At 24.5% G+C, this 288,358-nt stretch overlaps 19 protein-coding genes across 29 annotated transcripts in view; 10 read left to right on the top strand and 9 right to left on the bottom strand.

The window, feature by feature from the left end:
• Nucleotides 1-5,179, top strand: part of LOC122509668 — a 9,236-nt gene extending 4,057 nt beyond the window's left edge. The window contains exons 2-5 of one of the 3 annotated variants that reach the window (XM_043623880.1): nt 1-72; nt 793-2,007; nt 2,086-2,146; nt 2,555-5,178. The exon at nt 1-72 is cut by the window's left edge and continues 2,841 nt beyond it. In XM_043623880.1, the coding sequence (XP_043479815.1) occupies nt 793-2,007; nt 2,086-2,146; nt 2,555-2,853 (1,575 nt within the window). In that variant the 5' untranslated portion in view covers nt 1-72 and the 3' untranslated portion in view covers nt 2,854-5,178. Of the gene's footprint in view, nt 73-792; nt 2,008-2,085; nt 2,147-2,554 lie in introns of those variants that run through there. The other 2 variants (XM_043623881.1, XM_043623878.1) reach the window with 2 other exon arrangements.
• The window catches only part of LOC122509670 (putative sodium-dependent multivitamin transporter), an 82,644-nt gene extending 50,292 nt beyond the window's left edge, over nt 1-32,352 (top strand). For 2 of the 4 annotated variants that reach the window (XM_043623885.1, XM_043623884.1), the window contains exons 3-10: nt 22,895-23,023; nt 28,811-29,032; nt 29,164-29,504; nt 29,962-30,081; nt 30,164-30,381; nt 30,477-30,694; nt 30,816-31,054; nt 31,472-32,352. In XM_043623885.1, coding sequence (XP_043479820.1) covers nt 22,904-23,023; nt 28,811-29,032; nt 29,164-29,504; nt 29,962-30,081; nt 30,164-30,381; nt 30,477-30,694; nt 30,816-31,054; nt 31,472-31,754 — 1,761 coding nt within the window. In that variant the 5' untranslated portion in view covers nt 22,895-22,903 and the 3' untranslated portion in view covers nt 31,755-32,352. Of the gene's footprint in view, nt 1-18,265; nt 18,349-20,351; nt 20,496-22,894; nt 23,024-28,810; nt 29,033-29,163; nt 29,505-29,961; nt 30,082-30,163; nt 30,382-30,476; nt 30,695-30,815; nt 31,055-31,471 lie in introns of those variants that run through there. The other 2 variants (XM_043623886.1, XM_043623883.1) reach the window with 2 other exon arrangements.
• Nucleotides 6,141-8,329, top strand: LOC122509669. Its single transcript, XM_043623882.1, has 2 exons — nt 6,141-6,422; nt 6,562-8,329. The coding sequence occupies exons 1-2, from the start codon at nt 6,231-6,233 to the stop codon at nt 8,185-8,187; spliced, it is 1,818 nt and encodes a 605-aa protein (XP_043479817.1). The 5' UTR covers nt 6,141-6,230; the 3' UTR covers nt 8,188-8,329.
• LOC122509671 lies at nt 8,320-9,964 on the bottom strand. Its single transcript, XM_043623887.1, has 2 exons — nt 9,655-9,964; nt 8,320-9,547 (listed from the first exon to the last, which is right to left on the bottom strand). Exons 1-2 carry the CDS (start codon nt 9,792-9,794, stop codon nt 8,356-8,358), a joined length of 1,332 nt encoding a protein of 443 aa, XP_043479822.1. The 5' UTR covers nt 9,795-9,964; the 3' UTR covers nt 8,320-8,355.
• LOC122509680 (speckle-type POZ protein-like) lies at nt 10,166-18,787 on the bottom strand. Of its 3 annotated transcripts, XM_043623902.1 has the most exons (3): nt 18,463-18,787; nt 15,587-15,643; nt 10,166-11,588 (listed from the first exon to the last, which is right to left on the bottom strand). In XM_043623902.1, the coding sequence occupies exons 2-3, from the start codon at nt 15,633-15,635 to the stop codon at nt 10,546-10,548; spliced, it is 1,092 nt and encodes a 363-aa protein (XP_043479837.1). In that variant the 5' UTR covers nt 15,636-15,643; nt 18,463-18,787; the 3' UTR covers nt 10,166-10,545. The 3 variants fall into 3 exon arrangements, with proteins under 3 accessions (XP_043479837.1, XP_043479838.1, XP_043479836.1); XM_043623903.1 differs by lacking the exons at nt 15,587-15,643; nt 18,463-18,787 and adding an exon at nt 12,976-13,160 and having other exon boundaries at nt 10,167-11,634; XM_043623901.1 differs by lacking the exon at nt 10,166-11,588 and having other exon boundaries at nt 14,448-15,643; nt 18,463-18,783.
• A 6,129-nt stretch (nt 32,353-38,481) lies between the features above and the next one.
• LOC122509614 (general odorant-binding protein 56d-like) lies at nt 38,482-41,590 on the bottom strand. The gene is made up of 5 exons (XM_043623810.1): nt 41,431-41,590; nt 40,721-40,799; nt 39,952-40,043; nt 38,963-39,068; nt 38,482-38,691 (listed from the first exon to the last, which is right to left on the bottom strand). The coding sequence occupies exons 1-5, from the start codon at nt 41,476-41,478 to the stop codon at nt 38,615-38,617; spliced, it is 402 nt and encodes a 133-aa protein (XP_043479745.1). The 5' UTR covers nt 41,479-41,590; the 3' UTR covers nt 38,482-38,614.
• A 5,273-nt stretch (nt 41,591-46,863) lies between these two features.
• Nucleotides 46,864-58,286, bottom strand: LOC122509657. The gene is made up of 9 exons (XM_043623863.1): nt 58,143-58,286; nt 54,851-54,970; nt 54,541-54,658; nt 53,954-54,215; nt 53,712-53,834; nt 53,536-53,626; nt 47,867-48,006; nt 47,573-47,705; nt 46,864-47,315 (listed from the first exon to the last, which is right to left on the bottom strand). Exons 1-9 carry the CDS (start codon nt 58,284-58,286, stop codon nt 47,262-47,264), a joined length of 1,185 nt encoding a protein of 394 aa, XP_043479798.1. The 3' UTR covers nt 46,864-47,261.
• Nucleotides 58,287-60,523: 2,237 nt separating this feature from the next.
• Nucleotides 60,524-65,651, bottom strand: LOC122509646 (ankyrin-3-like). The gene is made up of 2 exons (XM_043623847.1): nt 65,352-65,651; nt 60,524-63,661 (listed from the first exon to the last, which is right to left on the bottom strand). The coding sequence occupies exon 2, from the start codon at nt 63,619-63,621 to the stop codon at nt 60,706-60,708; it is 2,916 nt and encodes a 971-aa protein (XP_043479782.1). The 5' UTR covers nt 63,622-63,661; nt 65,352-65,651; the 3' UTR covers nt 60,524-60,705.
• Nucleotides 65,652-75,452: 9,801 nt separating this feature from the next.
• Nucleotides 75,453-80,489, top strand: LOC122509645 (putative ankyrin repeat protein RF_0381). The gene is made up of 3 exons (XM_043623846.1): nt 75,453-75,657; nt 78,108-78,438; nt 79,003-80,489. The coding sequence occupies exons 2-3, from the start codon at nt 78,110-78,112 to the stop codon at nt 80,462-80,464; spliced, it is 1,791 nt and encodes a 596-aa protein (XP_043479781.1). The 5' UTR covers nt 75,453-75,657; nt 78,108-78,109; the 3' UTR covers nt 80,465-80,489.
• A 1,410-nt stretch (nt 80,490-81,899) lies between these two features.
• On the top strand, nt 81,900-84,996 carry LOC122509666 (serine protease HTRA2, mitochondrial-like). Of its 2 annotated transcripts, none has more exons than XM_043623875.1 (2): nt 81,900-82,137; nt 83,534-84,996. In XM_043623875.1, exon 2 carries the CDS (start codon nt 83,614-83,616, stop codon nt 84,886-84,888), a length of 1,275 nt encoding a protein of 424 aa, XP_043479810.1. In that variant the 5' UTR covers nt 81,900-82,137; nt 83,534-83,613; the 3' UTR covers nt 84,889-84,996. The 2 variants fall into 2 exon arrangements, with proteins under 2 accessions (XP_043479810.1, XP_043479811.1); XM_043623876.1 differs by lacking the exon at nt 81,900-82,137 and adding an exon at nt 82,217-82,237.
• Nucleotides 84,997-85,124: 128 nt separating this feature from the next.
• Nucleotides 85,125-87,695, bottom strand: LOC122509667 (alaserpin-like). Its single transcript, XM_043623877.1, has 8 exons — nt 87,580-87,695; nt 87,298-87,434; nt 87,037-87,222; nt 86,752-86,962; nt 86,329-86,555; nt 86,079-86,264; nt 85,858-85,993; nt 85,125-85,713 (listed from the first exon to the last, which is right to left on the bottom strand). Exons 1-8 carry the CDS (start codon nt 87,587-87,589, stop codon nt 85,574-85,576), a joined length of 1,233 nt encoding a protein of 410 aa, XP_043479812.1. The 5' UTR covers nt 87,590-87,695; the 3' UTR covers nt 85,125-85,573.
• A 1,723-nt stretch (nt 87,696-89,418) lies between these two features.
• Nucleotides 89,419-91,076, top strand: LOC122509625 (serine protease HTRA2, mitochondrial-like). The gene has a single exon (XM_043623820.1). It carries the CDS (start codon nt 89,419-89,421, stop codon nt 90,682-90,684), a length of 1,266 nt encoding a protein of 421 aa, XP_043479755.1. The 3' UTR covers nt 90,685-91,076.
• Nucleotides 91,077-91,637: 561 nt separating this feature from the next.
• LOC122509662 (insulin-degrading enzyme-like) lies at nt 91,638-100,445 on the top strand. 2 transcript variants are annotated; one of them, XM_043623870.1, is made up of 14 exons: nt 91,638-91,807; nt 92,358-92,549; nt 94,020-94,520; nt 94,601-94,803; nt 96,116-96,364; nt 96,492-96,884; nt 97,511-97,620; nt 97,741-97,885; nt 97,979-98,089; nt 98,342-98,459; nt 98,532-98,744; nt 98,924-99,207; nt 99,961-100,170; nt 100,315-100,445. In XM_043623870.1, exons 2-14 carry the CDS (start codon nt 92,369-92,371, stop codon nt 100,321-100,323), a joined length of 2,727 nt encoding a protein of 908 aa, XP_043479805.1. In that variant the 5' UTR covers nt 91,638-91,807; nt 92,358-92,368; the 3' UTR covers nt 100,324-100,445. The 2 variants fall into 2 exon arrangements, with proteins under 2 accessions (XP_043479805.1, XP_043479804.1); XM_043623869.1 differs by lacking the exon at nt 100,315-100,445 and having other exon boundaries at nt 99,961-100,289.
• Nucleotides 100,446-100,783: 338 nt separating this feature from the next.
• On the bottom strand, nt 100,784-101,799 carry LOC122509665 (receptor-interacting serine/threonine-protein kinase 4-like). The gene has a single exon (XM_043623874.1). The coding sequence runs from the start codon at nt 101,386-101,388 to the stop codon at nt 100,795-100,797; it is 594 nt and encodes a 197-aa protein (XP_043479809.1). The 5' UTR covers nt 101,389-101,799; the 3' UTR covers nt 100,784-100,794.
• A 214-nt stretch (nt 101,800-102,013) lies between these two features.
• On the bottom strand, nt 102,014-108,569 carry LOC122509663 (putative ankyrin repeat protein RF_0381). Of its 2 annotated transcripts, none has more exons than XM_043623873.1 (2): nt 107,840-108,361; nt 102,014-105,297 (listed from the first exon to the last, which is right to left on the bottom strand). In XM_043623873.1, exon 2 carries the CDS (start codon nt 105,262-105,264, stop codon nt 102,475-102,477), a length of 2,790 nt encoding a protein of 929 aa, XP_043479808.1. In that variant the 5' UTR covers nt 105,265-105,297; nt 107,840-108,361; the 3' UTR covers nt 102,014-102,474. The 2 variants fall into 2 exon arrangements, with proteins under 2 accessions (XP_043479808.1, XP_043479806.1); XM_043623871.1 differs by lacking the exon at nt 107,840-108,361 and adding an exon at nt 108,456-108,569 and having other exon boundaries at nt 102,015-105,297.
• A 925-nt stretch (nt 108,570-109,494) lies between these two features.
• LOC122509661 (insulin-degrading enzyme-like) lies at nt 109,495-117,593 on the top strand. The gene is made up of 13 exons (XM_043623868.1): nt 109,495-109,930; nt 110,602-111,096; nt 111,167-111,369; nt 113,494-113,745; nt 114,002-114,394; nt 114,676-114,785; nt 115,343-115,475; nt 115,564-115,674; nt 115,952-116,072; nt 116,168-116,398; nt 116,464-116,750; nt 116,829-117,038; nt 117,230-117,593. The coding sequence occupies exons 1-13, from the start codon at nt 109,747-109,749 to the stop codon at nt 117,410-117,412; spliced, it is 2,913 nt and encodes a 970-aa protein (XP_043479803.1). The 5' UTR covers nt 109,495-109,746; the 3' UTR covers nt 117,413-117,593.
• A 4,881-nt stretch (nt 117,594-122,474) lies between these two features.
• On the top strand, nt 122,475-127,117 carry LOC122509660 (insulin-degrading enzyme-like). Its single transcript, XM_043623867.1, has 13 exons — nt 122,475-122,599; nt 122,694-123,194; nt 123,278-123,480; nt 123,857-124,105; nt 124,188-124,583; nt 124,665-124,774; nt 124,863-125,007; nt 125,081-125,191; nt 125,257-125,377; nt 125,575-125,793; nt 125,884-126,176; nt 126,283-126,492; nt 126,861-127,117. Exons 1-13 carry the CDS (start codon nt 122,584-122,586, stop codon nt 127,053-127,055), a joined length of 2,769 nt encoding a protein of 922 aa, XP_043479802.1. The 5' UTR covers nt 122,475-122,583; the 3' UTR covers nt 127,056-127,117.
• Nucleotides 127,118-136,684: 9,567 nt separating this feature from the next.
• LOC122509659 (ubiquitin-like protein 3) lies at nt 136,685-288,006 on the bottom strand. The gene is made up of 4 exons (XM_043623866.1): nt 287,351-288,006; nt 144,748-144,856; nt 143,896-144,060; nt 136,685-137,166 (listed from the first exon to the last, which is right to left on the bottom strand). The coding sequence occupies exons 1-4, from the start codon at nt 287,378-287,380 to the stop codon at nt 137,102-137,104; spliced, it is 369 nt and encodes a 122-aa protein (XP_043479801.1). The 5' UTR covers nt 287,381-288,006; the 3' UTR covers nt 136,685-137,101.
• LOC122509658 lies at nt 170,607-175,839 on the top strand. Its single transcript, XM_043623865.1, has 2 exons — nt 170,607-170,828; nt 170,957-175,839. The coding sequence occupies exon 2, from the start codon at nt 171,700-171,702 to the stop codon at nt 175,357-175,359; it is 3,660 nt and encodes a 1,219-aa protein (XP_043479800.1). The 5' UTR covers nt 170,607-170,828; nt 170,957-171,699; the 3' UTR covers nt 175,360-175,839.
• Nucleotides 288,007-288,358: the final 352 nt, after the last annotated feature.

Raw genomic sequence — 288,358 nt, 5'->3', positions numbered from 1 at the left:
TTCTCTCCTCGTCATTGTATTATTTACCGAAATATTCACCTTTCGATCCCGACTTATGAAGGACAATAATATGTAAGTATAATTCTTTTCAAATTTAATTACCAATTTCCTTTATTCCTATCTACATTTGTCTTTGCCTTACAAAACTGCAATTTATCAACATAAATATTAATTTAGGTTTCATTAGGTTCATTTAAAAAAAAATTATTTTTCACAGAGTTAAAAAGAGATAACAAAAATTATACATAATAATTGAAATACAAAGAAAATAATTTTAAGCTTAAAATATAATTTTTTTCAACTAATTAAAAAAATGCCAGTTACTTGACAATTGTTTCACATACACTGAAACCTCCATCGAGGGAAATTCGATCGAGTGCCGTCTCTATTTTTTTTCGGTGACGCGGCAGGGAAGCGATGTAAGAGGGAAGCCGATGAGTGGCGCTTCTTTTTCTAATTTATTTATTTCTTCTTTGTAAAAAATTTCCGTACGGAGTTCCGTAAAGAATTTCTATACTTAATGTCTACAAATATTCCATATTGTATATTTTTTAGTAAAGTTTTCGATAACTTTAAAAAGAATATTACCAACTACAAATAATGTTGGTAACAGTTTAGCAGTTTTTTAAAAATTATCGAAAAGTCTACAAAAATATACAATGTTAACTAATTAAATGTTTGATTTACATTTTGTTCATTTAAACGTTTAAAACTTTAGTGACATTAAATGGTAAATTTCATTTTTATTGTAAGTTAATGTTTAATGATTACTAACTACTCTTTTCTTTACAGATGCCAGTCTTCAAAGTGTGGTCGGCCGATCGAAAAAAACGGGTTTGCGTAATTTGCCAACCAACATTGGAGAACTTTATTGCATGCGCAAATTTGAAATTGGGCTTTGATGGAGAAAGTCTTTGTCTTGAAACGGATGGAACACTGATTGACAGCGATGAAATTTTAGAACATTTTCAAAAAGAAGTTTTTATCTTATTAAAAGAGAATGAAAATTGGACAGAAGTTAATTCAGCAAGTGCTTCTTCTTCTATGAATGAAAATGGAATACCAGGACCAGTTCAGGAAACAGAAAGGTTGCCAGGCAATGATGAACCAAATCAGCAGTTTCTTCCACATGATCATGTACCAAGGGTTGATCCGAATCCACTATTACTCAGAAACATAAATATTTGGCATAATTACCAATATGATTGGACAAATTTAGATCGAAATTACATAGAAAAATTGGAACAAGGACAATCACAAAATGAAATTAAGAAAGAAGTTATACATAAAGTCATTCTTCAAATGCATAATATTAATAAATTTATTCCATGTGCAGTATTTCGTACTGTTGCAAAAGAAATTGTTGCAAAATATCCTGAGAGTTTCGAAGACAGAAAAAATAATATAAAATTTGGAAATGGTTTTACTAGTGTCTACAGCAGCCTTCTAAATCATCATAACTACTTAATAAGTATTTCAAAGAGAAGCAACACCACAAGACCGAGGAGAAATTCAAAAGCCTTAAAATTTCTTAGTCAAGCCAAATTAGGAGCCACTAATTGGGAGTTGAATGAGCACCCTGAAGGAGAAACTGAGGGAACGATTTCCGAAAGAAAAACAATGTTACATGAATCATATTCTACATTCAATAGGACAGAAATTTCTCCTGATGAACACGCAGAAAATTTAGAGAATATTACCAAAACATTTAAAGCTCAACGTGACTTTTTTAATGATTTTGAAAAATTGCCAGATATAGAATCATTAGCAAACAATTGGCCAATTTTGTCTATACACGAGTATCTTTTCCATCATTACGCGCTTCAAATGGGTCATTCAATTGAACAGCTTAAAAATGGATTTATTAATGACAAAGCTACAATTTTCGCATATGGAAAAGCTTTCAATTTAACGCAAGCAGAAACAGCAGATGATAGTTTTGAAATTATTAAAATAATTTTTTACTATTTCAAAGAAAGTGTACAAACTTTGATTTCAGTTTGTCCTGTAAGTATCAAATTTTTCTGTACATATTACTGATATATTTCAAATTAAATTCTAATTGTTTGACTTTTACTTATTTAGCCCGGAGAAGACTGGAAAAATGTTGCAACCGCATCGAGTGGACCCTTTATAGTCATTGTAGGTTAGTAAAAGTATCAAATATTCGACCTATATTCAATTTTATTCAGTTTAAACTAAAGATTGCTTTTATTTTCAATAGTAATACACCAATAATCAAATATTAATATTTTTTATTTCGTTCCCTTCGTATAAATTTTTTTTTTCGAAATATGGAAATTGTAAGATACTTGTCTACTATCAAATAAATATTTACTTGACTAATATGATTTTAAAGTAAATGAAATAAACTATATTTGAATAAAAAATTTCACTATTCGAAGCGAAAACTTGTTATCTATCTAGAAATCAAGGAAAAACGTTAATTTCGTTACGTAAACCCGATTCTAAGTTTTTCTTTTTTGAGCAGCGTATTAAAAAATTTTTTGTCCTGAATATTTAAAAAATATTTCTATTCTAAATTTTTTTACAGAAAATGACAATATTCTTATCTATCAATTGATGTACGATAATCTACATGTAGATTTTACTCTCGATTTTGAAGAAGCTGTAATGTGGCTCTATGCCACTTTCTTCGTTTGGAACAGAACGTACCCTTCCGGCGCCGCTTGCACTCTAGAATTTCTTCAACGGTATTGCTTGAACTTAAATCCGGAATCTGGAAGCAAATCTACGAATAGAGTTGCTGTCCTTTCAAAAGTCAACACTTTTTACAATAAGTTAAAAAATTCTGCATCGACCCTGAAGAATAAAGTATACATTTTCCAATAATTCTACTATGATATAAGTGTTGTCTACAATCATTCTACTGTGATAAAAGTGTTGTATGTTTATAAAAGTTTATAATTTTCATTGCATAATTTACTTTTTAAAAAAAAGATTGAATATTGTTTTAAAAAAATTTGTTAATCTAAATTTTAAATGATTGATGTATCATACTTCTCTTCTCTGCATGAAACTGTTCATTTACATTTTCAGAAAAAGTATTTACAAACAATATGTTCAACTACGTTTACTAATAAGTACTGTTAAATTATAATTTCCAGATAGTCTCAAATGAAATTATAAAAAATTATCTACTGATTGAAATTTAATTTCTAAAGCTGTTAAATTGTAAAAAGTCAGTAAATAATTAATTTAAAATTTAAGCTAATAACTATCTTTAAAATCTAAAAATATAATTTATTCGAAAAGCATTATATCCAAAAGAAATTGTCAACAGACGTTTAAATTGCTTTATTGTAGCGTTTTATTGTAGAGTCTGCGTTTTGAAAAAAGTCTGATATTTGTTTAAAAAAATTAAGGAATCTAAATTTTAAATGTCTGATGTATCATACTTCTCGTTTCTACATAAGTCTCTACATTACGAAGTTAAAGTTCACAACGTTGATTAACGAACAAAATTTATTTAATACATTGAAATATTATTTTTAATTGAAATTTAATTGTAAAATTATAATTATTATTGTAAATATTTTTGTGCAATTTACTTAGTGAACAATTTTTTTCGTTCATCAACGTTGTGGACTTTAACTTGATGATCATTAACATTTTCAGAAAAAGTGATACAATATGTTCAACTACGTTTATTAATAAGTACTGTTAAATTATAATTTACAGATAGTCTCAAATGAAATTTAAAAAAGTTATCTACTGATTGAAATTTAATTTCTAAAGCTGTTGAATTGTAAAAAGTAGGTAAATAATTAATTTAAATTTTAAGCAAATAACTATCTTTAAAATCTAAAAATAAAATTTATTCGAAAAGCATTATATCCAAAAGAAATTGTCAACAGACGTTTAAATTGCTTTATTGTAGCGTTTTATTGTAGAGTCTGCGTTTTGAAAAAAGTCTGATATTTGTTTAAAAAAATTAAGGAATCTAAATTTTAAATGTCTGATGTATCATACTTCTCGTTTCTACATAAGTCTCTACATTACGAAGTTAAAGTTCACAACGTTGATTAACGAACAAAATTTATTTAATACATTGAAATATTATTTTTAATTGAAATTTAATTGTAAAATTATAATTATTATTGTAAATATTTTTGTGCAATTTACTTAGTGAACAATTTTTTTCGTTCATCAACGTTGTGGACTTTAACTTGATGATCATTAACATTTTCAGAAAAAGTGATACAATATGTTCAACTACGTTTATTAATAAGTACTGTTAAATTATAATTTACAGATAGTCTCAAATGAAATTTAAAAAAGTTATCTACTGATTGAAATTTAATTTCTAAAGCTGTTGAATTGTAAAAAGTAGGTAAATAATTAATTTAAATTTTAAGCAAATAACTATCTTTAAAATCTAAAAATAAAATTTATTCGAAAAGCATTATTTCCAAAAGAAATTGTCAACAGACGTTTAAATTGCTTTATTGTAGCGTTTTATTGTAGAGTCTGCGTTTTGAAAAAAGTCTGATATTTGTTTAAAAAAATTAAGGAATCTAAATTTTAAATGTCTGATGTATCATACTTCTCGTTTCTACATAAGTCTCTACATTACGAAGTTAAAGTTCACAACGTTGATTAACGAACAAAATTTATTTAATACATTGAAATATTATTTTTAATTGAAATTTAATTGTAAAATTATAATTATTATTGTAAATATTTTTGTGCAATTTACTTAGTGAACAATTTTTTTCGTTCATCAACGTTGTGGACTTCAACTTGATGATCATTAACATTTTCAGAAAAAGTGATACAATATGTTCAACTACGTTTATTAATAAGTACTGTTAAATTATAATTTCCAGATTACGTTCATGTAAATTTTCAATTAATTAATTAATTAATAAAATAGAAAATAAAAGAAAACCTTGTTTATTGAATATTTAAAAAAATTATTTTTTTGAAACTTTAAATTTCCCGCTTGATATATGCCAAAAATGCTTAGCATTATGCGCATGCGCTATTATTCAATACATTTTTTACACACTTTCAGTAAATTTCAATGAATTTTTGACAATTACAGTTGCAAATTAATTTTCAACAACTCTGTGTGGAGAATTCATAAAGAATTGGAATTTTACATATTTGAAGCAAATTTCATACGACGGTCCGTTGTAATTTTATGTCAATCGTGGTACGATTGAAATTTCAATAAGGATTTCTTACAGTGTACCAATAACTATGGACCTAAGGAAAGAATTTGAAAAAAAATTAGTTTTTTTTCTTGATATTTTTTAATCCACACTTTTATAGGTACATTTTATTATTTTTATTTTATTGTAAATGTAAACAACAATTTTATATTAAAAATAATATCAGAATTTAAATTTTTTGAAAAAATATTTATTATCTAAATTTTAGTCACTTAGCCGAAAAGTTAAATTTACTCTTTTTGGTAAAAAATAAACGAACAAAATTCAATAAATAAATGAAAATTGTAAAACATTTTGTATCTTTTTTCAAATTCTAAATTTTAATAAAATTGAAAAATTTTTATTTTTTTTTAAATTTTTTATTGAAAAAATTTAAATAAATAATAAAAAATTTCATTAACGTTTTGTGCAAAAGTTTTACAAATAAAAAAATTAATTTAAATTACTTTTTTTTAGAAAATTTTACCTTCATCGTAAAATTGGTTTTTCTGTAAATATTACTTGCAGTGTGCCTGAAATAAAATTTATATTCTAGGGAGAGAAGCAAATTTTAATACATTTTATAGAAACAAATTCTTCAAATGATTATTTACGAAACATATTTTTTTTCTTATTTCATAAAAAAGTCACTGTTATATTGCCTCGATTTTAAGAGAAAATTTTCCATCTGATTCAAAATCATAATTTTGCTTAAAAATATTAAAATAAGAAAAACCAACAAAAATGATTTATTTTGTGTTTTAAAGCATCAGAATTTATTTTCATGATAAAAAAAATAAATAGGGAATTTGCATCACATAAAAAAACTTTTTATTTGAATAGTTTAGCTTAAATTGTAATGTAATTTTTTTTTGCACAATTTTTAAAAGTCATTTTTATCGTTAAAATAAATAAAAAGTAATTAAAATTTCAAACAATATCAAAGACGCTCCGGAAAGAGCCGAGTCTGTCCGAACTACATGTGACGTCACGGGCATAAACCGATTGTACATTTATCAAGGGTTTTCTTGAAAATTTATATTGTTTTTAAAAATGAGCGAAAGTAAAACATTTAAATCGTGTTTTATACCATTGTGTGGAAGCAGCAGTGTCAAAACACCGAATAAATTATTTTTCTGTGCTCCCAAAGATGAGAAAATGAGATTAAAGTGGTTTCAAATTGCTCGTCGAAATGATTCTCCGAAGGCTAAATACACTTATTATTGTTGCGAGGATCACTTTAGTGTAAGTATAGTGTCACTACGCATTTTTTTATTTTATATTTACCGTATTATTAATATAAAAATTTCATTATTATATTATTATAGTAATAACAAACAATATGAACAACTTAACCTAAAATTTGACTTTGTTTTTAATGTAGATAAAGGATGATATGGATAATTATATTAGATATTGTCTTATGGGAGCACCAAAAAAATTGAAAAAAGATGCGATTCCTCACAAATTTTCTTGTCAGCCTAATCGAATAAAAGTAAACGAAGAAGCACGACCAGCGTTCATAAAATTAAATAGAAAGAGGCAAATTCACGACATTTTAGCAGAAACTGAAAATGAAGAAAATATTCCAGAAAAACAGCACGATCAACCAGCAGCAAAAATAAGAAAAAACTATGATACTCCTGTTGAATTATTAACCGATTTAACAAATCAAGAACAGTTACATGAAATGTCTTCTCACGAACCTTTGACGAGTGAAATTGAAAAGAACCCTGACGTCCCACTGTCAATTAAACTATCCTCTACACAGATTGACTTAAATTTTTCAACAGAAAATGAATCATTGAATTCCGAAAAATTATCACCTGCTAAAATAAACTGCGAACAGAAGAATCAAAAAAGTGTTGGTGTACAAGTAAGGAAAAGTTTCATGACACCTAATGTTCGAAGTAAGCATACCATGTGCAAGCCTAATACTCGTGAAGTAAGTTGTGAAGTTAAAGTAGAAATGGTTAACAAAATGTGTTCACCGATCAAGTTCCATAAAACAGAATCTACAGTATCTACTTTAATTAATTCCGATTCAAGTACGCCCGTTTCTTCGTCAAACACTACTGGCGAATACAAATATTCGTCAATTTCCAGCGAGTATAAAAAATCTTCAACTTGCAGTGAGGAAAAAAATGAAAAACAAAAAGAAATGAAAAAATCAGTCCTTGATATTACCCTATATTTAATCAGTTTAGATCCAAAAAAATATATTGGTGTTGAAAATGATTGGTTATGGATTTTACCTATGTTGAGTTCTTCTACTAATTGCAGTATCAATAATATCAAACTGACTAATGACACTTATAGTCGATTGGCTGATCAGTTTGGTATCTCAACTTCGCAGGCAAGCAGAATTTTCAACAAAACTGTTGATAAATTAGCTCACTATTTAAAGACACTAGTATTTTTTCCTGATCAAAATAGTATAAGAAAAAACTTGCCTATTGCATTTCGAGCTAATTATAATAGTGTGTGTGCTATTATTGATGCTTTTGAAACCGAAATTGAAAAGCCTTCAAATCCAGTCCATCAGGCTTTAACGTGGTCAGATTACAAGAAATGCAATACAATTAAGTATTTGATTGTATGTTCTCCCGATGGATTTGTCACCTTCATATCTCGCGGGTACGGAGGAAGAATAAGTGACACTTTGTTAACTGAGGAGAGCAATTTAATAAATATGTTACCAGCTGGATGTGGAGTCTTAGCTGATCGAGGCTTTAAGCACATTCAATCGATTTTAAACAAAAAAAAATGTAAATTGCTTCGTCCGCCATCTGTAACAACAACTTCAAAATCCACAAAAGCAGAAGTTCTTAAAACCAAAAGCATAGCAAGCTTAAGAATCCACATCGAAAGAGTAATTCGAAGAGTTCGAGAATTCCGAATATTAGTACCTCATTCTTGCCTTGATCTGAATACAGTGGTCAAATTGGACAGTATTGTAACCGTTGTTGGAGGTTTAATTAATTTACAAAAGCCAATAATTAGAAAATAAATTTTTCGGCGAGTTAAGTACCTGTAAAAATAGTAAAATAATTTTAATAATTATTTTTTCATGTATAATTCTTTTTTTAATAAAATATATTTATAATGATATTAATTGTAGGAAACAATAAAACAATATATCTATAGTAAAATATTTATTTATTAATGATCTCAAAAATCAGTTGCCAAAAGAGTTCAATAAAGCAGGAAAAATATTTTGCTTCCAGAAGTCCACAGAATTTTTTATTATTTTATTTGTGAAATTTTCATCATATTTAACCCATACGAATTGGAAATTTTTATTATTCTCAAACTTCGGATCTGCGACACAGAAAAGTCCTTTTTTCTTCTCAGCAGCCAACATTTGTAAATTAATTTGAGCTTTACATTTTTGACTAAGCTGACCATTTTTTAAATAATTCTCTATTGTCTTCTCGGAGCTTGGACACTTAACCTCTACGACAAATTCTGAATTTATGCCGTCTGGTGAAGCTGCTACCATAGGTAAAGATGGAACTAAAAACATACCACATTTATTTATTGAAAGTTTTAATTGTTTTTCAACCTCAGTTATAACTTTTTCTTCCAATTTTTTCCCTCGTTCCATTTCAACACTGTTATAAACTTTCGCTGCTCCTATAATTCGATTGACTAAACTACCTTCTGGTGTTTTACATCTACTAGCCTCAAAAATATTAGACGCAGTTACCCTTCCAAATCTGAGTTCATGCCACAAAATATCATTTGCTTGATTTCTAGTCTGTTGTTCAGCTTGAGAACATAAATCTTGAGAAAAATATTGTTTGGAATGCTTCAGAAAATTATCTATTGAAGTTTCTTCCTCGGATTGAATGAAATTAAATATAAGTTGATGTATTGACAATATATGAACTTTTCTCTCTTCTAAATCAAATGAATGTCTTGACAGCTGGCTATCTAATTGTTTGGCAGCAGCTTGTTGAAGTACTTGGTTTAAGAACGTTGAATTATCACCGAAATCTTCAACTGAATCATTAGACTTTTTTTTTAATTCACTAGCCAAAATAAATTTTTGTGAATCTCCGACTTTCGATAAGGCTGATTTTCTCCAGTAGCATTCCACATCAGTTGGAGATGGCGATTCGTATTTTCTGTTTGCCCACATTAAAAAAGCAATCCCATGTTTACATCCACCCAATGATGCAGCACAATCAAGACATTCCACTTTATCTACTATTTCTTTCTCTTCATCTATTTTTAACGTTACAGTGTAATTTTTATTTCTTACTCTGTGTTCAGGACAAATTCTGCCTTTCAATGTACATATTTTCCCTTGACGTTTTACACAAACATAACCTATTGCCGAGTCGCCGTAATTTTCTCTTGAAGATCTACAATAATAAGGAAATAATAAAAAATATAAAATTGTGTAAATTTAGACAGTATTTAATTAATAAATTAATTGATTTTAATAATACAAACATTAAAATTTACTTACAATGTTGCTTTGACTCCACGAACCTCGGGAGCATTATACCGCTCATTATTTGTAATATACTCATAAACCATAAATACACTTAATTTCGGTAAATTCGTAGTATCGGCTTTCTCAAATCCGGGATCTAATTTATTTACCATTTTAACTTGAAATCGACGGATTTTTTAAACAATTATTGCATAATATAAAATGATCACATGTGTAAATACACAGCAGACAATATTTCATTTATGCCCGTGACGTCATCAGCCTGAGAGCCAATCAAAATCGTTTGCTCTCAGCTGAGAAAAATTTAAATAATGTTAAAGTTTAAATTCATTTTTTAATGTTATTTGTGCATGAAATTAAAAAAAAAAATTCTATCACAATTTTCTTATTCATTTTATAATTATACGAAGACTTTTATTGTATAAAAGACAAATAATTATTATTTATAATAATTATTTCACATAATTTTTTATTTTAACAATACTTTTGAAACAATTTAAAAAACGTGTGTCAAAAGTATATTCTTAAAATCAAGAAAATGTTATATTAATTTTGTATATTTAAACATTATACATCAAGAAGATAAAAAGTTTCTGTAAAATATGAAAAACGATTATTCTATTAAAATAACGTTTTTTAAAAACGTCTAAATTTATGTAGAAAGCAATGTTTACAAGCTTAATCTAGAATTACAAAATTTTTTATAGTAACCCATAAGCAAGAAGCAAGAAAATTCAAATGAACTGAAATTTTCGGAGAAAATTGACTTTTCTCAATTCTTTTCAATTTTGTTATATTTTTTATAGCGATAAATTTTCGCCATTACCATTTGAAAAAAAACATCATTTTTATAAATTCTTTTTAATTTAATTACAAAAATTTACCCTTCTTGCACCCAAAGGTTCAATCACGTAATTTATAACTCCAATTTTTGAAACATTCATCGTCCTCAGTTTCATTGAGATCTAACATTTTATTTATTTTCAAAATTTGTAACCATAAACACGGACGACTTTTTATAAGTTCCTGAAATTCTTTTGTCTCGTTAATCTCATCAATTTCCTGGTTTATAAATTTTAGACATTTATCCTTAAGCTTTTCAATTGAATACAAATCGGCAATTTCAAAACTCTTAATAACCGTTTCTAAAGATAGATTCACGTTTAAACTCCGAATGCACAAATTTTTAAGTTTCTCCAATTGATATTTTTCCGCAACGTATAATAATTCAAATGCTGATTCATCTAAATTTTCCACTCGATCCGTATAAATGAAAATCATCATTTTTTGAAAAATTGCTGGTTTTATGTCATCAATTTCGACAACGGATGTTAGTCCCTCAGACATTTTATTCATAAACATTGCAGCAAAGACAGAACTTCGAATTGCGAGAATATTTTTATGAGCTGTGAATTTTTCATCTTCAACATTAAAAGTAACATCTTTAAAGTCTTCATTGTCGAGTAGGTTTTCAATATTTTCCACTAGATCATTAGGTTTTTGTTCATAATCGTGAATTTCCTGTTTTTTTGTATTAAAATCAAGAACAGTGAGTTTACATGTAATTTCAATCATTTTTGCTATTGTTGATCTTTGAAATGCTGAATATAATTCTGAACCTGTTAATACCCATTTGCATTGTAAACTATATTTTACGTCAGTAGTGATACATGTTTGGACAATTGAAAAATTATTCTGTATTGAAATACTGACATTAATATGTTTTGCAATTGAATCTGTTGAAATTAATTTAATTTTAAAAGGAGTTTTATTGTTTTCTCTTAATTCCGTGGGTTGCAATTCAATGAACCATTGGCCTTGTTTTGATTTTTTTGATGGAAAGAGAGGCGATTTTATTTCTTTCATATTTTTACAGAGAAACTCGAAATTCTCAATTTTCCAATTAAGCTCGTAGTTGCGATATTTTAATTTTGATGTGTATGCATCTTTATGATGAACTTCATCGAAAAGTGAAATAAATGACATGTTTGCCTGAAAATAAGAAGAGAAATATTAAAGAGATTCTATTTGTGTGGTAAAAAAATAAAATAAATAAAGCAAAATAATAATTAACTTTATATATATATATATACTATAATTTTGTGGTAAAAATAAAATTTTTACAGATTTTGCCCATTTTCTGCAACAGTTTTTACTGTCTTTTAAGAATCGTTTGTGAGTTTTTACTATTTTGTAAAGTAAAAAAATCTGACGCGTCTCGAAAATGCAAAATTTTATACCTGGATTGAAATTGAAATTAAAAATAATATTTATGTTTAAGCCTTTATTACATTAAAAATATTAAACAAAAATTATTTTTCAGTTTAAAAAATTAAAAAAGAACCATTTATTGTTTATTAAACGTGAGAAGATAACAAACATAACCTATGAGATTTTGCTTCTCATAAGTCCCTTTCTTCGCGACGCGTCATAATTTTTACCAATTATATAATATAAATAAAAAAAAATCTTTATCTGGAACTGCTAAAACTTTCGCATTTTAGTTAAAACTTTCACTATTTAAGAAAAATTTATTGCTGTTCTAGATGGAGAATTTTTTTCGTGAATAAAATAAATATGAAGAAAAATAAATTGATTATAATGAAAAATTGAATAAATATAAAAAAGTAAATGTAAATAAAATAAATTAAAATAAAAACAATAAAAGTAATAAACTAAATCAAAAATTAATAAATAACAAATAAACAACAATAAGATGAATAGGTAGGTATAAAGATGTTAAATAAAATAAATAAGGAAATTAAACATAAATAAATGAAAATAAGCGATTATTAATTTTCTTTAAAAATAGTAAATCATTTCATCAGCGTAAAAAATTTATTAAATCCAAAACCTTTAGGTTATTTAAATGTAAATTCATTTCAATCTTTCGCACTTTAATTTTAACTGTAAAAAAATTTTCACTCTCACTTTGAATTTGACATTTGTTTCAAAGTTAAAATGAAAATGAAAGTGAAAGTAGAAAACAAATTACGGAATTAACAAAAAATTAAAAAAAAATTAAGTCGTTAAGTATAAAAGATAGAAAAATTTTTATATTTTGTTTAAACAATTTTTATTAATATATCTTCAATTTGTAATTATAATAATTAGTTTACGTGAAAGAATTCTTATTCACATTTTGAGGGTAAAGTATATTAGATAATTTAATCGCGATTTTAAGTTTATATTTTTTTTTTATTTATTTATTTTTTTTTTTATTTTCATACTTGCCATTAAGTTTTTTCAGTTTTATACAATTAACTTAAGTTTTTTTTACTATTTTAGATGCAGAAATTATAAAAATAACAAAACATTTAATGTAATCATTACCTGATGTAGGAAACTGGATTTTTCAAAAATTCCAAATTATTTTCACTGGTGTTTTCTAACAATATAGCAATTTTTCAAATACTTATTTTTAAACTGTTTTTACTTTACATGACACGTTAGAAAGCAAGGAAAAGTCTTTAAAAATTTTTCATTGAGGACTAAACTCAGGCAAAGTATTCGCACGTCTGTAAGCTATAGGCTTTCAGAATGATTCAACTTCACTTGAGTTTTATCAACTTCTACAGATATTAAGATAAACAACCCAGCTGTTATACACGTACCTATACCAATAACTGGACCTAAGGAAATAATTTGAAAAAAAATTACTTTTTTTTCATTGTATTTTTAATCATAATTATACTTTTGTAGGTACATTTTATTATTTTTATTTTAGTGTAAATGTAAACAACAATTTTATATTTTAAATAATATCAGAGTTAAAATTTTTTGAAAAATTATTTATTGTTATTATTTATTAAGAACAAAATACAATAAAATAAATAAAAATTATAAATTAACTTCTAAATTTTGCAATAAAATTTAGATTTAAATTTATGAAAATTATTGAATTTAATAAAAAATTTTAAGAATTTTATTAAAATTTGGATAAATAATTTATGAAAATAATTGAATTCTTGTGATGAAATATTGTTATTTAAGAAAATAATTGAATTCTTGCATAGAATTTTATAAAAATGCCTCAGAATAATTGAATTTTCGGGAATAATTTTGTTATTTATCTTTAATAATTGAATTTATTCGAACAATTATTGATGTAAATAATTGAATTCTCGGAAAGAATTTTATTAAAATCTAAAAGAATAATTGAATTATTTCAACAAAAATGTAATTAAAATTGTACTTAAAATAATTGATTTCTTTCGAACAATTTTATTAAAATATTTGAAAATAATTTAATTCCTGTGAAAAATTCCAATATTTTTGTAAATAATTGAATTTTTACAAAGAATTTAAAAAAAACATTTTTTTAATTAATATTAATTAATTAATTCTTCGAGGAATTGAAATTAAATTTTTAAGAATCATTACATTTTTTGAGCAATTCCTGTAAAATTGCATTAAAAATAATTGAAATCCTGCGATGATTTTTATTATTTTTGAAAGTAATTGAATTATTGTCAAAAAATTTTATTAAAATTTTTAAAAAGAATTGAATTTCTATGATAAATGTTGTTATTTTTGAAAATAATTGAATTTTTCAATTAATTAATTTAAAATAGTATTAAAAATAATTGAAATTCTTTGATGAGTTTTATTATTTATAAAAATAATTGAATTCTTAGAATTTTATCAAAATTTATTTAAAAAATTGAAATTCAATGAGAAATGTTATTATTTAGTGAAAGTAATTGAATTATTGTAAAGAATTGTGTAAAAATTTTGTTAAACAAATGATTTTTTCGAACTTTTTTCAAAGTTTTATTAATTAAACTTATCGTATTGACATAACTTTAAGAAACTATAATAAATAATAAATATAAACTATAATAAAGTATTTAACAAAAATAAACAATACAAAATCCAAGTTCAGGGACTTTTTTTTCACGCTAATGACGTAATTTATAACTCCAATTTTTGAAACATTCATCGTCCTCAGTTTCATTGAGATCTAACATTTTATCTATTTTCAAAATTTGTAACCAAATAAACGGACGACTTTGTATGAGTTCCTGAAATTCTTTTCTCTCGATAATCTCATCAATTTCCTGGCTTATAAATTTTAGACATTTATCCTTAAGCTTTTCAATTGAATACAAATCGGCAATTTCAAAACTCTTAATAACCGTTTCTAAAGATAGATTCACGTTTAAACTCCGAATGCACAAATTTTTAAGTTTCTCCAGTTGATATTTTTCCGCAACGTATAATAATTCAAATGCTGATTCATCTAAATTTTCCACTCGATCCGTATAAATGAAAATCATCATTTTTTGAAAAATTGCTGGTTTTATGTCATCAATTTCGACAACGGATGTTAGTCCCTCAGACATTTTATTCATAAACATTGCAGCAAAGACAGAACTTCGAATTGCGAGAATATTTTTATGAGCTGTGAATTTTTCATCTTCAACATTAAAAGTAACATCTTTAAAGTCTTCATTGTCGAGTAGGTTTTCAATATTTTCCACTAGATCATTAGGTTTTTGTTCATAATCGTGAATTTCCTGTTTTTTTGTATTAAAATCAAGAACAGTGAGTTGACATTTAATTTGAATAACTTTTGCTATTGCTGATCTTCCAAATGCTGAATATAATTCTGAACCTGTTAATATCCATTCGTGTCGTAAATCACAATTTAATTTACCAGCGATTAATTCTTGGACAATTGAAAAATTATTCTGTATTGAAATACTGACATTAATATGTTTTGCAATTGAATCTGTTGAAATTAATTTAATTTTAAAAGGAGTTTTATTGTTTTCTCTTAATTCCGTGGGTTGCAATTCAATGAACCATTGGCCTTGTTTTGATTTTTTTGATGGAAAGAGAGGCGATTTTATTTCTTTCATATTTTTACAGAGAAACTCGAAATTCTCAATTTTCCAATTAAGCTCGTAGTTGCGATATTTTAATTTTGATGTGTATGCATCTTTATGATGAACTTCATCGGCTTCATCGAATAGTGAAATAAATGACATGTTTGCCTCTGGAAATAAGAAGAAAAATATAAAACAAATACTATTTGTGGTGAAAAAATAATAAAAAAAAAATCCTATTGGATTGGAAACAATTTTTAATAATCAATTTTGATAGAATTTGATAGAATTTTCATTAAAATATTGTATAAAGAACTTTTGGTCATTTTTCGATATAGGAATATAGGATTTGAATCAAAAAATCTTATTGGATTTGGATAGGACTTTTGTTACTAAAGTCTCTATAGTGCAAAAATAATAAAAATTGACACCGAAATATATTAAAAATTAACATAAAGGAAATTAACATTAAAAATTATAGGTTATGTTAAAAAACGTTTTTTATTTGATTTAAGATTCGTTTTTAATTACTTAAAGTCAAAAATAATTTTTATTAATTACTTGGTATGTAAAATAGTTAATAAACATTGTTTCTGTCTTCAGATAATTGAAAATTAATCAGAAAACAAGAAAACATTTTTTTAAACATAACCTATAATTTTTTGTCTCATAATGTCCTTTTTTAGAAAGCGTCACAAATTAATAAATATGTAATGAAATAATTGATTAAAATAAGTAAAATAAAGTAAATAAATATTTATGATAATAAATAATAAAATAAATGTTAAATAAATAAAATAAATTAATAAAAAATAAATTAAAATAAAAACAGTAAAACTAAATAAATAAATAAAAATTAGATAATTGAATATAAAAATTATAAAATACATAAAGAAATATTAAATATAAATATAAATGATAATAAAATTAAATAAATAAAGAAATTAAGTATAAATAAATAAAAATAAAACGGATGAAATAAAATTAACAAAACTATCAAAATAGAAAGAAAGTAAAATAGTGTTTTTTATTTTGAAAATTATAAATTATCTTTCTGCCCCTGTACATTGATTTTTGCCTATGCGCTAATGTCAGTAGGTACACTATCATAAAGGAAGTGATGATGAATTTTTTTTTAAAATAGTAAATCATTTCAGCATAAAAAAGATTTTTTAAAAATAAAAAAATTTATTGAATCCAAAACCTTTATGGCATTAAAATGTAAATTCACTTCAAACTTTTATTATTATTATTATTATTATTATTTATTATTATTTTTTTTTTTTATTCAAACTTTTACGGTAAGAAATTTTCACTCTCACTTTGAATTTGACATTTGTTTCAAAATGAAAATGAAAATGAAAATGAAAATGAAAATGAAAATGAAAATGAAAATGAAAATGAAAATGAAAATGAAAATGAAAATGAAAATGAAATGAAAATGAAAATGAACAAATGAAAATGAAAATGAAAATGAAATGACAATGAAAATGAAAATGAAATGAAAATGGAAAATGAAAATGAAAATGAAAATGGAAAATGAAAATGAAAGTGAAAATGAAAATGAAAATGAAAATGAAAATGAAAATGACAATGAAAATGAAAATGAAAATGAAAATGAAAATGAAAATGGAAAATGACACTGAAAATGAAAATGAAAATGAAAATGAAAATGAAAATGAAAATGAAAATGAAAATGAAAATGAAAATGAAGAAATGAAAATGAAACTGAAATGAACAATGAAAATGAAAATGAAAATGAAAAATGAAAATGAAAATGAAAATGAAATGAACTGAAAATGAAAATGAAAATTGAATGAAAACTGAAAATGAAAATGAAAATGAAAATGAAAATGAAAATGAAAATGAAAATGAAAATGAAATGAAATGAAAATGAAAATGAAAATGAAAATGAAAATGAAAATGAAATGAAAATGAAAGTCGACAACTGAAATTACGAAAATTACGGAATGTGGGAATTGACAAAGGAGATTAAAAAGACTAGAAAAATTTTTAATATTTTTTAATAATTAAAAAAAATTTTTTTTTATACATTAAATTTGTAATTAAAATAATTAGTTTACGTGAAAGAATTTTAATTTGTATTTGAAGGGTAAAATAAATTTTATTTCATTTTTATACAGTTTTTGCTTTTTAATCATCGAGTATTTAAATTTAATAAAGATCGATGTTATTATAATATATGAGCCTTGCAATCAAAGTAAATAAGTTCGTGTTTATATTCGAAATGCCAAATTTCAATATATTTTTCTACAAGTGACCGTCAAAAAATTTACCATTACCATTTAATTATTATTATTATATTATAATATTAATTATTCTATTATTTGTATTTTCCCAGAATTTTTCATAGTTTTAAATTTATTTTTCAATTATTTTATTATTTTTTAACTAATATTTAGTTTATTGTTATTTTTTTTCGTTTTTATATTTTAATTTCAATTTTACTGCAAATGTTTCATTCATACTATTTTTAATCTTTTTAAATTAATTTAATTAATTTAAAAAAATTTTTTTTTTAAATTTTTACTATTTTACTATGTAATTTTAATTTTTTATTACTATTTTTAATTATTTCATAAAAAAACAATATTGTTTAAATTGAATTAATTAACGATATTTTACACCTTACGTACATTTTCTATCTTTTTTATTTAAGTTTGGAAGGATAAAAATGTCCTTAAACAAAAGAAAAATATTTTCTATTCATTATTTTTCTGATTTTATTTTTAAAAAGTTTCTGAAAATTTATAATTTATATTCAAAAGTGGAAGTCGTTTTAAAATTTTGAAGAAAACAAACTTTCGTTGTTTCGTATATTATATCATAAACTAAAGAAGAATAAATACTAGAAGTAAGTAAAATAAAAATAAAAATGTTATAGGCCTTGGTATAATTTATTTATATATAGATAATAATTACTATAAAACCAATAATACTAATAATACATAAAACATAAAATTATTACCTGCTGTTATTGTATACGATGATTTCTCTTTGAAATTTCAAATCTCATTCGCATATTCACTCTGTTTTTAGAAAAGTTAAATAATTTTGCAAAAATAATACAAATTCCAGAATATTATTAATTTTTAACACTCTAGAATTTAAAAAAATTATTTTTTTATCCTTCTCTTAATTTAATTTTCATTTGTGAAAATTTCTATTTCTAATGTAATAATTTTTCACTTGAATGATCCAAATTTGTATAGTTAGAATTTTTTGATTTTTGATTCTCATATACAGACAAAACTTTATAATAATCATGAAAATTCCATTTCAGAAGCGAAATGCTTCAATTGAAAACCGAAAATATCCGAAATAATTCGAATCCTATCGCAGCTCTCGTGCAGACAATTATAATAATTTTTTTTAGTTAATTAATTTTTAACGTACGAAATTTAAAAAAAAATTTAAATATAAATATTTGTAATTCAAATTGTTTTAAATTTTCATGAAAAAATTTAATTTTTTTCATTAAAAAAATGTTTTAAACCTTCTGTTGATTTAAAATTACATTTCAAAAAATTTTGATAAAAAAAAAAAAAAATTAAAAAAGAAAAATTTATTTCTAACTACAGAATTTAGTATAATTTTTGTATAATAAAAATATAAATAAATAATAATAATTGTATTTTATTTTTTTATATGAAAAATAATCTTTTGAAATTATTTTTTTAATTTTTATATAAAAAAATTTTTTAAAAATTAAAAAAAAAATTTTTTTTTTTTAAAAAATGAGAAGATCTTGGATTTGTGCAAGTTTTTAAAATTGTTTTATAGAAACTATAATTATAATTAAAAAATGCATTTTGTTTTAAATTTAAATTGAAAAAGGAATTATGAGAAAATATTTTTTTTTAGTTTTCAAATCAGTAACTTAGCTGTGTGCCATACGCTTCCGATTCGCACACACAGGATCAAGGGTTCGGTTCCCAACGTATACGAAAATTTTTTAAAACTCTATTTTTAAGTTTTTCTCACATATTTTATTTTATTTGTTTACTATAAAAGTTTTTATTTACTATAAATTCTTATTTACTATAAATAATTTATAAATACCTATTAATTATAATTATAATTTATAAATAGTTTTTATTTTCTATAAAATAATTTCAATAAATATTTAAAAAAATTCAGTTTTGTTATAAAAACCAAATGTAAATTTTCTCTAAAGTTAGAATTTTAAAATACAATATTATCAAATTATTAAAAGTATACCTGACTTATGTAACTTCTTTTTCCAATTGATTTTTAATAATCACCTATTAACTATGATAAAATTATCAGTTTGTTTTTTTCCAAATTTTTTTTTCACCTTTAAATTATTACCCGAGGAAAATTAATTTAATGATTCAGTAAATTAAAAATATGTGAAAATATTATTTATATATTAGTGTTAAGTGCTATTTTACAATATTCATACTTTTATTGTCTAAAACAGTTATTTTTTTATTTCTTCCTTTTCTTCAAAGTTATAAACATAATTGACTTGCTTTATGTATTTTTTAACCTTTATAAAGCATTTGAAAATGAATTATTGTGAAGAATAACTGAACTATAATTGCAAGGTTTGTTGATATGTATTAATGTATATTTACATGTTGGAAATCTACATTTATGCTTTATGAATTTAGTGCGCATGCGCCAAATATATAATGTAAAAATTTTTAACATTTATTTTTTACTTGTACATAAAGTATGTACAAATGTAAATAAAGTAGTATATTAAAAAATTATTATTTCGAGTAGAAAAAAAGTTAATGTGGGAAATTTTTAACAAAAATTGTTTTAAGTTCTTTCAGTATGAATGAAAAAAAAAACTTAAGCTTTTTTCGTGTACTTCACTGGCATTCGTTGATTGTTAGAAGCACGTGTTTCGTAGTTCTTGTAATACTCGTTATTATACCGACGACTTTACTTTAGTATTAGTGCAAATGTACTGGAGGAAGGTACTACACAGGCGACTATATTATTTTAAAAACAATTTTTTAATTCTAGGTAAACTTTTCATTTTTTATTCATTTTTGTATAAAAATATAAATTTTTTATATTTTTAATGATAATTATTCATTCTTTATAATAGTTATTAATTATTAATTATTTTTCGACTAAAATTATTCATTTTTTTCGTTTATATGCATTATTTTCAAAAAAATTTTCTGTCACTATAAATTATATTTATTACATTTATTTAATTATAAAATTATTTATAACATTTATTTTTTTATAAAATTATTTATAACATTTATTTGTTTATAAAATTATTTATAACATTATTTATAACATATAATTCTTAAACAAAATTACATTTCTGATTTTTTTTTTATTTTGCTAATTTAAAGTTCAATTTTATTTAACATTTTAATTTTACACTCTTTCTTTTTTTCTAAAACGAATTTTACAAAAATAATTCTTTAAATTTATTAATTTAAACTTTATAGTCTCGAAGGAAAAATAAATGTCAACATAATTTTTAAATACTTCTTATTAATTGTATTTTTTATAAATATTAATTATTTTTTATTATGGTTATAAATATATAATTATTTTATTACTATTATTTTTTTTTATAAATAAAGTTTATATTTAGTTAAAAAAGAAAGAAAAAATAGAGTAAATTTACTATCTGATGAGTGTATATTTAGTTACAAAGTGTCAAAAATCTTTAGTCACTGTTTATACTTGTTTAATTGCTTTATTTTGTATGGTTAAGAAAGAAATTATTAAATTCTGTGATCGTAATCTGATTTTTATCATTCTGGGGATTATTTTGCAGTATTCATGCTAATATAAAATTTAATTACAACATGATAAGACGCAAGTGTTGGAGAAATAGTTTTTTTTTAATTTTATTGTTATTTATATTTTTTAAAATTGTATTTTTTTTCTAAATTCGACGTTTTATTACAAAAATTATATAGTTATAATTAAAATTGAAGTTTTTAAAAAAATTGTAATTCTTATTAAAATTAGAATTTTTTTATAAAATATGTACTCTTTTTAAAAATTGCAATTCTTATTAAAATTAAAAGTTTTATAAAAATTTGTACGTTTTATTAAAATTATTGAATTTTTATAAAAAAAACTGTAATTAATATTAAAATTATATATTTTATAAAAATTATACTTTTCATGAAAAATTGTAATTCATATTTTAAAATTATAAATATTTTATAAAAATTTTGCTCTTTATAAAAATTGTAATTCTTATTAAAATGAGAATTTTTTTTAAAAAATTGTACTTTATCTTAAGACTGTAACTCATTTTAAAAATATATTTTTTATGAAAATTGTACTACTTTTCATTAAAATTATAGAATTTTCATAAAAAATTGTAATTTTTATTAAAATTATAAGTTTTATAAAAATTGTAGTTTTTATAAAAAATTTTAATTCATATTAAAATTATAAATTTTATAAAAATTGTAGGTAGGTACTTTTTATAATAAATTGTAATTTATATTAAAATTATAAAATTTATAAAAATTTTACTTTTCATAAAAATTGTAATTTTAATATGAATTACAATTAAAAAAAAATTACACTTTTTATAAAAAAATTATAATTCATTTTTAAAATTATAAATTTTATAAAAATTTCACATTTTATAAAAATTTATTCTTTTTATTAATATTGCATAATTTTTTTATTAAGATTTTTATTTTTAATATTTATTGATAAATTATTTATTTATTTAATACAGACGGAAAAGACAACCTATGCCCTTTCATATAAAGTACTATTGAACAATATAGTTTACATATAAATTAGTCGACCGCATTGTTGTTAGCATCAAAAATCAGATTGCGCAACCCTATTATAAACGAATTAACCGAAACACCAAAAAAGTTACAAATTTCTATATATGAAACCGGTCACAGCCTTACAACTAAGATGGATAATTTTTTTCATAAAATTTTTTTTTACTTCCTATTATTAATAAAAAAATATACAAATAAATACTTTAATTAATAATCGATTTTATTAGTTTTTATTCATTTTAATTTCCCCTTTAATCAATTGTTTTATTTTTAAATAAATGGAAATAAATTTTTATAATAAATTTTCGAATAGTAGAAATACGTTTTTTTTAATATAAATTATAAGCTATTATGAATAATTTTAATAAATAATTAAAATTTTTTGAATTTTCTCAGAATTTTTTAACGAAACAATTGTCAATTCATTAGTTTCATTTATTTATAATAATGAATAATAATTTATAAATTATTAATTTCATTCATTCAAATCATCAACCGGTGATTAATAGGTCCTGGGTTTCGATCCCCAGCAGAGTTAGTCCTTCATTTTTTCATAGTTTTAAATTTACTTTTCAATTAAAATTTTATTTTTTTATTAATTTAATAATTTTTAAATGTTCTGTTTTCTTTTTGTAGAATTAAGTTATGGCTCAGACTGCAACATTAGGATGGATCGACTTCTTCGTTATTTTTCTAATGCTCGGAGTGAGTTCATCAATCGGCATTTACTACAGACTCACTGGTGGACGACAAAAGACTACACAGGTGAGGGAAAATAAATTTTTAATATAAGACAAATTATAATAATTAATTAATTTATTATAATTATTATTATTATAATTTTTTTTATATTTTTAGTCAAAATCCTTAGCAGACGATATTTAATATTATTATTATAATTATTAATTATCAAATTATTATTATAATTTTTCACGTCGCAAGAATTTTAACACTAGACTCAAAATTAGGAATTTTATTTTACATTTTTACTTTCTCTTTTTTTCGTTACGCTTTTGTGTTCACAATAGACTTTTTTTTACGTTGAACTTAACATAAAAATACAAAGAAATCTATTAAATCTGTTGTATTTTTAGGTTATGTTCAACGTAAGAATATAAAGGGAGCCTATTGTGGACGCAGCCTTAAGTCAGCTTAAATGAGAGAGAAAAGGATAACGATACCTTTTTTCCTCATCATTAAAGGAAAATAAAAAGTGCCTATTGTGGACACAGCCTTAGGTCAGCTTAAATGAGAGAGAAAAGGAGAAAAGGATAGTAATATCTTTCTTCATCATAACAAAATGGAAATAAAAAGAGTCTATTGTGGACACAGCCTTAGGTCAGTTTAAATGAGAGAAAAAAAGATAACGATACCTTTTTTCATCAAAAGAGAGTCTATTGTCGACGCAGCCTTAAGTCAGTTTAAATGAGAGAGAAAAGGATAACGATACCTTTTTTCATCATAAAAAGATTCTATTGTGGACACAGCCTTAAGTCAGTTTAAATGAGAGAGAAAAGGATAACGATACCTTTTTTTAGAGATCCTCAAGGGAGAGTTGTGTTAATATGCCTTAAACGGTGATTGGTCAAGGGTTTCCGGAACCCGGATGTTTGAAAATTGGCGCGAATTGTCTTCGAATTTGAATTAAGTAACACATTACGAACATTACTAACATTAAATTTTTTTAGATAAAAAAATAAAAGAAAGCATATTACTATTTTGTAATGAAAAAATAAGTATAATTTAAAAAATATTTAGTGAATTAGGTTAAGGGCATCCGTCTCACTCCTAAATAATTTGAGATATTTATAGTTGCGATTTATCATGATGATAAAGAATATTGTCGAAATAAATTGCAATTTATTTTTGAAAGAATTATTGAAAAACGAAATTAGAAAAGTTGGCTTTTTGTCATTTTTGGCCTTTTTGGCGAAAGTGAGAGACAATATAGCGACGAGCACACAGACAAATGGATCTATGTGTCAGTGGTCAAGGAGGTGGCGCCAATTCTCGGAAGTGGTCGCGACTTGAACTAAGGAAATGTTTTAATCTCAAATTACTCCACTTTCAATCGCAAAATTATTGCAAAAACGGAGAGGGACGCTCCTAGGAGAGTTAAATTCCTCTATTACCCTTCCAAATATGAATCTGAAAAATTTTATCCTCTCAAAATAAGACGTCTATACCAAACCGATTATAACCCCTTTTTTTCCGTATATTTAAACAATTTTTTTCAATAATTATTTACTTATTAAAACTTTTCTAAATTCCGAAAGCACCGCGGGTCCCAGAGCATTTCTCTATATTTACCAAAAAATCCCGACTCAAAATATTCTTTTCTTTTTAAATGAGACGTCTATCACGAAACCATTATTTTTTCCCGGAAGACAGAAAGAAGAACAAAGATTCATTAGAAAATTGTTTATTATATAAATAAATGTAATAGATAGTACAAAAAATAATTTATGCAATATAAACATGATATTGATTTTTATTGCAACATTACATACATTATCGGAATGCTGCATGCATGGCCATGCTTTTGCTGTCATATTTCATTTCATTTTTTTCTTTTTTTTTCGCTTGATTGCAAATTCGAAGGCAAAATACAACAAATCTACGTAAGATTTTGTCACGCAAACTGTGACATGGCAAAATGTGTCCACTGTCAACTGCTTCATAACGACATGAAAAAAATTCTAAAACGTTTATATTTCTCATGTCTTTTAGAATTGGATCCCAATTGCGATAAATTAGATCGATTTCTAAAAAGAAATTAAATGTTCTTTCGTTCACGTAGAACAGGAGATTTTCTTTATATTCTTTGAACGCAACAAATTTAGCGAATTCTAGTTCTGCAAATTCTGCAGATTTTCTTGACCCTACAGATGCAATACATGAATCGCAAGTTTTTGAATTTTTTTGGATGCTATTTATTAAGTACCCTGCAACTCGATATAAAGCATTTTTTTCTATATTGTTTAACTGACGAGCTGGAGTTGATGGAGAAATCTGATTTAAATTAATACTGCGCGAAGCATTTGACTCCACATTTGGAAATAAATTCTCCGAATTTGTTGAGTTAACCTGTTGCAAAGATGTAGTGTTTGTTTTTACTTTTAATGATGTATTGTTCTTATTTTCTTCAAGAAAATCGCTTAAGAAATATGAATCATCGTAATCGTAGTTGCTCGACTTAATTGATTTGGTGTACTGAGCAATGGAAATTAATCTTAAATCATATTTTAATTGCAAAACATTTGGTGTAACATGTTTTGATCTGACAACACTGAATAAATTTTCAACAGCATCTTGAGTGAATCTTCCGGTTAAAACGAATTTAAAACCTACAATGTCAATTAGGTACTGGCTTAATTCGATAGCAGATTTCGTTGACAACATAAACCCTTTTTGAATTGGTTTGAATATTCCCCGATCGCCAATGCAGATTCTATTCATGAGAGTAATCATTTCATTCAGAAAAGAAATTGTTTCATTGTAGGTGGTAATATTAAATTTGCTGATCGCACTTTGTAAATTTCGCGAAGTCATGATTCGAAACCATTTGGCAATGAGACCGACAAACCAAGCCGTAGTTTGATATTCTTCCTTTTTGTTTTCATCTGACAAATAATAGAGAGCTGCACTAACTTCACTACTTAAAATGTGTTGGGCCCTTTTCACCTTCATCTTTTGGAAAGAATTGTTACTTGAAAGAAAGATGTCTTCTTTTTTTAAATTTGGTGTTAAAGTAAAAATGAGGTCTTCTTGGGCTTCCAGCAATTCAAGTAAGTGGTCTGCGACTATAACATTTGTCGGTAGATTGTACATTGTTTGTATATCCTCCGGTATATAGATTACACCGTTGTTTATTATACTTTGCACAATATTCTTCACTAAATGCGGTACATCCGCAAAGAAGAACAACTTTCTATTATTGTCATCATGAGGATGAGGATGCGGAATAGAATTTTTTATTTCAGTTTTCCTACCGGCTGTAATGCCAAATGAATTTAAACAGGCAACATTCACAGGGCCCATGTCACACGTCACACTATTTACTCTTAAACCGATATTTTCAGCTTTAGAGATTATCTGCAAAATGATAGGTTTCATTAATTTACCGTCGAATCCGCCACCGGTATATTCATAACCAATTATTTGCTTCCATCGTGCTTTGGAACCAATTAAAACAAATACTAATGCGTGTTTGACAATACCTTGTGAAGAAGGCGGAAGAGTTATATCTCCAATAAATTTTTTTGTTTGGGGATCAAACATTCTTCCTCCCATTATGCTGACTTCATCGAGGGCAAGTGAACATTGTCTATCACTGTCATTTGTAAAATTCGTCACTTTATATTCCAAATACTTGAACATTTCTTCGGAGATGCCAGGTTCAAATTTTATATGTTCAACTCTTTTGCTCAAAGTCCTACGTGATGGTAAAGGTAATCCTTGCTTTAAGAGTTCGTCATACCCAGTGTTGCCACAAGTAAACCTTAAACGTAGTGCTTTCTTAATTGTTGAGTTAGACCAATGTTGTCGCTTCATCTTCCCGTCTTCATTTTTGTATTTGAGCAGATAATTTATTTGATCTTCGGTAAATAATTCCATTAATATATTTTTATATGCAGTATGTCCATTTCTTTCCATTTCTTGTTTTTCATTAATTACATTTTGCAATCGCTCTTTTAAATCTTTGATTTTCTTCTCTTGTTTGAGAAATAATTGTTCTATCTCTTCTTTAGTTTTTTCTCTGAAAACTGTATTTTCCTTTTCTGTCAATGAGAAAAATGAATTTGCGGTTACATCATTTTCACTAGTCTGATTTTTGCAATTATCATTTACACTTTCCTCCTGTAATATAAAAAATTTGTATTTAGTAAATTCTAAGGAAACTTATTTTATTTAATAATGATCATGTACTGTAATTAGTAATTACTATAATATTCTGAATATTTAAATTAATATTTCGATTAAAAATTTTTCTTCCGTAAAAATAATGTTTTACAACATTTATTGATTATAATTTATCCATCAATATTTTTATTTATATATTATTTCAATTTGTTTACCTGACTAGATTCATTCATCAATTTAGTTGAACTTGCAGAGAAAGCAGAACCATTGTGATTTTCAATTTCTAATTCAGTTTCTCTTTCAGTGTTATCTAAGGTTACATTTTGCTCTTGTGACAACTTCGAAGCTGTCTGTTTAGCAACAAGCTCATTAACGTTGTTTACTACTACATCTATTTTTTGCTGAAAAGAATAATAAAAGATTAATTGAAAACTTTTATGTTTTATTTTTCGAAAACAAAAACAAAACTCAGTCGTCAAATTATTTCATTGGTTTATTATTGAATCTTTAGAAATCTATTAATTACCATGAATTTTAATTAGTTTTATTTCTTGTTTAAAACAATTCTTTATAGTTTAAGGTTATGTCAATGAGTTTTATATCATTCTTATTATTATTTTAGCCTGCGAAAAAAATTTTTGTAGATTATTATTTAATAAATTTAATACCTTTTTTAGTGGTTTGACAAACGTACGTCCAGCTAACCTCTTTCTTATTGTTGGAAGAGGAAATATTGTTGGTATTGCCTGTGCCTTTAATCTTTTTTTGCCATCAATAGTCTCGAACATGTCATGTAAAAAATGTAACTAGAAAAAAAATTTAATTTAAAAGTAACTAAAAATTAGAATGTCTCAGGATCATTCATAAATTTCTGTAAAACTGTAATGTAATGTGATTAACTGTGATTAATAATGCAATTTTAATCCTTGTTAGTTTCTGTATATTTACACGTAAAGCATAAAAAAATAAATCATGACATTTACAATGTCACAATAAATATATTGAATTACCATTACATTACATTTTTTAAAGTTAATTGTTAAATTACCTGGCAAATAACTGATGTTGGTGACGGTTCCCAATCTTTTCTATTTATACTTTTTATCCATTTCTCTCTCAGATTTTGATTTTTTGGAAATAATTTTAGGGTGTTGCCATTTCCTGACTTCGTATGACAATACAAAATGCAGCAAGAATTTACCATTTCGCAATTTATTTATTGAAATATTCAACGTATACACAGGACTTTAACAACCACATATACCAAAACATAACCTAATTCATGTCACTGTCCAAACAGACCATATTTACACTTTTGAATTCACCGCACTTACTATGTCACTTCCGGGTTCCGGAAACCCTCGAAGTTGTGGAAGGGGAATATTGACACAACTCTCCCTTGAGGATCTCTACCTTTTTTCATCGTAAAAAGAGCCTATTGTGGACACAGCCTTAATGACGTGAATCGTAACGCTTACGTGAGAGAGAAAATGATAATGACACCTTTTTTCCTTTTCTATCTCACGCTTGCTGCTTGCCTATTAGGAATAATAATAATAAATAATAATAATAATAATAATAATAATAATAATAATAATAATAATAATAATAATAATAATAATAATAATAATAAATAATAATAATAAATAATAACTAATAATACTTGACTACTAATTAATATTTTTACAGGAATACTACACAGCAAATAGATCAATGGGTGTATTCCCCATCGGAATGGCACTCATGGTCTCTTTCATGTCAGCCATAACACTTTTAGGCGTATCCTCGGAAAATTACATCTTTGGAACACAATTCGTGGTTATCAACATTTCATACATTATTGGAACTCCAATTGTATGTTATTTTTACATGCCAGTGTTTTTCAAGCTCCAAGCAACTAGTGCCTATGAGGTAATTTTATTTCACTTATTTAACCATCGTACAGTCGTGTGCAACGATGTCTTCTTTATTCGTAAGGCCAGTGCACAATAAAGTCCTTCGTAGACAATTTAAACAATTGGGATCAATTTTTTTTGTTACAGTACTTGGAGAAGAGATTTGGAATGAGCGCAAGATTGACGGCGAGTTTTATTTATTGGATTCAATTGCTTTTATATTCGGGCGTTGTCTTGTATGCACCGGCTTTGGCTCTAGAGGCCACAACAGGATTGTCGAAAAATTTGAGTATCGTTCTCATTGGCGTGGTGTGTACATTCTATTCGACTGTTGGTGGCATTAAGGCTGTGTTAATTACTGACCTTTTTCAAGGGTTCCTCATGTTTTTTGCCGTTCTTGTTGTCATTGGTACGGCCGCATATTCGGTTGGGGGAATTTCGGAAATTTGGAACATTGCACAAGAAGGAGGACGCATTCAGTTCGACAGGTAATTTCTTTACTTTGCATTTTTATTAAATTATTACAGTGTAAAAAAGACCAGTGAGTTTAACAAAAAAAAGGATTCTCGTGATTGTAAAGCTGATGTTTGAAACGATTTTAATTGAATTAGATAGATTTTCCGAAATTCGTTAGTAGTAAGGGGCGCGAATATCGTAGTTACGCTCCTGGCGAGTGCGCGCGTCGCCCCTCCAACGGGCCACAGACAGGCCCCCCACTCCTGTGTGGTATATAAGCCGGCGCGCGGCACGGAGACCCTCAGTCGACGCGGTATCACCGTGAGAGTAACTTCTCCTAGCTGAAGGAGGTTTATCCAAAAATCGATTTTCTACAGATTCTTATAAAATTTTAAAGACATTAATTTTATTTTACATTTGTGGTCCAAATTTTATTGTTATATGGAATTATTAATTAATTATATGAAACTAATTAATGTTAAATTTTAGCATTTCCTTGGATCCGACTGTTCGACACACATATTGGTCACTAATTATCGGAGGTCTCTTCACCTTCCTATCACTTTACGGAGTTAATCAAGTCCAAGTGCAGAGATTAATGACAGTTCGGTTTGTTACTAAATTGCTATCTAAACCCCCATTTTTGATTCATTAAGACCATTTCCCTAATTGCTGAAAATTTAATTTGCAGAAAAATAAAATCGGCACGATTGGCACTGTGGTTGAGTTTGCCGATTCTTATGTGTCTTTCGGTGTTGACATGTTTCTCTGGACTGGCAATGTACACAAAATATCGAAGGTGCGATCCTGTGAAGGAGGGCAGAATTAATCTTCCTGACATGCTGCTGCCACTTTATGTCATGGACACTCTGTCACATTTACCCGGAGTTCCAGGATTCTTCATAGCTGGTATTTTAATTTACTAGAAAACTTAGCAATTGATGATGTTTGCTGGTATTGACCGGCAAACATCATCAATTGCTAAGTTTTTCTTTGAATTTCAGGAATTTTCAGCGCCGGATTAAGTACAATTTCCGCGGCGCTTAATTCATTGTCGGCGGTTAGTTTGGAGGATTATATCAAACCGCTTTATAGAAAATTCACGAAGAATGAGCTTCCAGATTCGAGGTCTTTGGTGATTGGGAAATTACTAGCTGTCATCTTTGGTATTTTGAGTATTGCCCTAGCGTTTTTGGCACAATATTTAGGAGGCGTTCTACAAGTAAGAGACTTGCCTTTTTTATCCACTTTCTGCTCTAGTATTTTTACTCTTCTTCTTCTTCTGTAATTTTACTCTAGTAATTTTAACTTTGTTTGTTTGCCATTCGAAAATTAAATTTCAGGCTAGTTTGACAATTTTTGGTGTCGTTGGAGGTCCGTTGTTGGCAATTTTCACCTTGGGAATGATTTCCCAAATGGCAACGCAACGAGGCGCTGTTATTGGTACCCTAATTAGTTTAATATTTTCCTTTTGGATGGCGTTCGGTCAACCGAGACCGAGAGCACTGACTTTGCCGGTTTATACTGATGGCTGTGATGCGCAGAATCTACTTACTCCTACTAACACTACTTTATTAAATAGGTAACAATTTTTGTTAAATTCTGGATGAAGTGGTAAATAATCTTTCCGGACGGTAGCCTAGTGGGAAAAGAATTACAATTCTTTCCTTATTGGGGTACCGCCTGGAAAGATTATTAGGGCCAGCATACATGCAATTGAGTGTATTAAGGTACCGTCCCATGACGGCGTAAAAGCGTCGGCGTAAAGCAGAAATCGTGCGATAGAAAGAGATGAACAGATATCACGTTCTCACTCACTCACATGGTTTACGCTTTACGCCGACGCTTTCACGCCATCATGGGACGGTACCTTTAATCTACAATCAATTGCATGTATGCTGGCCCTTTTGACGTCGTCTTTTGAAGATGACTGGACGACGTCAAAAGGGACAGCATACATGCAATTGATTGTAAATTTATCTATTTATCCCTTTTTCAGAGCGGACAATTCTTCCTTCTTCTATTTGTACCGAATTTCGTACATGTGGTACTGTCCAATTGGATTTGTTATTGCTATTGTGATAGGATTTTTTATTAGTTTTGTAGAAAATATGGTGAGTGGAAGAAAGGAGGAATACAAGGATCCGAATCTATTTTTCCCTATGGTAGCTAAACGTCTGCGACGAAAACAAAGAAAACTTTATCCAAATATAATGACGCAGAAGGATAATATACAAATTGATAGCTCTAGCCACTCTGACAGATCTAGTACGATACTTTAATTCCTTTCGGTCACAAAATAAATATTTGTACCCAGAGTCCTTACTAGGGTGTGGGGCGTGATTTTTGTTAATAAAATTTTTAATTCTTTTTTATAAGCGGCGCAAATAATTTACTTGGCCCGGGACGCTCAATGAGCTGGATTAATTGAAACAAAGTGAAATTTTAATAGTTTTTAAAGTTAAGGTCATGTTATTCAGTGTGATGTTCTTCCATAGTAAAGTATATAGGGCACGTGACCACTAAATAACATAGCCTTAAATTAAATTTTTAATGTTTTTTATCAGAGTTAAGAGGTATTTCACTGGGTGTTCGAGAAGAAAGTTCATTGGAGGGCGGAACGACTTTAGTTCGGCATCTGCGCAGTTTTCTAATTTGAACACTCTGCGCATTTAGATTATGCGCACTCGTTACTTTTCCATCACTGTCTCAATTTTCTTTTCTCTTTTTTAATAATAAGAACAATAATAACAAGTCTTACTGTGAAATTCTGTGATGTTACGAAGAACGTAGTGAAAATGTAATTATTAAGTAGAATGATAATTCGGTTCCCAGCTGGGTACTAGAGACAATATTGGAATCTGATATACTACGATACGCTATCTAGTGAGAGCCTTGTTGTGGTAGCCATCTTTCGTTTCGTTTCTTTCTAATATACGTTCAAGAAAAAGATAAAATCCAAGATGGTTGCCACAAAAAGGCTAAGGGGTGTGTCAGTTTCACGTGATTTCAGATCCCAATAAATTCCAGAGCGCAGGAGTGGGGTTAGAAGGGTAGGTAGAGGGGTAAAGTATTTTTTCAGAATAGTAATCTTTATAAATGTTAACATAATATTTTATATAAAATTTAGAATAAGAATAACAATTTAAAGAGAACAGAAAAATTTTTCTAAAGGAAAAGTATTTATATTATTAAAAATGCTATTTTTTACTAAATTTTCTGATTCATGTCTTCCAATTTTGTCCTTCACTGCCAATTGGTCAAATGGAGATTAGATTCCGAATTGGGTTACAACCAAAGGGACGCCATACATGCATTTGAGTGTATGATTTATTTCTCCGCTCACATGTGGATGCACCTTAAGAATCCCATTCATTTTTTGTCTAATTTTTTTATCTTTACATATTCTTCTTTTTTTGCACAAATATATTGTATTTTCTGAACAATTTATTATATAGTCAAATGCATGTATGCTGTCCTTTCGGTTTGACGGTAAGACAACTGCGCATCTATCAAGATGTTGTTAGTTCGTGACATAAAGGTTCATTCATACGTCACGAACTTACATTTTGATAGATGTGTCATTTGAAAGAGCCGTCAAAACCGGAAGGACCGCATGTGTGCATTTGATTGTACATGCACATATATTTTTTATCAAAATGGCATTTATATAGAAATAATTAAATAAAACAAGGAAAAAATGGTTAAATATCAAAAAATGCATTTTTTTTACCAAAGTGTATTTATATTTGGATAAGAAATAAAATATAAAACTTAAAAAAAATAACTATATGGAGAAAATTATATCTTTAGTGTGAATACAAAGGTCACTAAGTATACTGCTCTGGAAGCAAAGAAAAAAATGTGTTAAATTTTAAATATTATAGGATGTGGACAAGAATATATAAATAGTAAATAATTGCATGTGGACTTAACTAATAAAAAAGTGGAACATTAAGACCTAAGCACAACTGTTTCGCGAACGCAAAAAATGAGTTTGAAAAGGACAGAGATATACACGGAAAAACCTTTAAGCAGTCTGCTCACCCGAAACTTATGCGTCAGCGCCACCACTAAACTTGTTCATCTGCACTCCCAAACTGGGTGACCAACGTAACCAGTTGTAATTTTCTAAACTTTTTGGGAAGTTTGTCTATCGAAAACGGTAATGCTACGCACCCAGTGGCGGGCGATCAGACTTTCCATGCAGTGAGAAGCGAAATTTTGGGACAGTGGGAAGACAGACTTCTCAAAGGTTTTTCCGTGTATCTGTGTCCTTTTTTATCTCATGCGTCTCGTTCGCGAACGACTTTCGCGAATCTATTGTGCATTGGCCTTTAGTGTCAGAGAGTTGTGACAATGAGAGTGAGAGAGAAGAATTGCAACTTCTCTCTCACTCTCATTGTCCTGCGCCTGCGCTCCATTTCTCCTTGAGATATGACGTATCTTGTAAATATATAGTTCGTGACTCTAGTAGTGTCTAGTAGCGCCAAAGATTATTATCTTTCTTACCGTTCAAATTGTGAAATGTTTGTGAGTGTTTAACTGTTTACATATCAATATTATCGCAAAGAAAAACTATTTTCAATCCAAATAATGTGTGTGTAAAAAATAAACAATGTTTTCTATAATTTAGTGTAAGGAATGTACAAAATATGCAATAGTGATGCCCGGTTCCACTAACTCGTAGTTAAAGGTTCGATTAACTGCCGGTCCGCTAAAGTTAAAGGCCCTGTTAAGTTGGCTTTAACCGCCTGTGCGTTCCACCAACATGTTATAAGCCATGGTTAACTAAACGTATACTATGTTCGTAATAACATTACTTTCTCTATTATGATTGGTCAATTCTAACGAAAAGTGTGCGTTTTCTAGATAGAATTTTGACTGTTTCCCTTATCCCTTTTTAAAAAATTGAAACAGTTCAAAATAAAATTTGTTACTGGACCAAACTTCTGCGTCTATTATTTTTAAAAATTACTATAAAATTCTTTATAAATTCTATAAATTTTAATAGAATTTATAAAATTATTTTACAAACTTTCAATTACTTCTTTATCAAATTTCAATCATCTTCAATTCAATTAATAATAACAAAATTGAAATATTTTAAAAACTTAAATTTTTAGAATTTTAAGTAAAATTTTCCTAGACTTTTATTAAATAAATTACTAAATTTAAATTATTTTAAAATTTACTAATTAATAAAAATTGTAATTGTAACTCTTTGTACAAGTCAATTCAATTATTTATAAATTATTAAATGAAAATTCTTTGAAACTTTGGTTTTTTTTTAAATTTTTAATGAAGTTTTTTAACAAATTGTAATATTTTCAAGACAGTTTCACAAAATTTCAATTAATTAAATAATTTTTTAATAAAATTGTTTTAAAAATTCAATTATCTTTAAACAATTTAATTAAAATTTACAATTTTTTCAGAATTTTGTATAAAATTATTTAATACTTGAATAAGTTTTAAAATAAGTATTGAATCATCAAATTGGGGAACTATCAATTTTGCTGTATACAGAAAAAGTGCACATGAAAAAACTGCACACATGAAAATTAAAAAAATAAAATCATTAAATTAAATAACTGACAAATTTAAACTGACCACGAGAAAACTGCACACTATTAGAAATTACAAATTTTAATGAAGAATTAAAATTATTTTCAACTGTATACATGGGTATTCGGACAAGAAGTCCAAAACAAAAAGTCCAAGCTAAAAAATCCAAAAAAATAAAAAAGTTTCACTTTGAACTTATTTTTTGGTTTTCTGTCCTGATCAAAAAGTCCAAAGAAATCAAAAATCCAATAAAAAATTTGAGATATAAAAATTTAAATGGTTGTCTTGAATGAAATTGTCCTTTTTTGAGTTGCGCATTTTGATGACTGTGAACCGAAAGTAGATAATTTAATGATTTTATTTTTTAAATGCAGTTTACTCGTATGCATTTTAACTTATGCAGTTTTCCTATATACATTTGAATTGTGGGAATGTAATACTGCCTCAACAAATTGTACTATTTTTATGAAAATTTCATAAAATCTCAATTCATTTCTTATTATTTTTTAATAAAATTATTTTAAAAATTCAAATCTTTTAACAATTGAATTAAAATTTACAATTTAATCAGAATTTTAAATAATTATAATAATAATTATTTCTTTGAAATAAAATTTATTTGACTTTTCCCTTAATTTCTCTGACTTATGGTTCATAAAATTTATTTTTCTGGCAACAAGAATTACACTATCTGTCACTTTTCAAAACACTTTTTAGGTTAGAGTACGTTAACCGACTGTTAACACACGTTAACCGACCTCTTGTGGCTGGTTAGAGTTAACATCGGTTAAATCGAGATAACGTTCTGTTAAAAGTTGGTGAAACGCAAGTAGAAATTTGACGGTCCGTTAATGTTTTAATCGAGGTTGGTGGAACCGGGCATGAGTATGACAATATTTAGATCCGGCAATTTTAACTGTTATATGTATCAGGTACTTAATTGTTCTGACAGTTAAGATATTTAAGAACGTTAAGCATGTGATAGAAAAGGACAAAATAACTTTTGTCTTTTTTTTTATTTCACACACTTGTGTTCTGTTTTATTCTGCTCGGGGGTTATCCATAAACTACGTAAAGACCTAGTAGGCACAACTCCTTCGTGAACAAGAAACATAAGTTAGAAAAGGACAGATGTATATTTTCGTCCTTTTCCATCTCTTGCATCTCGTTCCCGAACCTATATTGTGCATCATTGGCCTTATCTCGATTTTTTTGCGAATTTTTGTTGTTAAATATGAATTTCAATTAAAATTTTAGATAATTGAATTTTGAAAAGATTTCAAATTATAATTTTTTAATGTTTGAATTTTTTATACATTCAACTAAAAATTGCGTAGATTTAATTTTTTTTAAAAGTTTAATTTAATTTTTTTCTAAAATTATTTAAATTGAATTTTTTGCAAACGTGGATTGTGAGATAGAAGAGAATAGAGATATATTTGGATTCTTTTCTATCTAATGCAGTTGTGTTTTGACTTTTATTAAATAAAGTTTGATTGCATATAAATAGGATTTTATTTATACTTTGTTAAAATATATATCTAGTTGTTGAAAAAATGACTTTAATTCACTCTTTACCCTTTAATTATTAAAATAAAACCTTAGATAAATATACTAGATGCGGCGAGGCGTTAGTTTAGGCACATGAATCCAGGGTGGCGTTAGTGTAGATTATGTGCCCGCACATGTGCCCTTCGTGTGCCTCTTATAATCGGACCAATCGGACTATTTCGTCAATCTTCGGTTGCTTCCAGTGCTCGCCGCCGTATTCTCTCTCACTTTCGCCAAAAATGTCGAAAATCCAACTTTTGTAATTTCGTTTTTCAATATTTATTTCAAAAATTACTTGCAAGTTTTGAAAATATTCTTTATCAGAAAAGATTATATTATTAATTTTATTTTTTATTATTAATAATATTATTATTACATATAATAATTATTATTATTATTATTATTTATAATTAAAAAATTTCAGATAATTAATTTAATTATTACACTGAAAAAATTTTATTTGATTCAAATAACCAATTAATTGGCTGTTATCAATTAAATATTTAATTGAACCAAATAAATAATTTATGAGAGTCAATTAAATGGTATTTGCTTCAAATACTGAAGTTATTGATTAAAATATACAATTTAATTGATTCCAATAAATATTATTTGATCCAAGTAAATATTTAATTGATAATAATAGTCAATTAATTGGTTATTTGAATCAAATAAATTTTTTTTTGCAGTGTAAATTAAATAGCCTCTGGTCCAAGGTAATGAATAATTTTTATGAAGTGACAATGGACAGTTATTATTGAATAAAATCAACATTTTTTATAATAGTGACTGCCGAAGAAAATTCAATTCCTTTGACTTACGATATACGACTTTTTTCAAAAAATTGAATTTTTCCACTACGATCTTATTTAAAAAATTTAATTTTTAACTTTTTATTCTAAAATAAAATTTTCACTTATTGTAATAAAACATTTCAATTTTCAATTGACTGAAGATATCTATAATTAAGACACATTCTATTAAACAATTTTTCAATTAAAATTCATAATTAAACAAATTTTATAATAAAAATATTTTATTATTTTGATTTAAAAAAAATTTTTAAATTAATAATTAAAAAATTTTGTTTTTATTGAAAAGAAATAATTAATAAATTTTTTTTATAAAATGACTCAAAAAATGCGATTTCCAAGCGGTAACCTTGGAAACGGCGAAAAGATGCCGCATCTAGCCGCATCTAGTATATTTATCTAAGATAAAACGATTTTTTTAGGGGTCATTCATAAGCTACGTGATACATAACTTCCTTATTAATGTTGCTTCATAAAGGTATTTATTCAATTCATTTTATTATTTGCCCTATAATTCCATGTCATTAATTTTTAACTTCAAATTTACTTCTTTATTTTGCAATTTTTAGTGCTAAGAATTCATATAAACTGAAAATTGATAATTATTTAATTTAAAAGAAAAATTTTTGTCGTGTCGCTCTCACGAAGAAAGAGACCTAAGAAGTAAAATTTTATAGGTTATGTTTGTTATGATTTGAGTGAAAATACATAAAGTAGGTTAACTCTCAATTCATTCTAAATATCCTCAAGTCTATTACATTTAAAAGAAAAATTATTTTTATTTTATACTAAATTTAAAAAAAATACTTTAGAAATTTAATAAACATAACCTATAAAATTTTGCTTCTCAGGTTCCTTTCTTCGCGACGGCGTCAAAAAATTTTTGTTTCTTAAATTTATATAATATTAAATATCAATTTTCAGATTATTACAAATTCTTAGCACTAGAAATTGCAAAATATATGAACTAGATTTGAAGTTAATTTTTTCTACTTTCTTCATCAACGAACAAGTATAAAATTAAAGGTAAAATGTAACAATAGGAAAAAGGAATAAACTTTCGAAATACACAAATAGATCAACTGAAATAATTTCCTTTATTTTTTTTTCAACATTTACATAAATTTTTTTTGCAAATAAAAATGAATTATTTCGATTCTATGATAACAGAGATTTTTCGCATGCAAAGAAAAGGAAAATTATTTTTTCAATTAAAGAATGGAGAAAGTTTTTGTTTGCATGTAGCACTTCATTACTTTATATCCAGTTTCGCATTCGTCTGCTCCTTCTGAAATTAAACACAAATAGAAATATTTTAGTTTTAGTTCCTTCTTTTCTGGAAATTTTATTACTTCGTTAAGAGAAAAATTTTATTTTATTTTATTTTATTTTATTTTTTTTTTTATTTTTATTTTATTTTATTTTTTTTATTTGTTTTAACAAAATAAAATTTTCTTATAACAAAATAAAAAAATATTAAAAAAAAAAAATAAAAATTTTATTATTTTTCTATTTTATTTTTATGAGAATAATTTATTAATCATATAAATTTTACTTACTCAATACTTTGCATTTGTTAATGACTTCATTGGCTTTGTCCTTTGGAATTGAATCTGGGATTTTAGCACGAGCAACTTCCTCATTAATTGTACCATCGGGATTCATCTAATTCAACGTCATTATATTATTAATTTAAACACTTTTACTAGTTTGTATTAATAGAAAGTAACACGCGATTCCGCATGTCAGTCATTTCAGTTTAATTAAGAAAAAAATTACGTCAAAATATTTGAGATTAAAATAAATTATTTAACAACATCCAATAAAATTCTCTCTCTATGTTATATTATTATGGAGGAAGTTAAAAATTTTAAGAAAACTAAATTTTCTTAAATTTATAATTTGAAAGAGTCTGATAAAAATTAAAATAAACGAACAATATTTTTGAAATAAAAAAAATGGTAATTTCTATAATTTCTGAAAAAAAAATTGAAATAAGTGAATTATATTTGAAATGAAAAAAAAATTACCTACATAATTTATATAAATTTTATAAACTTTATTAATTTTATTAATTTTATAAATTTTATGAATTTTATACATATTCTATAAATTTTATATAAATTCTATAAATTCTATAAATTCCATAAATTATATAAATTTTATAAAGTTTACAAAGTTTATAAATTTTATAAAGTTTACAAAGTTTATAAATTATATAAATTTTATAAAGTTTATAAATTTTATATAAATTATATAAATTTTATAAAGTTTATAAATTTTATATAAATTATATAAATTTTATAAAGTTTATAAATTTTATAATTTGTATAAGCTATATAAATTTTATAAAGTTTATAAATTTTACATAAATTATATAAAGTTAATAATAAAGTTATCGAAATTATCGATCGCCTATTTTATATAAATAATAAGATGTTGACTAAAACTATTAGGTTTTTAAATAATAAAAATTATATATATATATATTTTTTTTTTGACAAAAAATTGTTAAGAAAATTTTGAAGTAAAATAAAATAATTCTTACGATTCCAATTTTCTTCAACAAACAAGCTGAGAAGCAGGCCAATTTTTTATCATTGTCGTCAATTTTTCCATCTCTGGCATTTTGCACCACGGCTATACAACAGATAATAAAAAACTTGCTGAGGTCATAAAAATTAGTGTGTCATGTTTTTTCAATCACTTTACATCTATAAATGTAAGTTATTCAAAAATATAACCAAGAAAGTCGTTAAATTTTAAATCAAACTATTTTTTTTTATTTTAATAATAATGGAAAATATTAAAAAAAAGATAAATAATCACGGAAATTTATTATCATTATTTATCGAACAATTTATATGGGCTTAAAAAATTATGTCTTAAAAATAAATATATTATTTTTAAAAAAAAATTTTTTTTAATTATAAATTTTTGAATTTTTTTTCTTTTTTAAAATGTTAATTAAAAATTTGTTTTAATTTAATGAATTTAAAATAATATTTATTTTGATTAAAAGTTTATTTTTAACTATATAAATTTAAAAACAATTTTTATTAGAATATTTCGAATGCGACAAAGACTTGAACATAAAAAATTTGATAATAAAAAATTTTTTAAAAATTTAAAAAAAATAAAAAATTTGATAATAGTAATTTTTTCTCTTTTTGTATTTTTACTCAAAAATAATAAACATAACCTACAATTTTTTGTTATTTCAAAGAGCGCAAATTTAATTTCTTGGAAGTGCATAAAATTTATATATTTTTTTTTATTTTTATTTATATTTATAAAATTATATTTCAATTTCTTACCAGCATCAACTCCAGATTCTTTAATACATTCTGTTTTGTAGGCAGCGAGCTTCGTCTTTTGTTCTTCGGTGATGCCGGCCTGAAGAAAGGAAGATTTTTTTTATTATTTCAAATTTAAGAGAATTATTTATTATTAATATAAGAATTATTTATTTATAATTTTTTTATTCGATAAATTTAATCTGACTTTAGGTAAAAAAAAAAATAAATAATTATATATTTTAAATAAAACATTTCATATAATTAAAAAGTTTTACGACTTTGATAATAATTTTCTTTACTATATTCTTTTTAGAAACTATAACATTTTACGAGAAACTTTTTTTTTCATTTATTTACTAAAATGCTTTCAAGAAAATAAGAAAAAAGAAATTTATTATTTAAAATTTTTTATCAAAATGTTTAAAAAGAACAATAAAAAAATATAACTACAGAGAATGCAAAACAAAAATTATTTCTTTGAAAAATAAGAAACGAGTTGAAAAAAATTATTTTAAAATTATTTTATTTAATTTAATATTTAATTTTAATATTTTATGAAATGAAACATTTTAATTTTGAATTTAAAATCTAAAAAAATTTTGTTGGTAATTTAAAAAATTTTTTAAATGTTTAGAAAATAAAAATTAAATTTTTAATATAAATTTACCCCCGGGGAAATAAAATTAAAAAAAATTATTTTTACAAAATAGTTAAAAGTAGATTCATACCAAAGCACCGACGATGCAAAGAGTAAGAATTGCAAAAGTTGCCTTCATCTTAATAAAGTTTTTTTTTTTTTTTTTTTTTTTTTGTAGAAGAAGAGGAGGAAGTCTGCGAATTAAGAGCTGAAAGAATACTGGACGTTGAACGTTTGTTACGGTCACGTTTATATACCTACGATTCGCGATAATAGTTTTATTGCATAGACTTATGGTCAAATCAGCTCTTTAATATTTTTCTGGTCGTTGACCATGAACAGTTGCTCAAGAAAATACAGGATAATAAATATATTTCTTATCGACTTTGAGACAAGGATTATTACAAAGATACATTATATGAAAATTAAATTTTAATGTGTATTATATTTAAATATCCACATTATGTATGTATATAATATAATTTGTCACAAAGAGCGAATCAATTTTTGCTATTAAATTACTTTCGAGGTTTCAGAACTTACGTTTGTAAATTTTCTAATAATGGAAAAAATAAATTTAATTTGTCAGCAAATTTTATTATAATTTTAGGAGAAAATTTTTTTTTTTTTGAAAAAATAAAAAAGTTAAGAAATAATTAATTATTTAAATAATAGATATATTTATTTAGTTGTTTAAATAATAAATATTTAAAATTATTAAAAATTAATGTCGATTTTTATGTATTAAAATGTTAGTATTTTTTTTTTTTTTTTTTTTTTTTTTACTTTACATATTTAAATTTCGTCTAAAAATGAAAAATTATTTTGTTTCTAAACAAACTTAGAAAATAGTGTAATAAAGTAAATTAAATATACATATACATATATACATTGTATATATATAAATCGTCTTTCGCGCAGGTATATACCGAAAGCCAGAATCCTGTTTTATAAATATGTACAAGGTTATTCGGAGATTTATTACATTTACGTCAATTTTTAAAATCTTTTTTTTTTAATAAAAAAAAATTTTTTTTTAATTTGACTTTTGTTTTGATGACTTGGATGAACAAATTATGAATAATAAAATTATGTAAGTACAGTGTAGAATAGCATATGAAAAAATAAAAATAAAATAAAAAAGTCGTGAAGAAACATATTAATTTCAATTTAAATTAATTTTAAAATTAAAATAATAATGAAATTTAATTTAAATTAATTTAAATTTTTCATGAAATTTAATTAACATTAATTTCAAGTTTGCATACAATTTAATTAACATTAATTTAATTTGAATTTAATTGAAAGTTTTTATTAAATATGAATTGAATCTTAATTTTAAATAATAATAATAATAATAATAATAATAATAATAATAATAATAATAATAATAATAAAATTATTAAAATTTTTTTTATTAATTAAAATATCACATTATTTTAAATTAATTTTTTAAAATAACAATCGTAATACAAAAATCGTTACTTCAATGAACGATTATTATATTTAAAAAAATTCGTAAAAATCTATTCAATTAAATAAATTTCCTTTTTTTTATCAATGGACAGTTAACTGTTTAATGACATTTTAACGATTCCTGCATTCATGCGTATTTAGAAAAAAAACTGTTTAGAAAAAACTATTCCAAAAAATGTATTTAGAAAAAAATTTCTCTCTAGTATATATATAAAAAATTTTTCGTAGTAAATAAGTCATTTAGAGTAGATAAAAAATTATTATTATTCTAATTATTATTATTGTTTTTATTATTATTATTATTATTATTATTATTATTATTATTATTATTATTATTATTATTATTATTATTATTGTTTTTATTATTATTATTTTTATTATTATCAATATTTTTATTCTATAATTGTTAAAATTTTCTGCGTATATCGAAAATTCAATTTTTTTAATAGACCTTTGTTTTTAAAAGTTTGAAGAAAAATGAAAGAAAAGTATACAATTTTATTAAAACTTGGTATCAAACGAATCACAAGGCACATTATTTTCCGTCTAATTAATTTTTAACTCTTCTTTACAATACACATCATAGTGTTTTTATTGTATAGTAGAAGATATTGTTTTAACAAAATTTAGTTTTAACAATTAACAAGTCAGTTGTTGTATTTCAGTTGTCGACTCTACATACCAAGTAAGTTTAATAATAAAAATTTTTTAATTCATTTTATATTTTTATAGGTATATATATATATATATTTTTTATTTCATTATATTTTTAAATTTTATATATTTTATTTTTATTTTTTAATATTTTGTTATATTTTCAAATTTTATATATTTTATTTATATTTTTTTATATTTTTAAATTTTATATTATATATATTTTATTTAAAAAAAAATTTTTTTTTTAATTTTATTTATATATTTTTTATTAATTTTACATATTTTATTCGCTAATTTATATTTTTTCTCTCAATTTCTTTCTGTAAAAATAAAGCATTATTATTATCTTGTATGTTTGACATATTTCAGATTTCAGAGAATTTTTTGACTATAAAAAAGTGCAATATTTATTTATAATATTTATTATTAACATTAATATTTATTTATTAATAACAAAAACGTCTCTCGAAAACATTTTATTTCAAAATTTTTAATAATTTCAATGTTTACTTTTTGATAAAACAATGTTTCAATTACTTTCATTATTTATTTAATTGCGTATAAATATTTTTATTTATTATATAAATTTATTAAATAACTAGTTAAGTATAAAAATATGAAATAAAAATGACCAGCGGAGAGCGGACATAGACAACGAAATAATTTTTTTGAACAATAAAAAATGCGTATAATCGTTGAGTAATTATCAAAGATAAAAAATTAGTTAATTATATTAATTTTCAAACACTCTAGATTCAATATCTAATTGTAAGTAATTATTGAAATACGAATATTGACGAGAACTTCTTGAGATTCAATATGGAGATGCCAATCTCCACCTGCGAACGCCAAGGTCACCGCCAGATGGCAGTTTAGTTCTTTCTTGGAATTTCCGCGTGCCGCACCTGGTGGTGACCTTGGCGTTCTCAAGTGGAGAAACAGCCACCATTTTAACCCATCAAGAACTTATTTTATAATTAAAAATACTCATTCCACAGAATAAATAAAAATAAATGAATTTTCTTTAAAAAAAAAACTTTTTTTTATTTTCAATAAATTAAAAAAAATGATTTTTTTTCAATAATTTTTCTCCAAAAAATAAATTAATCTTTTAGTTTGTTGCAGAGAAAGAGAAGATCTATCCCCCCCCCCCTCTTTCTATTGGAAGAACTTAAAATTATGGAAAATGATGTGATTCGCAGTGCCTTACGACAGACATTTATGAAAATTTTTTCCAATCTCAATCAATATTTACAGACAAATCCTCTACCGGAAGATGAAGTGAAACTGTCCATAGATTTATTGAGCGAAAAATTCCATCGATTAGAAGAATTAAATAAAATAATTTTAGAAAGTATGGTCAATTCAAAAGTGGAGGAATGCGACATTGTCGAAGAAATGCACATTATCGATGATTATAAAATTAAATATTTACGTTCCAAATTGGAGGTGCGTAAGAAGCTGTCTAAAAGTGTGATACATGAAAAATCCTCAATCACAGGCAGTCAATATTTGATTGATGACCCATTTGAAGAAGCGATGAAGAGAAACAGCAATTTCTGGTTACCAAAAATTGAGATCAAAAAATTTAACGGAAATATCAAAGATTGGCTACAATTTTGGAGTCAGTTTAGAAAAATTCACGAGGATTTGAATATAACGAAGGAGGATAAATTTCAGTATTTGATTCATGCAATGGAGAAGGATTCAAAGGCTTGTGAATTAGTTTGTAGTTATCCGTGTACAAGTGAAAATTACGACAAGGCAATTACGGCACTAATAACACGTTTTGGAAGAGATGAATTATTGATTGAGGTGTACGTTCGATCGATTCTTCAACTTGTTTTGAGAAATTCGACGAAAGGTGGTCGAAAAATGACACTTTCGAAACTCTACGATAAACTGCAGATAAATATTAATGCTCTCGAGTCACTGGGTGCTGTCACGGATAAATGTGCGATAATTATTTGCACTTTGGTCGAATCCTCGTTGTCTAGGGAAATGCTTCGTAATTGGAGAAAGCATCACAATATGTCATCACATGACAATATGAATGCTCCTGAAAATCGATTGTGGAAATTGATGGAATTTTTGAGGACCGAGGTGGATCATGAGGAGAGGGTTTATTTTCTGGGACAAAAGCCATCAAATGATTCGGGAGATGAGGACATGATAAGAAAGAGTTTTTCCAAGAAGAAAAAGAAGAAGGCTAATGACAAAAATTCGGGTGGTTTTGGTTCGTTTCTTGGTTATTCGGCGAGGAAACTTTTCAGGGTTCTAATGAGAAAAATTGGCTAATTGTAAGTTAAAGAAAAAAAATAGTGGATAGAGAATTATTTAAACTTTTTTCAATTTTCGATATTATTTATTTTTTGAAGAACTTGACCTCGAGGAAGAGAAAACATGAAGTTTTCTTCTCCGAAGACGTCCCAGATAACAATCGTGCGTCGCATTTAAACGCATGTTTCTTGCACTAACTGCGACTTACCAGATGAGTCGGTTCATATACGCATCTTACTATCGTCTGTGACGCTGGTAATAATGCGAGTGTTGTGAACTGCATTTCGTAAGCGCCTGTGATACAAAATGATAAGCATGTTCCGTTCACAAGTGCGACTTGCTAGAAGAGTCAATCCATACGCATTTTACCATCCACAGTGCGAATGCTGTGAATGCGTGTGCAGTGAACTGCACTTAATACGCACGCAATTAATGATGCGCAACCACCCGTATCGGCAATCACACATTTTATAATGGCGACAGCATTGTTTGTGGTGTGTTATCAAAATAAGTTTTTATTGTGATTTCATTTTTTATTGTTTTTTATTGCGATATTATTGTGAGGAATTATTGTGGATTTAATTTTTAGTACTGCAGCAAAATAAGAAAGTTAAATTTAATTTGTTTAAAGTACATATATATTTTTGTTGTATTAGATATAACCTCAAAAAAAGAATTTGGAAGTTTTTAACAATTTCAATTCCAAAATTGTACTGAAATATTAAATTAAAATCGTTTTTATAAATAACATTTTAATTTAAAAAAAATTACTAATGTCAATAATCTTTTCTTTTTATTTAATTCAAATAAGGCTGAAGTATAAATATAATTTATTCGCATTATACCGTCACGCATGTGCCCATCACAATATGCGACAGTTATGGATCGCATATGATGACGCATCTGAGTGGTCCAGTGAACGCGCATAGTGCGGATAAATCGGCACGCGTGCAGATGATATTAGTAGCACACAACGCGCATTTTGTTATCTGGGGTTAGTTGTGTTTTGCACTTTACTACTAAAGGTAATCTATAAATTTTCTTTTTAGACATCTCTGCCTTATTCCTTATGCTATTTATCCTAATTGTCTAATTTCTATGTTTCAGTGACGATTTATCATTTCCAGAACAAAAGGATTTACAATTATGTAAATTTCTTTTTTAGGAACTTTTGGGAACTCTGCTTACAGATACCTTGCATACCGCACTCCATATGTTGCAAAAATAAAAAATTTAAAAAAAAATTAAAATTTTAAAATTTAAACATTAAAAATTAAATCACAATCTATTGTTTATAACTTAAAAATAAATTCAAGCAATTGAGTTTTACAGTTGGAAAGATCTACAAAAGAGGAAAAAAGTTATTATATAAATATTTAAAAAAAAATGTAGTCAAGGTTGGACCTTTCGTTTGGGACTAAAAATGACAATGCGAGGAATATGGATATAAATAAAAATGTTTTTTGGTAAATTTTTCCCGCATATATTATTAGAATGTATAAAATAAATTCAAGTTCTCAGCGAAGACAGTAATGTAAAGTAGGAAACCGAAGCGTGCAGAACCTATGGAAGAAAAATAATTACATTAGAAAATATAAGTGAAGCAAACTTGAATATAATATAATGAATAAAAAAAAATAAAAAAAATAAAAAAAAATAAAAAAAAATAAAAAAAATAATAAAAAATAAAATAAAAAATAAAATAAAAAAAAATAATAAAAAATAAAATAAAAAATAAAATAAATAAAATAAACAAATATAAAAATAATAAATAAAAAAATATAATGGTGAATATAATTGCTGGAAAGTATTATTCTTACTTTAGAAAAATTATTCATATTCAGTACAAACATTTTTCCAACTGTCAACGTTGATGGAAAATGTGTTCTCATTATTATCATAATAAGTAACTTTTTCGATTTTAAAGGTAATTTGTACCACATTCCACCAAATCTGAAATAAAGAATAAAATTACTCACTATTTTCGTTTATAGAAAATTTAATTTTTAAAAATGTGAAATGTTGAAGAAATAATAAATATCAAAATCTTCTGTATACGGTTTACACAATTTTTTTTTATAAATTAGCAAATAGTTTATAAAAAATTTATTTACACTCTATCCGATAGGTAGTAACTGCTACAGTCTAATAAACGTTGAGCAGGTAAATTATTGAAATACAAGTCAATAATTAAACCAAGAGCATAGGATCCAAACTTTGTAGCGTCATTAAAATTATCAATATGCACCACTGTCTGAAAATTATTTTTCAGAATATTTAATATTTCGAACATTAATAAAGAAATTTATTATTTAGTTATTAACCTTTATTAATTAACTAGCAAATGAATAAATGATACGCGGTATTTCATTCATTATTACTTTGTATAAATTAAAAAACTTTATATTTTCAAGAACAAGCATCAATTTTTGAAATTCATTATAGATTCAAAATTTAAAGAATTCACTTATTCATAATATCACATCATATCACTTACATAAAATTAAATATTTTTGTTTATTATTATTTAAAAATTTTAATAACATTTTTCGCAACAATTTAATTCTCATAAATAATAATATTTTTTAGAGCAATTCAATTATTATTTTCAATATAATTTTTAAAAAAATTTCTCCAATGAATACAAATTATTTATAAAAATATTAATTAAATTAAATTATTTTCAACAATTCTGATAAAATTCTTCGAAACAATTCAGTATTTTTGTAAATAATAAAATTTCTTCTGAGAAATTCAATTATTTTGAAATAAATTATAATAAAATTTCTCGAAATTCAATTTTTTTGTTTGTAAATAACAAAATTCTTCTTATAAAGTTTTAATTATTTATAAAAGATTTTATCAAATTTCAATTATTTTTGAAAAGTTTCACCACATTTTAATTATTTTAAGTGAATCTCAACAAATTTCAATTATTTTTAAAAGATTTTATCAAAATTCAATTATTTTAAAAAGAGTTTCTGGTTTCAATTTCAATTATTTTTAAAAAATTTCACAAAATTTCAATTATTTTGAAAATATTTTATCAAAATTAATTTGTTTTGAAAAGTGTTTATAAAATTTCAATTATTTTAAGAAATTTCACTAAATTACAAATATTTTAAAAAGAGGTTATCAATATAAATTTCAATTATTTTTAAAAGATTTTAGAAAATTTCAATTATTTTTATATGATTTCACCAAATTTCAATTATTTTAAAAATATTTTATCAAAATTCAATTATTTTGAAAAGTGTTTATAAAATTTCAATATTATTTTGAAAAGAGGTTATCAATAAATTTAAATTATTTTTAAAAGATTTTACGAAATTTCAATTATTTTGAAAAGAGGTTAACAATAAATTTAAATTATTTTTAAAAGATTTTACCAAATTTCAATTATTTTTAAAAAATGGCACCAAAGAGTTGTAAAGAGTTTATCAAATTTCAATTATTTTTAAAAGATTTTATCAAAATTTAATTATTTTAAAAAGATTTTAGGGTTTTAATTCGAAATTTCAATTATTTTTATAAAATTTTACTAAATTTATATTATTTTCTAAAGAGTTTATCAAATTTCAATTATTTTTAAAAGATTGTATCAAATTCAATTATTTTTAAAAATTTTTACCAAATTTCAATTATTTTAAGAAAATTTCAAGAAATTTCAATTTTTTAAAAAATATTTTATCAAAATTCAATTATTTTGAAAAGAGTTTCGGGTTTCAATTTCAAATTTCAATTATTTTTAAAAAAAATTTTACCAAATTTCTTTTATTTTGAAATAAGAGTTTAATCAAGAATTCAATTATTTTTGTAAATAATAAAGTTCTTCTGATAAATTCATTTATTTTTAATAAAATTTCTCTAACAGGTTCTTTTGTAAACAATTTAATTGTTCTCAAAACATTTTTTATAAAATTCTTCGTAAATTTCAATTATTTCAAAAATTAAAAAATTACTTTAAAAAATTACATTCTTTTTACGAAATTTAATGAAATTCTTCAAATAAAAAAAATGTAATTCTTCACAAAAACTGTAATAAAATTGTTTAAAAAAAATTAATTTAATAAAAATTAATATAATAATTAACTATAATAATCTTCGTATCCGGATTTCACGATCTCTGTCCACACCTGAAGTTGGACTTTTGTGGATTCTTTTGTTCTATTTCTAGGTTTGACATTTCTTTTGTATACATTTTGCACAATATATTTTCGAGGTTATTGGAAATCAAAATTTATCACAAGAATTCAAATACTTTGAAAAGTAATAAAATACTTTGCAGAAATTAAATTATTTGCAAATTTTTTAAAAAAATTTCTACAATTAAATTATCTTTATAAATAGATAACGAAATTCTTCTAAAGTATTCAATTATTTCCAAAAATTTTAATAAAATTATTTAAAAAGTATTAAATTATTTTCAAAAGTGGTTATAAAATTCTTTGATGTCATCAATTTCAGTAAAACTTTAATTAAATTTCTTAAAAGAAATTAATTTTTTTCAAAATAAAATTCTTCGTAAAAATTAAATTTTAAGAAACATTCAATTATTGAACAATTTATTTATTTTTGTAATTAATAATATGTAATTGAATTCTCGTAAAATTTTCTAATAAAAATTTATTTAAAAATAAATTCTTGAAAATAATTTTAGAAAATAATATTGGAATTTAAATGATAAAAATAATTTAGAAAAAATTAGAGTAACAATATTCTTATATAAAATAATAATTTTATCCCTAGGTTATCTTTAATTCTTAAAAAAATAATAAATTGATCACTCCGAGTCAAAGACTTCCTAATATTTAAAATAATATTCATATAAGTTTTTAAATTTCAAAATTTTTTTTAAAATCTTAATTCCTACAGAAAAATAATAATAAGTAAATATTTCTTTAAAAATGAAGTTTTTTGTATTTTTGAATAACAGGGTTCCTACAGAATCTGGAAATCATGGAAATCATGGAAATGGTATGGAATTTTTAAAAGGCTTCTGGAAATCATGGAAAAGGCCTAGAATATTTAAAAGTTTCTTTTTTGCTGTTTTCCATTTTTTCTCTTGAATAGAAATTCAAATAATAATAAAGCTAAATCCCATAAAAGAGGAGAAAAAATGTTGAATTTTAACAAATTCGGATTTTTGAATTATTGATAATTTTCTATTTTTTACCAAAGGGTGGAGACTATTAAATAAGTAAAGTATTTTCCAAGAGCACAATAATAATGAAGCTAAATGCCAAAAAAAAGAGAAAGAATGTTGAATTTTAAGAAATTCGGTTTTTTGAATTTTTGATAATTTTCGATAATTTTAGATTTTTTACCAAAGAGTCGAGACTATTAAATAAGTAAAGTATTTTCCAAAAGCACAAAAACAATGAAGCTAAATCTCATAAAAGAGAGGAAAAACTGTTGAATTTAAAAAAATCGGTTTTTCGAATTTTTGATAAATTTTGATAATTTTAGAATTTTTACCAAAGGGTGGAGACTATTAAATAAGTAAAGTGTTTTTAAAGAGCCCAAAAATATTGAAATTAGATTTAAAATTCCACTGGAATTTCGTAAAAAATTGACCGGGATATCATGGAAAAGGTATGGCGGAACAGTGTTTGGAAGTAACGCGTTACTTTTAACGTCGTTACCGTTTTCGTTACTTATTTTGGGTAACGGTAACGATAACGCGTTATTATTTTAGAAAAGTAACGGTAACGGTAACGAGTTACTTTTTTTTGTAATTTGTAACGAAAAGTCGTTACTTTTATCGTTATTTTTTAAAGGGTATAGCGGAATAAGAATGGAAAATCTGCCTTTGCTCCAAAAAAGTTTAAATTATTACTAAAAGTTGGTACTAATGAGATGAAAATTTCCACCAAATATTTTTTGAAAAAATGCATTTTTACAGGAGTTATGGAGGGGGAAAGCAAAATCAAAAAATTGATTTTTCTCGAAAACGGCTCAACCGATTTTAATTTCAAAAATATGTTTTTTTGTAGAATCAAAAGACGAATTATAAAAAAAATACAAACACTGGTATGGAATTTTAATTTCGGATTTCTGTAGGAATCCTGTAATAATTTTTCAATTAAGAAAATTCGTAAATAAAAGTAATATAGGAATTTTTTGTGTGTACCTATCTAATAATTTTTAGAGTGTATCAGAATATTCTTTATGATCAGGAAAAAAGTCAAAATTCTATCTAGAAATCAGAGAAAGACAAAATTAAATATTTGTGGTAACCCAGTTTTAGCAAGTATTGAAAAATTCAAAATTATTTAAAAATGAAAAATCTTTTATTTTTATTCTCAAAAATTTTAAAATATTATTCGAAATTTGGTTATACAATGCAACTAAAATAATATACCTATTAAGATGGTATTCTGGTCTGTTTTTTCGAGTAGGATAAAAAAGAAAGTTTAACACTTTTAGTATTGACTTTTGTTGCAAATTGTTTATTAATGTTTAAAGAATACAGAAAAAAATTAGGAAAAAAAATAATAAATTTTTTAAAGTTATAAACTGGTGAAGTGGGGACTGAAAAAAAGAAAGTGCGAACTGGTTGACACTGTGGAGACTTTTGTAATTCCCTAAAAAAAACCCAAAAAATTCTTGATTATTACAGGCTTCGCTATGATCGGTACATTGAAAAAGAGAAAATTTTTTTTTAGCAAAATGGCGACGATTTAGAAAAAAGTTGTGTTTTTTGAGATTTTTTAAAAATTAAATAAAATATATTTTTCAAAATCCAAAGTTCCGATCATAAAGGGATATACAAAGAACATTTCTGCAAAATTTGAAGTAAATCGGTTGAGTAGATTTTGAGTTATCGTGTCAACCAGAATTTTTTTCAGTTACAAACTTCAACAGTTTATAACTTTTAAAATTTTATATTATTTTTTTCTGTATTCTTTAAATATTTATAAACAATTTAGAAAAAAATTAATATTAAAAATATTAAACTTTTTTTTTATCCTAATTTTTCAAAAAATTATCATAAAAAATTATTAGGTATACAAGGCATCAGGCTAAAATTAAAACATTTAATTTCTGAATTCTGATTCATGTTCACATCAGAATTAAAGTCATGTTATTTAATGTGATATATTTTTCCATAATAAAATATATCGGATACGTGAATAACATATCTTTAATGGTTTAATACACATATCATAATAAGTTTTTCATTGTGAAATAAGAAATATGATATGCGCGCGTAGCGCGCAAAGTTTGCTAGTATATTAATTATATTAATAATATTAATAAAAAAATTAATGGAAAATCTTCATAAAATTCAATTACTTTTAAAATTTTCATTAAAAAATATTTTTAAAAAATTCATTATTTTCAAGAAAATTGAAATAAATTCTTCAGAACAATTAAATTAGTTTTAATGAATTTTAATTAAAATCTTTGCCAAGAATTAAATTATTTTCAATACACAATTTTAATTATATTTTCTCGAAAGAATTTAATATTATTGAAAAAAGAAAATGATAAAATTTTTGAAATTACTTCAATTAATTTCAAATTTTTTAATAAATAATACTTTACAAGAATTTAATGATTTTCAGTACCATTATTTTAAAATTAAAAACATTTAAATAGAAAAATTAAATTTTTTTTTCTTTTTTTTTTTTTTTATTAAAAAAATTATAATTAAAAAGTTAGAAACAAAAAAGCAAACAGCAACTAACTTCAAACTGCGAACATATTACCGGAATACAACGATTATTAATTATAGATAATAAATTTAATTAATTTTCATGAAAACTGAAAAATATACCTGAATTAATGTGGCACTTATGAGGATGACTGTAACTCCCATTATAATAAAAAAGCAAGTGGAGAAACAAGATTCAACAATTTTAGTAAATCTGAGATTTAAATGAATTAACAAAGTACATGATAATTTAAAAAAAAAATTGATATTAAACAGAATTTTTTAATATTAAAACGTACTCAATTGCCTGTTGATGACATTCGATACAAAAAGTTACGTCTCTATAAATTTTTTCCTCCAATTCTGCATTTGATTTAAAATTATTTACATTTATGTTTTGCATTATACGCTGCAGTCTATGTCTGCGAATTTGAAAATATTAGTTTTTTAAAAATTAAGTGGAGGTAAACTGAGGCTAGTCGTAAAAAAAATCTAGAAAATAGAATTTAAAACCCAAATTAGGAAGTAATCACTTTTTTACCCAACATTTGAAAATAAACCACAAGCGTGTTCTATTAGAATGGAAAAAGTTGATCTACATCCTGTAACAACGGCAACTTGAACTGCACTCGATATTATTATATGCAGTACAACATAGTAAAAATATTTTTCCCAACTGAAAAAATATTTAACGTGCGATGTCAGTCTTTTTGGTCGTGTTTCATTTAATGGTATAAAGACGTCCAAAATTTGTGGAGTAACGGTTGTTAAAATATAGAAGCAAGAGGCAATTACCATAGAACCTGAAAATAAATAATTGGGTCATAATTTTTGATGAAATTCTCCTGAAAAAAAGAATAATTAGTATTTTTCATCAAAGTTTGGCAAAGTATTTCATTTTTTTATTTTAAGCTTTTGATTATTATAAAATATTTTTCTATGTTAAAGTCGCTTCAAAAAAAATATTTTTGTTTTCTACCAATTTTTTTTTTTTTTTTTTTTTTTTTTTTTTTTTTAAATCGAATTCTATTAATGATTTTTACAAAAATAAAAGTAACTTTCTGATCAGGGAGTTCACCTCTACTATTCAACTTTTAAATTCTTCTGTTTCCAAATTCCAAATTTTACCAGTATAAAGTATAGTTAGGATCCTTCCATCCTCGGCATGATTCTCAAGTACAACAACATCTCCTTTAGATTTAGAAATTTGCCAATCGCTTTTAATGTGGCTTAAAAGCTTTCTCAGCTGTTGGGGGACAAATTTATTACAGACCTTAAATATTTTACTTCAAATATTAAAAAATACTTAAATACACTTAAAATATTTTACTTATATACACTTAAAATATTTAAAATTTAAAATTTATAGCAGACATGGGATGTTTTTTTTAAAAAGAAGTTTATGATATTCCTTTTTTTCAAAAAACCACAAACTTACTTGCTTTTCCTTATAAATGTACGTTATCGACAATAGCAAACATCCTAAACTCGTAAAAAATGGAATAAAACATTCAACCATTAAATCTAGTTCGCCCCATATTTCATACAAACCGCCACTCTAAAGAAAAGTCGATAATTTGATAAAAAATTTCCATTTGTAGATTTAATTAATACTGTTAACCTTTAGACTACCGGAAAGCCATTAAGTATATATCGTAGCTTTAAATATTGCAACTGCAGGTCGTCTCGACTCTCGGATCGACTTTAAGACATACAATAAAGTCACTTTAGTCAACCAAAATGGTAGGGGGTCACTTTTTCTAAAAAATATTTTCTAATCCATTTTTTCTAAAAAAAAAAACTGTTTTCTAATGAAATTCTATTTCTAAAATAAAATTTTCTAAAAAATATGAACTTTATTACAAAAAAAAATTAGAAATTTTTTTTTATAAAAACTGTACCCCAACCGATTAAAATACAAAAAAAAAGTCGAAAAAGTCGTTTATTTGATTCACAACAAAAATTTTATTTTGTATTTTCCTGATTATCCCCTTTCACTGATTTCTAAATTCAATTATTCAAAACTTGAATAATTTTGTTAAATAAATATTTATAAATACTTCTTATTTGCTTTTCCACAAGCAATAAAATTTTAAAAAATTCAGTTTAAAATCTAATGAAATTTAATAATTTCTAAAAATTAGAACTGTAACCCTTACAAAATTTAATTATTTTCTACAAATTTCAACTAAACTGTATATCGTAAATCAATTATTTTTCATAATTATCAGAAAGTTCTTCGAGAATTCAATTATTTAAATAGAAAAATTCAATTTTTGCAATAATTGTAACTGTAACCATTCTATATTTTTAAAATAATTAAAATTTGGTATGTAATATTTTCAAAATATAATAATAAAGAAATCCTTAAAATTAATTTTTTTTTTAAATTATAAAATAAATTTTTAAAAGATAATAGTTTTTCAATTATATTACAATTGAAAAATTTCCTAATAATTTGAAATTTAGTAAAACTTTTTTTAAATAATTGAAATTTAATAAAGCCCTTTGTAAAATAATTGAAATTTGATAAACTCTTTACTAAATAATAGAAATTTGGTAAAATTGTTTAAAAATAATTGAAATTTGAAATTGAAACCCGAAACTCTTTTCAAAATAATTGAATTTTGATAAAATCTTTTTAAAATAATTGAAATTTAAGGAAATTTTCTTAAAATAATTGAAATTTATTTAAATGTGATAAAAATAATTAAATTTTTGTAAAATTTTTTAAAAATAATTGAAATTTGGTGAAATTTTCTTAAAATAATTGAATTTTGATAAAATTTTCTTAAAATAATTGAAATTTGGTAAAATTGTTTAAAAATAATTGAAATTTGATAAAATTTTTTTAAAATAATTGAAATTTGGTAAACATTTCTTTAAATAATAGAAATTTGGTAAAATTGTTTAAAAATAATTGAAATTTGAAATTGAAACCCGAAACTCTTTTAAAAATAATTGAATTTTGATAAAATATTTTTAAAATAATTGACATTTATTAAAATTTTCAGAAAATAATTAAAATTTGGTAAAATATGAAAATGATTCAAAATTTAGTAAAATCTTTTAAAAAAAATTGAATTTAATTGATAACCTCTTTTCAAAATAATTGAAATTTGGTAAAATTTATTAAAAAAATTAAATTTTATAAACACTTTTCAAAATAATTGAATTTTGATAAAATATTTTTAAAATAATTGAAATTTGGTAAAATTTTTTAAAAATAATTGAAATTTGGTAGATTTTTTTTAAAAAATTGAAATTTGAAATTGAAATTCAAAATAATTGAATTTTGATAAAATCTTTTTAAAATAATTAAAATTTGGTGAAATCTTCTTCAAATAATTGAAATTTGGTAAAATATAAAAATAATTCAAAATTTTGTAAAATCTTTTAAAAATAATTGAAATTAATTGATAACCTCTTTTCAAAATAATTGAAATTTGGTGAAATTTTTTAAAAAAATTAAATTTTATAAACACTTTTCAAAATAATTGAATTTTGATAAAATATTTTTAAAATAATTCAAATTTTGGTAAAATTTTTTTAAAATAATTGAAATTTGGTAAAATTTTTTTTAAATAATTAAAATTTGATATTGAAACCCGAATCTCTTTTCAAAATAATTGAATTTTGATAAAATCTTTTTAAAATAATTGAAATTTGGTAAAATTTCTTAAAATAATTGAAATTCTATATAAACACTTTTCAAAACAATTGAATTTTCATAAAATATTTTTAAAATAATTAAAATTTGGTAAAATTTTTTAAATTAATTGAAATTTGGTAAAATCTTTTAAAAATAATTGAAATTTTATAAACTCTTTTCAAAATAATTTAATTTTGATAAAATCAATTATAAATAATTGAAATTTTATAAACACTTTTCAAAATAATTTAATTTTTGAAGTATTTTAATTATAAATATGAACATGTTTACTCAAAAATTTAAATAAATCTAAACAAATAAATTAAAAGAATTTTAAATTTTCTTTGTTCGGATATACTTAATTGTATCTTAAAATATAATAAAACAATTCAAAGAATTTGTTTTTGAAAAATATTTTAATGCAATTTTTTGAAAAGAATTGAATTTCTTGAAAGAATTTTTGTAAAAGTTAAAATTAAAAATTAATTTTATTTATTTTAATTTTAAAATTAAAATTTTTTTATAATTATTTCTTGAAGAATTTTAATTTAAAATTTCAATTATTCAAAATTTTGTTATTTTTAAATTTGTAAAATTTAATTAGAAAAAGTATTCAAAAATAATTATTTTGACAGATTTGACAATCTTTATTTTTCCACACTATAAAAGTCGAAATTACACTTTATACTAAAAATGCGCTCTTTTGTTGCATTATTTAGAAGAAATGGCGAAAAAGTAAAAAATTATTGAAAACAAATCGATAAAAATCGTATTTTTTTAAATTAGTCGAAAAAAGTCATAAAATATCCGAGACTTGCAACTATGTTTTCTTAATTCTTTATGGAAAAAGTACAAAAAGTTTTGTGGTATTTTTATAATATTAATTTTATTCGCATATTTTGCCGGCAGTCTAAAGGTTAAAAACGCGACTAAATTTTCAAAATTAATGTTTAGATGAAATTTTTCGTTCTTCTAACAGTCGGCGAAGCCTATAAAGTCATAAGAAGATGAAATTTTTGAATATATTACGGTAAGTGGTAGAATTAATTAATGTATATATGTGTAATTATTTAATTACTGTGGGAATGAGATAAAGAATCAAAACAGTGTTGACAAGAATTCGCGTGAATAATTTTCTTTCATAACTAAGAAAAGGCCATAGTCCAGTGCAGGTCAGGAGGAACTTATTGATTCGAAAATAATAACTGTCAAAGACGCTCATCCTTCTTTCAGGACAGTTGCAATTCAACTGACAACCTATAACACTACTACTTTTGTCTTTCCGTTTAATGCCATTAAATATTAACTATATTTTTGCTTTATACGATAAATTACACCCTAAGATTTCTATTGAAATAAGAACGACGCAATTATATAGAAGGATTGAAATTCAAGAATATATTTCACTCGCTGACGGTGATAGAAACGATTTTCTAAGAATTAAGCAAATTGATTTTCCCGTGAAACAATATCACTCATCTGTTATATGATTCTTATATAATTCTTATATTAAAATACTGTTGTCTGTTAACGGAATATACTGAAAAGTCTGTATTCCGAATAAAAATTTTAATATATAAAATAAATTTTCATCCAGTTCATACCTATCTAAGCGTCGCAAAAATTTAATAAAAATCCAGATAGTTTCTGTTTACTCTTTTATTTTATAATTTTATGTTTATAATAACTTTTATCACTTTAAGATATGAAAATGCATTTTTATTAAAACGACTGATTAAATAACATATAGCAAAAGGGAGCTTTCAGTATTCAAACATAAATATAATATTCAAATAGTAAATAATATTTTAATTTTTAATTAATTAATAATTACAAAATAATATAAAAAAATTAAAAATTAAAATAAATTCTTCAATAATTTTTTTTCATTTATATATTATTTAATAAACTCTCTTTTATATATAAATATATAATATTAATTATTAATAACTTTTAAAAATAATCAAACTGAATTATAATTCTAACCTACAAAAACATAAAATAAAATGCATTTATTTTAAAAATTATTCACATTTCAAAGAAATTTTATAATTCAATTGTACAAAGATACTTGAATTTTTTAATAATATTTTTTAAATAAACTTTATTAAAAAATAAACAAATTAATTGAAATTTTCTTAAAATTAATCCTACAATTTGTTAATTAAATATTAATTTTTAAAATTATTCAAGTTTCAAATGATTTTATTTAAAATTCTGAAAAAATTGCAAATTTTAACTGAATTTTTAAAGAAACTTGAATTTTTAAAATAATTTTATTAAAAAATTATCAAATTTATTAAAATTTTGTGGAGTTTAAAAAAAAATAATGAAATTTGTCGATTAAATACTTGTTTTAAACAGATTACTTAAGTACTTACTTTAAAAGTAACTTTTAACTTTTTTTTTCTTTTTTTTTAAATTTTTACTTTTTTTACTTTACTTTTTTACTTATTTTTTACTTTACTTTTTTTACTTTTTTACTTTACTTACTTTTAAACGTTTAAACTTTTTTTTTAAGTTTTAAATATTATTTTAAATTCTGATAAAGTTGTAAATATTATTTTAAATTCTGATAAAGTTGTAAATTTTAATTCAATTGTTGAAAGAAACTAGAATTTTTAAAATAATTTTATTAAAAAATGAGAATCTAATAACCAAATTAATTGAAATTTTATGAAATTTCCTTAAAAATAATACAATTTGTTAAAAAATTTAATTTGAGATTTAAAATAAAAACCAAAGTCTCGAAAGAATTTTTATTTAATAATTTATAAATAATTGAATTGACCTTTTACAAATAGAGTCACAATTACAATATTTGTATTAATAAGTAAATTTTAAAATGATTTAAATTTTTTATTTTTAATAAATAAAAATTTTTATTAAAATTCTAAAAAGTTAAGTTTTTTTTTTAATATTTTAATTCACTTCTTGTTAATTGAATTAAAGATGATTGAAATTTTATAAACAATAAATATAAACTGTCAGTTTGTAAAATAATTTTAATTTCCTAAATTCTATTAAAATTTATTGAATTTTTAAAGAATTTTATTGTAATTTTTTTTAAATAATCGAATGAAGTTTGATACAGAAACTAATTTTATTTTTAACTGTTTCAAACCCTGGTAGATGTTACCTAACGTCCTAACTTTGTTTTTTTTCAACTTTATCTTTGGTTGAAAATAAAATACTTTTTTGAATTGTATTTTCGATCGATTGAACTATTCTTATATTGAATTTTTTAAAAATGTTATAGATATTTTTTCAAGGTTTTTGATATATGGTAATGAGATAGTTGTTATATTTTCATTATTATTATGCTACACTCGAATTTTCCAGACTGCTGCCGATGCTGTAAAAAAAATTGGCTTAATCTTATTTACAAAATAAGAAAAAACTTTTCCACTACTTTCACTCAATGTTAAGGTTTTTTTTTAAATAACATACACGAGAGAATAATAAACAAATAGAAAATTTCTTTATTTCACAAAACAAAAGACATGTTTCACAATTTCAATTTAAAAAATAGTTTCTTTTTTTCAACTTTTAAACATTCTAAATAGGACTTCTGGAAAAAATTGGCACTAAATATAAAAATACTATTAAAGTTAAAATTAAGGGTCCTTTTAAAAAAAAAATTAAGAAAATGCTCCTAACAAACGTCGCAGATCAACAACCGAAAGATAATCGAAAATTTTCACAATATCAACAGTTGTAAACTGAATATTATAATTCCGTCTAATCATACTAAACATACAATTAATGCATTCGTCAACTAAATCTCTTCGTCTCTTACCCTTATCGACGCTCAATCTCAAAAAATCGGCATATGCCGGAAAATTCATGTAGGCCGATTCAAGAACTCGAAGTAAATTCTCATTTCTTATGTAAAGTGCAACTCTATCGACAGAATGCGTTAAAATATCGTAGAATGTAATACTGCAATCATTCACAATCTCCGATTCCTTCATAAAAAATATCTGTCTCTCGCATTCATGACACCAATCATAAAGTTTATATTCCTTGTAAAATTTCTCTTCACTCTCCGAATAAGAATCATTGGACAGTAGGATAAATCTCGCAACTAACATTTTCACTCGTCTTTTATAATTTTTCGACATGATAAATTCGTTTCTTAAAATTTGTTCAATTCTATATTTCGGGTATTTGTAGAATCTTCCAATGTGACCGATTATAAGTAGATAATTCTCGAAACAGTTGATATTCCACAAATAGATTTCTGATAATTCTAAATCGTATTCGTTGTACTCCAAAATAAGGTGAATAAACTCGAGGGGATAGTGATTAAAATCATAGGTCTGTGCTATTGACATTGATAGGCGTTTAATTTCTCCATTGCTCAAGTAATTTAATAAGCAGATAAATATTTTATTTCCAATATAAGGGATGGATTTATCATCGTTGGAAAGTTCGATTAGTTCGTTTTCACTGTTTTCGACTATTTCGTCTTGTGCTACTCTTATTTTTGTTGCCGAGTGTAATAGCTCGTCGTAAATGTCATCGTTTGTTCGATCATTGATTCCGGCGATTAGTAACAGTTCGGTAATTTTGAGAATGTTTTGATAAACCGTTGGTGTTAGGACCCAGATGCTTTCTGTCTCGTGACCCCGACAGATTGCAAAGGTTAGGGGTGAGTTGTAGTTTTTGTATTTTTTGAAATCACATCCGGCGTTGAGGAGGAATTCGACGACTTTTAATTGTCCGGCAGCTGTCGCGAAATGTAGGGGTGTTTGTTTGTTAATTGTTATTGAGTTTAGATCGGCGCCGAATTTCATGAGTAGCTGGACTAATCGGGGGTGGTCGAATGTCGCTGCAGTGTGAATAGGACTTTTGTCATTGAAACAACTTTCGAAGGAGTAACCCTCTTCTAGGAGTAATTTCAAAATTTCCTCCTCTTGACACTCGACTGCCATGTAAACGGCTAGACGACCATTAATCGAGTACTTATCGTCCTCGGTTTTTATCATTTCCTTCACTCTCTCGTAATTTCCCTCTCGTATTGCTGAATGAAAGGATGAGATCATAATTCCATCGATTTTCGTACTGCACTGTAATAAATATTTCCAAATTTCCAAACTACCGGTACAAAGTGATCGTTTCAGTAAATTCTCCGATTGGAGGTCGTGAAATTTTCGCCACGTGTTGATTTCTATTTTTGGATTTATTGTCCTGCCGTGTTGTATCAGATACTTGAGCATTTGAAAATCGTTGTTGTTTACGGCTAATGAGAGGGGGGTTTCTCCGGCGTAATCCTCGACATCAATGGCATTGAATTCATTCATCATTAGTAGTTGAACCATTTTCATGTTTCTGTTCCTAATCGCGTAATTAAGAGGTTGCATCATTAATTTAAGAACACGAGGATCTTTTCTATCTTCTTCAGTTATTGATGCTCCGTTTTCTATCAGAAATTCGACAATTTGCATTTGATTTTGCCTCGCGGCTAAATGAAGTGGCGTCAAATCCCTGCCGTTCTGCATCACGTTCACTTCTGCACCTTTTCTCAGAATATTTTCAACTAGCTTGAAGGATTTTATGTCGGCGGCAATGTGAAGTGGTGACTGTCCACCATTGTCTCGAATGCTAACGTTAGCACCATTTTTTATAAGAGTTTCGGCAATTTCAATATTTTTGTTTGTCAGCGCAATGTAAAGTGGAGTTTCGCCCTTTAAATTTAAAGCATCTATGTTCACCGTACTCTTCGTCATAAAAAAATCAAATACACTTTGATGATTTTCGAGTATGGCGAGATGAAGAGGAGTGTTGCCGGAATCATCTACATCATTGACTGGAAAGTGAAGATCGTACAATAATTTTACAATGCCAGCTTGTCCTCTAACTGCCGCTGTATGCATTAGTGATCGTTTTTGATTTTTTTCTTCCGGGGTAATGTCCTTAATTAAAGTGCGAACGAGGTCTAAGTCGCCAGAATGGACGGCCAAGTATAGTGGAGTATTCAGTGCAGGATTGGTGTAATCTTTTGCATTCACACAAATTTTAGAAACATCATTACCATTGCACTCTGCCATGACATCATCATCAGACATGTTTTCTTGGGGAACATCATTACTGTTGCTCTCCGACATAATTGTAGAATCATCATCATCAGACATGTAGTTTTCTTGGGGAACATCACTACTATTACTCTCCGACATAATTGAAGAATCATCATCGTCATCATCAATGTAGTTTACTTGAGGGACATCATTACTATTGCTCTCCGACATAATTGAAGAATCATCATCGTCATCATCAATGTAGTTTTCTTGGGGAACATCATTACTATTGCTCTCCGACATAATTGAAGAATTGTCATCATCATTATCAGACATGTAGTCTATTTGGAGAACATCATCACCACTCGACGTAACTGAAGAATCATCATCAACAATGTTGTTTTCTTGGGGAACATCATTACTATTGCTCTCTGACATAATTAAAAAATCATCATCATCATCAGGCATGTAATTAACTTGGAGAACATCATTATCAATGCACTCCGACATAATTGAAGAATCATCATAATCAGACATGTTGTCCTCTTGGAAATCAATTTTTAATAGATGTAAATATCTGTAACAGGGAACATCTGAATGTTACTCAAATTAATTTAGCTTGTTCTAATCACAAACGTCACTATTAATTTGATTTAAAATTTATTTAAAATTTTTGTAAAAAATAAAAAATTACTCAAATAATTCGCTTGAAACTTGTTATTCGGGTGTTTTCGGGGTTACAATTTTGATTTTTATAAAAATATGATTGCATATTTGTAATTAGCGACCACGAAAACAACCGATTAACAAGATTTAAGCAATTTAATAAACAAATGTCCGACATATTGGATCCGCCATTTTGAATTTTCAAAATTTTGAAAATCTGACTTTAGATTCGTAATCAGCGACCCAAAAAAACCCAGAGTAATAAGTTTCAAGAAAATCCAATCGCTGTGGTTTTTGTGGGGGCACAAAAGAGCTAAGAAAATATTTCTTAGCATTTATTTTAAATTATTGAAGATGTCGAAGAGTAACACTTAAATGTACTTATATTTTTCAGTGTTAGAAAACATTTTAAAAAATCCAAAATAATATTTAAAATAATGGAATTTTAAAAGAGTTGTATATTTAAATTTTTATGAGTAATAAACTTAAAAATATAGGGTAAGTGCGGGTATAGTCGGACAGTACTAGTAGTCGGACACTTTCGTGTTTTTTGGCAAATAAATAATAATGCATTGTGATAATTACTTTAAAAAATATACTGGACGAATGTGTGAAGTTTATATTTTATGATAACACTGTTATTTTACAAAATAATTAAACAAGAAATATTTTATTTAATATTTTAAAAATCATGGTGTCCGACTATAGATACAACCATTTTCGAGTAGCGCACAAAGTTTTGTTGATAATTAATCATAAATATTAAAACTTATAGGATTTAAATATTATATTAATAATAACTTCTAATATGCTTTAATTCCATTTTCCAGCAGATAGCAATTAAAAAATTATCTGTTTTACTTTATAAATCCAAAATATCTGACAGATGTCTGAAAATAAAAATAATTTTTAAATTTAATTTCTAACTGATTCAAATTTAAAGAATAGATATTTAGAAAATTTTATTTCAAATTTTTAATTCTAAAATGTTATTATATTTCTTAAAGTTATTTCTTAAGTTTTTTAATCGGAATCAGGGAAAAAATTTAAATTTTTTCTAAAAATCAGAAGAAAATGAGTGGAAGAGCAAAATTAAACTTTTGTGACATCATTGGAGTGTAAAAAAAATTTTCTTTAAACTTTTCCTAAATAGCATAACATTTCAGCTCAATATTGTGTCAATAATCACTTTAAAAAAAAATTTGTTTTATTAATTTAGAACCAATTTGAGGTTGATAGGTGGTAAATTTACAAAAGTTTATTTTATGGAAATATAAAGAGTAATCGTGCGGTTTAATACAGTTGATAACCTAGAAACCATGATCGTTTTATATTTTACCGTATAATATTTTTTTCGGATTTTTCGTAAATTAATAACCTACGATTCTAAACATTCATTTTTTAAATTTAATATACCTAAAAATGTCTCTATAATCTCTATAATTCGAAACTCTCTTTGTTTGAATTCGACAAGTTTGCAGTCAAGTTAATTTCAACTTTTAGAAAAATTTCGATTGCCGTGTGGGCATTAGTTTCAGAAAATATTCAGTTTTGAGAGAGACATGCAAGCAATATTAAAAAAAAGTATATTCTTTACTTACCAATAATCAAGTGTAGCAAGAAGGATAGGATGATTTTTTTTTTGAATAAAAAAGAAAAATCAAAAAAAATTTCAAACCACTCTACATGATATTTTCTTTTAATTTTATTATTTTCATATAATTACTTTCTTTTTAACTTTAATATATACATAGTTATGTCAATTCGTTTCATTAAATAATATCGACTGTTATTTCAAACACTAATTTCAACTCAGAAAAGTATATAAAAAAAACATTATTATTCACAACGTTCACAACAATCACTTTTTTAATTCAGAGCATTCAGAGAAATTTGGAGAAATTCATGGTAGAATATCTGTAATGAGAAATTGTTGTCCCCTTTTGCTATAAGATTATAACTTCGAAAATGTGCCACTTGTCCAGGTCGCTCCGCACATACTCCACATAGAGTTGGTATTTTTGCAGAAATTTTTTACTGTTGAAAATACGAAAATTACAATAAACAAATGCAAAATATAATTGAGACAAAATTAACATAACAATTATTAACTTATGATTCAAAAATTTTGTTAATTTCAAGTGTACATAACAAATTTGTATTTTTTTGAGGTTATGTGCTGACATTTACTCCATTTACTCGAATTATCAAATGACATAAAATGCATAAAATGCATTTACCCCAATCCTCATGTAATAAAACCTTTGAATTTTCGAAACGTCATATTTCAGAAATTTTCATTTATATAAAAATTTTATTTGTCATAATTTTTATATACTCGAATTTTTACATGATTCACCCCAGTCTGACTTCCATGCATTCTAATGCTAGAACATGTCAGCTTAGTGGTTTGCACTTCTATGTGCGAAAAAAACTCGCGAGATGGCGCTGTGCGCACCACGCTCTAAATATGCATTGCAACAATAGAATAAAATATTAAAATAACAAAGGAATTGTTGTAAAAGCTGTAAATAAAAAATTTGCTATTTGTAATATACTTATATAAGGATTTAAAATTTATTTAAAAACAGTGAGTAGCAAAATAAATAGTTTATATGTAGATAAAAGATAAAATACTTGAAATCACAATAAGTCATAGTTATACTTAATTTAATAATGGTTTTTAAAATTTTTGCCATAAATAATCCTACTATCGCTCAATCTATAATCGATTGAAAATAATTGAGGACGATTGAAGGAATTTTAATAGATAATTGTAATGAATTAAAAACAATAAAATTTTCGGCTAGAAAGCAACCTATTAATAAATAGGATGCAAATCGTAGATCACCAACTTTATAACTATTGGAAAAGTTTGTCAAAATATAACTAAATTTCCGTCAATTATTAGAGGAAATTAACAATTATAAATCATCAACGAAACTCATAACATTTGTTCAGCTTAATATTTTTTAATCAGACACAGATTCAAATTTTAAGTTAGGCTAATATGTGTAGTCGCAATAATTATTGATATAAGATTGTAGATTATTAGAACGCAGCGAACGGAAATAATGTGCGAAATAAAATTGATACAATTCATTATAGCTCAAGTCGACATTGTAATTTTGATGGAATTCAGTAATTCTTTGTATATCGGCAGCAACAAATGAATTAACGTCGTTGCTTTTACGCAAACCATATTTTCCTAAAACAAAAGTGTGATTCTTTAACATACTATTGTGATATTCTTTTAAATTTATTTTAAAACGCCACGGCTCTTCATGGAAGAAATGTATTTTATCACCAAACTCAAATGTAATATTAGCATTGACGAGATTTTCAGTTCTGTCGTCGCTGATAAATTTGTGTTTAAAAATGGTCAAACAATCTCTTTTAACTCGTACAGAAAAGTATAATTTATTTACAATATACTGATGAACGTGAGTACGAAATTGTTTAATTTTTATTGTCGAGTTGTTGTAATTAATAAATATTTGTAAAAATAGACAGTCACTGTAACCTAGAGCATCAAAAGTATAATGCAGTAAAGGTGTTTCTGTGATGTTACTTTCCTTAAAAATAATACTCGTTTCATTCGTTATGTTGTACAAACCATCCTCCTTCAGGACAAAAGTATTATTACTTTCTTTTCTTATGGAATGTAAACCGTCATTTTTCAAAATAAATGTATTATTATGTTCAACGTTATTATAATCCAGTAAATTTAATTTTAGACATTTTGGTTCAGCATGGTAAATGTATATTTTATCATCAGTCTCAAACTTATGACCAACATTTATGAGCTCTTCAGTTTTTTCATCACCCAAAAATTTGTAATCAAAAACAACAGAATCATTTCGTTCCAAGCGTATCGAAAAGTATAATTTATTTCCAAACTTCGGGTTATTCGTACTGGTAAACTGATATATTTCAACTGACATATTCTTGTAGTTAATAAATACTTTTAACAGTTGTCTAGTATAATCATTTACAGATTTTTGAACATCAAATTCGTATTGGAATTCTTTTGTTTCTGGATCGATTGGTCTCAAACCAATGTTTGTCACAAGAAAAGTATAATTATTCTCTACTTCTTGATTGTTCCACTCTAAATTTAATTTTAAACCATTTGCATCTTGGTGATAAATATTAATTTCATCGTTGATTTTAATGTCTTGTAAAAAAGGATAAAATTGCTTATAGTATATATAATCGGTGAAAGTGTATCTTGTAATAAGTGATCCATTTCGAATTACGTTTATCGAAAAGTACACATTATTATGTCTTGGATTAGTAGTGGCATCATTATAGAATTCCTTTATTCTAAGCGTCATGTCCTTGTAATTGATAAACATGTTTAGAAACAAGTTATTATTTTCATCCAAAGCATCAAAGGAATAGTGAACAAAACGCGAAACTATATCCTTCTCTTGAATATTTCTGACTTTAATGTTGATAAACGTGTCTTCTGTAATAGTATGATATGTTATGTCACTAATGTACAAATTTTCACTTTTCTTTTCTGCTACATAAACCGAGTAAACATCTGACAGTAGTTTTACAATCAAAGACTTCTCTACAATATTATGACAAATGTTATTTAAGTACAGACAGCAACTTGTGAGATTAATTGTCGATTCAATAGTAAATATAGCATAGAAGTAATAATATCCCACCAATTCTGTCATCAACATTAAAGGAGAAATTTCCCTCATATCACGTTCTTCACTCCTTGCTTTTAAGTCAGTTGGCCTAATATTAAAATCAACAGCAGGCATTACATTCTTTCCGGTGGCAAGTAGTAATTCTAAATCGTAACTCATTAAACTGTGTTCATTAAAATTGATCACTTTCTTCAAAAATGGTAATAAATTTATATCGTACAGATCAAAAAATATTTCCAAAATTGTAGGAACCATATTATTCGGGACATCAGAAGTTACAACCCGATTGTTAGGCATATGTCGAATTCGAAATTCCCTTAAATTCGTGTCAGTTCCATCATAACCAAACAGACTTATAAATAAACTTAACTTTTCTTCATACTTCCATTCAGGAAACAGTTTTCCGTTTTGATAACCAGAAATATCATTAAACTTAAACGGCAAGTCTGAATTACTTCGATTATTTTGCCTTCTGAACCTTTGTTGATATAGGATTGCAAACATATCATTCCACAAATTGTATGTTTCTCCAAAACTAATATCCGTTTCCTTCCTGTTGTAGTAGTGGGCAAACTGTTGCAATAAAGTCCAACTTGATCCTCTTTCAGGTTGTAGAAATGCTTCAATATTATCAGTAACTATCCAATGAAGATTAAATTTAGTATTCGAACATGTTACTAAATCAAGAACATTGTTTTCATCGCATCTTTCTGAGCGTATAAATAAAGATGTCCGATCGATGAATTTTAGGGAAGAAAGAATGTCATTCTTCTCATAAGTATGGATAGTTGTCAAATAGTCGTAGTACTCAACGACCTCAATTTGATTCAGTAAGCCAACGTACAGACTGTAAGATGATGATTTTAAATTTTCAATGTCTCGCACTGAGAGCAACATTTGTGTATAGTAATTTTCAACGAATCCATAAACTTGTACTTTTTGGTAAAATTCAGGTTCATCCTTTTCTGAAGAATGAAGTGTAACATCATTGGAATCAAAAATTGGTAATGGTAACCATTCTCTAGTTTTAATTCTTATCGTTACTGGAACATTGTTAGAAACTGACGTCATGGGCACACAATCATAGTATGCTGTAAAGGATTTACTGAAATTCGATTTCCCAGAAAGATCCAATATGTTAAATGTTCCATCAGCTGTATCAGCAAGACAATAGAAAAATAAGTTTTCTGTTGTCGAGGCTGCCTCCACTGACAAACTTATTTTCGATCCTTCTTTAATAATTATTCCAAAATGAGTTTTGTAATGATAGAATTGATTTTGAATGAGATTTTTCGTCCAGGGATCCGAAAATTCTCGAATCAATGGTTTTGCGATTCTTGTAGTAACCTAAAAGATATATTTCTTAGTTAGAATAATGTATATTATAAAATAATTTCCAAATATTATAATTTCATTTCTATTTTAAATAATTTCATAACACATTTTCGAAAATCGTTTTCTGCAAAGCAACCTGTTAATAAATAAGTTGCAAATCGTGGATCAAGTCTTTATAACTATTAGCAAAGTGTGGCGAAATATAAATAGATTTTACGGATTTCAGGACGTAGTTTAATAAATAATTTATAAATTATAAAGGAGAAATAATCAAAAAATTATTTTTATACCATTTGTAGAATTGCAACTTACGTATGAATTCCATTGAATCCTCTGCTTTGCTATTGAAGAAACGACAAGTATTGATAATAACTTTAATAGTAATAAGGTATTCATTATTCACTACTTTAAGGATGAAATAATAACTTCAAAACTTAAGTTAAAAATTTTCTATATAATGTCATATCTTATATAGCACAAATTGTGTTAGATTATGTTAGATTGTGTTACAATTACATTTGATCAACATTATGTGTATAATTTGACATTTGAGTAAATAATAAAATTCTGGTAATATTTAAAATTTTCTCTACTGAGAATATTTGAAAATTAATAAAACTAATTTGTAGAAACTACGTCAATCGATAGAGACAATCGATTGTAAATAAATTTGAAGTATTGATATTAGATATTTTAGAAATTTCTTTGAAATTACATTAGAAATTTAAATATTGAAATAGACAATTTGCAACATTTGTTTACTTTTTAAATTATTCAGCAGTGACGTAAGACAATTCAAACATATGATTAAATTTAAATTTGTTATCAGTAAAAAATAGTATATAAATTACAAGACAGTGAGAGAATATTTTTTGACTGCTTGGTTTAATTACCGATTTGAAAAATATCAATAAACAAGTTGTTCATTTTATGACCATTAAGCTTCCTCAATATATAAAAATTGCGGTTTTGCAAACTTTTGAAAAATTATGTACAAAAGGGTTCGTCCAGAAGATTGGTTAAAAATAAAATTATATAAATCATTTATAAGTTGTTGTATAAATATTTAGTGAAATTTACACTTTCATTTGCCAATTGCTTCTATTTTATGATAGAATAATCATTTCAAAATATTAATATTAAATTAATTATGAAAAAAATACCAAATTTGAATTTTTTGTGAAAAAGAAAAATATTTATTAATTTTATAAATTTTGATAAAATATATACTTTGTATACATCAATCGATTCGTTTTCTTGCCAGGAATGTAATTTTGAGAATAATTAATAAAAATATTAACAAATAAAAAAATTATTTCAGAAAATACAAAAAAAAAAATTTTCTGAATTTTAAAAAAATTGTATAAAAAAAAATTTTGTACATATTTTTGAAAATCCTTGTGTCAGATTTCAGGTATTAATGACTGCAATAAACCTGCAAAATTTCAGGACAATCCATCAAAATTTGTCTGAGATAATTTGTACACAATTTTTGTGACATACACACACACACACATACACACACACATACACACACACACACATACATCTGGACATTTGCTCATAATTGAATATACATATGTTCTAGATGAAAATGAGTCCATATAACCTTGTTTTGAAAAATTGAAAATCGTCACCAATGCAAAGCTTCCTCATGAGGAAGCAAAATGATAATATTAACAATTTTAAGTATTTTTTTATTTCTTAATGTTTCGAACACCAAACAAGTAGTTAACTGGAATATTGAGGTATGTTTGAAAAATAATTATTATAAGCATATGTCCAATGTGTACTCTTTATCTTGTCCTGTGTTAAACAAAACGTCAAATTTTTTCCGATACCGTAATGTATATAAGTTACAAAATATTAATCTGTACTTTTAATTATAGGCCACCACATGTTAGTGGAACATAAATATTTTTTTTTATATTTTTCAGGAAACCGAAAGAACAGTAAGGCCACTTATTCGAAAATATGACGATTCATTGGCAGTACACATGATCAATAAACAATTGTATCATTACAAGAGTCATTTTGGAATAATAATAAAAAAAGAAACAACTTTTTCTGTAACGACTAAGGCATTAAGAAATATCACAGATTTTATATTTTACTGTATTACTGAAAAGTATAATGTTCATGAAATAAAATTTAAAGATTATAGTAACATTACAAAAGTTTTGACAACAACTTCTGATTGTGTACCAATGATGTCTGTATCATACAACGTCGATGTGGAAATGAAAATAAAAACAAAAAATTGGATCGATTTACCTGTTTTGGATACTAGAAATGTAACGTATCGCATGTCAGCAGATACTGAAAGAGAGTTTTATAAAAAAGTAGAAATTTATGGTTTCGTTGATAATTACTACATACAAGTGTTGTTGACAGTAAAGGACATCATGGAAATGCAATCCAAAAATCGTAGTCTGTTTGTTGGTTTACAGAATCAAGTGGATGTGATTAAATACTACAATTATTTGACAAGCGCGAGTCGATATGTAAATAAAAATGATTCATACGCATATGCTTTAGTTGAAAAATACAGAATTTTTAGCCGTACTGAAGAAGATTTCTCCGGGGGACATTTATATCCATACGGTATAGCGTTCACCTCTGCAGCAAATGCATTTTTAAATCCTATTCGAGGATTTAAGTGGGGCTTATTACATGAAATTGCTCATTATTATGATATTAAATGGACTGTTAAAGGTATGGGATGTACTATAGAGACCTGGACCAATATTTATTCTGCTTTCTATCAACACAAATTTTTCTCTATGGATTATTGGGTTAACTACGAAAATCAAGACAACAACACGCTTCTATCGAATTATCGCAATGGAATTACTATCGACAATAAAAAATGGGATTATAGGGAAAAAGTACATTTCTACTTGACATTGTTCGCATATGATGGTACTGACAAATCTTTTAGAGAATTCAACATTCGATACTTTTCTAAAAATAATGCAGACAAATACGACATTGTACCAATTCTTTTAGAAGTGTTCTTCGATCTGTACAATATAAACATATTGCCATTTTTAAAGAAAGTTATCAACTTTAAAACTCTTCCTCCCCTACCGTCTAAATTAGAAATACAACTTTTGAACGGTCGTACCGTAATGCCTGCCATTGATTTTGGTCTGAAATCACCTGACATGAAACTCAGGAGCAGGGAAAAAGATTGGAGACAACATTTGCCTTTAATGTTAATGAAAAAAATGAAGAAGAAGTACGTTCAGGTGACGTTTATTATTAAATCTCCAATAAATCCAATTGGTGCTTGTCTGTATTTGAATAACATTTGTCACATAATTTCTGGAAATTGTATAAATTTCAAATTATTGTCAGATGTTTATTCAGTTTATATTCTAAGTAAAAAAGACCAAGGTATGTATGCTAGTGATATAGAATACCATACCATATCAAAAGATACAAATGTTTATGTCAACGTAAAGGATTTGCGGGAAACAGAATCATGTTTATCTCTAATACAAAATTCTTTTATTATTCAAGGTCACTTCTCGCGGATATTTATGAAAATATTTATAAATTATAAAGACATGAGTTTATTAATACATCAAACCGACAAATACATTCACAAGTATTTTGAAAATGAATTGTATTTTTCAATAAGTTTAGAAAGGAATAATTCTACTGTTTTTGAATACAACTTTTTGGGTTATCCAGATAGAAATGAATCTCTGCTACGTGAACATAATTTCCAGATTAATGATAAAATTCACATCTACCATGCCAAACCATTCCGTCTGAAGTTTGATTTGAAGGATTACAATAATTTCAAATATAATAATACTTTTCTGCTGACAAGAGCCGGTTTACATAATGTTGCTGACATGGAGCAAAATATGATTTCATTACAAATTGAAAACATTAATAATTATTATTTGAAACACAATCAGATTTTTGGGAAAATTCCATATTTTCAAGGAATGTTAATTAATTACATGAATGTTTTACGTTCTACAGGATTAGAAGAAAAGATACCAGAAAACTGGATTACAGCAGCAAACTAAGATATCTTTGTGGCGATTTTTTTCGAATTATTGCTGTGGAATTAATCAGTTGTGTTGAATGTTGACATTTGTTAGCAAAACTTTATAATAATACACGAAGAAAAAAGAATAATTGTACTTATCGTGAGGAGTGTAAAACTGGAATAAGTTGACTTTCTTCTGTTTAGAACTTAACCTATACTAAGGAATGTAATAGCATAATATTTTTATTAGTGAACATATAATTTAATTTCACTTTAATTGGGAATTGATTTTGGCGTCAAATTCCTTTGGAATAACGAATTTTTGTCTATTTAAAAAAATTGTTGAAATTGGATATATATTTTTTTAATAAAAACAGTGTAAGTTGTACGCGAACAACTTACTCTTAATTTAGGATATGATGACGTACTGTTCTTAAAGATATTTATAAATTACGTTAATTCGGCAATAATTATAAAACAAATTAAGGACAATGTTCATGGTAGTATTGATAATAAATTATATTTTTCTGTCAGAGTTGAGAGAAATTGTTCTACCATTCTCAAACATAAATTTATAAGCAACGAGTATACTAAAAAGCTTGTCAATGCTACTATTATATTTAAGTTATATATTTTATATTTATATTTATATTTTATAAAAGTTTTTTTTAAACATATTATTTATTACACAAAATAAATTGTTTTTCATGCAGCTCCAGCGTGTGTCGCGCGTTTCAAATATTGAACACTGAAACAAATATATCTTTTTTATTACAAATTTATTTATATTTCTTTTTCGTTTAAATTATTATTAAATATATCTAATATTACTTTTTAATTTTCAAAACTTTCATGTTACAGTTATTAACATACAGTGAAATGATCTATGTTGATTTCTAATGTTATCGAATTCATTATATGCATTATTTTCTATTATTCTAAAGTTATTTCTAATTTGTATATAACATAGGAAACATTGCTTAATATATATTTCACTGCATAGGTTTACATTATTGGCAAAAAGAATTAAAATTGGCTTACCTTGCTGTTTGAACAAAAATAATCACCACACTTTATTGTGAACTTGTGAACCTGGTTGCAATATATGCTGTGCGTCTATGCTGCGCGTTTGTTATGTGAAATGTGAATTTACAATAAGCGACATGTTTCTTTACACGCACGACAGGTTAAATAATCACCCGATTGTAAAATAACACAAACGATGTATTATTGCAATCTTACAATACATTTACATCAAAATGTAAATTTACTACGTCGGACGTGAAGCAAATTATTTCCAATGTCCCACTTGGTAAAATTACAAGATCTGAGTTAAATAGCATTATAGGACGTCATAAAGTTACACAAAGTTGTGTAGAATTGCACTTGTAGGTTATATCACTTGTAGCAACGTAAATTTATCATATCAGACGTTGTAGTTTTGCTGAGTAAAATTACACGACGTGTGTTATAAAGCAATGTCCTTTTTTACAGTGTATAATTTACAATTGAATCAAAAGAATTATGTTTTTACCTTATTCTCTATAAAATAGTCTATAAATGTCAATCTAATTTTGAGTAACCGAAGAGAGGTGTGGACACTCGTTAAAAAATTTGTAGAACGCACCTTTATACTTCCATATGTCAAATCGGTCAAATCTGTTTTTCAAGACCTTGAATTTCTGAAAAGGTTATGTTTTTATGTTTCGAATAAAGAGGACACAAAGTTTTAAATGCTGATGATGCGAATTTTATAGTTAATAATTTAAAGTTTATTTTAAAATATATGTGAGAACAGAATTTGGTAATTATCTGCATAAATTCTGAATATTTGGATCCTGTACCATACTTCTAGACAGTAGACACGGTGTTTCTATATACAATTACTCATTACAGGTTTGTATGAATATCAAATTATAGTTATTTGTTAATATTCTCTAGGAATACTTAATTTTTACGTTTCTAACATTTTGCTCTTTTTATTAATAACTTATAACCTTCACTTTTATTCGATGCTATTCTAAATCTTTTCTGCACTTATCTCAGTATTTTAATTTTGAAACTGAGTTATTGTAAGGTTATGTTTATATAATCCCGTTTACTACATATTTAGTAAAAAAAAATTGCAGTTCAATAACAACAATAATTTATTTAAACAATATACGGACTTACAATGATAGAAATAATTGCCCTTTCTAACAAGTTGTATACTATTTGTGAATAAATTTAAATCTGAGCGTTATGTAATGTTAGACACTAACTCTAAATTACAAAAAATACAAATATTAGGCTAGGTAAATTATGAAGTGTCTAGAATTAATGATCGTAATATTGTCACTAAAAAAGTGCAACGAAGAATAAATAAAAATCTAGATTAGCACAATAATTAATATTTAAAACTATCTACAAATAATGGTATTTTACAATAAATGTCAGAGCTAGGCATGTTTTTTCGAAATGTCCTCCATTTTTTATTTTTCTAAATTTTAGATAGGAATATTTATTTATTTGTTATTTAACAATTAAAAAAATTAATTTAGAATAATAGGTATTATTTGTTTAAATCTTAATTACATTTCAAATATTTAATAAAAATTATTTTCCCTTACACTCGCTCTGAAACTGCAACTTTCAAGGGTTATACAAACCGTGGCGAAAGTGATACTTTTCACACCTCTTTGAAAAATCTTGGCGATAGTAAATTGTTGGAGAATCTGTAGTATTTACTTATCTATTATTGTTATTTTTATTTTAAAAGATTAAAATAATCCATGTTGATATTATTTTTGACGGAATAAAATTTTACTAACTAACTAAACAAACTACAGTAACTAACTAAACAAAATAAACTAACTAAACTAACTAAACTAACTAAACTAACTAAACTAACTAAACTAACTAAACTAACTAAACTAACTAACTGAACTAATTAACGAACTAACTAACTAAATTAACTTAACTATCTAGCTAAAGAAACCAATGAATGAACTAACTAACTGAATTAAAAAATTTAAAAAAATAAAAATAAAAAAAATTAAATTAAATTAAATTAAAAAAAATTAAATTAAAAAAAATAAAAAAATAAAAAATTAATTAAATTAACTAACTAACAAAAATAGCTAAACTAACTAGCTATAGAAACTAACGAACTAACTAAACTAACAAGCTAAAGAAACTAACGAAGTAACTAACTTACTAAGTAACAAAATTAACTTAACTATCTAGCTAAAGAAACCAATGAACAAACTAAGTAAATTAACTTTAGTGAAGTAAACTAGTAAATAGTAAGTAACTAACTAACTTACTAACTAACAAAACTAACTAAACTAACTTTATAAAGAAACTAACGAACTAACTAAACTAAAAAGCTAAAGAAACTAACAAACTAACTAAATTAACTAACTAACTTACTAACTAACAAAACTAACCAAACTAACCAACTAAAAAACTAACTAACTAAAGCAAATAATCTGACTAAATAAATAACTAACTAAACTAATTAAACTAACTAACTAAAGAAAGTAACGAACTAAGTAACTAAATTAGCTAACTTACAAACTAACCAAATTAACTAAACTAACTAGATAAAAAAAACAAACGATCTAATACTAACTAACTAAACTAACTAAGTGACTGACTAACTAAACTAATGAAACTAACGAACTAAATAAATTAATTAACTTACTAATTTACTAACTAACTAAACTAACGAACTTAGTAACTAAATTAACTAAACTGAGTAAAGTAAGTGACTAACTAATAAATTAACTAACAAAACTAACTAATTGAACTAACTAACTAAACTAACTAATCTGACTAAATAATTAACTAACTAAACTAATTAAACTAACTAAACAAACTAAAGAACTAAGTAACTAAATTAACTAAACTATAACTAGCTGAAGAAACTAACGAACTAACTAACTATATTAACTAAACTAACTATCTAAAAAAAACTAACGAACTAACTAACCATATTAACTAAACCAACTAGCTAAAGAAACCAGGAACGAACAAACTAAATTAACTAACTAACTAAACTAATAAACTAATGAACTAAATAACTCAATTAACTTACTAATTTTCGAACTAACAATGTACTATTTCGTTTAAAAAAATTAAAAAAGAATCCACTGATCAAGATAAAAATACATAACCTATAAAATTTTACTTCTTAGACATCTCTTTCTGCGTAAAAAGGAAAGATGAATTAAAAATTTGATTCTTTTGTTTTTTTCTCAAGAAAAATAATCTGAAATTCAAATAAAAGTGAAAATTAATTATATTTTAATTCTTTTAAATAATTGAAAGTACCAAATATATTTAATTATAGTATTCTTTTACAGCAATGGAGGAGAATACTGAGAAACCCTTCGAAAGTTCCTTCACAATTGCGGCTAAAGAAGGAAATTTGAACGATGTGAAAAAATATTTTAAAAGTCTAACTGCAGTAAACAAAAAAGAACAGTGCTATTATGCACTGTACTTTGCTGCATTCAATGGCCATGAAAATATTATAAAATTTCTAATTTCTAAAAAAGTCGATGTTAATTTCACGATTAAGGATTATCTCACTCCACTTCACGCTGCAACAAGTTGTAAATATAGAGATAAAATTGTTCCTCTACTGATAAATGCCGGAGCCAACGTGAATCCTAAACTGAAAATTACTTCTGGGTTAGTAAATATTTTTCTTTTCTCCATTCCCTTTATTTTTGATGATCGGAGACGTTCAAAAAATACGTAACGCTATTTTTCGGAAATTTTGCCCCCCCCTCTCCCCCATGTAACGCAATGTTGTATACACATTAGCGCCATTTTTTCTGCTGACCGTAACAAATAGCTTGACCCCCCCCCTCCCCCCAAAAACGTTACGTATTTTTTGAACGGACCCGATAAGGAATTTTTTTCAAAAATTTTCATAAATGAACGAAATTTTCGTTTTATTTAATATACTTTTTAAAAACTATTGTATCAAGAAAAATAGTTAAAAATTAAATCAAGTTAAATTTGAAATTAAAAAAAATTGTAAAGTTTTATTAAAATAAATTTTGATATTTTAAAGAATTTTATTTTTTTATCTTTAAAAAAAATTATTATTAATTGAATTAATTGAATTTTGAAAGAATTACAGTTGCAATTTTTTTTTTTTAGAAACGTGATTTTGTTTTTAAAATTTTGTCTACTTTTTTAAAACTGTTAAAATTTTAATTTCTAATTATTCGAATTCGATTATTTTAGGGAAGAAACTCTGGAAGAGAAGTATTTTTGTTCACCGCTTCACATTGCGGTGAAAAGCGCTAGTGAAAAAATAGTTGGTGTATTATTGGAAAACAAAGCTAATGTTAATTTTAATTTAATTTCAAATGAAAAAATTATAAGTCAATTAAGAAATGACAAAGAAAAAAATGAGTTGGAAAATAAATTAAAATTTGGCCTCTATGAGTGGTACGATCTCCAAATTCAATCGGGGTTTTCACCATTACATTACGCAATTAGCGGCAGAAATGAAAATATTGCGAAAATTTTAATTCGAGCCGGTGCTGATTTAAATAGTCGCTGTAGTGGTGATTTAACACCTCTTTGTTTGTCCTGCGATATAAACAACGACATTTCACTTCTTAAAATTCTCCTTGAAGCTGGAAGTGACATCAATATTGAAATAAACAATGGGAAAAATATTTTAGCCTACATTTTAAAATTAAATAACAAGTATTCATTCGACGAGTACTACGACGACCACGAGAATAGCTGGTTAACAAAAAATCAACCATTTTGCTATTTATTGAAAATCGGCGCCAACCCAAATGCCTGGTCATCAAAAACTGGTGAAAATCCCATTCACTACGCGGCGAAAAATGGAATGGTGCACGCTTGCCACATTCTCATAAAATACGGAGCAAATCCGAATTCAATTGACAGAGAGGCGAAAACACCCCTCGAATATTCCACAAATCAGTTGGAAAATATTTTGAAAAATATTCGAGAAAATTTTTCGGATCCATTGCATTCTGAAAATTCAGATTCCAGTGATTTATCAGACGTTAGTGATGATGATTTAAGAGAATTAATCATTCGACAAAGGCGGCGAATCAACAATGAAAAATCGAGTGAAAATCGAAAAATTTATAATCTTTCGCATCGTAAGTACGAATATCACGTGTGGGAGTATAAAAGGGTGCATCTGCAAAAAGTACAATTTAATGTATTTAAAGACCCCGAACCCTTTAAATTAATCGCACAACTCCTACTTCGAGAATTGGTGAGACTGGAATCGAAGGGCATCAGAGTCGTGAAGCAAAATCAAAATCTAATTCAATCCGATTTCGTAAAACCTTATTACGAAGAATGCAGTGAAGAATTGAAGAAATTAAAGAATCATTTCATCGTTGAAGACCTCAGTTACTATCAATTTTTAATGGCAGAAAAATCTTCTATTAAAGAATACATGAAAAATAAGAAAATAAAATCCTGTTTGGAAAAAAAGTATTTAGATAAATACTTTCCTAATTATCATAGATTTTTAGTTATTAACTCTCAATTTGGAAATGAGAGTTCAAAGTTCGATGTTAATGAAAATAAGTGGAAGGAAATGGAAAAATTGGGAAAGTGTTCAGTTCAAATAAAAGGTGCTTTAATGAAACCATGGAACTATACTGATGGTTCATCGAGTGATTCTGACATGTTAAATTTCCAGTGGTGACGATTTAAAACTTTGTTTTTCTATATTCTTGATTGTCTATTTTATGTACCTTCCATCTCGGCTTTCATGAATACATTTTACGACCTTTTTTGCCACAAATTTTTGTACTTCAAAGATGACAATTTTTTTTACGATTTTTCTTCTGACATTACATTATCGTAGTAATGTAGTAATATTTTTAATAAATTTAATGTAGTAATAATTAATTACGTCAACGATGTTGTAATATTATGTTTATTATAATATTTTATTATAAAAATTGAATATAATATTGAATATTTGAAATTTGAAATAAAACACGTATATTATAATGCAAATGTGAAAATTTAAAAAAATGGACTTATCAACTTTTGCCTGCTTGATCCTCAATTGTAAGTTGTTATAATCAGGGTTTCCACGCTACCTCGAAACCTGGAAATGTCAAGGAATTTTATAAACAGGGTTGTCACAAATATTTAATTTTATTTTTCCCTGATTTCCAGAGAAAATTCTTACATTTTCCCTGACCCTAAAAAATATTCTGATTCACTCTAAAAATTATTAGAGACTCAAAAAAATGTTCTATTACATTTATTTACAAATTTCATTCTTGGAAAATATTTTACTTATTTAATAGTCTCGACTCTTTGGTAAAAAATCTAAAATTATCGAAAATTCGAAAAAATTCAAAAAACCGAATTTCTTAAAATTCAACATTTTTTCCTCTCTTTTATAGAATTAAGCTTTATTATTTTTGTGCTTTTGGAAAATACTTTACTTATTAAATTGTCTGGACTCTTTGGTAAAAAATATAAAATTATCATAAATTCGAAAAATTCAAAAATCCGAATTTCTTAAAATTCAACATTTTTTCCTCTCTTTTATGGGATTTGGCTTCATTATTATTGTGCTCTTGGAAAATACTTTATTTATTCAATATTCTCCACTCTTTGGTAGAAAATCTAAAATTATCAAAAATTCAAAAATATTCAAAAATCCGAATTTCTTAAAATTCAACCTTTTTTTCTCTCTTTTATGGGATTTGGCTTCGCATTATTTTTGTGCTTTTGGAAAATACTTTACTTATTAAATAGTCTCGACTCTTTGGTAAAAAATCTAAAATTATCAAAAATTCGAAAAAATTCAAAAAACCGAATTTTTACTAAATAGTAGATTTGCAAAATTGCCTTAATTATCAGAGAAAGTTCAAATTTGGGGTTTTTCAAAAATTTATATATATTATTAAAGAATCGAAATTGTATTAATTAAAACGATTAAAACTAAAGCTTAAAAAATCTCTGAAAAAGAAATGTGCAAAACGATTACAGCGCTCCGGATAGTTAGAAAATTGTCTGAACTAAACTTGTATATTGTTTGCGAGTCACAGGTCACACGTTTTTGTAATCCCGATGATATTCTCAAATCTGCTTTTTGCTCTGTGGCTGATATTTATTATGATTCTTATGATTGCGGCGAATTGCGGCCATGTGTGATTGTTTTTAAACACACAGTGAAACAGAGAGAAGAAAAAAATGGTTTGATATTATAGAGAAAATAAAAATATAAAATGTAATCAAATAATTCACTTGCATTGTAATAAGCAACTGAAAGTGCCTATAAGAAGAATTTAACAAGTATGAAATGACAATGCTACAGTACTGCAAATGTATATTATAGAATTCCATTTACTTGAGGTTAGAAAAATACCTTAAAAAATATAAATCGTAATTCTCTTATAAACGTCATTGAGGAAAATTCGAATAGACAGAGATCTAAATTCCAAATAATTCCGAAGTAAGTAAAGTGTTATAAATTCTTTCTAACCTATATATTTTTCACTGAATATTTTATTAAAAATTAAATTTAATAATTAATTTTCATTAAATAAATCAAAATATTAAGCAAATATTTATGAAAATCAAACTTGAATAATTAACAATATTGTATTTTTTGTTTAAACAGGTAAACGGAGATTTCAATATACGTTAAACAAAACTAACATAATTAATTTTTAATAATCATGAAATGAGAAATTATTTGCACTGCGTTATATTGCCTTGTGAAAAGTGGTCTTTTACAGAGAGGAAATAACAATTTTTTTTGGATTTCAAAGAGTTTAGCAGGGTGTCTAACGGTCAGGGAAAAATTAGGACATTTTTTTATTTAGAGAAAAGTCAGATTATGTCAGAGAATTTCATTCAAAGTCAGGGAAATTTCTATAAATTTCTATAAAAAATTGAAATTTTTTTGTTAATTATAATAAACAACGAGTCTGGCACGTCATTAGCAGGGGTTGGCAGTTCTGGCAGTAATATTTTTATGAATTTTAGACATGAAGGTTTAATATCAAGTAGGTCTGGCACTTAGAAATATGAAAATAAATTTTCTACATATTAAACTGTCTCATATGTGAAAACGCAGGGCACGTGTGCTGCCAGACTTACATTTTTGCAAAGAAGAGTGAAGAAGGAACCTATCCTTCAATTATGAGCCTTATAAAAATCCCTTGACCAAAACTGTCGCTAGCTCTCCGTCTATCATCTTTGCGCATTTTAAACACAAAGTGGCCGACCTTGACAGAAAGTAACATTACCGAATTGTTGTAACCATAAAGAAATACGTTTCGGGATTCGATTTTTCACTTTGTTTTTCTTTCAACAAGTTAATTATCAATATTTACAATTTATTATAATTTGTTAAGTTATTAGTTAATTATTGATAGTTATTATTTGTTACAATTTATTATTAACTTGTTATTACAATTCTATTATTTTATAGTTATTGTTTGTTACAATTTATTATTAACCTATTTATTACAATTCTATTATTTCATAGTCATTAACATTATTATTATTTATTATTAATTACGATGACGTAGCAATAAACAAAAATACATTTCCTTCCAGGAAGGAAGAGACAGAAGCACATTTTAAATTTGAAAAGCGATGCGATGGTTTTGTTTTTCCCGTAAGGAACACCACCTCTGTCTATTCGAATTTTCCATAATGACTGTAGAGAATGGGGTCACTTTTTCTTTATTAAAAAAAAACACTCAGAATATAATGCAATTTAATTAATTCTTTGTTTCAGAAACTGGTACTAATTGAAAAGGAAATACCATATTCATGATACGAAACCAAAGATTTATAATTCTTTAACAATTGTCTAGAATGTCATTTTTTAAGACAACACAATTTTTATCATTGAAAATAAGATCGAGGATTTTATCAAGATCAAACAATCAAATTCGATATTTTTCCCTTGATAAAATAAGAAAAACAACTAAATATCGAGGTTACTTACTGTGTACCTTATTTTTTAGTTCAGCTCTAGGTTATCAATTCCTCAAATCAGAATATAAATTCCCAACATTCCCAACAGTTGATGATTATTTGAAATTCTTCATACCAAGCGTTAGTGCATTAGATCTAAAAGACGATGACAATAGCAAAAATCGAAATAAGTACAATTTTATTGCTGACGTTGTTGAAATTTGTGCACCAGCCGTTGTATTGGTGCAAGTGAAGGAATCGGTGGCAAGTCCCTATCATAGAAAATCTTTGGTACTTAATAGTGGATCTGGTTTTATAGTCAAGGAAGATGGTTTAATTCTGACAAATTGTCACGTCGTCATGGGTGCTATTAGAAGAACTAATGTCACGGTTACTGTACGTCTAGTCGATGGTTCTACACACGATGCAATTGTTGAGAACATCAATATGGAGACAGATCTTGCGACAATAAGAATAAAGAAGAAAAATTTACCTATTATAAAATTAGGAAATTCGAAGGACATAAGACCGGGAGAGTTTGTCGTTGCTATTGGAGCGCCACTTACGTTGAGTAATTCCATTACAAGTGGTATTGTCAGCAGTCCTAATAGACGTGGCGAAGAACTGGGAATATCTCATAAACAAATGAATTACATTCAAACGGATGCTGCGATTACTTTTGGAAATTCCGGAGGACCTCTAGTGAATCTCGCGGGGGAAGTGATTGGAATAAATGCCATGAAGGTGAGTCCGGGAATTTCTTTCGCCATTCCAGTGGATTATGCGAAGGAATTTTTGGAGAAATCAGAGGCGAAGAGAAGGGGACGGATGACGAGTCAAGAATTTAAAAATTCGGAATTGGGAAGAAAGAGGTATTTGGGAATTACGATGATAACGCTAGGACCCGAAATGATTTCCGATATGCAGCATATTATTGGAAGTTCGTCTCAGTTCGTGAAGCATGGGGTTTTAATTTGGAGAATTGCACCAGGTTCGCCGGCTGATAAATTTGGTTTGAAGAATGGTGACATTATTACTGATGTTAATGGTAAGCCAGTTGTATCAGCTGCGGATATTTATCAAGCACTGGATCGAACAGATCTTTTGGTATTAGACGTAGTGCGGAGCGGTCAAGTTTTGCACTTTAAGATTGAGCCCGAAATTTTACAGTAGACACTAATTATCTAATTTTCTTCACATCCGAAAGTATTTTTTTGTCAACCGTGTCTTGAAATGTTATTCTCTGTATAATTTTAATTCAAATAAATGGTTTACATTAAAGACAATGAAAAACTCATTACCAATTGGTTCCAAAAACCATCATCTTCTAATAGAGTTATTAATTACTTTTCAGGCCATTCAATCCAACAGAAAAAGAATTAATGACAATTACTCACAATTGTCAAAGATTTTAAAAGATTATAATTTATTGTCAATTCCAATAGTTAATAAGTCTTTGACTTCAGTTGTTAAATTAGGTATAAGGATTCAACTAACAAATGGAACCAAAATGGTATCGTTTACAAATTTAACTGTAATAATTGTTCCGCCACTTACATCGGTGAATCAAAACGTAGTTTGGAAAAAAGAATCAAAGAACATAAAAACAAAAAAATTGAATTTGTAGTTTGAACATCAAACTATACTCAATCATTCTTTCAATTTTGATGAAGTAAAAATTGTAGATTTGGAATCAAATTATAAAAAGCGATTAATTTCTAAAATGTTATATATTAAGTTTAACGATAATACTTTGTTTTATTTATCACTCTTCCGATAATCGAATTAAAAAAGGATTAACAAGCTTATATTTTTATTAATATTCAGTTAAATTTTAAAGCACATGCATTACTTTCTTTTAGAAAGATTTGACACTTCCTTCAAAGAGGGTTATGCCAACTTTACCAGCCAAATTTTTCACAATTTTAAAGTAAAATGGATGATTCACATTGAATTTTGCAATATTGCTAGGGAGCATATGTGCAACTAATGAAGAACCTAAAACAAAAATTGATATATCATTTTCCATAGATTATAAATAAAATTAAGAATCAAAGAAAAAGGTTTCTTATAGAAATTTTAAAAGTCGATGAAAAATAGCTAAGCCAAATAGTTTTAGTGTAGATGCAAAAATAATCTTACCACTTGCTGCTGCAGCTTCAACGCCAAATTTGTTAACAGCAATGAAACATTTTTGTACCACATCGTTAACATGCATGGATTCATTAGAAATTCCATTTAAGTTTGAAGACGTTGTGAACATATCTCTCAAACCCATCTGAAAACAATATCATAAAAGTTACCATTCGGAAGAAACGGTATCGATTATTTTTCGATTTGTAAATCAATTAAAGTATACGAACCGATTGTAAAATATTTTTCATCTCAATTTTACTCTCGATTTTGAATTCGGGCATTACAATATTCACATATCTAATTGATCCTTTTTCTCTAATACTTGTAAGGTTTGTTTCTCCCAATTTCCGTTCCACTGTCGCGAGACCGTTCACTTGATTCGGAAGAATAATCATCATGAAATACTTCACGTCCTGCAATATCAATTTTTTAGGGTAAAATTTCTTCAAGAGAAAATTAAATTTTTTTTTAATGTACCTTAAAGGGAATTTCAACGAATGTAGCATCAAACTCTGGAAGAACTCCATAATTAAATTGTTCCTCAATGTTCATCATCGGCACTTGATAATTTCCATTAGTTGTATAAAAATCTCTATTACTTGTTGGCTCTCCTGTTAGTTCGTTCAACATTATCATTTCATTTAACCATTCGCCTTTGAAGTACAGTACATTAACGGCAGCAATACCAGAACCACTAAGTGTATCTAAAATAGTGATAGTTTAGAAAAATCCAAAAAACTAATTTTCAATTCACATGTAGCTTTTCTATTAGAAAAGAGCTAGGAATAACTATGGGAAATTTGATGTGTTCGACTGTACTAATAAATAAGTTCTAACAAAGACATTGTGTTTTACTTGTGTTAACCTACTGTTAAATTTAAAAATAACAAAAGTACTAACCAGGGGTAAATAATTCCTTTATCTTCTCATTTGTTTCCGTTGATATCCAGGAATTAATCGTATCTGCAGCTTTCACTGAATCTTTAAAGTCAAGATTCTCGACTTTCGATTGAAAATAGTTTACTAACACAGTGTTGAAATCTTCCTTAATAGAAAACTCATTACTGACGTATAACTTATTTAAAATTTTTGTCGTCACTCGTTCGGATGCCTAAAAATCAAGTATTTTTTAATTCCAATAGGTATTGAAGATTAAGTTTTTTGTTGGATCTGTAAAATACCTACCGTCAGATATTTAATAAGCCTTGAGTAAGATAATTTTACATTCATGTTAAATGTTGGAAGATGAAGAGCTTCTAGAATTTGATTTTTTGTATTTCCGTCCGCTCCGGACAGAAATATATTTAGAAGAACATTTACACTCAATGGTGATACAACAACGTTCTTTAATAAGTTTTCATTTTTCACCGCCTAAAATAATTAAAATTTGTTATAACGGTCTATGATTTCTATTTGAGATTTATCATTTATTAATATTATACATACATTGTATAAGTCAGAAGAAAATTCATCCATTCCGTCAACGTAAGTTCTCCAATTAGTGACATTTGGATCGTTATGTCCATTTTTTAAACCTTCTATTCCAGTAATCGCAAGGACGGTCAGAAAACAGAAAAATGTGCCTGTGAAGAAAGAACAAAAATGATACACATATTAAATAATACAGGATTTTTAATTTTGTTCTAAGATATAAAAAATTTATATCGTGCAGTCTGTTTATTATTATAATAGTATTATTAGTATTAATTCAAATATAAATTTTCTTACGTATTTCCATTTTAAAAATGATGACCCTTTATCCTAACTTACTAAACTGAAGTACTTGATCTTACGATTAAAAAAATTTATCTAATCCTAAACATATTACTCTAAGCAGTATTTATACTCGTAACCAGAGGCTTATAAATAAATCAACAAACTAATCTATATTCCTAACATTTAAGGCAGTATCATGAAGAAAACTATTTTTTTTAAATCAGTAAATCAATATAATTAAAATATTCATTTGCATGGGTGAAGAAAATTTATTCAGTGATCATGGAATTTTTCAAAGTAGAAATTAATGTTATTTATTTAGCGTATCAGTGTATTTCTTAAATGTAGAGAATTACGTATAACATAGCGTCATATTCAAAAATACAACTGTATAATTACGGAAGAAGATCCACGCGAAATATAATTAAAAATATTTTTCGAATAAAAATTCTAATTTCATAAAATATTAAATTTTTTGTATAAAACATATCATTAAATTCATAACAGTAATTAAAATTTTTTTCATCAATTCGTTTCTATTAGCTTCCATTATGTATAATGGCAAGAACATAAACAAAAAAATGCGCCTGTGGTTAAAATATATACATTTCCATAATTTATTCGCAGTAACGTCTTGTAGAAATTTTCGAAATAATAGAAATATTTCAGTATTATATTTTAATGTTATTTATTTTGCTTATCTTTGTATTTTTTTTAAAAAGCGAAAATTACGTATACCACAGAGTCATTTTTAAATTACAACTGTGTAATTACAGAAGAAGATTTACGAAATAAAATTTTAAATTTGATTATTTTTTAAATATTTTTTTTAAACTTCTATTTTTAAATGATTTTATCAAATTTCAATTATTTTCCAAAGATTTTACTAAAAAATTATTTTTTTTTATATTTATTAATTAATTTATTTATTATTTTACTAAAATTAAATTATTTTTTAAAAGATTTTACCAAGTTTCAATTTTTTGGACATTTTTTTTTTTTTTGAAAATATTCTATCTTAATTTTTTTCTTTTTTTTTTGTGTCTAAATGATATCTTCTCCCTTAATTTAAAAAGAAAAATGTGAACGGTTTTAATTATTATAAAAATTTGAATTTTTGTATTTAAATTAATAATTGAATTCTCGATGAACTTTCGAAAAATTATTAAAAATTAATATCACATAATTGATTTAGAGATGAAGTTTAGTTAAAAATTGTAGAAAATAATTGGATTTTTCGAAGCAGGGTTATAGTTGAAAATTAAATATTTAGAAATTATGAAATTTCAGAAGTTGAAATTTTTTAAATTTTATTTCCTGATGTGAAAAAAGAAATAAGAAGTACCTATTTAAATATTTATTTAGAAAAATTATTTAAGTTTCGATTAATTGAATTTTGAGAAATCAGTGAAGAATCAGGGAAATACGAAATTTTTGTTAACACTAAATTAAATAAACGACTTTTTCAACTTTCTTTTCTATATTCTTAATCGACTAAAGCGACTTTTTTTTGGTGGGTAAAGTCGATCCGAGGCTGAAATTTTTAAATTTAACATTTTTATACATAATTTTCAGTTTTGTGCCAAGAGCTGAAGTTAGGCTTCGAAGAAAGTTTATCTCGATTCTGTTTTTGTAAATTAACCCCATTTTCCAATTTAATGAATTTAACCAAATTTTGACGAAAATTGACAAGTATTTATCAAAGTTTGTATGGAAAAATGAGAAAAAAATTGTTCTAAGAACTAAAAAAAAAATGTTTCAATCATTTTATGGCAGAATAAAACCGTTTCGAAAATTGATTTTCACTTCAAGAAAATAACAATAACAAGGAAATGGAAATATAAACGAAGTATGTCATTCTTTCAAAGATCGCAATTTTTGTTTCGAAGAATCGGAAATAAATTTTTACCTTCTTCACTAAAAATTCGTTACAAATCGACGGTCCCCAACCGTCAAGACAGAAAACCATCAAAATACCCAAGTTTCATACTCTGTACTTTAATTTTCGGTTCAGCACTAATATACACTTATTTAAAATCAAAAAACTATGAAGTACCATTTTTGGAAGACGATCTAAAATTCCTGAGTTTCAATTCCAAATTCAATCTCTTTGACATTAGTCAAAATAGAAGTAAATTTAATTTCATCGCCGACGTCGTTGAATTATGTGCACCATCCGTTGTTTTAGTTCAAGTTAAGGACTCAATCAAAAATATCAAAAATCCCACAATATTTGCCAATGGTTCTGGATTTATTGTCAGACACGATGGTTTAATTCTGACGAATGCTCACGTCATTATGATTGCAATGAAGAAGCAAAATCTCACAATAACCGTACGACTAATGGATGGAATGACTTACAGTGCGAATGTCGAGGACGTTGATTTGGAATCAGATCTTGCGACATTGAGAATAAACAAAAAGAATCTACCGGTGATAAAATTGGGAAGTTCGAAAAATTTACGACCTGGGGAATTTGTCGTGGCAATTGGTTCGCCATTGTCGTTGAGTAATTCGATAACAAGCGGCGTGGTGAGTAGTCCGAATAGACGAAGTGAAGAATTGGGGATCTCGCACAATCAGATGAGTTACATTCAAACGGATGCGGCGATTACTTTTGGAAATTCGGGAGGACCTTTGGTGAATCTCGAGGGTGAAGTGATTGGAATTAACGCGATGAAAGTGACACCGGGAATTTCGTTTGCAATTCCAGTGGATTATGCGAAGGAGTTTTTGCAAAAATCGGAAGCGAAGAGGAAGGGACAAGTTGTTCCTGTTCGACAGTTTGGAAGTGATGGGGAAATTGGAAGGAGGAGATATTTGGGTATCACGATGTTCACGTTAATTCCGGAAGTGATTTTTGATATGCAACACATCATTGGAAATGGTTTACAATTAATTAAAAATGGTGTTTTAATTTGGGGGATAATTGAAGATTCGCCAGCTGAATTGGGTGGTTTGAAGATTGGCGACATTATCGTTCAGGCAAATGGTAGACCAGTGACGTCGGCGGGGAATATTTATCAAGCACTGGATGAAACGGGACCATTGATTTTGACAATTTTAAGAAGAGGTCAAATTTTAGAGTTTAATATTGAGCCAGAAAAATTAACATAAGAAGGAATTTTACTATCAACAAAATTCGTCACTCTTCATAATGGTGAAGCAGCAGGTAATTTTATTTTATTTCATTTTTTTTAATTTTTATTACATTCTCGTCACATGAGAAAGTATTAGTTTTTTTTTAATATTATGATGTTTTTGTTTTCTGCTTAAAAATATAATCCACTTATTTATTTCTCTTTTTTAAAATACATTAGCTTTCGCCCGACTTTTTTTTATTCTTTATTTTTTTAAATCAAGGTCATTTTATCTAACGTCCCCCTTGGGGCCGTTACGTTAGGCTAAAGTTTAAATCATATGTGACCTATTTTTTCACATATAGATCAAGTTATTTAATGTCATTCAAGCTAACGCCCCCCAGGGGCCGTTACATTACCTTAAATTTGATTTTTGGCTTTACGGATTTTTTACGTCAAAATTTATAGGTCAATATTGACCTTTTTTTTAAACTTCAATTTAATGCTTATATATTAAAATGCAGGTCAAATTTGACAAATTTCTTAAGTTAGAAACAGTAATTATTAAAGTTATAACGTAACCAAAAGTTTTAGGTCTATTGACCTATTTTCAAAGTAACGTTTATTTAATTTACCAGCGAAATATTATAAATTTTCTAAAAATAATTTTCCTCATATTTCTAAATTTTAAGTCATGTTGGTCATGTTACATTTATAATCTAAAAATAATTAAGTTAAAAATAGGTGATTTGTAAAAAAGTGAATACTTATTAAAATTAAATTACTTTTTGAATAATAAATAACATTAGATTGTAAATAACGATGATGATAAATTCAATTACTATTGAATTATTTTTTAATTTTAAATTCTCTACAATGTATAGGTATATTAAAAGTTTTACGAAAGAACACATTAACATAGTTTTTTTTTCATTTTTTTTTTTTTTTTTTTTGTTCTTTTAACGTAGTTACGAATCTTAGCGTCTTGATGTCTATCCTACAAAAATTATCCAGAGTGAAAAGTTTGGATTTAAAAAAATACTTTAAAACATATTAAGAGTGCTGTTAATTTTTTTTAATTTAGAATAAATCAATTTTTCTGTACAACATGTGCCAGTGATTTTTTTTGCTGTTTTATAAATAAATTTTGTTCTGTTGAGGTATAAATGATATAAAAAATTAGATGTGTTTTTTTTTAATTTGAAACGTTGGCTATATTTTATTAATTTATTGCCATTTTTTATTACCTTATTGCCTTTTTTATTACTTTATTGTCATTTTTTATGACTTTCTTGACATTTTTTATGACTTTATTGCCTTTTTTTATTAATTTATAGCCATTTTTGTCATTTTTATGACTTTTTTATGAATACATTTTTATGACTTTTTTGTCATTTTTTATAAATTTTTTGCCTTTTATTATTTATTTATTGCCATTTTTTATGACTTTATTGCTTATTTTTATTAATTTATTGCCATTTTTATGAATTTATTGACATTTTTTATGACTTTATTGCCATTTTTATGACTTTATTGACATTTTTTTATAACTTTAATGACATTTTTTGTTACTTTATTGCCTTTTTTTTACTATTTCATTGTCTTTTTTTTATTATTTTAACGCCTTTTTGACAAATTTTGTTAATGCATTTTTTTTAAATTCATTAGAAATTTTATACCGACAAAAATATTTGTTAATTTTTTTTCAAGTTTGAATAAAAATGGATGGATTTACATTAGACTTGGATAATGAATATGTGCTACGAAGATTTGATAAAATTACTAAATCACAGATTGATGAGAGAAATTACAGAGGACTCGTGTTAAAAAATCAAATGAAGGTGCTTCTAATAAGTGATCCAACAATAGAAAAGTGTGCAGCTTCTCTGAATATTCAAGTTGGTAGGTAAACTCAAATTCTTTCTTTAAAACAATTTTTTTCAAAATAATTTTTGAAAATTTTATTAAAATTTTTGAAAATAATTGAAATTTTGCCAAAAGTTTTATTAAAAATTTTTGAAAATAATTAAAATTTTGCCAAGAACTTTATTAAATTTTCTAAAAATAATTGAAAGTTTGACAAATTTTTTATTGAAATTTTTGAAAATAATTGAAATTTTGACAAAAATTTTATTAAAACGATTAAAACTCTTGAAAAGAATTGAAATTTTGACAAAAAATTTATTAAAATTTTTAAAAATAATTGAATTTTAAAAACGGATTTTATTATTTCTAAAGATAATTTGAATTTTGACGACAGTTTTAAAAATTTTGGTGAATATTATTGAAATTTTGCGAACAATATATTTTATTAGTTTTGAATATAATTGAAAATTTGACAAAAATTTTATTAGAATTTTTGAAAATTCTTGAATTTCTGTGAAATTTTTATTTTACGAAAATAATTGAAATTTTATCAAAAATTTTATTAAAATGTTTGAAAGTAATTAACATTTTATCAAAAATTGTATTAAAATGTTTGAAAATAATTGAATTTTTGTGAAATTTTTATTTTACGAAAATAATTGAATTTTTGTGAAATTTTTATTTTACGAAAATAATTGAATTTTTGTGAAATTTTTATTTTACGAAAATAATTGAAATTTTGACAAAAATTTTATTAAAATTTTTGAAAATAATTGACATTTTATCAAAAATTTTATTAAAATGTTTGAAAATAATTGAATTTCTGTGGAATTTTTATTTTACGAAAATAATTGAAATTTTGACAAAAATTTTATTAAAATTTTTGAAAATAATTGAAATTTTATCAAAAATTTTATTAAAATGTTTGAAAATAATTGAATTTCTGTGGAATTTTTATTTTACGAAAATAATTGAAATTTTGACAAAAATTTTATTAAAATTTTTGAAAATAATTGAAATTTTATCAAAAATTTTATTAAAATGTTTGAAAATAATTGAATTTCTGTGAAATTTTTATTTTACGAAAATAATTGAAATTTTGACAAAAATTTTATTAAAATTTTTGAAAATAATCGAATTTATGCAATGATTTGTAATTGCTTTAAAATTCATTTTGTTTTAGTGTTTTTAACTAAAATTCCCCTATAAATCCATTATTTTTAATAATGAATTAAATTTGTATATTAAAAAATTTAACCAATTTTGAGAAGAATTTTAGTTTTAAAAATTTGTTTAAAATCTAAGTTCTTTAAAATTTCTATTAAAATTGATTGAAAATTGAAATTTTAAAAAATTTGAAATTCACATTTTTCGAAGTTCATCTACTTATGAAAATTGTAAACGCAATTCTTTTAAAATTTGAATTAATTTTTTTTTCTTTTTTTTTTATTTTGATAAAAAAAAAATGTGATTTTTAATTTTGATCTAATATTTTATCCTTCAAAGGTTCAATGAATGATCCTAAAGATGTTCAAGGACTTGCTCATTTATGTGAACACACATTATTCCCAGGAAATAAATATTATCCGGAAGAAAGAAATTTTCATACTTACATCTTACAAAACAATGGTTCAACAAATGCCTCAACTGGTCTCGATTATACAAATTATTTTTTCGATTTAAATTTTGAAAATTTACCAGAAGCTCTAAATCGCTTTTTGCAATGTCTTTTAAATCCAAAATTCAACGATCACATCATAGAGGAAGAAATAAATGCCGTTCATTCTGAATTTGAGGAGAATTTACTGAATGACGATTGGCGTTTAGAACAACTTGATAAATTTTCAGCAAACCCACAGCATCCGTATTCCTACTTTAATATTGGCAACAGAGTGAGTTTGGAAATAATTCCCCGAATGAAGGACATCAATCTAAGTGAGGAGTTGGAGAATTTTTACAAAAAATGGTATTCTGCGAATATTATGTCATTGTGCGTTGTTGGCAGAGGTATTTAAATATATTTTAATTTTTCTTTTAGTTTTTTTTTAAATTTGAAAATAATTTTAATTTTGGGGGATTTTTTTTAGAAAACTTGGACGAACTTGAAAGAATGGTTGGGAAATTATTTGCTGGGGTTGAAAATAAAAATGTAAAAGTTCCCGAGTGGAGGGAAGATCCATTTTGTGAGGAACATTTTCAGTGTAAATGGTACGTTGTTCCGATAAATAAAAGAAGACAATTGAGTATTAGTTTTCCAATTCCGGATATGCAGGAATATTATCAATCCTCCGTAAGTTTGAATTCTTCTTGATTTTTAATGGTACACTCAAAAAGCACTCGATAATTAATTTTAAAAAAGTAAAAAAATAGCTTTAAAAAAAAATGTTAAATGTTAAATGTAGCTATCGAAAAATTAAACTTGACCAAAAAAAAACTCGTTTTAGACACTTCACAAAACTGACAAAAATTCCATTCCATAAAATAATTTTATTCTTGCGAAGAATTTTATAAAAATTTTTAAATAATTCATTTCTTTCGACTAATTTCATGCAAATTCCAATTTAATTAATTGAATACCTGAGAAATTCAATTCATTTTTATTATTCATGAAAAGAATTGAATTCTTACGAAGATTTTTTCAAAAAAATTTTTAAATAATTGAATTCTGTTTGGAAATTTTATGAAAATACAGTAGAAATTGAAAATCATTCAATTGCGAAAAGTTTTAAAAATAATTAAATTTTACAAAGAATTCTATTAAAATTTTTTAGAATATAATTGAATATATGTGTGGCAATTTTATTAAATTTTTTTGAAAATAATTGAATTCCTACAAAAAATTTTATTATTTATGAAAATAATTGAATTTTTGAGAAGAATTTTATTAAAAAAGTTTTAAAATAATTGAATTCTTATGGCGAATTTTAATATTTATGAAAATAATCGAAAATAATTGAATTCTTGAAATGAATTTTAGTAAATTTCTACAAAGAATTTAATTCAAATTGTTGAAGGATTTTATTGGAATTTCTTTAAAATAATTGAATTTACAAGAAAAAATTTATTACATTTAAAAATAATTGAATTCTTTCGACGAATATTAATGTATTATGAAAATAATAAAATTCTTGCAACAAATTTTTTTTTAATTTTTGAAAATAATTGAATTACCGCAAAGAATTTGATTAAAATGCTTCAAAATAATTGAAATTTCGTGAATTATTTTGTTATTTATCTGTAATAATTGAATTCTTGGGATGAATTTTATTAAAATCTAAAAAAATAATTGAATTATTTCAAAAAAAAAATTTAATTAAAATTGTATTTAAAATAATTGATTTCTTTCAAAAAATTTTATTAAATATTTGAAAATAATTGAATTCCTGTAAAAAATTCTAATATTTTTGTAAATAATTGAATTCTTTTAAAGAATTAAAAAAACACGGTTTTAAATAATTAATTTTTTCGAAGAATTGAAATTCAATTCTTAAGAATAATTACATTTTTTGAGCAATTCCTGTAAAATTATATTAATAATAATTGAAATCCTGATAATTGCACAAAATTAGGATTAAAATTAAAAATAATACTTTACTTTACAGCCGACGATTTATTTATCGCATTTATTCAGTCACGAAGGCAAGGGATCATTGCTTTCAGTATTAAGAGCAAAAGACTGGTCTGAAGATTTAAATTGTGGAAAATCACAACCTTGTAAAGGTTTTGCCTTCTTTAGTCTCGAAATATTACTCACTGAGAAAGGAATTCACTGCATCGACGAAATAATAACACTTATTTTTCAGTATATAAATATGATCAAGAATTCTGGACCTATGCAATGGATTTTTAGTGTAATTTATATATATATTTGCAAAAATATAAGAAAAATATTTTTCCAAAAAATTTTTTTTCAATTTTTTTCAAAGTATTTTATTTAAATTTTTGAGAAAAAAAAATAAATTTTCACTATATTTACAGGAGTATGTGACAATACAAAAGATAAATTTCAATTTTATGAAAAAATATTCATCAATTTCTCATGTTTGTGCAACGGCACATGACATGCAAGTGTATCCCATCGAGGAAGTGCTGAGCGCTCCATATTATTTAACAAAATGGGAACCACAACTTATTAATCAAGTGTTAAATAATTTAAGACCCGAGAATATTAGAGTGAAAATTATGGCACATAATTTTGAAAATATCACCACCGACGTTGAACCATGGTATAAAACGAAATTTGAAAAACAAAAAATACCAGAATTTGTTATTCAACAATGGACGTTTGCCGATGATAATTCTGATTTTAAATTACCCGATAGAAATGAATTCATTCCTGTGGAATTTGGTTTGAAGTTTCAAACTTCCGTTGTGAGTCGCTATTTTTGATAATTTTGTAAATAATTTTATTTCCTTCGTATTTTTAATTTTAAAAATTTAGAAAAAAATAAAAAAATTTTTTTAATTTTTTATTTTATTTATTTATTTTTTTATTTATATATGTTTATAATATTTATATTTATATATATTTATAATATTTATATTTATATATAATATATTTAAAATATTTATAGTTATATATAATATTTTTATAATATTTATAGTTATATATAATATTTCTATAATAGTTATATATTATATTTCAATAATTTTAATAACGTATAGTAATTATTCCTTTTTTTCCGGGAACGAAATTAAAATTCGAATATTGTCGCGTTAAGGGGGAAATTTCACCTTGTGACGCTCCTGAGTCTGCTACTCGCAGCCAATCAGCGCCAGGGCATCCTTCAGTCTCCGCGATCCCCACCACTCGGCATAGACGCGAGTATAAAATGCGACGCGCGTCTCGGAAGTCCCTCAGAAGTCGACGCGCTCTTACAGTCTTAACATCTCGTTTTTTTCTGAAGTTCCATTACCATATAAATTCATTCCTTTTCCATTTTACTAATATTCGTTATTTATTAAAATTGAATTTAAAATCTACTTACAAATTTCAGGTGGAGAAATTTCCGAAAATGATTTATAACACTTCAATGGTGAGAGTTTGGTACAAGCAAGACCAGGAATTTCTCCTGCCAAATGGAATCGTAATTTTTCATTTTGATAGGTAACAAACAGAAAATATTTTTTTTTTAAATTAGAAAAATTTAATTCACTTGGAGAAGAAATATAACAGAATTTACTAAATTTTAAATTTGATTGAATTACATTTAATTCTAAATTATAGCTTTCTGGTAAATCTCGATCCGGAGAATTTTAACAATTGCGTCATGTTTATTCGAATGGTGCAAAATACCATGTCTTCCTTAACTTATTCGGCAAAATTAGCTGGTTTGAAATGGGAAATTATTAATGATAAAAATGGTATAACGGTAAGTGAAAAAAAATTACGGAAAATTTTTTCCTTATTCAATTTATTAATTCTATTACTTTCAATTATTTAATTTCTTTTTCTGAATTTTTAGTTATACATTGAGGGTTACAATCAGAAGCAAATGCTTCTCTTAGAGAAAATTCTGGAGAAAATGATAAACTTCGAAGTGGATAAAGAAATTTTTGAAGCACTGAAGAAAACGGTTAGATTGAAATATTTTCGAATAATTGAAAAGTAAAATAATTAGGATATAAAAAATTTAAATAATTAACATATTATTAACATATAAATTATTAAGATCTAAATAATTTAGATACATATTATTAACATATAAATTATTAAGATCTAAATAATTTAGATACAAATTATTAACATAAATAATTAACATGTAAATCTACTGAAATGTAAAAAAAATAAGAGAAAATATTTAAATTGTATTTAATTTTGCACGCAGTTCATCTTGGAAGTAAAAAATATAGGCGACGAATTAAATTTGAACGCAATTTCTAATTTGGAAATTCTCTTAAAGGAAAACTTGTGGAATAAAAATGATCTGCTAGACGCCTCTGATTGTGAGTTGAATTTTTTTTTCCACTTCAATTTTGTTAATAAAATTATTTTTAACTCTGTTTTTTAACTTCTAGGCCTAACCTATAAAAGTTTACGAAATTTTGTTTCACAATTATTTAAAAGTTGTCACATTGAATCGCTAATCTATGGTAATTTCACGAAAAAAGAAGCTAAAAAGTTTGCTGAACTTGTTGAATTAAAATTAAAAAATGTCAATAAATTGCGAAGGGAGAAGATTGCACCTTTATTGCCGAAAATTTCCGAAGAAGCTGTAACTTTAGAACCAGGTAATATCTTAATTATTTTATAAACTTGCAACAAGCTTCGAACAATTTTATTATAAGATTGCAGCAGCAAGTTTATACGTTTAGTTTGGTAGAAATAATTTTATTTTATAAAATTACTTAATTATATATATTTTCTCTTTTTTAATTTTATTTTCTCTCGATGACAAATCTTGCAACAGGTTGTTCTTATTTCTACGAAATAAATGATGACAAGAATCTAATTTTTGGCACATTGATTTTCTATCCAAATGAGATGGAAATGAAAGTAAGAAATGTAATTGTTGAATTATTTGCGCAAATTATTGTCGAACCAATTGTCAGGATATTAAGGGGAGAAAAAGAATTGTTTAAGGCTAGTGAAACTAAAAGTGGAATAAATAATTCACGATTCAGTATTTATTTGCAAAGTGATAAATATCAATATTATGAGTTGAATTTGGAAAATTATATGGAAACAATGAAGGTATTCTAAGTCTATAGCTAACCGAGGCGCATGATTATAATTCCCCAAATGTCATTTGACCGTACTGTCATTTTAACGAATTGCATTTATCCGAACTGTTATTTTAACGAAATGTCACTTTTGCGAATTGACATTTTTACGAATTGCCACTTTTGCGAATAGTCATTTTACCGAATTGCATTTATCCGAACTGTTATTTTAACGAAATGTCACTTTTGCGAATTGACATTTTTACGAATTGTCACTTTTGCGAAAAGTCATTTTTTCGAATTGTCATTTTTGCGAAAATTGCTACGCAGTAAACTTGTATGCATATTATAGATTTACTATAGCAATTTTCGCAAAAATGCCAATTCGCAAAAGTGACATTTCGTAAAAATGTCAATTCGAAAAATGACAGTTCGCATAAATGACAATTCGTAAAAATGATATTTCGCAAAAGTGGCAATTCGTAAAAATGTCAATTCATAAAAATGACAGTTCGCATAAATGACAATTCGTAAAAATGACAGTTGGCATAAATGACAATTCGTAAAAATGACAGTTCGCATAAATGACAATTCGAAAAAATGACAATTCGCAAAAATTATTTTTCGCAAAAGTGACATTTCGTTAAAATAACAGTTCGAATAAATGCAATTCGTTAAAATGACAGTTCGGTAAAATGACATTTGGGGGATAATCAGGCGCCTCGATAGAAGAGGGGACACGTTAAGTACATCAGCTGACTCTTTTATTCTATCAAAATTACAGATGTACATTGAAAATATGACAAACGAGAAATTTAACAAACAAAAGGAATTAATAATTGAAAGAATGTTGAAAGAGCCGGAAACAATGTCAGAAATGTCTGCTATATTTTGGAGGGAGATTTCTTCAAAAACTTATGCTTTCGATAGAAGGACTATTGAAATTGAGTGTTTGAATGTAATTACAAAACAGGAGATTCTAGATTTTTGTAAGGTAAGAAAATTTTATTTTTTATTAAATTTATATACCAAAGTAGAGAAACGATTTTTATGGAAGAAAATTTATATTCTAAGTACCTACTATATGAAAATATAATTTTTTGTGTCTTATTAACAGTATTGTTTTCTTATTTTTCAGTGTTCTTAACTTATTGTACAATTTTAATGTCAGTAAGAGCGCTTCTTACTGGATACTTTTAACAGAGTTGTCACTTAAGAGAATGCTGCTAATAAACGTCGCATATCCACTATTGAAAGATATTGGAAAATTTGGTTGGTTCCTATAGTTGTGAACTGAATTCCATTATTTTTTTCAATCAGATTCAACATAGAGTTCACGCATTTGTCGATTAGTTCTCTTCTCCGTTTACCTTTTTCGATACTTAATTTTAAAAATTCAGCATAAGCTGGAAATCGCATGCAAGATGACTCCACGATCTTAAGCAAATTATCGTTTCTTGTGTAGTTCGCAACTTTATTTACAGATTGCATTAAAATATCGTAGAAAGTTACACGACAATCGTTGTCAATTTCTGTTTTTTTCATTAATTTTACCTCACGCTCGCATTCATCACGCCATTCGATGAGATTATGTTTCTTATAAAATTGCAGATCATCATCATTCGACTAATCTTGTATGATTAAATGTTGCTGCAACATGTAGGGGACATCTGTCTCTAAAACAAGTTTCAAAAGAATATCCCGCGTCTAGAAGGATTTTTAAAATTTCTTCATCTCCATTTTCGACTGCAATGTAAACGGCCAATCTGCTATCCATCGAATTTTTATCCAAGTCTTTTTGCTTCACGATCTTTTTCACAACTTCCACTTGACCCTCTCGCACTGCTAAATGAAGAGCTGAATCTGCTGATGCATCAACTAACGAACTACTTTTTAATAAATATCTCCAAATTTTCAAATTTCCTTCAGAAAGTGCCAATTGAAGTATCGTTTGAGACAGAAAACTACGATATTTTGATTTACCTTTATTATCACATTCATCTTCCAACCAGGCATTAGAATTTGCATTAATTTTCGAACCATGGTTAACTAAATACTTTACAATTTCATAATAATTGTTTCTCATTGCCAAATGCAAGGCAGTCTCAGTGAAATTATTTTGGACATCTATTGCGTTAAATCCATTGAGCATTAGTAATTTAACCATTTTGTAATTCCTCTTCCTAACTGCGTAATGAAGAGGCATCATCATAATTTCGTGTGTTCGTTTATCTTTCTTGTTTTCTTCACTTATTGTAGCACCATTTTTTAAAAGCAATTCGACAAGTTCAATGTTATTACATTTTGAGGAAATTAACGCTATTACAAAAAAAAGTTTAGACAGCAGTCTCCTCCTTTAAATTGTTATCAAAGTAAAATGTTTTTAATACTTGAAGTGCAGATGACTCAATTTTTATCTTAATACATTCTTACCTTCATCACCGTGAGAAGTAGGGGTATCTTTGCGAAAACGAGTGACTCACGCTTATTATATTTTTCTATTCCTAGGGTCTGTTTCACCATCTCGCTGCTTTTACTTATCAAAATTATTTCTTTATCACGTGATAAAGAAATAATTTTAGCGTACGCTAACCCATTAATGTCTATGGAGATACTAATAAACACTGACGCAAACCAACTATTGGAATCAGGACATTAGGTCGAAAACATGAAGAAACACGCATTTAAAATATTTTTATTTTGTTTAAACATTTTTTTTATTTATAATTTTAAAAACAACAAAAAATTCTTTTCTCACAATTTAATAAATGGAACAGTTATTGGTTTTAATAAATTAAGTGTCTGGAATAAAGAAACAAAAATTATTAACATTTTTGACCCTCTAAAACTATTCTTATTTCAAAAAACAACCATTAGGAGTATAAACAGCAGTATTGAAGAAAAATTTTTATTCCATTTTTAACATAATAAGAAAAAATATTCTTACATATATGATTAATAATGACAATGATCAACCCCTTAGAAACCACCCCTCACCTATAAAACCACACTTAAATTTTGTTTAAAGGGGTTTAAAAAATATTGAAAGATTTGAGGAGAATTTACTAAATGACGACTGGCGCTTAGTAGAAACATCTTTTTATTATTTTTCAGTGTGCTTAACTGATTGTATAATTTGAATTAATTGTACCTTTTTAATGTCTGCGGGAACAATTATTAGACAAGTGGGCACTTTTGACAATTATGGAACTTAAAATTTATTGGTTACAAAAGTTAAATTGTACTTTTTAAATTTAATTCCTCGTTTCTTACTGGATAAATTTAACAGAGTTGTCACTTAAGAGAGTGCTGATAATAAACGTCGCATATCTACTACTGAAAGATATTGGAAAATTTGGTTAATTTCAATAGTGGATAATTGAATTCTATTATTTTTTTTAATCAGATTCAACATAGAGTTCACGAATTTGTCAAGTAGATCTCTTCTTCGTTTACCTTTTTCGATACTTAATTTTAAAAATTCAACATAAGCTGGAAATTGCATGTAGGATGACTCCACGTTCTGAAGCAAATTATCGTTTCTTGTGTAGTTCGCAACTTTATTTACAGATTGCGTTAAAATATCGTAGAATGTTACACGACAATTGTTGGCAATTTCTGTTTCTTTCATTAATTTTACCTCACGCTCGCATTCATCACGCCATTCGATGAGATTATGTTTCTTATAAAATTCAAGATCATCCTTAAGGGAAGAATTACGAGAAATTATAAATAAACGCGCAGCTAACAACTTTGAAAGATCCGTGGAATCATTCTTCAATTTTTTATCAATGACTAGATTTCTTTGCACACAAATATCATTAAAGCAGTAAACGTTTTCAATGTGTCCGATTAGAAGTAAATTCATGTTATAGTTTTTAAATTCTGAATATAAAATAATATCATCCTCATAAAAATTACTTATATAATCATTGTATTCCAATAACATATGTATAAATTCTGGACGAAGTACTAAATAATTCAAAGTTTGTATCATTGATGTTAAAAAACTTCCCATTTGAAAATTACTCAGATAATTAAGAAAGCACATTAAAAATTCAGTTCCATATTCCCCAAATTTGGTAGTTTCTTCAAATTCGATTTTGTTCGAGATAAATTCTTCTGTTTGTAGTAAGTTTAAGGAAGACTCTTGTTCACTCTGTTCAGAAACTGTTATTTTATTTGCGGAATCTGATAATTTATTCCATAATTGGTAAGGATCTTTAGTTTTACTAATTTCTACAATTAATAACATTTCCGTGATGTTTGAGATATTTTTATACATGAAAGGAGAAAGGATCCATAACTTGTCATCATCAATACCTCTGCGTAGTGTATATTCCAAAGCCAGTTCACAATTAGTAGTATGAATACCAGCCTCGAGGAGAAATTTAACGACTGTTGATTGTCCTGCAGCTGCTGCGAAATGTAAACAAGTCACACTTTTTTCTGTCATTGAATTCAAATCAGCGCCGGCGTTTAGCAGCATTTCGACTAATCTTGTATGATTAAATGTTGCTGCAACATGAAGAGGACTTCTATCTTTAAAACAAGTTTTAGAAGAATATCCCGCATCTAGAAGAATTTTTAAAATATCTTCTCTTTCATTTTCGACTGCAATGTAAACGGCCAATCTGCTATCAATCGAATTTTTATCCAAGTCATTTTGTTTCACCATTTCTTTCACAACTTCCACTTGACCCTCTCGCACTGCTAAATGAAGAGCTGAATATGGTGATGCATCAATTAACGAACTATTTTTTAATAAATATCTCAAAATTTTCAAATTTCCAGAAGAAAGTGCGAATTCAAGTATTGTTTCATACTGAAAACTAAGATATTTATTATCACATTCATCTTTCACCCAGGCATTAGATTTTGCATCAATTTTCGAACCATGTTCCACCAAATATTTAAACATATCATAATCATTGTTTATTACTGATAAATGCAATACAGTTTTACCGGAATAATTTTGGACATCTATTGCGTTAAATCCATTCATAATTAGTAATTTAACTATTTTGTAATTACTCCAGTTAAGTGCGTAACGAAGAGGCGTTATCATTATTTCGTGTGTTCTTTTATCTTTCTTGTTTTCTTCACTTATTGTAGCTTCATTTTTTAAAAGTAATTCGACAAGTTCAATGTTATTATACTTCACAGTGAGATCCAGTGGCGTTTCTTCACATCTGTCTATTACATGGACATCAGCACCATTTTTTAAAAGAATCTCTGCTAATTGGATGCAATTTTTTATTATGGCAATATGAAGTGGTGACTTTTTATTGTTATCTTGCACATTGACATCAGCGCCATGTTGTAAAAGAATCCTTGTCAATTGAATGTATTTATTTTCAACCGTAATATGAAGGGATGATGTACCATCTTCTAATTGTAAATTGACATTTGCACCATTCTGTAAAAATTTCTCTACCAATTGTATGTGATTTCCACTTATGGCAAGATGAAACGGCGTCATATCTTGAATTTGTTGAATATTAACATCAGCGCCATTTTGTAAGAGAATCTCTGTTAATTCAATGTGTTTTTTAATAAGAGCCAAATGAAGTGGTGTACTTCCGCGTCTAGTTTGTTCATTAACATTTGCACCATTCTCCAAAAGAATTTTTACCAATTGAATATGATTTCCTTCTGTGGCAAGATGAAGTGGAGTCTCGCCATAAATATTTGTCGCGTTCAGATTACTTTTCTTTACTAGGATGTCGAATACACTTGGATGATTGTTACTTATCGCTAAATGTAGAGGTGTGTCACCTGAAGGATCTCCTTCATTGATGGGGAAATTGCGCTCGCAAAGTATAGTGACAATTTCAGAGTGTCCTTTTGCTGCTGCTGTATGCATTAGTGAACATTTTCTTTCTCTTTCTTTTGGAGAAATTTTGTCAAACAAATGGAGAAAGAGATTGAAGTCTCCATTAAAAACAGCATGATACAGGGGTGTGTCCATCGCAGGAAAATCATTCTCATAATTATAATCGTCATCAGACTCATAAGAAGAATGAGAATTATAATCGTCATCAGACTCATAAGGAGGATCCCAATCATAATAATCTTCAGAAGACATGTTGAATTCTTGAAAATAATCTTCTGCAAATATCTGTAAAAAAAAAGTCAAATTTACATGAACTTTTTAAAAATTGTATATTATTAAATGGTCAATCTACTGATTTTCGTCTGGAGGCTGTTGCGACTGTATTTTTAAATTTTTTTTAGGTCTAAAATATGTGACAATGGTCGGTTAGCTTCATGATTGATTTTCTCATGTTCTATAATAAATTTAAGATGACAAAGTAATAAAATCATTATTTCATTCCATAAGAATATTGTAACTAAAAATTCACATTTTCAAAGATTTTAATGTTAACCCTTTTCAATATTCAATTATTTCTAAAAATTTACGCCATAATGTTTATAATATTCAATTATAATTTAAAATTTTAAGTGAAATTCATTTTTTAATCAATTTTTGTTAGAAAATTTCCCAAGAATTCAATTATTTAAATACAGAAATAAATAATTTATTCAGAAATTGCATGTTTTTTAAAATTGAACTTTTATGAATAATTTTATCAAAATTTTTAATAACAATTGAATTCTTTCGGCGAATTTAAAAAAAAAATTGTAAGAATAAATGCAATTTTTTATCATTTTATTTAGAATTTTATAAAAATAATTGAAATTCTGCGAGAAAAATATTATTTATGAAAATAATTGAATTCTTGCAACGAATTTTATTAAAAATTTTTTTAAAGAATTTAATTCCTGTGAATAATTTTATTTGTAAAAATAATTGAATTACAGAGAAAAGTATTATTATTTATGAAAATAATTAATTTCTTGTGAAGAATTTTGTTCAAATTTTTTTACATAATTGAACTTTTCAAAATTTCTAAAAACTTTTTAAAAATAATTAAATTTCATCTAGAAATTTCAACAAAAAATTTAAAATAATTGAAATTTGACAAAGAATTAAAAAAAAATTTTTTTTAAATAAGTGAATTCCTGTGAAAATGTTTATTTTTGAAAAAAATTTTATTAAAATTTCTTAAATAATTGAATTGTTTTGAAGAATTTTTATTTTTTACTAAAATAATTGAATTATTTCGAAGAGTTTTACAAACATTCTTGACAATTATAATTGTATTTCTAGAAAAAATGTTGTATTTTACAAAATAATTGTATTCTATGACCGATTTTATTATAATTTTTCAAATTTATAAAGCATTTTGTCAAAATTTTTAAAAATAATTGAATTCTTAAGAAAAAAAAATTGATTTATTGTAGCGAAGAATTTTATTCAAATTAAATTGCAAATTAAATTGCAAATTAAATTGCAATTAAAATGAACTAAATCTTGCAAAGAATTTTGTCAACATTTTTTTAAGTACCTAATAGAATTATTAAAAGAATTTTATTCAAATTTTTCGAAATAATTTAATGTCTCAGACTATTTTTTTCAATTTTCTTTATATATTTGAATTCTTCCGAGAAACTTCATTAAAAAATTTAAAATAATTGAACTGATGTGAAGAAATTGGTAAGTAATTGAATTCCTGTTTAATTTTCATTAAAATTTTGTTTAAATAATGGAATTCTTTTGGAAAATTTTATTAAAATAGTAGATATCAAAAATAATTGAAATGAGGAAAATTTTTTTAAATAATTGAAATTTTGCCAAGGATTTTATTAAAGTTTTTTGAAAATAATTAAATTTTAGAGAAGAATTTTATTATTAATGAAGATAATTGAAAGTTTGACGAGAATTTAAAAAAATTTTGGAACATAATTGATTTTTTGCGAAGTTATTTAAAAAGAAATTATTGTGAAAAATAAAGAAATTGAAGTAAAATATTAAAATATTAAAGTAAAATTTTTTTCCGAAAACAGTATGTATATCACTCTACAAAATTCCGTTGTTAATTTACAACGTTGGACATTGTAAATTATTTGCTTCACGTCCAACGTAGTAAGCTTACAAGCTGCTAGTAGTAAAACACGACCTAAATGTAATTAAACAATCCGCGTGTTATTGCACAACCTCAAAGTAAAATTAAAATTTTTGCGTTATGAAACATGCCGTTTGTAAATATATCAAAAAATTGGGTTATAATACTATAAATAAGGTTATGTAAGCGGTTCGCGTATTTTTCTCAAAATTTGTAGGAATTAATTTCTATCACTGAAAAAACACAGGAAAATTTCAAACTGAATTAAATTAAACATATTTTTTATTTTACAAAAGTTTTTTTAAACATATTATTTATTACACAAATATAATATATATATGTATATATATATTTGTTTTTCATGCAGCTCCAGCGTGTGTCGCGTTTCAAATATTGAACACTGAAACAAATATATCTTTTTTATTACAAATTTATTTATATTTCTTTTTCGTTTAAATTATTATTAAATATATCTAATATTACTTTTTAATTTTCAAAACTTTCATGTTACAGTTATTAATATACAGTTAAATGGTATATGTTGATTTCTAATGTTATCGAATTCATTATGCATTATTTTCTATTATTCTAAAGTTATTTCTAATTTGTATATATAACATAGGAAACATTGCTTAATATATATTTCACTGCATAGGTTTACATTATTGGCAAAAAGAATTAAAATTGGCTTACCTTGCTGTATGAACAAAAATAATCACCACACTTTATTGTGAACTTGTGAATAGTTGCAATTTATGCTTTGTGTCTATGCTGCGCGTTTGTTATGTGAAATGTGAATTTACAATAAGCGACATGTTTCTTTACACGCACGACAGGTTAAATAATCACCCGATTGTAAAATAACACAAACGATCAAATGCAAACGATGTATTATTGCAATCTTACAATACATTTACATCAAAATGTAAATTTACTACGTCGGACGTGAAGCAAATTATTTCCAATGTCCCACTTGGTAAAATTACAAGATCTGAGTTAAATAACATTATAGGACGTCATAAAGTTACACAAAGTTGTGTAGAATTGCACTTGTAGGTTATATCACTACGTGTAGCAACGTAAATTTATCACATCAGACGTTGTAGTTTTGCTGAGTGAAATTACACGACGTGTGTTATAAAGCAATGTCCTTTTTTACAGTGTATATACAAACAACCTCATCATAACCTAAAATTAACCTATCATTTTGACTGTGTTATTGATAAAAAAATATTTAATTAATTAAAATATGGATATAGAAAATAAGTTGAATTCTTTGTGTTAATTTGTTCTGTTATATTTTTGGTACCTTTTTGCCACTTGTTTTCGGAGAATACTTTCACTTGTTACATACTTTTAAGATTTAAGCAAAACTGTGACAACGGTGACAACAAATTTGACAATATGCAGGATTGCAGGCCGGTTTTCATGCCTGCTGCAGGGTTGAGAAACTGCCTCAGTCAAACGTCCAAAAAATAAAGATAGTAAAGGTGCTTCTACAATTGCTTGCAAATGTATTTGTTTTGTCGAATTCAAAGGAAATTCAAATTCTGCATAAAAATTTACGATAATTACCTTTGAATTTAATATTTTGAAGTAAACAAAACGAAATCGCGTTCACAATAATCACATCAAATCATATTAATCATAAAGTGACCGTTACGTTCACGTTACTTTTTTATTCTGCGTTGGGCTTTACAAAATAAATTACTAACTAACTTAATACATTACTAACTTAGTTACTAATTAACTTAGTAACATAGTCAGTAACTAAGTTAGTAGGTTAGTTACTAAGTTGACTAGTTAATTAGTTAGTAACTAAGTTAGGTAAGTAAGTAAGTTAGTTACTAAGATAGTAAGTTATTTAGTAACTAAGTTAAGTAAGTTAATTACTAAGTTATTCAGTAAGTTATTTAGTAAGGTAGTTAGTATGTTAGTTAGTAAGGTAGTTCCAAAATGGATTATTTTAATCCTCTTTGGTGTTAATTTAATCTGCAACGCTTTTTAATACCTCACAATTTACTCTGTGATATGGTGTTCTTCCAAAAATTGATAATCACTATAGATATTAATCGTATTTAAATATTATATTTCATAAATATTTTCCTATTCAAATTTTTTTAATCTTTTGACCTAAATTTACATTATTTAACAAAACAATGAACCTTGTGTAAGAGAAAACCGTTAATATAGGTCAAACAAATTTTTTCCCCAATTTAAATACATTGTGTTGTAAGTGTCATTGAAACATTGTTTATCATTTTGTCATTAGTATCACGACACGCCTTAGGCTGATTTTAATTTCTATTTAATACTAAATTTATGATTTATGTTGATACTATAATAACTACTACTGTAAACTACTATATACTACTATAAAGTACTACTATGAACTACTACTATAAACACTGCTATAATAAAGTGAATATAATATAAGCGGCGTTAAGTATACCGTCATCTTGATTATAGAGCTATTCACCTAATCAGTTAAGTCGCTTGAACAATTTAATTTTTTTAAAAAAAATTTAATTTCTTTTTTTAAATTTTTTTCTTTTAAACGTGAATTTTTTTTGCCAACTGTATTTTTAAAAAATCCTACAATGGAAGTGTCTACACAGAGGAATTCATACGAGAAGTATATCGAAGAAAGAGATGAAGAAATAATGAAGTCACTAAATGACCAACGAGACTATAGGGGTCTTATATTAAAAAACAAAATGAACATTGTTTTAATTAGTGACCGAACAACTGATACAGCTGCTGCAAGTATGAATGTCCAAGTTGGTAAGTATTAATTTTTACTATGTAAAAAGAATTCCACCTTTGAAAATTTATTAATTATTCTTGAAATCAGAAAATATTTTATCTTCAAAAAGAGGGTTAAAATAATAATTTTAGATTTATTTATTTATTTTTTTTTTAATTTTATACTTATTCTCCTACATTTGAATGTAATTCAAGTTATCCTACATTCGATAGAATTTACTTCGATGACGAATTGAAGTTAATTTTATTGTCGATTTCAGATTTTCTCTTTGATATAAAAATTTTTCTTTATCTAACTACCATATCTTTTATATTATGATAACTAAATTGAAGTCATTATTATCTAACCTTATATCAAATATTTTTGATAATCAAACTGAAGTTATATTTCAAAAATAAAACTACTTCTGAGTCCGCAACTTTTTCACTAATAACATAAAAGTATCAAATTGCATTATTGCAAGAAATTGATACCAAAAATCTAATCAAAAATTGATCCAAATTTTTGGCATCGATATGATCCACTTTAATATCAATTTCATACTTTCAAGAAAACTGTGAATTTTGAATTTTTTTTTGAAGAACCGTTTACTAATTCTTTTTAAAAAGATTGGGATCATGGTACTACAATGATTTTTATAATTATAAATTTATTCCGATTTTATTAAAACCATTTTTTTTACAAAAAGGTTCTCTATGTGATCCTTCGGATGTACAAGGACTGGCGCATTTATGCGAAAAAATGCTGCTTTTAGGAAGCGAAAAATATCATAATAAAAACGATTTTCACGCCTACTTTTCAAAAAACGGTGGTAAACTTAATGCCGTAACTCATAAAGAAAATACAAATTATTATTTCGATATAAAACAGGAATATCTCGAGGGAGGCTTAGAACATTTTTCCCAAATGCTCCTCAGACCCCTATTCAATGAATCAGCTATCGATGAAGAAATTATGAAAATTAATTCAGAATTCGAAGAAAATAAATCTTGTCCCTTCTATCATGTGATGCAAATTGAAAAATTCGGTGTAAAACCAAATCATCCGTTTGGATTTTTGGAAAGCGGTAACATAAGTACTTTAATACCAGAAGAAAAAAATTTGAACCCACTTCAGGAAGTGATGAAATTTTACAAGAAATTTTATTCTTCCAATTTGATGACACTGAGTGTTCTTGGCAAAGGTATTTACATTTTTTTTTGTTTAGAATTACTTTCAAAAACAATTTTTGGTCAAAAAAAAAAAATTTTCAGAGAATTTGGATGATTTGGAGAAAATGGTGATGAAATATTTTGTCGATTTTGAAAATAAGGACATTAAATTATCAAAATTAGAATCACCATTCGAAAATGGTGAATTTAATACAAAATTGTACGTTGTTCCAAAGGAAAATTATCGGAATTTAAGTTTAACTTTCTTAATTCAGGATTTTGAGTCGTATTGGTTCAAATCAGAGGTGAGTATTATTTTTATACGAAGATTAAATTAAAAAAAACCGTTATTTTTATAATTATCCGAAGATTAAATTTCAATTATTTTAAAATATTTCCAACAATTTAATCATTTTTAATAACATTTTTCAAAAGGATTCAATTATTTAAAAAAAAAAATTCAAATCCGAAATTCAAATAATTTAAAAAAATTTTAATATACAATTCTTGTCAAAATTTCCATGATTTCAATTATTTTAAAATATTTTCCTGAATTCAATAATTTTTAATATCTACTATTTTAATAAAACTTTCCAGAAGAATTCAATTATTTAAAAAAAAAATTTAATAAAATTTTCCAAAAGAATTCAATTATTTAAAAAAAAATTTTTAATAAAATTCTACGCAAACATTTAATCATTTTCATAATATTAAAATTTTCACAGGAATTCAATTATTTACAAAATTTTATCAATTTCTTCGTAATAATTCAATTATTTTCATAGGAAATAATAAAATTTTTACAAAATTCAATTATTCTCGTAAATAATAAAATTCTTTTTAAGAAATTCAATTATTTTCATAAATAATAAAACTAATTGCGAAGTTTCAATTATTTTCATAAATAATAAAAGTAATTGCAAAATTTCAATTATTTTTAATACAATTTCAATCGAATTCCTCTGAAAATTCAATTATTTAAAAATTTTTTAATTAAAATTCGTCAAAGGAATTCAATCATTTAAAAATTTATTGATAACATTCTTTATGTGAATTCAATTTTTAAAAAACATTCAATAATTATTCAATAAATTATTTTAATTTTCTATTTAAATAATTGAATTCTCGTCGAATTTTCTATTAAAAATAGATTTAAAAATGAATTTCAGTGAAAATTTTAAAAATAATTGAATTTTAAAAAAGTTTCAAAATTATAATCTTTAAAAATTTGAATTTTTCAAGTTTTTAACTACAATAATTCTGTATGAAATTAATTTTTTTTAATAAATTTAATAGCGGATTATTTTTTGAATTATTTAAAGTTTTTCTTTTTTTTTTATTTTTAATTCAAGAATTTCCGAATAATTGAAATTTTGTAAAACTGAATTATAAACAGATGAATTTAAAAATATTCTCAAAGTACTTTTTCAAAAATTATTAAAAATAATGGATTTATAGAAATTTTTTTTTAAAAACACTAAAAAAAATTGAATTTTGGAGAAATTAGAAATTATTGCAGAAATTCAATTATTTGCTAAAAGTAATAAAATTCTTTGCAGAAATTCAATTATTTTCGTAAATAATAAAATTCATGGCAAGATTTGAAAGAATTCAATTATTTAGCGAAACCTTTTTTTTTAAATTTTTTGAAAGTATTCAATTATTTACAAAAATATTAGAATTTGTCACATGAATTCAATTATTTACAAAATTTTTCGAAAGAAATCAATTATTTTAAATATAATTTTAAATAAAATTTTTTTTTCTTTTTTTTGAAATAATTCAATTATTCTTTTAGATTTTAATGAAATTCTTCCCAAGAATGCAATTATTTACATAAAAAAAGAAAGAAAGAAAGAATTTTTTTTTTCGTAAGAATTCAATTCGTTCGAAAAATAATAAAATTTTTCCCGAAAATTCAATTATTTTGAGACATTTTAATAAAATTCTTTGTAGAATTCAATTATTTTTATAAACAACAATATTTATCAAAAAAATTCAATTATTTTTTAAAGTAATACATTTTTTCTTAAAAATTATTTTATTTAGAAAAATTTTAATAAAATTTTAAGAGGAATTTAATAATTTTTTTAAAGATTTTACTAACATTGAATAATTAAATGTTTAATTTTAATTATTAAAAAATTACGATTACCTATCCTTTAAAAACTTAATTGAAATTCTTCATAAAATTCAAGTACTTTAAAAATTTCTATTTAAAATTATTAATAAAACTTTATTATTTTAAAAAAAATTCAATTATTTTAGTCAATAATAAAATTCTTTATAAATACTTTCACTGATAATACTTTTCAATAATAAAATTCTTCACAGGAAATTCAATTATTTTTAAAAATTTTAATAAAATTCTTTATAAATACTTTCACTGATTCAAGCCCTGATATAGTAAATAATTTTTTTTTGTACAGCACACAAATTACACGACGTTTTTACTTCAAAATGAAAGTGAAGGATCATTACTTTCCATTTTGAAAAGAAATCGCTGGTGTCGCGACTTATGTTGCAAATTTCCAAAAAGTAATCGAGGTTTGGATTTATTTTACAATGTGAATTTTAGTCTTACCAATGAAGGTTACCATCACATTGATGATATTATTACATTATTTTTTCAATATATCCGCAAGCTAAAAAATCCAAATATTATGAATTGGGCGTTAAATGTAATTATCAACAGTTAACATTTTTATATCTAGTTCTCACTTGGAGAGATTTTTCAATAGAAATCATTATATATTATTATTATTATTATTATATTTTCATTTCCCAACAGAATTTTAAAAATCTGATCTATATATTTCTCTTGAGAAATATACTTTTATTTATAATCTTTCCAAAGTGTGGATCCTATTTTTTTTCTCATCTAAAGTTTTCTGAATGTAATTAAAAATTTTTATTTTAATACTTCAACTACCGTAGGAATATGAATCTGCCCAAGAATTAGAGTTTCGTTTTATAAAAAAGGAATGTCCAATTAATTACGTGAAAAGTGTGTCGAAAAATATGACATTTTATCCAATGAGGTGTGTACTTCGCGGTCCTTATATGATATTTACATGGGATCCAGACCTCATAGAATACGTTTTAGGACTTATAACACCGGAATCGATGAGAATTATTGTTGATGCAAAAGAAAATGAAAATATTCTCACACAAGTTGAATCAATTTATGAAATTGAATTTAAAAGTGAAAAAATATCAAACGAAGAGATTTTTAGGTGGAAAAATCCTAAGCATATTGACGCTGATTTGAAAGTGCCTCAAGGAAAGGAACAACCTGTGCAGTACGATACAGTACCCAGGGATTGTATGGTAATTTTTTTCTTATTTTTTTAAAATCTATTTTTCATTTTGTTTCCTTACGTAGACTGATTAATAAAATTAATTAAATAATTTATATAATTAATTAAATTAATTAAATAATTAATATAATTAATTAAATTAATTAAATAATTAATATAATTAATTAAATTAATTAAAAAATTAATATAATTAATTAAATTAATTAAATAATTAATATAATTAATTATATTAATTAATATAATTTATTAAATAATTAATAAAATTAATATTACTAATTTTTATCTTTTCAGGCCGAACAGAATCCTCGAATTATTCGTGAGACGCCATTAATGAGAGCTTGGTTTAAACAAAATAATGAATTTCCCGATCCAAGGGTGTTATCAAACTTCCGTTTCACTAGGTAGTAAAAATTCTCAGTTAAACTTTCAATCGCGAATAATGATGAATTAAATAGTTTTTTCAATTTTCCCCTTTATTTGGATTGGCGTTAATTTTAAACGTTTTAGAAAATAAAAATATCAAAGAGTATAATTTGTGACCTAAAAAATTATATTCGGAGATAAATTTGACACGGTAGGTATGGTAGTCGCGTACAGACAGGCAGAGAACGACAGCGCACGCTGGCCGCGCATCTCTCTCCCCACCGCTAGCTCCGTGAGTATATAACTCGCTCGCCTCTCACTTCTTCCTCAGTTCGTCTTCGGACCTGCTTCGAGACGCTTCTCGGGCTAACGGAAAATAAATGATATTATGCAATTGAAATATTAATCCGAACAATTATTATAATAATAATTATTTACATATTGTTTTATATAAATAATTATTATTGATACTAATTAACGTAATTAACTAATTTACGAAGTAAATACTAATTAAATAATCTTAACAAGAAATAATTCTAGGACCTGATTTATCCTAATGATATACTTGATCTGCAATTTTTTCTACTTTTTTCAGTTCATCCACGTATTTGAATCCGTTGAACTACAGCAATTGTGTTATATTTGTTAACTTAGTTAAGAAAGCCTTAAAAGAACAACTTTCTTCTGATTCACGATGGCATATTGAACCTGAAAAGTATGGTTTTCAAGTTAGTAATTCAAAGTATTTTTATATATATTTCTGTAATCAACTAATTCAATTGTTTTTTTTAAACTAATTGTAATTTATCATTTTAGCTTTTCATCGAAAGTGTTGGTGAAAATGTCATCTTCCTTGCATATCAGATAATAAAAGAAATTCTGAATTTAAAAATTGATGAATCACAATTTCAGATTTTGAAAGATAGTGTAAGTGTCATTTGATCGCATACAACACCGAAAGTTTCCTGAAAGTTAAAAATTCATTTGTCTGTAAAGATTGGAATCTTTAGTTGCAATGAAATCTTTAGAATGAAACTTTAATTCTTGACGGTTGTAGGGTAAACGCGACCTAGAAAAAATTTTAGATACGTTTTAGAAAATCCTGATTGATCCAAATCAATGTTTACTATCAGAAACCTTTCGGTATTGTGGGGGTAAAAATTATTTTGTTATAGAATTAAAATTTGCTTTCTTAAATTTTCAGTATATTAGCGATTTGAACCGTATGAGTCATGGGTGGATAAACGTACAAGCAAACGTTTGCCTCGAAGAATTATTGTCTGAAACATTTTGGAGTAATGACGATTTTCTGAAAGCAAGTAACAGTAAGTGAAATTTAATTTTAATTTTTTTTTGAAATTTAATTTTTTTTTAATATTATTTACTTCATTATTTTTTTAAATTTGGTTTTTCTTTTCAGAATTGACATTGGAAAATTTTCAAGATTTCGTATCGGAATTTTTTTCAAATATACACGTTGAATGTTTGTTATACGGTTATTTGACCGAAGTCCACGCTTCAAAAGTGGCTGAAGATTTAGATCAACAGTTGGCTGATAAATTAACAAAAATAAAGAAATTCAGCAAAGAAAATTTAACACCATTGTTACCATCTCTATTACCGACCAATAGGGTAATTTGTTTAAAACCAGGTAAGAGAATATTTAATCTCAATATATCAGAAAAGTTGAAACGAAAAAAAATTTTAATTTTACAGCCTGCCACTATCTTTATGAGGTAGAAACACAGGAGAAGGAAAGTTGTACGTTGATTTACTATCAAAGTGGATTACAAGAAAGAAAATCGAAAGTCATTTTCGATTTACTTGAACATATTATGTTTGGACCATTTAGTGAAGGAATAGCAAGAGAAGACGTGGGTTTTCTTTATAAATGTAATGCACAACGACAAAATGGTGTAGAAGGTTTCATGATTCTTGTACAAAGTGAAAAGCATCCTCAATGGGTTGAGGAAAGAATAGACGATTCGTTACATTCAGTGAAGGTTGATTATTAATTATTAATTATTTTAAAAATATTTTATTATTCTTTAAGTTCTTGCATCTTGGTTTTTAAATTTCAGGAGTATGTTAAAAACATGTGTGATGAAGAATTCGAAATTTTAAAGAAGGAAATTGGTTCGATGATGTATCAAAAGCCATTGACATTGGGACATTCGCTTTTAATCTTCTGGGAAGAAATTTTAAGAAAGACATATGATTTTGATGGAATGTCTTCAGAGGAGCTTTGCTTGGATACAATCACAAAAGAAAGTGTTCTACAATTTTATGAGGTAATCTTTGTTTATCTATTTACTTCGTTACTTACTTACTCACTTACTTACTTACTTACTTACTTACTTACTTATTTACTTACTTACTTACTTACTTTATTTAGAAATAGAAATATTTAACGGATTATTAATATTCATTGATTACTTTATTATTTATGGATACATAAATCCATTTGTTGATTCATTTTCAGGACATTTTTGACAACGATTCAAATCAGCTGAAGAAATTATCTATTCACATTATTCCGGATGGAGAAAAGTTTGATGGACATGAACATAGTGAAAAATACCACAAAGGAAGCAGTCAACTAACTATAATTAATAATATTGATAATTATAAGGGTAGTCATTATCTTTATCCACTTTTGCCTTAATTCGACGATGTTAGAAACAATATTGGTAATGGTTCAAAATGAATTAGAATATTTAAAGTTATTCTAAATATTGATTAGAGAGTTAGTCATGGCAACGATAAGCGAAAGTATAAATTCGGCAAATTGTTAAAAAATATAATGTATTTGAGTTAATAAATGTTAAGATGTTCAGTAATTATTATTCGGAAGTGTTTTACTCACCTCTTTAACTATTTTCGATGCCACATTATTGGGTCCCCAATTGTCTGATACAGGAGTTAAAAATTGGACCGAAAACAATTTGAGGAAAATCTACTGCATTCTTTCTTTCTGCTGAGTCTACGACCCTAACAATAACTCTAAAAGGGAAATTTCTAATACTTCAAATTTGTCACCATTTAAATTCTCTTTGATTCCACAAAGTTCTAATTTTGTTTCATTGTGCCTGAGGACATCTGGATCTACTACTCTCTGATTCTAATTGTAAAGGATTCAAATAAAAACTTTTAATATTTTTAATTCAATGTTGGAGATAATTTGGGATATGTTCAGTTTGTTTTGAGACATAACAAAGAAATAAACTTCAGTTAAACCAGGAATAATGATTAGTAGATAGATAAATTAGGTTTTAGAACTTATTTATGATTTATTAATAAACTTTGGTTAAATCTTTACAAATATTTCCTTATTCAAACAATATAATTTTTATGAGACTGATTTAGGTGTGTTTTGTGAAAGGTATTTTAACAATACTTCAGCGAAAGTAAAGTATACGTACTGATTCGCCATCCAATTGATTTACACCCAGAGCAGAGATTTCCCTCCTCACAAAATCCAAAATTAGTGAAAAAAATATCTTCTCTTAATGTACTTTAAGCACATTTCAATAAAAAACACAAATAAAGAAAGAGAGTATCCAATAACTGCTACGTAAAGTAAAATGAATAACAGTTTTTCCTTCTCAATTTCTCCGGCAAGTGGAACATTGTGCAGTAATGCAGAATTCATGTAAAAGTTTGTAAGCAACCCAGTGTCTAGAGCTCTTTGGATTATCTTAATAAATTCCTCAGCATAAGGAGAGAAAATCCTCATTTTAAAAACAGCAGCATAATATACAGCAACTTCCGGTAAAATTTTAAAATTCGATTTTCCTTTTTTGACTGAAAGATTATTTAGATACTCTATAGCATCATCATAAATAAGACATGACACATTTTCATACTCCATTAAGTAAGAAAAGCAATAAATGCTTGATTTTCCATCAGGTAGTACAATTGATCTTTCTGCTATTTGTCGAATATGAGACAAAGAATCTTTCAACAATATGTTTTTCATCGATAATTCCATCATTGGAGTTAATGACGATGTGGCAAGTTCTGCAAGAGATGATATTTCGGGTTCCTGACGTAAATTAATTTCCAAAATTGCAGAGAAGAAAAATCCTGTATAGACAATACAACCTGTTAGCAGTGATCCGAAAACTATTCTCTCTGATAAGTTTCTTGGTTCTAATGTTGTGCCCATTCCCATTATAATTTGACTGATTTTCAACGTTTCCCATGAGTTTCTCTTGAAGTCGAGTATTAAAGCAGTGAATCGTACAAGGCATATTGTACAAATAGTAGCTAGGATCATGTACATAAATTCCTGTGAGACAACAATAACTTTTCGGAATTTAACATTTTGTGGAACTAAAGCTCTAATTCCATTTAAACTTATAATACGCGATGTTTCAATTTCCTGACTACTTAGATTAAAAGTCTGCATAATGTTCAACCACATTTCTGCTTTCTTCTGTTGCATAGTTTTCAAAAATGATGTTGCATTTTCCTTTATCATATACATGTTAATTTGTGGATTAAAATTCATTACCTGACTCAAAATTTCGGTTAATTTTTTCGTTTTATTGTAATACCGTTCTCGGATATCATTGTTCATTATTCCATACAAGAATTTTAGATTATATCCCTTCAAATCATGCAATTTATTTGGAAACCATTTGCTTTTAGATGACACTACACGAGAAGTGTATTTCTTAGTGAAAGGATTTAGTTGATTTAGAAACAGTTGTTTGTCTGGAATTTTTTTGAACAGTTTTTCTGAATGTCCATTCGATGTTAAGTATGTGACATCCAGATAATCATTCTTCCAAAAGGATTGTAAGGATCCGTTTAAGGTTCGACCAGAATTCACGAAGTGTGGTAGTACAATTAAACATTTTGGCAATGGCGAACTTTTTGATAAAATTCGTAGGTGACCCAATAATAAATTCATTGTTTTGAGAACTGATTTCGTTTTATTATCTATTTGTTGCAAAGCAAATAATGTCGTTCTTCTGGGTTGTCCGAGTAATTGTAAGTAATTCTCAGTCAGATTTGAAGTGAATTTACTGTAACTGATGGTCAAGGTGGGAATAATTTTGTTTACAGTTTTCTCAAGCGTGGAAAATGTTTGATCTGTGCTGTTCATTTGATCATGGATAAACATTACTTGGTGGACTTTCGATTCTTTGGTCAGGTACTTAATCAATCCGTCATAGTAGTTGCTGGTTGATGATGTCCTTAGGATTTCTTTAAATATGAAGAAACTCGCAAGGTATATACAGTAACTTGTAAAATTCATTTTGCACCTCGAACTGATCCGGCTGACAGTTAGTAATTTTCTAGTATTCCAAACAATGATTTGCTATTTCTATGAAATATTTCGTTTTACGAAAGCTTTTAACATTAGTGTATCTTTCATGCTAACATCTGTTATTATATCGCAGCTTTCAGAGGCATTAAAAACTAAAAGCTTTGACCCATATTCAGACAAAGGTAGCAAGTAAATTTTATGTGTTCTTCAAAGCCATCTGAATGTTTTTCCTATTTTTAATTATATGGGCCTTTGTTGACCTAGTGTTCTACATTTAGAAATAAACAATAAACCTACAATTAGCTTGAGAGGATACTTATGTCTAGAAAAATCCGCTTATGTCATTATGTCAATGTAAGTACTCTTAAATAATATATGTAGTGTAATTGAACCATGTCTTACATAAGAAATCACGAGGCATCTTAAACAGATTTTAATTATTATTTAATACCAAAGTTATGCTTTATATTGATATCGATTATCCAGTCAATAATATAAAAGCCAGCAATATTGTCTTTTTGATTTTAGTGTTAAAAACTATTCAGTGAAAACTTGTGAAAAATTGCAGTACAGCAAGTAAGAGTTTATAGACAACTTTCTATTCTTAGAGGAACCGTGAACATGAATGTTTCAAGACCATTAAATTTTTACGAATATTACATCAGACAGAGATATGAAGACATAACAAAATCACCAAATGACAATCGAGACTATAGAGGTCTTTTATTAAGAAACAAAATGAAGATTCTTTTAATTAGTGACCCAACAACACATACCCTAGTAGAAATTTGTCGTGGCATGACTAGATTTATTCAAGTTACTGTACAGTTTTAGTCATGGAAGTTTAATCTAGCTTAACTGGCGAATTACTAGACAGCTACTGCATAACACTGTTAAAGAAAATATAAAGTTGAACTTGATTATTACTGCATAGAAGTCCTGTACAGTTATTTTCATGGCACTGTCGAGGCGTTCCGAGAAATGATGTTCCAAAGTTTGTCGTGGCGTTAGCGCTACCGCCAGTTTCAGTAACTAAACAGTTGTGTATTGACATTTTCGAAATATTTTCTATAAAATAAATCTTTTGGTTTTACAGTTTATAGTTTTTATAATTTTAATTTTGTTCTTTTATTTTACTGTTGACAACTAAATAACAAATTTTTTAAATTATTTAATATTAAAATTTTGATTTAATAATAAAAATTTCTTTTCAATCAAAATTTATTTTTAATGACAATTCCTTTAGAAAAAAAAAAATTTTTTTAAAATTCGCTTCAATTAATTGAGTTAATTAAAATAACTAATTTTTTAAATTCAGAAGACAATTTCTTTTCAAGATTATATACTCTTATTATATGTATAAATATTAATTTAACAAACCTGTTACATACAAAAAGTTAGAATTGGTCCAATAAAGTGAGGTTATGTTTTACATTGATGAATTGACGTTGACATATGAATAGCTCTCCGATCTGAATAACAGAACTGTCTATAATTAATGACAGTAGACAGTAACAATTTATTACTAATTCCTTACGGAAAAAATAGACATAATTCTAGTTACACCCGCGAATTATTTCTTTCAGTGTATACTCTGATGTATTTATGGAAAATGTCTACACAACACTGTTCAGTTGCTGGACTGACGGTAGCGCTAACGCCACGACAAACTTTGAAACATAATTTCACGGAACGCCTAGACAGTACCATGAGAATAACTGGACAGACAGAACTTCTATACAGTAATAATCAATAAGTTCAACTTTAGAGTGTTATGCAGTAGCTGTCCAGTAATTCGCCAGTTGAGCTAGAAAAGATGAAAAAGGGAACTGCTTTACCTGCCGGTAGAGTATGGTTCTTATTTTTCCGGAATCGTCCATCGACTAGAACGGCCGTGATGCGTAAAGCGTGCGTTTAGGTATTTCGTCCCAGTGTGACCCGAGTTCGCTCCCCGAAACCGCTAGATATTTTTCGTTTGAACTGAATTAATTCTTCATATTAGGGTTTACTTATAAGTTTGTAGTGTGATAAAATAATAATATTTATTTCAGTGTTGTGCTTAATTAAAGGAAAAAGTGAATGTTGTTTAATGTAAAAAAATGACATGTGTTCAAGAATCAGTAATTTTTATATTTTTTTTTAATTATGTAGTTATTTAAAAATAATTTTACAGATAATTTATTATAAATCATTTATTATACGGAACAATAGATACACCAACAGTAAAAATATAGTTTCGTAAAATTTTAATTTATTTAATTTGTTGACAAAAAAATTTAACGTTATATTTTCAAATTTGTACGTGTTTAATACGTAACGTCAATATAAAGAAAGTTTTGACATTTCCAAGTGAATTATTTTGTATAGTTTTTCTACAGGACTGATGATCAGAAACTGTAAAATTTGACTGGACAATAACTTGAAGAAATTAGCGTGACATCACTTTATAGTTTTTAGCCAGTTTAACTGTAAAGTGCCTCGAAATTTTCCAGTGGAACTGTCCAGTGCCCTTAAAGATACTATGACAAATTTCTACTAGGGATAAAGCTGCCGCGAGTATGAATGTCCAAGTTGGTAAGTATTTATTTTTTATTAAACTACTAAAAATATAAGTACCAGATAAATAGATTTTGAATTTCACAATTAATCTCTTTCTCTTACCAAAAAGGTTCTCTATGCGATCCTTCGAGTGTACAAGGACTGGCGCATCTATGCGAACACATGTTGTTCTTAGGAAGTGAAAAATATCCAAAAGAAACTGAATTTTATTCATACACTTCACAAAACGGTGGCAGAATTAATGCCGTAACTGATTCGGAAAATACAAATTACTATTTCGATATAAATAGTGAAAATCTCGAGGCAGCTTTAGATCGTTTTTCGCAAATATTTTTTAAACCCCTATTCAATGAATCAACGATTCAGGGAGAAATCATCAACATCAATTCAGAATACGAAAGAAATGTGTCGAATGATTATTATCGTATAATGCATATCGAGAAATTCTTTGCAAAACCAAATAATTCATTTGCATTTTTTTCCACCGGCAATATAAAAAGTTTAAAAACAATTCCCGAAGAAAAAAATTTGTACCTACGTATGGAACTTATTAAATTTCACGAAAAATGGTATTCTGCAAATCTAATGACACTCTGTGTATTTGGAAAAGGTAAAGAAAATTCAAAACAAATTTTTTTTTTGAAAAAGGGTCTTTTTGGTAAATAAGAGAAATTGATAATTTTTATATTTCAGAAAATTTAAATGAATTGGAAAGTATGGTTGTTGCATATTTTGCCCAGATTCAAAATAAAAATGTTAAATATACAAGTGCATTGGAATTACCATACGAGACTAGAAATTTCAATATAAAATTGCACATTGTTCCAATATCAAATTATCGAAATTTGAGTTTAAGTTTCATGATTCCAAATCTTCAGAATTTTGAACAATTATCGGTAAGTTTATTTATTTACAAAAAAAGGGTCATTTTTCTAAAAGGAGCTTGCAAAATTACCCTACTGACTTGGGTGAGGGAATGTTTATTTAAAAACCACCCAAGAAAGAATTTGACAATTGAGGTTAGGTACCAATTTTGGCTCGTTACATAGCCATTGAATCTGATGATCCAAATTGTTTTCCTCGACTTCTCCGTTCCATTTGAAACTGACGACCTAGAACAAAATTTTTCTATTAATTTTAATTTTTTTTTGACTGAATGTCCTGAATGTAAATCCTTCACTGGAAAGTCATAATTAGTCATTCTTTTCCGAGTTGCTACTGGAATATAATAATAAATAATTAAACATCCTAGCAAAATGTTATTATTTACAGCAAACGGATTACATTACCTACTTACTTCACAATGAAAGTGAGGGATCATTAATTTCAGCTTTAAAAGAAAAACGCTGGTGTACTTACTTATTCGCCGGATTATCAGATGGCAATAAAGGTATAAACTTTTACGGTCTGGAAATTAGACTCACCGAAGAAGGCTTCCATCACATCGATGATATTATTACATTAGTTTTCCAATACATCAATATGCTCAAAAGTCATAAAGACAAGGAATGGTTGCTCAATGTAATTAGTCATAACTTATCTTCTTCAAGTTGGTCATTCTTCGAATTTTATTAAAAACTCTTTCCTATTTTTCCTACTCCAGGAATATGCGGCAATTCAAAATTTACGATTTCGTTTTATGGAGAAAATCCCTCCGAGAAATTATGTGAAACGTCTATCTCAAAATATGGTACTTTATCCAATTGAAAATGCACTTAGCGGTCCTTATTTATTACAAAATTTTCAAGCAGAACTTGTTAGATACATTTTTGGATTTCTAAGACCAGAATTTATGAGAATTGTTATTGTTGCCAAAGAATATGAAACAATTGCCACAGAAGTTGAACCATGGTATCAGGGGAAATTTTTCAAAGACAACATATCAAGGGATGTTATTTTGAAATGGAGAAATGCTAACTATATTGATACGGATTTTAAAATTCCTAATGAAAATGAATTCATACCAACGGTATTTGATATGGTTCATAATCCCTCTCAAGTAAGAATAATATATCATCTCGAATTTCGTTTATATTTTCTTTTTCTAAAAATAAAAATTAGTAATAAAAAATTCTTACAGGATGACAGGTTTCCAAGAATTATTCACAATACGGCATTAATGAGAGTTTGGTTTAAACAAAATAGTGAATTTCACTTACCAAGAGGGGTCTCAAATTTTCACTTCAAGAGGTAAACTAAGTAAAAATCCCAGGGTTTTTGTCACTTCATCAATTAATAATTCTGTTTTGAATTTTAACCATAATTTTCAAATTTTCAGTCCATTTGCATACGTCAATCCCGCGTATTATAACAATTGCGTCATATTTACACATTTAGTTGAAGAATCCTTAAGGAAATACTCCTATTTTGCTCATTCAGCTGGTTCACGATGGATTGTCACTCCTGATAATTATGGTTTTAAAGTTAGTAGAGACTTTTAGCGAATAATTTGAATTTTATTTCGAGTTAAATAATAATCAAAATTTATTATTTTAGCTTTTCATCGAAAGCTACAGTGACAAACATATTTTCATTTTAAATAAGGTAATGCACGAAATCGCAAATTTGAAAATAGTTGAATCACAATTGCAGACTTTGAAAGATGAGGTTAGTGTTAAACGAATGCAATTTTATTAATTAAATTTTTGTCTAATATTCTTTTACACTTTAAGTACATTGAAGAATTGAAAAATCTGGATACTAAGGAGCCGTACCATCAAGCACCTGTTTACTTAAAAAATCTATTGTTTGAAACAATTTGGACTAGTACTGATCTTCTTAATGCAAGTGACAGTAAGTGAAACAACATTAGAAATTATATTTGGGATTTCATTTTGGAGTTCTGTTTTACCAGCCGTGGATAATTATCGACCGCGGATAACTAAAAATCTGTAATTTAATTCCCCACTACTGAGTGAGGCTAAAGAAGCGCTGATACATGATTCAACTGTTTTCGAAAATTCTAACAATTGACACTTTTTTATTTTCAGAAATAACAGTAGAATATTTACAAGACTTTCTAGGGCAATTATTTTCAAATATGCATGTCGAGGGTTTTATTTACGGTAATTTCACCGAATACGACGCAGTAGCAATGGTCCAACACATTGAATACAAATTATCAAACATAAGCACATACAACAGAGGAAATTTAACACCATTATTACCGTCTCAATTAACAACAAGTAGAGTAGTTCGTTTAGAGCCAGGTAAAAAAAGAAAAAATTTTTTTCGCAAAAATAATTAAAAAAAAATTATAAATAAGAAAAAATATTCACCCATCTCTTAAATTTAAACAGGTTATCACTATCTTTACGAGGTTGAAAATAAAATTAGCAAAAATTCTTGTACATTAAAGTACTATCAGTTTGGATTACAGGATACAAGGACAAAAACACTTCTCGAATTATTTTTACAAATTATTTCTGATCCATTGTTTACAATTTTAAGGCAGAAGGAAAAATTGAGTTATATTGTAGAAAAAAAAGTGAGAACTGACTATAGTGCATTGGGTTTTACGATTCTTGTTCAAAGTAGTAAACATCCTCAATACATTGAAGAAAGAATAGATAATTTCATCGACACAATGAAGGTTAATTAATAAATATTTTATAATATTTATATATAAATAATTTATAATTACTCTTCTATGGTGTCACGTGTTTATTTTATTAGAATTCTGTTTTTAAATATTACAGGAGTACATTATAAACATGACTGATGAAAAATTCGAAAAACTTAAAGATACCCTTGAGTCAAAGATGCATGAGAAACCAGTGTCAATGGTAACATTATTTGATAGCTTCTGGAAAAATATTTCAACAAAAACTTATGATTTTGTCCGAAACTCATTGGAACCACTTTTCTTGGCAAATATAACAAAAAATGATATAATAGAATTTTTTGAGGTGATAAAATATTTAATAAAATTAATAGTCCTGAATGTAAATTATAATGGTATATTAATAATTATTATTGCAATTGCAATTATGGTAATTATTAAAATTTAAAAATTATTAATTTATAATTAATTTATTAATTATTAATAATTAATTAAAAATAATAATAATTATTAATAATTATTAATAATTAATTATAAATAATTATTAATAATTATTAATAATTAATTATAAATAATAATAATAATAATTATAATAATTAATTATAAATAATAATAATTATTAATAATAATACAATATTATACATTAATATTACAATTCACCATAAGTATGTTCATAATCGAATTCAATTTAAATATTTGTTAATTCATTTTTAGTTGAATGTAGACAATAATTCAAAGTGCCAAAATACATTGTCTATTCATGTTATTTCGAATGATCAAAAAAATACTGAAGGAGAAAACAATCAAAATCAAAGTACACGGAACCGTAAAATAATTAAAATTGATAATATTGAAAAATTCAAGAGTCAATTGTATCTTTTTCCATTTTTGCCTTCATTTTTGGATTAATATAGACGACAATTCAAGATGGCGAAGAAAATTTCATAAAGAAAAAAAGTTTAATATTAAAAATAAACCACAGAAATTAAAACTTTTAATTTTAGAATTATATTATGTTTTTAATTGAATAAAAAAACTTTTTTAATATCCCTATGTTTCTTGTTTTAAACAGGGCTCGAACCAGTGAAAGTATTTAAAAATACGATCTTTAAGGACCAAAAAATGAAAAATTTTACAATATTCAATTTTACCAAAATTGCAATTATTCGTAAATTCTTCAATAAAATAAATATTGGAAAATAAAAACTTAAAATATTATAAAAAAAATTCAATTAAACTTTTTCAAAAAAATTAATTTCAAAATTCAATTATTTCTAAAAATCCACGCTATATTGCTTTTAATATTCTATTATCTAAAATTTTAACTGAAATCCATTTTTAAAAATAATAAAAATCGATTTTTATTAGAAAATTCTACTAGAATTCAATTATTTAAATAAATATTGCAAATAAATAATTTATTGAATTAATTGAATGTTTCTTAAAATTCAATTCCGATAAAGAATCGTTATCAAAAAAATTTTCAAATAATTGAATTCTATCAACGATTTTGAATAAAATTTTTTAAGAATAATTACATTTTTCGAGAAATTCGATTAAAATTAAAAAAAAATAATTGAAATTCTGCGATGAGTTTTATTATTTGTAAAAATAATTGAATCCCTAAGAAGAATTTTCTATTACTTTTGAACAGAATTAAATTTTAACGATGGAATATTATATTACTTTTGAAAATAATTGAATTTTTGCAATAATTTCGAACTTTTACAAAATTCAATTTTTTTCGTGTTTTTAACTAAACATCTTCTATAATTCATTATTTTTAATGATTTTTAAAAAAATTCCTTAAAGAATTTTCAAATTCATTTGTTTACAATTCAATTTTTACAAAATTTCAATTATTCGTCAATTCTTCAATGAAATATAATATTAGAAAATGAAAACTTTATATAATTTCAAAAAAAAAAAAAATCCGCAATTGAAGTTTTTCAAAAAGAAATTAATTCCACGGAATTGTTAGTTAAAACTATGAAAAATTCAAATTTTCCAAGATTTTAATCTAAAACCTTTTCAAAATTCAATTATTTCTAAAAATTTACGCTCTGCTTTTAAAATTCAATGATAATTTAAAATTTTAACTGAAATCCATTTTTAAATCAATGTTTATGAGAAAATTCTACTAGAATTCAATTATTTAAATACGAAAATAATAATTTATTGAATGTTTCTTAAAATTGAATTCTCATAAATATTTTTGAAAGATAAAAATCTATAAATTTTTAAATATAAATTCTTTTGACGAATTTTAATAAAACTTTTTAAAAATTTTTTCGAATTAATTCGATTAAAATTTTGTTAAAAATAATTGAAATTCAGCAATGAGTTTCATTACATTTTTTAATAATTGAATTCCTAAAAAGAATTTTATTATTTATGAAAATAATTGAATCCCCGTAAAAATTTTATTATTTATGTAAATCATTGAATGATTGCAAAGAAATTAATTTTAAAAATTTGTAAATAATGAAATTCCTGTAAAATTTTTATTACTTCTTGAAAATAATTAAACGTTTGTCTAGAATTTTATTAAAAATTTCTTTTTTAAATAATTGAATTCTTTTGGAAAAATTTATTGAAAATGGATATTGAAAATCATTGAATTGAGAAAAATTTTTGAAAATAATTGAATTTCTCCAATGAATTTTATTATTTATGGAAAAAAATTTAATTTCTAAAAAGAATTTTATTATTTACAAAAATAATAATTGAATGCCCGCAAAAATTTTATTATTTATGAAAATATTTCAATGATTGCAAAGAAATTTATAGTTGAAGAAAAAATTTATTGTAAATATCAAAATTCCTGGGAAATTTTTATTTACTTTTTTTTAAAAAATTAAAAGTTTTAAAATGAGTTTCATTACATTTTTTAATAATTGAATTCCAAAAAAGAATTTTATTATTTACGAAAATAATTGAATCCCCGTAAAAATTTTATTATTTATGTAAATCATTGAACGATTGCAAAGAAATTAATTTTAAAAATTTGTAAATAATGAAATTCCTGTAAAAATTTTATTATTTATGTAAATCATTGAACGATTGCAAAGAAATTAATTTAAAAAATTTGTAAATAATAAAAATCCTGTAAAATTTTTATTATACTTCTTGAAACTAATTAAACCTTTGTCTAGAATTTTATTAAAAATTTTTTTTTAAATAATTGAATTCTTTTAAAAAAATTTTATTGAAAATAGATATTGAAAATCATTGAATTGAGAAAATTTTTTGAAAATAATTTTTCGGAGCATTTTAATTATTTCTAAAAGTTCTAAAGATAATTGAAATTTTGATGAGAATTTAAAACAAAATTTTGTATATATATAATTGAATTTTTGCGAAGAATTTTATTTTACTTTTGAAAATAATTGAATTTCTCCAATGAATTTTATTATTTATGAAAATAATAATTTAATTTCTAAAAAGAATTTTATTATTTACGAAAATAATTGAATCACCGTAAAAAATTTTTATTTTATTTTTATTTTTATTTATGAAAATATTTCAATGATTGTGAAGAAATTTGTAAAAAATAATTTGTAAATATCGAAATTCCTGGGAAATTTTTATTTACTTTTTTTTTTTTAAAAAAATTAAAAGTTTGTGTATGAATGATTATTGTATGTAAAATATCTTACGAGGGGGAGGGGGGGGGGATTTTCTAAAAAATCTTTATGTTCATCCTTCATCGTTTTTAATTATTTTCAAAATGAATCTAATTTGGGCTGCGGACAATGCAGAATTACCCTACTTACTTGGGTGAGGGAATGTTTATTTAAAAACCACCCAAGTAAGAATTGACAATTGAGGTTATGTACCCATTTTGGCTCGTTACATTATAGCCGGCGTTGAACTGAACGATAGAATTTCAGCTTTTGTATCATCCAATGCAGCAAAAAATTCTCTGTGAGAAACAGAAGCTCTTCATCTTTATTGAATAAAATAATAATGCTTGCGGAAGGTAAATAAAAATAGACAATAAATTTCTTTCCTTTACGCTTTGTAACTTTATTTCTTACACTAAAAACTAAGCCATTAGTTGCAGTTAAGATCCTCGTTGATTTTACATCGAAGACAAAAATACGATCTAATATTTACAAATGAGGTGCGTAACGTAAGCTTAATTTATATAATAAATTTGCAAAAAAAAAAAAAATTGAGTATAGATCACTGAAAAATATTGCACGAGGAAGCGTACGAGCAAGAGAGAGAGAGAGAGAGAGAGAGAGAGAGAGAGGAATATAGTAGTCGGTATACGATCTACCAAAGAGAGAATTTTTTTTACACATAGATTTTTTTTTTATTTCTTATTCTTCAAAAACAGTGCGAGTCTTGAGACAAGAGAACGTACAAAATTTGTCCTGCAAAAAAATATGTTCTCCAGATTACTCAATTATGTGGACATATTTTTATAGAAAGGAAGAAGGGGAAGGGGGGGGGTATTCACTCGTTCGTTTCGTTTCCTCCTGCTTTTCCAAGTAATTTTCTCATATTTACCCAATAATTTTTTTTTTTTTTTTTTTGTTCTCGAAAATAACAAACGGTTCATTATCATCATTCTTTTGCCTGTTGTTGATCATTTTTTTTTCTCAATTAACGGCTTTCATTTCAATAAATCTAGAACATTTACTAGTCTGAAATATCAATACTGTTCTATTTACAGATGAATTATAGTGCCTAGGATCTAGTAGCGATAAAATAGATAACGACGCCTCCCTTGATCCTGAGGGTCTTAAAAAAATTATACATTTATATATATATATATAAAAAAAAAAAATAATTGATGAGCCGCGAGAGTGATTTTTCATTTTTATTTCGCTTCCCAGTGGAAAGAAATTTGTCAAAATATTTTATAATAATTCATTTACCTATACACAATTGCCTATAATAATAAAAAGGAATAATTTCACTCTGGACTTCCAATTAAAAATTTTTCTTCTTTTAGTCAAAAAAAAAAAAAAAAAAAATTTCTGTTTGAAAAATTTAAATGTAGAATTAAAAATGAATGCGTAAAAATTTTTCATTGGAAGTCAAAATCACGGAGATCCGTGTAACTTTTTTTTTTATAATACTCTAGTCATCGTCATGGACAAGTTTTTTTTTTTTATTTTTTTTTCTTGTTACCCTTACGCTTCGAACAGTTAATTAGCTTTAATTCCATGATATACATTTAGGATTATTTCGCTATACATATTGCGATATTACGATATTTCTATGGGCAACGTTTCCTTTTTGATGAAAAAAAAAAAAAAAATCGAGCATTTGTAACCTTTTTTTTGAAAATTGAATTTCAACAAACTTGTCTCGTATTTAAAGGACGGTCTACATTCTTTTTTTTTAAGTCGATCCCTCGACTCTCGATAATTTTAGTTTCATTTTCAAAAATTTTTTTAAAACGAAAATTACATGAAGAGAAGACAATGTTACGTATAATAATTTATACAAGCGAATTTTTGGTCACAAAGCGCTCAAAAATTTAAATACATACTTTCAATCGTGAAGTGATTTTTTTTTTTTTTTACTGAGAAATAATGGAAAATTTCTAATTTTTTTTAAAATGAATTTTTTTATTAAAGAAAAATCGCAAAACGATCGAAAGTGCAAAAAATTTGTCTACTATTTTTATAAAAGTTTTTATCTTTTTCTTTTATTCTTTTAATATGTAACTTTCGATTTATGCCTCTCTTAATAAATTTTCATGAATAAAACGTTTACAGATATAATTGGAAACGCAAGTACTTTTTACAAGTTTTGACTCCTGCGTCTTTCGACGATAAAAAGTCCTTTGATTTTAAAACTTAACTCGATTACTAAGAAATATTTTTGTTTGTTTTTTTTTTTATTTAAAATTACAAGCGTTTCTCTACGGTCGTTGGACTTTTTTTTCTCTTTATAACTCTGTTATAAATTTTTCGTCAATTTTCGAATCACTCTCCGAATAAAATTTTGTTCATATTTTTTTAAATTTGAAAAAATTTTTCTAAATAATAACAAATTTTTTTTTTCTATTTTTTTTTTGGTGGACAACGTAAAAACTCAGCTATTTACAGCTTTTTTTCTAAATTTATAAAAATTTCGATTTTATTCGAAGAGAGATTTTTGCATTTTTATTGATAAACTCGTTTTGACGAGTTTTCTCTCGTGTGAAAATCGAATAAGCCTCGATAAAATTGTTTTTTTTTTTTAATTATTCTTTTTAAATCCATTAACAAGAGCGCTTAACGACACTTTATGTTCTTTATTTTTATTGATTCTTTTCTTTTTTATTTATATATTTTTATTTACTATTATAAAACGTTTAATTTTCTCATTTTTTTTTTTGTTATTTTTTATTTTTAAATAGTCTTTAGGTGTAAGAATAAAAGACTAAAAAAATGTTTCAAGGACTGAAACGTACTTGTGATTTAATATCGAGACTAAAACTTTTTTTTCTTACAGTGAAATTTTTTTTTTTTTTTTTTTGAAAAATATTCCATTTTTTGGATCTGTAAACAAAACTCAATTTTTTTTAACGAAAGAAAAGAATTTTTAAGAAAGAAAATTAAATTCTTTCTGAATTGTAAAAAAATTTGATAAAAGAAAAATAATAAATTTTTTTCTGAATCGAAAAAAATTTTTGACAAAAGAAAACTTAAAATTGAAAATATAAAAAATTTCTTTTCGATGAAATAATTATTTTAAAACTAATATTGCGTATTTTTTAACGCAGAGTCGATATTTAAAATTTAATTCCGTATAAAAAATATCAAAATAAAAAAACGAATATAAATGTAAATAAAAAGAAAAAAAGTAAAGAATAAAAATTTGAGAATTAAAAAAAACACAGTAATTTGTTAATTTCGATCAAAATACGACTACACAAGTACGAGATATATATACACATTCTTAATCACTGGTAAGATTTTTTTTTTAAATACAATTATAGCGTAGGAGAGTATAGTATTTAAGCTACAACGCATTGTAACGATTTTTCATTTTTAATAATTTTTTTTTTTAAATTTTCATTTTTTTTGGACCTAATTTTAATGCCGAGGCGCTTCCAACTGTGCGAAATTTGAGAAAATCGAAAAAAAAAATTTTTTTCCGCATTAATCTACTTGTAGAAAATTACAACAATAAACATAATTAATAACCATTATTATTAATAATAATAATACTAAAAATAATTTTATTTTTAAAAAATTATCCAAAATCGACAAGTACTTTTTTAAAAATTAATTAAAAGAGGGAAAAAATAAACCTTTTTTTCCATAATCTATTTATAAAAACGTTGCTTTCATAGTCGTTTTTTATTCTTAATTTTTTATTTTAGAAAAAATCATTTAATAATTCAAAGAAAGAAAAATCATTTTTTTCGGAAATTTAAAAATTCATTCAAATGAATAAGAAAATTATTTTTTTTTCCAATGTTACAAACAATGATTCTTAATTTAAATTCGAAAATTATTTTAAATTATTCAAAGAAAGAGAAATGAAAAATTTAATTCTAGGAAAAATTCAATGAATAATCAAAAAAAAAATTAATTTCTTCAATTTAATATTCTAAAAGAAATATTTCGCACTTTTTGAGCGTTTTGATGAGATTTTTTCTTTTGATTCTTTCATTTAGGCCCGATAAAGGTTAAAAAAGAATTCTTGGGGGGCAGGGAATAAAAAAAATTCAAATTTATTGTTTAAGGGAGGAAAAACTGTAAATAGAGGGTAACGTGAAATATATCGGTCAAGTTTTTTTTTCTATCTACGATCAGACTCTTTAAGTTGTTTAGCTTCTCAACTTTATCAATATCATCATCATCATCATCATCATTATCATCAATTTTGACCGAGAAAAATTTTTAAACTCTCAAATTGGCGTCATTTCACAAATCGATATAATAAAAGTCTATTTTTCTTTTTTTCACTCGCTTATAAGAGCTTAACTGCACGTCAACGTATTTCATACCATTTTTCTTTTCTTTTTTTTCAAAATATATGTATACATAAATAATAAATATAAATTATTACTCTACCAGTGAAAATTGTGCGAAATATTTTCGTTTTTTCTTTTAACTCAGAAACAAAATTTTGCTTGTTCCGTTAATAAATAAATAAATAAATAAATAAAAAAGTAAATAAATAAAATTAGAATTATAATTCAAACTGAATAATTTTTAATTAATAATTAATAATCAATTTATATTAATAATTAATTAACTTTTTAATTAAAAGTGTTTATTTTCTTTTTCTTTTTTATTTTATTTATTTATCATTTATTCAATTATTTAATAATTTAATTATTCCTTTGTTTATTCTTCTATTTATTTATTTATTTATTTATTTAAAAAAAAGACGGTAAAAATTAAATTTTTTTTATTCAATTAAAAGAACAATTTTCGAAAACAATTTTGAAAAAAAATATCAAAAAGTAAAATTGAACAAAGAAATAAATAAAAATTAAATAAAAAATAAAATTTAATTTTTTATATTGTTTCTTTTAGAAATTAAAATTAGGTTTTTATTAATAAAATTTTTTATTATTGGCGTATTGTTGTCAAATTTTTATTAAATTTAACACCGTTTTATTTTTAAATTGGTCAAAAAAAAATATTGCAAGAATTATTTAAATAATATTTTTCAGAAAAATATACGAATAAGTTGCATTCTTTTTCTTTTCTTTTTTTGATAAAAATTGCGTACAAGAATATTAAAAAATATTCATTTTTCTATAATTTTTCATTTTGTCTTTTCGTTAATAAAAAAAATTTTTTTTTCTTTTTTTTGAAATTTAAAACACACTTTTTGTATCGAATTCAATTTTTAAGAAATCGTAAAATTTCAATTTTTCAATGAATTGAAATTTAAAAGGCAATTAAAATTTTTGTAAAATAGAATTAAACTTTTGTAAAACAGTAAATTTTCAATTTTTTACTGTAAAATTTTTTCTTCTTTTACTTTTTGTTTTTTTTTTTTTTTAAGTTTACTCTTTTCAATCGTTAAAAATTTTTTTTTGTGGTTTTTAATTGAAATTTTCATTCGGAATAATAATAATAACAATGTTTTGGTTGAATTTTACAAATAATTTAAAATAAACAGTAAATTTCACTTGAAATTAAAAATAAAATTACAACAATAATATTTGAAATTGAAATAAACTTAAAAATTGTTATGTTTAGTTTAAATTTTCAAAAACAAAATTGATTAAAAAATAGTTTTCGATTTTTCCAAATTTGAAAATTTTCAAATAAAATTTTATTATTAATAATAAAATTTTATTTTCACCTATTTGAATAATTTATTTAATTATTTATTTAAAAATGAACAGACAAATAAAATGCAATTAAAACAAAAATTCTTTAATTAAATTTAAAATAAACTTAAAAAATTTTATGTTTAGTCTAAATTTAAAAAAAAAATTGATTTAAAAAATAATTTTACAGTTTAATTTTCCTGAAGGGAAAAAAATTGATTTTCAAGAATTAATTTTTTTCTCAGTAGTTAAAATTTTCTTTCGCACAATTTTCGTTCGAGGATGAAATTTATATTTATATGTAAACATACATATAATATATATATAAATTTATATAATTTTAATAATAGTATGTATATAATATATATATATATATATATATTTATATTTATATTTATATACTCGCTACCTGCATATCACAACATAAACTTATATTTTCAGACTCTTAAAATTCGAACGCTCGCTCACACACTTTTACATATACACAACACTCGCACACAGGCACTCTCGCTTATTTTTCACCTACATAATTATTTAATAATAATTATTAATCATATAATAATCATAATAATAATAATAATAACGCTGCTGTCGCAATTGTTACAGTGATCGGTTTTGCGGAGCATTTTTTTTTTTTTTTTTCTTAAATTAGTGACAGAATTAATTAATTAATTTAATAATTATTTCAATTTAATTTTAATTTCATATTTTTATTTTAATAATTGTTTCAATTATTATATTTAATTATTTCAATTATCATATTGAAAAAACTATTTCAATTATTTTATTCAATAATCACTTTATTAATTTATTGTATTCAATTTTCAATTTAATAATCAAAATAAATAAAATTTAATTACCGAAAAAAAATGTTTGAATTTATTTTTCAGTCAATTTTTTTCAATTTCATGATTTTTAAGAAACACAATTTTTAGTGTCAATTACATTGTAATGACGAATTTAAAATATTTTTATCATAATTTCCCTCTATTTGACAGTAGAGGAATTTTTTTTTCAATCTTCGAATTCAAAATTCGAAAAAAATTTTCAAATATCAACTTGAAGGAAAATTTTTCAAATATTCACAAATTTAATGATAATTTTTTAAAGATTCTTTTTCTTCGGACGAGAAACTTTTCCGTTTTACATAATTCTGTCACTAATTTACAATCAGAGAGCGAATTGTCAATATTTTTTTTTATTCGATGCGCGAATCCTGCTGATGAGGATTTTTTTTGTGAGTATTTCCTGAACGTCGAGGAATCAATATTTAAACCAAGAATAACACACATTTTTTTTTATTATTTTTTTTATTTAATTTTCTTTTCACGATTTCAAAATGGTGTTGCGGCGAGTTTTCGTGTTATTCTTTTTTTTTTTCGTTTTTTGATTCTCAAAAATTTAGGGTCCCACTTTTTTGATCTTTGGACTGTGGGATCTCATTCGGTTGACAATTTTTTTTTTCGTTTAATTAAAACGTCCTTGTTCGCGGTGCTTAAAGCCACTTGCAATTTCTCTTTTCCAGCAGAAAATCATTTTTTTTTTTTTTTTTTTTTCGATAAATGTGATTGGCTCAGATCCTCTGTTGTGCAGGAGCCGGTTCGCAGAGAAACGCCTCGGACAAATGAAAGAGAGAGTGTGAAAAAGAGAGAGAGAGAGACAAGTGAAAAAAAGAAGAAAAAAAAATAAACAGGGCAGCCAAAAAGGTTTAAAGTATGCAACAGGAAGCTGAGCAGCAACTACTTCCTCCACCTTTACTTTTTTGTCTCTGATCTGTAAACAAAATTGGAGAATATTAGTTTTTTTGCTTCATTCGAAAATATTTTCTTGCATTTTTTAATTATTTTCAAAAAAAAAAAAATTTTTTTTTATCAAAAAGAAAAAAAATGGTTTAATAATAAAAGTGTTTACAAAAAATTGTATTTTATCGAAAACAATGTTTATTTTATGGAAAACAAAATGAATTTTGTTGAAAAACTGTATTTTATCGAAAAAAATATTTATTTTCACCAACAAACAATATTTTATCAAAAAAATATTTATTTTCACCAAGAAATAATATTTTATCAAAAAAAATATTTAACAAAAAAATTTACTTTCACCAACAAACAATATTTTATCAAAAAAAATATTTATTGTCACCAACAAACAATATTTTATCCAAAAAAAATTATCTTCTTAAAAAAAACTATTTTATTGAAAAAAAAAATTTATTTAAAAAAAAAATTTTTTTCATTAAACATTTTATTACAGAAACTAAACTATAGGTATTTTAACGAAAAAAATAATCAAAAAATATTTATGATTTATTTTTTAAGAAAAGATTGAATTTAAAAAAAATTACATATTCTATCGAGAAAAAAATAGTTATTTAAAAAAAAAACTATATTTTAGCGAAGAAAATATTTATTTTCACCCCAAAAAATTGTATTTTATAAAAAAAAATATTTAGTTTCTAAAAAAAAACAGTATTTTATTTTATAGAAAAAGAAATATTTATATTGAAAATAAAAAATTTTGTAGTTGGAAAAAAATATTTAATTTCAAAAAGAAAACTTTGTTTTATCGAAAAAAATAATTATTTTTAAAAAAAAACTGTATTTTATAGTAGAAAATATTTATTTCCACTCCAAAAAATATATTTAATCAAAAAAATAATTTATTTTTTTTAAACAAAAACAGTATTTTATCAAAAAAAAATATTTTTTTCAAAAGAAAATAAATATTTTCTTCTATAAAATAGTTTTTTTTGAAAATAACAATTTTTTTTGGACAAAATATAGTTTATTTTTTAAAATTAATAGTTTTTTCCAATGAAAAAAATTTTCTTCTTAAAAATAAATATATTTAATCAAAAAGTATGTATTTTCTATAAAAACAGTTTTTTATCGAAAAAAATTTTTATTTCCAAAAAGAAAATTTTTTTCATTGCCAAAAAACATTTTAATTAAAAAAAAACTGTATTTTAACAAAAAAAAAAAAATACTTATTTTCAAAAAACTATATTTTATCGAAGAAAATATTTATTCTCTCCCGAAAAACGATATTTTATTTAAAAAAATTATTATATTTATTTATTTATTTATAATATTTACTAAAAAAAACTTAATTTTATCGAAAAAAATATTTAATGGAAAAAAAATGACAATCCATTGAAAAAAATATTTTTTTGAAACTATTGCTTTCAAAAATATTTTACAACTCGTTTCTTGTCGCGTTAACATTTTTTTTTTTTAATTTAAGAATATAAAGACAGTGGAATTTTGTTTATTTGGATAAAAAATGTTTTTTTTTTTTTATATAAAAAGAAAATTTTTTGTTTTGGAAAATTCAGGATTCTGAAAAACTTCGCTAAAAATTCTTTATTCTTTCTCGTCTTGTTTTTTAGTTTTTTTTCCGTGGAATATTTTATTTTCAAATTCAGATAAATTATTTTTTAAAAAAAACCCTTTTTTTTTAATTTTAAAAAAATTTTTTTCTTTGAAATTGAAAAAAAACCTTGGAATTATTAAAAAGTTTCTATTAAATATTTTCTGTATGTTTATTAAAAGTTTAAAAAAATTTAACTAAAAACGAAATATTAGTGAAAAAAGCATAAAATTTTGAATTTTTGTATTTTTAAATCTAAAACTGTTAAAAACGATTTTTTTAGGTCAAGAAAAAAAGTAATTAATAAAAATTCTAAAAGTGAAAAATTTAAATTTTTTATTAAAAAAAAAAAATGTAAATAAATAGTAAAAAGAAAAAATTGCAGTCCGGAGAGGAAGATTTAAAATATTATCTACAAACTATAACGGATAGAATATTGCAAGTTTTCATCTAACCGTTATTCGAAAAATTTTACGATTCACCGTTATATTGTTGCTATAAAAAAGATTTTCAGTAAAATGCAATTTATTACGAATAAAATACAAATTTACACTATTTGCTGGGAAAAAAAGGATGGAAAAGGTAAAAAATGGAAACTCACTCACAGGAAGTTTGGATATTACATTTTTTTTTCTTTTTTTTTCGTTACGATTACTCTTCAATTTCGTCTGGAATTATATGCATATATTCGCCATTTGGTAAAATTCCTGCAAGTTGGAAGTAAAATTTATAAAAAAAAATTTTTGTTTTCCTTTTTAAAACTAAAAATTTTAACTAAAAACTAAAAAAAATATATTTAATTAATAAACAAATGAAAAATTTCAGTGAAAATTGTTCTTATTTCTAAAAAAAAATAATTTTCCCCGACAAAAAAATTTAATTTTCCAAACAATCTTTAACTTTGTAAATCAAGTCTTGACTTTTAAAGAAATTTTTAAATTAAAAAATTGAGCTCCCGCGGGCAATAACTCGATCTGCGCTTGAACTGAAAAATTCAAGCCAGTCAAGCCGTCAACAAATGAAAAAAAATAAAAGTCGGAATTTTTAATTTTAAAACATACTACCGTATAGAGCATAAAAATGCGCAACTTTTTTGTCTTTGAAATTTTTTTGTAGGACTTTTATTTTTAATAATAATGGAAAAAACTGAATTTTTTTTATTCTTCAATTTCAATGAATTTCAAAACATAAATCGACTTTTCTCAAACAAATCTGCATGAAATTAATTAAAAATTGATATACTTACGTATCAGGGTCTACTGAAGACGATAAAATGATTAAAACATTTTAAAAAATTAATTGTAAAATTATTTGTTAATGTAAATAAAGACCTGTCGGTAAATACGTTTTCTCAACTTTGAAGAGAAAAAGTATGCGGTGAACTTTCGAGTTGACAAAACTTCCAGTGAGACATTTGTTTATTAACATATCAAGAAGTTTTTTGGAAATTTTTATTTAAATCGAATGAAAAATAAACAAGATACATAATGTTTAAAAAAATATGCGTCGCGCGGCGTTTTGACATTTTGACGCGAAAGCTTTACGATAGGAGGAAATTATTGGAAACTATTGCTATTTTCTGTTGATTTATTTAAAAAATAATTTTATTATTAATATATCTGACTTTTTAAAATATATACATAACTTAAATTCTTTTGTTCTTAAAAATTTGTTAATACTGTTTGGTTTTTCAAACCAGATTAAAACATTAAATAATAAATAAAAGTGTTACACAGAGAAAACATACTCGATTCAAGTAAAAAAATAATTTTAATTGATTTTGTTTAATTTAAATTAGTTTGTAAGCTTAATCCTAATATATAGAAAATATCTACTGCTTTGATTCAAAAATAATATTTGTTTGAATAATTATGTTTAATTTTAATTCAAATATATTTTTTGTTTTGGTTTAAACAAAAAATACCTACGTTTAAAAATTTTATGTTTGATTTAAACTTAAAAGTTGATTATAAATAATTTAAAATCAACCATAAATTAAATATATTATTTTTATAAATGAACCAAAAAATATGTTTGAATTAAACTTACATTTATTTGACTGTAAAGCAAAAATATTTTAAGTTTGATTTAAAAGAAATTTGATTGAATTAAATAAATTGTTTTCTCAGTGTATTCTTAATCTGATTGTTTTACTTTTTTGGTCGTTTTCTTGAAGCACCTTGCACACACTTTACTTCTGACATTATTTAAATTTTTTTTATTAATTTACAATTAATTTTCAATTTTAAAACACATGGATTATTAAAAAAAACTTAACGACAGGAATAAAGTAAACTGTATTTTCTTCAAAAAAATACAAGGACCTGCTATGTTTAAATTAATGCACAGTATATAGTGCATCAAAACAATCTTAACCTTGGATTGAGTTAAAAGTTGGAAATAAGATTCAAAAAACGTAAAAAGCTGCCTATCATATATAAATGTATAGAATTGGTTTTATTTTAAATACAATACATGCATAAAATTATTTTTTAAATAAATCAACAGAAAATAGCAATAGTTTCCAATAATTTCCTCCTATCGTAAAGCTTTCGCGTCAAAATGTCAAAACGCCGCGCGACGCATATTTTTTTAAACATTATGTATCTTGTTTATTTTTCATTCGATTTAAATAAAAATTTCCAAAAAACTTCTTGACATGTTAATAAACAAATGTCTCACTGGAAGTTTTGTCAACTCGAAAGTTCACCGCATACTTTTTCTCTTCAAAGTTGAGAAAACGTATTTACCGACAGGTCTTTATTTACATTAACAAATAATTTTACAATTAATTTTTTAAAATGTTTTAATCATTTTATCGTCTTCAGTAGACCCTGATACGTAAGTATATCAATTTTTAATTAATTTCATGCAGATTTGTTTGAGAAAAGTCGATTTATGTTTTGAAATTCATTGAAATTGAAGAATAAAAAAAATTCAGTTTTTTCCATTATTATTAAAAATAAAAGTCCTACAAAAAAATTTCAAAGACAAAAAAGTTGCGCATTTTTATGCTCTATACGGTAGTATGTTTTAAAATTAAAAATTCCGACTTTTATTTTTTTTCATTTGTTGACGGCTTGACTGGCTTGAATTTTTCAGTTCAAGCGCAGATCGAGTTATTGCCCGCGGGAGCTCAATTGTAAAAAATTTATTATTAAAATTAAAATTTTTAATTAAAGAAATTGGAGTTAAAAAATAAAAAAAGTTTTCACCTTTTAAGAAATTTTTTTTTTAGAAAATTTATTATTATAAAATAGTAAAAAATATTAAATTTGTAATAAAGTTTTAGTAAAAAAAGTTTTATTTTTGTTAAAAATTTTAAGTCATGTAATATTTAAAAAAACAGTTATTAGCATTAGAATTATTAATTTATATGAATAAATAAATTAGTAGTTAATTATATTTGTATTATTAATGGAATAATAATAAAAAAATAAAAAAAGGCGAGTAAATTTATATTAATAAATAAATAATACTAAATTAATTTATGATGTTAATAAATAAATAATAGTAAATTAATTTTTATTACAAATAATAAATTAATTATTATATTATTAAAAAAAAAAAAAAAAAAAAATTAAAAAAGGGTTTAAAAAATTACACCCTTGATTATTATTAATAAGGAATTGAATAGTTAAATTAATTTACCGCGCAATAAATCGTTAAATAATCTTGATAGCAATTTTCAAAAATATTATTACTAATTAATTGAATAATAATTATAATACGAAAAGTAATAAAATTATTGAGTATTCAATAACAAATTTTATTAATTTTTTTACGCGTTTTTTTACTGTCCATATATGACAATTTTAATAATAATTCAATAAATTTAATTAACAATGAATTATATATTACACAATTAAAACACACATACATAAAAAGAGAAAATTAAGAAAAAAAAGAGATTGCATATTAAAAAAATTGAAATAATTTATTTTGATTTAATATCTCCACTTGCAATTTGCACTTTATGAATAATCTAAAAACAAAAAGTGATAAATTTATTTTTGACAGATAATTGACTTCGTGACCTTTTCAATTGAACTTTAAGATTAAAAAGTCTGATAATAAGCAATCAGTATTAATTGATATTTAATTTTTTTCTAATTTCATTTATCAATTAACTTTGTTTTATCGTGATAATTCATTTTTTTTTAAATTTTTGTTTTCCTTCCTTGCGTACATTGATAAATTCTTGTTTTATAGCAGCAAAAAAAAAAAAAAAAAAAGAAATTGTAATTTTTTGTTAATTTAAATAAGTATTAAATTTTTTACAATTTACCTAGAAATTAATTTTTTACCTATTTTTCTTTTCCATTCATTATTTATTATTATTAATTTTACCTATTCTTATATTAAAATTGATATAGAACCTATTTTCTCATTTTTTTGATTAACTTTTTTTTTTTTTCTTTACTTTTAATAATTTTGTTAATTACTTAATTGTTTTATGTTTATCTAGATACCCATTTACGGTCCAATATTGGACTGCGGGAATGTATATTAATAAATAAATAAATAAACTTGACAAAATAAAAAAAAAAAAAAAAAAAAATTATATTTTTAAAAAAATGACATTGTCTGTAGTTTTTTTAAATAAATAAATAAGAAAAAAAATATTAGATAAAAGTGGAGCTCTTATCGATTATTTACAAAAAAAATTACTTTTAATTATTATAAAATAATAATTAAATTGTTTATAAACTAATTATCAAATTAGTTATAAAATAATAATTCAATTATTTATAAACTAACAATTAAAATAGTTATAAAATAATAATGAAATTACTTAGAAAATAATAATTAAATAAATAATAAATAATAATAATAATAATAATAATAATAATAATAATAATAATAAATAATAATAATAATAAATAATAATTAAATTACTTGGAAAATAAAAATTTAATTATTTAGAAATTTTTTTTACACCTATTTCTTAAAAAAAAATGTGGCTGGCTTTGAATTTAAATGATAAAAAAAAATTTATGAAATTAAAAAAAATGGATATTTTTTTTACTTTCAGGGAATGAGGAAAGAAATAGTTAAATTTTCAGAATGTTTTTTGTTTTTCATAAAATGCTGTTTTTTTTGTGAATAATTAAAAAAATAGGAGAAAGTCACCTTGAGAATTAGGTTCGGGTAAATTTTCTCGTGGTACAAGATGCATCACTGATGTTTTTCCAAAAGGAAGCCCAAGTGCACCAAGCGTGACATTACTGTGCAAAAAACGTCCCTGGTATATTAGCCGCAAAATTTCTGCTTTGGCAACCGCCTCTTCCGCCCAATCTAAAATTATTTTTCATTATTAAAACATGTTTAAAATTTTTAAAATTTAAAAAATTTTTTTTTTTTTTTAATTTTATTTTTTATTTTTTTTAACTATTTTTATTTAATTCATTTATATTACATTTATAATTTTTTTATTTTATTGACTGTATAATTATTTTAAATATTGTTTACTTCTTTTTTTTTTTTTTTTTATTAGGATGTTTATTTTATTTTTAATTTATTTATCTAAAGGTTTCATTATTAATTTCATTTATTAAATTATTGTTAACCTTTTAAATTTATTGTACTAATTTTTATTTAAACTTTTTTTTTTTTTTTTTTTTTTTTTTTTTTTTTTTTTATATAATATTTCTAATTGAATTCATTTATATTTTTTTGTTTGTTATTTTTATTTATTTAAATTATTCAACTTTTTATTATATATTTTATAGTCTTTTTATTCTTTTTATAGACTTTTTATATTAATCTTTGAAAAAATTGTTGACTTTTCTGAAAAAAAGATTTTTGACGCTTAGGGTCGACGCTAACCTCAAAAACTTTTATAATGAAATAAAAATAAATTCTAACTGAAATTTAGTCAATATTTGAGTGGTAAAAAAAATAAATAGAAATTCTACTGAAAATAGATTTTCATATATATATAGAAAATAAAGTAAAAGATAAAATTTTTTTCTCAAAATTTACCTTCAGGCCAGTTTTCAAACACATGTTGCGCTATGTCCCCTGCAGAGTCACTCGGACTAAATAGGAACTCTTTTGTTTTCCCACTGACAAGAATGAGGCGTAGATTTAGCTGAAACAAAACAGAAAAAAAGAAACGTTAAAAAATTTTTCATCATCAAAAGAATCGTTTGAAAAATTTCTTATTTTTTTAAAAAAAGAAAATTATTTTTTATAACAGTATTTTCAAAAGTTTCAGAAAATTTTAAATTTTTAAATTATTTACAATACATTTTTTTCTTGCGATGGATAAATTTTTATTTTTATTCTCATTTTTTGCGAGCTATTTTCAAAATTTCAGATTCTAAATAAAAGATGATTGACTATAATTTTAGAAGCAATTTTCTCATTATATTGAAACTCTATACGCACACATGTGTGTGGGAGGAGTTTCTCACGTAGTTTCTTGGAATTCCTTCTGTGAGGACCTTATAATTTATTCAGTTTTTGGATATTTCAAAGGGAGGGTCTGGCAATTTACTTCAAGCCGCTTCTCTTTTAGCCCCAAAATTATCAAAAAAAAAAAGAATATTTTTCTTCCAGCAAAAAGTGTATTTTATCACTCTCTTAAAAAAAAAAAAAAAAAAAAAAAAAAAATTAGTAGTATCTCAATTTACTTAAAGAGTGAGACTAACTTTTTTATTTCGATTGTCTGTCAAATTCTCCCTTCAATTTTTTTTTGATTGCAGAAAAACCCTAATTTTCTTTCCACAAAAAATAAAAAAAAAAATGTTTTCTAAAATTTATGTACAAATTTACAAACGTAAAAGAATTTAAAATTTTTCTGTTGGGGAAAAATAACGTAGAAGAAATACTAAAAATTGTACAATACAAAAAAGAGAAGTGAGGGTACAAAGAAAAAGTAAAAAATTAATTAAAATAGTTGCGTTTCATTATTATCATTATTATTATTATTATTATTATTTTTCCAAGGAAAAAGCAGACGTTAATTGTGTTCAATCTAGCAAAGAATTAAATTGCTGAACTGAAAGTAATTAGTAATTCCAATCTCCTCTTCAACTTTTTGAGTTTGAAATACTCTATAAGAATAAAATGCATTAATAAAAAAAAAAAAAAAAAAAATTGAGAACAGAAAAGAAAAACTGAAATGCAATAGGCGAGTCTCGAGAAAAAGTACAAAGTACTCAAAACTTTCTTGAATCGCAAAAAACTTTTATTTCCGGATTACGAATAATATATTATATTGAACCAATGCAATCAATATGAAGTTCAAAAGTTATTAGAAATTGAAAAATTAATAATTTTAAAATAGATTTTAACTATATTTATTAATTTTAACACTCTTTTTTTATTTATTTTTTTTTATTCAATGAAGAAATAAGAATCGGCGAGAATAATGCGGAATATCGTGAAAAAACGAACATAACCTCAAAATTTGACAAAATTTGTATCGTAACCTTTAAAATTAAGATAGAAAATTAAATGTTAAAGCGAACATAACTTAAAAATGAAGATAGAAATTAAAATGCTCAAGCGAACATAATCTGAAAATATTCTAGTCCCAAAGTTAAAGGGACACAATTACAACTGAATTATCAAAATTTTTCTGTATATAAAACCAGAACATTCATATAATCAAGAAATTATTACAGGGTTGCCACAAATATTTAATTTTTTTCCCCTGACTTTTCCCTGATTTCCAGACAAAATTCTCACATTTTCCCTGACCCTAAAAAATATTCTGATTCACTCTAAAAATTATTAGAAACTCAAAAAAATGTTATATCGCATTTATTTACAAATTTCATTAATTATAAAATTATTCAAAAACATCAATAATTTCTTTTTTAAATAAATATTTAATCATTATTATTCTTCCGTAGGAATTAATATTCTTCAATACATTCAAATTCAAACCTTTTTGAAATTCAACAATTTATAAGAATATTATTACAAAACATAAAGAAGGCGACACTCCGAGTCTTCGACTCGGAGTGATCGCCTTCTTCATGTTTTGTTATAATTTTAATTACCATTTTTCATGTATGTGAAGTTGGCCCCCCACTTTCAAAAAAATTAAATTTTTTTTAGAGTTCTGACTTCCTCTACAATAGTTCTAGAGTTCCTGATAGTTTTTAGAAATAGTTCCGGCGATTAAATGGTAAAAAATAGGTTTTTTCATAATGGGGGGCTAACTTCACGCAGCCCCCCACTATTGAAAAAATGGATTTATTATTAGAGTTCTGAGTAGCTATAAAAGAGTTCTAGAGTTCCCTACAGTTTATTTCAATAGTTCTCATAATCCAAAATCATAAAAAAATAATTGAAAATTCCAGAATTTTTCAAAAAAATTAAAATGTTACGAAAAAAGAGTTCTGATCACAGTTCTGTTAGCCCCCCATAGTGTTCGACAAAAAACCTTAATAACAATTTTTACAAAACCCAAAAACTACTAAACTACAAGACTTTGAATTTTCAAAAAAAAATTTGATCTTTTATATTTTGAGAGTTCCATGATTTCTTAGCAGAGTTCTAAAAATTTCTTTGGAGAAAATAAAACATTACTTATTGCCGTTTCTTAATATTTTTGTAGAAAATTCTCAATTTTTATAAATTTTATAAATTCTATTCTTCAATTGCAAATTTTAATTGAATAAGAAATTATTGGAAATTCTTAATTTTTTAAAAAATAAAGGAAAAATTTCCATGTACCTTCAAATTATTAAAAAAAATTAAATTAAATTTTTTCAAAGAAATTTTAATTCTTCAAAATTACGGGTTAAAAATATTTATGAAAATAATTTGCAAATATTTGAGTTCAATTTTATTAATAAATTGAATTCTTTTAGGAAATTTATTAAAATAGTACCTACTTTTGAAAATCATTTAAATCAGGAAAATTTTTTAAATAATTGAATTTTGGAGGAGAATTTTGTTATTTATAAAGGTGATTGTGATTTTGATGAGAATTTTTTTTAACTTTTGAAAATAATTGAACTTTTATAAAAAGAATTTTGTTACTTTTGAAAGTATTAAATTTCTGCAATCATTTATAACAAATTTATATTTTATTTTTATGAAAAAAATTTGAATTTAAAATTTCTAAATTCAATTTTTTTTTAAATGGCTAATTTTATTAAAAAAAGTATGTAAGAAATTAGGCGTTAAGCAGTATAATATTAATGTAGTAAATCTATAACCTTAAATATCATGTACATTTATTCAAATACAAAATTTTTTATTAATAAAAAGAATTTACATATTTTATTTTTTAAAGAAAAAAATGCAGATTCCTAAATAGTTTTGTTTAAATTTGCTTTTATTTACATTTAATATATTATCCGTAATGACTTTTGAAATTATTCTTACAAATTATTAAATCCCCTCAATTATAAACTAAAGGAATTTAGCAAAATTAATGTAGATTAAAATACAATATTTTCTATTTTATAGAAAATTTATTTCATAAATAAAAATTCTTTTTATTGTTTTCTTGTCAGGGTTTTTACAAGTCCCAATCTCTTTTTCTATGTAATGTTACACAGCCAAAAAAGTGTGGTTGTGATTCAGTAGTTTTTTGGTTTTGAAAAAATTGTTATTAAGGTTTTTTGTCGAAGACTATGGGGGGCTAACAGAACTCTGCTCAGAACTCATGGAACTCCCAATTTATAATAAATTTTTTTTTGATAATTCAAAGTCTCGTAGTTCAGTAGTTTTTGGGTTATGAAAAAATTTGTATAGAAGGTTTTTTGTCCAATACTATCGGGGGCTAGCAGAACTCTACTAAGAAATCATGGAACTCTCAAAATATAAAAGATCAAATTTTTTTTTGAAAATTCAAAGTCTTGTAGTTTAGTAGTTTTTGGGTTTTGTAAAAATTGTTATTAAGGTTTTTTGTCGAACACTATGGGGGGCTAACAGAACTGTGATCAGAACTCTTTTTTCGTAACATTTTAATTTTTTTGAAAAATTCTGGAATTTTCAATTATTTTTTTATGATTTTGGATTATGAGAACTATTGAAATAAACTGTAGGGAACTCTAGAACTCTTTTATAGCTACTCAGAACTCTAATAATAAATCCATTTTTTCAATAGTGGGGGGCTGCGTGAAGTTAGCCCCCCATTATGAAAAAACCTATTTTTTACCATTTAATCGCCGGAACTATTTCTAAAAACTATCAGGAACTCTAGAACTATTGTAGAGGAAGTCAGAACTCTAAAAAAAATTTAATTTTTTTGAAAGTGGGGGGCCAACTTCACATACATCCATTTTTCAAAAAAAATTTATTATTTACAAAAATCCTAATAAAATTTTTCGCTGGAATTCAATTATTTAGTAAATTTTCTCAAAAAAAATTCAATTATTATTTGAAAAAATTTTAATAAAATTCGTTGCAATAATTAAATTATTTTCATAAATAATAAAATTCTTGTTCAAATTATTCGGTAATTCATTTTTTTAATCAATTTTTATTAGAAAATTCAAGAAGAATTCAATTATTTAAATTAAAAAATAAATAATTTATTGAATAATTGAATGTTTGTTAAAATTGAATTCTCATAAAGAATTTTATCAACAAATTTTTAAATAATTCAATTATTTTGACAAATTTTAATGAAATTTTTAAGAATAATTATACATTTATCGAGGAATTTGATTAAAATATTGTATCAAAAATTAATTAAAATCCTGCGATAAGTTTAATTATTTATGAAAATAATTAAAACTTTTCCCAAAAATTTTATTAAAATTTTTCTAAAATAATTGAATTCCAGTGAAATTTTAACAAGAATTTTATTCAAGTTTTTAAAAATAATTGAATTTTGAAGAAGAATTTTATTAATTGTAACAATAATTAAAATTTTGACGAGAATTTAAAAAAAATGTTTTTAAATAAATAAATATTAAAGAATTTTATTATTTATAAACATAATTGAAATTTTGACAAGAATTTTTTTTTAATTTTTGAACATAATTGAATTTCTGCGAAGAATTTTATTCCTTTTGAAAATAATTTAATTTTTCCAACGAATTTTATTCAATAACCATCTCATGAATTTTATTCAAGTTTATAAAAATAATTGAATTTCGGTGAAGAATTTCACTATTTCTAAAAATAATAATAATAATTGAATTCTTGAAAAGAACTTTGTTAAATTTTTTTTAAATAATTGAATTCCTGCGAAGAATTTTATAAAATACTTTTTAAATAATTGATATTTTTCGAAAAATTTTATGAAATTTTTTATTTTAAATAATTGAATTCCTGTGAAAATTTTATTATTTATGAAAATAATTGATTTATTTCGAAGAAATTAATTAAAAAATCTGGTAAATTATTGAATTCCTGTGAAGTTTTGCCAAGAATTTTATTAAAGTTTTTAAAAATAATTGAATTTTGAAGAAATTATTATTATTTATAAAAATAATTGAATTTTTGACAAGAATTTTTTTTAAATTCTTGAACATAATTGAATTTCTGCGAAAAATTTTATTCCTTTTGAAAATAATTTAATTCTTCCAACGAATTTTATTCAAGATTATAAAAATAATTGAATTTCGGTGAAGAATTTTACTATTTCTAAAAATAATTGAATTTTTGACAAAAACTTTTAAATTTTTTTTAAATAGATAATTGAATTCATGCGACGAACTTTATAAAAATCTTTTTAAATAATTGATATTTTTCGAAAAATTTTATGAAATTTTTTATTTTAAATAATTGAATTCCTGTGAAAATTTTATTACTTATGAAAATAATTGAATTATTTCAAAGAAATTTATTAAAAATTTCAAAAATAATTGAATTTCAGTGAAATTTTAACAAGAATTTTATTCAAGTTTTTAAAAATAATTGAATTTTGAAGAAGAATTTTATTATTTATAACAATAATTGAAATTTTGACGACAATTTAAAAAAAAATTTTTTTAATAATTGAATTTTAAAGAATTTTATTATTTATAAAGATAATTGAAATTTTGACAAGAATTTTTTTTAAATTCTTGAACATAATTGAATTGTATTCCTTTTGAAAATAATTTAATTCTTCCAACGAATTTTATTCAAGTTTATAAAAATAATTGAAGTTCAGTGAAGAATTTTACTATTTCTAAAAATAATTGAATTCTTGACAAGAACTTTTAAATTTTTTTCAAATAATTGAATTCATGCGACGAATTTTATGAAACAGTTTTTAAATAATTGATATTTTTCGAAAAAATTTTTGAAATTTTTTATATTAAACAATTGAATTCCTGTGAAAATTTTATTATTTATGAAAATAATTGATTTTAATAATTAATATTAATATTTTTTTTTATTTTTTTTATTTTTTTTTTATTTATTTATTTTTTTTTTTAATTTTTATATTAATATTTTTTTTATTTAATAATTGATTTTTTAATTGATTTTCTTTCGAAGAAATTAATTAAAAATCTCGTAAATTATTGAATTCCTGTGAAATTTTGCCAAGAATTTTATTAAAGTTTTTAAAAATAATCGAATTTCGTAGAAATTGTATTATTTATAAAGATAATTGAAATTTTGACGAGAATTTTTTAAAAAATTTTCAACATAATTGAATTTTGGAGAAGAATTTTATTATTTTTAAAGATATAATTGAAATTTTGACAAGGATTTTTTTTTAATTTTTGAATATAATTGAATTTCTGCGAAAAATTTTATTACTTTTGAAAATAATTGAATTTCTGGAATTATTTGTAACTTTTTCAAAATTCAATTTTTTTTTATTATTTTTAACTAAAATTCTTTTATTAATCTAGTATTTACGAAAATTGTAAAAATGATTCACTAAATAATTAAAGTCATAATTTTATGATAGTTCTTGTAAAATTAAGTTATTTAAAAGGAAATTATTGTTTGAAATAGAAAAAATTCAAGGTTTTGTATTAAAATTCGTGGTAATTTCATAGTTTACGAGGCAAACAAAAAAAAACATCAAAATTCAGAGTTTTTTCATGAATTTTGAAAATTCAATTTTTTCCAGTATTTTCACTAAAAATCCCTGAATTCCCTGACTTCCATGGCCTGTGGAAACCCTGTATTATTATTACTTTTTTTTTCTTTAAAAGCAAAGGAGGAATGGAAAATTTCATAGTGTAAATTGCATTATTTTTTGGTCATTGTGCGGTGAGGCAAAAGTCGTCTCTTGAACTTTGATGGCATGTTGGAGAAAGCAATTAAACGAGCGTTAATCGAGGTATATGGTGGTGATGGTAGGTGGATTTGGACGAGGCGAGGAAAGAGGACATTTCAAAACGCAGATTCAATTTTCTCTGTAAAATGAGGCGGGGTCTTGAGAGCATAATGAATAATTACTCTGTCGCGATGCAGCCGGAACATATACTTCTTGTGGCTTGTGCGCGCGATATTCGCATATAACAGCCGCAGAACTTTGTAAATTATTCTGTCGCGAATTGTCTCAGAATTTCATTAACGCTTAATTAGCGTAATTTTATATTTTTCCTATTTCTCTTTTTTTTGCTTTTTCCGCAAAAACTCTGGTGTGAACTTCTTTTGCAAGTAAATTGTCATAATAATAATATTAATATATAAATTAATTTTTTTTTTCAATGCATTTCTAGGTTTTTGTTTTCTAGATTTTGAAAATGAATTTCGAATATTTTTTTTCCAAAATAATTGATTCGTTTTAAAGAATTTGAGACTATAATTTTTGAGAATAGTTTTTTTATTTCTACTATTATCGAATTTCAAGTATAGTAAAAATTCTCAAAAAAAAAAAAAAAAATAGTAACTTTTAGTCACTGAAATCTAAATAAAATAAATGAGTGCGAAGCATGGAAAAAATTAAATTTTATAATTCGTAAGAAAATTCTGAATTCTTGTGTCAAAAATGCTTTCTCCATAATATTGTTTGACGCTAGTTTTGATTTATCACTCAAACTCCAAAGTTTGAAAACAATATAATTCCACACAGTAAATTACAATCTATCACAAAAGAGAATTCAATTAATTGTTTCAGATAAAAGACGAAACAACAATATTTGAGGAGATTTCTTAATTAGGAGAATATAATTAATTAAATGAAGAATTAGGGAGAAATTTTAATTACTTATGCATTCATTGAAAGATGAAAGGAATCTAATTTGCGACGCCACAAAAAAAAAGGATAAGAGTCAGATTTTATTTTTTCCCTCTCTCTCTTCTTCGTTTTTTTTTTTTTTTTTTTTTTTTTTTTTTTTTTTTTTTTTTTTTTAGTGGAAGAATAACAAACGACGCTTTCGTTGCAATGAGGTTTTAATGCACAAGGGACTTGGAGCTGAATGAGCGTAATGAAGAAGGCGGAAGTGGAAAGAGAAGCGCCGCAACGACGCGAAGGGAAGATCCTACAGACGTGAGGATTTTTTTTTTTTTTTTTTTTTGTATTTCCATTTGAGAATACGCAGGAGAAGACATGGTAAAGAGAAACGAGTGCAAGCAGAAGAGAGGTGGCATTCCCTTTAAGCAGGAAGAGAAGGATTGGAATTCTTCATTTCCCTTTACTTCTTTGACTTTTTATGTTTTTAATTACGTCCAACCTGCCGTCAGTATTGTATTCCACTTCGACGACGAGTGACACTCAACTTTTATTTTTTTTCTCCCTCTCTCTTTTTTTCTCTATATATACCCTTTAAACTTCGTCCTTTACAAATTTTTTTAAAATATCAAATTAAATTCCTTGAAACTTTTTCCATTCATTCCATTTTTCATATTCAAAAATAAATTTTATTTATTACAATTAAATATCTTCTCATTTGATGAAAATGTATTTTTTATCAATTTCACAATATGAATTACTATTTTAATCACTTTTTTTTAGAATTTACCGTCATAAAAATGTATTTTGGTTTGAATTTCCCGCCTTATTTGTTCTACTTTACCGACTTGTCGATAACAGAAGATTCGAAATTTTTCTTTTAAAAAACGATGAAAATGTATTTTTTTTATCAATTTTACAATATAAATTATTATCTTAAACACTTTCTCACGATTTTCCGTCAAAAAAAGGTAAAAGTTTGATTTGAATTTCCCGCCTTATTTGTTCTACTTTACCGACTTGTCGATAACGGAAAATTCGAAATTTTTTTCTTTTAAAAAACGATGAACAGGATGAAAATATATTTTTTATTAATTTAACAATATAAATTATTATCTAAAACACTTTTTCACAAATTTTTGTCAAAAAATGTAAAAGTTTGATTTGAATTTCCCGCCTTATTTGTTCTACTTTACCGACTTGTCGATAACGGAAGATTCGAAATTTTTTTCTTTTAAAAAACGATGAAAATGTTTTTTTTTTATAAATTTTACAATATAAATTATTATTTTAAACACTTTTTCACCATTTTCCGTCCGAATTAAGAAAAAAAATTGAAATCTTTCGTGGAATTTTTTTTTTGAAAATAATTGAATTTTGTGCAAAAATTTTATTATTTATAAATTTAATATAATAATGAATTTTTTCGAAAAATATTATTAAAAATTTTTTTTTAAATTGAATTGTTTCGTAAAATTATTTTAAATATAATTGAATTTTTGCAACGATTTTTACTATTTATAAATATAATTGAATTTTTTTGAAAATTTTTTTCAAAAATTGAATTCTTTCGTGAAATTATATTGAATGTAACTGAATTTTGTGCAAAGATTTTACTATTTAAAAAAATAATTTAATTATTTCGAAGGATTAATTAAAATTTTAGAAAATAATTGAATTTTAACGAATTCAGAAAAAAATTGAATTCTTACGAGAAATTTTTTTTTTCGAAAATAATTGAATTTAGTGCAAAGATTTTATTATTTAAAAAAATAAATGAATTGTTACGAAGGATTAATTAAAATTTTAGAAAATAATTATATTCCTTTGTGAAATTTTATTAAAATTTTGTTCAAAAATAATTGAATTTTAACAAGAAAATTACATATATTTTTAAAAATAATTGTAATTTCACCTAAAATGTTATTATTTAAGAAAATAATTAAATTCTTTTAAAGAATTATAATATTTATGAAAATAATTAAATTCTTGACATGAATTTTATTAAAAAATTTTTTAAATAATTGAATTTTTGCGAAGAATTTTATTCAAATTTTCGAAAATAATTGAATTGTTTCAAGAAAAATTTTAATAGAATAATTGCATTTTTCAAGAGTTTTATTTTAAATTATATTAAAAATAATTGAATATATTTTAACAAAAAATTTTCATATTTATAAAATAATTGAAATCTTACCTAGAAAGTTATTTTATAAAAATAATTGAATTCTTACGAAGAATTTTAATATTTTTGAAAATAATTGAATTCTTACGAAGAAGTTTAATATTTTTTGAAAATAATTGAATTCTTGTGAAGAATTTTATTCAAATTTTTGAAAATAATTGAAAAAATTTTTCAAGAGTTTTATTTTCAATTATATTAAAAATAATTGAATGAATTTGAACAAAAAATTTTAATATTTATAAAATAATTGAAATCTTACCTAGAAGGTTATTAATTATGAAAATAATTGAATTTTTGCGAAGAATTTTAATATTTTTGAAAATAATTGAATTCTTACGACGTAGTTAATATTTATAAAAATAATTGAATTCTTGCCATGAATTTTATTAAAATTTTTTGAAAATAATATTGAATTCTTACGACGAATGTTCAAATTTATGAAAATAATTGAATTTTTGTCATGAATTTTAAAAAAAAAATTTGATAATAATTAAATTCTTACAAAGAATTTTATTATAAGTTTAAAATAAAAAAAAACAAGATTAAATTAGTAAGTTCGTTAAAAATTGATTTTTTTTATACTGTTTAAATTTGAAATTATTCAAAAATTCATATTTGAAAATAAAAAATTTTTTATTTTACATATAATAATAATAATAATAATATATTGAATATCTCGTTCATTATATTGTATCGTATAAATATAAAAATAAATTAAACAAATTATTATTATTATTATTAATTTTTTTTTTACATGACAGATTAATTTGATTTATTAATTATTAATAAAATATAGCATTAAATATATTGTATATTAGTTAAGTTTTAAAAAAAGTACAAATTGTATAAGTTTAGTTTATAAAAAAAAATAATCACGTGAATTCTCTTCTTCCTCCCTCCCCCCTTCTATTTTAACATCCGGAAGGCATTTTTTTCAAGTTTGAGATTTTTCTTCCAATTACGATTGCACAGCGGAACTCTAATTGCTCGCGGAAGAGTTTTAATGACGTAATTCTGTCCAATTGGGAGAGAAGGGCTGTCTTTTATCCTTTTAGTTTCTCATTTTAGTTATTCCCAGTTGAGTAATTTTTTTTTTTGTGTTCAAGTATTTTTTTTTTTTTTTTTTTTTTTTTTTTTTTTTGATCAGTTGTAAGCGAATTTAATAGGCCTCTGACAGGAGAGGAGAAAAATTTTTTTTTTTTTTTATTTTTTCAACCTGCTATTGTAACTCAAATCACGTTTGAAATGAATTTTTCTCATGGGACAATTGAATGAAGAGAAATGGAGAGCGCCGTTCAGAACAAAATTATTTGATATAGTTGCGAAAATTCACCCTAGGGACAATTTTTGAGAATGGTTTTTATTTTGTAATTTATTTTTCTTCTGGGTTTGGGAGAAAAAAAATTATTTTATTTTATAGTTATTTGATAATTGAATTTTTCTTTTTATTATTTGTGGATATTTAGTAATTGAATGTAATTTTTTTTTCTTTTTTTTTTTAAGGTTATGGTCGAATGGGAATTTTACTTTTTAAAATTTTTCTCTTTTGGTTTCAATTTAATTTTTTCTATTTATAGGTTATGTTCTCTTTCGAATTAAATTTTTATTTTTTTTTTTCATTCTTTTCTCGACTTTTATTTCATTTTCCTTGATTTTATCAATTTTATCTTTTCTGATTTTGAAATTTTGAGGTTAAGATTTTTTTTAATTTTGGTAATTTTGACCTAATTAGTCCAAAATTTTGCCATAAATTTTTAAATTCGTTTTCTTTTTTGACCGAAAATTTATAGGTTATTTGGATTGAAATTTTGAGGTTATATTTCGTTCGCTATTGAAGATTAAAATCTATAATTTTGAGGTTATCTTTTGACTTACATTTAAAGGCACATTTGACAAAAAAAAAATTTACAAAATAATGGACGATTTACAGTAAATTACCATAAATTTTAATTTTACTTTCCCATCTTTTTTTTTTAATCTAACGAAGAGAAAATAATAATTAAATACAGACAAGAAGGAAAAAAAATAAAAAGTAAAATAAAAGACTTTTCAATATATTTTTATGATAAAGAAGGGGATTATTAACCATTATAAATAGAAGAACAATATTGATAAATAATAATAGAAAATAATAATAAATAATATATTGTAAAGGGGATGAGAAACGATTGAGGTCATGTTCAAGATTAGTATATATATATATATAGCTGTGTCGTCGCCATTGGAGTGAAGGAAAAAAAAAATTTTCCTTTCCTTCTTTCTCTATATATGAGAAATCTAGAGAGAGAATTACATAGCATGTAAAGCAATTGTGGAAGTACCTTAATCGAATGTTGTCCGCTCAAGCGGATTAACGTATAAAGTTTCGTTGAATAGAACTAGAGGAGCGAGACTCCAACGTACAATAGAAGAAGTTTCATGCATCAGATCTTTGGTTAAAAGTCCATTGACTAATCCACAATCAGAATCGTTTGGTTCAAAATTAATCCGATTTTCCAGAACTTGTGAATTTTTTCTTTTTTCAAAATCCTCTCACAAAAAAATATTTTTTTCCTTCCTCATAAAGATCAGGAATTGTATTTAATTATATAAAAGTGAAGAAAATTTTTTTTTCTAAATTTAAAAATAGAGAAGAAAAGTGTAAATCATTGAACATAACCTAAAAATTGAAAACCTATTTTTTTACTCTTTAAAAATTTAGAATTGTTAAAAACAATTTAAAAAATTGAATTTTTGGAGAAGTTACAAATAATTACGGAAATTCAATTAATGTTAAAATTTTTTTTTTTTAAATTCTAGTCAAAATTTCAAATTATCTTTATAAAGAAAATAAATAATAAAATTCTTCTGCAAAATTCAATTATTAAAAAAAAAAAACTTGAATAAAAATACTTGGCAAAATTTCAATTATTTTTAATATTTAGTATTTTAATAAAATTTTATAAAAGAATTGAATTGTTGAAACAAAATTTTAATAAAAATTTGAAAAGAATTCAATTACTTACAAAATTTTTTTGTGAATTTCTTCGCAAGAATTTAATTATTTTTTTATTTTTTAACGAAGTTTCTCGAAAGAATTCAATTATATTCAGAGAATTGAAGAAAATAGTTCTGAGAAATTCAAGTATTTTGAAAAATCACAAATAAAATTCATTAAAAAATTCTATTATTTAAAAAAATTTCTAGGAATTCAATATTATTATTGACAAAAATTTCAGTAAAAATTTTCGAAACAATTCAATTATTTTCGTAAAAAATAAAATTCTTCCTAGGAATTCAATTATTTAAGAAATTTTAATAAAATATCTTCCCAAGAATTCAATTCTTTTCGATAATAAAAATTTTCCCATGAATTCAATTATTTTAAAAAAGAAATTTAATAAAATTCTTCGTCAGATTTCAATTATTTTCAATTTTTAATAATTTCAATAATTTCAATTCAATGAAATTTCTCGATAAAATTGAATTATTTTCAAAAAGTTTTAAAAAATTCTGAGAAATTCTATTTAAAAAAATTTGAATAATTTTAAGAAATTAATTATTTTCATAAATAACAATATCTTTCTCCGAAATTCAATTATTTTTACAATCAAAATTTCTGCATAGGAATTTAATTATTTAAAATTTTTTTTTAATACAATTATTTAAAAATATTTGAATTCAATTCTTTACAAAAAATCAATTATTTTCATAAATAATAAAATTTTTCTTGGTAATTTAATTATTTAAAAAAAATTTGATAAAATGGTTTGTAAATTTAAAAAATTATAATAAAAAATTGATCATAGATTACAATTATTTTCGGGAAAAAATAAAATTCTTCCTACGAATTCAATTATTTAAGAAATTTTAATAAAATATCTTCCCAAGAATTCAATTCTTTTTAATAATAAAATTTTTCCCATGAATTCAATATTATTTAAACAAAAATTAAATAAAATTCTTCGTCAGATTTCAATTATTTTCAATTTTTAATAATTTCAATTCAACTAAATTTCTCGATGAAATTTAATTATTTTTAAAAAGATTACAAAAATTTGAATAAAATTCTTCTGAATAAATTAATTATTTTCTAAAATAATATTTTTCTCCGGAATTCAATTATTTTTAAAAATAAAATTCTTACCCAGGAATTCAATTATTTAAAAAAAATTTAATAAAATTCTTCGTCAATAATAAAATTTCTCGATAGAATTCAATTATTTTCATAAATAACAATACTTATTGCAGAATTTCAATTTTTTTTTATACAATTTTAAAATAAAATTATAGAAAATTGCACTTATTTGTAAAATTTTTGTTTAACTCACCGCGATAGAATTCAATTATTTAAAAAAATTTTGATAAAATTCTTCATAAAAATTCAATTTTAAGAATTTATTCAATTATTTACTAAATTATTTATTTTTGTATTTAAATAATTGATTTTTCGAAAAATTGATTAAAAAATGAGTTTCACTTAAAATTTTAAGTTGCAGTTGCAAATATTAAAAGCATAGAGCGTGAAATTTTAGAAATAATTGAATTTTGAAAAGGGTTCAAATTAAAATGTTGAAAAATTTAAATTTTACAATTTAAGAAATTCGTAAATAAATTTAATAGAAAAGTTATTGTAGAAGTAACCTAAAGTTGTATAAAGCAGAAAATTTTCACTGCGACAACTGCCCAACCCTGCTGAAAGATTTTCTTTTAATTTTTTTCTAACTGCCCAACCTTGCTTGATGAAATTTTCCGAAATTTTAAAAAGCAAGGTTGGGTAGTTGGTATGGTTTAATGCCGAATCCACAATAGAGATTTTCAAGCTTATATCGTCTTGTTACAGACAAGAATCGATTATTCGGAGCTAGTCGACTTAACCTCAAAAATTTTTATTGTGGAAGCTGCTATAATGTCAATATTCTCACATTCCGTGAGTCACATGAAATAATTTTTAAAAAAACAAGCAAACGCTAAAAGTGATTTAAGAAAAAAGAAAAAAACGAATGTCGTTATGATAAGGTCAACGCACAATAAAACGAGACGACATAACGTTGTAAATCTCTATTGTGGATTCGGCATTAAACCATAATCACATTGGGTCAACTACCCAACCTTGCTTATTGAAATTTCGGAAAATTTCATCAAGCAAGGTTGGGCAGTTAGCAAAAAATTAAAAGAAAATCTTTCAGCAGGGTTGGGCAGTTGACAGTTAAAATTTTCTGCTCTATACAACATTAGGTTACTTCTACAATAATTTTCCTACCGAAAAATATTGAAAAAAAATTACGAAAAGAAGTTGAACGTAAAATGCTCCAAATGACACAAGTAGAAATAAGGCACAAATGTGTCCATAATGCGCGCGCATAATAACAGAAAAGTTATTGTAAAAGTACCTTTACGGGTAAAAAATACTAAATCCCATTGTCAGTAAGTTGGCGGGAAAATAAATAAAAAAAGTAAACAATTCCTTATTCTCATTCCCTATTTTCAGCACCCTTCGCCACTTGCGGATATATCTTCGTTTACCTTGACTTAGGAAATGTGTTTCATAAATAGGGTAACGATAGAATCGGAAAATGGGGTCAATGGGGCATGGGTTGTGTTGCGCGGCATCTGAAAGCGCATCCCGCAATGTCCTCCATAATTTATTTTACGCATATAAGCACACGTTCACAAGTTTAAAGTATATACACGTGTGGCAAATGTAAACAAATTCATTATACTTCACAGCTTATTGAGCCTTGGACTGGGGAAGATGGAAAAATATTCTTTTTCTTCTTATTATATTCAAGAAGACATTTATTTTTATTCTCTCATTATTAATTTATAAGAATCTATAAATGGAAAATAATTAACGAAATTTGGCATTTTTTTCGGGTATTAAAATAAATACGATAAATATTTAGTTGGAGTATTTTTAGGTTATGTATAATTGACAACTATGAGCAATATTGAAATACGAAAAAGAAATTAAAAAAATTTACTTACTTTTTAAATATTTCGAATTTATAAAACATTGTAGAGAAGATTTTTCTTTTTTCGTGTATTAACGACGAATTTTCAAACTGAATTTTGCTGAGAGTTCCGAAATGTTTTTGATTCCCAAGAAAGTCGTTAACGACTTTACCAACTGCTAAGAAGGCAACGACGACGATGACATCTGTTAGATCCTTTTGGAACTATTTCTTCGAGGACATTTAATGCACAGCACACACGAGTGCATTAATGTTAACTTTCCGGTTTATACACACGTCGTTATAGAAAACTTGGGTGGAAAATTTACATATCATTTTCTTGGTTCTTATATATGTATATATAGAGCAACGAACTAGGAAACTTCTACGAAATTATAGTTGAAATTCTCAAAGTTTTTGAATTTTGAATATAAACCGGAAGTGAAGATGCTTCCATCGGAAATATCAGTAGACATAACCTTCAAATTTTATCTCTTTTATTTTATCTTTTTATTTTATTTTTATTCTAAATTAAAAATTATAAAAAGAAATTGTTATTACCAAATTTAGCTTAGCAAGGTTGGGCAGTTGACGAAAGTTAAAAATCTCGTTCAACAGGGTTGGGAAGTTGAAAAAAGGTGAAAAAGTTAAAAATCTTGTTCAGCAGGGTTGGGCAGTTGACAAAAGGGTTAAAAAGTTAAAAAATTCGTTCATCAGGGTTGGGCAGTTGACAAAAAGGTAAAAAAGTTAAAAATCTTGACCAGCAGGGTTGGGCAGTCGACCTATATTAGAAATCTCGTTCATCAGGGTTGGGCAGTTGAAGAAAGATTAACAAGTTAAAAACGGTTAAAAATCACATACAGCAGGGTTGGGCACTCTACAAAAAATTAAAAATTCCGTTCAACAGGGTTGGGCAATTGATAAAAAGTGCAAAATGTTAAAAACCTCATTCAGCAGGGTTGGGCAGTTGACAAAAAGAACAAAACGTTAAAAATCTCATTCAGCAGGGTTGGGCAGTTGTTAAAAAGTGCAAAACGTTAAAAATCTCATTCAGCAGGGTTGGGCAGTTGACAAAAAAAACAAAAGTTATATCAAGAGGTTCGAACCCTAAAAAAAGAGTGTTTTTTGACATAGTAATTTCAGTATTAATAAAAAAAAAAAAGATTTAGAATTTCAATAATAAAAGAAAGTAAAGGTAATTCAAAAACGAAAAAAAGAAAAAAAAATGTCTATTAATAATATAAGTTTTATAAACAAAATCCCCACCTTCGATGATTAATGAGCAAAATATAAAATTATAAAATGCACTCGGAAAATTCGAAATTCCTCTATTTATAAAACAACAACCATTTTATATGCATTCCTCTTATTCTCAAAGGTCAAACTTCTAAAATAATCGTGAAGGACGATTTTAATATATTAATTTAATACTTCTTTCACCGAAATCATTGAGTGCATTACAAAAAACAAAAAAATAACATTTTTACCACCGCAAACAACTTCAGGCAAATAAATTATTTCTATAAACAAAATTTTTTTTGAAACAAAAGTAATAAAATTAACAACTATAGTAGAATTTTGTCACAAAAACAAATTGGCACTTAAACAAGAATGCAAAAATTTTTCACAAAGTGAATAGCTCAATGAAAAGGTGTTGACACATTCAATTTTTGGACCTAAACATTTTAAACAATTTCGATTTTTCTTTTTTTTTTTCATAAATTTACTTCAAAAAGTAAAAAAAAAAAGTTTTTTTAAAAGTTTTTTTTTTCATAAATTTACTTTTTTTTAAGTTAAAAGTTCAAGTAAAAAATTAAAAATATTAAAATTTTTAACTTAATTTTAACACTTATTAAAAAATTCTCTTTTTATTTCTCTTGAAATAAAATTGTAAAATATATTTTTAAAAATATTTTTAAAAAAACAAAAATAGCTTGCCTTTTGGTACAAATTTTTTAAAAATTTAATTTTAACATTATCTTTTTAAAAAAATTCTCTTTTTACTTCTCTCTTGAAGTAAAACTATAAAATATATTTTAAAAAAAGAACAAAAATAATTTGCCTTTTGGTATAATTTTTTTTTTTTTTTTGCAGTCGGTGATCATAAAAATATACAGCACTGACTACTCTTAAATATTTTCAAGATGGGTCAACGAGATACTAAGAATTATTCAGATGAAAACCGAGTCAGCATTCAGACATTGGATGAGTAGCCAGAGCAGGTCGCAGGTATATAGATAAAAAAAATGTTCGCCTCGTCTATTTTTTATTCAACCAGATGACCGGAATCTATATTCGAAAAAAAACGCCGTTGACCTAGAAACACTATAAAAATGATCGCAATTTATGGTAATAAATTTCAATTTTTCCAAAAATATTCATTTTTTTTTAAATTTATTTTATGAAAATTTAACATTTTTTCTTAAAAGTTTTTTAAATAATAAATTTAACAAAAAAAAAACGAAAACTTTTGTCATGTAAAATTATATTTAACAAAAACATATTTTATGAAAGTTTATTTATTTTTTATTTATTCAATGTCGACCATTTTTTTTAATAAAAGAATTTATATTTTTATCAAAAAAATTATTAAAAAACGTAATTTTTTTTTTAACAAAAAATGTTGTAGTAAAAGTTTTTGTTTTGACAAAAACAAAATGTATTCAGAAAAAATGAGTGAATTGATTATTATCAAAGTAGAATTTTAAATAATATTCAAATGAACGAGTATATAATTAATTAAATATTCAAATATTTGACACCGAATATTTTTTCCTGGATAGTTTATGTAATCGAGTGATTAATTTCCTTTTCTTGGAAATGAACACGAAACGGTGAAAAATGTAAATAATGTAAATGACCGTTACAACTGGATTTTCTATTGTATTCTTTCTTGATTTGTTGCCTCATTCCCTGATTGGTGTCTATTGTTCTTTGATTGGTCGTTAATCACTCTGCCTTATTTCAATTGGTCATAATAAATCCGCTCTATTTCAATTGGTCGTAATAATTCTCTACTTTTTTTTCATTGGTCACTATTTACAATTTTCTGAGAATTGTCGCATTACTATTCTCTGATTGGTTCTTTACTAACAAGTATAAACCTATCAATCAATCAATCAACGAAAATTTAATAATTAAAAAAATTAAATTCAATTTTTTTTTAAAGATAATTGAAAAAATTGAATTCAATTTTTTTTTAAAGATAATTGAAAAAATTAAATTCAATTTTTTTAAAGATAATTGGAAAAATTAAATTCAATTTTTTTTTAAAGATAATTGAAAAAATTGAATTCAATTTTTTTAAAAGATAATTAAAAAAATTGAAAATAATTGAAATTTACGAAAATTCTATAACAATAATTGAATTTTTTTTACAACTTTCGCAATTAATCCAGGGAACTTCAATACATTATAATTTTTGATAATATTTTTTTTAAAGATAATTGAAAAAATTTAAAATAATTGAAATTTACGAAAATTCTATAAAAATAATTGAATTTTTTTACAACTTTTGCAATTAATCCAGGGAACTTTAATACATTATAATTTTTAATAATATTTTTTTTTAAAGATAATTGAAAAAATTGAAAATAATTGAAATTTACGAAAATTCTATAAAAATAATTGAATTTTTTTACAACTTTTGCAATTAATCCAGGGAACTTCAATACATTATAATTTTTGATAATATTTTATTTTTTTAAAGATAATTGAAAAATGATTAAAACAATTGAAGTTTTCTAAAGTTCTATATAAAAATAATTGAATTATTAAAATTTTTTGAAAATAATCAAGGGACGTTCGACACAATCAGTTTGTAAATATATTTCATTTCTATTGTTTAAAGCTAATTGAATTTTAATAAACAAATAATTGAAAAATAAAAAATAATTGAATTTTTCTAAAATTTCGTGGAAAATAATTGAATTTAAAAAATCTTTTTAAAATAATAAAGGAAAACTCGACACACTTAATTTTTAAAAATACTTCAATTCTCTTTTTCCTTAAAAATAATTGAAAATTTTTTAAATAATTGAAATTTCCTAAAATTGCATAAAGTAATAATTGAAGTTTACAAAAAAAATTTTACAGAAATTCTTAAAAAGTAATTAAAGCAAACTTTAATTAAAAAAAAAATTTCACCTCTACAAGGATAATTGAAACTGTTGAAAATAATTGAAATTTTCTAAAATTTTATAATAATAATAGAATTTGTTTAAAGAATTTGATAGAAGTTCTTAAAAGTAATCAAGGGAAATTCAAAACATTAATTTTATTGAATATTTAATTTTTTGTTTAAAGATAATGAAATTTTCATAAGCAAAGAATTGAAAAATTTTGAAATAATTGAAAATTTTTAAAACTCTATCAAAAAACAAATGAATTTTTTATTTTCAAATTCAACACATTCTAATTTTTGAAAATATTTCATTTCTATTTTTTTAATACCTAAATAATTGAAAAAGTTTAAAATAATTGAAATTTTCCACAATTCTATAAAAATAATTGAATTTTTCAAATAACTTTATTGAAATTTTTAGAAGTAATCGACGAACGTTCGAAAAATTATTTTTTAAAATAATTCAGTTTTATTTCTTAAAGATAATTGAATATTTTCTGAACAAATAATTGAAAATTTCTAAAATTCTATACAAAACAAATGAATTTTTTTTTCAATTTTCGAATTCAACACTATAAGTTTTGAAAATATTTCAGTTCAATTTTTTTTTTTTAGATAATTGAAAAAGTATAAAATAATTGAAATTTCCTACAATTCAATAAAAAAATAATTGAATTTTTTAAATTACTTTATTGTAGTTCATAAAATTAATCGAAAAATTAGTTTTTTAAAAATAATATAGTTCTAATTTTTAAACATAATTGAATTTCTATGAACAAATAATTGAAAATTTGGAAATAATAGAAATTTTCTAAAATTTTTAGTTTATTGGTAATATTTCAATTCTACTTTTTAAAAGATAATTGAAAATTTTAAAATAATTGAAATTTAAAATAATTTTTTAAAACAAATAATTGAAATTTTTTTCAAATAATTGAAATTTTTTTTAAATAATTGAAATTTTTTATAATTGTATTGTAAATAATTGTACTGTAAATAATTAAATTTTACAAAAGAATTTTACAGAAATTCTTAAAAATAATTAAGGGAAGTAAGAAAAATTAATTTTTTTAAAAATTTCACATCTATTTTGTCTTAAAGATAATTAAAAATGTTTAAAATAATTGAAATTTTCTAAAATTCTATAAAAATAATTGAATGTTTTCAAAAAAAAAAATTTTTTAATTCTTAAAATTAATTCAATGAAGTTCGAAACATTATTTTTTTTACAAATAATTAAGTTCTATTTTTTAAACATAATTGAATTTTAATAAACAAATAATTGAAAATTTTAAAATAATTGAAATTTGCGAAATTCTATAAAAAATAATTAATTTTTTTTTCAATTTTCGAAAATAATTCAGAGAACTTCGACACATTAGTTTCTTGATAATATTTCAATATTTTATTTTTTTTTGTAAAAAATAATTGAAAATTGTGAAATAATTGAAATTTTTAAAAATTTTATTAAGAATATCTGCATTACTTTAAATGTTTTTTTTTATCATTTTTTGAAAATACATTTATTTTAGATTTTTAAGTTTCAATCGGTTTTAATCATGTAGCAAGTTGTTTAAATTATTTTCACTTTTGTAGTTTTATATAATTATTTTAAATAATATAAAATTAAATTAAGACTATAATAGAGAAATAGAAAGGGGACTCACAGAAGAAATTTTAAAGTCAACCTCAGGGATGAGAAGGTAGGAAATTAATAACAACCATTAGGCTCTGTTTACAATAGTTTCCTTTTTAACCACAAAGATGAGAAGGTAAGAAATTAATAATAAACATTAGGCTCAGTTCACAATAGACTTCTTTTGACCTCAGGGATGAGAAGGTAAGAAATTAGTAATAACCATTAAGCTATGTTCACAATGGGCTTTTTTTAAAGAGGCTATTTTTGCTTATCAGGGATGAGAAGGTAAGAAATTAGTAGTAATCATTAGGCTATCTTTACAAAGGGCTTTTTTTAAAGAGGCTATTTTTGCTTATCAGGGATGAGAAGGTAAGTAATAATAATAACCATTAGGCTCTGTTTACAATAGACTCCTTTTAACTTCAGGGATGAGAAGGTAAGAAATTAATAGTAACCATAAGGCTGTGTTCACAATAGTCTCTTTTTTTAATTATCTTATGTTGCACATAACATAAGAATACATTTTTTTTTAAACAAGAAACAAAGAAAAAAAAATTCATTTTTTAAAACCCACCGGTGAATTTTTACTTTGGATGTTGAATATTGCAGCATCAAGGATTAAAACAAGCACACGAGAAAAAAACAGGAGACAGTCTCTTTAAAGTAAACATTGCTTCTCATGTTTGTAAACAAAGCTCCATAATAAGAAGCGCGGGACAAGCTTTTATTTAAGAAGAAAGGGGAAACAAAAAAAAAAAAAGAAAGGAGAGAATATTTTTTCCGGAACGTTGAATCAGCGCGTCTCTTAAATACATTGGGAGAGGAAAAAAAAAATGAAGAGAGAAGGGGGTGGGGGGGGGAGAGAGATGGTTCGGTTCGGACTCGAGTACAAAGGCAAAGCGAAATAGATTCGAGATTCGTGGCGGCATCATCCACCATGGCCAGTAGGGTGATCAACATTCACGCTGGACCAACAATGCAGCATCCCATGGTATCCTGCATAGCGTGCAGAGCCTTGGAAGCGAGCACTAACCTCTCGGTGGGTCCCATTCTTTCAGGCTTCTACGTCCCCCCCCCCCCTTCAACCCCCCGCTTACCGCATCTTCATCTACAAGTCTTCTCCTCCTTCTTCTTCTTCTTTGCCATCCACCCTTCTCTCTCTATCTCTCTCACTCTATGATTCTCATCCACTATATAGAATAGCGCCATTCCCTCTTCATCCCAATGCCAGGACCGCATCTATTCAACCCCGACTTTTATCTTTCTATAGGCGTTCGATATTCACTTTTTGAATTCTATTTCTTAAATTTTCACCCCTGTAGTAGGTGAGAGTTGGATGACACACTTTAAGAATAGGTTTGATGGTTAAAAAAAAAAATATTGTTACTGTAATTTCTTCAAAAAATTATTTTCATTTCAATACCAGGGTTGCCGGAAATATTTAATTTTATTTTTCTCTGACTTTTTCTTGACTAATTTTCACTTTTTCCTTGACCCTCAAGAATATTCTGATTCACTCTAAAAATTATTAGATACTCAAAAAAAAAAAAAAAAAAAAAAAAAAAAAAAAAAAAACATTCTATTACATTTACTTACGAATTACTCTTAAATTGTAAAATTATTCGCAAACATCAATAACTAAATTTTTAAATATGTATTTAATTATTATTTTTCCATAGAAATTAAAAATTCTTCAAAACATTTAAAATCAAAAATTTTTTAAATTCAACAACTTATAAGAATATATTATTATAAAACATAAAGATATCAATTACTCCGAGTCGAAAAACTCGGAGTGATTGATATCTTCACGTTTTATAAAAATTTTCATTTCCATAAAATTTTTCAAAAAAAAAAAAAAAAAAAATTAAATTATAATAAAATTCTAAGCAAGAATTCAATTATTTTCATAAATAAATAAAATTCTTCACATGGTTTCAATTATTTTTAATAGAATTTTAAATAAATTTCTCGAAAAATGAAATTGTCTTTAAAAAATTTTTTTGCAAGAATTAAATTAGTTACATTTTACAAATAATGAAATTCTTGGTTGAAATTTAAAAATTTTCAAAATTTACAATTTTAAATACAAGTGTGCAAAAGAATAAAATTCTTTATAAATATGTAATAAAATTCGTTGCAGAAATTCAATTATTTTTACAAGTAATAAAATTTTTCACATGAATTCAATTATTAAAAAAAAAAAAAATTGATAAAATTCGTTGTAAGAATTCCATTATTTTCATAAATTATAAAATTTTTCTGCGAGGATTTTAATTATTTATAATAAAATTTAAAGTAAATTCCTAGAAAAATGGAATTATTCTCTTAAATTTTTTGTAAGAATTTTAATTACATTTTACGAATATAATGAAATTCTTCGTTGAAATTCAAATAATTTCACAATTCTACTTTTTTAATAAAAGTTCTCAAAAGAATTCAATTATTTAAAAAAATGTAATAAAATTCGATGCAGGAATTCAATTATTTTCATAAATAATAAGATTCTTTACATTATTTCAAGTATTAAAAAAAAAAAAAATTTGAAAAAAATTCATTGCAAGAATTCAATTATTAAAACAGTAAATATTGAAAATCATTGAATTGAGAAAAATTTTTTGAAAATAATTGAAATTTTGCAAAGAATTTTATTAAATCTTTTGAAAATAATTGAAATTTGGAGAAGAATTTTATTATTTTTAAAGATAATTGAATTTTGACGAGAATTTTTTTTAATTTTTTGAACATAATTGATAAAATTCTCCGCAAGAATTCAATTCATTTTATAAATGATAAAATTCTTCGTAAATATTCAATTATTTTCAATATTAATTTTTAGGTAATTTTGATTATTCGGACATTCTTCAATATTAAATATATATTATAGAAAATAAAAACTTGAAGAATTAAAGAAAAATTCAATTAAACTTTTAAAAAAAAAAAAATTCTACAGAATTTTTAATTAAAAGTATGAAAAGTTCAAATTTTCTAAAAGATTTTAATTTGAAACATTTTCAAAATTCAATTATTTCTAAAAATAATTAACGCTATATTGCTCGCAATATTCAATAATAATCTAAAATTTTAAATTCATTTTTAAATCAATATTTACTAGAAAAATCCACGAGAATTTATTAATTTAAATACAAATAAGTAGTATAGCTAGGGGGGTTCTGGGGCAGGTTCTGATCTCGGCTAAGTACCTACGGTCGGTAATGTAGATTTCTACTTTATCATCAGTCGGTAAGGTAGGGACCTGACAGAAATCTTGACTCAACCGATAAGGTAGGAATCTGTTTTACCGACCGAGTGTAGTTCCTGCTGCCACTGCTAGATGGCGCCACTAGCGAATTCAAACTTGCTTGGCGGGAAATTTAAAAATTTAATTTCAAACTTTCGAGTGGCTTACAAGGGGTTCTCTGTTTTACCGACCAAGTTAATTTAAACTTAAACCGCTAGATGGCGCCACTAGCAAATTCAAATGTGCTTGGCGGGAAATTTAAATTTTTATTTTCATAGCTTTAAGTGGGTTAAAAGGGGTGCTCTGTTTTACCGACAGGGTTCAAGGTTAAACCGCTAGATGGCGCCACTAAATTTTTATTAATGAAGGTAAGTTTTATTGTTATTTATAAAATATTATTTGTAAATATTTGTTTATTATATATACAAAATAACTAATTGTTTATAATTAATATTTATGTATTGTATATAAAAAATAATGAAATGTTTATAATTAATATTTATTTATTCTTAAAACTATTTATTTATTTAAGTAAGGTAAGTTTAATTAACTTCTTATTTATTAATATTATTATTATTACTATTATTATTTTATTAATTATAAACAATTTATAATTAAGGTAAGTGAAATTATTACTTAAAACTACAATAAGCGTTTTAAATTCAAATTGAATTTCGCGCGTTACCGGCGGTGAGCTCGTTGCGGGCGGTGAGCTCACAGTAGTTCAAGTCAACCGCCACACGTAGCAGAGTGGTGAGCGCGCGTAGTGGGGGAACCACTTGGTGGGGAGAGAGCCCTACGAGGGTAGCTGGTCTAGGGTAGAGAGCTCATTCAGCTCATAGCAGTGGAGTTAGCAGTCCACCATGGAAACAAGCTGCTGGTGCTACCACGGCCGGAGTATAACGTAAGTAATATAATATAATTAATAAAATATAGTAAAATATAATATAATTAATAAAATAGAGTAAAATATAATATGTTTAATACAATATAGTAAAATATAATATAATTAATATAATATAAATTCATTAGTTGCAGAATGAAGGTAACGAGGTGCTATTTCCGATGACTTCACCAAGGCCACTTCCATCACCAGAGCCCAGGGTGAAGATGACCAAGGCCAGGACGCATTCTCTTGAGCCCAGGGTGGAGACGACACTACCGCTATCCCGGGCGTATTATAGTTAATATTCATAATAATATTAATTAATAAAGTATGTATTTATTCTGCGCATGCGCGAATTGGTGGGGAAAATTTAAGAGTGGGATGCGTGATAGGTTGGAGTGGGGTAAATGGTCTAGTGCGCATGCGTGAAAGGTTGGAGTGGGGGTAAATGGTCTAGTGCGCATGCGTGAAAGGTAGGAGTGGGGATTTCGGGGTATATATTCAGGGATTTTGGTGAGTTTAGTCAGTAGCTGTTCTGTTCACAGGTTCAGCGGTTCCAACAGCAGCAGCAGCAGATTCCCATTGCCACTACTAACTGTCTTTTTTGTTATATTTACTGTCTTTTTTGTTACATTTATTGTTATATTTACCGTCTTTTTTGTTATTTATATTTACTGTGTTCTGTGTTTATTGCATTTACTTTGTATTGATTTTTAGGTTAAGTTCTTTAGTTTGTAAGTTCGTTTTGTTTAGTATAAGTATTTTAGTTTGTAAGTGTGTTCTTTTGTTAGTTTGTAAGTTCGTTCTTTTGTTAGCTTGTAAGTGTGTTCTGTTTAGTTTGTAAGTGTGTTAGCTTGTAAGTGTGTTTCTTTTGATTTCAGGTGCAGAGATGAAGCGGAAGGCGACGACCACCGATGGACCACCACGTAAGTATCCGAATTACGGTACTATTCTCGACGAGAGTGACATCACTGTCACCCTCATTAAAGAAGCCCTTGAGTTGATACCTTATTTAAGTAACGTAAATGAGAGACGCTCTTTTATCGAACGATGGGTTGTAGAATGCTCACAACATGAAAACGTGTTATCAAGCATTCTTAAATCGATGTACTTTACACATCAAAAGCAAAGATGTGTAAGCATTCTACAATCCATCATAAGGTTTCGCGCATTGTTTGAATCCCACGTAATAGATGGCGCTGGAATCGGTGACCCAGACATTAAGAAACGTGTTCGCTGGGCAGAGTGTGAGAGTGCTTTCGCGTGTAGACTGTACACTAATATGGTCTTGAACCTAGTACACGTCGATGTAAGCTCGTTTTTAAACGATGCGTCCATACTGTTTCAGGACCACATTAGAGGTGCCTTAAATAAAAATGGACCTATTGTAGTGTATGGTGTTCTCATCGCCAATTTTAAGAGGGTTGAGAATGATGTGGAGGTTGTTAAGCCTATTCCTTTTGGAACCAAGGCCAACAGCATCTTTCCCACAACCCTTTTAGACGATTGGTTTGATGAGAACATCAAACATCCGATTTTGCACAGCGTCGAAGAGTTCTATGCAAAGGGTTCAAATTGGAACCTTCAATCAATCATAAGATTAGAAATAAATGTAAATAAATATAATCCAATGCGTGCAAGCTCTTACATTGATTTACCGATAAAAATAAAAAATAAACATGCATGTATTAACGTGCAAAATAATGACAATGAATGTTTTAAGTGGGCGGTATTGTCAGCCTTACACCCAAATGTCTCCGATCCTAAACGTGTGTCTAGTTTTAAAGAATTTAAAGATGAATTGAACTTTGAGGGAATTGAATTCCCAGTGACGCTTAAAAATATCCCGAAATTTGAAAAGCTTAATGATGTTTCGATTAATGTGTACGGTCTATCAAAGAGCTATGGTAACTTTACGGTACACCCTCTCCATCTCACTGCGGAAAAAAGAGATAAGCATGTAAATCTCTTGTATGTTGCCGACATGTATGCGGATAAAAATAATGATGATAATACTGTATTGTATGACAACGATGATTTTATGAACTTCCATTATGTATGGATTAAAGATCTGTCACGCCTTGTGTCTACACAGTTGTCTAAAAAGAAATGTAAAAAACATATCTGTGACCGCTGTTTACACTACTTTTCATCTGTAGATAGATTGAATGCACACATCGAAAATTGTAAAAAAATGAATGAGTGTAAAATTAAATTACCGACGCCTGACAAGAGTCTGATCACATTTAAAAATTATAAGAATAAAGAGAAAGTACCGTATGTAATTTACGCCGACTGCGAAAGTCTACTTCTTCCCGCCGATGAAGATGTAGACAATTTAAGTAAAACTGAAGTATTCCAGCGCCACAAATTGTTAAGCATCGGCTATTATATAAAATGTAGTTATGACGAAACATTATGTAAATATGTACCATGTCCGAAAAATGAATCTGATCCTGCTAAATGGTTTACTGAGGAATTAAGGCAATTATCTGAAAAAATTGATAATGTATTTAAAAATCCGATACTAATGAATGCCTTAACTCCTCAAGAAATCAGTGACTTTAAGCGAGCGACAATATGTCACATTTGTCATCAGAAAATACCGGCAAGCGAAAAGAAAGTCCGCGATCACTGTCACCTTACTGGCAAATATAGGGGTGCTGCCCATGAATCGTGCAATCTAAACTACCAAGACTGTCAAACAATTCCCGTGGTGTTCCACAACTTAAGTGGTTACGACGCCCATTTTATAATTCATGCGATTTCTACGAGCTTTGAAGGAAAAATTGACCTCCTCCCCATTAACAAAGAGAAGTACATCTCTTTTACTAAACATGTCAAGGGGAGTGAGGTCAAATTTCGATTCATTGACTCATTGCGATTCATGGCAGCATCCCTAGAAAAACTCGCATCGTACCTAGACGAGTACAAAATCGTCAACTCCGTTTTTGCCAGTACGGTGACAGATCCGGATAAAATAAAATTACTAACGCGTAAAGGTGTATTCCCCTATGAGTACTTTGACTCGAAAAGTAAGTTAGACGAAACCGAATTGCCCCCGATCGAGAAATTTTATAGTACGCTTTATGATGCCGGTATTTCTGATGACGAGTATGCGCATGCGCAAAATGTATGGACCGAGTTTGACTGTAAAAATCTATATGACTATGTCCATTTGTATATGAAAACTGATGTACTGTTACTTGCGGACGTCTTTGAAAATTTCCGAGTAGAATGTGTAAAAGCGTACGGGTTAGATCCTGCCCACTACTACACAACCCCCGGTTTAACTTGGGATGCTATGCTCAAGTACACGAGCATAGGATTGCAACTTATAACTGACATCGATATGATTATGTTTGTTGAGTCTGGTATTAGAGGTGGCATTAGCCAATGTTGCAACCGATATACTAAAGCAAATAATCCGTATATGGAGAAATTTGACAAAAATGAAGATACAAGCTATATTATGTACTTCGATGCCAATAATCTATATGGCTGGGCAATGGCTCAAGCGCTCCCTTATGGCGGCTTCAAATGGGTTGATAATGTCGACAACTCCTTCGATTTTAATGTGCCTGACGATTCACCTGTTGGGTACATACTCGAAGTTGACTTGGAGTATCCTGAAAATCTCCACGATACTCACAAAGATATGCCATTTTGCGCAGAAAATGCGAAACCACCCCTCTCGAAACAGGAGAAATTATTAACAACTCTCCAACCAAAAGAAAAATATGTGATCCACTACCGCACTTTAAAACAAGTTGTCGCCAACGGCATTAAGCTTGTTAAAATTCATCGAGTCTTACAGTTTAAGCAATCAACATGGCTTAAACCATATATAGACTATAATACGATGATGCGAACCAACGCCAAGAATGAGTTCGAGAAAAATTTGTTCAAGCTCATGAACAATGCGGTATACGGTAAAACAATGGAAAATGTCCGTAAACATGTCGACATTAAGCTTGTCACCCAATGGTTTGGCCGCTATGGAGCTGAAGCCCTTATTTCTCGCCCGAATTTCCATAGTCGAGCGATATTCGACGAAAATCTGGTTGCCATTGAACTGCGTAAAACCGAGGTACTACTCAACAAACCGATCTATGTGGGGTTAAGTGTGCTCGATGTTTCCAAAACGCTTATTTACGATTTTCACTACGGGTATATGTTAAAAAAATACGGCGACAATTGTAAACTGATGTATACCGATACAGACAGTCTAATCTACGAAATTAAATGTAAAGATGTCTACAATGACATGAAAAATGAAATCCAAAAGTTCGATACGTCAGACTATCCCGCAAACAACGTGTACGGCATTCCGCAAGCCAACAAAAAGATTCTCGGTCTAATGAAAGACGAATGTAACGGCAAGATCGTTACCGAATTTGTTGGCTTGCGGAGTAAGATGTACAGCGTACGGGTTGAAGGTGAAGACATTATTAAAAAAGCTAAAGGCATTAAATCCGGCGTTGTTAAAAAGAGTATTCACTTTGATGATTATGTAAAATGTCTGAGAGATTTTGACATTCAAACTTGAACGCAATATAACATTAGATCGCGGTTACACAATGTCGAAACTGTAAAACAGATAAAAGTAGCCTTAAGTCCGCAAGACGACAAACGATATTTGTTACCGGGGAGTACTGACACTCTACCGTGGGGACATTATGCGATCCCGAAAATCGACGAATGATTTTGTAAAACATGATTGTAAAAAAATAAAAGGTTTGTTAATAAATAATGCAATTATATACAATTTCCATGTGTTTTTATTTAAAAAATCCTTCCATATATACATAATAACATATGATTAAAACTTATATTAATTTAAATGTGCAAATCGCCCCTAGTAACTTAACGCAAATGCCAATCAGCCAGCAAAGCAATCAAAGATTAATGTTAGCGTAGAATCTCTTTATAAATCAAAACTACTTCCAACAACAGACCTTTACAATGCCAGTGCCAACTGATTTAATATTGATTCATTACTGATTCATTGTTGATTCATTATTGATTCATAGTTGATTCATTATTGATTCATTGTTGATTCATTATTGATTCATTGTTGATTCATTATTGATTCATTAATGATTCATAGTTGATTCATTATTGATTCATTGTTGATTCATTATTGATTCATTGTTGATTCATTATTGATTCATTATTGATTCATTATTGATTCATTATTGATTCATTGTTGATTCATTATTGATTCATTGTTGATTCATTGTTGATTCATTATTGATTCATTATTGATTCATTATTGATTCATTGTTGATTCATTGTTGATTCATTATTGATTCATTATTGATTCATTAATGATTCATTGTTGATTCATTATTGATTCATTGTTGATTCATTATTGATTCATTGTTGATTCATTATTGATTCATTATTGATTCATTATTGATTCATTATTGATTCATAGTTGATTCATTGTTGATTCATTATTGATTCATTATTGATTCATTGTTGATTCATTATTGATTCATTGTTGATTCATTATTGATTCATTATTGATTTAATGTTAATTAAATTTGGCACTGGCAGTGTAAAGGTCTGTTGTTGGAAGTAGTTTTGATTTATAGAGAGGTTCTACGCTAACATTAATCTTTGATTGATTTGCTGGTTGATTGACATTTGCGTTAAGTTACTAGGGACGATTTGCGAATAATAGATTATACATTTGCTTTATCTTCCCACGTATTGTGAGAATTATCAAAGCCAAGCCATTTGACAAGAACTTTGTTTCCACGTGTCTTGAGAATTTTTTCCACAAGATAAATATCTGAATATTTTACTTTAAGAAGTTCCTCTTCATAAAATCCTCCGCTGATGGGTTGATCCTGGTAATCCTTGAGCTTGTAAGTCACTGGTTGAGTTGATACAACTTGATCCACGGTGAATATTTCTGTTGTCCAATTGGGTGTATATCCTTTCTCAAAAACGTTTTTATATTTGCTTACTCGAACTTTGTCACCAATTTTATACTTTGGTCGTCTTAAAGGAATTTTTCTCAGTTTAGAGATCCTTTCTTTTAAAATTTCAACGTCTTCTGAAGTAACATCTTTAGGCTTCATTCCAATTGTTCTATGTTTTGTATTATTATAGTTGGAAATAAGAGTAGGCAATATATCATACCACTTGTAATTTCCTCGTAAACTAAATTGCATCCACATTTTTCTTTTTAGTGTTCGATTAAACCGTTCAACAATAGAAGCCTTCATATTACTGTATGTTGAGTAAAAATTTATTTTATACTTTTTCATTAATGCTTCAAATTGTGAGTTATAGAATTCTTTTCCTTTGTCACTATGCAAGTTTTTTGGTATACGTTTTTTAGCAAATATAGATTGCATTGCATGAGAAACATCTTTTCCATTTTTACTTTTTACTGGAACAGCCCAACCATATTTCGAAAATATGTCTATAACTGTTAGTAAATACTTGAAACCTTTATTTATTCTTGAATAAGGTATCATTTCTACTAAATCTGCTTGCCAGGTCTCATCAATATCACGCATTTCAACTCGCCGTCGAGGATAATTTTTTCTAGCCTGAGTATGAAGTTCATTCACTACTGTTAATTTTTTGTTGTTCATTCTCAAGAGCACTTAAGCGAGTATCCAGTTCACTAATAATTTCAGCTGTTCGATAAGATAAGTCTTGATTTATATCTTTTTCAAAATTTTTTATCTTTTCTGTAATAGAGTCTTCAAGAACTTTTAGAAATAAGTTGTTATTGTCCACCTCTGATCTAAGTGAGGCACTAGCTTCATACAATAAACGCACTTCGTGTTTTATCATATGTCGTACAAGTTTTAAATTGACAGCGTCGTTTTCTTCTTCAGCGTTAGCAAGATTACAGAGTTTTCTTCCTTCAACGTCAAAGTTACCTTGAGAATTAAGTTTAAAACCAACTCCAGGAGGCCCTCGTCTTGCTGATCCTCTTTGATTGAGAGGATGTCCGAACACGTCAATGCTCATTGTTGAAATGAATGATATTTGCTAAAACATATCTTAATATATAATTTTAGCTTCACGTAGTTCCTCAATGATAGACATGATTTCATTATTGTGACTAGGATTTCCAGCAGCTTCAGAAGCCATTAATAGTCTAAGACGGTCAACCAACTCATTCGGATCATCCCAATAGATATATTCTCGTTGAAAATTTCTGTTTGTAATCATAAATTTAGGTAATGAACTACCGCTTACAGATGGCTGTTTGGTAGGTGTTCGAGGGAAGAATTGAGATATAAAATTCAAATACTTGTAACTCTTATCTGTACGTATAGATTCAGAGGAACTGTACTTCTTTTTGTGTGCATTAGTAGCAATCAGAATCTCTTTATAGTTTCTTTCATCAGCTTCACTTATAAACGATCTGGTAGGTTTACTTTTGAATAAAAGTTCAAGTAATCCAGGTGTTTGAAGATATCGTTTATCACCAATTTTAACAATCTGATCTTCAAGAGTTATTGGTGAATCACCAATCATAAGTGATCCATCACTTAGCTTACGTATGCCGTATGTTGAATCTAAACATTGCTTTCTATTATGATTTAATAAGTATAGAAATTTATTACTTATTTTATCATCATCTGGAGATTTTTCAGTTTCACTTTCATAGTTTATGCTATCATCCTCTTTCTGCTCTTTCTTTTCAACCTTAACATTTTCAATCTTGACATTTTCATGTTCACTGTCTGTCAAGTTGATAATTTTTTGTAAGGGTTGAATTATCGGTTTGAAAGTTTCATTCAACACATTTTCAGCTTCTTCTTTTCCTAATTTTAACATACGATGTTTTCGCCTAATTGCCTCACTAGCTTTAGCAATTTGATGAAGATATTCTTTTTCTTTATGAAACATGTTATTATTACAAGGTTTCATATTGAACTAACAATATTTTAGAAATGATCTTATATTTATAGTGTTACAAAGCTATCAAATCCTTTTCTATATCTTCCATCATTTAAATCAGAATCCTTATCAATTACTACAAATCCATATTTGTCTGAATTCCAACATGTTGAACATAATTCTCGAAATTGATTAAATGTCATGTCAGTATTAACATGATCATCATAAACATGTCTTAAATTTTTCTCATCTTGACGAAAAAGAACTAGTAAATTAACATTATCACGTACTAAATGTTTAGGAACGCGGGCATATGTTTGACAAAGATAAAAAGAATCAACATCAACATGTCTACCCATGCAAAAGAATGCCCTTACATTATCTTGCTTCTCGCAAGCAATATCATCAAATATAAATATTGAATTCCGTTTTGCATCTTTAGGAGTAATGACTTCTTCATGCTCACTAAATGGTAAATACTCTACTCCTTCAACATTACTTACAACTTGTTCCAAGAATTTATACTTGGGTTGATGTAGAGACTTTGAGTACAAGTAAATATTATCAAATCTAAGACCATTAGGATGTAAAATTAAAGAAAGCAGTACATTTGTCTTTCCACAATTTGATGGTCCACAAAAAATAGCTCGAATACTACCTGATAACAAGCTACCATGACGCTTCACTTTCTTGTCTTGTTGTTCAACAATCGAGTCTAGATTGACGACTGGCAGCTTGTAAAGTTGTTCCTTGAACCGCATCCTGATTTAGACTGCCGCTAAAGGTATAAATACAGCGCTTATATAGCTCACAAGTCATTCTAATTTTAACTTTCACAGAGTAAGGTATGATTATATATCATCACTCTCGAGGAAAAGGTTTAATTAATAAACTTATAAACAAGTTGCCATTTGAATTACATTTGCCAGGTTATCAATATTGTGGACCTGGTACAAAGTTAGCAAAACGTCTAGACCGAGGTGATCCAGGTGTTAATCCATTAGACGCCGCTTGTAAAGAGCACGATATTGCTTACTCGAAAAATCGAGAAAACGTTGAAAAAAGAAACGCTGCTGATAGAGTATTAGCTGACAAAGCGTGGCAACGTGTATTTGCACCAGACGCACGATATAGTGAAAGAGCTGCAGCTTACGCAATAACAAACGCTATGAAAGCAAAATCAAAATTTGGAATGGGAGTAAAGAAGAAGAAGATAAAATCAAAGAAGCGAGTAAATCTTAGGAAAATTGTGGATGCTGCAAGAAAATCAATAATTCCTGGTAATGATGCTCGATCAACAATAAAGTCAGCTATTGAAACAGCTCGAAAAGCTGTAAGGAATGCAGGTGGTAGAGAAAAAGTTTTAACACCTCGTATTCTACCTGTGCCATCAAAAGTTGGTGGTCTGTTACCATTAATTCCAATTTTTGCTGGGCTAAGTGCACTTGGAGCACTTACTGGGGGAGCTGCTGGTGTAGCAAAAGCTGTTAATGATGCAAGTGCAGCAAAAGAGCAGTTGAAGGAAGCTCAGCGTCACAATAGAGAGTTGGAAGCAGTTGCACTTGGTAAAGGTCTACATTTAAAACCATACCGACAAGGGTTGGGACTTCATTTAAAACCATACGTTAAAGGACAAGGTATTAAGAGACAATGTACGAAAAAAAAAGTTTAAAGCTACCTCAACGAGCACTTACTGATCTAGATTTACTTAAATATGCTAAAGAAATGAAAATTCCTCATTTTCGAGGAGTTTTTATGCGAAATGAACTACCTATAAGAGGTCCTCGAAAAAATGAATCCGCCATTATTAATTTAGATGATAAAGATGGTTCTGGAACTCATTGGGTTGCATATAAAAAAGTTAATAATAAAGCAGTATACTTTGATAGTTTTGGTAATCTTCAACCACCCTATGAACTTGTCAATTACTTAGGTTATAATACTTTAATACAGTATAATCATCAAAATTATCAAGTTTATAATAGCTTTAATTGTGGTCATTTATGTCTGCAATTCTTATGTGGACAGCTTGAATTAACTCAAAAATATATTCTATATAAGTGATTGTAAGTCATTCCACCTAATCAGTTTATAAAAAGTCATCAACATGGAAGAATCTTTTACTCTGACTATCTCAGGCAATTCATCTGTCCTGGAGGCAGAATATTTTCCTCCTATAGAATTATTATCTAATAAAAATTATGTACTTGGCTTAGTTGAATTACTAACTTTCAATTCAATTCCTAATATCGATCAAGGTAAAAATAAATTTTATATTGGTGATAAAGTGATTACTATACCTCCTGGAAGTTATGAAATTGAAGATATTGAAAAATATATTCAAAACTCTATTGAAAATGGATCTGAAATTGTAAGAATCAAACCTAACAATAATACTTTACGTAGTGAAATAACAAGCAGCCTTGAAGTGAGTTTTGAACAAAACGATTCAATTGGTAAATTATTAGGATTTACTCCATGAATATTGACAGCTAATAAGGCTCATACGTCAGATGTACCAGTAGCCATTCTTAAGGTAAATGCTATCAGAATTGAATGTAACATTACTACTGGTGCATACATAAATAATAAAAAGGTACACACAATTCACGAATTTTTTCCAATTGTACCAGCTGGATATAAGATTGTGGAAGTTCCATCTCACGTCATTTACCTTCCAATCGCCGTGAAGACAATACATAATATTCAAGTAAGAATCGTTGATCAAGACGGAGATTTAATAAATTTTAGAGGTGAAACTATAACAATTCGATTACACGTTAAATCAACGTAATGGGAATTGTATTTCATAGAAAAACTGGTGGAAGCTATATAAAAGAGTTGCCATGTCAGAAGTCATTCATTCCTCAATCAGTTCGCAAGAGACTAACATCTCAGAACATACTATTTCTGAAGCAGCTCGGCCTAAGAGTTTATCAAGAAAACAAGGGAAAAAATTGATTTTTCACATACTTTTTATTTGTTGTTGTAACAAAAATGGAAGAAATTTTAAACATTCTAAGTCCAGTTAAATTTGATAATTCTGTGGCACACTATGAGATTCATGCACATCAACCATACGTGTCATCAGCATTTAATAACAGTGATGAGATTCGAATTGCAGTTCAACATCAAGACTTGTACATTCTTCCCTCTAAAAGTACTTTACACGTCACTGGTAGAATTGTTAAGCCAAACAATACGCTTGTAACTAATACAAAGTTAATTAGCAATGGTATTTCCTACCTGTTTAATGAGATTCGTTATGAATTAAATGGTGTTGAAATTGATCGCTCTAAAAATGTTGGTATTACAACCACAATGAAAAATATAATTTCTCAAACACCTAATCAAATGATTTACTCTGAAAATGCTGGCTATCTACCTTATGATGATGATACTAGAGTAACAAATGATGCTGGATATTTTGATGTAAATATTCCACTAAGTATGATTATTGGTTTTGCTGAAGACTATCGAAAGATTGTTGTAAATGCAAAACATGAACTTATTTTAACAAGATCTCGTACTGATCTCAATGCTGTAGTAAACATTGGAGTAGCTGAGCGTGAAGAATTTAAAATTATAATTAATAAAGTTGAATGGTTGATTCCATATTTAATGGTAAATGATCGCCAAAAAATTGAGTTATTAAAATTTATTGAAAAAGACTCACTTATAACAATGAGTTTTAGATCATGGGATTTGTATGAGTATCCTATGATTCCTGCCACTCAAAAGCATGTGTGGACTGTAAAAACTTCAACACAAGTTGAAAAACCTCGATATGTTATTCTTGGTTTTCAAACAAATCGAAAAGAAGATCAAGGAAGGTATGCAAATTTATTTGATACCTGTAATCTTCTCAATGTTAAACTTTTCTTAAACTCACAGTACTATCCTTATGGAAATTTAAATTTAAATTTTACTGAAAACAAATTTTCCATACTATATGAAATGTATTGTAATTTTCAACCATCCTACTATGGAAAAGAATCTGAACCTTTATTAACTAGAAATAACTTTAAAGATTATGCACCATTGGCTGTTATTGATTGCTCAAAACAAAACGAATTTCTAAAACAAGCATCTGTAGATGTGCGATTGGAATTTGAAGCAAATGAAAATTTTCCAGCCAATACAGCTGCATATTGCCTTATAATTCACGACCGCATTATACAGTATACACCAATCAGCGGCGTTGTTAAAAAAGTAACGTGATTGGTGGAAATATTGACCAATCATAGACGACATCGGTAGTGGGGGTATTTGGAGTGGTGGGGGAAAGGCTATAAAGAGAGCGTCTCTCTAAGGCTTGAGCCATTATTCTATTTCAGATACCATGGCGTACGTCGTAGATATTCAGTGCTTCAAGAGACCATACAATGAGTTTGTCATCAAAGAGTTGGCGATTCTACCACTTCAACAAGATGCTCATCCATTGGTCTACCTCTTCGAGCCGCCATATGCCTGGAGTCGATTGCCTGCAAGATACAAATGTGAGAATCGATGACTTACAAATAATTATCATGGTATCGATTGGGCTGCTGGTGACGTATGTTATGAAGAATTAAAACCTATAATAAAAGAAGTACTAATAGGTACACCTACCGTTTATGTAAAGGTTTAGAAAAACAAAAATGGTTAGAAAAATATACATTGAATGTGTTTAATTTAGATGATTTTAAATGTCCGTCGCTAAAAAGTTTAAGTGTAGATAGTTCATCTACATGTACAAATCACACACGTAGCTTTAGCAACTGTGCTGTGAAAAATGTATGTAATCTACGAAATTGGTTGATACAACCATCGAATATACTACGAAATAATATAGAAAATAATGATGAAGTTGACAATGATTGTACATTGAAAGATTTTTATAATGATTGTGAAAATTTCCTATATAATGAATAAATGTATTAAATGTCTATTAATGTTTACTTTAATTAACCTTTCCCTATCCTATTATCTTTATTACACATGTGTAAAACTATTAAACACGTTAAAACTAGTCTAGACTTGTCTTATGACGTCACAAAGTGGGCGTGGCTCAATAATAAAAAGTGGGGGTATTTTGCAAACATAAAAAGCTATTGCGCATGCGTAAAAATAGTGGTATGGGTACTGCGCATGCGTAAAAGTAATGGTGGGGATAATGTGTGATATTTGGGTATAAATAGAGGCACCTTGAGCTGTAAAGCTCATTCTGTTTTGTAACTTCACAAACTATTATCTCTAAGAAAAGATGGATCTAACCAAAATCAACGCCATTGGTCGCATGGATGCTTTCCTACCTACGAAGCCGCTTTCCGAGCTGACTCCTGGACATAAGTATCCTATAACGAAGATCCAGGTTGTCAACACCAGGTATGGAGTCAAGGTCGTCGTTGAGGTGGATAAAAAGTTCAATACATTCCTGCCTTCAAGATTTGTACCAATGTTCACTGATGACTCTATATGCTTGGATCAGATGCAAGAAGCTATTAGTTCTGGACAATTACGGCTGAAGTATATTGGTGGCCCATACAACCATATTGAATTTAAAATAAAACAAGTGTAAATATTGTATATTGAATGTAAAACAAGTGTAAATATTGTATATTGAATATAATAAATGTATGAAATGTTATTAATACTGTATTTAATTAAATACCTTCATTAGTATTACGTTAGATAATAAGGTTTACATTTTAAGGTTATGTTTAATAAAATAGATTTTAAGGTTATGTTTAATACAATATATTTTAAGGTTATGTTTAATATAATAGATTTTAAGGTTATGTTTAATATAATAGATTTCAACAACTTTTACAAGCGCCATCTATTAAAATTTTAATAATCTTATTAGTGTAAACAATATGGCGCCATCTTTGCCCGCGAAATACAAACGATTCAGTTGTGGCGCCATCTCTCGGCACCGCACTCTGTCGGTAAAACAAAATGGCGGCTCAGTGTTTAAGCAGTTTGAATTTATTAAATAAAATTTTTAAATTTCCCGACAGGCAGGTTTGAATTCGCTAGTGGCGCCATCTGTCGGCGGTAGTCAGAACTAAAAAAATCGGTCGGTAAAACAGAGAACCCTTTGTAAGCCACTTGGAAGTTTGAAAATAAATTTTTAAATATCCCGCCAAGCAGGTTTAAATTCGCTAGTGGCGCCATCTGTCGGCGGTAGCCAGAACTAAAAAAATCGGTCGGTAAAACAGAGAACCCCTTGTAAGCCACTTGGAAGTTTAAAAATAAAATTTTAAATTTCCCGCCAAGCAAGTTTGGAATTCGCAAGTAGCGCCATCCAGCGGTGGCAGCAGGAACTACACTCGGTCGGTAAGGTAGAACACCCCTTTAAACCCACTTGAAAGTTAAAAAATAAAATTTTAAATTTCCCGCCAAGCAGGTTTAAATTCGCTATTGGCGCCATCTATCGGTGGCAGCCGGAACTAACTCGGTCGGTAAAACAGAGCACCCCTTTTAACCCACTTAAAGCTATGAAAGTAAAAATTTAAATTTCCCGCCAAGCACATTTGAATTTGCTAGTGGCGCCATCTAGCGGTTTAAGTTTAAATTAACTCGGTCGGTAAAACAGAGAACCCCTTGTAAGCCACTCGAAAGTTTGAAATTAAATTTTTAAATTTCCCGCCAAGCAAGTTTGAATTCGCTAGTGGCGCCATCTAGCAGTGGCAGCAGGAACTACACTCGGTCGGTAAAACAGATTCCTACCTTATCGGTTGAGTCAAGATTTCTGTCAGGTCCCTACCTTACCGACTGATGATAAAGTAGAAATCTACATTACCGACCGTAGGTACTTAGCCGAGATCAGAACCTGCCCCAGAACCCCCCTAGCTATACTACTCAAATAAAATGAAAATAAATATTTTATTAAATAATTGAGTGTTTCTTAAAATTGAATTTTTATAAAGACTTTTATCAACAAATTTTTAAATAATTGAATTCTCTTGACAAATTTTAATAGAATTTTTAAGAATAAGTTTATTTTTCGGAAATTTTATTTAAATTTTATTTAAAATAATTGAATTTCTCCAAAGAGAAAAGAGTTTTTGAAACTTTCTTTTTTATAAGAGTTTTTGAAAATAATTGAAATTTTGCCAAGAATTTTATTAAAATTTTTTAAAATATTTCAATAATTTCTGAGAAAAATTTATAAAGATTATTGAAATTTTGACAAGAATTTTATTAAAGTTTTTGAAAATATTTCAATTTCTGCAAGAAAAATTTATAAAGATTATTGAAATTTTGACGAGAATTTTTGTAAATTGTTGAACACAATTAAATTTTTGCGAAAAATTATATTACTTTTGAAAACAATTGAATTCTTGAGACGAATTTTATTAAAAATGTCTTTTTAAATAATTGAATTTCTTTGAGATGAATTTTAATAAAATTTTTAAGAATAATTTAATTTTTCAAAGAATTTCATTAAAATTGTATTAAAAATAATTGAAAGTTTGAGATGAGTTTTATTATTTATGAAAATAATTAAATGTTTTGCGTAGAATTTAAAATTTTTTTTTAAATAATTCAATTCTTTTGAAAAATTTTATTAAAGTAGTAGATTTATTAAAATTCATTGAAATAAAAATTTTTTTTGAAAATAATTGTAATTTTAACATGAATTTTATGAAAATTGTTCGAAATAATTGAATTTCTAAGAATATTTTTACTAATTTGGAAAATAATTGAATTTATCCAATCATTTGTAATTGCTTTAAAATTCAATTTCTTTTAGTGTTTTTCATTAAAATTCTTCTATAAATTCATTATTTTTAATAATAATCAATTAAAAATATATATTAAAAATTTTTTTTTATAAATACTTTATTTCCAATGTTTTAAGGTAATTGAATTTTAATGAACAAATAATTGAAAAATAAAAAATAATTTAATTTTTCTAAAATTCCATAGAAAATAATTGAATCTAAAAATTTTTTTAACAATAATCTGGTGACACATTGGTTTAAAGAAAATATTTTAATTCTATTTTTTCTTAAAGTTAATTGAAAGTGTTTAAAATAATTGAAATTTTCGAAAATTTTATAGAAAATAATTGAAATATTTAAAAATTTCAAAAATAATTGAGGGAACTTCGACAAAATTCATTTTATTAAATATTTCATTTCCAATGTTTTTAAGATAATTGAATTTTTGAAATAAAATAATTGAAAATTTTCAAAATAATTAAAGTTTCCTAAAATTGTATAGAAAATATAATTGAATTTCTTTCAATTTTCGAAAATAATTCAGGTAATTTCGACGTATTAATTTATTGATAATATTTCAATTCTATTTTTTAAAAGATAATTGAAAAATTTTGAAATAATTGAAATTTTCTAAAATTCAATAGAAAATATTTGAATTTTTAATAACTTTTGAGAATAATCGAGGGAAGTTTGACACATTAATTTTTAAAAATATTTCACATCTATTTTATCTTAAAGATAATTGAAAATGTTTAAGATAATTAAAAATTTTCCAAAAATTCTATAAAAATAATTGAATATTCTTAAAAAAAATTTTAAGTATTCTTAAAATTAATAAATTCAAAACATTATTTTTTGAAAATAATTCAGTTCTATTTTCTAAAGATTGAATTTTTATAAACAAATAATTGAAAAATTTTAAAATAATTGAAATTTTTAATATTCTATAGAAAATATTTTGAATTTTTAATCATTTTTTTGAAAATAATCAAGGGAAGTTCAACAGGTTAATTTTTTAAAAATGTTTTAGTTCTATTTTTTAAAGACAATTGAATATTAATAAACAAATAATTGAAAAATTTTGAAATAATTGAATGTGTCTAAAATTCCATAGAAAATATTTGAATTTTTAATCATTTTCGAGAATAATCGAGGTTAAAGTTTTTAAATTCAAATTTAATTTAAATAATTGTAGTTCTAATTAATAATAATTTAATAATAAAATTAATGTATTAAAAATAAAATGTTTAAAATATTTAAATACAACTTAAAATTTAAAAATATTTCCATTTTTATTGAACTAAATAAAAATTTTCATCCCCACTAATGGAAAAAGTTTGATTTTAATTTTAATCTAAATACGATTTAAATTTTTTTTTTTTTTTTTTTTTTTTTTTTTTTTTTTTTTTTTTGAAGATAAACCAAGGAATTTATTTTATGTCTTCTGAGTCGTGTGGAGTGTATTATGGAAAAGAACTTTTGTGGTACTTAAGAACTAGAAGGGAGGGAAGAGGGAGGAGGGGGGGGAAGAGAAAAAGAAGCACATGGTTAAATGTAAAGAGAATTTTGGTTTTTGCGGGGAGAAAAAAGAAAAAGAGCAGCTGGTGAAAACTCAAGAAAAAACGACGAAGAATAAAGAGAAGTGTATATGGAAAGAAATACGGGGGAGTGAGCGAGGGGAAAAGAAATGAAGAAGAATGACGTAAAAAGACTAATAAAATAAGCCAGTTGATGTAAGTGAGTGAAGGACCGAAAGATAAACATAAAATTAGACTATTTTTAAATGAAAAGTTTAAGCAAAATTCAATTTCTACATTATTTTTTTTTTTTTTTTTTTTCAATTAACGAAATTTTATACCCAAATGTTTTGAAACTAGAAATTGTGTATAATCATATAAATTTAATGAAAGACTTTTTGTTTTTTAATTTTAATATTTTAAAAATTTCTACATTTATATATTTAAAAAAAAAAAAAAAAAAAAAAATTGAATTTTAGTTCTTATTTTAATTTTTAATGTTTGAATGTTGTATTTCTTACTCAGTTTATCCCCTTTCATTAAAAATTTATTCAATTCATTGAAAGGCAATATCGAAATTTAAAAATAGAAATTCAATTTTTTAAAAATTAAGTGGAACAGTTTATATCAACTTTTTGCGATTTAATTCAAAATTTTTCATCTTTATGTTTAAAATTTTAAATAAATTTTTTAACTGTTAGATATTAAATTTCTTTTCACTCTTTCACTAACTTGACAATATTTTTTAATAAAGCAATTAAATAAAAAGTTTTAAAAATTTATTTTTAATTACAAAAGACCAAAATATATTTTCTGTTTCAATTTTCTAATTTTGAAGATAATTCCGAATGTATATCTTTTTTTATAGAATGGGTCGAGAGACAAAAAAAAAAAAAATTAAATTAAAAAGTAAATTTAGTATGTCTGCATGTACAATGTATAATACAAAGTATATGCTGAAAGTGCAGTTATTTAAAGTACTTTTAAATGGACATTTTTCTTCGCTTAATGAAACCAAAGAAAATAAAGTAATTTAGAGCAATTAAGACTTGTTAGATTCAATGAAAAATGTTATTTTAGCACTTGAAATTTAATTGTATTAGTCAAGTTATTAATATCGTCAATTAAATTGTACTTTGCAGTGAACTTTTTTAACAGAAAAGGATGAAAATCAATTTATTTGTATTTTTTTCGAAATCGACAAAAATACCATTTTTTTTTTAATTAAAATAATCATTTTTTCAATGAAGCAAACAGAAAATCTGTAGAAGTTTTTATTGCTCATAAATAATATTTATAAGAATTCTTAGTTTTATAGAATTTATAATTTATAATTAATATAATATTTAAAATCAATTATTAGAAAAAAAATTTTTAAATAAAATTCGTTGTAAGAATTCTATTATTTTCATGAATAATAAAACTTCTTCGCAGAAATACAATTTTTTTTAATACAATTTAAAATAAATCCCTTAAAAAAATGCAATTATTCATTAAAAATTGAATTAAAATTTTTTGAAACGATTCAATTATTTTTTAAAAATTGGAATAAAATTTCTTCGTAAGAATACAATTATTTTCATAAATATTAAAATTCGTCATAAGAATTCAATTATTTAAAAATTTTTTAATAAAATCCATGTCAAGAATTCAATTATATATTCAATAAATAATATTCTTTTCAAAAATTTAATTATTTTCAAAAATATTAAAATCCTTCGTAAGAATTCAATTATTTTCATAAATAATAAAATTTACGGCAAGAATTCAATTATTTTCAAAAATTTTAATAAAATTCTTGTCAAAAATTCAATTATTTTCAAAAATATTAAAATCCTTCGTAAGAATTCAATTATTTTCATAAATAATAAAATTTACGGCAAGAATTCAATTATTAACAAAAATTTTAATAAAATTCTTGTCAAAAATTCAATTATTTTCAAAAATATTAAAATCCTTCGTAAAAATTCAATTATTTTCATAAATAATAAAATTTACGGCAAGAATTCAATTATTTTCAAAAATTTTAATAAAATTCTTGTCAAAAATTCAATTATTTTCAAAAATATTAAAATCCTTCGTAAGAATTCAATTATTTTCAAAATTTTTTTTAAAAATTCATGGCAAGAATTCAATTATTTTTATAAATATTATAATTCTTCGTAAGAATTCAATTATTTTCATAAATAATAAAATTCTTTGTCAGAATTCAATTATTTTCATAAATAATAAAATTTACGGCAAGAATTCAATTATTTCCATAAATAATATAATTTTTTACAGAAATTCAATTATTTTCATAAATCATATAATTTTTCACAAGAATTCTAATATTTTCAATATAATTTAAAGAAATTCCTCAAAAGAATTCAATTATTAAAAAAAATTTTTTTTATTGGAATTCAATTATTTTTAAGAACATAAATAAAATTCAATTATTTTCTAAGTTTTTGTTAAAATTCTGTAGTAGAATTCAATTATTTTTAGTACAATTTTAATAACAATTCATCTCAAGAATTCAATTATTTTCATAAATATGAAAATTCGTCGTAAGAATTCAATTATTTTTATAAATATATTAAAATTCACCGTATAAGAATTCAATTATTTAAAAACTTTTTTAATAAAATTCTTCTCAAAAATTCAATTATTTTCATAAATATATTAAAATTCTTCGTAAAGATTCAATTATTTTCATAAATAATAAAATTTATCGCAAAAATTCAATTATTTTTAAAAAGTTAAATAAAATTCAATTATTTTCTTAACTTTTGCCAAAATTCTGTAGAAGAATTCAATTCTTTTCAGTTTGAAAATTTAATTCCTCGTAAGAATTCAAATTTTTCTCTCCAAAATAATTTAATTTGTATTTTTAGAAAAATTATTTTTTTAAAAATTAATTTCATAAATTTCCTTCGTAGGAATTCAATTATATTGAATTTCAATTTTTACTAAAATTTGTCGATTAAATTCAATTGTTAAAAAAAAAATTTAATAAAATTCTTCGAAGTAGCGCATAGTTTTACAATATTTCTAAATTAAAAATTCTTGTAAGAAATAAAAATTTCTAAAAATTTATTTGTCTTCTTTCTTTTTAATACAAGTTCACAATAATTAGAATATTCAGTTAGTGTCAAGTTTTTCGATTTGAAACTTAATTTTATAATTATCATTATAAATAATAAATTTTAAATTATAATTCAAAGAAATAAAAAATAAGAAAAATTTTAATCCGTCTTTATAAATTAATATTCATAAAAGTTCTTATTCAATGTGATTTTTTCAAATAAATCATAAAACTAAATATTTTCCGCTAAATATTAATTTGAAATAACAATTCATTATAATTAATTTATTATAATTATTTACTTAATATTTTCAGAATATATTTGTTAAAAAAAAAACTGTTTTTGTTTGGAAAATATTATTTACATAAAAGAATAATTAAAAATATGGAAAAAAAAATTAAATTTCATTTTCCAAGTATGAATCATGCAATGAATCAACCGCACATGTGCTCTTAATCATTTTTTTTTATATTATATTATTCATAACGAACAATGATGCGACAGACTAAACCATCGCGTTTTTTTATATAGTTCAAAAAAATATGATAATTGTAATAATTTTCTTTTGTAAACTTCTTTCACCTTTCATTTTTTTTTTTTTATTTGTAAGACATCGAAAGTTTTTAAAAAGCGGATATACAGTAATATTACTTTATTTCTTTTCAAATGAATGCTAATTATTATATATACAAGGGGATCGTGCACCGAGAGCTATTTATAAAAGAGCAGAGAATAAAAAAAAAAGAGTAAAAAAGAATTAAAAAAAAAGAGTAAAAAAGAATAAAAAAAAGAGTAAAAGAGAATAAAAAACATAAAAGAAGAGTAAACAGGAGTAAAGAAGAGTAAAAAACGTAAAAAGCGTAAAAAAACGTAAAAAACGTAAAAAAAAAGTAAAAAAACGTAAAAAACGTAAAAAAAGTAAAAAATGTAAAAAAAGTAAAAAAAGTAAAAAAAGTAAAAAAAAAGAAAATAAAAAAAAGAAGCATTTTAAAAAAGGACGCGCTCAACACCTGTCGCCTACTGACAAAGATTTGGGTGGAACGACTTTCAAAGACTTGAAAAGGACAAGCACCGACAAGTCTCGACATGTTTTGTAATTTGCTCGTCTCTCGAGTCAAACGCACATATTGCATAATTATTATATACATCCCGACGAAAATTTCTTTATAGATCCACATTATAAAGGTGGACAAACATTATTTAATAAATGGTCACTATTGCGAGATACTTAAAGGTCACATATTGCATTTTGTGAAAAGAAGAAAAAAAAACTGCACCACATAAGGAAATTTTTTTTTTTTTTTTGTCATTTTCAAACAAATAAAATTATTCTTTCTCTTTATTTTTTCAAATAATTTTAATTTTCATTCCGTTTGTTAATTTTTACATTTTTAGGTTATATTTTCAAAAATGTTAACTGACCTGTGACTTCAAACCATTTTTTTATTTTATTTTATTTATTATTTTATTTTATTTTTTTATTTATTTATTTATTTTTATTTTTTATTTTATTTTTATTTTTTATCTATTCTTTTTTTTTTATTTTTTTTTATTTTTTTATCTTTTGCTCAAATTTTAAGGTTATGTTTGCAATTTGATTTATTATTTTGGATTTAAAATTTGACTTTGAACCTAATTTTGTAGGTTATATTTGTTTTTAATTTTGAGGTTATGTTTTTAAATAGACCATTGGACCTTAATTTTGAGGTTTTATTTTACGTTTGCTTTTAATTTTGAGGTTATGTTTTAAATTTGACCAAAAATTTTCTAGGTTAAAATTGAATTTCCTTTTAAATTTTGAGTTTATGTTTGCTATTTGCCATCATTTTATATTCAACTTTTTTTTTATATTTTCAAATTTACCTATGACCCCTGTGACTTTAAACCTAAATTCAGTTTTAATTAGTTTTTTAGCTCAAATTTTGAGTTTATGTTTGCAATTTGATTTATTATTTTGGATTTACAATTTGAGGAGATTGTATTTTATTTTAATTTGATTTTTAACCTAATTTTGTGGGTTATATTTGACTTTAATTTTTATGTTATGTTTTTAAATAGACATTCGGGCCTTAATTTTTAGGTTTTATTTAACGATTCTTTTAAATTTTGACTTTTAAGTTTATGTTTTAATTTTGACCCGTCACTTTGGACCTAATTTTCTAGGTTATAATTGTTTTCTTTTAAATATTGAGGTTATGTTTGCCATTTACTTTATCATTTTACATTCAACTTTTTTTTTATATTTTCAAATTGAACTGCGATTTTAAATCTAAATTTAATTTAATGTACCAAATTTTGAGGTTATGTTCGAATTTTAATTTGGAATTTTGAATTTGAAATTTAAGATTGTATGTTTAATTTAACATTGAACCTAATTTTGTAGGTTATATTTTCCTTTTGTTTTTAATTTTGAGTTTATGTTTTCAAAATAGACCTATGAACCTAATTTTGTTGGTTATATTTGATTTTAATTTTAAGGTTGTGTTTTTAAATAGACCTTTAGACCTGAATTTGTAGGTTTTATTTGACGTTTGTTTTTAATTTTGAGGTTATTTTTTTAAATTTGACCTAATTTTTTAAGGTTAAAATTGAATTTTCTTTTAAATTTTGAGGTTATTTTTGCCATTTATACTTTATCATTTTATATTCAATTTCTTTTATACTTTAAAATTGACCTGTGAATTTAAACCTAAATTTAGTTTCAATTTGTTTTTTGGCTCAAATTTTGAGGGTTATGTTTTAAATTTGATTTATTATTTTGGTTTTACAATTTGAGCTTGTATTTTCTATTTGGCTTTGAACCTAATTTTGCAGGTTATATTTGTTTTTTTTAATTTTGAGGTTATGTTTTTAAACAGACATTTGGACCTTAATTTTTAGGTTTTATTTAACGTTTCTTTTAAATTTTGACTTTTGAGGTTATGTTTGAAAATTTGACCTAATTTTCTAGGTTGAAATTGGTTTTTCTTTTAACTTTTGAGGTTATGTTTGCCATTTGCAATTATCTTCTATTTTCAAATTGACCTGTGACTTTAAAGCTAAGTTTAATTTTCTTAAAGGCTCAAATTTTGAGGTTATGTTCGAAATTTAATTTAATATTTTCCATTTTTGAAATTTGAGATTGTTTTTTTTAATTTGATTTTGATCCTAACTTTTTGTAATATTTGATTTTAATTTTAAGGTTATGTTTTTAAATAGACATTTGGACCTTAATTTTTAGGTTATGTTACGTTAATTTGAACATAACGTCAAAATTTCAAAGTCTTAAGACTTTGAAATTTTGAGGTTATGTTTAAATTATTTTAATAACTTTAAATTAACTGCTTTAAATGAATGTTATAATTTTTATAAACAAATATTATAATTTTTATATATACAATTTAAAAAAATAAATATTATTTCTTTCGACAAAGAATATTTCAGGACAATGGCGTTGACCTTTCATGCATGAGTGTGTATATGTACATGTTTGTTGCGCGACTAATTTTCGTCTTCAACGAAGTTTCTTGCGCCCACAATTACTTCAATTGCAAGGGTGACCCTACGGGTTAAATACCAATATTTCGCCACATTCAGAACTCTCCCTCGACTATTAGACAATAAAAAGGAAAAAAAAATCTCCCCCTACAAAAGTCATTAATTAATAAAACTAATTTTCATTATCACCAATTTTTATTTTTTTTTTTACATATAATATCAAAATTAAATAAAAAAATATTAAAATTGTACACTTTCCAAAAAGTAAACCTAATAAGTAAACTATAAAAAAAATATAAAATAGATTAGATTAATAAAATTAATAAAATTAATAAAATTAATAAAATTAATAAAATTAATAAAATTAATTAAATTAATTAAAATTATAAAATTAATTAAATTACATTAATATTTAAAAATATATAAAAAATTACAACTATAGCAAAAAAAAAAACTAAAATTTTTAAAAAATAATTTTAATTGATTCGTTAAAAAAAATAAAATTTTAAAACGATTCACTTATAGAATGAATAGTAAAAAAAGTTTTGAAAGGAAAAGAAAAATTCAAGGTTAGGTCATTTATAAAAGAGGGGTGGAAAATGTGAGGGTTGGAAAATATTCCCTTTGCATGAGAATGACATCATTATTCGTGAGAAAAACGGAGGGGTGAAAAGGGGGAGGGGAGAAGGGGGAGGGTGAACATACATATACATACAACTAAACAGAAGCGACACACGAAGAGTCCCTGCAAGCGTTTCACTTTCTGGCTCCACTCCAATGACCCGGCGACCCAAATCTCTGCTTTTATGTTAATTTGTTTTTCAAAGGCCGTTCGATACATCCTACACAATATGAGTGTTTCGCCGAGAGAAAGAGAAGGTGCAAAAACATGTATACATACACAAAAAAATTTTTTCCAAACAAATACAAATTCACTGCTAAAGAATTTTTCCAAGCAATCTTCAAAAAAAAAAAAAAAAAAAAAAAAAACGATTATCTTCTTTTTTTTCAAGAAAAAATTTTATTTTTTTTTTATTTATAAAATTTGAGATGAGAAAATTAAATAATTTTTTTTTCTCAAGATTTGCAACAATTACACATGTTGATAATCTTCAAGGTTGGCTTTTTTTTATTTTTAAACTTAATGTAACGATCGATTATACAATATCTGCGACACGTGAGAGGTATATTGTGTTAGTTGAGGTTCAATGCTATTTGTCGAGTGAATTTTTAATTTTTTAATTGACTATATGTAACTTAAATAAGAGGTTCAAAGTATATGGGATTTTATTAGTGATTAAAATTATTAGAAGAATTTAGAATTTTTTTTTTAATTTAGAACATTGGTTGTGGTTTTGGATAAATAATAAAAATTTCTGTGTTAAAATTCATTTTTCTTTGTTTAAAAAAAGGCCTGTGGCTTTATGGAAATTCAAATGGAAATTTAGCCCCGCCTCTTGTGGCCCCACTATTTTTAAGATGGTCCCGCCTTCGCCACGCCCATCGACAATTTTTTTTCCGCCTGTGCCGCTACTTTTTTTGGTTCCTCCCACTAATTTTAATGTTATCTTAGCCTTAGCCACGCCCCCAAAGAATTATCTCCGCCTACGCCTTTAGTTTCTTCGCTACCCCCCCACTAATTCGTGGATAACTTCGTCTTCGCCACGCCCATCGACGAGTTTTCTCCGCCTATGCACCTTCTTTTTCTTTTGGTTACTCCCACTAATTGTAGGAGTATCTTAGCTTTAGCCACGCCCCCTGAAAGCTTTCTCCGCCCTTGCCACGCCCCCTAGAAGTTATCTCCGCCTACGTCCTCACTTTCTTCGTGAATTTCCACCAATCGGAGAATAGTTTCCACTTGTGCTTTTACTTTTTCGTTATCCCCCACTGCTTATGTAATATTATCTTAGCCTTAGCCACGCCTCTCAAAATAGTTTTCCGCCTTCGCCACGCCCTGTAAAATTTATCTCCGCCTACGCCTATATTTTCTTCGTCACCCCCCCCCCTCTTACCAATTGGTTGAAAACTTGTCGATGGGCGTGGCGAAGGCGGAGCGCCTTTACCACGCCCATCGAAAAGTATTCTCCGCCTATTTTAATATAGTCTCCGCCCTCTCCACGCCCACTAGGAATTTTTTTTTCTATTTTTCCTCACTTTTTTCCAGCTCCTCACAATTCTAAGATTGTTTTCGCCTACGACCGAGGAAATAAAAATTATCGTAATTTGTTCAAACTTCTTACTCGGGGTTAATAATTCCGAATTTAGGGTGAGATTTTCAAAATTCAAAATGTCGGATTAAAAAAATAAAAAATATTGTAATTCGTTAAAACTTCTTACTCGGGATTGGTCAGATTTCCAAAATTCAAAATGGCGGATCCAAAATGGCGGACGAATTTAACTAAAATTCTTCTTTAAATCAATTATTTTAAATAATTTTCCAAAAAAAAGTTCTTTTCAAAATTTTCAAATCCATTTGTTTACAATTTACAAATATACGTGAAATTTCGATTATTTAAAAAAAAATTTTTTTTATTGAAAATAATTGAATTTCTACGAAAAACTTTGATAATTGTGAAAATAATTAACTTCTTATGGTGAATATTGTTATATTAGAAAATAATTGAATTTTACAAAAAAATTTTATTAAAATTTCAAGAAAATAATTGAATTTCTAGAAAGAATATTTTCATATACTTATCAAGATAATTAAATGCTTTTGAAGAATTGCGTTTGAAACTTTTAAAATAATTTAAAATAATTAAAAATATTAAAAAAAAATTCAACTAATTTTAACAGAATTGGAATTAAAATTTTTCAAAAAAAAAATTGAATTCTATGGAATTGTTTGTTAAAAGTATAAAAAATTCAAATTTCAAAGATTTTAATCAATTTCTATTAGAGAAAATTCTACCAAAATTCAATTATTTAAATAGAAAAATAATTGAATTACATATTGAAAAATTGAATGTTTTTAAAAATTGAATTTTCATAAGAAATATTAACAAATTTTCAAAAAATTGAATTTTCTTGACGAATTTTAATCAAATTTTTAAGAATAATTACATTTTTCGAGGAATTCTATTAAAACTGTATTAAAAATAATTGAAATTCAACAATAAGTTGAATAACAAGTTTTATTATTTATGAAAATAATTGAATTATTGCGAAAAAATTTTTAAATCATTGAATTCTTGATAAGAATTTTATCAAAAAATTTTGATAATAATTGAATTTTTTCGAAGAATTTTATTATTTTTGAAAATAATTGAATTTTTGTGAAGAATTTTACTATTTATAAAAATAATTTAATACCTTTGACAAATTTTTTTTTTTTTTTTGCTTTTTTCTTAGATTAATTGAATTTTTTAAGAATTTTATTAAAATTTTTGAAAATAATTGAATTTTTTGAGGAATTTCATTTAAATTATATTTAAAAAAATTTGAATTCTTGTAAAAAATTATGATTTATGAAAATAATTGAATTCTTACGACGAATGTTAATATTTATAAAAATAATTGAATTCTTGCCATGAATTTTTATTAAAATTTTTTGAAAATAATTGAATTCTTAAGACGAATGTTTTAAGAATTAAAAATAATTAAATTCTTGCCATGAATTTTATTAAAAATTGTTGAAAATAATTGAATTCTTACGACGAATGTTAATATTTATGAAAATAATTGAATTCTTGCGAAGATTTTTATGATTCATGAAAATAATTGAATTGACATGAATTTTATCCAAAAATTTTTAAATAATTGAATTCCAACAATGAATTTTAATATTTATAAAAATAATTGAATTCTTGCGACAAATTTTATTCAAATTTTGGAAAATAATTGAATTTTTAAAAAAATTTTAATTCAATTTTAAAGAATAATTGCATTTTTTAAGAGTTTTATATTAAATTGTATTAAAAATAATTGAAATTCTACAAAGAGTTTCATTATTTATGAAAATAATTGAATTCTTAAAAAGAATTTTTATATCCTGTAAAAGTTTTTATATTTTTTTTAAAAATAATTGAATTATTGCAAAAAAAAATTTTTTAATCATTGAATTCTTGCAAAGAATAAAAAAAATTGATAATAATTGAATTTCTTCAAAGAATTTCATTATTTTTGAAAATAATTGAATTTTTGGGAAGAATTTTGAAGGAATTTTATTAAAATTTTTGATAATCCTAATTAAATTCTTTTGAAGAATTTCTTTGCATTTTTTTTAATCATGGAGTTTCTTTAATAATTTTAATTGAAAATTTTCAAAATAATTGAATTTTATATGAACAATTTTCTTCAAGTTTTTTTCAGTCGTCAAATTCTTTTAAAAATTGTTACTCGGTTTTTGGGGTCGGTGATTTTAAAATAAGTGTCAATTTTTAAAAATTCAAAATGGCGGATCCAAAATGGCGGACGGAAAAAAATGTCGTTTTTTTTTAAAATCTTAACAAATAAATTTTGAAAATCACAATAAACATTTTTTAAATGAAAAAAAAATTACTTGTTCAAAAAAAAAAAAAAATGATTTTTGAAATGAAAATAATTCAAGTTTACTCGAATTTCATAAAAAATACCATAAATGGCAATACACATACCACTATATTTATTTCTTTATTAATTATCTGACATAAATTTTCTCCATATAAATAAAGTTGTTTTCGTGGGTAAATATCGCAACTTATGTAAATTTTTAAGCAATTCAGCAGCAGTGGCAGCGGCAAAAAAAAAATAAAACGAGAAGAAAAATAAATAAAAGTTAGGTAAAAAGTATATACATTCGGTATAGGAGAAGCGATTGAGTCCAAAAAGCCGTAGAAATTCGCAATAGTAAATACTGGTTTTACCAGTGAACGTCGGACGGATTTAATTATTTAATTGGATTGACCGATATTTATGGGAGTTTGCTGATGACGTTACAACGGAGGATAAAAATAGAGGACAAGTCGATCAAATTCTCAACTTTTTAACAAAAAAAAAAAAAAAAAACCACAAATTTTTTTCTACTTGTAATCACTCATAATGCAATTAATCATTTGTTATAAACGCAACTAAAGAATGATGTAATTTTCATTTATAAATTTTCTTCAATTTTTTTTTTTTTTTTTTTTTTTTATTTGAACCAAAAAAACCAATTTGATGACAAAAAGTTTTTCTGTATTTTTTTTTCTAATTTTCAATTAACTTTTACAAACTTTTAGACAATTTTAACTAATTTTTATTTCTTTTAAACAATTTATTAAGTTTTAATTTAACAGTTTTCTTCTTATTAAAAAGAATAAAAAATTATTTTCTTACGAATATTTTGCTAAAATTATTTTCTGGGATTTTGTTATTATCAATTTTTAATTGATTTACACTAATTTTTAATTTTTTCAAACTTATTTGAATTTTTAAATATCCCTGAAGTTATAGTGTCGACTACTTTTGTAAATAAATAAATAATTTTAAAAAATTCGGTTTTAGGTAAAAGAAAATGAATTTAAAAAATTATAATTAATTTCACAAAAGCGAAAGAAATGTTTAATTAATTAGAATCGTTTTAAAATAAAATTGAAAAAATTCGTTTCCACTTTTTTTAAATAACAAAGTAATTTCAAAAAATTCGTTTTTACTACAAAGAAAATTTATTTATAAATTTTTTCATTGATTCATTCATTGAAAAAATAATTGAAGGGCTTTTGATATTAAATTAAAGTCAATCTGCTTTGAATAAAAAATAATTAAAAATTCGTTTTTACTTCAAAGAAAAATATTTTAGAATTTTTTAATTAATTTCCAAAACAGCATTTAATTAATTGAAAGGCTTTTGATATTAAATAAAAAAGAAATGTTTCAACTTGAAAAAAAATAATTTAAATAACTTTAAATTAAATTAATGATTATTTTTATAAAATTTTAGATAATTTTTACTAATTTTTAACAATTTATTAAGTTCTAAAAATTTTCTTTTTATTTATTTTATTCTTTTATTATTATTTATTATTTATTTTATTCTTTTTATTAAAATTAGTCGACGCTAACTTCACGGACCTATTTTTAAATTAAATTAAATATTTTTTAAAAAGAAATTTTTTCACAAAAACTTTTCGAAAAAAATTTGCTAAAAAAAAAGTTGAATCTGAAAAAGAAATTTTGTCGGTTTTCTGAAAAAATTCTTTTCGGTTAGCGTCGACGCTAACTTAATAAACCTATTTTTAAACTCATTTAAATAATTTCCAAAATTATTTGTCCAAAAAATTATTTAAAAATTGTTTGAAAAAAAAATTTTAAAAAAAAATTTAAAAAAAAATTAAAAAAAAAACTATTTGAAAAAAATTTTTTAACAAAAAAATTGAACTTTTAATTGTGTGAACATTTGTCGGAAATTTTCGTTAGTTTTTATTCATCGCATGAAAAAAAAAAAAACTTTGACACAATACTATATTTTTCACGTACGTTATTCTCAATATCATGTGATAAACTTTTATATAGACCAATGAGTGGAGAATTTTTAGTACTGGAAAGAGGGTTAATTTTTTTTTTCACGCCAACCTCCCACCAACAATTTTAACGTAGAGTATAAAAAGAAAATTGCTTCTGCGTAACGAAATTATTATATACGTTTTTCTGACAATCAAACGAGTAAAGTGCGGAATTTATTATTTTATATTGTTGCTATACAAAATGACAGAAGACACATTTTTTGCATTCGAGATTTTTTTTTTTTTTTTTTTTTTTTTTTTCCCTTGTCATAAAACCACAGATATTTCATTTGTCACATAAAATGTTTCGGCACTCGTGGATAATTCGTTTTCTTGCTTGTCTCACTTTATTCAAAAAAAAGAAAAAGAAATTTCCAGAACATCTATTTTTATTTATTTATTTATTTATTTATTTCACTATTTTTTTTTTTTTTTATTTTTTCTATTTTTACGGTCTTTGTGATTTTTTTTCAAAAGTTGTAATTAATTTCACAGAAAAAAAAATTTAATTAATTCCAGAATCTTTTCAATATTCAATTAAAACGATTCGTTTCATTTTCTTAAAGAAAAAATATAATTTAAAAAAATTGTTTTTTAATTTTCAATTATTTAAGTTTTTACTCAAAAAAAATTAATTTAAAAAATTGTAATTAATTTCCACAAAAGAAATATTTAATTAATCAGAAACTTTTTGATATTAAATTTATAAAAATTTGTTTCACAAAAAGAAATATTCAATTAATCGGAAACTTTTTGATATTAAATTTAAAAAAATTCGTTTCTTTTTTTTAAACAAAACAAACTAATTTTTAAAAATTCGTTGCTACTTAAAAAGAATTTATTTTAAAAATTTTTTATTAATTTCACAAAAGAAAATTTTAATTAAATAGAATCTCTTTGACATTGAATTAACAAAATTAGTTTATATTTCTTTTTTAACAAAAAATACTTTTAAAAAAATTTGTTTTTACTCCAAAAAAAAAATTTATTTAAAAGTTTTTTCATTAGTTTCCAAAACAATTAATTGAAAGGTTTTTTTATACTAAATTAAAAGCAATAATTGTTTTTATCAAACAAAATAATTTTAAAAAAATGCATTTCAAATTGAGTAACAATTTTTGAAAATTCGTTTTTAATAAAAATTCCTTTCTAGTTTAATAAATAAAAAAATAATTTTTAAAAATTCGTTTTTATTCAAAAAGAAAATACACATATAAACCTTTTTTTCTTTAATTTCACGAACAAATTTTTTTTTTAAAGAATTTCAATATAACAAAATTTGAAACAATAAAAATATTTAAAAAAAACTTTCCTTTGAAACGAATTTTTCTTTTTTTCAAATAAATATTTAGAAACTTGAAAAATTTTTTTTTTTAAATTTGAATTAAATTAACAATTATTATTTTTATTCACCAGAGTTTAATTGCAAAAAAATAATTCTCAATAATTTGCTGATCGGAATTTTCTTGTTATGATTTTAAATATTATTGCAAGCAAAAGAAAAAAATAAATTGAAATTATGAAAGAAAGAAATTTCCACTTGATTGAAATTCGAATGAATTTTTTTTTTTTTTTTTTTTTTTAATACAATTGTGAATTAAAAAAATTTTGTTTGACTTTTTGCTTATAAATCTTTCAATAAATTCTTTACACTTGCAATGAGGAATTAAGAGTGATAAAAATAGACATTTCTCGTCACGGCTACTGCAGGGAGAAAGTTGACGAAAGTTTTGAGAGAACGTAATCGATTCCAGCGGATAATTCTGATCATTTATAATTCTCTAAATAAATTGTCAATAATAATGGAAAACTAAAATGATTTTATCAACAAAATTTTTTCTAAATATCGATAATTAAAATGAATTATTTCAATAGCAGGCATTTTACAGTGAATAATTCATTTTAATTTCAATTTTGCCGATTGTATTTATAGAGAGTCTCGTTGATTAATTATTAATTGTAATTATAAAAATAATTAACATTAACCCAAATTAATTGGAATTGCAAAAAAAATTAATAAAAAAAAAAAAAAAAAAAAAAAAAAAAAAAAAATAGGTACAAAAATAATTTATTTGAATTAAAAAATTTGAAAACGTTGCAGTAAATATATTTTTGTTTTATTTGCCTTATTTAATAAAAAATTTATTAAAAAAATTTTTTTTTAATCCATAAATTAACGAATAAGTAATAACGAATTATAAATTTGTTGACAGTAGAAATTTATAATTATTTTAAATTTTACTTATCCGAGTAGACGAAAAATTCTTTATTTCAACTTTGACCCCATCGACCTCACCTGAAATCACAAAAAAAGGAGAAATTACAATTTTGTTTTACTAGAAAATTTAATTAAAAAACATTGACACATATTTATTTATCAGTAAACTATAAAAATACATTTTTATAATTAATTCAAAAAAAAACTATTTTAAAAATTGTGCATAACGAAACGATTAATTAGCAAATTAAAAATTTACATATATACAAGAATCAATATGTTATTGAAATGTTTTTGAAATTTTTTTTTTTTTTTTTTTTTTTTATAATAATAAATTTCAAGTTTTTTTTTAAAAAACACAGAAAGTTTCCTACTTTCGCAAAAATATTTCATACGATTAGCATAAACCATATATTTTAGAAGGAAAAAAAATAGTTGCAAAGAGCATTAATTTTTGTTAAAATTGGGGCCAATTTCTCGCAAACTGAGCACATTAATCTTTCCAGTTTATTTAAAAAAAAAAAGAAAAATGAAAACGATAACCCAAAAAATAAAAATTAGGTTTTTGTGTCATGTATACATACTGAAAATATTGCGACTTTATAGAGAGTTTATAAATCAAATAAAAAAAAATTTTTTTTTTTTTTTTTTTTTTTAATTTTAAAGGAAGCTGCTTTTAGAAGAGTTTTTTTAAAGAACGATTTGGTATACGGGGTTGAAATGTATGACAGTGAGTTTTTGCAGTTTAAAATTAAGAGATAGTAAAATTTTTAAATATTAAAAAATTTTTTTTTTTTAAATTTTTTAAAAAAAATTTTTTAAAAAAAATTTTAAATTTAAAAAATTTAAAAATTTTAAAAAACTTGATAAACGTGAAGATTTTGAAGTGAGTATTGACAGAAGGAATTGGAAACGGAAACCCTGGCACTGGCGGATATATAGATGGGTTAAGATAGGAATTCCGATTAGGTTAATTTGGTTAGGTAAATAGAGTGAGGTATTTGATATATTTGGAGTCTAGAGAAGCAAGTTTTAAACACAGAGAAAGAGTAAATAAAGGAATAAATAGCTGTATTCGACGTTTAGTTTCAGTTCGTTGGGAATGGTCAGGCCGACTTTTTTTTCAGTGTATCTTGAATTTTTAATTGCCGCGCCGCCTACCCTCCAACCTCACTCCTCCCATTTATACCTCGTAATAACCCTTTAACGGCCAGTTGAGATTAGTATCTCAATTTTTTTTCATCAAATAAGTATAAATGATGTAGTGCATTGCTTTAATGGCTGCAACTTAATGACGCTTTATCGCTCTTAAATTATCGATATTTAAGATTCTGCATTACATCCATTTTTTTAAAAAATTTATTTCTTATTTTCGTGTATATTTGTTCAGGGTTGACACAGGTCAGGGAAAAGTCAGGAATTTTTATTGAAAGTACTGTAAAGAAAAATTTAATTTTTAGAATTTGTAAAAAAAAATTCCTGAATTTTAATAAGTTTCTTGCATAATTCCAATTATTTTCATAAATAATAAAATTCAATTATTTTCATAAATTTGAATAAAACTCTTGGAAAAATTTCAATTATTTTCATAAATTTTAATAAAACTCTTGGAAAAATTTCAATTATTTTTATAAATAATAAAATTCTTCTTTAAAATTCAATTATTTTCAGAAATTTTTAATACAATTCTTCATAGAAATTCAATTATCTTTAAACACATAAAAAAATTCTTCTGCGAATTTTAATTATTTTTCAAAAATTTTAAATCAAATTCTTCGCAAAAATTCAATTATATTCAAAAATAAAAAAAAAAATTCTCGTCAAAATTTCAATTATCTTTATAAACAATCAAAAATAATTGATTTATAAAAAAATTTTAGTTAAAAGCAGTAAACAAAATTGAATTTTATTATATGTATGAAAAAAAAAGTTTTTTATTATTTTTATTATTGCAAATTTTTTTAAAGAATTCAATTAAAATTATATTGAAAATTAATTAAATTCTTTTGAGAAATTTTCTTAAAATTATAAAAAAAAAAAATTCAATTTTTCCATAGAATTTTAATATTTATGAAAATAATATTGAATCCCTGTAAAAAATTTTATTATTTAAAAAAATAATTGAATTATTGCAAAGGAATGTAAAAAGAATTTTTAAATATTAAATTCTATAGTTAAATTTTTTATTATATTTGAAAATAATTGAATTTTTGCAACAAATTTTTTTAAATAATTGAATATCGGAGAAAAAATTTTCTTGTTTTTGAAGATAATTGAAATTTTGACGAGAATTTAAAAAAAAGTTTTCAATATAATTGAATTTTAAAGAAGAATTTTATTATTTTTAAAAATAATTTAAATTTTGCCAAGAGTTTTATTAAAAATTTCTCAAAATAATTGAATTTCGGGGAAGAATTTTATTATTTATAAAGATAATTGAAATTTTGAAGAAAATTTTTTTTTTAATTTTTGAACATAATTGAATTTATGCGAAGAATTTTTTACTTTTGAAAATAATTGAATTTCTGCATTATTTGTAATTTCTCAAACCTTCAATTTTTTTTATTGTTTTTAACTAATATTTTTCTATATAAATCCATTATTTTAAATAATTAGTTTAATATATTTTAAAAAATTTAACTAATTTCCAATGAATTTGAATTATTAAAATTTTTCAAAAATCTAAGTTCTGTAAAGTTTTTTAATTACATTCATTGAAAATTGAAATTTTATAAAATTTTAAATTATTACCTTTTCAAGTTCATCTATTTATGAAAATTGCAAACGCAACTCTTTTAAAATTCACATAATTAATAAATAGAAAATCACTTTTTTTTTTTTTTTTTTTTTTTTTGAAGCGATATTATTTACAATTATTATTATTATTAAATAGAAAATAAGTTCGAAATCAACCTTTCTTCACCGTTAGGTAAAGAAATGTTGATTTTTAACTGATTTTTTATTTTTTCGATAAAACAGAGAAATTAGACTCGAAATTAAAATTTCATATAAAAAATCTCGTTGATGGCTATATATATATATATATATATATATATATATATTATATGTAATTAAAAATTTTTCCCCCACAAGCACCATGTGGTTTTATTTATTGGTCAGCCTGTGCGTTTATTATGAACGATGTTGAACGTGTGGCAAGTGGAACGTCCATCGATCATTCGAATGTGTATGTCATGGAAAAAAAAGGAGAGCGTACCTGACAATATTCTGGGTTTGGTATCATCCAACCCCTCGACATATTTATCCGAACGATAATGCGGACTTTGTAACGATCCCTCTTTTTTTAACCTCAAAACTACAATAATAATAATATTAATCTATAAAAAAAAAAAAAAAAAAAAAAAAAAAATTCCTTTAACTAAAACTCAGAAATAATATAAAGAACAATTTTTTTCTAAAAAAAAATCGAGCATTGCTATAAGTAGTTGTTACAATTATGTTTAAAAATAATTTTTTTAAAAAATTAAAATTAATGAATAAAATTCTTTTAAATATAAAATTTCAATATTATAATCTAAATAGTAAATATAGAGGATTGAAAGAAAATTCCTTTGTTCTGTCATTCTTTGTTAGTGACTGAACTATATTTGTGTATATAATATACGACAAGAGCAAGAAATTGTGGAGTGAGAATGAAATAAAGTGGAAATTGAGTCACTTTGCTTGTGGTTGTTGGAGAAAAAAAAATAAAGAAACTTGAAAAAGAATAACCACGCTCGCAATGTGTTAACGATTAGGTGTCTGAGTCACATGGGGTCGGAGAGTTGTGTCAACTCAAAGTCTCCTTTTCTCGTTTCAACGTGAGTTTGACGCATCCCAAGGGACGTTATTTAAGTAGTCACCCCGGGAGCCAAGTGTCTTCGCTGCAACATTCGTACACGATTTTGTTTCTTTCTATGTTGTACATGTGCATATGTGCACATATACACATAATATAGATATTCACACGTATTGTATATGTGAATATGTGCACATGTACACATGTACACATATAGATGTGCACACGTATATTGTATATGTGAATATATGCACATGTGCACATATAGATGTGCACACATATATAATATGTGAATATATGCACATGTGCACTCTTTATACATATCAACACATATATGTAGATATTAACGCATATTATAGATATTTTCATATATAGAGATCAACACATGTAGATATTTTCACATATGGATATCAACGCATGTAGTTATTTACACATATAGATATTAGCACATATAGATATTTTCACATATAGGTATCAACGCATGTAGATATTAACACATATAAATATTAGCACATATAGATATTTTCACATATAGGTATCAACGCATGTAGATATTAACACATATAGATATCAACGCATGTAGATATTAACACATATAGATATTTTCTCATATAGGTATCAACGCATGTAGATATTAACACATATAGATATTAGCACATATATATTTTCACATATAGATATTTTCACATATAGAGATCAACACATGTAGATATTTTCACATATGGATATCAGCACATATAGATATAAACGCATATAGATATTAGCACATATATATATTTTCACATATAGAGATCAACACATATAGGTATCAACGCATGTAGATATTAACACATATAAATATTAGCACATATAGATATTTTCACATATAGGTATCAACGCATGTAGATATTAACACATATAGATATCAACGCATGTAGATATTAACACATATAGATATTTTCACATATAGGTATCAACGCATGTAGATATTAACACATATAGATATTAGCACATATAGATATTAGCACATATATATTTTCACATATAGATATTTTCACATATAGAGATCAACACATGTAGATATTTTCACATATAGAGATCAACACATGTAGATATTTTCACATATGGATATCAGCACATATAGATATAAACGCATAAAGATATTAGCACATATAGATATTTTCACATATAGAGATCAACACATGTAGATATCAACGCATATTAGCACATATAGATATTTTCACATATAGAGATCAACACATGTAGATATTTTCACATATAGAGAGCAACACATGTAAATATTTTCACATATAAAGATCAACACATGTAGATATTTTCACATATATAGATCAACACACAAACACATATAGATATCAGCACATGTGCTGAAGGAAGCAGATACGCAGCTGTGCTGTTTAAGTTTCTCGTTTGCCACGATTTCCAGATTGAAAAGTCGTACACGTTTGAGAGAGAGAGAGAAAAAGGGTAGAACTCATTGGAAACTGGACGCGACCTCTTCCAGTTTATCGGTTCCTAAAAGCAATCGAGCGCGAAGCGTATGGAATCTCTAACGACAGAGTGTCTCTCAGATAAAACGAGAGGAAAAAAAAGACGACGATGATGTTGATGATGATGATGATGATAATGAGAAAAAAAGAGCAATATACGAAATATTCATTTCTAAGCAAACATATAACCTCAGATATTTAATTAAATTTTATTTATATTACGATTTTTTTGCTTCACATTTAAATCTATTTTGGAAAGAAAATTTTAATTTTTACGAGAAATTAAATTTAAATTGTACTGAAAATAGTAGACTTTTAATATAATTAATTTAAATAATAATAAAAAATAGAGTTTTAAGCAAAATTTAAAAAAAGAATAATTGAATTCTTACTGGCGAATTTTATTATATTTATGAAAATAATTGAATTTTTGCGATGAATTTTATTATAAAATTGTACTGGAAATAATTGAATTCTTCTAAAGAATTTTTAACAAAAGTTTAGAAAATAATTGAATTCCAAAACCAAAAATGTTATGGAAAATAATTGAATTTTTTTTTTTTTTTGAAGAAGAAGAATTTCATTTAAATTAAATTGAAAATATTTCAATTCTTGTCCAAAATTTTCATTATTTTAGAAAATAATTGAATTCTTACTGGCGAATTTTATTATTTATGAAAATAATTGAATTTTTGCGATGAATTTTATTATTTTTGAAAATAATTAAATTTTTGCGATGAATTTTATTATTAAATTTTACTGGAAATAATTGAATCCGTCTAAAGAATTTTTAACAAAAGTTTAGAAAATAATTTTAATTCTTACGGCGAATTATATTATTTATGAAAATAATTGAATTTTCGCGATGAATTTTATTACAAAATTGTACTGGAAATAATTGAATTCTTCTACCGAATTTTAACAAAAGTTTAGAAAATAATTGAATTTTATTTACACTTTTTAAAAATAATTGAATTTCAAACCAAAAATGTTATTAAAAATAATTGAATTTTTCTTTGAGGAATTTCATTTAAATTAAATTGAAAATATTTCAATTCTTAGCAAAAATTTTCATTTTTTTACAAAATAATTTAATTCTTACGAAGAATTTTATTTAAAAAATTGTTAAATTATTTAATTTCCAGTGAAAAAATTTATAATTTGCGAAAATAATAATTGATTTTTTTCAAGAAATATTTAATTAAAAATATGTAAAACATATTGAAAATAATTGAATTCTTGCGATAAATTTTATCAAAAAATTTTCTTTAAAATAATTCAATTTTTCCGAAAAATTTGATAATTTACGAAAATAATTTAATTTTTGCGACCAATTTTATTGTCAAATTTTTGAAAATAATTGAATCGTCTCAAACAATTTCAATTAAATTTTAAAGAATAATTTTCATTTTTCGAGGGAATTATTTTAAAAAAATTTTTATATTAAATTGTTTCAATTTAAAAATAATTGAAAATTCTGCAAATAGTTTTACTATTTATGAAAATAATTGAATTCTTGCAACGAAATTTATTTAAACAAATTTTTTAAAATAATTGACTTTTCAGGAGAAAAATTTTATTAAAAATTTGTTTAAATAATTTAATTCCCGTTGAAATTTTTCATTACTTGTAAGTGCAATTGAATTCTTACGAAGAATATTATTAAAATTTTTTCAAATAATTAATTTTTTTCGAATGAAAATTGTACTTTAAATAATATCATTGTAGATAAATAAATAAATAAATAAATAATTGAATTCTCGTAAAAATGTTATTTTTTAAAAAATTTTTAAATGTTCACGAAGAATTTTATTAACCTTTTTTTTTAAATAATTGTATTCTTTAGAAATATTTTATCTAAATAGTAGTTATTCAAATTTGAAAATAATTGAACATTGAAAAAATTTGAGGAATAATTGAATCATTTCAAAGAATTTTATTAAGATTTTCCGAATTATTTCTACGAATTTTATCAAAATTGTTGAGAATAATTTTTTTCTTTTAAATATTTAAAATTTTGTTAAAAATATAATTGAAATTCTACGAAGAGTTTTATTATTTATAAAAATAATTGAATTCTTGCAATGAATTTTATTTAAAAAATTTTTTTAATTTAAATTAAATAATAAATAGGGGTTGCTAAGTATGCAAAAACCCGTAGAGGGTGTACGTGAAGAATGACAATGTTTAAAAATACATTAAAATAATAATTAAATTTAAATTGTAAAAAAAAAAAAAAAAAAAAAAAAAAAAAAGGTGCTTTTAGTGTAAAAAATATCCAAATAGTAGTAAATCATAAAGAAAGTAGTAAATAGTAGGTTCTACCATTTATTTCAAGCATTATCTTTTTCCAATTAATAAAAAAGCGAAAACAAGAATGAAACGATAAAAAAAAGAATATTAGAAAATTGAAATAACTATAATTTTCCACAGACCCCCAAAAAATATACATAATAATCGAAGCAATATCAAGAAGAATGATATAATAAGAAAAAAATTTCCTCCATAATAAATTGTTCAGAGACTCTTAGCAATCAATAACACTGTAATCTTGTGAGAAAATTGGTAAAATGATTTACGAAATCCCTAGGGGTCCTCCTTCTGCCCATAGACCCTAAAAATGTTCCTACATGACAAAATTAACAGAATTCAATTTAGTTTACAAATTACTGCAATTTTTCTATTAAAGCCTAATTTCGTTATATTCGATTTCCACTCTTCATTCGATTACAAATCAAAGAGGTTATGTTGATCAGACTTTTTTCTATCGGGATAATTCGATTGTTGGACTTCAATTCGTTATTGGATTACGCAACAAAGAGATTGTATACGTTGATCAGAATAAGGGAAGTAAACAAATCGTATACTTTTACTATTTGTGTCAATAGACACGAATTTTCTTTGTGTACTTGTTTTCTAATTCGTTCCTTCAAAAAAAGAAAAAAAAATTCCCTTATAAAACTCAATTTTTTTTTTTTTTTTTTTTTAATTTTACAACACTAGGAACTTTTCCTGTTTTTCAATTACAAAGACAACAAAGAGGGGTTCTGGGAATGTAGGGGCAAAAACTTGACACATGTGCTTTCTAAGAAAATGAGAAACATTAGTTAATCAGTAAAAAGGGCGTTGAGCGTGACACATGTGCGTGGAGAGCAACGTCCCACATTTTACTCTATGTATATATATACTTGGGGGTCGTTCGTCGGCCCCAGGACCGAATATGATCTCGATTTTCATCTCGACGGGGGGGACTTATCGTCTCTTTTTCTTTTAAAGAGCACGCACCAGAAGCTGTGGGCGTATAGCATTTTTTTCTCTCAGCTGTACATAATACCCTACTTCCTACATTATTGTAAATTTCGAATTATTTTTATAATTAATAGACTGATTTTTAATTAATAAAGAACGGAAGCAGAAAAATTCACGATAAAAACAATAAATGAAAATGAAAATTAAAAAAAAAAAAAAAAAAAAAAAAAAAAAAATTCTTTAATTAAAATAATCAAGCTTTGTGCTTTGTGCTATTTTGTAGAAATGAAATAATTTCTCATAACTAAGTTTTATATTAAGATCTGAAAATTTGTCATTTCTAACCTATTTCTTCATTGGCGGGTTTTTAAAAATTTTTTCGTATAGTCGGAGGTGATAGAATTTCTAGTGAATATTTATGTGATAAAAACATTACATAAATTTGAATAAATTTTCATAACCTATTTTTTGAGAAAAGGGGACATTTTGAAAAATTCAATTTATTTCTTTAAAGTGCGGTGAATTTTAAGGTTAAAATATTAAAATTGGATATGAAATGCATGAAGCATTTTTTATAAGGTTATTATTCAGTTAGATTGGGGTAGGAGAGACACTAGCGACAACTGCATTTATTTTTGGGGAAGTAAAAAAAGTCTCATAAAAGAAAGACAACTTGAGTTATTTGTAACATTAAAAATAGATTTTTTTTTATTTTAGATTTAATATAAAAAAGTTTATAATATAAACGAAAAAAAATATTTTTTATTTATTATTTCATTATTATTATTATTATTATTTATCAATTGAAAAATTAAAAGTTTTTGTCAGTCAGATCATTAAAAACTATAACTTTTTTCGAAAAAAAAAAAAAAAAAAAAAAATTTTATCTCCTTTGAAATAACACCAACACTATATCAGTAGGTTATTGTGTAGGTAATTCTTAAACTTTCCTTTTTATCGTCTTAAAATTCATTTCCTTTCTTTGACATTCCATTATTCTCAAGTTCTCTTCTTATTAATAAATTTAAAAAAATAGAGATAACCTATAAATGATAAAGCACATTGCAGATAACTATGTAGGATAAAACAATAACTTATAAATTATTTAATGAATAAATTTACTTAAATATTTAAAAATTAATTCAATTTTAAAAGAGTTTTGTTTACAATTTTCATTAATAGACGAACATCAAAAAGTTTTAATTTGAAATTTCAGAAACTTTCAATTTTTCAATTAATTTAAATTTTAAATAGAAATTTTGAGGACTTGGACTTTTCAAGAACTTTAATAATTCAAATTCTTCTTAAATTAATAACATTTTTTAATAAATATATAATTAATTATTCAAAATAATGAATTTATAAAAGAATTTTTAGTAAAAGCACTAAAAAAATTGAATTTTTGCAAAGTTACAAATTTTTGGAGAAATTCAATTATTTTCAAAAGCAATAAAAATCTAAATCTCAATTCTGAAATTACATAGTTAAATTTTCTAATATATATTTAATTAATTATTAAAAATAATGTATTTATAGAAGAATTTTAATCAAAAACAGTAAAAAAAAAATTGAATATTGTAGAAGGTACAAATAATTGCAAAAATTCAATTATTTTCAAAAATAATAAAATTTTTCGCAAAAATTCAATTACTTTCAAAAATTCAATTCTTTTTATAAATAATATAACAGTATTCATCACAAGAATTTAATTATTTTCAAAAGTAATAAAATTCAATTAATTCAAAATTCTTTCCAGAAATTCAATTATTTTCAAAAATATTTTTTAAAAAAAACCCCCCTCGTCAACATTTTAATTATCTTTATAAATAGCAAAGTTCTTCGCCGAAATTCAATTATTTTCAGGAATTATAATAAAATTCATTGCAAAATTCAATTATTTTCATAAATAACAGTATTCATCACAAGAATTCAATTATTTTCAAAATTCATAAATTTCTTCACAAAAATTCAATTATTTTCAAAATTTTTGTTAAAAAATCGTCAACATTTTAATTATTTTTATAAATAAATAGAAAAATTCAATTACTTTTAAAAATTTTAATAAAATTCTATTCTTTTTATAAATAATATTATTCATCACAAGAATTCAATTATTTTCAAAAATTTGAATAAAATTCTTGTCAAACTTTCAATTATTTTCAAAAATTTCAATAAAATTCTTAGCAAAATTTTAATTATTTTCAAAACATTTTATCAATTCAATGATTTTCAATATTTACTACATATTTTATTAAAAATTTTCCAAAATAATTCAATTATTTAAGAAACATTTTTGATAAATTCTGTGCGCAAACATTCAATTATTTTCATAAATAATAAAAATTCTTCAGAGAAATTCAATTATTTACATAAAAATTTGCGAAAGAAATTAATTAAAATATTTTAATTATGAAACTCCTTTAAAATAAATCAATTATTTTCAAAAATTTTGATAAAATTTTTCTAAAAGAATTCAATTATTATTTTCGAAAATATCAAAAAAATTTTCTCAGAAATTTAAATACTAGAAAAAAATTAATATAATTCTTTCCTAACATTCAATTATTTTCATAAATAAATAAATTCAATTTTCTTATTCAATTCAAATTCAATTTAAATTCAATTATTTTGAATACAAAATTTTAAATTGTATTTTTTTTTTGAAAAATTCAATTATTTTTTTGAAATTGTATTAAAATTCTTCGACATAATTCAATTATTTGTAAAAATTTTAATAAAAATTCTTTATGAGAATAAAATATTTTAAAATTTGATTTTTAATTATTTTCCAAAATACCAAAATTTTATCTTAGTAATTCAAAATTTAAAAAATATTAAGTGTGTAATTCTTTTCTAAAATTTAATTATTTTCATAAATAATAAGAATTCTTCAGAGAAATTCAATTATTTTCAATTATTTTCAAGTTTAATTAAATTTCCTCGAAAAATTCAATTATTTTTTTTTTAAATCAGATTAATATTTTTCGAAAAAATTTAATTATTACCATAAATTTTTAATACAACTCTATCTGAAAATTAAATATATAGAAATTTTCAATTATTCGTTAAATAATTTATTTTTATATTTAAAAATAATTGAATTCTCGTAGAATTTTCTATGAAAAATTGATTTTCATTTCATGAAAATGAATTTCTGTTAAAATTTTAGATAACTGAATATTAAAAGCAATGTAGCGAAGAATTTTTAAAAATAATTGATTTTTGAAAATGTTTTATGTTAAAATATTTAAAAATTTGAATTTTTTTTTATACCTTTTAACTAATTTTGTAGAATTTACTATTTTGAAAATGTATTTGAATTTTATTTTGTTTATTTGAAATTTTTATTTTCTAATATAATATTTTATTAAAGAATTTTGCGAATAATCGAAATCGATCGAAATTCCACGTGTAAAATTTAATAATAAACAAATAGATTTAAAAATTCTAGCAAAGACCTTTTTTTAAAAATTACTCAAAATAATTGATTTTAAGAAGAATTTTAGTTAAAAATGCTATAGAAAATAATAATTGAATAATTGAAATGATTGTTACGAACTTAATTATTATATTCCCCAATGTTTCCCGATTTTATTTTAATTAATAATAATCACGTGTCACGTGTCTATTCCTTATTACTCATATGTTATTTTATAATTTTGCTATTACAATTAATTGTTTATAATTTGTTATTACAATTTGTTATTTATAATTTGTTATGTTATTTGTTAATTATAATTGTTTAATTTTGTTACAATTAAAGTTGTTATTATTTCTTAATTATTTTTCTATTTGTAGGACCTTAATTTTTATAAAGTTTATATATTATTTCTTAATTTATTATTATTTTCTTATTATTTGTTATTTGATTATTTTTACAATTTTGTTATTATTTGTTAATATTTATTATTACAATTTATTATAGTTTATTATTGTTGTTTGTTATATTTATTTATTAATATAAATAAATAAAAAATATAAAAAAAAAATTTTTGATGTAATTTAAATAAAGTCTAAAGCCATTAGGCCACAAGAAAGAAGGAAATTTTTACTCTATCATACTTGGCTTAAAATAAAAAAAAGGAGTTATACACTCCATATACTAATATTTATAGTTACTACTTATAATAATATGTAAATAACAATCTTTGTTACTAACTTTTATTATAATTATTATTATTAATTATTATAATTATTATTAATTATTATTATTAATTATTATTATTATTATTAATTATTATGATTATTATTATTATTTATTATTCTACATATTGTTATTATTATTGAAAATAGGTTACGGTGACATAACATGATGAAAATAATTTTGATGAACCGATTGTTTCTTCTTTAGTTTTGAGGTTATTTTAGAATTACAAAAACAAATTTCCAGGAAAAATTGAAATTCTAACATAACCTCAAAACTAAAGAAGAAACAATCATTTTATAAGTTTTTTTTGGAAAAAAAATTATGATTCTAATATAACAATTATAAAATTTGATATCGACTTGAAAATTCGACCCCTTTTTCCGGTTTTAGTTTATCATAATCATCATCATCATTATTATTATTATAATTATTATTATTATAATCTCCTTTGGCAACAGTTTACAAAAGCGGGCAAAAGTTTACCCCACGCAAACGAAATGTCACTAATGTTTATTCTATCGTCCCCTTTTTGAGAGTGGTGAAGAAGGAGGGCGGAGAAGAGGGGGGGGGTATCTTTCTTCACCATTTGGTGTCGTGGCAAGTAATGTGACTCTTATCTTCCGGTTCATCTTTTGTTGTATAGAATAAACCGGATGAACGGCAATTCTCTAATCTTGTTTATTTTTTTTTTTTTTTTTGAGCAAAAAGGAGAAAAAAAGGGGTCATCTCACCTCCGTGTCTCATATTTCATTCCGCATTGTTGACACGACCTGCAAGTCACTGCGTGACAACGCGCCGCGCCGTCATGATGTTCATAGTGGAAAATAGTGCAGTGTGTGACCCAGAGGTATTCGTCAAGTCGAAGAGTGTATACTTGACTGTGGTTGACTCGAGTGGCTCTCTCTCTCTCTTTCTCTCTCTCGTAGAGATACTCTTTCCCTCTCTCTCAAAAAAAAAAAATAAATAAAAAAAATTTTTTTTAAATAAATAAAAAAATAAAAATAGAGAGAGAATTTTTCTAGGAGAGACAGAAGGAGACAAAAAATAAAAATAGAGAGAGAGAGAGAGAGAGAGAAGGTTGAAAGGAGTGAGAGGGGAAAAAAGAGGGGGAAAGAGAGAAGGAGTGAGAGAGAGGGGGGAGGGTTGAGAGATAGTTGAGAAGAATGAATAGAGAGAAGTGAGAGACTGAGAAGAGCGATAACAACCGAAAGCCAACGAGAACGAGCCGAGGAGGCGAAGTATAAAAGACTATAGGGGGTGTTGTGCGCGGGTCAGGTGAGGCTCGGTCACTGCACGAAACCAGACGAGTTGCGGCAAGCAAGCAAGCTCTCCGACGACAACGTGGGCCAGTATAACTAACAGACCCGAATGACTCGATCGATACTTACACGCTCCCATCTCTCTCTCTCTCTCTCTTTTCATTTTGTGACTCTCCACCACCGCACCCATGTCCACGTGACGTCACACTTTGTTATTGAGCTCATTACCCACGAAATCAACCTTTTTTTTCCCGTAAACTTGTATTTATTTATTTTTTTTTATTTTTATTTTTAATTATTTTATATATTTTTTACATTTTCATAAAAAAAATGAGAAAAATCTTGTTTTTCCACAAGTATTCTATGATAATTATGGTATTTTAAAATTTTACAGAAACGGATGATGCCTTCACGCCAAAAACCAGATTAGAAAAATCAGCGTCAGCGCCACAAATTTCAATGAAATTTTATAATATTTATATTTTTTACACTTTAATAAATGTACAATAAAGTCCTGAGATCATAAAATTGTGATTGCCTTTGTAGTTTGCTTTAAAAAAAATTCTCAAATAACACCTATTTTTTCGACCTCTAGGAGTCTCATGACCCCTTTAAGGAAAATAAAATTTAGACGACTTTGAAAAAACAGCTGAAATTTTGCTTTTAAAAAAAAAGTGGCCACCTTTTTGAAAATTCACTGAAAAATTAAAAAAAATAGGCGGAAAAATCAATTTAAGGTAATTTTATTTGAAATGTTATTGTCTATGGCTTATAATCACAGAATCAATGGTTGCAAACTCTGTTTTTTTTTTGGTTATAAGAAGCCATTCTAAAATATTGTTAATTATTTATCTTATTTCATACATTAAAAACTAAATTATTTTACTATTCATCATAAAATTTTTGCAAATCGATAAAATTTACATTTTTCGTAATATATTTTGATAAATATTACATCGTAAAAAAATTCAAAAGTGATTTTTTATAAAAACGTATGGTGGCCACCTTAGTGCCCTGGTCACCTTGGGGCCCTCTACCCTAATATTAATATTTACTATTATTATTATTATTATTATTATTAATATTAATATTATTATTATTTTTATTATTAATGTTATTATTTACTATTATTATTATAATTATAGTTTTACGTTCAGTGGTGAAATTTCTAAAACTGAATAAAACATAAAAATAAAATATTGTGAACACAAAGCCGTTGAGTTGACGCGTTTAGCAATATGACTGTTTTCGTATTTGCAGATCGCTGAATCAATATTGTTGAATTTGAAATTCATATTGTTTAAAATAAATTCACACACTGAAATTGTACAATAGTTGTTCATTCGTGTATATAGACAATAAATGTTCAAAAATTTGTTTAATAACGAAAAAACATTATTTCTAGTTTATGGAAATTAAATATCAAATTTTACATATGTTACAGATAGAGAGGAAGAAAAAAATGATCGCGACTTGTATACGAGAAAAGAAATTTTTCTATTTGCTCAAAGAAAGTCTCATATGTATAAGCAGGAAAACTGTGGCATTGACTAAAAAACACTATTGTATTTCAATTATTTTTTTCTAATTTAAATTCAGTTCAAAAAAAATGTTTTTTTATTTTAAAATTATTTATTTTTTACCTTAAATCTACAATTTTGATTTTTTATATTCACTTCGATATTTAACATTTTTTAAAGCTGAGTTCATATTTGGAATTAGTGACCCTGAAAATCCATAGACACCAAGTTTCATTGAAATCCAACAACTTTTAAAATTTAGCCGCCATATTGGATCCGCCATTTTGAATTTTGAAAAACTGACTTTAGATTCTTAATCAGCGACCCCACAAACCCCCCCGAGTAACAAGTTTCAAGCCAATCCGATTAATTTTATATTTTTGTCCGCCATATTGGATCCGCCATTTTGAATTTTGAAAATCTAACTTTAGATTCGTAATCAGCGACCCTAGAAGCCCCTAGATACTGAATTTAATTGAAATTCAACTATTTTTAATTTTTAGCCGCCATATTGGATCCGCCATTTTGAATTTTGAAAATCTGACTTCAGATTCGTAATCGGCGACCGTAGAAACCCCTAGATACTAAATTTCATTGAAATTCAGCTATTTTTAAAGTTTTAGCCGCCATATTGGATCCGCCATTTTGAATTTTGAAAATCTGACTTTAGATTCGTAATCTGCGACCCTAACATTCCTGAGCTTTTCCGGGAATAATAATAATAATAATAATAATTATTATTATTAATTATTATTATTATAGTGAATTGTAGCCAATAATAATAACAATAGTAAATATGTAAAATATTAATATAATAATTGTAAAAATATAATAATAAAAATAGTAGTAATAGTGATAATAGTAAATAAATAAAGTACTTAAAATAACTTTGATTGCATAACAACATCTAAAATAAAAGACCAATAATAATTGAAGGTTAATTACAGACTATTTATTAACAATATATTGTAAAGCAACAAAGAAAAAAAAAGAAAAAATGAGGAAGAAAAAAGAGAGATTATTAAATTGCATATACATATATCTATATACCTGACTATACTATTTTCACACGCTACACATAATAATTTTCTTTCGAGAATAGAATAAAGTGATTAAACAAAATTAAAGGGAGAAAAGTTTGCATTCGATGTAAATTACTCATTACTTAAGAATCATTAAATAACACGTTGGTGCGTGTTTTCAAAAGAAAAAAGAAAGAACCTTGCCTTTATTGTCATGCGAGAAATTTTCTATTTTTTTTCCCTCAGCAATTCTCCTCCATATAGACTAATTAATTCAGTTTATTTATTAATTAATTGACCTTCTTTTTTTTTTTGAAAATAGGTTACATTTTGAAAAAAAAAATTGTAAAAATGACAAAAATTAGCAATTTTTTAAATTGTTAAAAAAAATATTTTTGAAATTTAAGACTTTGCACTCGATAATTAATTTCAAAAGAAGTATCAATAAGAAGTAAAAAAACAAAAAAAAAAGAAAGTAGCTTCAAAAAAAGTAGCTATCGAAAAATTAAACTTGACGACCAAAAAAAAAACTCGTTTTAGTGTGAAAAATTCTAATATTTTTGTAAATAATTAAAAACTTTCAAAGAAATTTAAAAAAATCATTTTTATACATAATTGATTTTCTCGAGAAATTGAAATTAAATTTTTTTAAATAATTACATTTTTTTGAGCAATTCCTGTAAAAATTGTATTAAAAAAAAATTTGAAATCCTGCGATGAATTTTATTATTTATAAAATTAATTGAATAAGTTGCTAAAAATTTTATTAAAATTTTCAAAAAATAATTAAATTCCTGCGAAGTATTTTTATTATTTATGAAAATAATTGAAATATTGCAAAAAATTTCATTAAAATATTTATAAAGAATTGAATTTCTTTGAAAAATTTTATTATTTTTGAAAATAAATGAATTCTTCATAAGAATTTTATAAACATTGTTTTAAATATGTAATTAATTTTTTCGAATTTATAATAATTATGAAAATTTTATTTTAAATAATTGAATTCTCGTGGAAAACTTTATTTGTGAAAATAATTGTATTTCTCGATTAATTAATTTAAAATAGTATTTAAAAAAAATAACTGAAACTCTTCGATGAGTTTTATTATTTATGAAAATAATTGAATTATCATAATTGCGATTTTTTTCGAACAATTTTATTAAAATATTTAAAAATTAATTGAATTCCTGTTATGAATTTTATTATTTATGAAAATAATTGAATATTTGCTGAGAATTATTTTATTAAAATTTTCAAAAATAATTGAATTTCCGAGAAAAATTTTATTTGTTTATACGAAAATAATTGAATTATTGGGAAAAATTGGATTAAAATGTTTAAAAAGAATTAAATTTCTGTAAAAAAATTTTGTTATTTTTGAAAATAATTAAATTCTCCGAAATAATTTTGTTATTTATTAGCATAATTGAATTCTTGGGAACAATTTTTTTTAAAATCTATAAGAATAATTATATTATTTTTCAAAAAAACTAAAATTAAAATTATATTTAAAATAATTGACTTTTTTCGAACAATTTTATTCAAATATTTGAAAATAATTGAATTCCTGTGAAAAATTGTAAAATTTTTGTAAATAATTAAATTATTTCCAAGAAGAAATTTATACTTTTAAAAATAATTGAATTCTTGTGGATGAATATTGTTATTTATGAAAATAATTGAATTTTGCAAAGAATTTTATTAAAAATACGTCAAAATAATAATGGAATTTTTGAGAATAATTTTGATATTTATCGAAATAATTGAATTCCTTGGGAAGAATTATTGATGTAAATAATTGAAATTTTGGGAAGAATTATTTTATTAAAATCTGAAAGAATAATAAATTGAATTATTTCAAAAAAAATTTAATCAAAATTGTATTTAAAATAATTGATTTCTTTCGAACAATTTTATTAAAATATTTGAAATTAATTGAATTTCGGCGATGAATTTTATTATTTATACGAAAATAATTGAATTATTTCGATAAATTTTATTAAAATGTTTAAAAAGAATTGAATTTCTGTGAAAAATTTTGTTTATTTTGAAAATAATTGAATTTTTCGATTAATTAATTTAAAATAGTATTAAAAAAATAACTGAAATTCTTCGATGAGTTTTATTATTTATGAAAATAATTGTATTCTTGCTTAGAATTTCATGAAAAAAAAATTTTTTTTAAATTGAATTTCCATGAAAATCTAGAAAAAAGTATCGTAGTGGGTATGAATTAGGAAAAACCCAATGAAATAGAATTTTTTTTTCCTGCTCTTGAAATTTCCTGAAAAATAGAAATTAACGTTATAAAATTTTTCATTCATATACCAATTATCCAAATTATTATAATTCGTCTATATAAATATTCATGCAAATTCTATGTAGAAAAAGTCAACAATGCGAGTAAATTATAATTTGAAATGATTCTTTAAAATTTTATGTCGGTTCGAACAATAAAAAATTTTTAATAATAAAATTTTATAAATTAAGTTGGTGTCAGTTTCAGCTTCATTCTCTTGTGCTAATTAATAATATTAATAATTAATAATAATAATAATTAATAATAATAATAATTAATAATAATAATAATTAATAATATTAATAATTATTAATATTAATAATTAATAATATTAATAATTAATAATATTAATAATTAATAATATTAGTAATTAGGGGAGTGTGTCCAGGTATGAGACGGTTTTTGTTTTTGACCCATAAATTCTAAACGGGTAAACGAAATTGTAAGTAAAATATACCGTTCGAAAAGTAACTTAAATACACAACTTTTATTCAAAGAAAGTATAGTGTTCCGATGGGGTCAAAAAAAGTTACGATCAATTTTCCGAGCACATCACTTTTGTCAAAAAAAAAAAAATGTATCCAGTTGTGAGACACTTATTAAAAATTGCTAAAATTTAAAAAGTTTACCATAAAACGTTATGTTTAGTAGAAATAATTGAATGTATTAATAATATATATCATCATCATGTACTAAATAATAATATTTATTCGCTGAAATAAGACTATTAAATGAGCACAATTTAATACAGTAGGGTTTAGTAAATAGTAGGTAGTAAATAGATGAGTGCAAAGCCTGGGTATGTAAATAAAGTTATAGAATTAAATATAAAAGAAGTTGTGGATATTTTAAGAATTACGTCGATTCGTGTTGGTATTGCCCAGCAATTGGCACTAATGAAAGAAATGAGAAAAAAAGAGTGATTAGATAAAAACAAAGCATGCTCTTTTTAATTTAATTCTAATTGTAGCAATTACAGTCTCTTTGATGTTTTTTTTTTTAAACGCTCGCGGTTCTAGAATCACCGACTCTGGAGCCTTCGGGGCGAATTAGAGACGATGGGAGGAGCAGCCATTGGCTAAACCATTGCCTCCCTCGATGGACCGAAGATGCTAATTAGCAATGTCATTAACGTCCAATCGTTACTCGATTAGGATAATGATTATCCTAGATTCAGTCTGCAGATGAAACGCTTCGTGGATTACTATTATTTGTCTGAAAGCTAATACTTTGGAATGTCTGGGAATCATGGGAAATGATAGAGTTTTACTATTGCCGCAGTAATTTCATCGTCTGTATCGGAAGTGCTTTCTCAAACATAAACCAGCGATCATTATATTGTTATATATATACGTTTCGAGGAAGAAAAAAGAGTTTATAATAATTATAAAGAAACTTATTTCGTTCCGATTAGAGGATGTACTTCAAATTTTTATATTTAGAAGTATTTAGGGTCTGATCACGAGTCTGAAGTCGGATTTCCGAAATTCAAAATGGCGGATCCAATATGGCGGCAAATTTTAAAAATTGGTGGATTTCGATGAAACTTGGTGTCTAGGGGTTTTTGGGGTCGCTAATCACGAGTCTGAAGTCGGATTTCCGAAATTCAAAATGGCGGATCCAATATGGCGGCAATTTTTAAAAATTGTTGGATTTCGATGAAACTTGGTGTCTAGGGGTTTTTGGGGTCGCTGATCACGAGTCTGAAGTCGGATTTCCGAAATTCAAAATGGCGGATCCAATATGGCGGCAAATTTACAAAATTGTTGGATTTCGATGAAACTTGGTGTCTAGGTGATTTTAGGGTCATCAATAACGAATATAAACTCAGATTTAAAAAAAATATTAAATATCGGAACGAATATAACGAATAAAGAAAAGTGATAAAAAAATTGAATTACATAATAATGTATTTTCGTATAAAACGAAAGGTGAATTGTAGGATTTCCATTATTATATTGTATTCACTTAAACATTAATTGAAGCCAGAATTGCGGCAGTTTCCAAAGGGATTCGTATATCGATTGCTCTTGGAATTCGAAATACAATACATTATATACAATATATACATCGTTACACAATCGACAATCTCGATTTGATTTCCCCTGAACACAACAACGCAATGCAACGCAAAGCGCGCGCGACGATATTCGCACCGGGCCTATCAGCAGCCAATTCACTAGAGAGACACCCGGAGTGCTCAAAGCCCAGTTTCCACCTATTATTACAGAATTAGATTCACTGATGATATTATTCAATAGAATCCAATAGATGACCAGAAAGGTCGTTGTACTCTTCTCTCATATTTATTATATTATTCACCACGAGCCATACATCAAACATATCAATGCGAAGAGAAAAAGATACAAATCTCTCAAGGAGAATATGGAAAAGTTTTCGTGTCTCCCCTCTGAAAATTAATCGATATATATATATATATATACTTTTATTATTAGGGGAGAAAAAATAATTTTTATTCTATGCACTGCGATTCGAAATGGGAAAAAATCGAAAAAGTAGACACTAAAAGCTACCATTTTTTTTTTTTTAATTTACTTTAAATTTGATAATACTAGAAATAAGGAAACTATTCTAAAAAATTAGTCTCAAATTCTTTAAATCGATTCAATTATTTTCAAAAAAATATTCCAAGTTCATTGTCAATATCTAGTATTTTCATAAAAAGCAAAAGGAAATCAATTATTTAAAAAAAATTGATAAAATTCATCCAAAATTCAATTATTTTAAAAAAATTCTAATAAAATCGTTTGCAAAAATTCAATTATTTTCATAAATAATAAAATGCTTTTTAGGAATTCAATTATTTAAAAAAAAAAAAAAAAAATTAAATAAAATGCTACACAGACATTCAATTATTCTCAAAAATTTTTAAAGCATTCAATTATTCTTATAGATTTTAATAAAATAGTTCCCAAAGAATTAAATAAACAAAATAAACAAAATTATACCCGAAAATTCAATTATATTCAAAAATTTGAATAAAATTCATTGCAAAATTCAATTATTTTCATAACAATACTCTTCTTGGGAATTTTTCACAATTTTAATAAAATTTTCTGCAACTATTCAATTATTTTCAAAAATAACAATAATCATCACAAAAATTCAATTATTTTTAAAAAATCTAATAAAATTGTTCTTAACAATTCAATTATTTTCACAAATAAAGTTTTCCGTAAGAATTCTTTTTTTTTAAATATAATATTCATAATATTTATTACATTTCGAAAAATATTAATTAATTAAAAGAATGTTTATAAAATTCTTACGAAAAATTCAATTATTTTCAAAATAAACAAAATTTTTCACAGAAATTCAATTCTTTTTAAACATTTTAATACAATTTTTCGAAATAATAATTTAATTATTTTCGTATAAATAATAAAATTCTTCCCAAGAATTCAATTATTTACATCAATAATTCTTCCAAGGAATTCAATTATTTCGATAAATATCAAAATTATTCTCGAAAATTCAATTATTTTAAGGTATTTATTAATAAAATTCTTTACAAAGTTCAATTATTTTCATAAATAACAATATTCATCACAAAGAACTCAATTATTTTTAAAACTATAAATTTCTTCTTGGAAATGCAATTCTTTTAAAAAATTTTAATAAAATCGTTCGCCAAAATTCAATTATTTTCAAAAATAACAAAAATTTTTCACAGAAATTCAATTCTTTTTAAACATTTTAATAAGACTTTTCGCAATAATTCAATTATTTTCATAAATAATAAAATTCATCTCAGAAATTCAATTATTTGTAATACAATTTTACAGAAATTGCTCAGAAATTTCTTTCCAAAAATTAAATTCTTTGAAAAAATCAATTATTCAAAAAAAAAAAATTTTGTTTATATTCTCTTTAAGAATTCAATTATTTACAAAAATATTAGAATTTTTCACAGGAATTCAATTTATTTTCAAATATTTTAATAAAATTCTTCCCAAGAATTCAATAATTAATTTAAATATAATTTTAATTGAATTTTTTTTTTGAAATAATTCAATTATTCTCATAGATTTTATTAAAATTATTCGAAACAATTCAATTATGCCGAAAATAACAAAAATATTCCGGCGAATTCAATTATTTTAAAGCATTTTAATAAAATTCTTTGCCAAAATCAATTATTTTCATAAATAATAAAATTCTTGTCAGGAATTTAATTATTTTTGAAAATTTTAATAAAATAATTCTTATCAACTGTTCAATTGTTTTCATAAATAATCCAACTCATCGCAGGATTTCAATTATTTTTAATATCCCGAAAATTCAATTATTTTGAGGCATTTTAATTAAATTTTTTGCAAAATTCAATTATTTTTGTAAATAACAATGTTCAGCACAAGAATTCAATTATTTTTAAAAGTAATGAATTTTTTCTTGTAAATTCAATTATTTTCATAAATAATAAAATTCTTCTTGGGAATTCAATTATTTTTGAGAATTTTAATAGAATTCTTTGTAAAATTTCATTGTTATTAAAATACTTTTCGCAATTTAGTGATTTTCAATATTCAATATCTACTATTTTCATAAAATTTCCAAACACAGAATTCAATTATTTAAAAAAAATTGTTGTAAAAATCTCCGTAAGAATTCAATTCTTTTCATGAATAATAATTTCTCAGAAATTCAATTATTTAAATTAGAATTTGCTGAAAATTAGTCGAAAGAAATGAATTATTTAAAAATTTTTATAAAATTCTTCGCAAGAATAAAATTATTTTGATAAATATTTAAATTCTTTGATGAATAATAAAATTTGTTGCAGGAATTCAATTTATCAGCAGGATAAGGAAAGAAGTAAATATTTTTTGATGAAAAGTAGGAAAAAATCAGGAAAATAAAAATTATGGAATTGAATTTTTGTCAGTTTTGTGAAGTGTCTAAAACTAGTTTTTTTTGGTCGTCAAGTTTAATTTTTCGATAGCTACATTTTTACTACTTTTTTTTTTAATTTTGAAAGCTACTTTTTGTTATTTTTTTTAAAATTAATTATCGAGTGCGAAGTCTGCATACCTTTATTACCTTTATTTAATTCTAAACTTTGATTTTTTTTGACGATAGGTAATAAGATTATTGAATATAGTGTGAGAGAAAAGAAGAAATCTAAATCTTGTTTTCTTGGTGCGGCGCGGTATCAAGAAGTGAATTCCGAAAAAATGAATAATTCCCGAGATTCGCGCAACCGGTTTTCTAGAGGAGGTTTTCGTGTCGGATAAGACGACTGGAGTCTGGTTAGATTAGCCACGATCTAGCGATCCTTTCTCGACGGTTCCCTTCCCACGATAAATATAGTCGACTCGTCTCTATATATTCCCCTCACTGTCTATATACCTATATATATATACACATTCGTAGCCAACACAAGAAAAGTTAGCTAAAGCTCTTCTCAAACCCGACAGATCAGTTCCAGACTAACCCCTCTCTCCATATCCCTTTAACTTTTTAACTCAATCCTCTAAGGTTACTAATAAAATAGAATCTTATTTAAATCCCCCATTTTCCCAAAATGAGGAGACATTTTTTTTCAAACTCGTTACCATATGGAAAATGCTATCAAGAGGGGTACACGTAACTTATTGCGAAATTCGACTATTTTTGGAAATTTATTTTTTTTAAAAAACTACCATTTTTAAATGATACAATATTTTATTCAAAAGCACATAATTGCAACAGGGTCGCCACAGGTCACGGAAGTCAGGGAATTCAGGGAATTCAAGGAAAAGACAGGGAAAGTAAAATTAGTCAGGGAAAAGTCAGGGATTTTTAGTAAAAGTACTGGAAAAAATTGAATTTTCAAAATTCATGAAAAAACTCTGAATTTTGATGTTTTTTTTGTTTGCCTCGTAAACTATGAAATTACCACGAATTTCAATACAAAACCTTGAATTTTTTCTATTTCAAACAATAGTTTCTTTTTAAATAACTTAATTTTACAAGAACTATCATAAAATTAGGACTTAAATTATTTAGTGAATCATTTTTACAATTTTCGTAAATACTAGATTGATAAAAGAATTTTAGTTAAAAATACTAAAAAAAAATTAAATTTTGAAAAAGTTACAAATAATTCCAGAAATTCAATTATTTTCAAAAGTAATAAAATTTTTCGCAGAATTTCAATTATATTCAAAAATTTAAAAAAATTCTCGTTAAAATTTCAATTATCTTTAAAAATAATAAAATTCTTCTCCAAAATTCAATTATGTTGAAAATTTTTTCAAAATTCTCGTCAAAATTTCAATTATCTTTATAAATAATACAATTTCTACGAAATTCGATTATTTTTAAAAACTAATAAAATTCTTGGCAAAATTTCACAGGAATTCAATAATTTACAAGATTTTTTTAAATTAATTTCTTCGAAATAAATCAATTATTTTCAAAAACAATAAAATTTTCACAGGAATTCAATTATTTAATTTATAAAAAATTTCAAAAATTATTTCGAAAAATATCAATTATTTAAAAACTATTTCATAAAAATTCGTCGCATGAATTCAATTATTTAAAAAAAATTTTAAAGTTCTTTTCAAGAATTCAATTATTTTTAGAAACAGTAAAATTCTTCACCGAAATTCAATTATTTTTATAAACTTGAATAAAATTCTTGGGAGGAATTAAACTATTTTCAAAAGGAATAAAGTTTTTCGCAGAAATTCAATAAATTAAAAAAAAAAAATTTAAAAAAAAAAAAAAATTCAAAAAAAAATTTAAAAATTAAAAAAAAATTCTTGTCAAAATTTCAATTATCTTTATAAATAATAAAATTCTTTAATATTCAATTATTTAAAAATTTTTTTTTTAAATTCTCGTCAAAATTTCAATTATTGTTATAATTAATAAAATTCTTCTTCTTCTAAAAATTCCCGCTATATTGCTTTTAATATTCAATTATCTAAAATTTCCACTGAAATTCATTTTTATGAATAATGAAAATCAATTTTTATTAGAAAATTCTACTAGAATTGAATTATTTAAATTTAAATACAACTAAAATGCAAATAAATAATTTATTGAATAATTGAATGTTTCTTCAAAATTCAATTCCGATAAAGAATCGTTATCAACAAAATTTTCAAATAATTGAATTCTATCAATGAATTTTAATAAAATTTTTTAAGAATAATTACATTTTTCGAGAAATTCGATTAAAATTAAAATAAAATAATTGAAATTCTGCGATGAGTTTTATTATTTGTGAAAATAATTTGAATCCCTGAGAAGAATTTTCTATTACTTTTGAACAGAATTAAATTTTTACGAAGAATATTATTACTCTTGAAAATAATTGAATTTTTGCAATAATTTCCAACTTTTACAAAATTGAATTTTATTTTCGTGTTTTTAACTAAACGTCTTCTATAAATCCATTATTTTTAATAATTTTAGAAAAAGTTCTTTAAGAATTTTCAATTTGTTTACAATTCAATTTTTTTAAAATTTCAATTATTCGTAAATTCTTCAATTAAAAATACATTAGAAAATAAAAACTTTGCATAATTCCCAAAAAAAATCGGCAATTAAAGTTTCTCAAAAAAAATTAATTCCACAGAATTTTTAGTTAAAAATATGAAAAATTCAAATTTTCAAAGATTTTAATCTGAAAACTTTTGAAAATTCAATTATTTCTAAAAATTTACGCTCTGCTTTCAATATTCAATTATATTCTAAAATTTTAATTGAAATCCATTTTTAGTTCAATGTTTATGAGAAAATTCCACTCGAATTCAATTATTTAAATACAAAAATATTTATTGAATAATTGCTAGTTTCTTAAAATTGAATTTTCATAAAGAATTTTATCTAAAAATTTTTCAATAATTAAATACCTACTTCTTATTTTGACGAATTTTAATAAAATTTTTAAGAATAATTACTTTTTTTCGAGAGAATTTGATTAAAATTGTATTAAAAATAATTGAAATTCTGCAATGAGATTCATTATTTATAAAAATAATTGAATTCATAAAAAGAATGTTATTACTTATGAAAATAATTGAATTCTTATGATGAATTTTTTTATTTATGAAAATAATTGAATTTTCCAATGAGTTTTATTAAAATTCCTGAATATAATTGAATTTTGTCGAAGAATTTTATTTTGCTATTTATTTATAAAGATAATTGAAATGTTGACGATTTTTTCTAACATTTATTTGGAAAGTAATTGAATTTTTGCGAAAAATTTTGTTAATTTTGAAAATAATTGAATTCTTGTCATGAATATTGTTATTTACGAAAATAATTGAATTATTGTGAAGAAATTTATAATTCATGCGACGAATTTTATAAAAATCTTTTTAAATAATTGATATTTTTCGAAACATTTTATGAAATTTTGTATATTAAATAATTGAATTCATGTGAAAATTTTATTACTTATAAAAATAATTGAATTATTTCAAAGAAATTTATTAGAAATTTCAAAAATAATTAAATTCCAGTGAAATTTTAACAAGAATTTTATTCAAGTTTTTAAAAATAATTGAATTTTGAAGAAGAATTTTATTGATTATAACAATAATTGAAATTTTGACGAGAATTGAAAAAAAAAATTTTAATAATTGAATATTAAAGAATTTTATTATTTATAAAAATAATTGAAATTTTGACAAGAATTTTTTTTAAATTCTTGAACATAATTGGATTTCTGCGAAAAATTTTATTCCTTTTGAAAATAGTTTAATTCCTCCAACGAATTTTATTCAAGTTTATAAAAATAATTGAATTCCGGTGAAGAATTTTACTCTTTTTAAAAATAATTGAATTCTTGAAAAGAACTTTGTTAAATTTTCTTTAAATAATTGAATTCCTGCGACGAATTTTATAAAATACTTTTTAAATAATTGATATTTTTCGAAATAATTTTTTAAATTTTTTATAAATTAAATAATTGAATTCCTGTGAAAATTTTATTATTTATGAAAATACTTGATTTATTTCGAAGAAATTAATTAAAAAAATCTTGTAAATTATTGAATTCCTGTGAAATTTTGCCAAGAATTTTATTAAAGTTTTTAAAAATAATTGAATTTCGTAGAAATTGTATTATTTATAAAGATAATTGAAATTTTGACGAGAATTTTTAAAAAATTTTTCAACATAATTGAATTTTGGAGAAGAATTTTATTATTTTTAAAGATATAATTGAATTTTTGACAAGAATTTTTTTTAATTTTTGAATAAAATTGAATTTCTGCGAAAAATTTTATTACTTTTGAAAATAATTGAATTTCTGGAATTATTTGTAACTTTCTCAAAATTCAATTTTTTTTTTAGTATTTTTAACTAAAATTCTTTTAACAATCTAGTATTTACGAAAATTGTAAAAATGATTCACTAAATAATTTAAGTCATAATTTTATGATAGTTCTTGTAAAATTAAGTTATTTAAAAGGAAATTATTGTCTGAAATAGAAAAAATTCAAGGTTTTGTATTAAAATTCGTGGTAATTTCATAGTTTACGAGGCGAACAAAAAAAAACATCAAAATTCAGAGTTTTTTCATAAATTTTTAAAATTCAATTTTTTTCATTATTATTTTTTTTTTTTTATTTATTTTACTAAAAATCCCTGACTTCTCTGACTTTTCCCTGAATTCCCTGACCTGTGGCGACCCTGTTTATTAATGTCCAAGTACGAGATGGAGGGATGACAAAAATATCCCCAAAACAATTGTGTCCCTAGTTTCGGTTCTTCCTCCCAGCAAAATATATGCAAAATTTTAATATCCCTCTTTACTTTCAGCTTCTTTGTTCTCACTCTAATTATCCCCATCTATCTTTTTCGTTCTCATTGTTATTAATCTCTCCTCACAATCATTCTCTCTCTCTCTCTCTCAATCTGATTTAATCCGTCTTTCTCTCTTTTTACGGATTGCTATCTATCCTTGTCACTCTTATTGTTTTCGAAGTCAATATCCCTTTCTCTCTCTCTCTCTCTCTCTCTCTCTTGCCACTTTTACTACCTCTCTTACCACCAGACATTTGTCTCAGTATCGCCAACCATCTATAACTATCTCATTCTTATTCTCCTCTTTATCTGTCGACCTCCTCCCCCCCCTAACTTGTTCTCTCTTTCTCTCGTTTGCTGACGATTCCCCCCCCCCTCGTTCCGCCCCTCCCTCCCTCCAGGTTTCCACCCGCGGCTCACTTGCTGAAGATCGATACTTTCGGAGAGTGGCACTGCTGCAACGTTGGTAGCACATTTCGCCCATGTCTCACTTTTAAGCTCGTGAAATAGCGCTCTCATCCCCTTTTTCTCCTCCTTCTCCTCCTCCTCCTCCTCATTCCTCCACTATCCATTGATCAGGGTCCCCCTTCAGGAACGTGACTGCAGCTTTTCGTGGATCTCTTGTAGGTCGAGGTTGAACCTCAAGATGGAGGAGTTGGACGATTTGAGAACGAAATCAACTGGAAAATCCAGGACAGAACCGCAATTTTCAGACTTTGATACATTTTTCACTCAATAAAGTTGCTTTTCTTCTTTGTTTTTCCGAAAAATGGAGGATACATTATGGGATTGTTTTTTTTTTTACTTGTTGGTGCGCAGTTGCATATTTGTCCCTAACAGAATTTTTTTGTATTTTTTTTTTTTTGTGCTTTCCTCGTCGTGGTGGCATTTTTTTTCTCTTGATAATTATTTATTCTAATGTCAGAGACACCGTAAACAAATTTCAAAAGGTTCTAAATAGGGGAAACCGGTGATTTTGGCTTTTTTGTCACGGATTGTCGCTGGAAATCCGTGAATTTCAAGTGAGGCGCATGATTATTCCCCAAATGTCATTTCACCGAACTGTCATTTTACCGAATTACACTTATCCGAACTGTTATTTTAACGAAATGTCACTTTTCCAAGTCGCTATTTTTACGAATTGCCACTTTTGCGAAAAGTCAATTTTTTCGAATTGTCATTTTTACGAGTTTCTAACTGTTCGACAGACATTTTGAATTTTTGAATATTCTTAGGATTTTTAATTACCAATAAACTATCAGAATTTAAAAATTCAAAATGTCGGATTTCCGCTTCAGGTCCCAAAAAAACGGGTTAAAAAAGACCAAACAAAAGAAGAATTGAAGGTAACAAGAAACAAAAAAGAAATCAGAATGAAAAAAGAATCATAAAAAGGTACCATAAATGAGCAAAAAAATGAGTGGGTACAAATACCTAGTAGATTAAAATCTCAAAAATACAACTTTCGTTATTCAGGAGAGAAAAAAAAATTTCTCTCCCTATTTTTTTTTTTACTAAAGAGATAACCATTGAATCACACGTGTCATTGTCACCCAAAGCTCTTTGACTGTGGACTTTACTTGATATATGCCTATATATATTTTTAGAGATATTATAGGTTATAGAAATCTGTGCGGTTACTCATCTACAAAAGACGACCCGCATGCATGCACCAACTCACCGTGAATTTCATCGCTTCTCCCTCCTTTAAATTTGAAATCTATCTGCCCCCATCTATCGAACTTTTCTCTCCCTCTCTCACTCTCTTTCACCACCAAAGAACTCCTGTAATAATAAAGTCTCAATAGAATCGCTTAAAAATTGATTTCACGCTTCGAAACTTTCCCAGTCTCTTGAAATTTAAATTATTCCCCTTTGTTTCCTCTCCTTCTCATTCTTTTACAATATTTGGTTCGACTTTTTTTTTTTTTTTTTTTTTTTTTTTTTTTTTACTATTCTTTCTTTTCCGCTTTCTTCCAAAGTTTTCAACGATAAGTAGAGTATGATTCTGTTGGAAAATAGACAATTTTTTTTATTTTGATTAGCGAGTATTCTTTTTGCTGATATGAGAGAATATTGTCAGTTATAAATCTAAAATCAGAAATTTAAAAAAAAACAAAAAGAAAGAAACATAACCTCAAAATGAACTTTTCTAGGTATATATATTTTCATGTATTTAACATCGTTAATTATAAATTAAACTAATGTTTCTAAAAAAATAAATAAAAAAAAAACTAATGTCTCAAATTTAAAAAATTCAAAATGGCGGATTCAATATGGCCGACGTTTTTTTAAACGAGAGTTTTTAATGAAACTTGTTAAACAGGGGTTAAATGGGGTCAATGAACACGGATCTGACTTCAGAGTTCAAAAATTGTCGATCATCTGCAGGCCTCTGATCGACTTTAAGACACAAAAAAAAAGTTGCTTTAGTCGATTAAAAATACAAACAAAATTCGTTTATTTAATTTAGTGTTGCAAGAAAAATTTTATCTTATAACTGTATTTATTGTCCATGTTTTTTTTAAATTATTAAAGTATAATATTCTTAAAAAATTCTAATAAACAAATTCTTAAAATTGATTTTTTAAAAATAATTTTTAAATAATTTTTTTAAGATAATATTCTTTCAATTATATATATATACAATTAAAAAATTTCCAAACAATTGAATTTCGGTTAAATCTCTTAAAAATAATTGAAATTTGTTAAAATTTTTTTAAAACAATTGAATTTTGGTAAAATCTTTTTAAAATAATTGAAGTCTAATTAAATCTTTTTAAAATAATTAAATTTTGGTAAAATCTTATTAAAAATAATTTAAATTTTCTAAAATCTTTTAAAATAATTAAATTTTGGTAAAATCTTTTTAAAATAATTGAAATTTGATCAAATCTTTTAAAAATAATTGAATTTTCGAAAAATATAAAATAAATAATTGAAATTTGGTAAAATCTTTTTAAAATAATTGAATTTTGATAAAATCTTTTAAAAATAATTTAATTTTTGAAAAATATAAAATAAATAATTGAAATTTGTTAAAATCTTTTGAAATAATTGTATTTTAGTAAAATCTTTTTAAAATAATTGAAATCTAATTAAATCTTCCAAAAATAATTGAACTTTTGAAAGATATAAAATAAATAATTTAAATTTTCTAAAATTTTTTAAAATAATTGAATTTTGGTAAAATCTTTTTATAATAATTGAAATTTGATAATATCTTTTTAAAATAATTGAAGTTTGATAAAATTTTTTTTTAAAATAATTGAATTTTCGAAAAATATAAAATAAATAATTGAAATTTGATCAAATCTATTACAACAATTGAATTTTGGTTAAATCTTTTTAAAAAAATTGAATTTTGAAAATTTTTTTTTTAAAAATAATTGAAATTCGATGAAATTTTTTAAAACTATTGAATTTTGGTAAAATGTTTTATAAATAATTGAAATTTGATATAATCTTTTTAAAACAATTGAATTTTGGTAAAATATTCTTAAAATAATTGAAATTTGATAAAATATTTTTAAAATAATTGAATTTTTAAAAAATATAAAATAAATAATTAAATTTTTAAAGAATTGTAATTAAAAATTATAACAACGTTTGTTTTCTCCAAAACACGTATGTATTTGAATTTTCGGAATTATGTTTTTGAAAATGTTGAAAATAATTGAATATTTTAAAAATATATAATGAAAAAAATTCTAAGAATTACTTTTTTTTAAAAAAATTTTAACATAATTTTTTAGAATCTACTTTTTATAAATTTTCATTTTCATAAATTTACACTTGAAGATTTTTCATTAAATTCTTTTTTTTTGAGAATTCAATTATTTTCAAAAAAATTTGCAATTTAACTTCTTCAAAAGTTGATTTTCAAAAATTGTAATAATAATACTTGCAAAAAATCAATTTTTTTTAAAGTAAATTTTACAAAATTCTAATTATTCCAAATCTTTTTAATTGTACATATATTTCGAAAATTTAATTAGAAAAATTATTTTTAAAAGATTTGTCTAGACAGTTATTTTTCACAGTAGAAAAATCAAAATAATTTGCATTTTATACTAAAAATGTGATATTTTGTTGTAATGTTTTTGGAAGAAAAAGACGCAATTCTTGAAAATAAGTCGAAAAAAGTGGCATTTTTGAAAAATAGTCAATTTTTAATATTCAAAATGTCGGATCCAATATGGCGGACTAATTTAAAAAGAATTTAAAGGATTCGCTTAAAATGTGTTACTCGGGGGTTTGTGGGGTCGCTGATTACGAATCTAAAGTCAGTTTTTCAAAATTCAAAATGGCGAATTCAATATGGCGGACTAATTTTTAAAAATTTAAAGGATTCGCTTAAAACTTGTTACTCGGGGGTTTTTGGGGTCGCTGATTACGAATCTGAAATCGGTTTTTCAATATTCAAAATGGCGGATCCAATATGGCGGACCAATTTTTAAAAATTTGAAGGATTCACTTAAAACTTGTTTTAATCTCAAAAAAATAAAATAAAATCTTCGAAAATCTGAGGTCAGATCCATAATTCCGCACATAAACACATTTACATCAACTATATCGATACTGGAGTATCAGAGGGAAGCGAAATTCCATCATCGTCTCAAGAGATTTCATGTGCAAATCACATATATATATGAGAGAGAGAGAGAGAGCTTAACAGCCTTGGGTGTTTATCCTTCGGGCGATGTTTAGTCGAGAGAGAGAGAGAGAGAGAGAGAGAACCGTCTTTAAAAGACGAGAAGAAGAAAATCGAAAACGTGAATTTCTGTTTATTTGAGCTTCTCATCCCTTTACTTTGAGGAGTCAGAAGCCTCGAGCCGTTATCAAATGTTGACAATTTTCGAACTCTCGGATTTTATCTACCCTTCCCCCCGCTCTCGCCTCTCTTGCGTGACACAAGAGGGCACTATTGCACTTACTTCTCTCGTACGAAATTGAACTGCACACCAAAATCCATTTATTGACAATTTCACCCTCGTGGGATAATAATTCCCCTTTTCACCCCCCCCCCCCCTCCCTTGAAACCGAATTGTTGGAAGTTTTATTCATTTTTTTTCCTCTTTTTTCAAAGTCACCCTTAAATCATCATTGAAAATTGATTCGAGCGTGTAAACGATAAATCAACAATAGTCTTTTGCATTATCTGATTTAAGCTTCTTTTTAACGGATGAATTGCATATTCTTTAACATATTAATAGAGAGGGATTTGTCTTTTAATGATTTTGTGATTAATTCATTATTTTACTCGCAAATAGGAAAGAATTCAAATGGGGAGAGAAAAACTACGTTAATTTTTGGAAATTTATAAATAAATTGAGTCTGATTAATGATAACTTTATCTTTTACTATTTTTTTTGGAAGGAGGGGGAGAATTTTGATTACTCATTTTCTGATGCTGCGGGGAAAATACAGACTTTTTTCTCTCTCATTCGGATGTTAAATACTAATTTAAAGAATTAAATTAATTTCCATTTTTTTATTTTATTATTTAACTTTTTATGTATTTTTATTTTTTTATGTACATATTATGTACTAAATTTAAAAAATAAATTCAATAACCAATTTTAAAAAAAAAAAAAATAATTAAATGAACCTCAGAAAGGTTTCAATTTTAAATTTTATAAACTTTCAATTTTGAAGGAATTTTATTGGAAATTTTAAAAAACTTAGATTTTTGAAAAATGTCAATAACTTTAAAAAATAAAAATTTCTTTTGAAATTAGTTCAATTTTCTAATATATATATTTAATTAATTATTAAAAATAATGGATTTATAGAAGAATTTTAGTCGAAAATACTAAAAAAAAAATGGATTTTGTAGAAGTTACAAATAATTGCAGAAATTCAATTATTTTCAAAAATAATAAATTTCTTCGCAAAAATTCAATTATTTTCAAAAAATTTTTTAAAAATCGTAAACATTTCAATTATTTTTATAAACAAATAGAAAAATTCAATTACTTTCAAAAATTTTAATAAAATTCAATTCTTTTCATAAATAATAGTATTTATCACAAGAATTTAATTATTTTCAAAAGTAATAAAATTCAATTGATTCAAAATTCTTTCCAGAAATTCAATTATTTTCAAAAATATTTTTATAAAAAACCTCTCAACATTTTAATTATCTTTAAAAAAATTCTTCTCTGAAATTCAATTATTTTTAAAAAGTTTAATAAAATTTTAAGCCAAATTTCAATTATTTAAAAAAAATTTCATCAATTCCATAATTTTCAATATCTATTATTTGAATAAAATTTTCCAAAAGAACTCAATTATTATTTTTAAAAATTTTAATAAAATTCTACTCAAACGTTTTATTATTTTCATGAATAATAAAAATTGCATGAAAATTCAATTAGGTACTTACAAATTTCTTCAAAATAATTTAATTATTTTCATAAATAACAATATTCATCAAAAGAATTCAATTATTTTCAAAATTAACAAAAATTTTCGCAAAAATTCAATTATTTTCAAATAAATGTAGAAAAAATCGTCAAAATTTCAATTATCTTTATAAATAAATAGCAAAATTCTTCGACAAAATTCAATTATTTTCATAAATAAAAATATTCATCGCAAGAATTCAATTATTTTCATAATTAATAAAATTCTTTTTATGAATTCAATTATTTTTATAAATAATGAAACTCATCGGTGAATTTTAATTATTTTCAATATAATTTTAATCAAATTTTCTCGAAAATTCTAATTATTCTTAAAAAATTTTATAAAAATTCGTCAAATTAATTCAATTATTTAAAAATTTGTTTATACAATTTTTCATGAAAATTCAATTTTAAGAAAAATTCGTTCATTAAATTAATTTTTCTATTAAAATAATTGAATTCTCCTAGAATTTTCTAACAAAATTGATTTTCATTTCATAAAAATGAATTTCAGTTAAAATTTTAGATAATAATGAATTTTTATTAGAAATAATTATATTTCGAAAAAGTTTGATTGAAGTTTTTTTTTAAATATGCCTGTAAATGATTAAATAAATAAAAATTATTTCAAGTTTTTATTTTCTAAATAAATTGAAGAATTTCCGAATAATAAGAATTTCGTAAAATTGAATTGTAAACAAATGGATTTGAAAATTCTCTAGGAAAATTTGCTAAAATTATTAAAAATAATTGAAAATTGCTTATTTATTTTTTTCGAAGAATTTTATTAAAATTGTTCAAATTAATTACATTTTTCGAAAAATTTACTTAAAAGTGTGTTAAAAAAATAATTGAAATCCCGTGAAGAATTTTATTAATTAGGAAAATAATTGAAGCCTTGCAACGAATTACATTTTTTTTTAAATGATTAAATATTTATTTAAAAAAGAAGTTATTGATGTTTTTGGACACAATGTCATTTATCACTAAATACTAACAAAATAAGGAATAATTTTAAAAAAATTCAAAAAAAAAAAAATTTTTTAAATTAAAAAAAAAAAAAAAAAAAAAAAATTAAAGTTTAAAATTTTAAATTTAAAAAAAAAAGTTGTTCCAAACAATAATACTAATTGTTCCAAGCAACTGTAGTAGAGTCTGATCGAATTTTTTTTTCTTTTCTGAAAAAAAGTGTGAAGAACGAAAACAGACGACGGATGAGAAACTAATTAAATATGTCACAACAAAGGATTATTTTCGTTTGACCGAGATAACTAAAGTGTATTTCAAGTTAATTATCCTTAGAAACTTTCGGATCGAGGTCATTTAAAGGAAAATGGGTTCGTGGGTCGTGAGTTCAAGACAATTAGACGAGTATTAAAAATAAAAGCGTCAGGTCGCACTTGTACGTCTTTAACGACTTAACTGTATTCTACAAATAAGAAAAAACAACGTGAATTACTTAAAAATTAACTTCTATCACCAATAGACTTGTTAAAAAAAAAAAAAAAAAAAAAAAAATCACAATTTTAAAACCAAATTAATTGAATTTTACTTCTATTCTCCAATTTATACAAGAAATTATAAAATAAAATTTTGTTATCAATGAAAATTAAATTGAAAAGAAAAAAAAATTCAACTTGCTATATTGAAATTTCAGTGAAATATTGAAATTGATACGAAAAAAATACATTTCTCACTTCTATTTTTTATTTTTAATATGATTCCAATTACTTTTTAATTATCAATAAATTCAACTATATCAATTTCTGAAAAACGGGTTGCAAAATTTAATTTACTCAAAATATAGTATAGGAAACTTTTCGTTTAAATCAAATATCGAAGCTTGCACCGAGAGAAATTTTTCATCAATTTACTAATGAATTTAAAATTAAAAATTCCTTTCCAAATAGTGTTTTATTAATTTATTAAAAATACGTATAAAAAAGTAATCTTATTTAGTTTTTTATTTTATTATTTTTAGACTATTTTTTTTTTATTTTTCTATTGTATTTCGCATTTATTTACATTTACTTTCTTTATTTTTTACTTTACATTTATTTATATTTACAAATTTTATTTCTTTTTACAAAAGAAAAAAAATACAATGCAAAAAAAAGAAATCAGCGAAAAATTTAAAGAGTAAAAAAAAAGTGGATTAACATCGAGATAAAAGAACAAGCTTCACGCCTTTCTCGGAGAGATTTGAGATTATTGAGTATTCAGAATACCCAACTTTTTTTTCTCCGAGATGTGCCAGTACGATAGCAAAGTTCCTGGGATTAAACGATATTATAAAGAAGTTGTAGGGAGTTAAAAAAAAAATCTATTTCAAAGATCAAGATCGTTCGATATTTTTCGATTATCTCTTCGTTTTCACCAAACTAATGTTAAAAACAAAAAAAAATTATATGATAAAAAGAGAGACACAAAAAAAATCATTCCCAGAAATAAACACTTCCTGATTAGAGATTTCCGGATCACCTTGATCCAACTGAACGTACAAAAAAATCACTACACATATTTATATACATATACATATATATATACATAAAGGTGACGCTTTTTTCGAAAAGAAAAAATTTATATGATAAGTTTACAATAATAAATTAGACGATTTCAGCACAAATCGATTTTTCTTGTTTTAAAAGTGCCAAGAGAAATTTATTAAAAACTATAAATCATTTAATAAAGTATTTTTTGAAAAATTTTAATTTCAATTCTGTTCAAATTAGTTTCAATTTTTAAAATTATAACGCAATTCTTTAAAAAAAATTCAACTATCTTAAAAAATATCAAAATTCTTTCGAGAAATTCAATTATTTTCAAAAAATTAAAAAAAAAATCGTCAACATTTCAATTATCTTTATGAATAGCAAAAAAAATCGTCGAAATTCAATTATATTCAGAAATTTGAATAAAATTCATTGCAAAATTCAATTATTTTCATAAATAACAATATTCATCACAAGAATTCAATTATTTTTGAAATCAATAAAATTCTTCACAAAAAATCAATTATTTTCAAAAAATCTAAAAAAATATCAACATTTTAATTATCTTTATAAATAAATAGAAAAATTCAATTTTTTTCAAAAATTTTAATAAAATTCAATTCTTTTCATAAATAATAGTATTCATTACAAGAATTCAATTATTTTTAAAAGTAATAAAATTCAATTAATTCAAAATTCTTTCCAAAAATTTAATTATTTTCAAAAATATTTTAAAACCCCCCCCCCTCGTCAACATTTCAATTATCTTTATAAATAGCAAAATTCTTCGACGAAATTCAATTATTTTCAGGAATTGTAATAAAATTCATTGCAAAATTCAATTATTTTCATAAATAACAATATTCATCACAAGAATTCAATTATTTTCAAAATTTATAAAATTCTTCACAAAAATTCAATTATTTTCAAAAAATCTAAAAAAAATTATATCAACATTTCAATTATCTTTATAAATAAATAGAAAAATTCAATTACTTTCAAAAATTTTAATAAAATTCAATTTTTTTCGTAAATAATCCTAAATAATAATCACAAGAATTCAATTATTTTCAAAAGTAAAAAAATTTAATTAATTTAAAATTCTTTCCAGAAATTCAATTATTTTCAAAAATATTTTTAAAAAAACCCCTTATCAACATTTCAATTATTTTTATAAATAGCAAAATTCTTCGACGAAATTCAATTATTTTCAGGAATTGTAATAAAATTCAAAGCAAAATTCAATTATTTTCAGGAATTGTAATAAAATTCATAGCAAAATTCAATTATTTTCAAAAATAACTATATTCATCACAAGAATTCAATTATTCTCAAAATTAAGAAAATTGTTCGCAAAAATTCAATTATTTTAAAAAAATCTAAAAAAATTATATCAACATTTCAATTATCTTTATAAATAAATAGAAAAATTCAATTACTTTCAAAAATTTTAATAAAATTCAATTTTTTTCGTAAATAATAGTATTCATCACAAGAATTCAATTATTTTCAAAAGTAAAAAAATTCACTTATTTTTAAACATTTTAATAAAATTCATGGCAAAATTTCAATTATTTTAAAAAAATTATTTCTTACTTCAATAATTTATATAGGTATTATATCTATTATTTTAATAAAATTTCCCAAAAGAATTCAATTATTTAAAAGCAAATTTTGATAAAATTCTACACGACTATTCAATTATTTTTTAAAATAATGAATATTTCACCAGCATTCAATTATTAAAAATAGAATTTACATAAATTTTTTTTTTTTGAAAAAAATCAATTGTTTGAAACTTTTTTATATTCTTCTCAATAATTCAATTATTTTCGTAAATAATAAAACTTATTGTAGAATTTCAATTATTTTGAATACAATAAATTTTAATCGAATTCTTCGAAAAATGTAATTATTATTAAAAATTTTATGAAAATTCGTCCAATGGAATTAAATTATTAAAAAATTTATTGATAAAATTATGTTTTAGAATTCTATTTAAAGAAACATTGAATTATTCAATAAAATTAACAATATTTGTATATAAATAATTGAATTCTCGTAGAATTTGCTAATAAAAATTGATTTAAAAATTAAGTTCATAGTTAAAGTTTCAGATAATAATTGAATTTTAGAGAAGTTACTAATAATTACAAATTTTTTCAAATAATACTTCCATAAAATTTTTCCAATAAATTAAATTTACAAAAATTGTAATAAAATCCTTTGCAAGAATATTCAACTATTTTTACAAGTTATACAATGTTTTGCAGGATTTTAATTATTTATAAAAATATAATTTAAATTCGTTGTAATAATTTAATTATTATTATAAATAATAAAATTTTTCCTTGGATTAAAATTATTTTTAATACAATTTTAAATGAATTACTCGAGAAATGTTATTATTTTCTCAAATAATTTTTTTGCTAGAATTCAATGACATTTCGCAAATATAATGAAATTCTTCGCTGAAATCCAAATATTTTTAAAATTTACTTACATTTCGTTAGTTTTATACTTATTTATTTACATTTATATTATTTATATTTACTTTATTAATATTTATCTCTTTATATTCATTTATATTTATTAATATTGATTTTCTATTTATTTACACTTATTTTATTCATATTTAATTGTTTACACTTATTTACTTTAATTTTTATTTATATTTTCTTTGTTAAAAGTATAAAATATTTTTTATTCATAAATGTATAATGAATTAGAAAAAACCCAATGAATAACTTTTTTTTAAGCTTATTTACTATTTCGTTAATTTTATATATTTTTATTTGCATTTATACGATTTATATTTACTTTATTCATATTTATTTCTTTACAACAATTTAAATTTATTTTAACATCATTTATATATTTATTTTAACATCATTTATATTTTTATTTAAACATTATTTATATTTTTATATTTATTTTAACATTATTTTATTTTTTTTAATGTAGTAAATATTTTTACTTTCAAGCGCATGCGCAAATAAAAGGAGTAGGGAGTGTCAGGCGTCGAAGTGGGGATTCCGAGGTATAAATTCAGGACCTCTGGTAATTTTTGACATTCTTTCCTTGAGCTTCTTTTGTTCGTGTGTATAGCAGAAAAATTTTATTAATTAATAATTAATAATATAATAATATAATAATATAATAATATAATAATATAATATATAATAATAATAATAATAATAATAATAATTAATTTTATTAAATTAGTTTTGCGATTTGACCAAAACACTGAATTCTTTATTTTCATCTTTTAAAAATCAAAAATTCCTAAAATTGCAAAAAAAAAAAAAAAAAAATTGAGCGAAGACAATCTATTTCGATTATCTCTCTCATCCATACAAATTGATTGCAATCTGAGGAGAAAGATGTCCCTCAGCGGTTTGTTGTGTTCAGATGTCACGTGACATTGATTAATGAGCTGAAATCTTATTACAATATATCGTTGACAGATACGGTGGCCTGACAGATATAGTAACGCTAATTTGTCCTCGGAGGTTGTATTAAGCTTTGCGAGGTACATACGCCGCCGTGGCTTACCGATCGCTTAATACGTTTCCGGTAAAACCCACATGTGTTACGTTAAAGTTTACGACAGTTTCGAGCGTTACGAACCACGCCGATCGTAAATCAGAGAGAGAGAGAGAGAGAGAGAGAGAGAGAGAAAGGTAGATCCGCCCCCCATTCGATCGCTGACGATGGAGAAAAACTTCCAACTTTGATACTGTCTCCCAGTTGCAGAAAAAAAAACTTGATTCTAAATTTGGAATTTTTTTTTCCCCAACTAAAATTGTGCCGAATCCGTCAATTTTTATATTATTAAGTATTAACTCCCCAAATATCGGGGACTTTAGAGAAAAATTTATTTTTATACTTTTTTTCCTCCAGCAAAAACTATTTGAAGGTTTAAAACATTTTTAAGAAGAGGTAGGAAAAAAAATCGAGCTGATGTGGGCGGTGCTTTCCCCCACCCCGCCCACTTTTTTTCCCGCTCTTTCCTATAAACTTCGGGTTGAAAATATTTTCACAGTAGTAAAAGGAGAAAATGCTAAAAATATCTTTTTTGTCCTACCTGCACGAAAAGTATGTCATTTCGGGCACTTAAAGTGGGCGCAAAGTAACTGATTCTCGCCCGGGGTCGGGGAAGCGGGCGCAAAAGTTCTTTTACGCCCGCTGACGTCACACAAGCGGGCGCAAAAGTACTTTTGCGCCCGCTTCATCTAGCCCGAGCGGGCGCAAAAGTACTTTTACGCCCGCTTGCTGGACTTTTGCGCCCGCTTCGCTCGTGCCCTCAATGCTATACTTTTCATGCAGTTAGGACAAAAAATTATGTTCGCAACATGGGCGCAAAGGTGGTTACGACTTCGGCGAGATTTCGGGACCTCGGGGACACTTTCGCACCCTCGGCTTCGCCTCGGGCGCGAAAATGTCCCCTCGGTCCCTTCATCTCGCCATCGCCGCAATCACCTATTTTGCGCCCTTGATACGATAATAACTATTCAAGTCATGAGAATCGTAAAAAGTTAAAAAAAAAAATAAGAGGAATGTTTTAATTTGTATTTTTAATTCAAATTTTTAATTTATATTTTTGATTTTTAATTCGAAAGTTTAATTATTAAATTTGAAAAAAGTTGCAGATAGAAATAAAATAAGAAAAATATTTTGCATTTGAAAGTAACCGCGTGGTAATATAAGCCAACTTGAAGATGCAGATGCTATCAGCTAATACCTAAGGTCTAGACGGTCACGCCCCACATGTCCCTCCCATTAACGTTGACCCGCCCACTTTCCATTGACATAAATATAAATTCACGTCTTTAACTTCCTAAGCACTCGGTGGTATGGCCCTCTTTACGATAACGCATTTTCGCGTAAACGTCACAATAAAATATGGTTACTTTATTTTTAGTCTATAATAGACATGCCCTCGTTTGCCGTACACACGAAAAACCAAAAGATATTTTATTAACAAATAATAGAAAAAAAAATGTAAATTTTTTTTATTAAATAAAATAGCCATCTGTACGTATGAACAAAAGAAAGTGAAGGAAAGAATGTCGAAAATTACCAAAGGTCCTGAATTTATACCTCGGAATCCCCACTTCGACGCCTGACCCTCCCTACTCCTTTTTTTGCGCATGCGCTTGAAAGTAAAAATATTTACTTTCCCCTGATTTCCAGGAAGACATGCAAAAAAAGTACATAATGTTGAAATAAAAAAAATGAACACGAATAAAATAAATAATATAAATAAAAATATACAAAATGAATGAAATAGTAAATAAGGTTAGAAAAATTTATTCATTGGGTTTTTCCTAATTGATTCCCTCTTCTATAGATGTTATTAAAAATCTGAACAAGAAAATATTTACTACATTAAAAAAAATAAAATAATGTTAAAATAAAGATAAAAACATAAATAATGTTAAAATAAATATAAAAATATAAATAATGTTAAAATAAATATAAAAATATAAATAATGTTAGAATAAAAATATACATGATGTTAAAATAAATATAAAAATATAAATAATGTTAAAATAAATTTAAATTGTTGTAAAGAAATAAATATGAATAAAGTAAATATAAATCGTATAAATGCAAATAAAAATATATAAAATTAACGAAATAGTAAATAAGCTTAAAAAAAAGTTATTCATTGGGTTTTTTCTAATTCATTATACATTTATGAATAAAAAATATTTTATACTTTTAACAAAGAAAATATAAATAAAAATTAAAGTAAATAAGTGTAAACAATTAAATATGAATAAAATAAGTGTAAATAAATAGAAAATCAATATTAATAAATATAAATGAATATAAAGAGATAAATATTAATAAAGTAAATATAAATAATATAAATGTAAATAAATAAGTATAAAACTAACGAAATGTAAGTAAATTTTAAAAATATTTGGATTTCAGCGAAGAATTTCATTATATTTGCGAAATGTCATTGAATTCTAGCAAAAAAATTATTTGAGAAAATAATAACATTTCTCGAGTAATTCATTTAAAATTGTATTAAAAATAATTTTAATCCAAGGAAAAATTTTATTATTTATAATAATAATTAAATTATTACAACGAATTTAAATTATATTTTTATAAATAATTAAAATCCTGCAAAACATTGTATAACTTGTAAAAATAGTTGAATATTCTTGCAAAGGATTTTATTACAATTTTTGTAAATTTAATTTATTGGAAAAATTTTATGGAAGTATTATTTAAAAAAATTTGTAATTATTAGTAACTTCTCTAAAATTCAATTATTATCTGAAACTTTAACTATGAACTTAATTTTTAAATCAATTTTTATTAGCAAATTCTACGAGAATTCAATTATTTATATACAAATATTGTTAATTTTATTGAATAATTCAATGTTTCTTTAAATAGAATTCTAAAACATAATTTTATCAATAAATTTTTTAATAATTGAATTCCATTGGACGAATTTTCATAAAATTTTTAATAATAATTACATTTTTCGAAGAATTTTGATTAAAATTTATTGTATTCAAAATAATTGAAATTCTACAATAAGTTTTATTATTTACGAAAATAATTGAATTATTGAAAAGAATATAAAAAAGTTTCAAACAATTGATTTTTTTCAAAAAAAAAAAAAAATTCATGTAAATTCTATTTTTAATAATTGAATGCTGGTGAAATATTTATTATTTTAAAAAATAATTGAATAGTCGTTTAGAATTTTATCAAAATTTGTTTTTAAATAATTGAATTCTTTTGGGAATTTTTATTAAAATGATAGATATACCTATATAAATTATTGAAGTAAGAAAAATTTTTTTAAAATAATTGAAATTTTGCCATGAATTTTATTAAAATGTTTAAAAATAAGTGAATTTTTTTACTTTTGAAAATAATTGAATTCTTGTGATGAATACTATTATTTATTATAATAATTGAATTTTATTAAAATTTTTGAAAGTAATTGAATTTTTCAATTTATTTATAAAGATAATTGAAATGTTGATATAATTTTTTTTAGATTTTTTGAAAATAATTGAATTTTTGCGAACAATTTTCCTAATTTTGAAATAATTGAATTCTTGTGATGAATATAGTTATTTATGAAAATAATTGAATTTTTCAATGAATTTTATTACAATTCCTGAAAATAATTGAATTTTGGCGAAGAATTTTCCTATTTATAAAGATAATTGAAATGTTGATGAGGGGTTGTTTTAAAAATATTTTTGAAAATAATTGAATTTCTCTGGAAAGAATTTTGAATTAATTGAATTTCATTACTTTTGAAAATAATTAAATTCTTGTGATGAATACTATTATTTATTAAAATAATTGAATGTTATTAAAATTTTTGAAAGTAATTGAATTTTTCTATTTGTTTATAAAAATAATTGAAATGTTTATGATTTTTAAAAAATTTTTTGACAATAATTGAATAATTGAATTTTTGCAATTGAATAATAATAATATGCTTTTTCCCAATTCATTAATGAATAAAAAATACTTTCTTCTTATAGCGAAAAAATGTAAATACCTAATAATTAAAATAAATATGACAATTTCTTTCAAGTAATTTTATATAATTATAAAATTATTAAAAATTCAAATTTTCTAATATTTTAATTTTGAAACTTTTAAAAAAACTTGAATTCTTTATTTTTTTTTCATCTTGAAAACTTTTTGCAAACGCAATCAATCACAAAATCACTAAAATTTAAAAAAAAAAAATCTATCAGAATCGCCTTAACAGACTGAACGGAAAAATAAATTCGCAAACTTAAAAAAAAAATATCCCGCTTCCGACAATTTTTAAACATTTTTTAAAAAAAAAAATGCATAGTTCTCCGGAGGAATAAATATTTTTCGCTATAACATAAAATTTCCAATTCAATATTTCAAAAACAATTTCCGTTAAAAGAATTCAAAAAAATAACCATTTTTCCGAAAAACGGCGTATGAAAGGAAGGTACAGAAAAAAGTAAATAAAAATAAAAGCAAAAAATGATTCTAAACTTTTGACCTTAATATCAATAACTCTAATGATAAGCTTTTCCACGAATATTCATTTCGCATCGAATGTAATTCCGTCAATTAAGCACAAGGATAATTCAGAGTAAATTATTTTCTATTTCCGTCTTTTTGGCTAAAAATAGAAAACTTTTTTCTATTTAAAATGCAATACTTCTATAGAAGAAGTAATGAATTAGGAAAAACCCAATGAAATAAAATTTTTTTACCGTTGAAATTTTCTGAAAAATATAAATTAATTAAAAATTAGTAATTTCTTTACATATTTTTATATTAAAAAACCAATTGTATTTTTACTTTTAAAATTAAAAAAAATTTTAAATTTAATTTTAAATTTTAATTTTAAATTTTTAAATTTTTTTGAATTTATTTATTTATAATTTATTTATTAATATTATGTTGTATATTATATATCATTAATTATTATTAAATAAATAAATATGAAAAATTTTTACATTGTATTTGTTTATAGATCGACTGTAAATTAAAAAAAAATTTAATAAACAAAAATAAATAATAATTTTTCACACTGAAAAATAAAAGGTCAATGGACTCATGTAGTAAATTATTTTGCATGACGATAAGAACTCTACGCGAATCTAGCTTTATACTGTGAAAACGATAAAAGCCCCCGCTCCACTGCACTGTCTTTTTTTCCCTATTTGACTCTCTTTGGGTTGATTAACTGTAAACGGAAGAGAGTAAATTCTAATCAAGAAATTGCCATCATCATAAATCGAGCGCATATCTTTCTGTAAAGAAAGAAGTAAAAAAAAAAAATTATTTTTTTTTCAAGATTATTTCAATTGTGTAGCTGATTGTTAAATTTCAAATTTCAAACAGAGAGAATAATAAAAAGCAGGTTGCTTATAATTTAAAATTTATAATTCAAGTGCGCTCTGCAAAAGGAAAAAAATAATTTTACGAACAATTATCTTTGAAAATAAAAAAAAAAGAAAATTGGCGAATAAAAAGATACATAAAAGTATGTATCCGGCTTTTGGAATTGATTTTTTTTTGTGCCTTAACTTCAGCGCCTATAGTTCTTTGCGCGCCCGGATTCGAGGGGCTATAAATTCGCTCTTACTTAACCGTTTGCTCGAAAGACTTTTCTCGTTAATGCTTCGGGCATTCTCTATCTTTCTCACACACACCCTCCTTGAACTTTTCTATTTGGTTCAAAAAAAAAAAAAAAAATGAAATTCCTTTTATCTTAAAAACTATTTTTAAATTACTTTCAGTAAATTCGAGCCCACCGATAAATAATATTGTTTAATTTCTCAAGTTTCTAAATTAAATATTTTAATTTTCGAATCAAACTTTTGATATTTTGTCTTATCATTTTATTTGCAAATAATTTATAATTTAAAATTTTCCAGTAAGTTATAATAAATTTTTAAATTACAAGTTATTTTCAGTCAAAAAAAAAAATAGTATAAAATAGAAAAAAAAAGAAAATATTTAAACTTGTAAGAAAAATTTGTACTCTGGTTATACATTGTAAGCAAAATATGTGTAATAAGAATTTAAAAAAATGACAATATATTATTACTGAATTACTACCTTTCGCATGCCAGTAATTTTAGTCCGAAGGGGAAGGTTTCAATCTTACCTGTAACAAAGAAAAAAATGAATATTATAAGCCAACATTGTGATGTACAAAATTATACAGTAATTTTAAAATGATCATTTTAATAAACGTCAATCGAAATATTGATCCTGATGATAAAAATAATTACTGACATTTAAAGCTCAAGTTTTATTGATTTATTTTTAAATAATAATTTTAGTCGAATGATTTATTTGAATCTTTTTATTTAATTATTTTAAATTTTTATATTGGAAAAAAAATATTTTAAATCAAATGGAAAATCATTAAATAAAATCATAAAGAATGGGAAAAATATGAATTGAATAAAAATTTAAATAAAAATTAAATTCATAAAGGAAAATTTGAGCTTTTCTTAAAATACGTCAGGAAATAAAATTTTTTTGTGGAAATATTTAAAGGAAGAAATTTTAGAGACATTTGGTTTTTAGCCATCAGTCCCCGTAGGTCAAAAAGACAGGTTCACAAATTTTAAAAGAATTACGCTTATAAATAAAAATTTGCAATTATATAAATTGCAAACTGCAGGCAAAATTTTAATTATTTTCAAAAATTTTCCTCGACTCAATGATTTTCACAATCTACTATTATCATAAAATTTTCAAAAAGAATTTAATTATTTGAAAAAAAAATTTTAAGAATTAAATTATTTAAGAAAATTATAATAAAATTCTTCGCAAAGATTCAATTATTTTATAAATAATAAAAATTTTACAAGAATTCATATATTTAAAATACAATTTTAATAAAATTTTTCAAAAAAATTTAATTACTTTAAAAGTTTTTTTTTATAAAATTCTATACAGGAATTAAATTATTTTCACAAATAATAAAATATTTCACGGAAAGTCAATTATTTTTTGAAATTTTAATAAAATTCTTTGTAAAAATTCAATAATTTTCATAAATAATAAAATTTTTTGCAGAAAATCAATTATTTTCAAAAACTAATAAAATTTGTTGTAAGAATTCAATTACTAAAATAATAAAATTTTTACGTAAATTCAATTATTTTAAAAAATTTAAATAAAACTTGTCTTGCAAGAATTCAATTATTTTTGTAAATAATAAATTTTTTACTAGAATTCAATTATTTTTCAAAATTTTTATAAAATTCTATGGAAGAATTTAATTATTTTGATAAATATTAAAATTTTTCTCAGGAAATCAATTATTTTCAAAAATTCTATTAAATTTGTTGTAAGAATTCTATTACTTTTACAAATAATAAAATTTGTTACGCAAATTCAATTATTTTCAAAATATTTGCAAGAATTCAATTATTTTAAAAATTTTTAATAAACTTCATTGTATAAGAATTCAATTATTTCCAAATTTTTGCAAGAATTCAATTATTTTAAAAAGTTCATTGTATAAGAATTCAATTATTTGCAAAATATTTGGTAGAATTTAATTATTTAAAAATTTTTTAATAAAGTTAATTGTAAGAATTCAATTATTTTTAAAATATTTGCAAGAATTCAATTATTTAAAAAAATTTTAATAAAGTTCATTGTAAGAATTCAATTATTTTCAAAGTATTTAAGAAAATTTTTTTCCAAGAATTTAATTATTTAAAAAAATTTTTTAAAAGTTTTTTGTAAGAATTCAATTATTTTTACAAATAATAAAATTTTTACTGCAATAAAATTATGTTTAAAAATTTTAATAATATAATTTTAATCAAATTCCTCGAAAAATTTTTATAATTTTATAATTATTTTATAGTTGAATTTTAAAAGCAGAGCGTAAATTTTTACAAATAATTGAATTTTAAAATAATTTCAGATTAAAATATTTAAAAATTTTAATATTTTTAACTAAAAATTTTGTGGAATTAATTTTTTTTTTGAGAAACTTGTATTATGTTTTTTTTAAAAATTATTTAAAGTTTTTATTTTCTAATTAATATTCAATTAAAGAATTTACGAATAATTGAAATTTCGTAAAATTGAATATTGTAAAGAAATGGATTTAAAAATTGTCAAAGAACATTTCGAAAATTAAAAAAAAAAATTTTAAAGAAGAATTTTAGTTAAAAATTTTAGAAAATAATTGAATTGATAATGATTTTATCACTCGGTCATCTTTAATTATTATAAAACATGAAGAAATCGATCGCTCCAAGTCGAAGACTCGGAGTTATCGATATCTTCATGTTTTATAGAATTATGAAAAATTTAATTTATATTTTCAAGTAAAATTTTCTCTTATTTGACTCATTATTGTAGTGAGTATCATTTTTTATGTCGGGTTCATCATTGTAAAGTTAAAATAAAAATTAAAAATACAAAAGTAGTCAATTTTTTTTTTTTTTTTTTTTATAACACAGTCTCTAATTATCTCGGTTTTTGAAACACTTGTTCCAAAATGTCTTTAAACGTGGAATTTATGTTTCTCGAATTTAATTTTATACTAATCCGTTTGAATCGGTAGGAAGTTGGTGGAACTTGTGAAAGTTGTAATTCAGTGCTCGGCAACGCAGAGTTCTCGAACCGCTAATTCAAAATGCGGAGAGGAGAGTTAAGAAGGCAAAAGGTATATATAGTGCTTGTCGCTTGCAGAAATAAGAGGTTTTCAAGTTCGTGAAACTTGGACTCTTCTCGCAAAGAGGTTAAAGAAGGTGGAAGCTTGAAAATGCTAATTGGATCAATTTATTTTACAAGAACCCTCTCTTAATCACTTTTCCCAAAAAAAAAAAAAAAAAAAAAACAGTTTACTAAATTCATTATCCCCTATTATAGTAAGCATTACAATATTTTCAAATTAATTTAAACTTCACTTATAGTATTTGCACAAATAGAAAATACCATTTTTCTAAAATACTTCATTTAATGAAAAAATTTAATGTAGAAATAATTTTTTTTTCGTAGAATAAAAAATATTTATGGGTCACCAAGGACAGAGTCGATTTTAATAATTGTAGAACTGACCTACATGAGAGAGTCGAAATAATAATGGCAATAAATTAATCCAGTGGGAAAAGTTCATAAAATCGTGATCAACGGATTAAAAGACATAATAACGTCGGGAATATTACGATGTATGTGTATATATCGTGTCAGATGATTATCGCAACGCTGAAGTTCTAATTGAAACATTAACTTCACCTAACAATCCATTTAATTTAGCGTATAGCACTGATTAAAACTTCTATTCATAACAAGGCCAAACTTTGTTTACTGTAATGGAAAAATAGTATTTTTGTGTTTAATGTACTATTTTGAATCATTTTTTTAAAAAGAAATTTTTATTCCAGGGCGGAGCTTCTATTTAGTTCCGCCCTTTAATAATTATTTCAAACCCCCGCCCCTTGATCTTATTTTTATAAATAGTTTAACCACTTTCAATTTTTCAGATCATAATACTCTCCCTTCCTTAAATTTTCCTTTCCTAAAGAGGTGTGTCCTAATAAACCACGCCCTTTTGTTGCCGACCACGCCCACTCCTAAAAAGGCGTGGCTTAAGTACTGTAAGGACCCGCCCCCTTTTTAAAATAGGCGTGGCGTAAGTATAGAAGGACACGCCCAATTTAAGAAGGCGTGGCGTAAGTACAAAGAACCACGCCTCTTTTTCTAAAAAGGCGTGGCGTAAGTACAGAAAACCTAAGTTTAGTTTCGCCTACATAGAGATTATTATTCCAAACCTTTCATTTTTACAAAAAAGGCGTTTTTAAAGGGAGAAAAGAACACGCCCCTTTTCTAAAATAGGCGTTACAAGTATTCAAAGACCACGCCCCTTTTTTAAAAAAGGCGTGGCATAAGTACTAAAAAAACACGCCCCTTTTTATATCAAAACATTCTCGTGGAGTAAGTATAGAAAACCACGCCCATTTTAAGGTGTGTTAGTGTAGGTCACGCCTCTTTTTTTTTTTAAAAGGCGTGGCGTAGAAAACCACGCCCCTTTTCATAGACCCGCCTACTTTTTAGCATAGTTACGCCTACATTTTTAAATATTAAAATAAAAAAAACATTTTTAAACCAAATTAACTTAATTATACCGAAGTGATAACTTAATTTCTAAATAATTTAAATAATATTAAATTTTTTTTTATTTATTTTGAATACTGTTTTTAGTTTAAATTTTAATAAATTAACGATAATAAATTAAATTAAACCAAAATTTATGTTAATCCTTTTGTTCATTAAGAGTTACAAGCATTTAGCACACGTGACAATTTCATAATGAATGAATTCAAATTCACTGTATAGAAACGTTAATTAACAAAACGAACGGAACTATTTTGATTAGATCGCGAAAAAAAAATTGTTAGCATTCTCTCTCTCTACATATGCACGATGCAATGGTGTTTTAGTTCATTTGAGAGTTTGGGGAGAATTGCGAATCAAGTTTATGGACCAAAAACAGTCCCCCAATGAACATTTCATTGAACAAACGTTCTCCACCCATGGGACACAAATCGAACAATGATGACCGGAAGCTCGTAAAATAGCAACTCTGCACAAATCTTGTTATTGATAGCATGTAAAATGGAATTTCACAGCTAATCGAAATTCTCCCCCCCCCTCTCTCTCTCTCTTCTCGTATTTGAAAAAAAATCAGTTGCTTTTAATTTTGTTTTTATTTTTTGTAACATAACCTCAAAAAAATGTAATTTATGTTAAAATTAGATACACATTCAAAAACTTGAAATATTTTTTTAAGAAAATAATATATTAATAGAATTTTTAAAATAAGCATTTACATACTATTATTTTACAACAATTAAAATATTCAAAATTTTCAATTTAAAAATCTTATAAAGATTTCTATCAAAATTATTTAAAATAGTTAAATTTTTTCAAAGAATGCTATTAAAATTTTTAAACATAATTGAATTGCAGTTAATATTTTATTATTTGTAAAAATAATTTAATTCTTACAACGACCTTTATTAAATTTTTTAAAAATAATTGAATACTGGCAAAAAAAATTTCCTGAATATTTTGAAAATAATTGAATTCCTACAATTAACTTTATTAAATTTTTTTTTATAACAATTGAATTTTTGCAAAAAAAATTTCTTAAATATTTTAAATAATTCTATTTCCGCCAAAAATTTTATTATAATTATAAAAGTAATTGAATTTGTACAACAAATATTATTATAGTTTTAAAAAATAATTGATTTTCTGAAAAAAATTTCATTATTTTTATTAAAATTTTGTGAAATATTTTATTATTTGTGAAAAAAATTGAATTCCTGTAAGAAATTTCATATAAAAAACTTTTAAGTAATTTAATTTTTTCGAAAATTATATGAAAATTGTATTTTAAATAATTTAATTCTTGTAAAATTTGTATTATTTATGAAAATAATTGAATTCTTGCAAAAAAAATACTAAATTTTTTGAAAATAATTTAATTTCTGAGAGGAATTTTATTAAAATTTTTAAACATATTTGAATATTTAATATTTAAACATAATTGAATTGCATTAAAAATTTTATAATTTGGATAATAATTGGATTCTTACAATGGACATTATTAAATATTTTGAAAAAAATTAAATTCTTGCAAAAAAATTTTCTTAAATATTTTCAAAATAATTGAATTCTTACAATGAACATTATTAAATTTTTCTTAAATAATTACATTTTTGCAAATATTTTAAAAACAATTGATTTTTTACGATAAACTTTATTAAAATTTTTTTTAAATGATTGAATTCTTGCAAAATATTTTTTAAAAATAATTGAATTTGCGTCAAAAAATTTATTATTTGTAAAAGTAATAGAATTCTTACAACAAATTTAATAAAATTTTGAAAAATAATTGATTTTTTAAAAAAAAATTTAATGTTTATGAAAATAATTGAAATTCTTGAATAAAATTTTATTAAAATTTTGAAAAATAATTGAATTATTGCATAGAATTTTATAGAAATTTTGAAAAATAATAAATTTCAGTAAAAAAATTTATTATTTATAAAAATAATTGAATTCTTGCAAGACAAGTTTTATTTAAATTGTTTAAAATAATTGAATTCCTGTAAAAATGTTCTTATTTATGAAAATAATTGAATTTTTTTAAAGAATTTTATTAAAATTTAAAAAAAAAGGATTTTCTAAGAAAAATTTTCTTATTTATGAAAATAATTGAATTCTTGCAAAGAATTTTATTAAAATTAAAAAAAATAATTAACTTTCAGCGAAATTTATTATTATTTGTGAAAATAATTGATATTCATGTAAAGAATTCAAAAAAAAGTTTTAAGTAATTTAATTTTTTCGAAAAATTTCATGAAAATTGTATTTTTAATAATTAAATTCTTGTAAAAAAATTTTATTAATAATTTTTTTAAATAATTGAATTCCTGTGAAGAATTTTATTAAAATTTTTAAACATAATTGAATTGCAGTAAAAATTTTATTATTTGTAGAAATAATTGAATTCTTACAAAGAACTTTTTAAAAAAATTTTTAAAATATTTTAATTCTTCCAAAAAAATTTTCTTCAATATTTTAAAAAGTAATTGAATTCTTACAACGAACTTTATTAAATTTTTTAAAAATAATTGAATTCTTACAAAACCCATTTTTTTAAAAAATTATTTTGAAAAATAATTTGACTTTCCGTGAAATATTTTATCATTTGTAAAAATAATAATTGAATTTTTGCAACAAATTTTAATACAGTTTTTAAAAATAATTAATTTTTTGACAAAATTTTTATTATTTATGAAATTTAGTGTAATTGTAAAAATTATTGTAAAATTTTTATTATTTATGAAAATAATTGAATATTTGCCCAAAGAATTTTATAATTTTTTTTAAATAATTAAATTCTTTTGGGAAATTGTACGATAATTGAAGATTACTGAAAATAATTGAATTTCAAAAAACTTGAAAATCTCCACAAAAAAAAATTAAAGTAACTTTTTAGTGTTACAAATCTAAAAAAAAGTTTCGAAGAGGGAACTAAATTAGGAAAAACCCAATGAAATAAAATTTTTTTATCTACTAATTTTATAAATAAATTTCTAATTAAATTAATTATAAATAAAATAAAATAATAAGAAATTTAAACAATAATAATTAGTTGTCAAAACCGGAAGAAAGTGCACTCTATCCCACACCTGGGTAATTAACGCAAAATAAAAACAAGTTATAATTCAATTGTAGTGCTATAAGGAAAATTGAAGTAAACTTTTGGCATTAAGCGAGTGAAAAGTTGATTGCAATTGGTTCTTGAAAAGTTGCGAAACAAAAAAAAAATAAATAAATAAAATAAAAGTCTTAAATTACCTCTCTCTCTCTCTGAAAACTTTAAGAAGATCAGTTTGAACCCTTCGCTTCGCTAACTTTATCTAAGAAGTGTCCTGGGAATTCGACCCCCCACCCCTCTCGGCGGAAGCCTAGCAGGCAAACTAGATAATTGCCTCGATATTACCGGAAAGTGAGTTTCTTTCTACTTAAACAGTAAATTAAGAGTTTACCAAAAAGAAATTTAAACCTAAAATCCAACAAAGCGTTTTAAAAAAATAAATTTCGAAAATTTCACGTTTTTATTTCTCCCGTCCTTTATCGCTTAATATAATTTTCCCTTTGAAATTCTCTCGGTTTACAAAAATTTTTTTTTCTACACGTATTTACTGTTTAGTAAAAGCAATTTTCATATCTGTATATGACAGAAAATCAATTTTAGAATCAAAAATATATTTTCCCCATTTATTTGCGAAAATTGTGAAAATGAGAAATCAAGGGGAAAGAAAATCTATTAAAATTTCTGTAAATGTGCTTTATTCCAATGAAAGAGGGAGATATAGGAAAATAATTTAAGTTGTATTAAATATTCATTTTGAGAATGAGAAGTGACATTTGAATTTATGGAAACAGAAAAAAGCATTAATTATTAAATAGTTGATAGTTGATTCATTAATATTCTTCTAATGATAAAAACAGTTTTATCTATTTTTAATTTCTGTGCTCTATATTCCACAGACATACGTAGTTAAGTGATGTTGTGATACTACAAAAGCAATATATGGGCATTTAAAAAAAAGTAAGTAAACACTTCTGTCTAGACATCAACAGCATGTAATATAGTTCTACCTCAATATATTGGAGTCATCAAAATAAAACTTTTTTCCACTGTAATATACTTTTTTCGAAATGATATATTTATGTTTTACTTTACAGACACAATAATATTTTGATTTGAAATTTGATTTAAAATTATTTTAGAATTAAAAATTTTATATTATTTAAAAAATTAATTAATTAACATAAAATTGAATCTCGAATTGAAAATTAAATTTAGACATAAAAATTTAATTTAAAGAATGTATCCTTTAATAAATTATTTAATTCACGCGCTGGAGTACTGAATAAGTCAAATTTCACACGGTTCAGTGTACACAAAATTCATTAATTTTTGTAATAAACCAAATTTTCTTGAACCAGTTTTCTTTTTAAATAAAAAATTGTTTTATTGCCCACCATCATTTAGAAAAAGGGTTTTGAAAAGAACGCGTTTAAATTTTTCGTAAAACATTGTCAACTTAAATATTCAGTAGAATTTGGATCCTAAGGGTGATAACAACTATTCCAAGATAGTTAATGTACTTTAAAGTGTAAAATTTAATATTCCTGTTTGCACTGCTTGTTTTCAGTTTTCAGCTTTTAAAGGGACTATGACAGTGTGTTTCCCCTTTCCAACTATGCCACTGGAATTATAAGCCGGTATTGGTTGGGGTAATACAGGTAGTGAGCACAGGTGCAATGCACGTCGCGTGAATATTAAAGCAGCTCGGTTTGCGTGGCCCACTAACTCCGTTTCTTTTCCTCCTCGGCATCAAACCAAAACTTTATTAACAATTTATGATGCCATAGACCCCAGTTCTCCATATATATATATGCGCTGCCTGGCGCATTAAATCTCTTTCAGGAACACGGAAGGGAGTTCAGATTGAGAGGAAGCAGCTGTGATTATAATTGTCGACAAATAGACTCTATACTGCATTGCTGATAATAGTATTAAGTGCATTAAGTGTGTACACTACATGCCCTTGTATCAAAAATATATTCCTAAATTCTAGGAGCAAAATAATTTTTCAGGGATTACATCCAGTTAGACAGTCAAAAAAAGGTGATTTCCGAGAAAACTATTGAGTATTTCAATTTAAAAATTAATGACCCTGGTATACATCGAACTTTATTTTGACAGATTTGGAAACGATTTTCAACAATAGATATTGTACTTTAAATATTATTGCAACTTAACGGACTATTCGTTTGTAATTAGGGTCCAGGACCCTTTACCTCAAACCCCACGAATTTCACTATATCCCCACTTTTTTTAAACTAAAATCTCAAGATAGAAGACCGATCTTAGATCCAGATTAGTTAGTTCTTCTTCACCTTTGTACAACATTACATTTAATAAATACTTGTAGAATCTGTACAACATAATCTAGATGCGTTTTATTTACACGAAATTCGATGCATCTTTTTAAGTTGAATTGCATAGTTGATTAGCTTCTAACTTTTTGAAAGAAAATTAATTCAACAATTAAAACAATAAACGGTCGCGATTGGTTGAAATACGATGATGACGCTCGCTATTGGCTGAAATAATTTCAAATTTTTGTGCGCGCGCAGTTTTGAGGTTCTAATTTATTCCACGTGGTCGAGTGCGAGTATTATACATGATACATGATGAATATTACAGAGAATTACAGAAGACTACAGATTATAAAGTGAAGAACACGTGTTTTTTTTTTCTTAAATATTCTTCGTCATTCTTAATAATATTCTTAATATACGGGATGATAAAAAGTGAAAAGTGACAAAACAATAAAAAAATATATGTAAAATATCATAAGTGATCAGAAGTGAAAAAAGTTTTGCGATTAAATTAAGAATAAGGAAGATATAAGTAAGTTTTTAAAAATTATCTAAAATACTACTGTTTGGTGATAAAAATATTTTTTTCTTTTTGTAAGTAATTGCAATTAATAAATAAACATCTTTCCCGTCTAAGTCACTAAAACAAACTATTTTTTTCAGCAATTAAGCTTATAATAAAGAAATTTAAGTAACTTTCTAGAATCAGTTAAAAAATTCATGTAAAAAATTCATGACTTTTAAAATATTAAAATTAATATATTTTCCGAAATACTATGTTTTAATATTATTTTTAATGAATTTTAAACAAGCACTCAGATTTCATTTTAAAAATATTTATGTTGTTTTTTTTAAAACAATATTTAGGTATAAAATTAAACTCTGAAAGTTAATAAACAGGTGCTATAATAATTGGATTACAGTTTTAGCATCTGTAACTTTTAGAATTAAAAATTTGAATGGTAAATATTCTTTTTTTAAACAAAAACATTATTATTTTTAAAATAAACTGGATGCTTATTTCAACTTTATCCAAAGTACATTAAAACATGTAGAGTATTTTCGAAATTATATTAATTTTACTAATAATTATAAAAGTAATAAATCATTTATCACAGAATAATTTAATCCCAACAAAAACATCTTTGATGTTACAATACAATATAAGTAAAAAGATAATAAAATATATTGTGATGTTTTTTTGTTTGGATTTATAATTGTAGTAAGATCTTATTGTGTTTGTATTAAAAAATATAGTAATAAAAAATAAATTTAAAACTGAAAAAAGCAGTAAAAAAAGTTTGCTCTATGGAAAAATTAAATTTGATAGCAAGAAAAACTCGTTTCGTCAAATTACAAAATTCACAATTACTAAAACCAGTTGATTTTTTCGAAGAATTTTATAAATTATTGTAAAAACCAATATTCAAATTTTTTTTTTAAATTTTTGAAAATAATTCATTCATGAATATTATTATTTTGTTATAATAATTAATTTATTGTCTAAAATTTTTATTCAAGTTTTTGTAAATAATTAATTAAATTTTTTTGGAAGAATTTTATTAAAAATGTTTAAAATAAAATTGAATTGCAACGAAAAATTTTGACTATATGTACAAAATAATTGAATTTTTGCGAAAAATCTTAAATATTTCGAGAATAATTAAATTTCAGTCAAAAATTTTATTATTTATGAAAATAATTAAATCCATGCAATGAACTTTATTAAAAAAAATTTTAATAATTGAATTCCTGTGAAATGTTTATTATTTATGAAAATAATTAATTGTTATGAGTAGAATTTTATTAATTTAATAATAATCATTGATATCCAGAGTAGAATTTTATTATTTATGAAAATAATAGAATTCTTACAAAGAATTTTATTAAAATTTTTCAAACAAAATTGAATACTTGAGAAAAATGTTATTATTAATGAAAATAGGTTGAATTCTTGCAAAGAATTTTGTTAACCTTTTTAAAAATAATTGAATTCTTGGAATGTATTTTCTTTAAATATTTTTAAGATAATTGAATTCTTGGAATGAATTTTCTTAAAATATTTTTAAAATAATTGAATTCTAGTAAAAAAATTTTTATTCTTTATAAAAGTAATTGAATTCTTGACAAGAGTTTCCTGAAAATTTTCAAAAATAATTGAATTCTTGTACAGAATTTTCTAAAAAAATTTAAATAATTGCATCCAATTGAGAAATTTTATGAATATTGTATTATAGAAAATTGAATTCTTGCGAAATTTTTGTTATTTATGAAAATAAATGAATGTATGCGAATGAAAGAATGTTATTAACATTTCTTGAATTATTTCCGAAAGTTTTATAAAATTTGTCGAGAATAATTTTTTTTTTATTTCAATTTCTTGCGGATTTGAAGAACTTTAAATTCTCAACAAACAAAAATAAGTAGTTTTCAATGTCATAAATTTAAAAAAAATTCCCTCGAAGAGGGAATGAGTTAGGAAAAACCCAATGAAATAAAATTTTTTTTTTGCTACACTTGGAAGTAAATAATAAAATTAGTGTAAAATAAACATATTTTTTAATCATAATACCAGGTATTCAATTCAGTTATTAACAGACGAATCAAACTTATTATACCTTCAACAAGTCTAAGAAAAAGAAGGGAAAAAAATTAAAAACTAACCCAAATAATTTCAACTTCTTTCATAAATTTTTATTTTCATGTCATTTTTTTACAAGTTTTCTGTTATAATACTGTTACGGTGCGGTGATTCTTTTATTATTCTAGGGACTTGTTCCGTTTTAACGGTAGTAAGAGTTTGTGTGCATTGGCGAATTATGGGAGATAACACGCGATGGTAAAACCAACTGAAATAAAATGGGGATTAGAGATGGAGCGAGGAGGTGGAGGTGACGCTGTGTTGTGATTTGACTCGTCTTCCAAGGGATTCCCTCGGCAAAAAAAAAAAAAATTATTACCAATCTTACGGTATTTGTTCTTCTATTTTAGCTTCTTTTTTTTATGACCAATGAACTGGAAGAGAAAAACATGTTTTTGACTGCAAGAAACAAATCACAAATTTTAACTGTTTGACGAGAACAAAAAGTAAACAGTCTCTTTTTGTTCCAAGTTGTTCTTTTGTGTTGTGAATAGAAGTAATTTCAGTGTTTGGCATAAATGTTTCGAGAAATGCTTTTTAATTATTCGGCTCAATGGTTTAATACTCGGCACATGGAAAGAAATTCTAACAAAGATTTGCATTTATATTATAAAGGACGTTTTCTGTTCTCAATGTTGATTCGAAAGCTGCTTTCGATTATCATTTTATTTGTAGCATCGGGTCTGATGAGCTAAAAGGAAGTTACTCCAGTCTTAATTTACAAACTCTCACTTTTTTTTTTTTTTTTTTTTTTTTTTTTTTTTTTATGAGAAATAGAATCATTTTAATTTTTGTTCAGAAAATAAGTGCCTAAGCCAAATGGAAAACTAAGCAGAACCTACCGCAAGGCAAAAATTAACAAACAATAGTGTAATGAATGTGAGAAAAAAGAATTGAGAATGTAAAATAAAATGATTAGTTACATGCACACATATGCGGAAATATCAGTGCGTATAAACAATGAAACTTGATTACTACAAAACAATGAATGTTATTCACCGAAACTCTAATGACATTTCCTTATTAAACAGTAACTGTCATTGATTTAATTAAACCAGTTGTAAAATCAGATTCAACCAATGAAATTCCAACACTAACGAAGTAGTTGAATTTTATTGATTTTCAATCAAATTCCCATCGTTTCAAACGCATAACTGCACTCTTTTAATTACAAAACGCTGATATTTAATTTGATTTTTCCTCAATTTCACATTATAAAGTTTCATTTCATTTTTAAACTGACATTTTCACGTAAAACAAGAACCGCAAACTGCGTCAAACAGAATTTTTTGTACCTTGGTGATTAAATTTACAAAAATAAAAATGTCGGATTCAATATGGCGTGAAAAATAAAACAAAATGAGTCATATTTGATTGAAACTTTGCATTTTCGTGAAAAATTTTATTATTTGTGAAAAATAATTTAATTCTTGCAAAGAATGTTTTTAATATTTTGAAAAATAATTCAATTCTCTTACAAATTTTGTTATTTATTAATTAATTAATTCAGAGTTTGTTGCATGAAGTTTTAATTAATCCCAGTAGCTCGTTTGGGTTATTTAGACGATGAATTTTACTCGTCCTTCGCAACTGATCTCATGTAAATATTTTACATGTCTCCCAATCAGTATATCTCTTTATGTATACATATATGCATTTACGATATTGGACAGCGAGCTTGTGGCATAAACTTATCTTGATTTATTCCCGTTGAAATTACACTGACTTGATGCGATTTGACTCTATCAATATTTAACAATACCCCCTCCCCCTCCCCCCAACGAATACTGCTATCCCCCCTCTGACCATGAACAAAATATGAATCATAAACAAAATAATACCCTCTATATATTTTCGGGAAAAAGAAATTTCTCTTCTTTCAAACATGAAAAAACAAATTACGATTTAGTACCAAAATTGGTATTATAAATTCGTACCTTTCTTTTAATATGTAGTAAATTTTTAAAAATTCTTACTAGGCCTCGGGGGTTTTCAGACTCTACACTCGATAATTAATTTTAAAAAAGTAGCTTTCAAACTAAAAAAAAAGTAGTAGAAAAAATAGCTGATATTCATGCGAAAAAAATTGAATTCTTACAAATATTTTTACAAAAAAATTTTTAAATAATTGAATTTTGTTTGGGAATTTTTTGAAAATAGTAGATATTGAAAATCATTAAATTGCGAAAAGTTTTAAAGAAGGATTAAATTTAAAAAAAAATTCTATTAAAATTTTTGTGAATAATTAAATGTCTGTGTGGTATTTTATTAAATTTTTATGAATAAAGATAAATTCCTCAAAAGTATTTTATTATTTATGAAAATAATTGAATTCCTGCTAAAGTTTTTATTAGCAATTTTTTAAATAAATGAATTTCCAAAATAAATGTTTTAGTTTCAAAAATAATTGAATTCTTTCGACGAATTATTTATCTGAATAATTGAATTCTTGGGAAGAATTTTATTAAAATCTAAAAGAATAATATTGAATTATTTCAATAAAATCTAATTAAAATTGTATTTGAAATAATTAATTTTTTTAAACAATTTTATTTAAATATTTGAAAATAATTGAATTAATATGAAACATTTTAAAATTTTTGTAAATAATTGAATTCTTCCAAAGAATGAAAAAAACATTTTTTTTAATTAATTGATTTTTCCGAGGAATTAAAATTAAATTTTTAAGAATAATTACATTTTTGAGCTATTCGTGTAAAATTGAAATATTTGAAATCCCGCGACAAATTTTTTTATTTATGAAAATAATTGAATAGTTGTTACGAAATTTTTTTTATTATAATTTTCAAAAATAATTGAATTCCTGAGAAGAATTTTATTATTTATGAAAATACTTAATTGAATTTACAAGAAAAAATTCATTACTTTCAAAAATAATTGAATTCTTGTGATTAATATTGTTATTTATGAAAATAATTGAATTTTACAAAGAATTTTATTAAAATGCCTCAAAGTAATTGAATTTTCGGAAATAATTTTATTATTTGTCGACACAATTGAATTCATGAGAAGAATTCGAGGAAGAATTTTATTAAAATCTAAAAGAATAATTGAATTATTTCAAAAAAATTTAATTAAAATTATATTTTAAATAATTGATTTGTTTCGAACAATTTTATTAAAATTTTCAAAAATAATTGAATTCCTGAGAAGAATTTTATTATTTATAAAAATAAGTGAATTATTGCGAAAAATGTTATTAAAAAAAATGTTTAATTGAACGAATTGAATTTCTCTGAAAGATGTTGTTAATTTCGAAAATAATTGAATTCTTCATAAGAATTTAATTCTCGTGGAAAACTTTATTTGTGAAAATAATTGAATTTTGGATCAATTTTATCAATTTTTTTTTCAAGAAATGAATTGTTTTGCAAATTTTCTAAAAATACTAGATATTGAAAATAATTGAATTTGGAATATTTTTGGAAAATAATTGAAATCCTGCGATGAGTTTTATTATTTATGAAAATAATTGAATTCTTGCGAACAATTTTATTAGAATTTTTTAAAATAATTGAATTTCCGAGAAAAAAATTTATTACTTTTAAAAAATAATTGAATTCTTGTGATTAATATTATTATTTATGAAAATCATTGAATTCTTGAGAAGAATTTTATTCAAAACTTTTAAAAATAATTCAATTCTTGTTTATAATTTTATATACAAATTTTAAGAATAATTGATTCTGTTCAAAAAATATTATGAAAATTATATTTTAAATGATTGAATTCCTGAGAAGGATTTTCTTCAAATTTGTAAAAATAATTTAGTTTTCGTAAAAATTTTATAATTTGCAAGAATAATTGAATTCTTGCAACAAATTTTATTAAGAAATTTGTAAAATAATTGAATTTCAGTTAAAATTTTATTATTTGAAAAAAAATTGAATTCTTGCAGCAAAATTTATTAACAATTTGTAAAATAATTGAATTTCAGTAGAAATTGTATTATTTTTAAAAAAAATGAATTCTTGCCAAGAATTTTATTAAATTCTTTAAAAAAAATAATAATTTTTGTAAATAATTGAATTATTTATAAGAATTTTATAAACATTGTTTTAATTAATTAATTTTTTCGAAATATAATAAATATTATGAAAATTTTATTTTAAATAATTGAATTCGGGTTCTTCCGGAAAACTTTATTTGAGAAAATAATTGAATTTTTCGTTTAATTAATTGAAAATAGTATTAAAAATAATTGAAATTCTTTGATGGGTTTTATTATTCATGAAAATAATTGAATTCTTGCGAAGGAATTTTATCAAAAATTTTTTTATAAAAATTGAATTTCCATTAAAAATGTTATTATTAATGAAAATAATTGAATTATTTTGAAGAATTGAATAAAAATTTTGTTAAATAATTGATTAATTTCATTTTTTCGAATTTTTTTTTAAAATGCCATTCTAAATTAATTGAATTACTGTGGAAATTTTATTATTTATGAAAATAATTGAATTTTGGATGAATTTTTTCTAGATTTAAATTATCAGTTTAAAAAATAATGAATAAAAATTGAAATGTAGGGGTCAGTAGTTTGACTTTATGAAAATGCAATTGCGAAGTGTGTTTAGTCAGTGCCTGCTCTTAATATCGACAGTTGTGTGCGGTGTATTTGTATATTAGCTTATTCAGTCTACCGAATTGAATTCGGAACTACAACCATCAATCCAATTAGGTCAGAATAATTAAGGCTTATTCGCATACTGTTTGGCACTAACATAACTCACTTTGTTATCAGTCAAGGTCGTGAAAATAATCTAAACAAAAAATTATTTTGACACAATTCCAAAAATAAAACTCATTCTCCAAAAATAATCACCTTCACATAGCCTTGCACTGACATTTTAAAATTCAGTAATTATTCATTTACAATTTCATAAAATTCAAACCTCAAATTAATTAAAATTTTCTAACTGCAAAAATTCTTGTTTCATATTAAAAAAAAAAAAAAAAATTTAATTAATGTGCGCCATAAAACGAAATAGGAGAAAAAATGTAAAAATTTTGAAATATTTCTTAATTGAATATTTTCCAAGTGAAATAATTAAAAAAGAATTTTTAAAATTAGTCGCTTTTAGGAGTTAATTTACAGAGATAAATGTTTACCGGGGGCAAAAATTTTGATTCTTTTTTTTAAAGGAAAAAATTTGTGAATTTATATTTGTATGTTGGAGAATCTGGGGAAAATTGATGAAAGCCATAATTGGTAATTCGAGCACGATTCCGGGATTATCATAGACGGATATTCATTTTCAGGAAACACACAGTATTTCAGCTTCGTTGAACTCGCAATGACCCACACTGGAATTCACATTCGCGCATAATAATCTCCCAGCATTATGTGTGCTCCCTCGCTAATTTCATGATTACAATAAACCGTAATAGATCTGTCATGTGCATTCAATTCGGATGTGAAATATAAACGCGACTGTTTATAATTTCGATGAAAAGGAGGATGCATTGATATTTTAATGTAATTTTATACAAAAAGGAAAATATTCTATAAATAGAAAACCAAATCTCTATAACAGAATCTGTAGTCAGATTTACGAAAAATTCAATATTTTTTAGTCCTGTTATTGGTTGTAACTGTTAAACATAAAAAAAATCAAAAAAATTATTTATTAATTATTTTTATCAATAGTAAAATTTTCTGTAAAAATTCAATTATTTTTAATCCAATTTTCATAAAATTACGTGAAAGAATTCAATTTAAAAAAAAAAATTTTTTTTAATTTTTTAAAATAATTAAATTATTTTCTAAAGTTTTAATAAATCCTTCGAAACAAAGAAAAATTAAATAATATGTAGTAAAATTCATCGTAAGAATTAAATTATTTTTCATAAATAATTTTAATTAAGATTATAAAAAATTTTAATAAAATTCTTTCCAAAAATCCAATTATTTTCATAAATAAGAAAAAAAATCTTCAGAGAAATTCAATTATTTCATAAATAATATAAAATTTTTACAGAGATTCAATTATTTTCGTAAATAAAAAAATTCTTTTTATGAATTTAATTAATTTCATAAATACAATATTCATAAAATTTTTGAAAAAAAATCAATTATTTAATTTGATTTTTATAAAATTCTTCGCTAGAATTCAATTATTTAAAAAAAAGTTCATAAAATTCTTCGTAAAAATTAAATTATTTTTAAAAATTTTAATATAATTTGTTGCAAGAATTTAATGTTTTAAAAAAATTTTTATAAATTTTTATAAAATTCTCATCTAAACTTCAATTATCTTTAGAAATAATTAAATTCTTCTCCGAAATTTAATTATTTTAAAAAAAATTTTCCTCAATTCAATGATTTTCAATATTTACTATTTTAATAAAAATTTTCCCAAACAATACAATTATTTTAAAAAATTTTAATGAATTTCTGCGCAAATATTCAATTATATTCATAAAATAATAAAACTTTCACTCAGTTATTTACAAATTTTTTTTATAAATTTCTTCGCACTTTTCTGAAAAAATTAATTCTATACAAAATTGTTAGATAAAACTATGAAAATTTTAGATTTTCCAAGATTATAATTTGAAACCTTTTCAAAATTCAATTATTTCTAAAAATTCATGCTATAATGATTTTAATATTCAATCATTATCTAAATTTCATTTTTAAATAAAATTTTATTAGAAAATTCTACGAAACTTCAATTATTTAAATACAAAAATAAATAATTTTTTGAATAAAAATAATTAAATATTTCTTAAAATTAAATTTTTATACAGAATTTCATGAAAATTTCTTAAAATAATTGAATTCTATCGATGAATTTTATGAAAATTTCTAAGAATAATTGCATTTTTCGAAGAATTTAATAAAAATTGTATTAAAAAAAAATTGAAATTTTGCGAAGTTAATTTCTCCGAAGAATTTTATTAAACTTTTGAAAATAATTAAATTTTTGCAATAATTTCTAACTTCTCTAAAATTCAATTGTTTTTAACAAAAATTCTTCTATAAATCCATTATTTTTAATAATTAATTAAATATATTCAATTATCATAAAAATATTAAAGTTTAATAAATTATACTGCTCATAATCAAAAGTCGATTTCAAAAATAACTCACATTGGATTTCTCTTAAACTGAAAAAAACGAAATTCACTAAAATAACAAAAAGTGAAGGGTGAAAAAAAAGTTTCTCCCATTTAAATTAATCAATGTGAGTAAAAGCATCTATATTTTCGAAATGCTCCACTAAAATGGATTTTCATGTCGATTTTTTTGCACCGTCCTACTAATCCTTCCAATTTCATCTTGTGCACCTGCATTTAAAACCTACTTTGTTATTCGCGTATAAAAATTTTAAAAAGTTTACCATTTTTCTTCTTCATACATTCTCGATTTTTTTTTTATCGAATTCTTACTAAAAATTGTATAAAAATTTTCTAAAAATAATTAAATTTACCTGAAGAATTTTATTATTTGCAAAAATAATTGAATACGAAGAATATTATAAAAAATTTCTTTAAATGATTTTTTTCGACAAATTTTGTAAAACTTCTATTTTAATTTTTAAATAATTAATATCCTGGGAAAATTTTATTATTTAAGAAAATAATTGAATGTTTCTGAAGAATTTTATCATAATTTTTTTTTTGAAATAATTAAATTCTTTTGGAAAATCGTATTAAAATCCTTAGTATATAGATATTGAAAATAAATTAATTTAAAAAAATTTTCGAAAATAATTAAATTGTATCAAAGAATTTTATTCAAATTTTGGAACACAATTTTTTTCTTTTCAACTATATTAGAAAATTTGAAGTAGTCGAAATTCTCCAAAAATGTCTCTTTAGTATCACAAATGTAGAAAAAAGTATCGTAGTGGGTATGAATTAGGAAAAACCCAATGAAATAAAATTTTTTTTAACTATTAGAAAACTTGAAGTAGTCGAAATTCTCCAAAAATGTGTCTTTAGTGTCACAAATGTAGAAAAAAGTATCGTAGTGGGTATGAATTAGGAAAAACCCAATGAAATAGAATTTTTTTTTCCTGCGCTTGAAATTTCCTGAAAAATAGAAATTAACGTTATAAAATTTTTCATTCATATACCAATTATCAAAATTATTATAATTCGTCTATATTCATGCAAATTTTAAGTAGAAAAAGTCAACGATTCGAGTAGATTATAATTCGAAATAATTCTTTAAAATTTTATGTCGGTTTGAATAAAAAAAAAATTTTTTTATGATTAAAATGATACGCGTATTTGATTAACTTTTTCTGCACCACCCGAGTAGTGTGCGATGTATTTCAGCCGGTAGCTGTAAATGAGATAGAGAGACGAGGTCTGTAAACGTGATTGAGGATTTCACAAGAATAGCACGAGCAAGCACATGTTGTATACTTTCTCTTTGCGTTTGCACGCGTTTGTATTTGTAGGCACAGGGGGGCGATATGCGATGAGTCGAAATGCACGCTCACAAACAAAGAGGTCAGGCGGTGTGTTGAGTGTGTGGTGGGGATTGGGAGGCCAGGTACCCTTCAACTGTAATGCCGTTGTTTATTGTTGTAACATCGATGACAATGAAACAGTTTCGAGAATTGAAGCATAAAAAAAAGAGACTCGATTTTACTTGTTTCATCAAAATATTTAAAACAAAAATAGAAGAAAAAAAAAGAATCTTTTATTTTTATTTCTATTTCATTTTAATCATTTGCCGCAATTTTCTTTTTTTCTAATCAACTGAATACAATGTGGCCAGGGCACTAAGGTGCCCACCATTTTTTTTTTAAGTAAAATCACTTTTGAATTCTTTTTACGATTATTTATCAAAATATATTATGGAAAATGTAAATTTTTTCGATTTGGAAAAATTTTATAATGAATAATAAAATAATTTAGTGTTTAATGTATGAAATAGGATAAATAATTAATATTTTAGAATGGCTACTTATAAGCAAAATAACAGAGTTTGCAACCATTGATTCTGTAATTATAAGCCAAAAACAATACATTTTAAATAAAATTACCTTAAATTGATTTTTGCAACTATTTTTTTTAACTTTACAGTGAATTTTTGAATGGTGTCCACCTTAGGGCCACCTTGGCACCTTACCCTACCAATTACAAAAAGAAAATAAATATAAAAACGATAATTCCAACGAAATTTATAATTAGCATTCACAATTATTAATTAATAAACTATAAATTATAAACTAGTGGAAAAATAACTAAAAATAAAAAAAATTTCAATGAAAAGAAACATTCATTTTGCCTGGGAACCGCGTCGTCAACGATAAAGTTAGTTTCATTAAAATTAATTGTGCAAATTAAAATTCATTGCAATTGCGAGACACACTCGCACATATACAATATATAAATATATAGAATGTACACGAGGGATATTTTGTGTGCGCGCACGAAAACACTATTATTGGCTCTTGCTTTTGCATCTCTACTGCTGCCTTTACTTTCAATCTCTAATGGAATGCACACTTTTCCGATTCTCGAGAGAAGATTGCATGTAAATTTCCAGCGGAATTTAATCTTACCCTAAATAGGTATATACATTTATTATTGGATGGGGGGATAAAAAAAATCGCAGCGAAGATTCGTCCCCCCTCCCTCCCTCCCTTCTCCTCCTCATTCCCATATCCTTATCCATTTCTTTCCAATTTCACATTATACTTTATATACACGAATTTTCATGATTTTGTTCAAAAAAAAAAGAAGAAGAAAGTTGGAAATAAATATGTAAATTCAGTTCAGGGTAGATAGAAGTACGAAGCTTTGAAAATTTAAAAAAAAAAATTTTTTAAAGTTCTTTATACGAAATAAAAAATTAAACAATTATTTATTTAAAAAGATTACCTGCAGTTTTTTTTAATCCGAATAAATAAAACTTATCTTCTAGTATAAAAGAGATAAAACTAAATATTCGTTTTTTGTTAAAATCAACTTTGTTTTAAATTCAAAAAAATTAAATTCAAACGATTTTATTGGAATATTTTTAAATAATTGAATTTCCAAGAAGAAATTTATTAAGACTTTTAAAAATAATTGAATTCTTGTGCTGGATATTGTTATTATTAATGGAGATAATTGAATTTTGCAAAGAATTTTATTAAAATACCTCAAAATAATTGAATTTTCGGTAATAATTTTGTAATTTTTTGACATAATTGAATTCATAGGAAGAATTTTATTTGAATCTAAAAGAATAATTGAATTATTTCAAAAAAATTTAATTAAAATTATATTTAAAATAATTTATTTCTTTTGAAAAATTTTATTAGAATATTTGAAAATAATTGAATTCCTGTGAAAAATTCTAATATAAAACATTTTTTTTTAAATAATTGATTTTTTCGAGGAATTAAAATTAAATTCTCAAGAAAAATTACATTTTTTGATCGATTCCTGTGAAATGGAATTAAAAATAATTGAAATCCTTCGATGAGTTATATTATTTATGAAAATAATTGAATTCTTGTGAACAGTTTTATTAAAAATTTTTTAAAATAATTGAATTTCCGAAAAAAAATACATTACTTTTAAAAAATAATTGAATTCCTGTGATTAATATTGTTATTTATGAAAATAATTGAATTTTGCAAAGAATTTTATTAAAATGCCTCAAAATAATTGAATTTTCGTAAATAATTTTATTATTTGTCGACATAATTGAATTCATAGAAAGAATTTCATTCTATTAAAAGAAGTAGAGTAGAGTAATTGAATTATTTCAAAATAATTTATAAAAATTGTAAGTAAAATAATTCATTTTTTTCGAACTTTTTGATTAAAATATCTGAAAATAATTGGATTTTCTCTAGCAATTTGATTATTTATGAAAAGAATTAAATTTTGGATCAGTTTTATCAATTTTTTTTTAATAATTAAATTCTTTTGCAAAATTTTTTGAAAATACTAAAAAAAAAATAATTGAATTTGGAGGCACGGTGAAACTAGCGACCCGCCGGCCGACAGCCATCAGATGAATACAAAGGCGCCGACACACATAGTAGCGCGGTGGCCCGCTATACGGTTCAATCAACGCAAAAACAACATACGCTAGCTATTACAGTTTATAGAAAAAATTGCAATAGTCACATTTTAAAAAGCATTAATCCCTCTTTAATTTGCGACCAAGAAACAAGAATTTGGTCGAAAATTGATCGAGTTATGAATTTTTTTTGAACTTTTTTTCCAATTTTCGTTTTTCTGATACGGGCGGGTGGGGACGCTGGCTATCAAAAATGTTTTAAAAATATTCTTATTAGTCCAATGACAAGAAGCATTAATCCCTCTTTAATTTGCGACCAAGAAACAAAAATTCGGTCGAAAATTATTCAAGTTATGAATTTTTTAAAACTTTTTTTACAATTTTCGTTCGAATTTTGCACAGCTCTAAAAAAATTCTTTATGATCCAGTGTAAAGAAGTGTTAATCCCTTTTTAATTTACAACCAAGAAAAAGAAATTTGGTCGAAAATTGTTCGAGTTATAAATTTTTTTTGGACTTTTTTCCAAATTTTCGGCTTTCCGATACGAGTGAGTGGGAACGCTAGCTGTTAAAAATGTAAAAAAAATTTGCAATCGTTTCATCTATAATTTGCAACCAAGAAACAATAAAATTAGTCAAAAAATGTTGCACTTATTAATTTTTTTGGACTTTTTTCTAATTTTTGGTTTCTTGATACGGGCGGGTGAGGACGCTGTCTATTAAAAATTTAATAAATTAAAAAATTGCAATTGTATGTTACATTTTAAAAGGCAATAATCCTTTTTTATTTTCTATTAAGAAAAAAAAAATTGTTAGAAAACTGTTTGAGTTTTGAATTTTTTTAAAGTTTTGTTATTGATTTTAGTTTGCATAAGTTACTTCTATCTCTGCGATTAGCTGATGAATAAATTCATTACCCCAGAATGTGCTGCTTCGAGGTTGCAATTTTGTACATTCATTTTTTAATATTTTTTTAAAATTTTTATTCGTAATTCGTAATAAATTGGAAAAAAAATCGAAAAAAATTCATAACTCGAACAATTTTAGACCAAATTTTTATTTCTTGGTCGCAAAATTAAAAAAGGATTAATGTTTTTTTTAGATTGCTAAGAATTTTATTAAAATTTTCAAAAATATATGAATTCCTGAGATGAATTTCATTATTTTTGAAAATAATTGAATTATTGCGAAAAATTTCATTCAAAATGTTTAAATAGAATTGAATTTCTGTAAAAAATTTTATTATTCTTGAAAATAATTGAATTCTTCATTATAATTTTATAAACATTGTTTTAAATAATTTTCAAATATTAAATAATTTTTTTCGAAATGTAATAAATATTATGAAAATATTATTTTAAATAATTGAATTCTAGCGTGGAAAACTTGTGAAGATAATTGAATTTTTCGTTTAATTAATTTAAAACATTAAAAATAATAGAAATTCTTCCATGAGTTTTATTGTTTATGAAAATAATTGAATTTTTGCTTAGAATTTTATGAAAATTTTTTTTTAAAAATTTAATTTCCATGAAATGTGTTATTATTAGTGAAAGTAATTGAATTATTGTGAAGAATTGTATAAAAATTGTGTTGAATGTAATTGAACAAAAAAACACAAAAATAAATAAAAAAATAGAATTAATAAAAAAGTGATAAAAGAATATAAATAAAAAATCGAAATGACAAAAAATAAAATTTCGTTTATTGATAAAGTAATTGTAACGGCATTTATTAAATAAATGCATATCATAAGTACTATGAAATTAACGGTTTTTAAAAAGTAAACCCATAAATGTAAATACGGTACACGTTTATGTATATAGCTTATAAAAATTAACGGTAAATGTAATTATTTTCAATATATAAATTTATAGTAGATGAATTTAATTGTAATGCATAAGTGAATTTGTAAAAAAAAACAAAGGGATACACTAATATAATATAGTAGTTGCTGAGAGAAAACAAGAAAGTTAATACACACACATATATATATAAATGAAGTAATAAAGGATATAAGTATAAAGGAGAGTTGGTTGTGAAAAAGTTTTCTTTTTATTCATGCTTTGTTTTGTTGATTTTACGCATACATTTAAGTGCGGCAACAAAACTTGCTCACGGGACGTTACTTAACAGTTATAACACAGAATATTAAAAGTGTAATTATTAACCTGAACGGTGTAATATTTTATATTATTGCTCACACGTAAATCCTCTTGTTTTTTAATGTTCATAATAAACTATATATACATTCTCCTATGCATTAGGCAATAAACTTAATCAGATCAGTCATTAAAATGATTTAATAATCAAATCATACAGATTTTACTACTTTCGTCTCGCTATATATGCAATTATTTCCTTTTTTTAAAAATATTATTGTGACTCTTCAGAAATGTACTTTTTTGAAAAAAAATTATTTTTTTGAAACTTTTCTATTAAAAATATAAAATTTGTTGTATTTTTTCTAGAATAAAATAAATGATAATTACCTGAATGTAATATTTTATAAAACTTTCTAAAAAATTTTTTATTCGTTTAAAAAGAGCTGCGGGCAGGAAATAAAATAAATTTATTTATTTATAAACGGAACGCTTAAGTTTATAAACTTTAGCGTCAATATCATACACAGTATTCAATAAAAAAAAAAATAAAAAAAAAATAAACAACAAAGGGGGTAAAAGTTTCCGTATACAACTGCGAAAGTTTAACCTTATGAATTGTTCATATTTATAGATTATTGTTTATTGAAGTAGGAAGCGTAAAAATTGTCACTAATCAGCCACTATAATAGCAATAGGGGGGGAAAAAATCACATACACGTTTGATAAACCTGACCTTAAACTGTTATTTACGACAATTTATTTTTTTGTTGTTGCTCTAATCTTGACAGAGTTGACAACATTATATGCTATCAAATATTCTCATTAATTATTACCATGCTATTTATTTTATACTTTTTAATTTATATTTCCAGGTTTCGCGCTGATCTACTAAAAAGAATTTGAATAAAATTCATTCAAAATTCAATTATTTTCACAAATAATTTATTAATTATTTACAACAATGTTTATAAAATTATTATGAAGAATTCCATTATTTTCAAGAATAATAAATTTTTTTACAGAAATTCAATTCTATTTAAACATTTTTAATAAAATTTCTTCGCAATAATTCAATTATTTCCATAAATAATGAAATTCATCTCAAAAAATAATATATTTTTGAAAATTTTAATAAAATTCTTAGCAACTATTTAATTAGTTTCATAAATAATAAAATTCATTGCAGGATTTCAATTATTTTTAATACAATTTTTACAGGAATTGCTCGAGAAATGTATAATTATTCTTAAAAATTGAATTTCAATTCCTTGAAAAAATGAATTATTTAAAACAGCATTTTTTTAAAATTCTTTGAAAGAATTCAATTATTTACAAAAATATTAGAATATTTTTCACAGGACTTCAATTATTTTCAAAAAATATTCCAAATTCAATAATTTTCAATATCTAGTATTTTCATAAAATTTAGCAAAAGAATTCAATTATTTAAAAAGAAATTGATAAAATTGATCCAAAATTCAATTATTTTCATAAATAATCAAATTTCTACAGAAATTCAATTAGAATTCAATTATTTAAAAAAAATTGATAAAATTGATCCAAAATTCAATTATTTTCATAAATAATCAAATTTCTAGAGGAATTCAATTATTTTCAAATATTTTAATCAAAAAGTTCAAAAAAAAATGAATTATTTTAAATACAATTTTTATTAAATTTTTTTTTTAAATAATTCAATTACTCTAGTCTACTTTTTTTAAATAGAATTCTTCCTATGAATTCAATTATTTTGAGGCATTTTAATCAAATTCTTTGCAAAATTCAATTATTTTCATAAATAACAATATTAATCACAAGATTTCAATTTTTTTTTAAGTAATGAATTCTTTTCTCGGAAATTCAATTATTTTAAAAAATTTCTAATAAAATTGTTCGCAAGAATTCAATTATTTTCATAAATAATAAAACTCATCGCAGGATTTCAATTATTTTGCAAAAATATTCCAAATTCAATTATTTTCAATATCTAGTATTTTCAGAAAATTTGCAAAACAATTCATTTCTTGAAAAAAAAATTCATAAAATCGATTCAAAATTCAATTATTTTCACAAATAAAGTTTTTCACGAGAATTAAATTCTTATGAAGAATTCAATTATTTTCAAAAATAACATTTTTCAGAGAAATTCAATTCGTTTTAAACATTTTTTTTAATAACATTTTTCGCAATAATTCACTTATTTTTATAAATAATAAAATTCTTCTCAGGAATTCAATTATTTTTGAAAATTTTAACAAAATTCTTTTTCAATTATTTTCATAAATAATAAAATTCGTTGAAGCATTTCAATTATTTTTAATTCAATTTTACAGGAATCACTCAAAAAATGTAATTATTCTTGAGAATTTAATTTTAATTCCTCAAAAAAATCAATTATTTAAAAAAAATGTTTGTTTAAATTTCTTTGAAAGAATTCAATTATTTACAAAAATATTAGAATTTTTCACAGGAATTCAATTGTTTTCAATTACTTTCAAATATTTTAATAAAATTGTTCGAAAGAAATGTATTATTTTGAAAACAATTTTAACTACATTTTTTTGAAATAATTCAATTATTCTTTTAGATTTTAATAAAAATCCTTCCCAAGATTTCAATTATTTACATAAATAATTCATCGAAGGAATTCAATTATTTCGATAAATAACAAAATTATTCCCGAAAATTCAATTATTTTGAGGCATTTTTGTAAAATTCTTTGCAAAATTCAATTATCTTCATTAATAACAATATTCAGCACAAGAATTCAATTATTTTTAAAAGTAATAAATTTCTTCTTTGGAAATTCAATTATTTAAAAATAAAAATAAAAACTTTTCGCAATTCAATGATTTTCAATATCTACTATTTTCATAAAATTTCCAAATGGAATTCAATAAATAAAAAATTTTTTTGTAAAAATCTTGTCAACAATTCCATTTTTTTTTTCATGAATAATAAAAATTTCTCAGGAATTCAATAATTGTTTAAATTAGAATTTGCATAAAGTTAGTCGAAAGAAATCAATTACCTATTTAAAATTTTTTACAAATTTCTTCGCAAGAATTAAATTATTTTGTATAAATAATTATATTAATCTTAGAACCGTGTTATTCAAAATAACCTATAAATTTATTTTTTATGTTTCTATTTATTTTTTTTATATTTATCTCCAATTTTTATAAATTTAGATACAAAAAAAGATTGATTAAAAAAAACAATACTAAATTAGGAAATTGATACTTTTTTCCCTTAAACTTTTCCTTAATTCAAGATTCGTAAAAGAAATGAAAAATTAAATTTCCAACGCATTAGAAAGTTTATTTATTGTCTGTATGATTAATATTATTTTATTTAAATTATAAAAACTGATGACGATCTTATAATTTCTCCGAGTTTAATAAATTGCGATAAGTACGATTTCAATTTTATTAATATGCCAAATATTCATTATTATCGTAGCTGAAAGTATATAAACATAAATATAAATTTACGAGTGCGTATAATTATAACTGCTTTCTTTCCTGGGAAAACTTTCTTTTAAGCTCCGAAACATCAAATATATGATATTGTGTAAAATTCTTATTATATATTTATGTTTTACAATATTCACGAATATAATTTGTTTCCGCAATTTTTAATATGCAAATTAATCCAGATTATTGTGAGAGAAAAAAATAAATGCCAAGAAACAGTATTAAAAATACATTATATAATTAATGCGGCAAAAATTGCCTCTTTTTTTAATTCAAAAAATAAGTTAATAATTTATTTATTTATTTATTTCATTTAATAATAAACAAGATTTAAAATTAGAATTAAATTTAATTTAGTGAATTATAATTAAAAGTGCCGAATAAGACTATAATTAAATATTTAAAGTGAATTTAGAAAAATTAATAAATTATATATTAAATTGTATAATAATTTAAATAAATAAATAGTTTAAAAGTAAAATTTATCGATCAATCGAAATCAGGTTAATAAACAGAATTTTTTTTTTTTTTTTTTTTTTTTTTTTTTTTTTTTAATGTTGATTTTTACAAAATAAAGAACTTAATGTCACGTAGCGAGAAGAAACAAAACGCGAGAGAATCTTGTATGGAATAATGTAACACAGAACATATTTGGATTTTTCCGGCGTTAAAATTTAAAAAACAAAAAAAAATTCAGGGAAAATATGTAAAAAAAAGAAGGAAGAAGAAAAAATGACTGTAGTAGGGTTAAAAAGCGCGACAGACCGTGCGAAATTTCTCTTGTCAGAGTTGGTGTCGCCGAGCAGATTATGCGGCTGATAAACTCTAATTAAGTTTAGCGCAAGAGGCGCGAGAAAAAAAACAGAGAAGCAAAAAAAAAAAAAATAAAAAAAAAACATTACACTTCCTCTTTAGAGTAAATTTCCAGAGAAAATTTGTTTAAGATCACATTTAGATTAATTGCTAATTATACGATTCGTTTAATTTTTTGGTAAATAACAGAAAAAAAGATAAATTATCATAAATAGACGTACTTTCAAGTTACATTTATACTTTTAGTTACATAGAGAAAAGTTTTTCTTATAAACATTTCTTTTTAAAAAAAAAACCCTTTTTGTAGGTTATGTTCTCAAAAATTATTTTAAAAATAATAATAATAATAATAATAATAATAATAATAATAATAATAGGGGAATGTAGTCAAGGTTGGTCTACTGTCTAGGTAGGCCATCGCGATTTTTTGGACAAGTTCACTAGCGCCACCTACGCGCATGCTTGTCGAAGCTTGTCTTAGAGTAACCTAACTTTTTGTTCAATTACATTCTCGGAAAATCGAAAATTGTGTTTTCTGTGACGTCGGTACAAAAAAAGCTGAAAAAAAGTTTTGTGCATAATGTGAAAAACCATTAATAAAAGATAAAAAACAAATTGAATCGTCAAGGCAAGTATGCAGAAAATTTGTGGGACTCATGGTTGAAAGAAAAACAAAGTAAAAAATCGAATCCCGAAACGTATTTCTTTATGGTTACAACAATTCGGTAATGTTACTTACTGTCAAGGTCGGCCACTATGTGTTTAAAATGCGCAAAGATGAGGACGAGCTACTTCATTTGCAAAAACTGCAATTCCGTATAACTCATAATATAATTGATCATCTTATTAATATTTTTATTTAATTTTATTAATATTTTAGTGCAAAATTTTTTTTTATTTATATTTATTTTTTTATATTGTTTATTGTTATTATTTTGTTATTTCATTAAGTTACAAACTGTAAACAATAAAGAATCAATTTTCCGTAACTCCAAACATGTTATTTTATTTTTTAACGATTAATGCCCTTTGAATTTTAAACATGGCCGACCTTGACTGTAATGGCCAACCTGGACTACAAATTTTTTTTTTTTTAAATCTTTATAACTTTTTCATTTTTAAACCTGTCAATTTACTTTGTACAGAAAAAATGTTCCTATTAAACAGGACTTTCCAACCATATACTTCAATTGTCCAAATTCATTTTTAAAAAAAAGTTATAAACAAAAGTCAAAAAGGTGGCCGACCTAGACTATGTTCCCCTATTAATATTAATAATAAAATAATAATAATAATAATAATAATAATAATAATAATAATAATAATAATATAATAATAATAATAATAATAATAAAAATAAATAAAAGTAGTAAAAATAATAATAAAAAATGAGGCTGAAGGCCGCAACGTTTTTAAAAACGAAAACAAAAAAAATAATTGTTTTACAAATTAAATTCATCGCTAATATTCATGTGCGTGAATTTTTAAAAATTAATTACTATTTTATGCGGACAATTATTAAAAAATAACAAAAATTTCAAAATAAAATAAAGGATCCTATTACTTTTTTTGTTTTCGTTCTTAAATACGCATAGTGGACTTCAGCCTCATAATAAAAGTAATTTAAAAATAATAATTTTACTAATTAATTATTAATTATTCTAAACGACTCAGACTGTATACTTAGAATGAAATAAAGAGAAAAAATTGATAAGAACAGTTTTCAAGAAATTAATGATGCAATAAAAAATAAACTTAAAATTGTGTAAAATATATACTTCGAAATATAGGTTAAAATTAACGAACTGTATTTTCTACAGAATCAGTTGTCAATATAAAAGTTTTGTAATATCTTTTGTGAGATTAAAATATTGATGAAACAAACACTTTTCAAGTCATGACTTTTATTATTTACTATAAAAATCTATAAGAGTTGATACTTTATTCATTTCAGTTCTAGTTAAAGTATCACAATTTATAAGAAACAAAGAAAAACATCATTCTTTTTAAAGTTATTGAAAAAAAAAATTTTTTCTACAATATTTAATAATAATTTTTCAAAGTGTTACTAAATAAAAAAAGCGATATTTTTTTTGCTTCTTCACTGATTTCAAAATTCAATTAGAATCAAAACTTAAATAGTTTTGCTAAATAAATATTTAAATACTGTTTACTTCTTTTTTCACAGGAAATAAAATTTAAAAAAATTTTTTTTTTTTTTTTTTTGAAATGAAATAATTTTTAAAAATTAAAACTAACCCTTTCGAAAATTCAATTATTTTTTTATAATTTTTAACTAAACTTCATCTCTACATCAATTATCTATATTAATTTTTAATTATTTTTCGAAACTAATAAATTTTTTTTTTTTTTACATTAAGTAGTAGAATATTTTCAAAAATTTTAATAAGGAATTTTATTTTCTATCGATAAAAATCGCATTATTTGAAAATAATCGAAAAAAGTCATTATATCCGATCCGAGGCCTGAGATAAATAAAAATTGAATAAAATCTAGTGAATTTTTAATTAGTTTTCAAAAAAAAAAAAAAATTTTTTGGAAAATTTTATTAGTAGGGGAAAGTAATTAAAAATTCACTAGATTTCATCAAAATTTGTGTGTCTATGTGCGTGGAATAAACGAATGATTCTGTATGCATGAGACAGTGTGACCGTAGCCTAATAAGGCAGAGGTACACGGAGAAAAAAATCAGGGCTTTGTAGCATGGAGTGGTCTGTACCTTTAGCGCATGGGCGCTTCCTTGCGGCGAAAGAACGAACTCGTACGATTGCAGCAAGGCTCCTTACTAAAATAGGGCGAGCTCTTGCTGCAATCGTACAAATTCGTTCTTTCGCCGTAAGGAAGCGCCCATGCGCTAAAGGTACAGACCACTCCATGCTGAAAAGCCCTGATTTTTTTCTCCGTGTATCTATTATGAAACGCTTTCATAATCATGTCCCTCTCATGAAACCGTATTTCAAACAATAAACTGAATATAATTATTACAGTTTATGATAATCAAATTTTTTTCTACAAATTCTTTTTATAAATCATATTTATAAGAATTTTCAGTTTATAGACTAAAAATTATATAAAAAATATAATTTTCATCAGCAAATTATATTTTTTTTATATAATTTTTAGTTTAAAGAATTTATAATTTGTGTTTACGGTGTGAATACACCTTTAGGTATTAGTGTGGGGGGTTTACAGTGTGAATACACCTTTAGGTTTTCAGTACGGTGTGAATATTACTGTAGGTTTTAGGTGTATTTACGGTAAAAATACACCTTTATGTTTTAGGTGTGTTTACGATTTGAATACACCTTTAGGTTTTAATTGTGTTTACGATTTGAATACACCTTTAGGTTTTTAGTGTATTGACAGTGTGAATACACCTATAGGTTTTTGGTGTGTTTACAGCGTGAATACACCTTTAGGTTTTTAGTACGGTGTGAATATTACTGTAGGTTTTCAGTGTGTTTACGGTGTGAATGCACCTTTAGGTTTCAGGTGTGTTTACGACTTGAATACACCTTTAGGTTTTAATTGTGTTTACGATGTGAATACACCTTTAGGTTTTTAGTGTATTGACAGTGTGAATACACCTTTAGGTTTTTGGTGTGTTTACAGTGTGAATACACCTTTAGGTTTTCAGTATGTTTACGGTCTGTATACAAATTATTATTTTTTTAATTTAGTCCCAAATTTCAAAATAATGGTAGAAATAAAAAATAATTTTCAGTTATATTTTTTATTCGTCGGCGAAGAAGGTTAGAGATGATGTTTACTCACTTGTGGATCATAAAATTATTTTATAATGGCTTATACAATAACACTTTATTTCATTTGAGTTTAACCGTCTGCTAGGGGTTAAGAACCTTTCAAAGAATTTTAAGCTTCCTTTCTAACTGTCCAGTTACCGGATGGATTGTTCAAAACTTGAACTATTTAGTTTAAAGACATCTATATCTAGCAATAAATTCAAGTCCGTCGGTCATTCAAAGGAACATCATTCTTTTCCGTAAATTCTAATTTCCTCTTTTAACTTAAATTTTTTTTTTTTTTTTTTTTTTTTTTTTTTAATTTTAAATATTGAAGCCTATCGATTTACTTTTTTATATTTCATTAGTTGCATCCACATTATCTCCGTTTATAAATTATAAATTAATTTCAGTAAATTACCAGAACATGGAAGTTAAAAATATTTTCTATTAATAATTAAGTTAATTAATAAATAAATAATAAAGTAATCGATGAATAATGAAGTAATCAACAAATAAATAATAATATTTTTCGAACTTATGTTTATTTATTCCTCAATATTAATATTTTCGAAAATAAATTTGAAGGGATTGGGGATAGAACCCGGGTTCGCAGCACAGAAAGAAACAACCTAACCAACTAACCCAACCAACCATGTTATAAATAATAATATTAATCGTTTAATAATTACTTTTTTTTTTTTTTTTTTTTTTTTTTTTTTTTTTTTTAATCAGAAGTGGAAAATCTGTCTTATTTCTAGTACCATTATCAATTATTATTTAATAAACAAAAAGAAATTATTATTCAACACTAACTTAAAAATAAAATTTATTACTTACTAATTACAAAAAAAATGAACAATTACCATCTGGACTTAATTAAAAAATCAAATTAAAAACACAATTTTTCAACTTAACAATAGAAACAATAATAAATGTTAATTACAGACTAGACTCAGTGATCATATAAGAATAATTTCCGTTTAAATATAAAAAAAATGTACAATTATGTTATTAGAAATCTTTGTTTTAAAAAAAAATTTTAATAATCCTAGTTCTGTTTTAACTGGTTTCAAAAAAAAAAAAAAAAGGAAAAAGAATAGTCTAAATAGAATTACAATTTTTATTAATTTCGATTCTTATAGATTCTCGTGTTAAAAGAAAAATTATGATAATTATAAATAATTTGTAATATTACGCAACTTTTTTTTGTACTTTTTTGTAAAAAGAAAAAATTGTTTGTAAAAAAATTTTTTTTATTGCAATTCACGTCAAATTGTACAATAGAATCGGTTACGATTTTTATCTTTATGGTCTCTTATACGTATTATTAAGCTACTTTATATATTTCACTGGATATGTATTGGCAAATATTGACGAAAATTGATTTTCAGACAAATTCAACAGTAAATTATTTATTCACAATATTGAGGTTGAATTTATTTTTGGTTATTTTGAAGTATTTTTGAAAATATATTCAGGTTCTTTTTGGTTTGTTTACGGTTTGAATGCATCTGTAGATTTTAGTTGTGTTTACGGTGTGAAGACACCTTTAGGTTTTAGGTGTATTTACGATTTGAATACACCTTTAGGTTTTAGGCGTGTTTTTCCTTGTGGATACACCATTAGGTTTTAGGTGTATTTACGGTATAAATACACCTTTAGGTTTATGTCGTGTTTCCGGTGTGAATACACCTTTACGTTTTTAGTGTTGTTTTTTTTACAGAAAAATATAAAAGTTAATGAAAAATGAGTAAAATTTATGAATTTTAATAATTTATAAAAATTACAATGATAACTCTAAGATAAAATATTTTCAAAAAATTATAATAAAAAAATTTTTACAATTTATTATTTAAAAATATTTTTAAATAATTTTTGAAAGCTAATAGTTTATTAACATTTTTTATAATTCAATAATTTTCAAAATTTCGAAATTTCTTCAAAAGTTGATATGATTTTCAAAAATTTTAACAAAATAATAATTTAAAATATTTAGTTATTTTCAATTAAATTTTACAAAATTTTAATTATTCAAAAAAATTTTTTAAAAAAATAATTCTAAAATATTATTTATTTGTAAATATTGAATTTTTAAAAATTCAATTATTTTTGCAAAATTTGCAATTAAAATTCTTCAAAAGTTGATTTTTCAAAAATTGTAACAAAATAATTGAAAATATTAATTTTTTTTTTTCAAAATTTGCAAATTAAAATTCTTCAAAAATTGATTTTTCAAAAATTGTAACAAAATAGTTGAAAAAAAATTATTTATTTTCAATTATTAAATTTTACAAAAGAAAATAAAACTTTTCAAAACAATTAAAAAATATTCTCGAAATTTTTTTAATAAAATTCTTTGTAAATTTCAATTATTTTTCAAAATTTTCAATTAAAATTATTTAAAAAATTTACATTATTTTTACGAAATTCAAAAATTCAATTATTTTCAGATATAATAAATTTTTGAATAGAATTCTATATTATTTATGCAAATAATTGAATTTTTGAAAAAAAAAATTATCAAAAATAAGTGAATTTTTGAGAAAGGATTTTTATTTTCTCAAAATTTGCAATTTGAAAATTCTTCAAAAGTTGATTTTTGAAAAATTGAAAAAAAAAATCCTTGAAAAAATAAATTATTTTCAATTAAATTTTACATAAAATTTAATTTATTTGAAAAAGATTTTTATTATTGATAATATATTTGCGAAAAATTTAATTATTTTAAATATATAAAAAATAAATTTTTTAAAAATTTCTTTATAGTTATTTTTTGCACCAAAAAATTTGGTATTTTTTTGCAATATTTGTATTAAGAAAAGACAATAAAAGTCGCAAATTTTAAAAAATAAGTCGAAAAAAGTTTCAAATTTTCTTAATTTCCCTGACAAAAATTTTTTTTTCTGTCATTTTCCTGTCTTTACTGACGTGTGACCACCCTGATTATTATTATTATTATTATTCTCTTTTTCGTGACTTCTAATAGTGGTAATTAACCTTTACAGGTGTTTTTATTATTACTAATAGTCTTCGATCATAATCCTAATTATTCGGCTGTTCTTTTCAATTTTTCATTTTTCTCAAAAAGTCAAAATTCCTTTTGTGTCAAAATTTATGACATGACCTGATGAGGATGCCATAAAGCTTCGAAACGTTGCCAACATAATAAATAAGACATAAAGGCCTCGCAAAATTTACTACAACGACAAATTATTTATTATAATTAAAATTATCCATCAATTATTAATTTATTTACTTTTATATAATAATAATATTAATTATTCTCAATTTCCACTGCAATGTCATTTTCTTTTTTGGCAACGAAATAAAATTTTGCACTTTCCGGGGGTCTTTGATTTTTGTAAAAATTATTATTCTTAGTAAAAATGAAAACAAAAAAAAGAAAGAAAGGGGAAAAATATTCTTTACTAAGTGGGACAACTATGATTATTCGTAAAACGCACTCAGGGGAGGTGCAATATCTGACGTAAAGAGAAGTAGGTCAAGCAGGAATGCAAGACGTGCACAAAAAAAAGGGGGAGGAAGAAGAAATATTTGTCACCGAATTCCTAAAACTGTGTGTATACACCATAAAAGTAAAGTGAGAAAAAAAGGTGGGCCTATTTTCCGTAGAAAACAAAAAAAAACACCCCCCCCCCCCTCCCCATTCGTGTCTATTAACAGTTGCATCTGACGTCCGAGTTTTGTGTGTGACGTTCCTTCGGACGTCACATCGATCCCCCGACATTTTCACCCAATTTTAGTTGTCCTTTGGGGAGTGCACCTCATATCTACTCGCATTTGGCGCTGGGATTCGTACATTTTTCATGAATTTCAGTAAAAAATAATAGAAATATTACCTAGGAGGGAAATAAAGAAAAAGAAAGAAAGAGAGAGAGAGAGAGAGAAAAGGGTGCGGTGGACATGTTTAAAGGCTGGTACTCACCTTATCTGAAGGGATATTTCGCGAACTCATTGTAGACGCGGGGGTGGTGGTGGTGATGAGGAGGCGAATCCAAAGGCCGTGCTGGCAGGTGCTTTTTATTTTTCTCACTCAAATAAAAGGGGCGAGGACAATTTTCTCCGATTATGTCAGGAGAAAGTGGTGTAAAAAAACAAACCAATAACAACAACACCACTTCTTTTCTCGTTTATTTGACAGACGAGATTTGGAAAATAAAATTGGGTGATGGGTTGATGTTGTTGTTGTTGTAGTAACGATGATAATGATGATGATTTTTTTCTCGTTTTTGTGTGATTATTAAAAGAATCACAGTGAACGAGAAAAAAAATACACTTGAAACTCTATCACAAGAACACTAAAAATTTTCACTACACCATTTTTTCGATGTGAGTGGAGAAAACTCGCGTTACACTTGCACATTTGAGAGATCACACACCCGACGTGCTGGCTTACTTGTACATGTCGGGCGTTAAGTATTTCGGCAGCATTTTCGAAAATTAAAAAAAAAAAACTTAGAACGAGGCACGGGCTCAGGTTCTTTTTTTGACACTCCGCCGCCAGCACCACACAACCACCGTCAGTATCGGAGCCAAACACATAAAATGGCGATTCGATGCTGCATTCTTCAAGTACCCGCCATGAACTATGTGTGATGGAGATGCGTTCACACTGACGGGACTTTGCTTGTCAGCGCCTCACGTCACTTAAAGCTCGAACTACATTTTTCGCTGTCGGTAAAGAAAATTTCTCCGAAAACAATTATTATTTTTCAAAAATTTTATTTAATTCTTTTATTTTCAACAATTTTTATCCTATGAAACTTAAAATTTAAAATAAAAATTAAAATTCAATTATTTTCAAAAATTCAGATAATATTCTTGGAAACAATTTAATTATTTTTAAAAATAAAAAATATTGAAATATTTCGGAGGAATTCAATTATTTTCAATATAATTTTTAATAAAATTTCTGAAAAGAAAAATATTATTT

Source organism: Leptopilina heterotoma, unplaced genomic scaffold (assembly GCF_015476425.1).
Source record: "Leptopilina heterotoma isolate Lh14 unplaced genomic scaffold, ASM1547642v1 Lhet_61, whole genome shotgun sequence".
Lineage (NCBI taxonomy): Eukaryota > Metazoa > Arthropoda > Insecta > Hymenoptera > Figitidae > Leptopilina > Leptopilina heterotoma.
This window is presented reverse-complemented; position numbering and strand designations above follow the sequence as displayed.

Excerpts from the sequence above, each read along its gene's own strand:
- LOC122509669 (XM_043623882.1), top strand. The coding sequence starts at position 6,231 with ATGAGCGAAAGTAAAACATTTAAATCGTGTTTTATACCATTGTGTGGA. Across the intron at positions 6,423-6,561 it reads GTTGCGAGGATCACTTTAGT|ATAAAGGATGATATGGATAA; the intron begins GTAAGTATAGTG and ends TTTTTAATGTAG.
- LOC122509671 (XM_043623887.1), bottom strand. The coding sequence starts at position 9,794 with ATGGTAAATAAATTAGATCCCGGATTTGAGAAAGCCGATACTACGAAT. Across the intron at positions 9,548-9,654 it reads CGTGGAGTCAAAGCAACATT|ATCTTCAAGAGAAAATTACG; the intron begins GTAAGTAAATTT and ends TTATTATTGTAG.
- LOC122509680 (XM_043623902.1), bottom strand. The coding sequence starts at position 15,635 with ATGTCATTTATTTCACTATTCGATGAAGCCGATGAAGTTCATCATAAA. Across the intron at positions 11,589-15,586 it reads CGATGAAGTTCATCATAAAG|ATGCATACACATCAAAATTA; the intron begins ATGCATACACAT and ends TTCATCATAAAG.
- LOC122509614 (XM_043623810.1), bottom strand. The coding sequence starts at position 41,478 with ATGAAGGCAACTTTTGCAATTCTTACTCTTTGCATCGTCGGTGCTTTG. Across the intron at positions 40,044-40,720 it reads AGAATCTGGAGTTGATGCTG|CCGTGGTGCAAAATGCCAGA; the intron begins GTAAGAAATTGA and ends TCTGTTGTATAG. Across the intron at positions 38,692-38,962 it reads TAACAAATGCAAAGTATTGA|AAGGAGCAGACGAATGCGAA; the intron begins GTAAGTAAAATT and ends GTTTAATTTCAG.
- LOC122509657 (XM_043623863.1), bottom strand. The coding sequence starts at position 58,286 with ATGAGCGTCTTTGACAGTTATTATTTTCGAATCAATAAGTTCCTCCTG. Across the intron at positions 53,835-53,953 it reads GGTTTATTTTCAAATGTTGG|ACATAGACTGCAGCGTATAA; the intron begins GTAAAAAAGTGA and ends TCAAATTCGCAG. Across the intron at positions 53,627-53,711 it reads TGTCATCAACAGGCAATTGA|ATTTACTAAAATTGTTGAAT; the intron begins GTACGTTTTAAT and ends TTTAAATCTCAG.
- LOC122509646 (XM_043623847.1), bottom strand. The coding sequence starts at position 63,621 with ATGTCTGATTATGATGATTCTTCAATTATGTCGGAGTGCATTGATAAT.
- LOC122509645 (XM_043623846.1), top strand. The coding sequence starts at position 78,110 with ATGGAGGAGAATACTGAGAAACCCTTCGAAAGTTCCTTCACAATTGCG. Across the intron at positions 78,439-79,002 it reads AAACTGAAAATTACTTCTGG|GGAAGAAACTCTGGAAGAGA; the intron begins GTTAGTAAATAT and ends CGATTATTTTAG.
- LOC122509666 (XM_043623875.1), top strand. The coding sequence starts at position 83,614 with ATGTCATTTTTTAAGACAACACAATTTTTATCATTGAAAATAAGATCG.
- LOC122509667 (XM_043623877.1), bottom strand. Across the intron at positions 87,223-87,297 it reads TTTCTTCTGACTTATACAAT|GCGGTGAAAAATGAAAACTT; the intron begins GTATGTATAATA and ends TAATTATTTTAG. Across the intron at positions 86,963-87,036 it reads GGCTTATTAAATATCTGACG|GCATCCGAACGAGTGACGAC; the intron begins GTAGGTATTTTA and ends CTTGATTTTTAG.
- LOC122509625 (XM_043623820.1), top strand. The coding sequence starts at position 89,419 with ATGTCATTCTTTCAAAGATCGCAATTTTTGTTTCGAAGAATCGGAAAT.
- LOC122509662 (XM_043623869.1), top strand. The coding sequence starts at position 92,369 with ATGGATGGATTTACATTAGACTTGGATAATGAATATGTGCTACGAAGA. Across the intron at positions 92,550-94,019 it reads TTCTCTGAATATTCAAGTTG|GTTCAATGAATGATCCTAAA; the intron begins GTAGGTAAACTC and ends TATCCTTCAAAG. Across the intron at positions 99,208-99,960 it reads ATTATATGGAAACAATGAAG|ATGTACATTGAAAATATGAC; the intron begins GTATTCTAAGTC and ends TCAAAATTACAG.
- LOC122509665 (XM_043623874.1), bottom strand. The coding sequence starts at position 101,388 with ATGATGATGCCTCTTCATTACGCAGTTAGGAAGAGGAATTACAAAATG.
- LOC122509663 (XM_043623871.1), bottom strand. The coding sequence starts at position 105,264 with ATGTCTTCTGAAGATTATTATGATTGGGATCCTCCTTATGAGTCTGAT.
- LOC122509661 (XM_043623868.1), top strand. The coding sequence starts at position 109,747 with ATGGAAGTGTCTACACAGAGGAATTCATACGAGAAGTATATCGAAGAA. Across the intron at positions 109,931-110,601 it reads AAGTATGAATGTCCAAGTTG|GTTCTCTATGTGATCCTTCG; the intron begins GTAAGTATTAAT and ends TTTTACAAAAAG. Across the intron at positions 115,476-115,563 it reads CTGAAAAGTATGGTTTTCAA|CTTTTCATCGAAAGTGTTGG; the intron begins GTTAGTAATTCA and ends TTATCATTTTAG.
- LOC122509660 (XM_043623867.1), top strand. Across the intron at positions 123,195-123,277 it reads ACTCTGTGTATTTGGAAAAG|AAAATTTAAATGAATTGGAA; the intron begins GTAAAGAAAATT and ends TTTATATTTCAG. Across the intron at positions 125,008-125,080 it reads CTGATAATTATGGTTTTAAA|CTTTTCATCGAAAGCTACAG; the intron begins GTTAGTAGAGAC and ends TTATTATTTTAG.
- LOC122509658 (XM_043623865.1), top strand. The coding sequence starts at position 171,700 with ATGAAGCGGAAGGCGACGACCACCGATGGACCACCACGTAAGTATCCG.
- LOC122509659 (XM_043623866.1), bottom strand. The coding sequence starts at position 287,380 with ATGAGTTCGCGAAATATCCCTTCAGATAAG. Across the intron at positions 144,857-287,350 it reads GAAATATCCCTTCAGATAAG|CTAAATCTACGCCTCATTCT; the intron begins GTGAGTACCAGC and ends GTTTTGTTTCAG. Across the intron at positions 144,061-144,747 it reads GTTTGAAAACTGGCCTGAAG|ATTGGGCGGAAGAGGCGGTT; the intron begins GTAAATTTTGAG and ends AAATAATTTTAG.